This window comes from Nelumbo lutea, chromosome 1 (genome assembly GCF_056320005.1).
Source record: "Nelumbo lutea isolate HS-2025 chromosome 1, American lotus-T2T, whole genome shotgun sequence".
In the NCBI taxonomy this organism is placed as follows: domain Eukaryota; kingdom Viridiplantae; phylum Streptophyta; class Magnoliopsida; order Proteales; family Nelumbonaceae; genus Nelumbo; species Nelumbo lutea.
Genome location: NC_142684.1, coordinates 39,751,747 through 40,040,104, shown reverse-complemented (window position 1 = coordinate 40,040,104; position 288,358 = coordinate 39,751,747). Strand labels below are relative to the sequence as shown.

Sequence of the window (288,358 nt, the reverse complement as noted above, 5' to 3'; positions counted from 1 at the left end):
GCTAGGTCCAGCATAAGGTTCCTGTACCAGTCGGCATAGTTTGGGCCCTTAAGCTTGTTGTCATCAAGAAGCTTTGCAAAAGATCCGTTTGCCATTTTCTAATAAAAGAGCAAACATCAGTCCACAACCTAATCTGATTCATGTTCATTTCATAGATATGGATTTTAATCTATGATCCATCACCATTTATTCATCTCTGAGATTTCCCTCCTTTCTCAGTGATGGAGACTATGGGTTGTCTCTGGAAATGTGGGAAATCACATAGGGTGCATGGAGCCAACTGTTTCAGCTACATAACCCCACCACCTTTCTGTGAAGGATCTTATCCACTCATCATATGAGTTTTCCCTTTGGCCTCTGTTAGACAAGGTTCAGAGCCATTTTCAGGTAAATCTTTCTATCTAGTGAGTGCTTACCCATCATATTCGTGAACGCCAAGGTACCGTGAGAGAGTTCGCATTTTCTGGTGAAGCCCCTCCCACATCGATCTATGACGCCCCTATCATCTTATGAAACACTCAGACAAGCCCAACAGCAAATGGATAGCCCATTTTCTGGTGCGTTTCCTCATTACTAAAGGACCCATCCTCATGCTAATGATGGAAGGCCTTTAGAGAGTTCATCATATGAATCTCCCTATCACTTGCACTCATATTAGCTAGAGGGAACAAATAATTACGCCCTAGTTTGATTTAGGTCAAACCAAAGTGGCTCCCACTGACTTTCATAAAGCTAGATTTTGGTGGGCCTTAAATCGGTTAGGGTTCCGCACGTAACCTCTTGATGAGGTGTGGGGCCCACCATTGAGGGAGGTCATCCAATGACCAAAAGGGACACCATGGCAATGATGTGCATTCAACCATGGTGTGCGTAAGAGCCACTGTCGAATGAGCAGGGGCCAAGTACTTATGGCCCATGTACGCAGCACATCACATATCCATACATCTCATGCAGGGATAAATTGATCCAATCAATTAATTATCTGTAAGGCCCATTGGAAGCCTATTAAAATTCCATAATATTAACCATTAATATTATCTAGGTATATGGGCTGAATTAGGGTTACCCAATTCGGCCCATATAGATTTATCCTTTAAGGTGGGCTTTTAGCAGTTTTAACTATTTAAAAGTGGGCCTTTACAGGTTGGGCCAAATTAACCATTTAATTAAATATCAATCCTCAGGCCCATTAGTGGGAAAATTAGGGCTGACTTTCAGCCTTGATTAAACCCTAGAATTGATCCAAACAGTTTGAACCAATCTTGGTTCGAATGGGTCTAGGGTTTGATCTTTAATTAAATCCTTAATTCAAGAAAATAATTTAAAATTAAATAACTGATAAAAGAAAATCAAGAATCAGTTCATCAGGGCTGTTCGCACACTACATCCTACAAAACAGAGGTTAGACCATAGATTGCAGTTTCACAAACTGCAAATCACAGATATCGAATGTCCCATCTGAGAAATCTCCTTCTCTACACCGCCATCTTCGATCCAAAAATAAAATTAAATAGAAATCCTATTTCTATTAATAATTACATCAGATCGAATGCCTATACATTGAGTCTATAAAAAAATTATTTACAGACCAAATGTAATAAATAAATTCAATAAACTACAAATCTTGCAGTTCTCCTTGCGCAAACCAAGAGTTGGATCTCCTCTTGTACGAACAACACATAAATCAAGAAAATTATAAAGAACTATTCTAAATGATATTCAGATTTATATAAAATTAATTTCAGATTATTTGCCCATCTGTTTTACGAACAAATTTCCCAAAACCCATATCTACGCAAACTGAGTAGAACGCCTTCTCCCTATTTGCGCAGGTTCAGATCTGAAACAGAATGGTTCAAGATTTGATCCATGGATCTGATACCACTGAAGGGATAGGGAATTCATCATATGGACATCCAAAGATTGCGGAATAAAGGGGGCGAACTTCAAAAATTTTTTCTCTCCCTTCAACTAGGAATCGAATTCCCTATTTAGAAAATCATATTTTCAAAGATCATTCTTGAACCATAAACTGAACCAGATTTGAACCAAAAGGAGTAGGGAGAGATAATACCTGATACAGAGAAACAATATCTCTTAATGGAGGTGTTCACGCCCAAGGTAGGATCCAAAATCTGCTCGCACTGAAGATGGCGCAGTGCAGGGTGGAGCAGAATCAGCAGTGTTCTTCCAAAAGAACTTGATCCTTCTCAAGAATCACCTAGACGGCTTGTGAATACAACTCCTACCAATCTTTTCTCCAAAAGATAGGAAATCAAGATCCTCCCAAGGAATGGAGATCGAACTGTTGTTGGCGGCAGCTGTAGGAAGGAGGCAGCAAGAGAGTATTTGCAGGGTGCAGAATTCTCTCTTATGTGATTTCAGCTCTGAAGACAAGACTATTGTTGGTGGTTGTCTATTGTTGTTTAAAGGCTGCCGCCCCCTCTTCCTTTTATAGACTTAAAGGGATTAGCTCCTAACCCCATTAGGAGTTGCTAACCCAAATCATATCTGGATTAGAAGAATAGATCAGCCATCTCTTAATCTAATTAGGAAGTTTACAGATCTAAATCTTATTCAGATCTTGGACTCTCTAAGTTGATAAGGTGTGGGCCCAATCCTATCAGCTGATCTTATCTTAGAATTCGCCCCTTAAGTGACTAATCAAATTAGCCCAGTTCGAAATGAGATTAAGGCCCATTTAGGTTTATGTATTCATTTAGCCTTCTAAACTGCTGCCCAATTGGGCTTCCTTGTATGGCGTGGGACCCAAACATTGATCTACACATCAGCCACATGGGTTCAGCCCAGCCTTTGTTACAGGGCCTAGTCGAATACACTGTTATGGACAGTGCACCCTCTGAAACCCATCAGATGGGCTCTATGGGCCTAACACTTACCCTAAGTGGTCCTTGGGCCAAGCCACCTTGTAACACCCAGGGACTATGGGCGGATGCAAGATTAGCCCATCAAGTACTATCCTCAATGGTCTTACACTTAACATCTCAGCCCATAATGATCATACACTGCACGACAAGAGAGGACCTCTCCCTCGGCTACAAGGAACAGTGTTGCACTCTCTCTAGTATGAATCCAAGGAATTAAAACCTTTTGCAAATCATTTCGAAACCATAATATATATATATATATATATATATATATATATATATATATATATATATATATAACTTTTATATCTCATATAAAACATACTTAAGTATGTTTTTCACAACAGTCCAGTGCTCCTGCCCTGGCTTGGCCTGAAATCTGCTTGCTACATTCACTGACTGAGCAATGTCAGGGTGAGTACACAACATGGTATACATGATGTTCCCAATGGCAGAGGCATAGGGAACATTTTTCATGCCATCAATCTCCTCAGAAGTCTTGGGAGACATCTTCTTGGAGAGAGTGACTCTGTTGGTTTCCATTGAGTCCATCTCTGCTCTCATGGCCTCCACCCACTTCTGGGAATCTATGTCCAACATAGCTTCCGCGTAAGTCACGGGATCCTCCTCACTAGTCAAGGTTTCCACCAGGTAACTATCCTGGTCATAACCATAACGGACTGGTGGCTTGGATACCCGAGTGGATCTTCTAGGTTGGTCACTACTTGGAACTTGTGGGACATCTCCCACTACTCCTGAGCTCTCCTCATCAAGAACAATTTCCTGACAATGGGTGTCCAGGAAGTAATCGGTCTCCAAGAATTGGGCATTTCGACTGTAGAACACTTTCTGCTCACTTAGGTCATAGAATAGGTTACCTACAGAGCCTTTTGGGTAGCCTACAAATAGGCAACGACTAGTCTTGGATTCCAACTTGTCTGCACTCGTTCTTTTAACATGTGTTGGACAACCCCAAATCTTCAAGTGTCTGACACTTGGTTTCTTTTTGGTCCAAAGTTCATATGGAGTGTTCGGAACCAATTTGGTTGGAACCCGATTCAGCACGTAAATTGCAGTCTCTAACTCGTAACCCCAAAAGGATGTGGGTAACTTTGAGTTTATGAGAATTGAACGGACCATATCCAAAAAGGTCCTATTCCTCCTTTCTGAAACACCGTTAAGTTGTGGTGTAGCAGGGGGAGCTAATTGTGAAACTATCCCTTTGTCCTTTAAGTAGTCCCTGAATTCATCAGAGAGATACTCACCACCTCGATCAAATCGAAGGGCTTTAATTTCTCTCCCTAACTGTTTCCCGACCTCTTGTCTAAACTCTTTGAACTTTTCAAAGGATTCAGACTTGTGTCTCATTAGGTACACATAACCATATCGTGAGAAATCATCTGTGAAGGTGATGAAATACACATGTTTATTCCGTGTCCTAACACTCAGGGGACCACATACATCAGTATGTATTAGGTCAAGTGTGCCTGTACATTTTTTATGCTTACCGTTAAATGGCCGTTTTGTCATCTTGCCTTGTAGGCAAGGCTCACAGGTGGGAAGATTTTCTATAGTTAGAAAATCCAAAGGACCATCCTTTACCAACCTTGTGATTTGGTCAACATCAATGTGGCCAAGTCGGTAATGCCATAGACACGTGGGATTAACTGTATCATAGGCTCTCTTCTTGGGGATTTCAGCCGACATAGTTTCGGTTATGTTAGTTTCTAGAAAAGGATGTAGAACATAGAGACCATTCTCCAGTTCCCCGTATGCGATGAATCTGTTATTTCTTTTAATAGTAATCGTATTACTAAACAAGACAGAATAACCATCTGCACATAATTTTGAAACAGAAATCAGATTTCTTCTTAAATTATGTACATAAAGACAATCTTTGAGTATAATTTTTCCTTCTCTAAAAATTAACTCCATGGTTCCTATTGCCGCGGCTGCAACAGTTGCAATAGTCCCCAAGTAGAGAGTGGCTTCTCCTTCACTCAGCCTTCTTTTTAACTTGAACCCCTGCAGTGAGTTACACACATGAATTGAAGCCCCAGAGTCAATACACTAGGATGCAGAAGCTACCAATAAATTGGTTTCTATAACACAAGTTTTGAAATTACCTTTCTTGGATTCCTGGTAGGCAGGACAATTCCTTTTCCAGTGGTCGGTCTTCTTGTAGAAGTGACAGGCATCCGATGCTTTGTCTTTCTTCTACTTCTTGCCCTTAGTGGCTTTCTTCTGAGGCTTCTTTGCCTTCCTCTTTCTCTTGCCCGTTTTGCCAGCTTCAACAAGCAAGCTACAGGCTCATCCTTTTTAATTAGTTCTTCAGCTCTTTGCAACATATTGTTGAGCTCTTGCAAGATGACATTCACCTTGTTCATGTTATAATTCATGATGAACGAATTAAAGGAAGGAGGCAAAGAATTAAGGATAGCATCTATCTGGGTTGAAAGGTCCAGCCCGGACCCAAGAGCCTCCAGTTCATTGATGTAACCCATCATCCGAAGACAATGGTCGTGAACTTGTTGGCCTTTTAACATTTGTGTGGTCATGAACTGTTTCAAGACTTTTTGTCGAGTAGAATGATTATGCTCTTCATACATCGTCCTCAGGCTGTCCAATATGTCCTTGGCAAGTTCGATCTGATCGAACTGCCTTTGTATTGGGTTGTCCAAGGAGGCAATGATATAACACTGGGCTAGGGAGTTTTTCCTCCCATTCCTGATAGTCTCTCCTTGGGGTTGCCTGGGCCTTCCCAAGGTTGCTGGGGAATCAGAGTGCACCTGGGGTTGCCAGGGCCTTCTTTGCACTCCTGGGTTGTCAGGAAATGTGAGCGCACCTAGGGTTGCCAGGGCCTTCCTGGGGTTGCCGGGGAAATGAGAGTGCACCTAGGGTTGCTAGGGAATGAGAGTGTGCTTGCGGTTGCCAGGGCCTTCTCGGGGTTTTCGAGGAATGAGAGTGCACCTGGGGTTGCTAGAGAATGAGAGCACACTTAGGGTTTCTAGGGCCTTCCCAAGGTTGCTGGGGATTGAGAGTGTGCCTGGGGTTGCCAGGGCCTTCCCCGGGTTGCTAGGGAATGTGAGTGCGCTTGGGGTTGCCAGCGAATGTGAGTGCACCTGGAGTTGCTAGGGCCTTTTTGGGGTTGCCGGGGAATCTAAGTGCAATCCTAGGGTTGCTAGGAGATATGAGTGCACCTAGAGTTACTAGGGCCTTCCCGGGGTTGTTGGGGAATTTGAGTGCAATCCTGGGGTTTCCAGGAGATATGAACGCACCTAGGGTTGCTGGGGAATCTGAGTGCAATTTTGGGGTTTCTAGGAGATAAGAGCACACCTGGTGTTGCTAGGGCCTTCCTAGGGTTGCCGGGGAATTTGAGTACAACCCTGGGGTTGCCAAGAGATAAGAGATATGTATATGTATATAATAAGTATGGTTAAGATTCATCGCTCAAATCAAAATATATCCATTAGCAACAATTATATCATCATATTATTCAAAACCATATCAGTGTATCAGAACTTCATTGCAAGACTCAAAATACATTGCAAGATATGTAATGAATAGAGTGCACAGAACAAAGATGCAGTTTCCATCATGTGTTTCGAACTTACAAAAATCAATCAAGGAGTTAGGGTAACAACATAGAACCATTGGAGAAGATGCATTAAGGCATTTGTTTTGTAGAATGCAGAACTTAATAGGTTGGCCAACCAAATCCAAAGGGTCCCAACCACTAACAGTAAAGTCCCACTAGAATTAATACCTCCAAAACTTTCGCAAACTTAATCTGACTGAGACACTTTAATACTCAGTAGCAATTATCTTTCATAGGTTACTTGCAGATAACCTTATTGATGAACTTAATATCATCTCTATATTGTTGGAGGTAAATGAAAGAGGAAAGAAAAAAAAAATTGTTGAAGTGGAAGTCTTAAAACTCCTGTTGTAATCCTACTCCAACGAAAGAGGGCAAACCTTGGATTTTTATCCATGAAAATCGGTATTTAATGAGAGGAAGAGAGGAGGAAGAGAGGAGGAAGAGAAGAGAGAAGTTGTGTTCTTTTGTCTCTCTAGGGAAGAATTGCTCTCCCCATTTTATGGAGAGAGTTAAGGCTATCAAGGAAGGAGTCCTTTCCTGTTAGGAAAGAGGATCTTTGCTTCTAGGAAATGAGATCTTTCCTTTTGTTTGACTATTAAGGGATCATTATTAGAGAATCCTATCCCTTCTAGATTCTCTTTGTATGTTACCCTATTATACTGGCATGGCGTGGGTGACGTCATCGTTTGGTGGGCATACTTTCATTAAACCCACATGCATAATTTAAGACGCCCGTGTAACTGACATTTATTCTCGATCTACTATGATTCTACAGTTCTGTAATGGTGTCGGGTTCGTTGCAACTTCATGCATGTTCAGGGTTCATTGCAAATCCGCACGTGTTTGGGGTTCATCGAAATCTACTAATGTCTTATAGATTCTTGTAGATTTGCGTGTGTCGAAGCTTTATCACAGATACACTCTAGACGAAGTTCATCACGATCTATCCCGAGTATGAGCTCATTTCAAATTTTTGATGAGCTAAGAACCCATCGCAAACGTGCGATGGGTTATGGATTCATTATAGGCATCCGTGTAGTGTTAGTTTGACACCTTCTGTACTCTGATGGTCTTAGTGACCACTTTGTACCTATAGGGAGAAAATCCAAAACAATAAAAAAGAGAGAAAAGCAAAAAAAAAACAAAAAAATTATAAAAAATGGGAAAATCCAAAAATACATAAAAATGGGAAAAATCTAAAACCCAAAAAAAGGTAAAGAAGAAAAAGGATAAAAAAAGAGGAAAAAGAGGCAAGAAGATATAAGAATGCTTTAATTAAGCTATTCTTTTCTCATGATATCATTGGGAACCCCAGACTAGTAGCCCATTGTATAGTGACTTGTGCCATGGTGTGAGAATCCTTCATAAATTATCTTATTCACACCTCTTAGCCAATAAACTTTATTGCCTTTTCTCAATAAAGCCTAGGGTGTGGGCCTCGACCTCTTATTTTGAACTACGTCTGGCCTGATCCCTTTCAAACGGGTACGTAGAGCAGCCCATCTCATGGGTCCAACCACTTTCATAAATAAAATATTATTTCCCCCCATTTCTCCTTTCCTTTCCTAAGATTCTTGCTTATAAGATAATGATTAATTCGTTCAAGGCTATCTATCCATAGAAGAAGGTAAAGTTTGCCTCTTCTTAGAGTCCTAAAAGCATGCCTAAGAAAAGTTAGTTGTTGATCAAGAGCTATATAGTTGAACATCCTATTGACCTCCCAATCTATAATAAAGCCATCCTCCTTGTCCAAATTGGGGCAGAATTGTAGCTGCCAAAGCATAGCCCATTCCCCTTGAATATCACCTGAGCTGACATAGAACAAAGACACCATCCTAACCTAGGGCTTTATCGATTATCAAATAAAGGACTCGAGGCCACCCTTGGCCATTACTCTTTCCTCAATAATCTATTGAATTTGTAAAAGTCACAAGTTAATCAGTTGAGCTTATGCATTGGACCTTTTTTTCGAAAACTAGCCCAAACCATAGGATGCACTTTAGGGGTCATCAAGGGGGATAAAAAAAAGAGAAAGATGTGTTAGACAGTTTCATATGCCCTTAGCTTCAATCAAAGTGATGCACTTTATGAATTTATTGTAAATGAATAAAAGTGCATATTTGATTCATGTTCCCTTGGTATGTTTCTGTGTAATACCCTTAAACTGGACACTTAATGAGATTCGTGTTAGTTTAGAATGTTCACAGCTAGTGGGTCGATCTGGGGAGACCTATCCTAACAAGGCTGACACTATGGTGCCACCAAGTCGGTTGGGGTGGCCTGTCTCAGCTGCCAGGGTGAGACCCTAGGCATATATAGTGTAGGATTAATTGAATCTTTGAACTGGACCAGATTTCCAGTATTGCCCTGGACCTTAGAGATTGATGGGCAAAACTGGAAAGTTACACCCGACCCCTAGACTCGATTATGATACTACACTAGGTGTCGGATTGGGTTGTCTTTGATGTACCAATCAGTGAGATCCTTAGCAGGGGTCAAAACCTGGGTATATTGGGACAGTCTGAGAATTCATCTAAGTGGGTGGTCATAGTGATAGGATCAGCCCCTTTATCGGACAAAGGTAATGATCGGGGATGCACTCTCACTAATGGAAATCGAGACTGCCGACAGCCGATTTCAATCGTTGAGATTTGTTTTGCAAAATATATTTTATATGAGATATAAAAGTATATATATTATGGTTTCTAAAAGGTTTGCAAAAGGTTTTAATTCCCGGGATCCATATAAGCAGAGAGTGCGACACTGTTCCTTGCAGCCGAGGGAGATGTCCTCTCTTATCGGGCAGTGTATGATCATTATGGGCTGAGAGGTTAAGTGTAAGACCATTGAGGATAATACCTGATGGGATAATCTTGCATCTGCCCACAGTCCCTGGGTGTTACAAGGTGGATTGGCCCAGGGACCACTTAGGGTAAGTGTTGGGCCCATATAGCCCATCTAATGGGTTCCAGGGGGTGCACTGTCCATAACAGTGTATTCGGCCAAGCCTTGTAACAAAGGCTCGGCTGAACCCATGTAGCTGATGTGTAGATCAATGTTAGGGTCCCACGCCATACAAGAAGCCCAACTGGGCAGCAGTTTGGGAGGTTAAATGAATACATAACCTTAAATGGGCCTTAAGCCCATTTTGAACTGGGCTAATTTGATTAGTCACTTAAGGGGTGAATTCTGAAATGGATCAGCTGATAGGATTGGGCCCAAACCCTATCCACTTATAGAGTCCAAGATCTAAATAAGATTTAGATTTGGAAACCTCCTAATTAGATTAGGAGATGGCTGATCTGATTTGCAGATAAGATAAGGGTTATCCCTTATCACTTAAATGGGCTTCTTATCCAGATATGATCTGGATTAGCAACTCCTAATAGGATTAGGAGTTGATCCTTTTAAGTCTATAAAAGGAGGAGGGGGCGGCAGCCTTTAGACATGCAATGCAATCCATAGATCCTTGTCTTCAGAGCTGAGATTACTAGAAGAGAGAATTCTACACCCTGCAAATACTCTTTTGCCACCTCCTTCCTACAGCTACCGCCTCCTGCAGTTCGATCTCCAGTTCTTGGGAGAAATCAAGATTTGATCTTGATATCAATCTTTTGGAGAAAATATTGGTGGGAGTTGTATTCACAAGCCATCCAGTTGATTCTTGCGAAGGGTCAAGTTCTTTTGGAAGAATACTGCTGATTTTGCTCCACCCTGCACTACGCCATCTTCAGTGGGAGCAGATTTTGGATCCTTCCTTGGGCATGAACACCTCCATTGGGAGATACTGCTTCTCTATATCAAGTATTATCCCTCCCTACTCCTTTTGGTTCAGATCTGGTTCAGTTTATGGTTCAAGAATGATCATTGAAAATATGATTTTCTAAATAAGGAATTCGATTCCTAGTTGAAGGGAGAGAAAAATTTTTGAAATTCGCCCCCTTATTTCGTAATCTTTGGGCATCCATGAGATGGATATCCTATCCCTTCAAGATGAAAAAAATAAAACAAAAAAGGGGAGAGAGAGAAAAAAAAAGGAGAATGCCCAAGGGGGCTTTGCTCGACATATACTATGCTCAACATATGCTACTTCAATATATGATGTGCAATTAATAATGATATGAAGGGAGGCTATCCTTGGCTGCTTGTTTGACCTTGTGCATTCAATCATGTTAATATGTAGTATAATCTCCTAGTTGGCCCTTTGAGCCCTCATATCAACATTTTCTTCACAATAAACACTTTCCAGCGAATGGGTATCAAAACAAGCAGAATGCGATTAGAGCAATCAAGCAAGAACTCAAAAAAAAAATGGAATGAACTTTTGGTAGCTTTGTTAAAATGAAATACTCAAGTAAAGTGGGGCAATTATCAAGGAAGATCAACACAAAAGTGAACTGGCAAATGGAAAACCAAGAAATAGTTAGAAAAAACTGTGGCAGTTAAGATGATTTTATCATTATGGGAGCTATTATGATGACACCCACATACTAGTTTTGGTTTTGCCTACCCATTTACATTTCGCCCCAAAATAAAGTCATCCCTGATCAATAAGAAGGCACGATTCATGTTGATGAAGAATATGAAGAGCAATCTCCATACATATGGCTAGAATAGAGCATTAACAAAAAAAAAAACAAAAACAAAAACAAAAAAATAAAAAACAAAGAGAAGACAAAAATATGTTGATGAGAGTAGACCTTGAATCAAATCCCAAAGGTGGCGATTCGAGCATCCGGTGCCTATATTAATTGTTATTTGGGCACTTTCACCTATCAATTGTAACCTCCATCGCATACCATGTTTTGTCCTAATGAGCAAGACCTCATCGATCTTTGAAAAATTGACAAATCAGCACTGGATAAACCTATTTGGATGGCGATGAAGGATCATAGTTGTCATTGGCTCCATTAAAGTATCGGCATCATAGCCCACCATTTTTTTAACCAAAAAAAAAAGAAGAAAAAAACTGGGATAGACCCCCTGTGATAAAGGCTTTTCTTATAGCGAATCCCTTATTCAACAACTTACAATACCATTATGCATGCTTTAGAATTTTATGAGTTTTTAGTATTGACCTTGAAGAGAGGATACACACTCTCATCTGATGTGAACTAGACATAGCCCATTTGAATTTAATGAGTTTTCATTCTCATATTTCATGTCCTTATGCATTGCTTGATAATTGAATATTTCCTTGTACCATAGTTTGAAGAGATGTTTTAACCTTTTTAGTGCATGATCAACATCTATCTTTGCTTTACCATCACATCATATCCTTTTGCTTACTTAAATGTTGGTTATTCTGAGCTCTTTCACGCAAATCATTGCCTTATTTTCCAAAAATCCCTTCGGGTGTTTATCTCACACTTCAATGTTGTGCTTCTTGAGTCCATAATTTGATTGAAGATTTATCAATTAATGTATCTAAATCCCAATTTCATTAATGATATTCAAACAAAAAATTTCACCGGTAATGTCAGCCTCTATGCTTTGACTTGCATCAGAAATTCCATTGGTCATATTAGCCTCTATGCCTTGACCCACATCAGAAATCCCGTTAGTCATGTCAACCTCTATGCTTTGACCCACATTAAAAAATCATGTTGGTTATGTCAGCCCCTATGCTTTAACCAGCATCAAAAATTCCGTTGGTCACATAAACCTCTATGCCTTGACTTGCGTTAGAAATCCCGTTGGTCATGTTAGCCTCTATGCCTTGACCCGCATCAAAAAATCCATTGGCCATGTCAGCCTCTATGCCTTGACCTATGTCAAAATTCCTGTTGGTCATATCAACCTCTATGCCTTGACCTGCGTCAAAAATCCCGTTGGTCACGTCAGCCTTTATGCCTTGACTTGCATCAAAAACTCCGTTGGTTATGTTAGCATCTATGTCTTGACCTGCATCAGAAATTTCGTTGGTTACATTAGCCTTTATGCCTTGACCTACGTCAGAAATTTCGTTGGTCACGTCAGCTTCTATGCTTCGACCCATGTCAGAAATTTTGTCGGTCACGTCAGCATCTATGCCTTGACCTGAGTTAGAAAAGAAAAGAATGATAAATAGTGATAAATAGTGATATCTAAAGCTTGGCAATGAGTTCTCCACATTGTGCTATGCCAAAGAGCTGTTAAACTATATCGATTGTAGAATCTTTGTTAAATATTTCACTAAACTCTTTGGAAATTGCAGGAAATCTTTTAGAGATTGAACCTTTGCCTTGCCTCGCTTTTAAAGATTAATCTTAAGTTATTCCTCCTTCATGGCAACTATTCCCTAATTCCATATGGTTTCTAATACCTAGGAGGGATCACTTTGCCAAAATAAATGGTTTTCACATTTTGAGTTGCTTGTGTTGTTTTCTTTTATAGCAAATGTACCATGATTCCAAAGGTTCTTGATACCTAAGAGAGGTCACTTTGCCAAGAATAAAATGGCTTGAGCATGATGAAAACGATGCTGCATGAGAGCTCTTCTTCATCTTTCCCCTCGCAATAATCTTTTTTCTTCGTCTTGCCCCTCTTCTAAGCTTACCCTTTGCAAAAATCTCTGTGTGCTTCTTTTGGTCTTTGTTTTTCATAGTTTCCTATCTCACAACAAAGAGGGGTACCTGTCAACACCCAATTTTTGCTCGGTCCTCTGTCTGAAGCCCCAACCCACCCTCGAACACAGATAAAACCATTTCGACTCTATTGAATCCCAAAGAATCCAAATCTTAACCCCTAAATCCCTAAAATTCATCGTTGAACCCATCTATTACCCTTAACCAGATTACCAAAATTACCCCATTCCAAATTACTAAAATACTCCCTTGACCAAATTCCCAAAATACCCTTGACCAGATTACCAAAATTATCTATATTCCTAATTACTAAACCTGCTTGACCAAATTCCCAAAATACCCCTTGACCAAATTACCAAAATTACCCTCTTTCCAAATTATCGAAACACCCTTAACCTAACTCCCAAATTACCCCTTGATTCCAAATTCCTAAAATGCCTTTGACCAATTACCAAAATACCCTTGAGTTAATTTCCAAATTACCACTTGTCAAAATCTTCCAAAATACCCCTAACCAAATTTCCAAAATACCCTTCATCCCAAATCCCTGAATTGCCTATCTAACAAAAAATACAAAAATGCCCTTATTCACCAAAATTGCCTAATTATCCTTCCTAATCTACCCCTTTATACCCCAAATCACCAAATTGCCTCAAAATTACCTGATTACCCTTTCCCCTAAATTACCAATTTAACCCTATGCCTCAAATTACATTAATACCACTCCAAACCCAAATTGCCCAAATACCAATCCAAACCCGAATTGCCAAGTTATCCTAAACCCCACTTTCACTATAAAGTTTCCTTGAAAATCCCTTCCCTCCTATTATAAAGAGGAGTCTCCATTACCAAAGTAGAGGGGTCGAAGGAGAGGAGTTTGGAAGGGATTTCCCTCATTGTTTGTCTTTTGTGGGAAGCCAAAAGGTTCTTTTGGTCAAGCTTAGTAGTTCTGGGAGAGAGGGGCCAGAGAAGAATGGAGAAGAGAGATCCGCACTGAGGCGAAAAAATGAGAGAAGGCTGGTGAGAGAGGTCTTGCAAGGTCAGAATGAATAGAGTGGGAGTTTAGGGTTCGATTTGAAGAAGAGAGAAAGGGGTTGTCTCAGGTAGGGATTCGGTAAGGATGAACACAGAGAGAGAGAGAGGAGTGGTGATTCAGAGCAAAACCCACGATCCCTATCTCCCTTCCAGCGCTATCATCCTTTGTCTTGTGAGCTTCGACCTCTAGTTGATTTTCCTTGAACCCTCAACCTACCATTGCTCTACCATCGACCTTCTCCCACTGACACTATCAAGCTGTCAAGCTAGGAATTCCATAATATTCATCGAACTCCCCAAACCCCAGGTCAACTCGTAGTATTGTTGATTCTCGTGAAGGCTACAAGAGGTAAATCTTCTACCTCATCCTTTGTTTTTTCCATTTAGAGTCTTTTCCTATTGGTTGAATAGAAAATCCGTTAATCTTTGTTTTGATTTCATTATCTCAGTCGCTTACTATCAACTTAATCAGTTCGTTGCAGCTATGATTTGAGTAATAATCATGTATTATCTGGCATTCAGAGAAGGAAGTTGTCTTGCACTCTCCATTCCTCAGACTTATCAACTGAGTCTGAAGGTGGGAATTCTGATAGAAAATGGGTGCGGATTCTCGCCCTTTTTCTCAGGTTTCTGTATCCAAAAAGGATTGGTCTGAAGGAGGGGGGAGATGCGATCTCAATAACTTCCTTCCAATTTGCTAGAAAATATGGATTCCCAATCCGCTGAGTTGTGGTATTTCTTTGTTTTAGAAACAAAATTAATTAAAAAAAATTATCAAAGAGAGAATTTCGGCATTCACACTGACCAAAGAGGGGTGCCTAACCCCTTCCCTCTCTCTCTCTCTCTCAACTTACCCAGATTAACCTTATCCTGGCTTATGGGTATGGAGTCATTGTAATTTTAAATGATTTTATAAAATTTAAATCCGGGAGATCCATCACTCCCCATTATTAATTTTTGATGCGTGGCGACTCCATATATCCGGTCATGAAGTGAACTATCGGGGATATTTCCTGACATTCACACTAAGATTTCATCATTTGGAACTTTCTTACTACAGTTCGCTATGAATTTCACAAAATTAATAAATAAAATTGGACATGAATACTCTAATTTTGAAATAGTATACCTTCTTTAAGGCAGAAATGTCATTATAGGGGGTAATGAAAAGTGTAAATATGGTTTGAATGATAGTTTTCATATGTTAACTATTGTTTCATTCATTACCAAACAATATTATACATTTCTGATAGTTTTTGCATGATCTCAATTTTGAAAGTAACCCCTTAATCACATCCTAGTAAATATTTACAAAGTTAGTACATATTACCCTATATTGCCAAATGACCTACAAGGAGATGGTGTACACACAATAATCAACATTATTATGTCATTATCCTTTAGTTAATTGTGATGAAACATACTATCAAAATGAAGATGACCATATTCACTCAAATGAACTTAGCCAACACTCCAAACCCAGCTTGGTAAAATCTTACCAAGATAGTAGTTAGGGCATGCATTGCCACTATAAGAGGATAAGGGTACCCACATTTTGGTTTCCTTGTTGCAACATTCAGATTTGATGTATATGACATAATAGTATTGAAAATTATATGTTTACTTTTCCACATTGGCTTTTTATGATTAATTTCTAACATGGTAAAAATTTACACATATGGATCTATAGCTAAATTCACTTATAAAGACATGTCCTTTCCATTTAAAGATTGAGGACATGACATTCTCATTTGGTTATCATATAGCATAGAATTGTTCTGATCAACAATGTTAGAATAATTCCAGTTATTTTGTATTCACATTCTCCATATTGTCCATTTGGAAACAAGGGGCTATATTTGCAAACTTAATAAAACTTTATCAAGTTGGGACTAAGGGTTAATTAGAAGTGTGATGACATGTGTTAGTCATAATAAAGGTTTAATTTTGTTTAATAATAAATCAAAGTTATATTAGACACAATTGTGTTATTTATACATTGATTGCCGTCCCATAATGATCGTATATGACTAAGTGTCATCTTGATAAAAATTTATTAAGATGCATCTGAAATGTTAGTTAAATTTATTGGGGAGGACACAACCATCATCACTTGGGGTCATTTTGCAATATGGGGTCATATCAACCAACTTGGTAAATATTTACCAAGATACAATTAATAGGTCAATTTTAAATTTTAAAACACAATAAAAAACATTATAAATATGTAATATTATTTTCTAATGAAAGAAAGATATACTTGGTATGGTGTTGTTTTATGGCAGTTAACTCAAAGACAATGACATAACAGTGTTGATTATTATATGTCCACATTTCATTAATGGCCACTTGTCAATACAAGGCCATATTAACCAACTTAGTGAAAATTTACCAAGATGGAATTAATAGGTCAATTTTGAATTTGAAGACACAAAAGCAATTATAATTATGTAATATTGTTTGTTAATAAAAGAAAGACATGCTAGGTACGACATTGTTATATTTTAGTTATCCTCCTATAATGGCATTGCATGCCCTAACTACTAGCTTGGTAAAATATTATCAAGATGGGTCTGGGCTATTGGCTAAATTCATTGGGGAGAATATGATCATTCTCATTTTGATAACATGCTTCATCACAATTAACTCAAGGGTAGAAACAAAATAGTGTTGATTAACTTAGTAAGAATTTACCAAGATAAGGTTAAGGTCTTAATTTCAAAATTGAAGACACATGACAACCATCACAAATGTGTGTTGTTTGATAATGAATAAAATGTATATTAGGTATGGGGATATTAATTATGTTTTAACTACCAATGACAACCATCACAATGTGTGTTGTTTGATAATGAATAAAATGTATATTAGGTATGGAGATATTAATTATGTTTTAACTACCAATCCATAGGGGCATTGCATGCCCTAATTGTCAAATTGCTAAAATGTTACCAAGCTGGATATGAGGTATTAGTTAATTTCATTCAAGAGGACATGACAAATGTCATTTGAATAGTATGATTCATCTCCAATTAATCTTATGAAAACTTAATCACAAGATTTTATTGTTATGTCATCATGCTCTCCATAATTGTCATTTGGCAATATAAAGTGGTATCAACCAATGTAATAAACATTTACCAAGATAGGACAAGGGAACTAATTCAAAACTTGATTGCATGTGATATTTATCACAAAAGTTTAATATTGTTTGGTAATGAATGAAAAATATACTATGCATAATTTGTAGATATGATCAAGTGGAAAATTACTCAAAAGGGTCTAATAACAATCTCTTCATGGAGCCCTATTAGTCCTTTAATCCCAACTAGGTAAAGTTCTACTAAATTGGCAAATAGGGCCCTTTGTAGGCAAATGACCATTTAGAAGAGGATAAGTACAAAATAATTGATACTATTATGTCATTTTTATTGGTTATTTCGTATATAAAATAGATGATATGTCCTAAGCAATAAACTTAGCCAACACCTTAAACCATCTTGGTAAATCTTTACAAATATAACAATTAAGGCATGTATGGCCATTATGAGAGGGAGATTATCCTTGCACTCCAAATAAGGTATATATCTTTGATTCATTATTAAATAAAATTAAACATTTGCAATGGTTTCCATGTGTCATTGCACTCCAAATAAGGTTGGGATTAAGGGGCTTATTTGGAGTGCAATGACACATGGAAACCATTGCAAATGTTTAATTGTATTTAATAATGAAACAAAGATATACAAATTATTTGGAGTGCAAGGATAATCTCCCTCTCATAATGGCCATATATGCTTTAATTGCTACATTTATAAAGATTTACCAAGTTGGAAAATAAGGTTCCTTATTTGATAAATAACCATTTAGGAGAGGATGAACATGGTCTCATGTCTTATGTATTCAATGTCTCACATCCATCTTGAGAGGTGTATACTAAGTTGGGCATTATAGCATGTCAAGCCAATATGGAAGAGTAGGCACATGATAATCCACAGAATCATGTCATTGTCTAAATCATCATAAATGAGTGGTAAGTGTATCGTCCAATAAATTTAACTAACACCATAATATTCTTTATGTCATAATTTTTGGGATAGGTATAGTTAAACTAAATACTTTACATAGGAATTTAGCAAAATAAAAAGAGTTCAAATCATCCTTAATAAATACAATATGCTTATCAAAAAACCAAATAATAGAATTGCCTGTCATTAAAAGAGTCTAAAATAATTGCCACATTTAAAAGTATGATATTGCTTTTCCATTTACTTTCATTGGGGAGAAAACAAGTTTTATAGTTACATTGAAATTCCATTTCCAAAACACTTGGGACCTTCTCCAAAACACCACCTGTGACCAATGAGAATTGATTAGCATTGAAATTCCATTTCCTTTTATAACTCATACGCAGAAATAAATTTGTATATACTTTCATTGGAGCTATTTTTGCTTCTTTCTTATAGTAGATCATAATGAATTTTAGGACTATTATAACTTTCATTGCTTATTTTCTAGGAATTTCATTCCATAGTTTATTGAAAAATGAAAACATTTATATGAAAATTTATCACATTTATGTACATTCATATCCATTTTTTCATACTTACTCATTCAATACATGTATCGTCAAACCTATGGGATATCCGATTTCAAAATTTAAGGGGCTGATTTGAGGTGTGGAGACATGTGGCAGCCACCACAAATGTTTAACATTGTTTCGCAATGAAGTAAATGCATATTTTACATGACAATGCTAGTTTCACTTTCAACAAAGATGGCTATATAAACTTGGCCATCCTATGCAAATATTATATGGTTATCGATCTAATAGACAATCAATACTAAGCAAGTCAAGGGCAATTGCATCTAAACAACACCAAAGTATGATGCTAATCCTCTGCATTACACTAGGATGAAAAAGCACAAAGTTAAAAACCATTTTTGGGTTTATATAATTTCTTTAGAATTTTGGATCACTTAAGTAGTACTTTCTTAAGGGAATTTGTTCACTTTGAATCTGAAATTTTATTAGATCAGAACTACTTTTGATACTTCAAGGTATAAAGCTTCTATTGGATTGTTTTATAATCATAAGTAGTTCATGGATCTTACCTATATTCAGCCAAGTGTGAAGCCTGATGACCAACAGTGATTGGGAGAGAATTTTCTCTCTTCATATTCTTGTATGGTCTAGCCTAGATCACACAATATGGTGTATTTATTCAAGTTTATCTATATCACATGTTTAGTGATAGTAGGAAAATTGTTTGTTAAAAATAAATGAACGAGCAACCACTACTATGCTAAAATCTTTAAGTTGCCTTGCTTGGGATAAGCTCTGGAAGATCAATTGGGAAGGGTGAACACACAATTATCAACCTAATAAAAAGTCTACCAAAATGGATTTCCAACAATCGACTAAGTTCATTATATTGGTAAAGATGGCTATCAAAATATCAAATCTTGATGCAACAACATTAGATGGCTATCAAGCTATGTCATTTCCAATAAATTTAGCCAAAGATATGGGATTCAAAACCTAACAACCTTAAGACATGCCTATTGGAACATATATACATGATTACTTTGTGTGGTAAGCCTTTTCTTTTCAATACTCGGTAACATGCAAAATGTAGATATGTATGAAGATTCTTGAGCAAGAGGAAGAACAAGAAGAGAGTTTAGAGAATGGGGTGGTAGGTTGGTTTTTGAACTTAATTGACATATAAAATTATAAATGAATGTTTAAAGATTACAAAAGTACAAGAATGCCCCTAGTGGGTGGAACATAAAGAATTAAAACACATACTAGCCCAGGACCATTCAAAACATAGCCATGTTATATATTCATGGTGAATAATCTGAGAGGTAAAATGCCTTTCCATAATCTTTAGTGAGAGTAAATGCCAAAATTCAGTAGATTGAGGCTAGACACCTCCAAATTTATCCAAATATATACAACACATATGTAGACACAGTGCTGGATCTCATTGTTCTAAGAACAGGCTACATGTTTGTTGTATGATGAAGAGATAATCCCACCTATGTGGAGTCCACCAAACACTTAACAAGGCATACCACACCATCCTAAATCTAGATAGCATTCTACAACTACTTTTTTCTTTATCATCAAATTTCTTCACATTATCATCTACTTTAAGTAGTCACTTTTCTGGTTCAAGCTCTTTCAAAAGCCAACTCTCTATCAAGCATTATTAGAGACTAATTCAAGATTGTGAGAGATGCAATCTTTTGTACATAAAGCCCCACCCACATTCCAATATGTGTGTAGGGAAGACTGAGGTACTAGTATAGGAAGCTCGAATAATGTAGAAATGATAGCAGAAAAGTTAAATATGACAACTATGAGGCTGTTTATATATATGAGAGAGAGTAGAGGTTCTCAAAACCGAAGTAGCTTACCATGAAAAACACTATAACAAGTCTTGATTCCAACTCAGATCCAAGTTGTGTAATTTGGTAGTAATCAATTCCAACTAGATCTGTATTATCAATGAAACTTATCTGCACCAAGAACAAGAAAGAAATTAATAGCCATTAGGCCCATTAGCCCCTCCAATTAAAATATCATAGCAAATAAAAAAAAAAAAAACTTAAGCTAAGGAACTCCAAAAAATAAGGTTCTTAATCCATAATAAATAAAGGGGAATTAGCTCCACAGTATTACATGTTAGTCACATCAACTAAAAGCCTGAACTGTTTTAGTCACATATTTTTCTTATTCATATATCTTTGTAATCTTTTCCCATTCCTTGTGTTGGAGTAGGAGGGGTCTTAAAAGTAATTGATTTTCTTTTAGGTTAGGATTTATTGTATAACTAGGGGAAAAGGGCTCCCACTCAAGTGTTTTACGGTAAATCTAAACAAGCTAGGAATATCCCAATTGGCGGGAAGCTGATTGGAGCCAAACACCCTTTTCGGATAAGAGATAAAAGGAAATTGTACATTTAAGTGTCATCAAGAAACTCTGGGTGTTGGACACTGATGCATGTCCAACATGGACAAATTGTCCATGTAGGAGAGTCCATGCAACATTGCTTTAAAGTTTGAACATCTTAAAGTGAAAGAGTTGTAGCAAATATATTACGTATAGACCTAGAATAATGTAGTTGGACAGAAAGAAACGAATATTTTATGAAGGTTCTCCATTGTTTCGTTTTCTTGAATAAAAACAAATGGATAGATAATCAATATTGAAGAATTTTACATGAGAACTAGTTTAGGTACATAGTGGTCACTTAGACCATCAAAGTACAGAAGGTGTTGAATTAATACCACACACACACCTGCAACGAGTCCATAACTCATTGCACGCCTATGATTAGTTCATAGCTCATCGCATGATTACGATAAATTCGTACCCAAAACGGGTTGCGATAAAAATTGGTCAGAGTAAACCTACAATAAATTTTAGACACACGCGGGCATGCGATAAGTCTTGGTCATGCGTGACCTCGTGATGAATTTTGCACACACGCGGATCTGTGATGAGATTCAAAGCTATGGTAGAACCATGGTAAACTAAGAATGATTGCGGACCTGAGATAAATGCTAAAAGCATGTGTATCTTTAATTCATGTGCATGATAAGACGCTCTACGGGCCTAATAAGGGCGCGTTAGCCAAATAATGATGACATTTATGCCATATCGGTTAAATGGGTCACGAAAAGGAAGTAGCATACACAGATTATGAAAATCCTCAGACGAAAGGAAAGTTCATCATGGAGATATCTCGTAAGACATGTGGCAAAACCCTAGTAGTGTTTCTTGATAACTGATAGCAAATCCAATATTCCCTTTCATAGTGGGAATCAAATGCTTTTGGCTCCTTCCTTTTAGGACCTTGGGATCTCTTCCTCTAAATAGGGCTCCACCTCACAATGAAATTATCATCTTATCATTCACATTTTCCCTATCTTTTAGCCTACCTCCTGCATCTGGTCTTCCTTTGTCTTTTAAGGAGATCCCCATATGTAGCCTCACCACCTCACTTACATTAGAATCTCTTGTTATTCCTTGATCACAAGAGGATGGTTGCACGTATGATCAATCTTTCTCCTATTCCCAAAGAACATGACAACAAACAGGAGAACATCAACCTAGAAGTTGGAAACTAGTTTGGCATGGAATTGATCGAGCAGGTAGATATCGAGATACTTTCGAACAAAGTCTATGAGTTTGAATTCTACTTTGACCTTCTAGAACAAATGCAAGTTGAGATGAGGGCCACCCTGCAGCTCCTTCTCCAACAGCCCACCAGGACTGACAATCTCCCTTTACCCTAGCCGCTCCTACATTTATACCCACCAGTCATCATTCTACCAATCCGAACCCCGTCATACCCAAATAACCTACCAGGGTCAACCCTATACTCGTGCATACCAATCAACCCACCATCAGACAGTCCTGGGTTGCTCGTCAGACATACCCAGTAACAGAGGCACCATCAGCCACAATGAATTAAAAGAGTATGTCCAAGGGCTGATGGTGGAAAACCAGAACCGAGCCCAAGCCTCACTTGTCCTACAAAAACCCTATTCCGACCGAATCCTCTATAAACCCTATCCTATTGGTGATGTTCCTCCCCAGCAATGGCCATAGTACGATGGGCAGAAAGGAAGCCTGTAAGAGCATGTGAACAAATTCAAAGATGTCTTGGGGTCCTTTCCTCTTGGTGGAGACTTGAAAGTTAGAGAGTTCTCCAAATCTAACTGGGCCAGCATATACCTGGTCTGTAAACCTGAGTGCAGGCAGTATTAACTCATGGGTGGAACTAGCAAAATGGTTCCTATCAAAGTGGCTTACCTTAGAATGGAGACTGACGATGGCTGACCTGCGAACAGCACGCAGGAGAAGATATTTTGGCCTATGTGGTGAGGTTTCAAATGTTGATTCACTCTATTTTTTACGAACATGTCACAAAAAAGGAGTTTTGTCGAGCAATGTGTTCAAGGAATGCAGCCCCGCCTACAGGAAAGGCATAGAGAACATGGAGATCAAGACTTTCAGCTAGTTATGGAAGTGTGCAGAGAGGACTGTGTGCATGGTTAAGTACACTACGCCCTAGTCTGCACCGATTCCTCCTCCTTTCACCTGCACTAAGGAGGAGGTAGTAATGATAATGAATAAGCTTGTGGAAGACCAAGTTATCAACCTATCGTTGCCACCGCCGCCGCCACCAGGAGTGGACCCAGAGACGGAAAGGCACAGAGGAAGGTGTGCAACTTCCACCAATCACCGCACCACTATCTTATGGATTGTTTTTCATTGAGACGATTATTTGTACAAAAGGTAAAATTAGATGCTTTTGTTAAAAGGGACCCGACACAAGTAGAAATAAACCCCCTCCTCGTACACACACAAGGGGGAAGTAGCAACGTAGTTGGGGCGCTGGGCCAAGACCAATCGGACATGCTAATACAAAGGTTTGAGTAGAGACTGGAGCTCTAGCAATTTTTCAGTAAGCAATGAGCCAGTGCCTCAACGAGGAGGCTTGCCATCAGGGCAATAGCATAGACATTCAGAAGGCCATTAGAGTCCCACCGGTCTGAGAGGACAAGTGTGGAATTTATGCAAGAAGATATGTTGGACACCGAACCCCACCACAATTTCCCCTTGTATGTCACGATGAAAGTGGGGGGCTTTGAGATGAGGAGATCCAGGGTCGACCCCAGGAGTTCCATGAACCTAATATCCATCCATACCTTGAATCTGATGAATATTCAAAGAGAGACGGTCAAGGGGTTACCTATTGAGGTAATAGATTTCAATGGCAACAAATCCATCATGGAGGGATCTATTGAGTTTTCAGTTGCAATAGGGCCATTCTCGATCGCAAAGGAGTTTCAGGCGATCTCGGGAAAGACCGCGTACCACACCTTATTGGGACAACCTTTGATGCAAGGTCTAGCCTTGGTCCCATCGACATATCACTAATGCATCAAAGATAAGCACAGGGGACACGTGATAAGGATCACGGCGACTCGTGTTCCTTTTGATAGATCAGAAGCTCACCTACAGGATATGATCTACTACACCAAGCTAGCTGATGAAGGTGAGACAAGGATAGCCAAAGTGGAGAGCGTGCAGTTACCAAACCTTACGAGTGGGCCCTTGGCTGCTCCAGAAAATAAGAAAATGACGAGATGTGTGTGGGTGACCGGCGACGACGAGAAAAGCTACTACACCATCGTCAAGGAGTACAAAGACAGTGAAATGCCTATGACTAAGAAAGCAACCCCGGAGGTATGAGTTTATATTTAACGATTGATTGCTATTCATGATATAGTTCCTAAAAATTGTATTGTCTTTCCTCAAAATCAATATACCTGAAATTTGTTACCATCAAAAGACTTTGTCATCAAGACATCTACTATATATATGCATCTGAAATCATATACTCATCGGTCGAATTGTGCATGCTATGCTCATATGTCTTTAAGATTATTTGCTTGCACCCTGAATGGAATGGCCATTGCATTTTTCAATAAAAACATGTTCATGCATAATGTTTCAACCAAAACTATTTCACCGGGAAATCTTCACAAAAGGACATCACGATGATTTCATCGCAGAAGGAAATTCTACAGCACAAACAAATATCACCAACATCAAAGGTAAAACACTAAAAGATATCAACACATAATCAGTAACGGAATTAAAGATACTAAAATCCACTTGCAATAATAGGGACAAAAAGAGGAGACCATAAAGTGTTGTGATGAGATCAAAGTACCTCCCAAACACATGCATCATTCCATCGATGTGGTGGAAGTACTGTTGGAGGAAATGAACATGGCCATGGAAGGAACAGAGAAGAGATCATTGTACATATCAACCAAATTAGGGCCTCAAAAAGACAGAAACTACTCAACCTGTTGAAAGGTAAAAGAAACATTTCCTCATCATAAACCTCGAGACTTGATTAGGAATAAAAACTTATCTGTGTTTTCTTTCACAGAATTCCAGGACATCTTCACTTGGTTGTATGACTAGATGCTAGGCTTGGACTTGGCCCTCGTTAAACACTCCTTGTGCATAGATCCAAAGGTCAAACCGGTGAAGCAACAACCCCAAAGAATCTTCAAGCTGGAAATAGCTCTAAAAATCAAATAGGAGGTCGAACGGCTTCTGAAAGTGGGATTTATCAAGGCTATAGCACACCCACAGTGGTTAGCCAACATGGCTCCAGTAAAAAAGAAGAATGGGCAACTCAGGTTAGCATTCACACTCTAAGTACTCAACTAGGTTATCAAAATGATACTATAAACTAACTTCTTCCACCCCTGCCATAGGTGCTGCATTGATTTTAGAGATTTGAAGAGAGCCTGGCCCAAATATGAGTTCCCTCTTCCAAACATGGATATTCCGATAGACTCGACAACAAGAAACCAATTGTTCTCCTTCTTAGATGCCTATAGTGGATATAACTAGATCTTTATGGACCCTGTAGATGCGCCACACACAGCCTTTAGGATGCCAATAAGGAATTCCTACTATAAGATGCGCCACACACATCTTCCATGATATGATGCACAAGGAGATTGAGTGTTATGTGGATGACATAATAGTCAAGGTGAAGAAGAACGAAGATCACTCTAAGGTATTGAGGAGAGTGTTTGATCGATGCAGAACTTTCAACCTAAGACTTAACCCTCTGAAGTGTGCATTTGGAGTAAAGCCCGAGAAATTCTTAGGGTACTGAGTGGATCAAATCGGGATTTATCTTGATGAAGACAAAGTGAAGGTAGTTTTGGACCTACTACCTCCAAACAACAAGTCCCAATTAAAAGCCTTCCTAGGAAAAGTGTCTTACCTCATAAGGTTTATAACTAACCAAGAAGTTTGCAAAGTATAAGTGGTCTACAGAGCATCAGGATGCCTTTGACCAGTTGAAAAGAACCCCGGCTAAAGCCCCAACCATGTCACCACCAAAAAATGGTTGAGAGTTCAAGGCGTACATCGCATCAAAATTTGGGGCCATAGGGTGCCTATTAGCCGAGGACAATGATGAGGGCATTGAATGCCCAACTTATTATGCGAGCTGAACTTTGAAGCCAGTCAAGAAAAATTATTCTCACATGGAGCAGCAATGTCTGGCGCTAGTGTTCGCGACGTAAAAGTTTAGGCATTACATCCTTGGACAGAAGGTAAAGTTGACCGTACAGAGTGACCCAATCAAATACTTTATAGACAGACCTCCTCTCTCTAGAAGATTAGTCAAGTGGATGATGCAGCTCAACGAGTACACAATTAAGTACACCTAACTTTGGGTCATTAAGTGTCAAGCAGTAGCATATCTCTTAGCTGCTTTCCCCACCAACGACAGTTTCTCTATTTCTGAAGAGGTACCTGGAGAATTGCCCATCATCGCAATAGTCAAAGATAGGGAATGGACCTTCACCTTTGATGGAAGCAGTAGTAGCACCTTGGTTGGGGCCAGAGTCACATTGACCTCACCATAACGGAGTATGAGGCTTTAGTACTAGGACTAACAATAACAAGAGATTTCAGAGCCAAGAAGGTCAAAGTAGTGGGGGATTCAAAACTGGTGATCGGGAAAATGGATGGCAACACCACAATTAAAGAACTAACAATCCTGCCAAATAGAACCTTGATCCAGAGACTGACCAGGGACTTAGAAGTGACCTATGAGCATTAGAATAGGGCCAAAAATAGGTATTGTGATGCGTTAGCCACCTTGGGTTCGAAAATCCAATCAACATTACCACCCAGATGCACTGTGAACCATCGACCAATAGATTGGGACACTGGGTAGAAAAGAAAGATGAAATTACAATAGATGATTCGAGGAATAGTGTAATATAGAAGCTGAACAACCCGACGACAGCGATGCAAGATGACAAAACACTACTAAGGTTCCAGCTGGTGAACGGAGTGTTATACCATAGGTTAGCGGATGGGGTTAGAATAGGTTAGCAGAGACATAACCGACACGTTATACAAAAGGTTACAAAGGTTGGGGTACTACTAGCCATCAATGAAGATAAATGCGGCCAGGATATAAAATGACTGTGAAAAGTGTACCCCAGAGGAAGACAGGAATGAGTGCCTCATGGTGGGTGAGGCAAACTGGAGAAATATGTACATCGACTACATAGAAAAAACACCATATTGGTCGACCCAGTTATGTAAAGAAAACTTCTAGCAAAAGCCAAAAGATTCTACCTTCATGACGGAGTGCTCTACAATAAGTCTTACACTAGAAAACCTATGCGACACATTGCCGGTGAGGAGATAAAGAAGCTCTAGATGAGACCCACAACTCTGAACTAGCCCCACACCAAGGACAAATGGCCTTACACAACCACATTCTGCACTTAGGATTTTACTAGCCTACCATGTTAGAAGACACCCAATAGCATGTACGAAGGTGCAACAAATTCCAAGTACATGCCAAAAGGATACACCGACCAGTCATTGACCTCCACCCTGTCATTCACCTTGGCCTTTCGATACCTGGGGGGTAGATCTGATAGGTAAAATACATCCACCTTCCCGAGAGTACTGTTTCTTCATAGTTTCCATAGATTACTTCATCAAGTGGGTGGAGTCCATACCCTTAAGAAGGATTTGCGTAGAGAACATTGCAAATTTCCTTAGGCAGCACATAGTCCACTAGTTCAGGGTCCCAATGAGAATTTTGATAGATAATGGCTTATCCATAAAAAAATCAGGAAGTCCGAGACCTATTGGGACAGTATGGGGTAAGGCTAAGCACATCTACAACTTATTACCCACTGGGGAACGAGCAAGTAGAGGCCATGAACAAGACCTTGTTAAATATGTTGAGCAAAATGGTAGCAGACAATCAGAAGGACTAGTTAGAAAAGTTGTCTGAGGCTCTCTGGGCTTATCGCACAATAGTTAGAAAGGGCACATAGTCAACCCCCTACTCATTAGTATATGGCCAAGAAGTCATGCTAGCGGCAGAGATATAGACGATTTCTGCCTGCATAGCCGTCATGATGGGAAAACAGTTTCAAATAGAGAACATGGATCACTTGCTCAGCGACAGACTAGAATTAATCGATGAAGAGAGAGAGAGAGAGAGAAAAGTCATTACAGAAACAAATCAAATACAAAGAAACCATGGCTTCTAACTTTAGCAAATTAGTAAAGCCCAGAAAATTCCAAGAGGGTGACAAGGTTCTTAAAACAACACTCTATGTGAGACAGAGTAAGTTTGCCGAAAAATTTGCACCTAACTAGGTCGGACCAAACATAGTCCAAGAAGCTCACCCGTCGGGATACTACGTACTCAAAACTATAGAGACAGAAGGAGAAGATGAGACTGTGAATGGTCACTAGTTGAAACCATATTATGAATAATATTGTACAGAAAAACATGTCATGTATACTTGTGTTGAAAATAATGCATGTTGTGAACATTTTACATAGTTTTGAAAGAGCAGTTGTCATACGTCTTTGAATATGAAAGATATGTTGTACTCAGAGTACAATGCACATTGAATTATTTGTATGCATACTCAGTTTGAAATAAAAAGTATTATGTATTCTGAATATATATTATTGACTTCAAGTTGTGCGATGAATCTTCCTTATACCTACTATATATAGAAATATTTATACACATACTTACCTTGGCAAATTCCAGGATGTCGTGGCTGTTCCAAGATGCCACATGCTCCATGTGAAGGCCCTGGAAACCCCAAGCACACACATATTTACCCTGGCCGGTTCCATGATGTCGTGGCTGGTTCCACAGTGCCGCATGCCCCATGCGAAGGCCTTGGCAACCCCAGGCGCACACATACTTACCTTGGCCGGTTCCAGGAAGCTGTGGGCGGTTCCACGATGCCACATGCTCCATGTGAAGGCCCTGGCAACCCAGGCACACACATACTTAACCTGGTTGGTTCCAAGATGTCGTGGCCGGTTCCACAATGTCGCATGCTCCATGCAAAAAACCTGGCAACCCCAAGCGCACACATACTTACCCTAGCCAATTCCGGGACGCCGCATGCTCCATGCGAAGGCCTTGGCAACCCCAGGTGGACACATACATACCCTGGCCGATTCCAGGATGTGGTGATTGGTTCCACAATGCCACATGCTCCATGTGAAGGTCCTAGCAAACCTAGGTGCACACTTGAATACCTGTCAATCCCAGGAGCAATGGCAAAGCAAAGTAGGTACATTAGAGCGTGCGATGAGTGACTATGGCAGCCCTAGGCAGAGTATGTCGGACACAAGGTAAGATGACAAATCCTTATTATTTTACCTTTGTGGATATGTATGATTACCCTGCCAGCCCCAGGGGTAATCTGACTGCATTGCAGACGATAAGGCATCATGGCAATAGAACTTTCTCATGTACATCAAACTACCCTAGAAAATCCAGAAATGACTCGATCGATACTCTGCATAGATGAAGAGTCCTCTATTTACATTGGTATGTGCAACTGCCTCTCCCCGAGAGCAGGGCAAAATATAGCGATTAACTTTCCCACATGCAATGAGATTTTAGTGGCCTCAAACACAAAAGTACCCTACTTCCGCTAATGTGGTGAAATCTAACTTCCTCAACTATGTTGAAACTTGGCTACCTCAGTTGCAATTAAATCTTGTTTTCCCGGAGTGTGACGACGATCAACCTTTGCACATGCGATAGAACGCCGTCTCCTCAGAATGCGATGACAATTGGTTCTTGCAAATGTGACAAGGTTTCATTCCTTTAGAATGCGAGAAACTCACCCTTTTTTTTACACACAATGAAACTGAGTTGCTACAACCGTGATGGCACATTACAAAAACTGCCAGGGATCTGATTACCTATCATAAATAAGCGCGATGAAATTTTGCCACCTTAGTACAAAGCGAGCCTAATCCGCTCACATGCAAGGGCACTCATTTTCTAAAAGTAGCATGATGACATCTTTTTCAATATGCGATAAAGCTGAGTTGACTCATACACAGTTCACTCCTCTTCTTTAATATAGAGCGATGACTCTCTCACACATGATGCTTAACGCTTGTATGATGGTAGAAAAGCTTTACCTGTTACGCAGACGATCCAATCTTACGTAATGAAATTATCCTTTGCTTGCCCAATAACTTAATCTGGGCATTTGTGATGATATTTGTCTTGCCTTATGAAAATACTTAACGTCAGCATTTGCGATGACATTTGTCTTGCCTTACGAAAATATTTAACCTTAGCATTTGCACTGAACTTTATCTTCCTCGATAGTGCTTAACTTTTACACATGCGATGGTACTTACAAAACTTATGGGTTAGTACTTGTGTTCCTCGCACGCGTTCAAACCCTTACAGGCGGTGATTCTTAACTCTACTTTTGTATGTGTGATAAAGTCTAAAATATTTTACCGAGGTGTGGTCTGACTTTTGCAAGCAATGCTTAGCTCTTTCAAAGCTACGTAATTCAATTTTCTTGAAGAAGGATAGTATTCAAGCCTCTGGTCTGCTATGAGGCTCAACCTTTTCAACATATAGGTACTTTTCTTTCAAGTATACAACTATTTAAGCATAACAACTGCTCAAAAAACCCAACCATGCTGAGAGGCATTTGCACAATCGTGCCAAAGGCAATAGGACCCACATTCATGGGTCCTACAAGGCCTGAACGGCCTACCAGCATCATATTCGGCTTGCTAAGGTGTACTAATGCTGCGATCAAACCTAGTAAACCTGTGAATAGATATATATTTTTGACTAGTGCGCATAACATAAGGCAAGAAATCATATCAGAGTAAAAGGGCATACACATAAAGCAGCCTTTTCATTCAAAATCAACATGTTTTTATAACTGCAAGACTTTACTCCCTGAACCACTTGTCCCTAACACGGGTGATCTCTTTCAATTTCTCCCGATCTACTACAATCTCTGCAAGCTCCTTGACCTCTACCTGGTACTACCAGACCAGCTTCTAATGACGAGCACATTCATCGAACAAGGCATTCAATTTCTCTTGATCCTTCCCTAGATTGAACTGAGCAACCTTTTGGCGTTGGCTGAGTTCTCTTGAGACATGTGTTGTCAATGGTCGTGATTCCTTGTAACTAGCATTCCAGAAAATGTGAACCAATCAGACTACTCGTTGCTCAATCCGGTTTGTCTTGAATCCCATAGCAGCAAATGTCGAGCACATCTTCAGCCAGTTGGAAAATACTGACCATGTAAGCTCCTCTATGGGCTAACTTGTGATACAATTCATTACACCTATGATGGTGTTCAGAGAGGCGCCCATCACAACAGCAAGGAGCTCCATAGAAGGCAACCACCCCTTTTGTACGATGAAAGAAGCAGCTTCCACCACAGATTTCGAGAACACATATTTCTCTTTCTTACGAAGACCCTGTATGGTGACATGCTACACAATCAAATAGGCCAGTGGGAGAAGCTCATGGCGCTGACAGTACTGCTCAAGCTCTTGATGAACATAGGCCAATTCTTCCTCAAGTGTCATAGGTTCTGACGGTGACAACACTTCAGCAGCCATGGGTTCCGAGGGAGAACGAGCCTTGGGTGGCACATCGGGTTCAAGGGAGGCTTTAGGTTGCTGGGATGATGTTACATCCACTCCCACACTCTCATCCTGATGAGGGGATCACAAGGGTGGCTCTTCACCAACGTCCTAGCTCCCTCAGGATCACTCTGTTGAGCGACACTGGGGGTGTTTGTATTAAATGTTGGTACACATTTTCAGAAGCATTAAATCAACTCTCTCCAAGAACAGTGAAGTCAAGCTCACTTCCAATGCTAGTTTCTTTCCAATGTGAGTCGTTACATCTTCCAAAGTAAGTTAGTTCCAATGTTAGTCGAATCTTCTCCCAAGGTAAGTTAATGCCAGTCTTCTTCCAATGTAAGTCGGTTCACCTTCAACTGACTCTATCTATTATAAATACCTCCCTCCTGTACTGGTTCGTAACATCTGAGAGAAATGACAGAATATATCTACTAAATTTTTTCTCTCAAACTACTAAGTTCCTTTCTCTCCTTTCTATCATACATTTTGCTATTTTTCTATTACTATCATTCTCAAACTATCGGTGGTATCAGAGCTTTGTCCGATCAATTTTCTGGGCGTAATTTCTTCTAACCATTATGTGTGTTGACGCTAATCGCTCTACTCTTTCTCTTCCAATTTTCAATGGAGAAAACTATGACTTCTGGTCCATCAAAATGAAGACCTATTTTCGGTCACAAAATCTATGGAAAATTATTGAGGAAGGTTTCTGCATTGTTGAAGATACTTCTGCTCTCTCAGCAAATCAAAATAAGATCTATGAAGAGAGTCAACAAAAGGATTGTCAAGCATTATTTTTCTTGCAGCAAGCAATGGCTGAGGAGATATTTCCTTGAATCATGGGCGCATCAACTGTCAAGGTACGCACTGTTAAATTGCAGAAGTTTAAAAGGGATTTTGAAAATCTTAAGATGAAGGATGATGAGACTGCAAAAGATTACTATTCTAGAAAAAAAGAAATAGTAAATCAAATGAGAGCCTATGGGGAGACTATTTTTGACAAAAAAAATAGTCAAAAAAATTCTAATCTTTTATACAGAGAGATATGATGCAATAATTTTGGTGACAGAAAAAACAAAGGATCTAGAAACACTATCACCAGCTGAATTAAAGGGCTCTCTCGAGACATATGAAAATAGGCGTGATAGGCAGAATGAAAATTCGGTTGAGGTTGCCTTTCAGTTTAAAGTTAATCTACGGTCTCATAAACCAAAAGTTGATGGGAGAAAGTCACAAGGAAAACCAAAATAAAATAATGACAAGTATTCTTCATGTGGTATTTGTAGGAAGCAAAACCACTTGGAGAAAGATTGTTGGTTTAAAGGAAAACCACAGTGCCAAAATTGTAAAAAATTCGGCCATGTTGAAAAAGCTTGTAGATTGAAGAAAACTCATCAAGCTAATTTTTTAGAAAGAAAAATGAGGAAAATAATCTCTTTTATGCTTGTCATTCTGCAATAGAAGAAAAAAATGATACTTGGTATCTTGATAGTGGGTGCAGTAACCACATGACTAAAAATGAAAGCATCTTTCATAGTCTTGATAAAATCAAGACAAAAGTCAAAATTGGTAATGGCGACTTCATGTAAGCAACCGACAAAGGCACCATTGTTGTTGACACCAAACAAGGCAAAAAATACATAAATGATGTATTTTTGGTTCCCAACATTGATCAAAATCTACTCAGTGTGGGACAAATGATTGAAAAAGGTTACAAATGTTTTCCCATTCAATGGAGAGATGCAAGTTATACAGCAATGCAAGCACAAGTGGACAAATCGTGGCTATGGCATAGAAGATTCGGACATTTTAATTTCCATGGATTAAAGATTCTTTAACAGAAGAACATGATGCATGACCTACCAACTGTCAAGGAGTTCAAGAATGTTTGTGAAGGGTGTATGCTCAGAAAACAACATCGACAACCATTCCCATCCGGCAAGGCTTGGAGAGCCAAAGAGCCACTAGAGTTAATTCATATAGATGTTTGTGGTCCAATGTGTACTCCATCAAATAATCAAAACAGGTATTCCATTCTCTTCATTGATGATTATACTAGAATGACATGGGTTTATTTCTTGCGAGAAAAATCACAAGATTTTTATGTTTTTAAAAAATTCAAAGCCCGTGTTGAGAAGCAAAGTGGTCACAACATCAAGACCATAAGAAGTGATAGAGGCAAAGAATATACTTCTAAAGAATTCAACAAGTTATGTGAAAATGAATGCATGGAGCATCAACTCATAGTCGGGTACGCTCCAGAACAAAATGGAGTATCCGAAAGAAAAAACAGAACAGTTATGGAGACAGCAAGAGCCATGCTCATGGAAAAGGGTCTTCCCAAAATTTTTTGGGGAGAGGCAGTAAGCACTGCTGTCTATCTGCTTAACAGATGTCCAACTAAAGTTGTGCAAGATAGGACACTAATTGAAGCTTGGAGTGGGCAAAAACCATCAACAAAGCATCTCAGAGTTTTTTGGTGCATATGCTACACACACGTCCCACAAGAGAAAAGAGGCAAACTGGACGAGAAAACTAAGAAAGGAATCTTCTTATGCTATAGCACTCAATCAAAAGGCTATCAAGTCTATAGCTTAAGAAAAGAAAAACTCATAATCAGTCGAGACATAAGCTTCGACGAGGATGCTACATACAATTAGGAGACAAAAGAAGTTGAAAGGAAGACTATCAACTTGCCCCTATTACCAAGTCAAGGAATTGAAGAAGATCATGATCAAACCAGTTCGCCAATACAATCAGAACCGGAAGAAGCTTCACAGTCTACTCCAGACCCACCACCAAGGTGAACTAAATCTTTAACAGAAATATATGAAACATGCAACTTAATGATCATAGAACCAGAAAGCTTTGAAGAATCCTTTAAGGAAGAAAAATGGAGAAAAGCTATGAATGAAGAGATAAAAATGATCAAAAAAATGAGACTTGGGAGCTTGTGGATTGTCCACAAGACAAAGACACTATTAGAGTTAAGTGGGTCTACAAGATAAAGCTTAACTCGGATGGCTCAATCCAGAAGCTTAAAGCAAGGCTAGTTGCCAAAGGATACTCACAACAATATGGTATCGACTACAATGAGACATTTGCTCCAGTTGCTTGCCTTGACACAATCAGGGCATTGATAGCACTAGCTGCACAGAAGAAATGGAAAACTTTTCAACTAGATGTGAAATCAGCATTCCTCAATGACTATCTTAAGGAGGAAATCTATGTGGAGTAACCTCAAGGGTTCGTGATGCAAGGACAAGAAGACAAAGTTCTCAAATTAAAGAAGGCATTATATGGCTTAAAACAAGCTCCACGAGCTTGGTACAGCTGAATCGACAATTACTTCTTGGAGCAAGGATTCAAGAGGGCTATAGTAAGCCAACACTCTACATCAAGACTCAAGGTACAAATGACACTCTCATTGTTTCTCTATATGTCGATGATCTCATTTATACAGGAAATAATGAGAAGATGGTCAAGAAGTTTAAAGAAGACATGATGAAGACATTTGAGATGACCGACTTGGGCCTAATGCACTACTTTCTTGGAATTGAAATAACTCAAGAAGAAAAAAGGACCTTCATCTCACAAAAGAAGTATACAATAACTCTTTTGAAGAAATTCAAAATGGAGGGGTGCAAAATAGTCTCCACCCCATTTAGAAAACACTAAAGCATTCAAAAAGGAAGATGGCTCACCAAAGGCAAATGAATCACAATTTCGGAGTATGATTGAAAGTCCCCTCTATTTAACTGCTACAAGACCAGACATCATGTATGCAGTTAGTCTGTTATCAAGATTCATGCAAAATCCAAGTCAAGTCCACCATGGAGCAGCTAAAAGAATACTAAGGTATTTGCAAGGTACAAAGAACTATGGAATTTGGTACAGAGTCACACATGACTCTAAGCTCATTGGCTACACAGACAGTGACTGGGCAGGTTCAGTAGATGACATGATAAATACATCTGGTTATGCTTTCACAATTGGATCAAGGGTATTTTCTTGGGCTTCAAAGAAGCAAGCAATAGTCACCTAATCATCAACTGAAGCAGAATATATTGTGGCAGCAATAACAACGACCCAAGATATATGGCTCAAAAGGATATTTAATGACATGGGAGAAGCACAGGTTGGTGCTACTGAAATCTACTGTGATAGTAAATCAGCTATTGCAATGGCAAAGAATCCCATATTTCATAGCAGAACCAAACATATTGGCATAAAGCATCACTTTATCAGAGAAGCTAAAGGAAACAAAGAAATAGAACTCAAACATTGCAAAACTAAAGAACAATTAGCAGGCATTTTCACAAAGGCACTACCAAGTGGCAAGTTTGAATTGTTACGTGACATGATTGGAGTTGCTGAAATGTGCACCAAGGAGGAGTATTAAATGTTGCTACACATTTTCAAAAGCATTAAATCAGCTCTCTCGAGGAACAGTGAAGTCAAGCTCACTTCCAATGCTAGTTTATTTCCAATGTGAGTCGTTACATATTCCAAAGTAAGTTAGTTCCAATGTTAGTCGATTCTTCTCCCAAGGTAAGTTAATGTCAGTCTTCTTCCAATGTAAGTTGGTTCACCTTCAACCGACTCTATCTATTATAAATACCTCCCTCTTGTACTGGTTTGTAACATCTGAGAGAAACAACAGAATATATCTACTAATTTTTTTCTCTCAAACTACTAAGTTCCTTTCTCTCCTTTCTATCATACATTTTGTTATTTTTCTATTACTATCATTCTCAAACTATCAGTTTGCCCCTGCTCATTTTCAACAGATTTCCCTGGCTCCGAGGCTGGCTCTTCAGGCACCCTAATAGCTGGTCGTTCTTCTTGGGCAGCTTCACTGGGAGGGTCTTCAATTGTCCCCTGACCCTTGGTGGGGGACTACAAGGACTGCAATTCACACACCAGCCGCTTGATAATGGGCGAGACTAGCACAACAGAAGGATCAACATTGAAAATCACCTGCGATGAGATAAATTACAAATGATTAGTACAATGAAGTAATCATAATAAGAAAACTAAACAAATTCCCACATTATCTATACCTTTTCACCCACAACGCCTTTAGATGGGACTTGTGGGGTTTCTGCATTAGGATGAGCGTCATCAGCCTCCACTTGCTTCAACACAAATGATTGTAAACAGATTAGTAAAATCCATGACATAATAATCACAGTGATAGTAAAGAAAATACATCAAAGCTATAAAATATTACCAAATCAACATTCTCGGGCTCCCTCCTACGCGGACGAAGAGCCATTTTTCTTCACATGCCAACCGGCAACATGAATCGAAACAACTTTCACAGGGGGACTAGCAGTGCAGACTACACTAATTCTGTGTCAATTGCATCTCTTGCTTCAGGCATCGGGGCTAAGGGATCCTACCTAACCTCTTCAGGATCTGTCTATGGTGATCCTCCCCGCCCAAGATGATGCAATGTCTGATTCGGGGGCATGCCGCACCACTGGTGTAGGTGGAACAAAACCATGAGGCACCCTCACTAATCTGGCCCTCTTACATAACTTACCCCCCTTTTCCAAGAAGATCCAAGAAACAATCCACAAAACGTAGGAGACTGGCATCCTATAGCAAACGACAGAACATCGAATTCTCCATAACATAGCACGCCCAACCTGAATAACTAACTGGAGACTTTGAATTATCAGTCCTCAGTTCTTGACACTTATATGATAAAGACTGACCAACACACCTGTACAAACGCATTAATGCACTCCCATCAACGGCATCAAAACCCCCATCCTTGCCCCTTGATACTAGCTTAGGAGGCCAAAAGCCCTTACCACCATCGGCCACCTTGGCCGCTTCACATTCAGACAACATCTCTATTGTATCCACAACTCTGACGAACTCAACAAACGGGCACTCAGTTTTCTTTTGGCGAGGAGCCATTGTCAAAGGACAAGGAACAAGGTAGGAAATAAACTAAGAATAGTTTCTAGTGAGGTAAAGGCATAAACAAGGAAGGCAAATTGACTGAGAACAATAGAGCAAGAAGAAAGAACCGCTAGAAGGCATACTGCCCTTTTTATAGAAGCTCCATACATGTTCAGAATCCTAAACAGTGCCGAGGAAGATGAAACGATATGATTACAACTCCCCTACCATCACTTAACGAAAAAGTAAACTGGATAGATTTGCAATTATACCCTTAGTAAGGTGGGACAACCAGCACGTTAATTCAAAATTGGTGCCACGTTGGTAACCGCCACTTTAAATACCACATCCACTCTCCGAGCCACAAAAGTGAACACATTGCATTTATGCGAAGACGACAATTACGAAAAGCCCTAATGATGACTGCCACATCACCGGTGCATAATAGCTTCTCCATCACTCTAGCAATGACCAAATGTAAAAATCCACCCAAACAAAATACTCCCACCTCACACTATGTATTTGCAACGGGCAATACTTCGCCAAAGACAAGGGGGCTGAAAATCAAAACCACCACTTCACATGTCTTTGGTGAAGAATTACCCAGACACGGAACAGGGAGATCAACTTCAGAGGGGATGAGTTCCACCTAACCAGAGGGGGTTGGACGCCTGTACTTTGATGTTTAATAGTTGTCTTTTGACAATCTACTTCCTACCGATAGGCAAGGGTCTGACAACTTCACTAAGAAATTAAGCATAGAGTTTCCTACCAACAAGAAGCAAATTATCAAAAGATAGGGGGGGCTAAATCACAGAATGAATGGAAAGCTAAAAGCTATCCCAAAATGAACACTTTGATTCCTATCTAAAGGTATCACTAAGCCGAATGCATGAATGCTCATTGGCTGGTTCACAACTTGTCTATAATCAAGGGGCCTAATAGTAGATCCAAATAAATTTCCTCATGTTCGTAGAGGATCTAATCAAGACAGGAATGACCACCAAACCAAATGCAAATGATCACCAAACTTAAAACACAAAGATCAATATGCCATAATATCTTCAATCCCTTTCTACATCGCTTTATCACAAAACCTCAAAACAAATCAGAGGAAAAAGATGCTTATCAATAAGTTTCCACTTACCAATAAGCAAGGGGCTAATGTAGGTACATAATAGTCACTCAGACCATCAAAGTATAGGTGTTGAATTAATACCACACTTACATCTGCGATGAGTCCATAACTCATTGCACATCTACGATTAGTTCATAACTCATCGCATGATTGCGATAAACTCGTAACCAAAATGGGTTGCGGTGAACATTAGTCAGAGTAAACCTGTGATAAGCTTCAGACACACGTGGATATGTGTGACCTCGCGATGAACTTTGCACACACACAAATCCATGATGATCTTCAAAGCTATGGCAGAACCATGATAAGCAAAGAATGACTACGGACCCGGGATAAATGCTTGAAGCACGTACGTATTTAATTTACACACGTGACTAGATGCTCTATGGGCCTAATAAGGGTGTGCCAACCAAATAATGACATCATTGTGCCACATCGGTTAAATAGGTACAAAAAGGAAGTAGCATACATGGATAATGAGAATCCTTGGACGAAAGGAAAGTTTGTCCCGAAGATATCTCATAAGGCATGTGGCAAAACCCTAGCAGTGTTCCCTGACAACTGACAACGAATCCAATATTTCCTTTCCTAGTGGGAATCAAATGCTTTTGGCTCTTTCCTTTCGAGACCTTGGGATCTTTCCCTATAAATAGGGCACCTAGCAATGAAATTATCATCTTACAATTCACATTTGCCCTAGCCTATAGCCTAAGACCTACATCTGGTCTTCCTTTGTCCTTCAAGGAGACCACAGTACGTAGCCTCACCACCTCACTTACAACTAGTATTTTAAAGGGTTATGCAAAGCAAATTGAAAAGAGCTGACATTATTTGAGAAAATATAAGTGGTTGCATCACAATTCATTACTCTAAAATGACAATATGACAATATCAAATTAATGATGGTATTTATACTGTTATTACCTAATAAATTGTGAGATATGTCTTGTCTTGTGCTCGTGCAGAACATCCAATAGTGGTGTAACTAATAATTCACATTTAGATACAATGACCTCATCTCTAAAACCTAGAAAAAATGAAATAAAATTTCAATCTTAAATCTAGATGTTGAAACAACATGAATTATCAAGTTGGTATTTCTGCAACAACTAATAAATCATAGAACAAAAGCAAAGGACATGAAACACTAGTAATCATGTGTACATAATTAAGTAAAAGCATGAGTTTCCAGTTCATGCTATGGTGCAATTAGGAGATTGGTATTACCCAAAATGAATTTCAAGTGGATGAGAACCAAAAGTGGAAAACTACATTTTCATGTAAAATATTTAACTTGCTTTTATGTTCTTAAGAACTATTTAACCAAAACAGCCTACTTCTATATTTTTGAAGTCCTAGATGTCATTTGAGTAAATTATGTTTTGTTTAATATTCACTTCTAGTTCTTAAATAAAAAAAAGTTGAGTTTGTCGGTTTTACAGATCCTTTATTGAGTTTACCTTAGATCCAACAACACTTTCAATGTTTTCTAGAAATGAAAAGTTAACTCAGCTGATTTTATTTACTTGTTTTAAGGTTGTAACTTGTAATATGTATATACTTATTTATGCTTTTAACTTAAAAAGAAAGAAATAAAGAAGTTAATCACCCAGATTACCTAAACTATACCTATCAAAGTTCATATTTTCTCAATATATTTCTGATCTAGATAAAAAAATTTGTCACTTATTAAAACAAAATTAGTGAGTGTTATGACCACTATTGCAATTCAAAGAGCTGGTATCAGTTGCAAAAGATCTAGTTTATGTGTGTGTGTGTGTGTGTGTGTGTGTGTGTGTGTGTGTGTGTAGAGGTGATGTGAATTGGCATGATAATGATAAGGCAAATCCAAGAGAGAAGAAATGAGATGAATTCTAGGAAGCTAAGGCAACAACATTCTATGGTGACTTGCAAATTTCTAGTATCCATGAAGCTCTTTTTGAACATAAGGTTCTAGAGCTTATTGTAGCATGTAAGATGGTTGTTTAAGTTTCAATTTGGTGTATAATTTCCTAAAGGCAATGGATTTGGAAGTTCAGGCAGAATAGAAGGTATGCTTTATTAGGAAGAAATGGACCTTTTAGATGCAGAACAGAAGAGGTCAAATTTATGTTGAGCAAGAATATAGAGTTGCATAGGGATATTGAGGATCTGAAGAAGGAAAAGGATGAGGGGAAGGTGATAATCAGAGGGCAACAAAAGCTTATTCTTGAGCTACCTACAGATAACATCCATCAAAACAAGGAGATAGTGTGGCTTTGTGAAGCAAATCAGAAGCATGAATTTGATATGGGTAAAGCTTATTGCAACATGTAATACCCTTGAAAGTGAAAGTTCTTCAATAAGTATCGAGGATTGAACTACTGAAAGAAAGACTTGGTGTTTTAGAAAGGCAAAATGGAAGGCCTTTATTCAAACATGGAAACATTCATTCCCATTCTGGGGTGACGGAGGGATCGTACCATTTGAGCCTTTTTTTTCATGCTTTTCCCAGAGGTCTGGAGAAGGCTGCAATCAATTATCTCTTGACTCAAAATGGGAGCAGGTTTGAAAAAGGATCTTAGAGTTTCTAGGGTTGGGCCAGGAGGGTCTCTTAACGCCTTCTTTTTTCTTCTCATCGGAATTATTTCACAAAGAATTGCCATGGTAAGGAGAGGACAAGTGGGAGAACTTTCGGAAGGCCCACAAGGATGAACAAATGCTCTGAACAAAAATGGAGGCTGACCTGAAGGAAACACAGGTGAACCAGGCCAAGAGGTGGCCTACTGAGGCCGATAAGAAGGTACCCAAGGTGGAGAAGAGGGCTGCGGAGGCCGAGATGCAAGCGGCTAAGGCAGCGGCTGAGGTAGTAGAGGCTTTCAAGAAGTCCTCCAAGTACCAGTGGGCCCTTGCGGAGTATGCATCCATATCCTACTTGGATGAATTGAGGACACCAAGAAGGCCCTCCTGCAAGTGATGCCTGACTTCGATGCCGAGGGGCTGTAGGTGATTCCCAACTCCCCTGACGAGATCCAAGCTACTGATGGCTCTATCCTTCCTCTGGCTGGCAACAAGGCCTGACGTGGTTCCCCCAGTCTTTTGTTTCTTCTTTCCTTTTTTCTTTGAGACGTAAATGTGCTCGGCCTCCGAGCCCGTAGAAAATTTTTTGTAAACTCTTATATTGAAATGAAATGAAAGATACAAGCATTTTTTGTACGATGTGCTCTCTCCTTTTGTTAACATATTATTATTATTATTATTATTATTATTATTATTATTATTATTATTATTATTATTATTAAAATTATTATTATATATTTTTGTACTGAGAGGTCTCTGCCCCTCCCAACGAAGAGATCACACTTCAAAAAATACCTCGAATAGCTCGCTTTAGATTGTCAAGGGGCCGAGGCCTATGCATTCAAGGTGCAACTTGCCTGGCTCATTTTTTTACCCAAATGTTTACTTATGCTAGGTTGAGGTAGTGTGCCAAAGTATGGAAGGAAAGACAAGGCCGAGATGCAACTCGTCTGGCTAGTCTCTTTCCCCAATGGTTACTTTGGCGAGGCTGAGGTGGCACTCCAAGGAGGTCGGGGTCTCGGGCCGAGGCAAAACGCCGAGTTGGTCAGGGTTGCCATTTACTTAATCGTGCTAAGTATATACAACCAGGAGGTCATCCACCGCCGAGGCAAGTGGCAAGGCGTGCGATGCCTCGGCTGTCCTAGTGTGTTTTAGTTTGGCAAGGTGTTAAGTTAGGGTGTTCGCCGCTAGTCATGTGCCTTGGCGATGGTCTAGCTCGAGCGCATGGTCCCCAAAAGATGGTGTGTGCTTCAACCAGTCATGAAGCCAAGGGATCCTGGGAACTTAGTGAGAACACATGCTAAACATTGAGCCAAAGAGGAGCTTTACATTTCATTCATCAAAATCTTTGTTTACTGGTAATACATCTGGAGGTTCTCCGAGTTCCACAACCGAGGGACGAATCTTCTATCTAAATGTTCCAAACGAAAGGTGTCAGGACCAATGACTTGCTTGATCCTATAGGGGCCTTCCCACTTAGGGCCCAGCTTTCCTACATCGGGTTTGGGGATCATGACCTTCCCGAGATGAGGTCTCCCTCTCAATAGCATTTTTCTTTCACTTTTGATTTGTAGTAGTGGGCCACTCGTTGCTAGTAGGCAACCACTCTAATTTGTGCCTGCTCCCAAGCTTCTTCCAGCAAGTGTAAACTTGCTTTAAGTGCTTCAATGTTCTCGGCTTCGTTGTACGCTTCGGTTCGGAGCATCGGCTAACCGATCTCTGTTAGGATAACTGCTTATGTACTGTAGGTCAGGCTGAACGGGGTCTCTCCTATGGCCATCCGAGGTGTGGTTCGTTATGCCCAAAGGACACTATTTAGCTCATCAGCCCATAGGCCTTCGGCTCGGTCTAGCCTGATCTTCAGTCCACCCAGAATAGTTCCGTTGGTGACCTTGGCTAGGCCATTTGTTTGGGGGGAGCCCACCGTGGTGTACTGTTGCTTAATGCTGAGGGAAGCACACCACTCCCAGAACTTGGCATTGTCAAATTACTTCCCGTTGGTAATAACTAGCATGTGGGGGAGGCCGAAGAAGCAAATAACATTCTTCTAGAAAAATCTTTGAACTACTCGAGATATAATGATAACCAGGGGTTTGGCTTCTATCCGCTTGGTGAAGTAGTCCACAACGATGATAAGGTATTTCCTGCCCCATGTTGCTAGAGGAAAGGGACTGAGGAGGTCCATTCCTCATTTGGCGAAGGGCCAAGGGCTGCTAAGAGCCGAGAGGGTTGTAGCTGGCTAATGGAATAAGTTCGCATGTCTCTGGCATTGGTCACACTTCCATACCAACTCAGTTGTGCCATTGTGAAGGGTCAGCCAAAAGTACCCCTACCTTAGTGTTTTTTAGGCTTGGGCTCGGCTACCAAGGTGGTTACTGTAGATGCCTTCATGAATTTCTTGGAGAACATACTCGCCCTCCTTATGACGAGGACATCAGAGGTAAGGCCAAGTGAAAGATCTTCTGTACAACTTTCCCTCCAGTAGGATGTAGTAAGCTGCCTGACATCGAAGTCACATAGCTTCGTTCCTATCGTCGAGCAGTCATTCTATCAGTAGGAAGTTGATGATGGGGTCCATCCATGATGGATTGGCCTTTATTGGAAGTACTTGGACTTCTTCTATAGAGAACCGAAGTAGTTTCTCCATGCAGATAGTGCGGCCAAGGGTTACATCCAAGGTGCTTGCCAACTTAGAAAGGGCATTGGCTCTAGCATTCTCAGCTCGTGGGACCTGCTGCAAGGAGAAGCGCTAGAATTGGCGGGCTAGTTCTTGAACTATGGTGAGGTACTTGGACATGCTTTGCTCTCTGGCCTTGTGTTCGCCATGCAAACCAGCAAGGAGGGCCTCATACTCGGCTTTGTAATTGGATGTCAGGAAGTCGAACCTTAACGCATACTCTATGAAAACGTTGTCTGGGGTGAGGAGGATGAGGCTTGCTCCACTTCCTTTGGCATTGGTTAGACAGTGTATGCCCTTAGCTCCAACCAGCTTGATGTACATTATGACATTTATTGTAAATAGATAAAGTATATATTTGATTCATGTTATATTGGTGTGGTTTTGTGTAATACCCTTAAACTGGACACTTATGAGACTCGTATTAGTTTAGAATCTTCACAGCCATTGGATAGATTGGGGAAGATTTATCCTGCCAAGGCTGACACTGATGTGCCGCCAAGTGGGTTGGGGTGGTTTGTCTCAGCTGCCAGGGTGAGAGGTACATGTAGTGTGGGTTTTCTTGAAACCCTGAACTGGACCAAATTCCAATATTGCCTTGGACCTTGGAGATAGATGGTTATGGTATTGCTCTAGGTGTTGGATTGGGCTATCTTTGATATGCCAATCAGTGAGATCCTTAGAAGGGTCAAAACCTAGGTATGTTGGGGAAGTCCAAGAATTCACCCGAATGGGTGATCATAGTGATAGGATCAGCCCCTTTGTCAGACAAAGTGAATGATCTGGAATGCACTCTCTCTGATGGAAACCTAAACTACTGGTAATTGATTTCAAATTGTTGAAATTTGTTTTTGCAAAATATATTTATATAAGATATGCATATATATTATGGTTTCACAAAATGTTTGCAAAAAGGTTTTAATTCCCGGGATCCATGTGAGTAGAGAGTGCAATATTGTACCTTGTAGCCGAGGGAGAGGTCCTTTCTTGTTGGGCAATGTTTGATCATTATGGGCTGAGAGGTTAAGTGTAAGACCATTGAGGATAACACTTGATGGGCTAATCTTGCATCTGCCCACAGTCCTTAGACCCTTATAAGGTGGCTAGATCCAATGACCATTTACTGTAAATGTTGGATCCATTAAGAGCTCATATTGATAGACTCAGGGGTTCACTGTGTTCTGTAGTAAATTCAGTCTGGCCTTGTAACAGAGGCTAGGCTGAACCCATGTGGCTTATGTGTAGATCAATGCTAAGGTCCCACACCATACAAAGAGAGCCCAAGTTAGCCAGGATTTAAAGAGAAAGTGAGCTATGTGACTAAATGGGCCTAAAGCTCAATTCCAACTGGGCTTAAGTGATTTAATTAAAAAAGGGGGGTGAATTCTAAATTATAATCTAATCAGGATTAGCTGAAGGATAAGATAAGTCTTATCCGTTTAATAGTTCAGATTCAAATATTAGATTTTGATCAAGAAACTCTTTCCTAATTGGGTTAGGAAGCAGATCTAAAGAAGGCTATAAATAGGGGCGAATTCACCAGTTTTACTCACTCAGCAATCTGTAGAATTATCCTCCAGTTCTTACCGCCCCTACCTAGTTTGATTTCCACTTTTGGATTTGATCAAGAATAGTTCATGATATTGTTTCTTCTAGCAAGAAACAATCTCAAGTCGTGCTCACCAGCCCCTTGCATGATTCTTACTAAAGAATCAGGGTTCTTGCTGAAGAACCACTTTGTTGATCCTGCCTTACCATAAGCTATGTCATCTTCAATGGAGATGGGTTTTGGTCACCTCTTTGGGTGTGAACACCTATGTTGGTTGTTACTGTTATTTTGTATCAGGTACATCCTTACTTGCTTCCTTTTTGGTTTTAGATTTGGTCTGTGATGTGTGGCTCATTGTGACACTAGCAAGTGCACTAGCCGTTCAAGTAATAAAGTAGTGAGTGAAGTATCGTTCCCACGAGGATTTAGGAAACAATTACCAATACTAAATTGAACATTTCTTATCTGATCAACAAATAAATCAAAACTCTAATGAAAGCTAAGAAATCCTAAATTAAAATCTATCTAAATCATTGGTCCAATTGCCTTCAATTCAGGTTAGAAGAGTAAGCAGTAAATGTCAATCTCAGAATTCAGCAATCTATCAATTTGGATCATTCGAATGAATCATGATTGAGCCTTGGTTTGGTGAAACCCCAAGGTCATGAACAGCCTCTCTCAAGCGCATGTTCATCCTATGCATGAGTGACGGTTCTTCTATCTCTAGCAAGAATCTAATCCCCATGCATGCATTTCTTCAAACACTTCTAAGGCATCAATTCAAAATTGAATTGATCACCAACTGAATTGTGCAAGTTATCTCTAACCTTGCACTCAATTCAGTTCTTGAATAGTAGATCTGAATTCCTAGAGTCTCTCTCAAGCACTCTAGGAATTCCAAGCTGTAGATTAATTCGCCCAATCTGAAATTTGCAGATCTGAATTCTCTTTCAAGCAATTCAGATCTTGCAATCTCAGATCTGAGAATTCAGATCTGAGTTTTGAAGGTTAGTTGGCCGAATTGATCTGCAATCACACCCTTATTCAAGAAACTTCAAGTACAATGCATGATCATTTGAATGAATCAAAAAGAATTAGATTGCTGAACTGAAATTTTACAAGCTGAAATACATCAAGGAAGAATGGAAACAAGGAGAAAGAAGAAAGAACATATAACTAAGAAACTGAATTCAAATCAAAAGAGAATGAAACTACAAATGATTTATTACAAAAAATCTTTGAATCACAATCCCTCAATTCGAACTCACCTTCTTCTTCTAGCTTGCTTGTCTTGAACTTCCTTCAGCCCTTCTTCTTCTTCTTCCTTGCGCCTAGCCTTCTTCTCTTCTCTTCTCTCAAGGTGGCTGAACCTCTAAGAGTGGGAGAGCCTTTCTCTCAAGCAATTGAACCACTTTCTCCCCTCCTAGAGGCCTCCTTATATAGTTTTTCAAGGGGGCTCTTGCCCCTTCTTGAAGCCTCTAGAATGGGGTGTATTACACCCCTCATGAACCTTCTAGAGTGCACCCTCCTTCTCTTCAAGAAACTCCTAGAAGTTGCCGCCCCTAGCTCCCTTTGGGCTGCTATTTGGGCTACAACTTAGCTTGCTTTTGAGCTCATGTGGGCTACACTCTAGGCTGTTATTTGGGCTAAAAATGGGCCTTCCTTGCTGGGCCGAATTCTCCTCATAGCTAGGCTTTATTTTCTTGGGTTTTCTCAAGGAATTCACTTGCTCTTTTTGGGCCGAAGTGCTCTCTCTTGCTTCCATGACCGGGCTGGACTGAAATTGGTCTTTTTGAACATTCTTTTCTTGCTTTTTTCCTTCCTTTTCTTGGATTGATTATCCCTGAACTTATTCTTAGCATTAAGCTAAATTAAGGCAAAATTTAATAAAACCGGCAAAAAAATCCATGCTAAAGTCCTCAAAAATTATAGATAAATTGTAAGTTCATCAGTCTGCTTTTGTTTCAAGAACGAATCTTGAAAAATGTAGTTTTTCTAAATTAGGGAATAAGATTCCTGTATGGGAGAAAGAAATTTTTGAAATTTAGCCCAGCCACCCTGCATGGTTCGGCCATCCATATGATGAATCTCCCATCCCTTCAGTAGTATCAGAGCCATGGTTTAATTCTTGAACCAAATCAAACCTAATTTGAACCTACACAAATGGGCATAATCGGTTCTACCCGATTTGCACAAATTGATGATTTTCTAAGAATTCAGTTCTCAGTAATGGGGTGTATGATCTGAAAATTAATTTTTATTGTTCTTATTTAATTATGGAATGGTTATGTGATTATTTAGTGGATGTGTGGGTTGTATGTGTGATGGAGATCGAAATCTTTAATGGCGCCAAGATTTGCGCACCCTGCATTTTTCTATTCTATTATTTTGGTCTGTAAATAATTTTTTAGACAAAATGTATAGGATTTGATCTAATGTAATTAATAGAAAATTAGGGCTTTCTATTTTTTTACATTGGAAGAAGTGTTGGTTCGCATGGAGGAGAAGAAGACATTTTGTAGATACAAGATCTGTAATCTAAATTTTGCAGATACTGAATTTTCTACCTACGATTAACCCTTGTTCCGTAGGTTAGTAGATTGTCCAAGAACATCACACTACGGCCCTCTAATTTATTTTCTTGTTGATCCTTGATTGTCTTTTTGGGTTGTAATTATTTTTCAGATCATGTTCTTGAAATTGCATATTGTTTTGGACACCAAACCCTAGGCCGAATTTGTCCTAGGTTTGGTCCAATCTGATTGGACCGAATCCATAGTTCGATGGGGTTAGTTTTCTAGCCCAAATTTGGTTATGGGCCAGGGGTTTGATGGTCCATCACAAGATGCAATTCGGCCCACCCCTGTAAAACCTAGTTTTAGTGAATTAAAACTATTTTATCCCATTTTCAACATAATTGCTATATGGGCCGAACTGCCTTTTGTAGTTTAGCCCAAATACCTAGATAATGTTATTTGATAATATTATGGGTTGTAATTGGGTGATAATGTTTTAATTTTAATTAATTAGGATTTTACAAATGATTTAATTGATTGGATCAATTATGTGATTGTTTCATGCATGTGATGGATGATGTGTGATGTGCTACGTACATGGGCCATAAACACTTGGCCCATGTTAATTCGATAGTGGCTCTTCCGTACACCATGGCTAAATGCACATCATTGCCATGGTGTCCTTAAGACCATTGAATGATCTCCTTTCTTGATGGGCCCCACATCAGCTTCCTCCCCAAGAGGAACCATGCGGAACCCTAGCCCGTTTAGGGCCTATCTAAATTTGACTTTAAGAAAGTCAGTGGAAAACACTTTGGTTTGAATTAAATAAGAACTGGGGCATAATTACTCGTTCCCTTTAGCAAAATATAAATGCATGTGATAGGGAGATTCATATGATGAACTCCCTAAAGGCCTTCCATCATTAACATGAATATGGGTTTATCAGTAACGAGGAGATGCACAATAAAATTGGGTTGTCCATTTGCTAGTGAGTCTATTGGATTGTTTCATAAGATGATAGGGGCATCATAGACCGATGTGAGATGGGCCTATCCTAAAATGGAAGACTTTCTCACGGTACCTTGGCGTTCATGAATATGATGGGTAAATACTTACTGGATAGAAATGACCCAAAATGGCAATGAACATTGTCTGACTAAGGCTAAAGGGAAAGCTCATAAAATGAGTGGATATGATCCTTCACAAAAGGTGGTGTGGTTATGTAGCTAAAACAATTGGCTCCATGCACTGTATGTGATTTTCCACATTTCTAGAGACATAATCGTTGTCTTCGTCACTGAGATGGGAGGAAAATCTCAAAGATGAATAAATGGAAATGGAACATAGATTAAAATTCATTTCAATGTAGTTAACATGAATCAATTTAAGTTGTAGACTAATAGTTTGCTTTGCCTTTATCAAAAATGGCAAACGGATAGTTCACCAAATTGTTTGATGACAACAAGCTTAAGGGCCCAAACTATGCTGACTAGTTCCATAAACTTATGCTAGTATTAACATCCGAGAAATTGGACAAGGTTGCTAAAAACCCTACTTCGAATCATCCAGATGATAGTTCTTCTAAGGCCCATAGGAGAGAGTATTAAGAATGGGAAGAGAAAAATTCTCTTTCCCAGTGTTATATCATAGCCTCCTTAGACAATCCGATACAGAGACAGTTCGATCAGATTGAAGTGTCCAAAGATATCTTGGATAGTCTGAGGACTATATATAAAGAGTAGAATCGTTCTACTCGATAGAAGGTCTTAAAGTTGTTTATGACCGCAAAAATGACTAAGAGACAACAGGTTCATGACCATTGTCTAAAGATAATAGGTTATATTAATGAACTAGAGGCTCTCAATTTAGGGATTGATCATGACACTAAAATTGATGCCATCCTAAATTCCATGCATCCCTCCTTCAATCAAATCATCATGAACTACAACATGAATAAGCTAAATGTTAGCCTTCAAAAACTCAACAATATGTTGTGGGGGTCTGAAAAACTAATAAACAAGGATAAGCCAATAGCCATGCTTGTTGAAAGTGGCAATTCGGGCAAGAAAAAGTGGAAGGTGAAGAGGAAACCTCAGAAGAATGGTAGCAAGCCTAAAAAGCAAAAGAATGACAAGACAACAGATGCCTGTCACTTTTGCAAACAGACCGACCACTGGAAGAGGAATTGTCCTCAGTACCTAGAGACCAAGAAACAAAGTAATTTTGAATCTTTTAACATAGAGACCAATTTGTTGGTTACTTCTGCTTCTTGGTGTATCGACTATGGGCTTCAACTCATGCATGTAACACATTGTCGGGGTTCAAGACAAGCAGAAGGCTGAGTGATGGAGAAGTTACGCTCTACTTGGGGACTTCTACAACAGTTGCAGCTACAGCTATAGGAACTATAGAGTTAGTTTTCAGAGTGAATTATTGTACTTAAATATTGTTTTTTTCTACCGAACTTAAGAAGAAATTTGATTTCTGCCTCAAAGTTGTGTTTGGATAATTATTCTATTTTATTCAGTAATGTGATTACTATCAAATGGAATAAAAAATTCCTCACTTACGGAGAACTTGAGAATGGTTTCTATGTTCTCCATCCTTCTCTAGAAACAAACATAACCAAAATTACATCAGAACTAAACCCCAAGAAGAGAACACGTGAAACAGTTAATCCCACGTGCCTGTGGCATTACCGACTTAGCCACACTAACATAGATCATATCACAAGGTAGGTAAAGGAAGGTCCTTTGGATTTAAAAACTATAGAAGATCTTCCAACCCGTGAACCTTGCCTTCAGGGTAAGATAACAAAGCAGCCATTTATGGGAAAGCCTGAAAGATCTACAAGCATGCTTGACCTAATACATGCTAATGTATGTGGTCCCCTGAATGTTAGGACACATAACCAACACATTTATTTCATAACATTTATCGATGATCATTCACGGTATGGTTATGTGTACCTAATGAGACAAAAGTCTGAATCCTTTGAAATGTTCAAAGAGTTCAAGCAAAAGGTTGAGAAATAGTTGGAGAGACAGATCAAAGCCCTTTGATCAGATCGAGGAGGTGAATATCTCTCCGACAAATTCAATGACTACTTAAAGGACAATGGGATTGTTTCACAGTTAGCTCCTCCTGCTACACTACAATTAAATGGTATGTTAGAGAGGAGGAACCAGACTCTATTGGATATGGTCCGATCACTTATCGTACACTCGGAACTACCTACATCCTTTTAGGGATACGCATTAGAGACTGCGATATATGTGCGGAACTAGGTTCTAACCAAATATGTTCGTAACTCTATATGAGCTTTGGACTGATAAGAAACCAAGTGTAAGACACTTGAAAATTCGGTGTTGTCCAACACATGTTAAGACCAGTCTTGATGAGCAAAAGAGCTATGACCCAAAAGAGCAAAAAGTGTTTTGCAGCCGAAATGCCCATTTCTTTGAAGAATATTACATCTTAAACAATCATCATCAAGAAGTTGTTCTTGATGAGGAGATCTCGAGGGTAGGGGAGATGTCCCACAAGCTCTAGATAATAACCAACCTAGAAGGTCTACCCGGGTATCCAGACCTCCAGTTCGTCATGGCTATGGCCAAGAAAGTTACATGGTGGAAGCCATTACCAGTGAAGAAGATCACATGACTTATACAAAAGCTATATTGGACATAGATTCCTTGAAGTGGGTAGACACCATAAAATCCAAGATGGACTCGATGGAGATCAACAAGGTCTAGACTCATGTAGACCTACCCCTTGGGGTGAAAACAATTGGTTGCAAGTGGATTTACAAGAGGAAGAAGGGCCCAGATGGTAATGTTGAGACCTATAAAGCTCATCTTATGGCGAAAGGGTACACTCAAAAAGAGGGAATCAACTATGAGGAAAACTTTTCGTCAGTGTCCATGCTTAAGTCTATTAGGATCTTGTTAGCTGTAGCAACATTCCATGTTTATGAGATTTGGCAAAAGGATGTAAAAACCGCATTCCTGAATGGAGATCTTACTAAAGATATCTATATACAGCAACCGTAAGGTTTCATAGCTACAAGTTAGGAATACATGGTGTGTAAATTTAATCAATCCATATATGGACCTAAGCAAGCTTCTACGAGTTGGAACATCCGGTTTGACTCTACTATCAAACAGTTTGACTTTGAGCAAAATCCGGATGAACCCTATGTTTATAGTAAAACAGTAGGAGATAAGGTTACATTCATGGTTTTGTATGTAGATGACATCCTAATCATTGGGACTGATGTAGGGATGTTAACTACGGTGAAAGTGTGGCTTTCATAGTAATTCTCTATGAAAGATCATGGAGAAGCCTCCTATATCTTGGGTCTTCGACTCTATAGAGATAGATCGAAGAGGATAATAGGATTATCTCAATCTACTTACATTGACAAGATTGTCAAAAGATACAGTTTGAAGAACTCCCAAGAAAGGAAATGTTCCTCTCAAACACAGAGTCACTCTCTCCAAGGGTATGCCTCCCAAGAATCCCGATGAGATTTAAGGCAAGAAAGAGGTACCATACGCCTTAGCCGTAGGGAGCATCATGTATGCCATGCTGTGCACTCGGCCTGACATTGCTCAGGCAGTAAGTATGGTAAGTACATACCAATCTAACCTAGGACAGGAGCACTATACAGCTATTAAAAACATACTCAAATGCCTTCAAAGGACAAAAGAGTTTTGTCTATTATACAATGGTAGTTCACTACAGATACTGAAGTATACTGACGTCGATTTCCAGTCAGACCTAGATGATAGAAAATCTACATCTGGTCACATCTTCACGATGGGGTTTTGTGTAATAAGAAAAATAGTCCACAACCCAAGCCAAGCACATTGTCATAAGTGATGTTGCCTAATGAATGAAGTTGTTCATTCTGGAATTAGAAATTCAACATACCACCCACTCTACTATTGTGTGACAACACTGGATCTATGGGAGATTATTGTTAGAAGGTAACATCAACGGAAAATATGGCAGACCCATTGACTAAGCCACTAACACTTAATGTGTTTGAGAAACACGTCGATAATTTGGGACTAAGGCTTGTACCTGATTGGACCTAAGTGCAAGTGAGAGTTGTTAGACAGTGTATGCCCTTAGCTCCAATCAGATTGATGTACTAGTGCATTTATTGTAAATGACTGGTAGTATATAATTGATTCGTCTTATCTATGGTATGTTTCTATGTAATACCATAAACTAGACACTTATGAGACTCATGTTAGTTTAGAATCTTCATAGCCGTTGGATAGACCTGTGGAGGTTTATCCTACCAAGGCTAACACTAATATGTTGCCAAGAAGGTTAGAGTGGCTTGTCTCAGCTACCAGGGTAAGACCTGAAGCACATGTAGTGTGGGTATGATTGAAACTCTGAACCGGACCATTTTCCAGTTATACCCTGGACCTTGGAGATAGATGGGCAAAACTGGAAAGTTACACCTAGCCCTTATACTCGATTATGGTACTGCAATTGGTGTAGGATTGGGTTGTCTTTGATATGTCAATCAGTGAGATCCTTAGAGGGGATCAAAACTTGGGTATGTTGGGGTAGTCTAAGAATTCACCTGAGTGGATGATCATAGTGAATGATCAGGGAATGCACTCTCTCTGAGAATTCCCAGTCTACTTACATTGACAAAATTGTCAAAAGATACAGTATGGAGAATTTCAAGAAAGGAAATGTTCCTTTCAGGCATGGAGTCACTCTCTCCAAGGGTATGTCTCCCAAGACTCATGAGGAAATTGAGGGCATGAGAGAGGTTCCCTATGCCTCAACCGTAGGGATCATCATGTATGACATGTTCGCCACTCAGCCTGACATTGCTCAAGCAGTGAGTGTGGTAAGTAGGTTTCAATCTAACCCAGGACAAGAGCACTAGACAACTGTGAAAAACATATTGAAATACCTTTAAAGAACAAAAGAGTTTTGTTTGTTATTCGATAGTAGTTCACTACAAATCGTCGGGTATACTGATACCGATTCCCAGTCAGACCTAGATGATAGAATGTCTACACCCGGTTACGTCTTCACAATGAGGTCATATGTAGTAAGAATAACACAATCCACAACCCAAGTTGAGCACATTGTCGTAAGTGAGGCTGCCTAATGGATGAAGGTATTCATTCTGTAATTTGGAATTCAGCACATCACCCATTCTATTGTTGTGTGACAACTTTGTAACTATGGGAGATTGATGTTAAAATGTAGCATCAGTGGAGAATGTGGTAGACCATTGACTAAGTCACTGACACAGAAAGTGTTTGAGAAACACGTAGAAAGTATGGGACTCCAGCTTGTACCCGATTGGACCTAAGTGTAAGTGAGATTTATTGTAAATGTGACATTTACAATTTGATTCATGTTATTGTATGCCCTTAGCTCCAATCAGCTTGATGTACATTGTGACATATATTGTAAATGAATAAATTACATATTTGATTCATGTTATAATAGTGTGTTTTTGTGTAAAACCCTTAAACTAGACACTTATGAGACTCGTGTTAGCTTAGAATCTTCACAGCCATTGGATAGATCTGGGAAAATTTATCCTGCCAAGGCTGATACTGATGTGCCGCCAAGTGAGTTGGGGTGACTTGTCTCAGCTGTCAGGGTGAGAGGTACATAAAGTGTGGGTTTTCTTGAAACCCTAAATCGGACAAATTCCAGTTTTCTTGATTTCAAGCTCTTCACCACCATATCATCCATAGACTTCGATGTTCCTCCCCATTTGGGTTTTAAACTCCTTGTTGACGAGGCGTTGGTAGGTGGCCCTTGCATTTTTGAGGTCGAAGGGCATCACTTTATAACAATAAGTGCCAAGCTTGGTGATGAACGAGGTCTTCTCCCCATCCTCTAGGTGCATCTTTATCTGGTTGTATCCAAAGAAGGCATCCATGAACCTAAGTAGCTCATACCCTAACAGTGGTGTTGACGAGGTGATCTATCCTCGGAAAAGGAAAATTGTCCTCAGGGCAGGCTTAGTTAAGGTCTATGAAATCAACACAGATCCGTCATTTCCCATTAGCTTTCTTTACCAAAACCATGTTTGACAACCAGTTAGGCTAGTATACCTCTTGGATGAAGCCAGCGTCAAGTAGCTTACCAACTTCCTCTCCTATGGCCTTTCAACACCCTGATGCAAAGTTTCTCTTCTTTTTCGAACTGGCCTAGAGCTCGGGTCCACGCTCAGATTGTGAGTGATGACCGAGGGGTCAATTCCGGGCATGTCAGTGGTGGACCAAGCAAAGACGTCAGCATTAGTTTTGAGGAAACTTACAAGTTCAGATAGGCTCTCTGGGGGAAGGTTGGACCCGACGCAGACTGTCTTCTCGGGCTCGGCCTCGTCTAGGGGGACCAAAATGAGGTCCTCGGTTGGTTGGCCTCGGCTCGCTGGTTACTCTCTGAGGTCGAAGCCCTCTAGTGGCAGTGCTTCCTTGTTCTTTCCCTTTAGTGTTGCCACATAGCACCAACGGGCTTCTTACTGGTCCCCACGAACAACTCCTACACCATGCTCGATGGTAAACTTGAGGGTGAGGTGATACGAGGATGTGAATGCCCTTAGCGCATGAAGGGTTGGTCTCCCCATGATTGCATTGTAGGGCGAGACAATCCTTACAACCAGGAACTCGTTCATTCTCATCACCTACTAGGGCTTGGTCCCTACCGTGATTGGTAGGGTAATTTTTCCCTTTGGTCTGACCACATTATCGGAGAAGCCGACCAATGGGACATCGGTTGGCTGGAGACGCTCAGGCGTGATCTTCATCTTCTGAAAGGCTTCGTAGAAGAGGGTGTCAGCCGAGGAGCCCGTGTCGATGAGGATCCTCTTAACTACGAAGTTTGCAATGATGGTCGAGATCACCAAAGCGTCATCATGGAAAACTACGACCCCCTTCAAGTCCTTGTCCGTGAAGGAGAGGGTTTCCTACTGCTTCAATTTCTTGGGGGCAGGCCCGTGGATACTCAACTACCTGGTGTAGGCCTTGCGGGCCAAGGCCAAGGCTCCACCCGAGGTCATGCCCCCGGCAATGACGTCGATGACGCCGACTATCTATTGGTGTTGTTGCTACTGATGTTGTTGCTATTGCTGGGAGGAAGAGGCATCGGGCTCACCGCCCATGAACTATTTAAGGTGCCCTCATTGGATGAGGAACTCTATCTCATTCTTCAAGTCATAGCATTCCTCTGTGTCGTGGCCAGTTTTGTGGTGGTACTTGTAGTACTTCTTGGGATTTCCCTTTTCGGGGTTCCTCTTCATCTTCTCAGGCTACTTCATGAATTTCTCCTCTACGACCTGCATCAAGATCTGGGTCTTGGTAGAGTTGAGTGGTGTGTATTGGTTGTAAGCCAGGGTCAAGGCTGGTGGCTTCTTATTGTCCTTGCTATTTTTGTTGTTGTGGTAGTGGTTGTCTCCGCCCTTCCTCTTCTTCTTAGGGGGCCATTTTGGTGCTCGACCTCCCTTTCTCGATGGTCCCCAGCCGAAGCCTCCTCGGCCACAATGTATATTTAGGCCTTCTTGAGGAATTCTAGCTTCGTCTTCGGTGGGGTCTTGGCAACTGAGCACTTCAGGGCCGAACCTAGGTGGAGGCCATTGATGGCAGCGTGCATGGAGACCATGGGGTCGAGGTCACGGGCCTCAATCTCTTCCTTCTTGAAGCGGTCGATGTAGGACCACAGACTCTCTCCCTACTTCCACTTGATAGACATTAGTGAGACTACGCTCTTCTGGCATCGTCTGCTATTGATGAAGCGAGCCAGGAATAGGTTAGCAAATTGCTCCCACGAGCTGATTGACCAAGGTGGGGAGGCTTGATAACAATGATGGGCAACTTCCTTGAAGGTGGCCTGGAAAGTTTGGCACGTTAAGGCGTCGGTATACCCATAAAGTATCATGAGCACCCTGAAACTTTCCAGGTGGTCATCGAGATCTGAGGTCCCGTCGTACATTTCTAGTGTGGGGGACTTGAAGTTCTGGGGGAGAGGCTCAGCGATGATGTCCAAGGTGAAAGCATCCATCCTCCCCGTCAGATTGCTCTGGTCAGGCGAGGCGATAGCTCGGCTCTCTCAAACTTGGTAGAGCTCATCTTTGATGGCCTCGAGCTCAGCTCGTAGTTCCGCAATCCGAGGGTCGGCTGGGGCTTGCCACTCGTCTTTGTCTTCATGGGCACGGTGAGGGTTGGCACGAACTTTGAAATGCTTCGAGGCAAGACCGTGCACCTCTCGTCTGGCGGGACGGTGGTTCAGGACATCACGGAGGTCTGAAACTGGCATGGGAGAGGTGCGGCATCGACCCTCGGCCCTCGAGTGGGCGCTATGACGGCCAAGGTGTCCACTCTCATCCCGGGGGTTCCCCTCCGATGGTAATGATGTTGCTTAAAAGGTTGGCAGCTGTCTCTGGACCACGCCGGCTCTTCCTCCCTTTGGCTGGGAGGTCCTTTGTTCCTTTGTGGTAGGTTGGCGGATTGGTTGCTGCCCGACTCAGTGGACTCAGCCCGTTGGGGGTTGGCTAGGCCAAGTGCTAGGGGCTTGACATGCTTGCGTTGGCCCTAGTGATCTAACACCCTGGTGGGGCGGTCACCTCGGGAGGGATCTCCTACCTAGGGATAGGCTTGTTCCACGCGTTGCGTGAGGTATTCTAGGCAGTCGAGGACAGCTTGGAACTGTTCATTCGTAACTAGGTTCAGGGATTCCTGGCTCTTCGTACCATGGCGCTTGAAGCTTTAGGAGATCTTGAGTTTGTAGTGTTTTGGGGGGTTGTCTTAGCAACATTTCCCATAGACGGCGCCAATTGTTGATGCTTGGTTTGGCTGAGGGCAACAAAGTAATTTCACTCCCAAGCTTCAAGGGAAGGCTAAAGGCTTTGAGGGTCCCAAGGAAATGAGCCTAGGCCAAGGACTGGAGACTGAGGTGTTGCTCCCACCATGATGAACCTACAAGGGGGAAGGTGTTAGAGGCCTCGAGTGGTAACCCGAGGCGAGGACTTTGACGATCAAGTTATTACATGTATGAGGTAAGAGATGAGTCTGGAGCCGAGGGATCCAAATGAGGTCTCAGAAAGTGCTAAGTCCTTAGTGAAGAGAGCACTAGAGATCACAGAGGTTTTCAAGTTAAATCCCCGACCTTGTGGGAGGTGCCTTGCATTTATAGCCGGAGCTACCAGGAGGTAGTTGAGCTCGGATGGTCCAGATGCGAACCGTATGAGGGCTTGGTGAGATGTTCTGCCAGTGCCACGTGGTGCCCTATAACTGGGTTTGCCTGGTCCGTTTCAGGTAACCCTAAGCATCCTCATGGTAAGCCTATGCGGGCGTCCTCCATTTGACACGCGTCAGCCTTGTACAGGCTAGCCGAATGCGCCTACACCAGATACGATTAAATATCATAAATACTTATTTGAATTCGAATCCAACTAGGATGCTGGATATCCGAGTTTGATCTGATCCAATTTCATTAAAAAATGAATTATTCAAAGGAAAAGAAAATATAACCATTTAAATAAAGAAAAACAAAAACTACAAGTATTTTTCAACTATTTTTATCATATATAAACATGTTTTTTTATAAAAAATAAATAATATAAAAATTTTACAAAAATGCAATATAAATAATATATTATATATATACATATCAGATCGGATTGGGGGATTTGATCCCAAGATCCGAAATCTATTCCTGACCAAATATGAGCAGATTTCAAATTTCGGGTTGGGTCATGGTCTGATCTATTTTCACCCTTAGGCCACAAGCTACAACTTTATTCCCCTACAACTACCTACACATGACACATCATAAGAACTGATAAATAAAAAGGGAAAAATTAAAAACTCAAAGTAATCAAAGCTAAAAGAACCAAGGTTTTTCAACTCACCATTGACTTAGATGGTCAAACCATTTGAACCGATACCTATTCAATTTTCTGATTCCAATTCTAGCAAAACCTGACCTTCCACCAAAAACCGTTGACAATCAACAAACTATCCACCTAGACGGTTAAACCATCAGTCTGTTCGACCCGATTAATGGGTGACAGTTTTAACTTTTTTACTTTGTCTAACTTTTCCCTTATTTTAGGTTTAAAAATTTTTAAAATTACCAGCATGTCCTAGATTTAGCCCGACCCCTTTTTCATTTTATCTCTTCAATTTTTCTTCTCTCTATTCTAGGGTTTATGAAAAGGAAGACCAGAGATCAGACCTGTGCTTAACGTTGGCTAGACGCATGAGGCCAATAAGTTATTTGGGATTTTCCATCTCCATTTGCAGGCAACGCCAGTGCTTAATGCCGGTGGTATTTTTTTTCTCCATCTCCATTTGCAGGCAACCCCGAATCTCTCGAGATCACGATGAGCTAACAGACTCCGAACTTCACGGGATCACACCACGTAACGGAAGACCATATCCTCTCCCCGCCTGAATCGAGCAGAAATGGTAGATTTCATTGGCTGATATGTTACTCCCTGACTAAAGCGAAAACAGATCTCATCCACTCAGGTCGAAGATCCCAGAACCGTTCCATGAAACCCACGGCAGCTCAGCTATATAAGAGCAACAACCCCTCCAAAGGTACGCGTGATCACTCTACTCTCTAGTTCTTTAGCTTTCTCAAATTCTTAAAGCATTCAGCTCGCAGATATTAACTTAAGCATCAGAGCGACCTCGCCAGGTAAGCCACCCCAGGTTCTCCGATCCATCATCTTGTAGATTGATCCAGCTCGCTGCTCGATTGGAAGCCAGATCACCCTCCAGCTAAGAGTAGTCAGATCGCATTACATCAATTTCTGTCGTCTGTGGGAATCGACCAAAAATTCATCTCCATTTTTCACAGTTACCTACCCCATTTCTAAGACAATGGCATCTTCCAGTCATGCCGGGAAAAGCAGCAAGATGAACATCTCCGGGGAACAACCCCAACTCCCCATGATGTGCATCGGCCAATTCACCATCCTACTTACTGCGTCTAGAATTCCAACGCTGACCGCGCCACCAAACACCACACAAGTGAACACTCCACTTCCCCCGATGGTAGGCACAACTTTTTCTGAGCCTTTTGTGGTTCCTCCCGGAGTCGGATAGTCCCAGTTCAACGACCTGGTGCAGTGCATCCGGGATATCCAAATCCAGATGCAGCAGGTTCAGAAATTTCAACAGTACCAGTAGTATTTCTTCTACCAACATCAGTTCCCTCCACTGCCGTAGAACTAGCATCCGGTTCCACCTCGGCACCCAGGGGCCCATCAGAGTTAGAACCGACCTCGGATCAACCAAAATATCAGCCAATCTCCCCACCAAGGCGAAGAGACCTCCCATGTCCCAATTCCGCCCAGGAGTCAGGTCACGCCCCGTGGGAGAAGAGATGGCCAGCTTACTCCACCTGCCTCACAAGGGAACCTCGAAAATAGGTCCGGGGATACTCAGCCTTATAAGACCAATCTTCCTCGGCATTCACAGCAAGAAAATGACGGTTTTCTAGTAGGAAACCAATTCGGGGTTCAAGGTGCAAACTCGAGACAGGGCCCCTCCATCCGTGATAGCCAACCCCAGAATCCCACAAGGAATCAGGAGTTACCTCGTGACAGAGTGGTACTGAAGCACACCAAAATCAGCAGCACCAATGCTGAGCCAGTAAAAAAGCAATAGTGGAGACGTCGTAAGGCACGTCGTACCTCAGCTCAGAATAGCCAGCTAGCAAGGCCGAACCAGCGAGAAGGGCAAGCCAAAGGTAAGGAAGAAGCATGCTCAATAGCTAGAAAGGCCGCTCCTCCCCTACTTTCTAGGTCATCTCCCTTGTCTCCCAAGCTCTTGGCGACCTCGATGCCTAAAGACTTCAAGATGCCTCCTTTAGACAAGTAAGATGGGTCCTTCGATCCTAATGACCATGTGGACTCTTTCCAGTCCCAGATGCACTTAGCTGGGGCTGATGAGTCTTGCATGTGTGTGGCCTTCTCCACCACCTTCAAAGGAGTAGTTCAGACCTAGTATCGGAACCTCGCGCTAGGATCGATCAGAAGCTAGTCGTAGTTCGAAGATTTATTTACCTCACACTTCATCACCAGCAAGAATTGCCCGAGGTCACAAGAAAGCCTTCTCAACGTAGTTCAGAGAAAAGGAGAGTCGCTCAGAAGCTACATTAAGCGCTTCAATGACACCTACCTATAGAATCCAAACCTAGACCCAATAGTAAGACTCACAGCAGCTAAGAAAGAAATAGACCACAGAGAATTTAAATGGCATGTGGTGGCCAATAAACCAAAGGACATCACCGAATTCCTCAAGCTAGCTGATAAGTTCATCGGTACCGAAGAGGAAATCAACTAGAAGGCTGACAACCCAACAGAAAAAAGGAAAAGAGACAATGAAGACACAAGTAATGGCGGACAAAAAGAAGAAAGAGCAAGTCCCCGAGCAGGGGAAGAAACAAATCTGGAAGTCGATCTCCCTCACGAACTTGCAAATCATGTCGGGGCTCCCGGACCCCCACTTGTTGAAAGAACGAACTACACGCCATTAAACACTAAGCGAGGAGAAATCCTAATGGCCATTAAGGACTCCTCCTTCGTCAAATGGCCCCCCAGGTTAAGGGGAGATCTTGCAACAAGGAACCGAAATGTCTACTATCATTTCCACAGAGACCACGGGCACAGCAAGGAAAATTGCCAGAACCTCCGTGACAAGATTAAGGTGCTCATCCTTCGCGGATACTTGAAAAATTTTATACAACAAGAAGAGAGAGGCCAGGCAGACCGACAGGGGGACCAGAGAAGAAATGCCCCTGAGACCAATTGGCAGAATGAGCAGCTGCCACGATAGTTGCCCAAGGAAAGACCGATCCGCGGGGTAATCAACATGATTACTGGCAGGTCCATCATCGCGAGGTGTAAATCGGCAGCCGGACGGACCTCAGTCTACGAACTAGAAAATGAAGAGGAAAACCCGCCAAAGTGACCTCGGCTTGAAGAACCAATATACTTCACAGAGGACGATGCACGCAAGATCCAGTATCCTCATGACGATGCTCTAGTGATAAAACTAAGGATCAATGCCTTCAAAGTCAAAAGCATCTTGGTGGACTCAGGTAGCTCGGCGGATATATTGTTCAAGAAAACTTTCGACAAGCTATAGCTACAGCAAAGCAATCTAAAGCCGACAGACACTCCTCTAGTAGGCTTCAGCGGCGAGGAGGTCAAACCTCTTGGATGAGACACAGTACCCGTAGAGGCCATTACGTGGCCAAATATCGTGAGGTTTGAGCACATGTTTCTGGTGGTCGCAGCTCCCTCTCCCTATAATGCCATAGTAGGTCGACCCATTACGCACATCCTACGTGCAATAATCTCCACCTACTACCTGGCGATGAAGTTTCCAACTGACTATGGAGTAGGAGTTGTGCGAGGTGACCAGCTCAAATCTTGCAAGTGTTACATAGCTACTCTCAAGGGGAAAGCAAAGCTAGTGGTTGATGTCGAGCTCGAACGACCAGCGAAACATGCTGACAAGTGAGCTGCCCCAACAGAGGAGATGGTCCATATCCCAATCTCAACCGATGACCCGACTAAGACTCTCTAGATCGGTGTTGCGATCAAGAAGCCACTCTGCTCCCAACTAATAAGCTTCTTACTCAAAAACTTAGATATTTTTGCTAGGTTTGCGGTAGAAATGCCCGGAATAGACTCCAAAATTTTAACTCATAAATTGAATACCGATCCCTTAGTCAGGCCAGTTAGACAGAAGAAGTGCAACCTCGCCCCAAAACGCTGGAGGGTAGTCGATGAAGAGGTTGGGAAGCTCCTAGTGGCAAACTTCATCAAGGAAGTCCATTACCCGAGCTGGGTAGCTAACCCAGTTCTGATAAAAAAGGCCAACGGCAAGTGGTGCATGTGCGTCGATTACACCGACCTGAACAGTCTGCCTGAAAGACTGCTTCCCGCTGCCCAAGATCGACCGCCTAGTGGACGCGACCTCATGGCATGAGTTGCAAAGCTTTCTGGAAGCCTATCCCGGTTACAACCAGATTAGGATGGACCCTGCCAATGAAGAAAAAATTGCATTAATAACTGAGCTCGGGTTGTATTGCAACAAGGTCATGCCCTTCAGACTAAAAAATGCTAGGGCAACCTTTCAATGCCTTGTAAATAAAATTTTTGAGCCGTTAATCGGCAATAAAATCGAATATTATGTTGATGACATGGTCGTGAAGTCCCAGTTTTCAAATTTTTTGTTGAATGATTTATAAATTGTTTTTCAAATTTTGCAAAAATACAAAATGAATCTAAACCCCAGCAAGTGTGTCTTCGGAATACCTCAAGTAAATTTCTAGGCTATATAGTCAACTGACGTGGCATCGAAGCCAACCTGGAAACATAAAGGCCATCCTAGATATGAGACCACCCCCAAAATAAAAGAGGTTCAGAGGCTGACTGGCCGGATAGCCGCCCTGAGCCGCTTTATGTCCAAATCAGCAGATCGCTGCCTACCCTTTTTTAAAACTATAAAAAAGAGTAAGGACTTCGAATGAACTGCAAAATGTTAGCTCACCTTCGACGAGCTGAAAAAATACCTAGGTACCACCCCAGTTTTGACTCAACCCAAGGAAGGGGATGTGTTAAAGTTGTACCTCTCCACGAGTGACAAGGTGGTCAGCTCGGTACTGATCAAAGAAGTAGATCGGGTCTAATGACCCATCTACTATGTTAGTAAAGTTTTGTAGGACGCTGAAACCAAGTACCCAAATATCGAGAAATAAATTAGCGTACACACTAATCATAACAACTCGCAAGCTTCGCCCATACTTCTAAGCCCACACTATCATCATCCTCACCAACAAGCTGCTAAGACAGATTCTGCTCAAACCCGAGGCATCTCGCAGACTATTGAATTGGTCTATCGAATTAAGCAAGTACGATATCCGGTATGAACCTCGAATAGCAATCAAAACTCAAGCCTTGGCCGATTTTGTGGCGGAATGCACATTCAGTACCGCAAATCCCGAGCTGGTCGAGCTCAAACACATGATAGAAGCTTCAACCAGTGCAGCTCCGATCCCGATCAGAGCAGGTCCGACTTGGGATGAAGAGCCATGAATTCTCCAAGTTGACTGCTCGTCCAACCAGTAGGGAAGCAGTGTAGGACTGATTCTGTAAGGACCAAGCAAGGTGAAACTGGAATACGAACTCCGATTCAGATTCGTAGCATCAAACAATGAAACAGAGTACGAAGCATTGGTCGCCGGTGAAGGGATAGAAAATCCATCACATGGACGCCCAAAGATTGCGGAATAAGGGGGCGAATTTCAAAAAAAATTATCTCCCTTTAACTGGGAATCGAATTTAGAAAATCATATTTTCAATGATCATTCTTGAACCATAAACTGAACCAGATCTGAACCGAAAGGAGTAGAGAGGGATAATACCTCGTATAAAAAAGTAGTATCTCCCAATGGAGGTGTTCACACCCAAGGAATGATCCAAAATCTGCTCCCACTGAAGATGGCGCAGTGCAGGGTGGAGCAGAATCAGTAGTGTTCGTCCAAAAGAACTAGACCCTTCGCAAGAATCAACTGGACAACTTGTGAATACAACTCCCACCAATCTTTTCTCCAAAAGATTGGAATCAAGATCAAATCTTCATTTCTCCCAAGAACTAGAGATCGAACTGCCGTAGGCAGCGGCTATAAGAAGGAGGCGGCAAGAGAGTATTTGCAGGGTGCATAATTCTCTCTTCTTGTAATCTCACCTCTGAAGACAAAAGTATGTGGCTTGCATTGCATGTCATTGCATGTCTAAAGGCTACCGCCCCCTCTTTCTTTTATAGACTTAAAGGGATAATCCTATTATCCGCTTCGATCTATCTCTATAGAGTCGAAGACCCAGTATATATGAGGCTTTTCCAAGATCTTTCATGGAGAATTGCTGTGAAAGCCATACTTTCACTGTAGTCAACATTCCTACATCATTCCCAATGAGTAGAATGTCATCTACATACAGAACCAAGAAGGTAACCTTATCTCCACTGTACTTCCTGTAAACACAGGGTTCATCCGGATTCTGCTTGAAGTCAAACGATTTGACAGCTGAGTCAAAACGGATATTCCAACTTCTAGAAGCTTGCTTAAGTCCATAAATGGATCTATTGAGTTTACATACCATGTTCTCCTGACCCGCAGCTATGAAGCCTTGCGGCTGCTGCAAATAGATGTCTTCAGTAAGATCTCCCTTCAGGAATGCAGTTTTGACATCCATCTGCCAAATCTCATAATCATGGTATGCTGCTACAACTAGCAGGATCGGAAATAGAATGATTCAAGATTTGAACCATGGCTCTGATACCACTGAAGGGATAGGAAATCCATCACATGGACGCCCAAAGATTGCGGAATAAGGGACGAATTTCAAAAATTTTTCTCTCCCTTCAACTGGGAATCGAATTCCCAATTTAGAAAATCATATTTTCAACGATCATTCTTGAACCATAAACTGAACCAGATCTGAACCAAAAGGAGTAGAGAGGGATAATACCTCATACAAAAAAGTAGTGTCTCCCAATGGAGGTGTTCACGCCCAAGGAAGGATCCAAAATCTGCTCCCACTGAAGATGGCGCAATGTAGGGTGGAGTAGAATCAACAGCGTTCTTCCAAAATAACTAGACCCTTAGCAAGAATCAATTGGACGACTTGTGAATACAACTCCCACCAATCTTTTCTCCAAAAGATTGGAATCAAGATCAAATTTTCATTTCTCCCAAGAACTGGAGATCAAACTGCTGGAGGCGGCAGCTGCAGGAAGGAGGCGGCAAGAGAGTATTTGCAGGGTGCATAATTCTCTCTTCTTGTAATCTCAGCTCTAAAGACAAGAGTATGTGGCTTGCATTGCATGTCCAAAGGCTGCCGCCCCCTCTTCCTTTTATAGACTTAAAGGGATCGGCTCCTAATCCCATTAAGAGTTGCTAACCCAAATCATATTTGGATTACAAGTCCCTTTAAGTGATAAGGGATAACTCTTATCTTATCTGCAGATTAGATCAGCCATCTCCTAATCTAATTAGGAGGTTTTAGATCTAAATCTCATTTAGATCTTGGACTCTCTAAGTGGATAGGGTCTGGGCCCAATCCTATCAGCTGATCCATCATAAAACTCGCCCCTTAAATGACTACTCTCATTAGCCTTGTTCAAAATGGGCTTAAGGCCCATTTAAGGTTATATATTCATTTAGACTTTCAAACTGCTATCCAATTGGGCTTCCTTGTATGGCGTGGGACCCAAACATTGATCTACACATCAGCCACATGGGTTCGGTCCAGCCTTTGTTACAAGGCCTGGCCGAATACACTGTTATGTACAATGCACCCCCTGAAACCCATCAGATGGGCTCTATGGGCCCAACACTTACCTAAGTGGTCCCTGGGCCAAACCACCTTCTAACACCCAGGGACTGTGGGCAGATGCAAGATTAACCCATCAGGTATTATCCTCAATGGTCTTACACTTAACCTCTCAGCCCATAATGATCATACACTACCCGACAAGAGAGGACCTCTCCCTCGGCTGCAAGGAAAAGTGTTGCACTCTCTGCTTATATGGATCCCGGGAATTAAAACCTTTTGCAAACTTTTAGAAACCATAATATATATACTTTTATATCTCACATAAAATATATATTTTATAAAAACAAATCTCAACAATTGAAATCGACTGCCGGCAGTCTTGGTTTCCATCAGTGAGAGTGCATCCCTGATATTACCTTTGTCCGACAAAGGGGTTGATCCTGTCACTATGATCACCCACTCAGATGAATTCTTAGACTGTCCCAACATACCCAGGTTTTGACCCCCGCTAAGGATCTCACTGATTGGCACATCAAAGACAGCCCAATCCGACACCTAGTGCAGTATCGGAATCGAATCTAGGGGTCGGGTGTAACTTTTCAGTTTTGCCCATCAATCTCTAAGGTCCATGGCAATACTGAAAATCTGGTCCGGTTCAAAGATTCAATTAATCCTTAACTATATGTGCCTAGGGTCTCACCTCGGTAGCTGAGACAAGCCACCCCAACCGATTTGGTGGCACCACAGTGTCAGCCTTGTCAAGATAAGTCTTCCCAGACCGACCCACTGGCTTTTAAAATTCTAAACTAACACAAGTCTCATTAAGTGTCTAGTTTCAGGGTATTATACAGAAACATACCAAGGGAACATGAATCAAATATGCACTTTTATTCATTTACAGTAAACTCATAAAGTACATCATTTTGATTGAATCTAAGGGTATACAAAACTGTATAACAGCTGGATTAAACCTAGCAAGGGAAATGAACGCAAAGCACCTCATCGTATGCAGTGACTCACAGCTTGTAGTCAACCAAGTCACTGGTGAATATGAAGCCCGCAACCCCACTATGGCTGCTTATTTGGCCAAAGTTAGAGAGATCCTATGCGGCTTCGTTTTCTAATTCATTAGACAGATTCCGAGGTCCGAGAACGCTGAGGCCGACACCTTATCCCGATTAGGCAACACAAGTAGTAACACCATGTGGACCGTGTATATAGAGGACTTACCTCGGCCTAGCATTCTCGGGGGGGCAGTAGAGGTCACTCCCGTAGCACAAGCGGAACCGAGCTGGATCGACCCACTCATAAGTTACCAATTCACAAGACCCTACCTACAGAATGCAATGCGACCCGAAGGGTAGAGCGCCAGTCAACTAAGTACATCCTTATAGATGGACAGTTGTACAGAAAGTCCTTTACACTCCTCTACCGGCGCTGCTTGCGACCTCAGAGGCTAAGTACGTACTCCGCAACACCCATGAAGGCTTGTGTGACAAACATTTGGGGGGTAGGGCTTTTGCACTTAAGGCATTGCGAAAAGGCTATTACTGGCCCACGATGAAGGCGGATGCACTCGAGCTCGTCAAGAAGTGCGACAGGTGTCAGAGACACACCAAAATCCACCATCGACCTGTTGCCGATTTGAAATACCTCACTAGCCCATGGCCCTTCGCGCAGTGGGGAATCGACATCCTTGGCCCATTCCCGCCAGCGACAGGATAGAGGAGGTTTCTGGTCGTAGTAGTAGACTACTTTCCGAAGTGGGTGGAAGTTGAACATTTGGCAACGATCATAGCCCGCAACATACAAAATTTCTTTTGGAAGAACATAGTATGTCGCTTCGGGCTACCTCGGGTACTCATCTCCGATAATGAAAAGCAGTTCGAGGATATCAAGTTTCAAAATTGGTGTGCTGATGGGAATTCAACAAAATTTCACCTCGGTGGCACACCCCCAGGTGAATGGGCAAGTGGAAGTCACTAACAGAGCAATACTTCACGGACTAAAAGCTCGCTTAGCTTGAGCCAAAGGGTTGTAGGTAGACGAACTGCCCAGTGTTCTCTGGGCCTACCGAACTACCATTAAGACTGCCATAGATGAGACTCCTTTCAACCTCACTTACGGTACAGAAGCGGTGATCCCAGCAGAAATTGAGGTGCCCACACTACGCTTGGAGGGCTATGACTTGGAGACGAATGATGACAAGCTCTATACCAACCTAGACCTGGTAGAAGAGGTATGAGACCTGGCTTACATCCGGACCTGGCTTACCAATAGAGAGTAGCTCGGTACTATAGCGCCTAGGTCAAAAAATGGCACTTCTGCGTCAGCAACCTAGTTCTTCAGAAGGTTAAGTACCTGAGCCCGGCGTTGGTAAGCTTAGATCGAATTGGGAAGGTCCATACCGAGTAAGACGAGTGTTTGGGGAAGACACGTACGCGTTTGAGACTTTGGAAGGGAAGCAAGTACCTCGAGCGTAGAACATCGACAACCTAAGAAGGTACTACTCGTTACCACCGAACTGGTCAAGAAGAATCACCAAACTGGAGAGAGGACTATGAGTCACCCTAGAAGCCCTGGGGCCATGATGTCGAGCTGACATAAGACCTCGGCACTATGGTAAGTTCTAGTCACCTCTTCGGCATAGGCAAATAAGTCTTAGTCACCTCCTCGACATAGGCAAATAAGTCCTAGTCGCCTCTTCGGCATAGGCAAACAAGTCCTAGTCGCCTCTTCGGCATAGGCAGACCAGTTCTCACACCTGAGGCATAGATAGTTCGGGTACAAACCCTATGATGTCTTGCCCACCTCGGCATATAACAACAGGTTGGCTCCATTTGAAATCATGCCCGACGGCTCGACACTAAGGGATAACCAACACCTAAACGAGTAGTCCATGTGTAGACAAGTCAGGTATATGCCCTACAATGTCCACCCACCTCGGCGTACAATGATGCGAAGTTATCCCTACTTGGAGTCCAGCTTGTTAGCTCTACAGTTCGGAGTAACCGACACTTAGGAAAAAATCTACTCCTATTCGATTTAGTTCACCAGTTCGGGAGTTGTCTACACTTAGAAGAAAAAAAAGAGATTCTTGCACAAAAAAAAATTATAATGCACCAAGCTCGGTGTATTATAGAAGGGGGTCCAAGAAAGGAGGCATTTAGTCACTTTGGGGCTCCTCACCCTTGTTGGAGGCTTCGACAGTAGGATCCATCTCCATTCGGCTCTCGCCAGCACCGGTCTCCTCATCTTCATCAAATAGGCCACTTTCTGCTTTGGAGTCCGGATCTTGGGCAACTTCGATGGCCATCTCCTTTATGATCCTTGAAATGGTTATGACACTAGGGTCGAGTTGGGGGAACTCGCGTCGGGTCAGCCACCTGCTAAGTTTAAAACCTTTGCGGTAGCTTGCCGTCCCCACATCGACCATCTCTTTCCGGTACTCCACCGAAGACTTGTACTCCTCGACGGCCTTAACCTTGGCCTCCTCCATTGCCTGAAGAAGTATCTTAGTTCGCTCCTTCACGTGAGCCTCGAGGTTCTCCACCTCCCTCTTCAGTGCCGCCTCTCGCTCCTCGAGCTCCCTCTTCAAGGCCGCCTCATGCTCCTCGAGCTCCTTCTTCTCTGACATCAGTAATGTGAGTAGCCCCTTCTTAGCCCGCACGTCCTTCTTCAACTAGTTATTTTCATTGCGGGCTAAGTTCAGCTCGGCGTGGGATTTACAGGAAGACTCCTCGGCTGCGAGGGCCCAGTTCAAGTTCACCTCGGACTGATAATCCAAGGCGTGGATGGTGGAATTCACCTATTAAGAGAAGAAAACAAGCGTTAGCTTGTAAAAAGCTAAGTACAAGACTGATTGAAGAAGACAAGTCCGAAAACTTACCACCATGCACTGTGTAGTCACTCGGGCTCCGAGCTGAGCAATCTCCTCAACAAATACCGCGCCCTTGCTCTTGAGGAGGCCGAATTTCAGAGTCAAAATGCTCTGAGTTGTGTCGTCACTGCTTGAAGAAGCAGCAACTGCCAAGGCAGGCTCAGACATAGCCTCCTCGGGCATGCGGGGTGGGGAGAGCTTGCCTGAGTCCTCCTCGACCAGGTCTATTACTGGAAGCTGATCGGAAGTTGATGGCTGCTCGGGCTCTGGAACGGTGTCTGGTGGGGACTCAACTCGAGCGGCTGGTGGGGACTCAATGCGAACCCTTTTTGAGGCTTTCTGCTTGTTCCCCTTCTTCATACTCCTGAAGAGTTCGTTGGTGGGGATGTCCATGATAGCTACAACAAAAAATGAGCTGTCAGATACCATACCGAAGTAAAGCAGGGAGAAAATACAGCAAACAACGACCTACCAGGACTTAGACCGGCATGCACGATCTTCTTCTCAGTCACAAAGTCTTCGAACTTCAAGCCGAGCTCCGCCCAAGATCGGAGTGCCTCTCTTGTCTTCAAGTCCATCCTAACACCGGGATCCTGGATGGCTGCCCTCTAATGAGTCGGGAAAGGCCACCCCCCAGTGTTGCGGACCATGAAATAGTGCCTCTTTCGGGCTGGGACCTTGTTCGGGAGCTCGAGCAAGAGTTTGAAGCCAGGATGAGGTGACAGTTAATAAGTTTGCCTGTGCTCAGGCAGAACACAAGACGAGTTCTTCTTGATGGAAAGAATAGAAGAAAAAATGTCACGGTCAAGAGGAAGATTGTAGTCGTGGAAAAGAGAAATGGTTCCTACGACGTTGTGGATGGAGTTCGGGTGCAACTAGTCTATGGTGATGTTGAACAACTTTATGATTTCGACTATGAGAGGGTGAGGTGGAAGACGAAGACCAACCGCGAGCTATTCCTAGAAGATCACAATCTCATCGTGACCGTGTTCCCAAGGGAAGTTACCTAAAGGGATGCTATAGATGAGGTCGTTAGGAAGTCTATACGGGCTACTAGGGCTAGGAGTCTGTCCGCCATCATTGTCGACGGGTCAAAGTTACCTGGCAGCCAACCTCGATGTGAGGTGGAAGCCAAGTTACCAGAGGCCTCTCGCTCCCCCCAAGGTGAGTCCTAACCCGAAGTAACCTCCTCGGTAGGACGAGAAGGAAAGACACAGAATCAAAAAAGAGAGAGCTAAGGAAGACTCACCAAAGGAAAGACTGAAAAAGGGAACGCGACATCAGAGAGATACCGAATTGAAGGACTCGAGTGCGACCTCAAATTGCGGATTAGCGGACTTGTGGCGAAAAAAATGAGCCCCTTGCCCCTATTTATAGCTGGTGTGTCTGGGGATCAACGGTCGAGATCGCCATGATCCAACGACTCCTAGGAAAACCGGTTGCATGACTCCCAGGGTTGAAATCGATTTAGCGCATGTTTTGACGTCCGCGGAGTTTATAAACGGTGTGACGTCCGCGCATAAATTTGACCCGACTTGGGTTATTCCTGATTGAGTCGGGCGGCTGAACAGGTTCGACCAATGATTTGCCCGTCAAGCCGCCTAGACCTCATGCCAAATCCACCTAGACTCGTCGTGAACTCCCCGCACCGGGTTGAAACCCCTGGCTCGGGGAGTGGGGGATAATTGATGAAGGGTGATTTGGCCCAACCTAGCGAAAAGGGGACACGTGGACACGACCTGACTAAGGGATGACAGCTTAGCCTAGCAAGCCTAGTTCACAACGTTTGAGCTCAGGTATTCAACCACCTCGGCCCAAAACCCACCTCAGCATCGGGGCACCTCGGCCTAAAGCTCACCTCGGCATTCAATCCAATTCGGAACTAAAGAACCAAAGTATCAACTTGGGGCTAACAACCCGAACTGCCACATAATGACTCCAAAAGTTTCTCTAGCAGACCCCGAATCTCTCGAGATCACAATGAACTAACACTCCGAACCTCACGGGATCACACCACATAACGACAGACCATATCCTCTCCCCGCCTAGATTAGGCGGAAACGGTAGATTTCATTGATTGGTACGTTACTCCCTAACTAAAGCAGAAACAGATCTCATCCACTCAGGCCAAAGATCCCAGAACCATTCCGCAAAACCCACAACAGCTCAGCTATATAAGAGCAACAACCGCTCTAGGGCCCAAGTACGCGTGATCACTCTACTCTCTAGCTCTTTAGCTCTCTCAAATTCTCAAAGCATTCAGCTCGCAGATACTAACTTAAGCATCAGAGCGACCTCACTAGGTTAGCCACCCCAGGTTCTCCGATTCATCATCTTGCAGATTGATCCAGCTCGCTGCTCGATTGGAAGCCAGATGAGCCTCCAGCTGGGAGTAGTCAGATCATGCTACATCACTTCTCGTCGGTCGTCGACGACTGTATTGGGTGATTCACACCAATGCTCAATATCTTTTTAGTTATTTTATATATTTTATGTAAATATTAGTAATTTTTTAGAGATTTCAGACATTTTTTTGGCTATTTATAATTTTATATCATTTTTGGATATTTATACAGGTTTTATTCATATATATTATATGTATATATGATACATTTTTTCATATTTTTAATTATGATGTCACGGATTGAACCATTCGATCCGGATGGTCGAACCGGTAACCCGTGACTCGGAGGGAAAATGGGTCGACCTCCGGTTCGCTTTTTAAAACATTGAAAATAACTGAGTAGTCCGTAGTAAATAACAGAGTAAACTATACGTGTAGGTTAGTACGTGTACTGGGAAAAATTTGTCGTTCAGACAGTAAGTAAAGCTAACTATTCTTTTCCACCCATCTCGTCTCCTCCTCTCATCAATCTCTCTACTCTATAAGTACCTCTCCTCCTGCCGACTCAACTAGAAGCATCTCCGCCGGATCCCTAGCCATTCCGCTGGAATCTGGCCGGGATCTAAGGTCTATCTCTCTGCAAACATGTCTTCCGGCAGATATATGGCTTACTCACCTTCTCCTTCTACCGCTCCTCACTCTCCTCACATCGGCATTCGTTCTGCAACAAACGCTCTGGTCGAACAAGAGAAGTAAGCTTCAAAGACTTTGCCTATTTCTGCAAATAAAGAGAAGCACTAAATCGAGAGGAGCGATTTTTTTTTTATTATCTTTTTCGTTGTATCGTATTCGTTTTATTCGACCTATACATCATCGTCTTATTTCCTATTTTCCAGTTCCTATGGTATTTGATTCCATTAGAACTTGTTCTTTGATTTATCTTATTACCATTCCATATATCTGATTTTTTCCATACTTTTTGTCCTTTTATTTCTTTGATGTCACGAAAAATGTTGGAATTCAGATGATCCATTTTTATTTGGATGCAATATGATCTGATATGATGCGTAAGCGCTTCTAACTTTTGAGGATTTTCTATCTAATCACCATGATTTGGATGTTGCATGTGGAAAGTAAGGTTTTTGATTTATTCAATTCCTGCCTTTTCGAATATCATGGTTTTATACTCGTTTAGGCAGTGATTTTTTCCCCAAGGTTGAATATCCGGTTTGATATCTGGAATGTTTCCGAATAAGTTTCCTTTAGTTTCGGCTTTTGTTTGCTTCAACTTGGTCAGTGTTTTGGATCATTTTCTGCTGCTGGTTATGTTTTTAAGTAGTTATTTATTTATTTATTGGTGGTGGTGAGGGGTGGGGGGTAATAATGAGAACCAATTCTCTTGTTGGCTTGGCTGTCATTGACATTAGTGAGTTTGGATCTTCTCTGTTTTCGGTTTCTATCTAGTTGTCCCTGCTTTAGTTTCTGATGTTTTCCAAGTGAGTCGTTCTTGTAACATGTTATTGGTATGGAAAAAAATAATGTAGATCATTACTTCCCGGACTTCATTTGTCTTTCGCAAATTTGTTCTTCAAATGGAAATTGTGAAAAGTTGAGGAAAAGTAATTGTTCTTCATCCTCTTCATTTTTTTTTTCTTCCTTTATCATGCATTTACATTTTAATACTGTAAACTTATTCAAAGATTGTTCGTTTTTCATGTTTTTTTGGTCTACTATGTTTCTTCTTTTAGTGCTTGTAGGTGTTTCCAATCAACCACTAGTTAAATCAACAGCAAATTATGTTTCTTCTTTTAGTTAAATCATTGTGATATTGCTTTACTTTGCATATTATAAAAGTTGTGTGGTAGCATATGGCTATACATACATACGCTTATATCTTGGGCATATTCACAAGTTAAAGGGTAGTCATGTGCCTGTATATTTGCATGGTTAGTTCTTACAGATTCAACTATTTGTTGGCAGGTACCTCTCTGATCTATTGGCAGAGCGCCACAAGCTTAGTCCATTTATGCCTGTGCTGCCACACAGCTATCGGTTATTGAACCAGGGTGAGTTTCAAGATCACAATTTAGTTCCAAACATCCTGTGGTTGTGGAAGACTCCCTGCCCCAAAAGAGAAAAAAAAGGAGGAAATAACACATGCTCAAAATATGGGTGATAATTTTATTTTATTTTATTTTTTGTTTGTGTTAAATGGGAGTCTCAGGGGAAATCTTTCTGCCTTCTTCTCCCTTATTGTTTTCTGTTTGAGTTGGATATTTTACTTTGCATGGCTTTGAGCTGAAATGGAATTTCATTTTTAGGCTTATAATTAAAACATTTACGATGTATGTAAATCAGATATAGGACAATATCTTACTTAATCAAGGATAACCATTTTCAGCATCTCTTTATGATGAATTTGGAATTCCTGTGCATAGTATGGAATTGCAGATGGTGAACTTGTTATGATGATTGCTTCAAGGGTTCTGTTGCTCTCTCCTTTGGATAAATGAAATTAAAGAAGATTTACAACATGCTAATGTTAGATATATTCTTTATTTTTCTTGATATCATTGAAGATTTAGATAGAACTGATAAGAAGTTACATGCAAAAGATTTATTAGCTTTAAAGTTTGTCAGTTATAAAGGGTTGATGTGCTAGTGAAAAGTTAACTAACAAAAAAAGTGCTAATGAAAAATCTGGTCTCATTTGAATTTGCATATAGGAAATATATTTATATCACTTTGCTTTGCGTGCCAAAATAGTTCTGCCATTCTACCATGTTTTCTGTCTTGTATACTACCTGCCCGGAGGAACAGTTTTATATCCTCCATTCTCTCTCTCTCTCTCTCATGATTGTGCATGTCTACAAACAGACACATCGTGATGCATGATTGTGCACATTTTCTAATAGTGTTTCCTTGGCACGTTATACATTCAGACGTCCACAACAAAAATCCATGTGACATGATGGTAAATAATATATAATTATGTAAATAATTTAAACATATAATAGAAATATGAATGTCAAAGTGTTGACTGATTGTATGTGTCCTCCTTCTTCTTGATCCTTGTTTAAAAATGCGAAGATTCAGGGTTATTCACTGACTTCAACTAGGAGCATTGTTAAGATGCTACAAGAAGTGCTGTGCCAAGTATTAGGTGTCAGCATGTCCAAGTGTTTGACAACTAGATCCTTTAGTTTCAAGGGACAAACACAGTGACTTTTCTGAACTAAATAGATATTTCTCATTCTTAGATTTGTAATGAAATGCACCTTCCAGGTGCATAAAGTGGAGATTAGTAGTTCAGTGTGTATTTAGGATGTGGTAAAGGTCAATGGAGTAAGTTATGAGATTTATCCAAAAAAAAATGAAGTTATAAGCAATTTGCTGTGGGCCAGGAGATCTGCAAATGGTTTGGCAGACACATTGGCCAAGCAAGGGGGTAACAGGGAACAATTGTTTTGGGTGGAATTGTAATAATAATTTTTCTTTTTGGGGTCTTCACCCCTATGTTTGGGATACTTGTTATATTGCAATGATCTGATTTTTATTTATTTAATATAAGCAACCGTTTCCAATAAAGAAGTTATGAGGTATATTACCCAGATATGCCAAAGGCACGGCTGGATAATGTGTTTGATGTGGAATTTACACAAAATTGAAGTATCTCATATCTGACATGAACTGAAACCCTTGAACAGGTATCTGGGTATCATAGATTACAAAAAGTGGTAAGGAATATCCAGTCACCATCCATCCACACAATTTCTTAGGACAATTTTGAAATTCTAATTTGCCTATGATATTCAGCTTAACTGCCTCTGCACTATAGTCTGTAAATCTATTGGTTGATGAACCACATGCTTTATTGGCTAGGTTTTAAAATTATCTTACAGAGCATGAAAATGAGGATGTTATTCTTCTAATTGGGCAATTGAAGAATGTTAATCTCTAATGCATGCGAAGGGGCAATAGTGTGTGTGCTGTGAAGGCAATTGACACTCTTTTGTACTTAAATTTCCCTAAAATGCTTGTTTCTGACATATTATGAAGGAGATGATCTCAAAAGAAACAGAAGTATCAATACAACGTGGGCTCATAGATCAGCTAGTAGGTTAGCAGATCACAAATGCTTTAGTAAAACAAGTGGTGAATAGAGAAGATTTATTTTGGAGAGTGGGGGGGACCTTTGATGTATGCGGCTTCTATATTGGCCATCCCAATCTCTGAGATGTAGCCATTTGTATATTACTCTATGTTTTTATTTTAACAAAACCTTGTTGGTACTCATAAAAGTGCTTGTTTTCAACCCTTCTGTCCCTTGAGAATTCCTGTAAAAGCTGTTTGGTTGGGGCCCATCCCTCGAGAATTCCTAGCATCTAAGGCTCAAGGCAAGGCATGTGCTTGAACAAAGCAAGGCACAACTTTTGAAAAATTAAATGAAAATCAATACATAACATAATAATTTGCAGATCTGAATTTTGGAAGATAGACATGCCATTTAACATTAACAGGCCATTAACGCACATAGATACAGTAATAATCAGGAGCAGACACTTAAGAACCTGCAAAACTAGGGTACAACCGTACAAGAATGCTACTTAACTTGCATATACAGGATAAAAAGACAGCTAAATTTTGCTAGAAAATTGACCATAACCATACTTTATGGGTTTTTCTTTGGTCAAATCAGTTATTCTTTGACTTAACAAGTTTGGATCTGAAGGGAAACAGTGAAAGACTTGCAATATAGAATTACTTTTAGCTCGTTTTATATAGGAAGAACAGAAAAAGGGGGCTGCCAGATTACAGCCTACAACCAAAACATTAAGGAACTCTATCCTTGTTGCTGGTTGTTACTGCTTACAACCTACTCAGCTGCTTAGAAGAAGAAGCAAAAGGTGGTTGCGTACAGCCTACTCAGAGACCAGCTATAGATAGGGTAGCGTTGAGGGCACATCCTGACCTCAATGATGCCAGCTACAGTGGATGGACATTACTTGGTTGCTCCAATAAAAAGGAGATCCTGATATCCCCACAGAATCCACCCTAGAAATGGGAGGAAAATAAGAAGGAAATAAAGAAAAGAGAATCAAATTAATAATTGGGACTTCTGTTGTGCTCTTTTTGGTTGCAGGTGGAATCCTCCACAGGATGTAGTGGGCCTTTACAGCCCAAGTGGTTTGAACTGCTTGGGAGGATCTTCAATGAGAAAAGTAGATCGAAAGAGGAAATTTTTGAGACTATAAAAATCAAAGTTGCACACAGGGTAAAGACACTTGATCTTTCCAAGGCTTTTCCGTGAATGATATTTTAAGGGCATGGACTGAAGTGGCACTTTCTTCTAAAGAAAAGGAAAACGTGTTTATGGAGTGGATACTCCCAGCAGTTAATAAAATAAAATTAAATTTTGATGGGAGCTCCATGGGAAGCTCGGGAGTGTCAGGTATTGGAGGAGTCTTTAGAGATGGTGCAGGCAAGGTTCAAAGTATTGGATGTTTGGCAACAAGAATAAACAGTGAATGATATTTTAAGGGCATTGGTACTCTGGCAATAGATTCAATCATTAAATATGTGATGGAACTATTATTTTATTATACTCAAAGTCTTAAATTAAAGGAACTGAAGACTGTTTTTTTATGATCATTCTATATCAATATTTTTTTTTTGGTAAGTATACATAACAGTATAGGAATTGATTAACAGAATATTTTATCCTGTTTTGCTATTTTATTACATAAGAAAGACACAAGGGGTATCAATTAGAGCCCAGGTTAGCTGGGGTACTGATGAAGAAGAGCTTGGAAATTGTGATTAAATACTTGGTTAATGCAATCAGATTTCTTGTTAATAAGCTTATATTGGATTAGAAAACAGGATATGTGGTGGTTGCATAACATTTTTATGAATTGAAGCACAAATAAATGGTGCACTATCATCTTTTCCATTCTTTCTTAAGGACAATGTTAATATTATTTTACATTGTTATGTTTGCCATCTAGGAGCTCTATGAAGGAAAATGATGAAAGGTTGTAAGTTGTAATGTATGGTAGATAATAGTTTATATGAAGGAAATCAAAGAATAAGGAAATCAAGCTTTACTGAACCAGAATCCATGAAGTGTTGGAATGTGGCAAATGTTAAAAATAGATTCTCATTTGGAAGAGTTCCTGCAACATGGATCTGAAGAAAGTTGGGTTATGCAAAAAAAAAGTTGGTTATGCGAGGAAGGAATGCGAAATGGTAGATAAACTAAGAAAGTTGAGTTATGCAAAAAAAAAGTTGGTTATGCGAGGAGGGAATGTGAAATGGTAGATAGACTAGTTTTGTAAAATTTTCCCTTGATATTCTTATCATGTTTAATTTACAGAAAAAATAAAGGGTCATTCTTTGACCATATAGGATTAATACGTTACACAACTTATTGAATATATTGAATCTGTAGCTTCAATACATTCAATAAGTGGTAGAAGGAAAAATTGGAGTTGATTTAGGTAGGAAGAGGGAACTACAAGTTCATAGCACTTTTTCGAAGAAGGTTCAACGGCTGCAAAGAAAAGTAATTGTTCATGCAAATTGCATCTTGTGCATGTGACGAAGGTCTTTTCATGCTTGAAAGCAGGGATTACTAGGGCTGGTTCTACCAGCAAGTATAAAAGAGTGTATGAGAGAAGAGGGGTGAATCTGAAAACCACAATTAAGAAGATCCAAGGGGGAGCTTGTTCTAAAAGCTTGAAGGAGATTGAGTCGCTCTCAATCGAAGGGGTGGTGAAGTATGATTATTCAGGGGGATAAGGAGAGAAGGTGGATGACTATGATTCCTCAGGTACAGGAGTCAAGCCAATTGTTATGGTCGGAGAGGTCTCTGGTGGAAAAATGGGTGTGAAGAGTCTTGCGGATAGATGTAGAGGGTGGAAAAGCTTTTTCTAGAAGAGCTTTTGAAGATTTTAAAAGAAGGAAAAAGGAGGAAAATAAAAGAAAAAACCTTTTGTGAAGGAGAGAGATGGGATGTGGGTGATGACAAGAGGATATCGATGGGGAGGAATAATTAGGCATTAGGTGGTGGTTGCTTTGTTTGAGAATGTAATCCACTCTTTCTTATTTAGAATTAGGTAAACCTCATGTATACAACCATAGATAATGAAGCATGTCAAGCAAATTTAATCCATTTAAAAGATCTGTAAATTGATTTCATTGGGACTACCTGGCAAGCTGGGAGTATTATTAGTCTTTTTGTGGATATGAATTCCCTTCATTGAGGTGTTAAAAGGCTAAAGGTGGAGGCAAAGCAGTTGGTGCTAAAGAGGTGAGGCGTAAGCCTCAAGGCAGTTTGAGGCTTCAAACTAAAAACTTAAAAATTATGGAAACATAAAAAGAAATAAATAATTGAAAATTTATATAGTTATTTGTGACTTATTTAGTGTATCAAAGGTTCAATAATTGTTGATCGTGTGTTTAAATATTTTCAAGAATAATTTTATGGAGCCTAAGCAATGAAGAAATAATATTATAATCAAAATAACTAGTAACCAACTAACCACTAACTATTATTATAGAATCTGTTACTACAATACAATCTCTGAAGTCTAAACTATAGAAGAAAAGTTGAATAAAAAAGATGGGATCAAATGAATGTACCTTATCTACTTAGAGCACACATGTGATGCAATCCAATAATAAAACCACAAAATATGAATCCTTGAAGTTCAAAATTGCAAATTCCTATAAAAGGGAACAAATAAAGACTTAAAAGAGTGTTCTTTATTTCATAATTCCTATTCACCTTAAAAGATGAACTAATAAGAACTTTCAATCATGCAAAAAAAAAAGAAACTAAGAAAACATATGTGACTCCATATTTAAAATTTGAGACAAAGAATCATTCTACATTCTACATTTTACACTTTAAGAGGTCATTCCAAAATCCAAATAACAAACATAGTTCTAATAAAATTTTAAATTCAAATAACAAAACATAGTTCTAATAAAATTTCAAATTCAAATAACAAAATATAGTTCCAAAATCCAAATAACACACTTTAAGACGAATAACGATTTAAATGGAGGAAGTTCTTCTAGGGCTGGATCATACTAAGAAAACATATGTGACTCCATATTTAAAATTTGAGACAAAGAATCATTCTACATTCTACATTTTACACTTTAAGAGGTCATTCCAAAATCCAAATAACAAACATAGTTCTAATAAAATTTCAAATTCAAATAACAAAACATAGTTCTAATAAAATTTCAAATCCCAATAACAAAATATAGTTCCAAAATCCAAATAACACACTTTAAGACAAATAAGCATTTAAGTGGAGGAAGTTCTTCTAGGGCTGGATCATTTGGACGTTCATCTGCAATCCATTCATCATCTGATCCTATATCATCAGGCTCTATACTAATTGGATCCTTTGCAGTTTTGTTCCTTGCTTGTTTCTACGACAACTTCAAATTATACATGACATACACCAATGAATTTAATTATTTTTGCGCTAAATGATTTCTGCTCTTAGTATGAATCTAAAAATTATCACAACTGTTCAAAGTTAGAAATCTATTATTATATTACATTTTAAAGTTTGAACATTAAATTATTTGAAGAATTTTACCTGATTGAATGAACTCCAATTTCGCTCACAAGAGAAGCACTACAAGTAAGACTTTATTCTTATTGCAAATTTCGTCAAGCGTATAGGTGGAGTATCTTCACCATACACTAACCACCATTCAACTATTAAAAAGACCATATATAAAACAACATAATACAACTTAATATAAGAAATCATATAACCTTGAATAATATTAAAATTATAAAATTTAAAATTTAACTTTCTGGGGCTCATTTTAAATATTGTAGATTGTACCTATGTTACTTCTTCCCAAATATCCCTTTTTTAATCGAAAATCATTAAGTTGCATCTCTATCCCCTCTTGTTCTTGCCTATCTGGAAACATCCTATCTAGGGCGTTATAGTAACCTCTTTTTATTATTGGGTGTTTGGAGAAACTTGATCCATACCATATTTGTGGGTTTAAATAATAAGCACATGAATGTAAGTCTTGTTGAAGCTGAAATTCCCACCTCCTATCTATAACATCCCAAATTGGTTTGTAGTTTGCCTCATTCCAATTCATATTTTTTTTGCAATTTCATTCTTACCTTCATCCATTGCATCATATAAGAACTCCATTGCTCTCTCTTTATCAGAATCCGCCTTTTTTAACACAATGACCAATGGTTTAGTGGTTTTAATAGCATAAGTTATAGATACCCAAAAACGTTTATCTATCAAAATAATTGCCTTAATTGCTTTTCCTCCAGGTTTTTTTGCATAAAAACTTTGTGCCCACTTATTTGATGTAAACATACTTTGTAAAGTTCACATTGAACCCATCAAACTCTTTAGATAACTTCTCATCAATGCCAACACCCATCCATGATTGTTTACAAAAAATTCAGTACTCTTTTTGAATTTTTGAAAGCAGACTCATGATCTGGAAGTTTAAAAATATCCTCCAATATCAAGTCTATACAATAGACAACACATGGAGTCCAATACAACTTCGTCCTTTTTTTCGTCAACATCTTACTAGCTTTTACATAATTAGATACATCATTTATTATCGCTCGCACAACATTCTTCTCACCAATTTCCTCTACAACTTCATGCAAAAGCTTAAACAACAATTTACCATCCTTTACAATATCCGATGCATCTATAGACTTCAGGAACCATGTACCCTTAGGACAATTAACCAAAAAGTTTATTAAATTTTGTCTTGATGCATCTTTCCACCCATCAAACAATATGTAACGTCTATATTCTTCCCATGACTTATTAAAATCAGCCATCTTCTTTGTTTCCTTTTACAACATCTGGTTGTATTGTTTTTTCTAATTCTAATGAAATTAATTTATTGAGTTATTGATAAAAAAATCAGCCATCTTTTCATTTATTGTTTGGACTTCTTCATTTGAGATCTAAGTGCCCACTTCGTGCATAGTAGGAAGCTTTAATCCTCTTCCATATGCACATGCAGCTTCAAATGCACTCTTGAATGAAGGGGAATTAGACAGATTAAATGGCAAACCATTTTCACATGTCATTCTCCCAATTTCTCGACAAACTCTATTTCTTTCTTCCTTTTTCTACTGTGCATTCAATGTGGTTTGTTTCTCAAATTGTCTGCTTGCATTTTGATTGGAAACGACAAATTCGTCCATAGGTCCCCATACTTTTCTTGATGTAACACCACAATTAGATGTATTTCTTGATTCCCTTGCACTATTAAATTTTATAACTATCTCATCAATAGATCTATGGAAATATCGTATTCAACGAACCTCTTCCATTTCCTCAGTAGTTTTTTTTTTTTTCTTTTTTTTTCTTGATGCTCTTTGAATTTCTTAAAAAATTCTTCAATTTCTTCAACTTCTTCGGGAGGAGCTCTTTTGCATAGGGCTACATTTTCATGAGTTCCTACAAGATGTGCTTCCATCCTTTTTACACCCCCTGAAACTTGCTTTTCACAAAAATTACACTTTAAATATACATTTCACTTTCCATTTTGTTTCAATTCTTTCATTTATGTTCCATACTTCCATTTATGATATTTTCTATTTCCTTCTCCTCCTTGTCTACTTCTTTTTGACATTTTTTTGGTTAAATTTAAAATATATATATAAACCTACAACAAAGAAAAATTAAGTGATTAACAAATATAATGAGAGGATTTTATGTCAAAATTTAGAAACTAATACTAATTAAATTAAGTTATAACTTATAACCAAAAAAAGAATTAAGAAATTTATCAAAAGAAAAAAGAATCAAGACAAGTCAATTATACAACATGTAAATGCCTCCAAGACAAAGACAGCATATAACATCTCATCAACTGGCAGGTAGTGAATTAAAAGAAATCTGATTTGGACATGTTCTAACTATTAATAGTATTAAATTAATAAAATTTGTAACAACTAGACATTAACCCAATGGTCCATCATACTTCTGAGGTTCCGTGCTACACTGCTACAAGGACCATTGTGCTTTCTTGCTTTTTCTGGAAATGGTAATTTTCTTCTGCTGGACAGGAGAAGGGAGATTACATTTGGTAAGATTTAAGATATAAGAAACACAGATTATGGGGCCACAAGTTGTCAAACTATACATAGCGAAGAAAAGGAAGATTATATAATGAAAAAGCCAAAAAGGAAAGCAATTAGAAAAGGTAGAGAGGTAAGAAAAGTGGTAGCTTGTAATTGGGACAGACAGATTGGTATGAACCATGCAAAATGTATGGTCGCTGTTGGTAATTCCTTTATCATGTCAAATGCTTTAATTTCAGACACTGAAGGAACCTTTACATGATATTAATGCTACACCTGCAAGAAGAATATGTATGGTGAATATAGCCCACTTGCAGCATAAGACTTGCAACTATTGATGCCAAAAAAGGATAGACGGCATGATTTTGTTTGCTGAGGAGTTCCTGCAACTTCATTGTACTGTGCACATAAATATGGGCAATTGGGTTCTGGTGCTTTAACCATCTTTGGGTTGACTGCAAGTGAAGGAAGATACCCCACCATCTATCTAAAATCAATCGCACTCATTCCATCTCCCAACTATGAAGTCAGTGTCTCTCATTAATCATTCCCAATCCCTTTGTCTTTTGAGTTAAATTAAATTATTTTTGTGCACAAAGTTGAAGTTCCTGCAACTTCATTGTACTGTGCGCATAAATCTGGGCAATCGGGTTGTGGTGCTTTAACCATCTTTGGGTTTACTGCAAGTGAAGGAAGATACCCCACTATCTATCTAAAATCTAATCGTGTTCATTCCATCTCCCAATCCTTTTTTCTTTTGAGTTAAATTAAATTATTTTTGTGCACAAAATTGAAGTGGTAGTTGCTGATCATCTAGTTTTTTCTCATAATTGGTAGTAAATTAGTAATAAAATATTACTTAAACGTCTCAGTTCATCTACGAAGCTTTCCGATCCATCAAGTGTTTGAATTCCATTGATGTTATAATTTTCAGATCTAATGTTATTTCTTTTTTTCTTCCATGGAGCAATTACTTGGTAGTTGGTGTTATGATAAAAGCTTGGGCCGACAAGCCTGGTAACATAGATTTGAGTTTGAGTGGTCACTTTGTGCAAGGTTAGCTCTGTATCTCCCCCTACCCACCCTCCTAGGACCTAGGATAGTCAGTGTCAACTGCCAACAAATTGGAGATCAGGTAATGGCCATAATTTTTGAACCACAAATTGAAATCCTTTTCCTTGGTTGAGGTCAGGGGACTGAGTATATTATGCATCAGAAATTGGCATAGTTCTTGTGTTGTTCCTTTAATTAGCATAAGATATTATAAGCTAAAGTACAAATAAAGAAAGGGTGGATTCTTTTTTAATACACTACTTGTGATGATTGTTATTAATGAGTTGAAGGCTTGAAGCTCATAAAGTAGTTCCGTTTATGTCCATTTTGTAGGGTAGTTACTACTTACTAGTGGAGATGAATTGGGAAAAGATGGGCCATTTATGTATAGAGAGCCTTTAACTTTAATCATTGAAATCTTCGACATGAATACCACACCACACAGCCCCAAACCCACTCAAATATTTCTATGTTCTGGGTACAAAAACACAGAGAAGGGATATATACATGAATAATAACAGAATATGGAGCAATTAAGTTAGAGACGGTTCCTTATTGAACTTGTATTTAGGCATCATTGATATTGGATGCAAGCAAGATCATTGTCGAGTATATATGATCAGAGTATTGGCATGTGCTTTAGCTAAAGAAGAAGATTCTTCTTCTTGAATCGTTGAATGTGATTTTTCTGGTTTTACTGTTTTATAGACACATAGGGAAATGTGTCAGTAGAAGAAGGGGGAAGGAGGAGGATTGACCTGTACGTGATTTGATTTCGCTCTCTCCTCAATCAATTTATTCATTTCTTTCTCTTGAATCTTCAATATTTTGATCGAAGAAGCCACCACTAGGGGTGCTCATGATTCGGTTACCGAACCATGGACCTTTTTTCCAAACCAAACTGGTAGTACCAGTTTTTTGGGAAACTGGTAATCGAAATCGAACTACCGATCGGTTAACCGGTTAATCGGTTCGTAATTGGTTTTTTGTTTTTTTATTTTTATAATATACATTATATTATTATTTATTTATAATATAATGTTATATATATATTTATGGTTTTTTTATTATATATTTATATATAATGCATATATATTCATTTATGATATATAAATAATATAAAATATATATAATATACATAAATATATGGATAATATATATTCAACTTGGGGCCCTTACCTCATATAAAATGAGGAGAAAGGCTAGAGGTGTACGCTTCAAATTGAGGCTTACACCCTCTATCTTGCAACTAAGGCTATTGAGGCCTGGTGGAATCTAGTCGCCTCACCTCAACCACCTTTTAAAACCACGGTTTATGTTACATTTCCTTGGCATAGTATTTAGCATCACTTGAAGTAAGATGGTGAAAATTTCATACTATATTTTCTAAAATAAGTTGCACTTACAAGAATTTCATACTACCTTCTAGATAAGCTTCCAAGACATCAGAGCCATCATGTTAGTAGTAGTAGTAGTGGGTCAGAGTCAGTGACTCAGATTATGCTCTGGCATTATCGTTTAGGTCATCTTTATTTTTAAGTTCTTTGAAATGGGAAGCATATTTGTTACTATGGATGCTACATTTTTTGAGTCTACATTCTTTTTCTATGGTAGTCCTCCTCAGGGGAGTGTTTTCTTTTTTTTTCTTTTTTTTTTTTTGTTTTGGGGGGGGGGGGTGGAGCTTACAGTCTGTTCTTCTTGTTCCTCCATCTAGTCCATATGTTTCTTCATCATTAGCTCCATCATCAGTTCCATCTGTTGCTCCATCACCAGCTTCAGTATCACTAATTGATCCACTATGGCTTGCCTTATAGTTCTTTCAGCGCCAATTCTAGAGGGTTTGACTCCACACATGCTCCAATAGAAGAACTTGCATCACTCTCCTTCAGTCCATTCGAGATTCTAGGTTCGGTTGATAAAATTCCAGGTATTTCCCTTGAGCTTGTCATTGCCTCTGATCTTATTGACGATGTTCCTGCACCTAACACTGATGATGTTGTAGTTGATCTTGATCTTCCCATTACACTCCGCAAGGGAAAGAGGAAGTGTACAACCTATTGCATTTGACACCGTCTTTCCTATAGTGCCCTTTTACCCTCCTATTGTGCCTTTCTTCACTATATTCCGTGTCTATACCTAGGAATGTTAGTGAGACTCTCTCCACACTTGAGTGGAGAACAACTATGATAGAAGAGATGGAAACTTTGCTTAAGAATCAGACATGGGAGATAGTTGATCTTCCTACGGAAAAGGAGGCAGTTGGTTGTAGATGAGTGTTCACTGTGAATACAAAGCCAATGGCAGCATTGAGAGGTACACAACAAGTTTGGTTGCAAAAGGGTAATACTCAAACCTATGGTATAGATTATTTAGAGACGTTTGCACTAGTGGCTAAGATGAGCTCAGTTTGGATTCTCTTGTTTTTAGTAGCTACTTACTTACGGCTACTCTTCTAGTTTGATGTTAAAAATGCTTTCCTTAATGGCGATTTGCAGGAGGTATATATGGATATTCCAATCGACTTCAATGAGAATGTTGGTGAGGGAAAAGCCTGTAGGTTGAAAAAATCATTATATGGTTTAAAACAGTCACCTAAAGCGTGGTTCGACAGGTTTAGGGGAGCATTGATCCACCTTGGATACATCTAGACTCAATAAGATCATACTTTCTTTGTGAAGAGGAGAGAATCATTGGCGTCAATACTGATTGAATATGTGGATGATATAGTTGTTATAGGAAATAATCAGAGGGAGATTGATGCACTGAAGAAGTCATTGCAACAAGAATTTGAGGTTAATAATATAGGAGAACTGAAGTATTTTCTAGTGATTGAGGTTGCAAGATCCAAGCATGAGATATTCATCTCTCAGAGGAAGTATGTATTGGATCTATTGCAAGAAATTGAGAAGTTAGGTGTTAAATCTGAAGGGTTGAGAGATCCATCACATGGACGCCCAAAGATTGCGGAATAAGGGGCGAATTTCAAAAATTTTTCTCTCCCTTCAACTGGGAATCACATTCCCTATTTAGAAAATCATATTTTCAAGGATAAATCTTGAACCTTAAACTGAACCAGATCTAAACCAAAAGGAATGAGAGAGAATGATACCTGATACGGAGAAGCAATATCTCCCAACGAAGGTGTTCACGCCTAAGGAAGGATCCAAAGACTGCTCCCACTGAAGATGGCGCAATGCAGGATGGAGCAGAATCAGCAGTGTTCTTCCCCAAGAACTCTGTCCTTCGCAAGAAACAACAGGATGGAACATGAGCACAGCTTCCTTTTCAATCCTTTCTCAAAGAATTGATGTCAAGATCCAATCTTGACTTCTCCCACAGCTGGAGATCGAATTGGCAAACAGGGCGGCAAGAGCCAGGAGGCGGCAAGAGAGTATTCGCAGGGTGCAGAATTCTCTCTTCTTGATTTTAGCACTAAAGAGGATCTGATGTGTTTTTTGGTCTCTCTCAAGGCTGCCGCCCTCTCCTTCCTTTTGTTAACTTGAAAAGATCAGCTCCTAATCCCATTAGGAGGTGTTTATCCAAATCATATTTGGATTAGCTTTCTCTTCTAATGATAAGGATAAACCCTTATATTATCTGCAGATTAGATTAGCTTTATCCTAATCTTATTAGGAGGTTTCTAGATCTGAATCACATTCAGATCTGGACTCTCTGAGTGGATAGGATTAAGACCCTATCCTAACTGCTAATCCATCTCAGAATTCGCCCCTTTAATTAACTAAATTAATAGCCCAGTTCGAAATGGGCTTTAGGCCCATTAAGCTTATGTGCTTACTTAACCTTCCTAACTGCTGCCCAGTTGGGCTTCCTTGTATGGCGTGGGACCCAAGCATTGATCTACACATCAGCCACATGGGTTCGGCCCAGCCTTTGTTACAAGACCTGGTCGAATACACTGTTAAAGACAGTGCACCCCCTGAAACCCATCAAATGGGCTCTATGGGCCCAACACTTACCCTAAGTGGTCCCTGGGCCAAGCCACCTTCTAACACCCAGGGACTGGGCAGATGCAAGATTAGCCCATCAGGTATTATCCTCAATGGTCTACACTTAACCTCTCAGCCCATAATGATCATACACTGCTCGACAAGAGAGGACCTCTCCCTCGGCTGCAAGGAACAGTGTTGCACTCTCCACTTATATGGATCCTGGGAATTAAAACCCTTTTGCAAACATTTTAGAAACCATAATATATATACTTTTATATCTCATATAAAATATATTTTGCAAAACAAATTTCAACGGTTGAAATCAGCTGTCGGCAGTCTTGGTTTCCAACAGTGAGTGCATCCCCGATCATTACCTTTGTCCGACAAAGGGGCTGATCCCGTCACTATGATCACCCACTCAGATGAATTCTCGGATTGTCCCAACATACCCAGGTTTTGACCCCCGCTAAGGATCTCACTGATTGGTACATCAAAGACAGTCCGATCCGACACCTAGTGCAGTATCATAATCGAGTCTAGGGGTCGGGTGTAACTTTCCAGTTTTGCCCATCAATCTCCAAGGTCCAGGGCAATATTGGAAATCTGGTCCAGTTCAAAGATTTAATTAATCGCACACTGTATGTGCTTAGGGTCTCACCCCGGTAGCTGAGACAAGCCACCCCAACCGACTTGGTGGCACCACAATGTCAGCCTTGTCAGGATAGGTCTCCCCAGACCGACCCACTGGCTGTGAACATTCAAAACTAACACGAGTCTCAATAAGTGTTCAGTTTAAGGGTAATACACAGAAACATACCAAGGGAACATGAATCAAATATGTACTTTTATTCATTTACAATAAACTCATAAAGTACATCAATTTTGATTGAAGCTAAGGGCATACAAAACTGTCTAACAAAATCAGCTGATACTCTTATTGATCCGAACCACAGGATTAATGCTTTGAATGGTGAGTTGGTTAAGGATGTGGGGAGATATCAGAGGATGGTAGGTTGACTACTATACCTATGCATGACACATCTAGACATTTCCTATGCTGTGGGTGTTATGAGTCAGTATATGCATGCTCCTCGGGTTCAACACTGGGAAGCCATTAATAGGATACTTGCATACCTGAAGAAACATCCGAGTAGAGGTATTTTTTTTTCTCAGATCATGGGAATTTGAAGCTGGAATCCTATTCAAATGCAAATTGGGTAGGATGTCTAGATGACAGGAGATTTACATCAGGGGTATGCACCTTTGTGGGAGGAAATCTAGTCTCATGGAAAAGCTAAAAATAGTTAGTGGTTGTACGGTCAAGTGTAGAAGTTGAATATAGATCTATGGCCCGTGGTGTCTTAGAATTACTTTGGGTTAGATCCTTGTTGAGTGAGATTGGGATAGATGCAAAGGAGCCCATGATGTATTGTGATAATCAAGCTGCAATCAATATTGCCCACAATCCAGTTCAATATGACAAGACAAAGCACATTGAAGTTGACAGACACTTCATAAGAGAATGGGTAACAGCAAGTCTACCTACCATATATCTCCTCTAAGTTACAGTTGGTTGATGTCTTCACCAAAGGGGTTGCAAAGAACAAGCTTGAACATGACCTGCGCAAGTTGGAAATGTGTGACATTTACTCCTAACTTGAGGGAGAGTGTTGAGGATATTGTGTAGATTTATGAGTTAATTTTATTGATTATTTGTTTAGATAGGTAGTGGGGACCACAACACACTTGTTGGGACCCTTTGGAGTCTTTTAGAGTGCCTTTTTTAAGTTCTTTACTGAGTTTTTGTGTTCAGCCGCCATATAATGGAATACTTGTTATTGTACCTATTTTTACCTTAAGTATAAATAATAATGAGAGGGGGTGGCAAGGATAGATTGCTCATTCTTTTCTCTCTTCTTCTTCTCTTAAGAACATTTCCTTTCTTCATCTTTTCTATAGGTTTTTTATTTCTGCAGATTTCTACTAAACCTACTACAAATCCCCCCCCGAAGTGGCCCTTTTCATCAATCTACTAAGAGCTTCAGATACACAAATAAACCCCTAGAGCTCCAGAAACGACCGCAAGACACTCCATTTACCAAGATTGAAAAGGAAGGAGTATTCATACAAACTTACATCCAATTTTACCATTTGGAGCCAAAATTCATTCTTCTTAAGATGCATTTTAAAAATCTCTAGTTGACATGATCATAGGCCTTCTCAAAATCAACTTTACAATGTAACCCAACCTTCCCACTTCTCAATCTGGTATTTATCATCTCATTAGCTACCAGCACCCCATCTACCATAAGCCTACCCTCCACAAAAGCACCTTGAGTTTCTGCGATTATGTTCCCCAACACTTGTTTGAGCCTCTTGGAGAGCACCTTGGCTATTATTTTGTAGATACTACTAACCAAGCTAATCGGCCTAAAGTCTCTTAGCTCCTCTGCACCTTTTTTCTTTGGAACTAGAGTTATAAAGGTGGAATTTAAGCTCCTTCCAGGGTTGTAGAATCATGAAATTCTCTCATCACTCTCAGAACATCACTCTTTAGGAATCCCCAACAGTGTTTGAAGAATGCCATGGTGAAACCATTTGGACCTTGGGTTTTGTCCCCTTCCATCTCCTTTACAGCCTCCCAAACTTCTCCTTCCTCAAACTCCCTCTCCAAATCTGTAGCTTGCTCCTCTGTTAGACCATCAAACTCAAGGCCATCAATCTTTGGTCTGTCCACCCTTTTTTTTTGATAATTGAAATAATTTTATTAATCACCAATAGACAATAGTACAAAGTCCCCAAGGAAAGGCACGAGTTGCAACCTCTCCGGGCTAGTTAAGTACAAATTTCCAAATTAATAACAACTTACAAAGAAGCATAAAAAAGAATTAGCAAACCTACTAACCCATTTTACCTCAACTCTCATATTGTTGGTTAACCACTTTACTTTTTTGATGAGATCATTGTAGCCCCAAATGGTGGTATCCAAGTTTAGGAGCCACCTTGTTACCACCTGAGACTTCAACTAGGAGATGCTCCACCCCAAGCTGGTTGGCGATCTGAATTCCTTGTATTGCAGCAAGGATTTCTGCCCTTTTGGAATCCCCCACTCCCACCGGTCCTGAGAATAGGGATATTATGTTGCTGTCCTTATTTCTCAGGATACTCGCTATACCTGAAGGCCCGGGGTTGCCTTGGCTGCTTCCATCAAAGTTCAGCTTGATGACACCTTCCAAAGGCGGAACCCATTTTGACAGAATTCTATCATTCTTTGTTGAAGTGTTAGCTATTACTAGCCAATTCCTCCACAAGTCATCAAAGGAGAAGTCATCAAAGATATCCACAGTTTTTAGCCAATGGATTGCTCTTGTTAGGATACAATCCTTCATTTCATCTAACACTCTTTCCTTCTCTAAGAAAATTCTTGCATTCCTTTCCTCCCAAAGAGTCCACAAAGTGTCTGCCCTAACACATTCCACATGACCTTACCTCTTCTAGTGTGCCAAACAAAGACAGATGGGTTGAATAACAAGCTTAAATCAGAAGGCATAGACCACCTACCTCCAAATAAACAAAGGCTCCACCTCCATATAGTTGTAGCAAAGGAACAGGAGATCAACAAATGGAAACAGTCCTCATTCTTGGCCTTACACAAGGAACACCAATTTGGGGGAAGACAAAGCGAGGGTCTCTTTTTCTGTAAGTTTTCCAAAGTATTGATTTTCCCATAGAAGACTTCCCAGCAGAATACCACAATTTTTGGGGGAATAGGTCGCGCCCAGACTTCTTTGACAAATAATCCTTGGGAAATGGGGTTAGAACTGAGGGATTTTAGAAAAGAAGTGCAAGTAAAAGTACCTTTTGGAAGAGGAGTCCAAAGCCTTTGATTAGAAGAAGTGGTGTCCAAGCAAACGGATTCTAGTAAATGAATTAGCTCAATAACACAACTCAACTCACCATCCCTTAACCCGCTATGAAACCCAAAGTCCTAGTTTAAAGATAAGGGGTTTAACGGGCTCGGGAGAAAAGTTGCAATTGGCTTATGTTTGTGAAGGGAAAGGGAATAGAGCAAGGGGAAACAATCTTTGAGGGGTTGAGTACCCACCCAAATATCCTCCCAGAACAGAATAGCTTACCAGAACAAGCATCACACTTGATGAATCTGAGGAAGCGAGGGAGAATACCATGTATAGCCTTCCAAGGTGTAGTAAGGGTAGCTCGACAAGATATCCCGGACTCCCAACCATTTCCTACACAACCATGAATGCTTGCCACCACCTCATGCCATAATCTCTCTCTCTCTTAGGGCCATCTCCATAGCCACTTCCCTAGAAGGGCTACATTCTTCAGCACTATGTTCCCTATCCCTAAATCCCCTTCTTCCTTTGGTTTGTTAACTATCTCCCATATGATCAACTGATCCTTTTAAACCTCTCCTGGTTCCCATAGAAAGTTCCTCATTCTCTTCTCCAGTTTCTTAGCCTCCCTTGGAGGAATCCTGAACATTGAAAGGAAGAAGGTTGGAAGGTTGGCAAGTGTAGCCTTAATTAAAGTCAACCTACCCCCTATTGAAATGTAATTCTTTTTCCAATTGGTTCCTAAGGGTAGCCCAGAAGCTACTTTCTTTAGGGTTGGCTCCTAAGGGTAGCCCTAAGTATGTCAAAGGCTAAGAAGAAATATTGCAACCTAAGCATTCTGCAGTGGATTCAATCTCTCTATTCTCTATAGTTTACTCCAGCCACACAACTTTTATCAAAATTTACCTTCAAGTTGGTGACCCTCTCAAAAGTATTTATTAAAATCTTAAGGTTCTCCACTTTGCTCAACTCATTCTCTTCAAAGAAAATAACAATATCATCAGCAAACTGAAGGTGAGTTACTAGAATGCCTTTGCTCCCTATTCTCCATCCCTTTATTTTGCCCTCCTCATCTGCTTTGGAGATCATCCTACTAAAGACATTAGCAACAAGTGTAAAGAGGAAAGGGGAGAGTGGATCCCCTTGTCTCAAGCCTCTATTGGTTGGAAAAAAATCCTTAACCACCCCATTCACCAACACTGAATAACGACAAGAGTTTAAGCATCCTCTTATCCAATTACACCATTTATCCCCAAATCCACGTCTTCTTGACATCTCCAGCAGGAAACTCCAATCCACTAAGTCATAGGCTTTCTCCAAGTCTAGTTTGCAAACAAATCCTTTTTTGCCCAATCTTCTTATCTCTTCCACACTCTCGTTTGCAATAAGGATCTATCTGTAATTTGTCTATCTTGTATAAAGACTCCTTGTGCTTGGCTAACGAGAGGGGAGAATTGCTTTGATCCTCCTAGAGAGCACTTTTGCCAGAATCTTATAGATACTTGTCACCAGGCTAATTGGCCGAAAATCTTTGGGGTGTCTGGCGTCATTCTTTTTGGGAATTAAGGCTATAAAGGTGGCATTGATTCCAGGACTCACAAAATGTTTATCCTCAAATTCTCTAAATACTCCAATTAAGTCTTCTTTGACTATGTCCCAACAGTCCTGATAAAATGCCATTGTAAATCCGTCAGGACCTGGTGCCTTAGCCCTATCCATAGAAAAAACTATTTGTTTAATTTCCTCTTCCTCAATCATTCTTTCCAGCCATCCCTTATCTGTTTGGTTCAAAGTTGGCCAATTCTCCTCCCCTACTATTAACCGATTCTCTAAGGGTCTTTGAAAGATGGATTTGAAGTGATCCACAATCCTATTGGCAATCTCCTCTTGAGAGGTTATCTCCACACCATCAACCTCAAGCTTTAGTATCAAAATTTTCCTCCTTCTCCCATTAGCCAAAGCATGAAAGAATTTGGTATTCCTATCCCCTTCCTTGATCCACTTATGTCTGGATTTTTCTCTCCAAGAGATCTCCTCCCTCAACAAAGTCTCCTCTAACTCCTTTTTCGGTTTCCTCCACATTTCTCTGTCTTGCTCATCCATCATCCCTTGGGATTCTTTTGCATCTAACTCCTCAATCTGAACCAGTAATCTAGCTTTTACCTCCTCCACTCTTCCAAATTGATCCTTATTCCATTCTTTTATTTTGCCTCTCAACCTTTTTAATTTTTTGTGGAATCTAACCCCATCCCATTTCACTTCTCTCATCTCTTCACTCCACCATTCCTTAACCTTAGGCAAGAAGTTCGGGTGTGTCAGCCACATATTTTCAAACCTGAATGGTCTAGGTCCATTACCAAGAGGTTCTTGTCCTACTTCTATAGGGTAGTGATCAAAGGTTATCCTAGGTAGGGCCTTAGCCACCAAACCTCTCCAGTGGCTCTCCCAACTCTCATTAAATAGGAATCTATTAAGCTTTGAGCAGGTTGGGTTTTCTTGGAAGTTGGACCAAGTGTAGGTAGCCTGTAGTAAAAGGAAGCTCCCGTAACTCACAGGAATTTATGAAGTCATTGAACTTCCTCATACTAGTTGTAATGGCCTGCCTAGGATTATTTGACTCATTTGTGAATCTTATTGCATTAAAATTGCCCCCCCGGAACACCAAGGACCTTCCCACAAGCCTTTTATTCCATGAAGCTCCTCCCATAACTCATTCCTCTCTCTGTGATTATTTGGACCGTACACATTTGTTAGCACCCAAATAAATCCATCTTCCACCATTCTGAATTTTAGGGATACAATGAAGTTTCCTATTAGCTCCTCTACTGGTTCTACGAAGTCCTCCCTCCACAAAGTTACTATTCCCCCCGAGCCTCCCCATGACGGAGCTGAGCACCATCTTACCCCTCTTATTTTCCAGATCTCCCTGACCCACCTTCTATCCAGTTCAGCTACTTTTGTCTCCTGCAACATCACAACATCGGGTCTTTCTCTCCTAAGTAGCTCCTTAATCGATCTCCTTTTTCTGGTACTACCCAAACCCCTTATATTCCAGCTTATATTCATTACCTTTCAAGAATTTAGCCCTCCAATATAGTGTTCCTTCATTTAGAACCCTTCTTTCTTTTTTTTCCTACCCTTATTTCCCACTGACTTCCTATTCTACCCTTTATTTCCTAATTCCTGCCCCAATCTATTAGTTCTTGCCTCTGATTCAGGGATTTTTGGATCCACCTCTATCATTTCCTCCCGTTTATATTCCTTCAGCAGGGCACAAATCTGCTCCCAAATCCATTCTAACTCCTCTTGTTTCCTTTCTAACAAGGTACAACCAATACTTCGTCACCCTCTACAGTCATAGAAACTTCACTTCTCTTTCCCTCCACATGAATCCTTAGGTAAGGCTCCAAGTCTGATTCCTGTCTCTCTGGCCTGATGTCCTGACTAGGCTGCACATATGGAATGGACTCGTTTATTGGCCGGGATGCACTCTGCCTTACCTCTTTAAGTGTTCCCAACTCCACCTGTCTTTTGCATAGCATACCCAGTTTGGGAAAGATCTGTTCTCCGCTGCTAAGGCTCACTCTTCTTTGCGTTTTGATATTACTAGAATCTTGCGAATCTGTCTCCTCCTCTAGGAATAACAGTTCAGTGTTTAGGCTGCCCTCTTCCAGTATATCTCTTGGTTTTTGGAGGTCGATACTTCCCAAGCTAATGGTTTCTTCCAAATCTGAATTGGAATAAGAAAGTTCATCGTCTGTCAATCTTTCCGATTCAGAGTCGAAAACCTCACTGCTCTTCACACTCCTGGGGTTACGGCGTTCCTGTTCCTTATGCGGCATCTTCTTCGAAGGTCTCCACTGTAATGAGCTGGAGACCTTCGAGGGTCTCCGCTGTTCCTTATGCAGCATCTTGGCCGGTCCACCCATTCTTCCTTGTAAAGTTTCTTTTACAATGTGACTTTTAATTTTGTCCTCTACCAATTCACCATTCACTACCAGTTTTTTCAACAGATTTTCCCTGCTAGCGCTAGCTGTTTTGTGAAAGAACTCCATATTATTGTCACCATGTTTTAGCCAAAAACATTTAGATCACTGCCTCCATTTTATCTCCTCTTGAAAGTTTGTTTTGTCAAATTCCAGTTTGGCCCCTTGTCTCTGCCTTTTTTCTTCCTGTCCATCAGACAGTCCATAGGATTGACCACATCTTCAATCCCATTGTTCATATCAGCCATATATCCCACCTTGTCGTGATTTTTCTTAGTTGATAATGGTCATCCACGATTTTTAACGTAAAAGCTAACAACAGAAGATGGTTCTTGAACATGTGGAAAGGTATTTTGGGATAATTTTTAAGGTGGGGAAAGTATTATGGAGATTTTTTTAAGCTCCAAATTAGTTTATCAGTAAAATATTCCTTGGTAGTTTGGAGAAGCTTGCTAATGACTGGATTAGTAAACCATTCCCTATGTGAAAACTGCGAAGAAGTAAGATAAATTAGTTGCATTCAGCTCAACCAGTATAGCATTTAATGGGGGAGGTCTGTTGAATCTCATTTTGCTTACCCCCACCCCCCACCCCACCCCACAATTAGATGAGGCAGACATGCTATGCCTAGGTGGATATTTCTCATCACATATCACTGAGTTGGTTGGCATGCATGATATTTATGTGCCAGATTCTATTCAAAATTGGAGAAGTCTCATTTTGGTTTGCCAGCATTTTGAGTTTGATGCAAGAATGTTTAATTTTCCAGCCATATATATATATATATAACCAGTATAGCATTTAATGGGGGAGGTCTGTTGAATCTCATTTTGCTTACCCCCACCCCCCACCCCACCCCACAATTAGATGAGGCAGACATGCTATGCCTAGGTGGATATTTCTCATCACATATCACTGAGTTGGTTGGCATGCATGATATTTATGTGCCAGATTCTATTCAAAATTGGAGAAGTCTCATTTTGGTTTGCCAGCATTTTGAGTTTGATGCAAGAATGTTTAATTTTCCAGCCATATATATATATATATATATATATATATATATATAAGAATAGGTAAAAGCATAATTTCTTTAATTCAAAATAATAAAAACCTTTGTACAACCAAAGGCTGTACATCGGGAGAGTACAAACAGAATTAGACCACAATCCTATTTGAGTTTTTCAACCTCAAAAAGAGAACTAAGGTTTGCTCTATCTAAAGAACTGGGCTGATGACCAGGATAACAGCTTCCTCACTATTTTCTGCTACACTTCTGCGGGACAGACAACCTTTGCTTTTGGAATAGCCTTTGCTTCCTCGCTATTTTCACAAAAGCTTCTGATGAAACCGGACAGCAGCTCTTGATAGCAAAGATCCTGAACACTTTCTTTTTAGTAATCAATAACTGTAAACTTTCATTAAGATTAGGAAAATGGAATTGTACAAATAGTAAATATACATATAAAGACATTGAGAGATAAAAGGGCTTCACTCTCCTCTAGACAGCATCCCTTTCTTACAATTGTGCCCAGAACAGATCTTGACATCCCAACCCTTGTTTGGCTAATGTATCTGCGATGGAATTAGCACTACACTTGCACCAACTGATGGAAATTTCCATATCTCTTGTTAGCCACCTGAATTTTTTTCTTCTCATTATTATAGATCCACATTTTCATTTCCTCACTTCGGAGCTAGTTAACCACCAATTGTGTGTCCCCTTCCACTATTAATTTCCTCACATTCAAGATTTTGAACACTTTCACCCATATGTCATAGGTGAAACTGCAATGCAATAACAAGTGATCAACTGATTCTTCTGCCTGTTACATAAAACATAACACACGTTCTGGTGAATCAATCAGCATTCCTCTCCTTGTCAGGTTGTTGTAAGAATCTTGTTCAGGTAGGCAGACCATACAAAAAAAGCCATGTAATGCATATTTGTGTGAGACATAATCCTGATTTCTGCCAATATCTTTGGAACTGGAATGTAAATTATATGCTGAACATAGAATGGCTGTCTGGTTTTCACTAAATGATACTTCAACGTTTTTAGTGACTTGAGGGATTTTATGCCTGAGGCATGGTTTCTCTTGTACTCTTGTTTATTTCAATGTCTCCATGCATGACATGGTTTGGAGCAGTATGGATGTCTATGATTAGGCCTATGCTTGCCTATATAAAATTTTCTGTTTCATTTGTCCATTGTGTCAAAGATAGTAGAGAAAAGTTTTCATTGGCTTCTGTTGACTTGTAATTCTAGTAAATACCCTTGTTCCTGCATCAGTTGAATGCATGTATTTATGTATGTATGAACTGCTAATTTTGTAAATTTCCCCTCGCTCTTTCTGTTCATGCTTACTTTTTGGATGTTGTGTTTTACAATTCTATTGTTTTGGGTACCAACTTAGTGTAGTTTGAATTACATACCCAATTCTGTGCACATAAGCTGTACCATATAAGCTAAGCTTTAGAAATCTATGCGTCTCTTTTTGGCATAGGTCCAATTCTTCTAGGTAACTATCCAATGAAAATTCACAGACATAAGCTACATCTTTTTTAATGTTTCAGGTTATGATTTAAAAAAAATTAACATCATTCCATTAGGAGAGTTCTAATCTTAACCCATTTAATTGACCAATTTATGTGTCCATTTTCTGGTGACTGCTGACTAACAAATGCTAACCGGTACATCTTATTCTTGAAATTTACATTTTGGAGCAGAAATATTGCGTGTAACCACACTGTTGGGGAATGCATCACTTTTAGATCAAAGTGGGCTTGAACATGCTAGCCCCCTGACATCTGGAGGATTATTTTCAAATGGAGGAGGAGCTGATATGAATGGATGGGCATCAGCATTTCAATCAGAAGTACGGATACTAACCATTAACATAACTTCTTTTTCCATCTAATTTTACTACTCATTAGAAGCATTCCTGACAATTTTCTTACATCTACTACTAACCTTTTACGTTATACGAATGATGTAGATTGAATTTCCATTTTTGCTATGACAGGAAGACTGAGACTAACAATCATCAAGAACTAACAAATAGGTTAGCTTATGTGGTCTGGTTCCATTTACAATCCACTTCCCTTCCGTTTTGTCAGACAAAATAGTTAACCTCTTAGATCTTCAAAATTTTTCTCCTTTAAAACCCCCAGTACTTTTTTTTTTATCAATAACATCAGCTTCATTAATGGAAACCTCCCATGAAATCAAACAAGGATTAGTCCAATATTCAGTAGTCTACTTCTTCATATATGGACATGGCTGCATCGTTTCTGATTTCTGGATATTGCAGTGAGCCATAGCCACATTATTCATTCTGCTCTTCCTGGGTCTTACTTGTCCTAACAAGTTTTTGGGTGACCCTTTTTTTCTGTAGTATTGGCTTGATTGTTTTGAGGTTCTAATTTAGTTACGTTCATATGTTATTTTCTTTTGTATCCATTTTGCATGTAAGCCCACACCATTTGATTGATAAGTTAAGGTAGTATAATCGCATCACAAAATGTGGTTCATCACGTGGAGCTACATTTCTTTAGAGGTTATAGAGTTCTAAATTTTCTGTGGTTATGCAAAAATGTTAGCATGATTTCTGGCTTTATACTTCTGTTGTTTGAATGTGTGCTTATTTGACTGTTAAGGGATATTTTAGAATTCATGCATCATTCTTTCTCTTGCTGAATCTAATATTTGAAATTGCAGTAGTTTGTCTAAATGGAATGTTGTGGTAACATGCTTTTTCAAGTAGTTTTTTAGCTCTTACTGCTTAGTTCTGCTTAACATCATATGGGGTCTTTATATGCACAGAGGTCGGGACTATTACAGCCCTCACCAACACCAAGCTGGCTTGGATCACAGGGTAGCTCGTCTGGTCTCATTGTAAAGAAAACAATCCTGGTGGATATTCCTGTGGACAAGTATCCCAATGTAAGTTAAAAAGGAAAACACTTCCCCATTTGATGCATTCTTATTTTGCAAGATTTGACAGACTTTTCCTTTATTAAACTTTTCAGTACAACTTTGTTGGCCGTCTTCTTGGTCCTAGAGGGAACTCTCTTAAGCGAGTTGAAGCAAGTACTGAATGCCGTGTCCTTATCAGAGGACGTGGGAGCATCAAAGATCCAACTCGGGTAATGATAGTATTTCTTTTCTGTGGTTTCTAATAACATGCATCTGGAGACACATCCGTACATGCAAAATAAGTTGAAATTGTCTCCAAAGATGTCTACATGTAACATTTACACCTCTGTCAAACTAAGAACTGTGCTTTTGTGTTTCAAAAGTTAGTTTTATTATCCATTCATGCGTATAGGACTCTAAAGAGAAGACGATACATGTTTTCCTACTGGGCTTTTTATCTAATTCAAGACATGCAAGCTAAATTTAGATCTGTTTCCTTGACTTCCTATACCAGGCCCAGCGGAATTCTTACTAGCACACTACCAGACTCATTCACCAACATTACTCTGCCATCTCTGTTATGTTGATTAATGTCTGATTTTGCTCTAAATCCCAATATTTGGAGGAGAAGCCATTTTTTAATGGTTTTTAATTATGTACTCTGGACTCTGGTAGCATGTATGGATGGATGGATGAGGATATCACCTTTTTTTAGGATGACACAATATTGTCATGGCCTTAAGTTTCAAAGGAAAAAAGAGGTCCCATTCCGAGGTTAAAATAGCATAAGGCCATTTTTTCGTAATTTTAAACATGAAAATGTTGGAAAACTGCATGGTAACCTTTCATCAATTATCAATATTCTAGAAGTACAATAGTTTTTGCTTTGGGTTGTTCCATTGTAACTTTAATCATGAAAATATTGGAAAAAAATATTTCTTTCTAATTTTAATTATTGGAAGAGTAGTCATTAGAACACATCTATTTTTTTATAGTGGTGCCTTGACTGCCTTCTGTCTTTTCACAAGGGATGTGCTCCTTTTTTTATTAAAATTGGGATTTACAGTCCTCAACAAATATCATCATTGATTCTTAAACTTTGTTGCTACTTTCTTTGATAGGAAGAAATGGTGAGAGGAAAACCAGGATATGAGCATTTAAATGAACCTCTCCACATACTCGTGGAGGCAGAATTGCCAGTCGAAATAGTTGATGCCCGTTTAATGCAAGCACGTGAGATCCTTGAAGATTTACTCAAACCTGTGGTAAATTTGCTGCCTCCATTCTGCTAACTCCGAATTTGTATCTCTTGAAATGGCTTAATTTATAGTTTCTATTGCATTATTCTCTTTACTTGCCTAATAGAAATTCCCTCTTTTCCAGGATGAATGTCAGGATTTCTTTAAGAAGCAACAGCTTAGAGAGCTAGCAATGCTCAATGGTACACTCCGTGAGGAAGTCTCGCACTTGTCTGGTTCTTTGTCCCCCTTCAATAACAGTCTAGGCATGAAGAGGGCGAAGACAAGGGGGTAAAACCGTAAAAGTACATCCTTCTTAAGTGGGCCTGTTGGAGCTTGTGTCTTGTTTATCTCCTATGCCAGTCGAATCCCATGTGGTGGGTGTCAGTCTGGCTTATGCCCTTGACTGCCATCGAGGCACTGGGAATGATGCATATGTTTGATTCTAACTCTTTCCATTTCAAGTGTGTTAAATCTGCCATATGGGGTGGGGGGAGATTGATGATAGTACCAGTAGTGGAGGGCCATTTTGGGTTCTGTGAGGTCTCTCTCTCTCTCTCTCTCTCTCTCTCTCTCTCTCTCTCTCTGTTTGGTTGGACAGGATCTCAATCTGCGTCTTGTATTGTTGGTATTTATGGTATGCTTGCCTTGATATTTCTAGTATACGTTGGTGGGGGATGGGAGTTTATTGTAAAGAAGGATCAAGATTTGGTTTGTGCATAAGGGTGAGATTACAATAGTACATCCCCTAACGCAGCTAGTGGACTTTGTATCGTTACGCACTGACTTTAGTTTGTATCAAGTTTCTGAGATGTCATTCATTCGCTTTTATTTCCACTCATTCTCAATTTATCATTATTCTACTTTCCCTGCATTTACTTTCTGTATGGTGCACACTGTTCAGATGTCCCTGGGTTTCAAATGCACCTGCATCGTATGTTTTCTTTTTAGGCTGCGTTTGGAAACGATGCAAATGGAGTGTAAATCCTGGTTTAGGGTAAATTTGCACTTTGATTTACTTCTGCCTGTGTTTGATAACATTACATTTATGTATTGACTAATGAAAAAATGCATTTTTCAATGTATATTTATATTGATAATAAGATGAAAAAGTACATCAATAAAAAAAGTAAATTTGCATTCAAGGGGGGTTTTCATAAAAAGGGCATGTGTTATTGGAATTCGTGTTTGCATCCATTATAGTTAAAAGTCTGTTTGGTAATATGGTAAATTTTTCATTGCAAAACTAACCCAACTTTGCAATTTATATGGACTGTTTTACACTTCACATATTTACATCATTTCCAAACAGTCTTAATGATTTTGATAATTTGTTAATACCTAGAAATTGATGCATATATTGCATCTTAAACTCCTTCCCATTGTTACCCCAAAAAAAAAAATCCTTATCATTGCATAAATTCTTGCATGGGCAGAGCTGAATATGTAGATATTATTACAAATTACTACAAAGTACAAACCCTATTCCACCCTAAAACAGAAGAAAAATATACAACTTGCGCTTGTAATTATCATATCATCAGGAGGATGATTGAAATCTGGCCAGAGTGCGGCTTTTACACCATTGAAATCTAGAAAACACTGATAAAAAAAATTGTTTAATTAATCTAGAAAACACCATTGATAAAATAAAAATAAATGAAACCTAAAAACTAAAAATGAGAGATTCATGTCGGTTTTGAAACAACCAATCAGAGATTCTCCTTTACCCATAAACGTCTATCTGAACTCTCTTTCTCTCTCTCTCACACACACACGTGTTCGAATTAAGCTACCTAAACTACTTCCACCATTTAGGACTTCATCCTAAAACATCTGATGTACCTCACAATAAATCATCTAATTCTAACACCTCTTTCTCACTCCCTATCTTTTTCTTTATTTATTCTTATCTCTATCTTCTAAATACATATATTTAATTCTTCATTAATGTATTGGAATATTAATGTTTAAGTTAAAACTAAAAAAAAAAAAAAACAGTTTAAGTTAAAACTTAAACATTGAAATAAGATGTGTAAAAATATCTAAAATACTAATAAGAGAAAAAATAAATAATACAATAAAACAAATAAAAAAACTAAAGTAATAAAATTAATAATTAACTATAACAATTTTATAACTACAAAGTAATAAAACTTAATTTCAATTTAAAAATTACTAACATAACAGAAATTCAAAACAAATTATTGTTTTTTAATTTTAACAATATTATACTTTATTATATAATAAAAGGTTCTAACTTTATTATAAGTTTTAAGCAATAATAAACTTAGCATAAAATCATAACTTAAAATTACACATCAATAACAATTTACTAAAAAATTAAAATTTAATAAAAGAAAAAATAATAATTTAAATTGAAATTCAAGTTTAAAATAATAAAAAATAAACATAACAAATTTGGCTTAGTATAGGTATGCCTTCACTCTACCCAGGCCCCTCATTTTGCCACATAATTAGACTCTAAGCTTCTTGCCACATCACCCTACCTTCTTTTTCATTGCCATTACAAAAGCAAAACCATTCTAAACATTAAACGTATAAGATAATTGAGATATCAATTTATTTTGATATTTTTAGTAATTAATACACAAATTTTTTAAAATTATTTATTCAAATAAATTTATTTATTTACTAGCGGGACCCATGCGATGCACGAAATTTGTTAAGCGAAAACAAAACAATAGAAAAATAAAATCATTAATTTCAGTTAGGATTGTTCATCAAACTGATGAAAACCGACCAACCTGACCAACTCGACCCGAGTTGGTTGGTTTTTTAGTATTTCCAATCGGCTTTGGTTTAACAATTTTTCACCCTGACCAAGTTGGAACTTTGGCCATTTGTAAATTGACCAAAATCAAATGACCCGACCATAGATATATATTAATTTTTTATATTTTTAGTATAACTTTTTTAATATGGGAAATGGAAAAATTCTCATATTTGTTAGTTTAAAATAGTTTATATCATAAATTTAATTTTTTAAATTTAACTTTAATTTTTTAAGTTTAATCTTTTAAACCGATCAACCAAACCGATGCAAATCGACACAACTCGAGTTGGCCGATTTTCACTAATGGTCAATCAGTTTTAGGTGGCCAACTCCCCAACCTGACCAGGTCAATTTAGTTGTCCAAGCAACTTACAATTAAATTGAACCAATCCGCGAACACTCCTAATTTCAACTAAGTTAATACTCTAATCTCTAATAAATAATAATAGTTTAATCTCCAATAATCATCCTTCCTGAGTCAGATAGTCACAAGATGCATTTGATGTAAATTTTTCATTATTAGATTTTGCTATCTCTATTGATGAGAATATGATTCTTACTGCTGTACCAGATGATTTGGAAATTAAGCAGACTCTTTTCAGTATAGCTCCTCTTAAGGGTCCTGGGCCCAATGGCCTGCATGCATTATTTTTTCAAAATGGATGGTCAATAATTGGTGAAGACTTGCCGGTTCATCAAAAGTTTATTTTTGCAACCTTCTCTCGTTGTCACTATCAATGAATCTCGCATTGTTTTGCTTCCAAAAAAAGGATACAATGGAGACTGCTGGTGATTTCCATCCAATAGGTTTGGAAAATGTTTATTGGTTGTTGCTAAGATTCTTGCTTGTAGATTGAAGGGTTTTCTAAAAAGATGTTTTTTTCTCCATTCCAAAATGCTTTTAGTGGTGCCACTGGTTTTTTTTTCTTGGCTCAAAATTGATCTCTCTAAATAATATGATAAGGTCGAATGGGATTTTCTACTGCATAGTTTATTTGCTCAGGTTTTTCTTTGGCCTTTTGTGATTTGACCAAGCAATACTTTATCGGTCAGAACCATGAAAATCCTACTAAATGGAACTCCTAGTAAATAATTTAACCCTTCAAAATACTTCTACATGAACACAATGATTTGATAAAAGAATGGATAATTATTCTCTAGAAAGTTAACAAATTGCAGTCCCCAAACTCTATTGAAAAAGCAAAAGCAAGTTACCCAACAAAAATGCAGCCCCACTAGGACGTTCATTTTCAACTTGTCTCCACCTGCCCATAATAATAACATATATATTTTTTATTGTATAAATAAAATTTATACATATATTATGCAAAATATAATATAACATGTTATATAATTAATCTATTCTATATATATAAAGCGACTAAGTTCACGTGTCAATGTGTCATTCTACTCTCTTTTAAAACTTCCTCCAAAATTCCCATTCTAATTTTCTGAATTTTTTGAATATTCTTAATTTTTAAAGCCACCCAATTAGGGAATCCAATCAATGGCAACCGTGTTCCAATATTTGAGAAAGTTTAAAGCCACTTTGCTCCTAAAATTTCCCCGACTATCTTCTCTCTCTCTCAAACTAATTAGAAAACTATATCCCACATTTTTCTCCTAAAATCCCATACCCCTTCTACTCTTTTTTCAATAAGCCTTCTCCATCATGTCCCTTGAATAATTAGATTACACTTCTCAACTACCCCACACGATTCTAGCTTATCCTAAGATAACAAAAATTAATTTTTGGTCATTTTGGTAAGTTATTCTATAAGATTTCATAATTAATTTTGACAACTTAGGTAATCTATTTTGGTAAATGAATTTATGTAGTTTTGGTGAATTAATAATTTACTAAAAATTACTAATAATTTTACATAATTATCAAACAATAATTTTATTAATTTAATAACATTGGTAAATTCATTTAGAGATAATTAATTATATACAACATAGGAAATTTGTTAATCGGTTCTCATCAGGGGCGTAGCCAGGAATTTTTTATGAGGGGGGCCAAAACTTATGGATGGGCCATAGGGAGGCAATCATTGGATGAAAAGTGAGGGAGAGAGAACAAACTTACATATAACAATAAATGTATTGAGTGTGCAAATTTCTGGACCCTGGATTCCCCCCTAACTCCGCCCCTGGTTCTCATACTCTTGAACTGCAAAATTTGGGTATGGAGAGTTTCATTTGATTAAAACTTATTTTCTTTGAAAATTTGATAAGAGACATAACACATCATACATTAAAATTATCAAATTATTCATATAAAATATATCAATGAATTAAAGATATGATATGATATGATATGCTCATTTAGAATGTCATACGATTCTTTTTACTTCAATTTTTCTTGACAATGCCTGTGCATCGTAGGGCTGCAAATGAATTGGATGATCCGTTAACAGACGGGTTTGGATACCGTCCTGATCCTAACAAATTGGATCGGATAGGAAAAGCTGATCCATTTATTTAACAGATCAAATTCGAATATCGACCGATCCAAATCTGTCGGATTCCAATTTGATCCACTAATATAAATATCCTTTAGTTTATTTTTTAATTAGGTTTATGTATTTGGAAATTTATAATTTTATTATGTACATAATTGTAATTTGACTTACAAGTCATAAAGCCCTAAATCTCTAACCTAAATACGAACCAACAGGATTGAATCTCTTCAGATTTCGGTCTTCCTCTTCCTCTTGGGTTGTTCGACGCCAACAGCCTTTGCCAGTTCCTCTTTGGTGCTGGTGCGACAGTGCCTTTAGTCTTCGCCTCTCCGACTTTCTGGCTGCTGGCTTGTTGGCGTTGCCGCTGTTCTACATTTTCGAGCCGAGCGGTTGAAACTGTCTTCTCATCCTTTGCGGGCCTGCGGCTGAGCGGTTGCTGGTTCTGCTATTCCATCACTGGCGGCATCGCCCTCTTTTGTTGTCACCACGGGCAGCTGAGCGGTTGCTGTTCACATATACCTGTATCATTTTTAGGATTTCTTGTTCACATATACCTGTATCATTTGAGAAAATTTCATAGGTAATGGCAGGTTTTATCCAAAAATAGGGCTGGGCCACTTGGTGAAAAATCGGATTTGAATCAATATCCGTTAAGAGTAACGGACCAAATTCGAATCAGGTTTTATTAAATCCGCCGAATTATTAACGGATTCGATTCAGTAAAAACTATTATCGAATCGAATCGGATCTCTTACCGGATTCGATTCGATCCGTTTGCAGCCCTAGTGCATCGCACAGGGCCCAACTAGTTCATAAATAAAAGTCATTGGCCTAAAATCCGATCCTGGCCATGATCACCCACTCCCACCGCTTCGCTCAATTGGATCATTACAGTTAAAAAAATGAAGTTTCTGAATGTTGGATAATCAATGAATTATGACTTGAAACCTGTGTGTGGGGTAGTCAGGCCTAGGCCTGTTGCATGTGTAGTAAGGATGAGAAAAAAAAAAAGGAAAAGCAACCCAATGCCTTTGGCTAAATCGGGGGCTCATTTTGAATATTTCAGTTCATTAGCTCATGCTCGGGGGCAAAATCGGGGGCTCCTTCTGGTTACTCTTGAAAAAAAAAAACAAGGGATGCCAAAGCTGAGTTCGGATGGGCTCCCCCCGCAGCCCAATTTAGAGAGGGGGTATTGGGGAGCATCTCATGTGCTTGTCATGAATAGATATTCCCAATTCAGGGAGGGGATGGGTTGCGGGCCACACTCTCTTGGGACCCAACCTGTTTCGACAAAACTACAACAACCAGTGCCTAGTCAGCACGCAGCACCTGAAAGTTGTTGTGTCATTCCATAATGGCAACTTCCTTACTTCCATGAAGTCCCAACTAAACGCACAAATCAAATTTGGATGGCCTAAAGGAGCGACCGTGCTGTATGCTAATTTAGGGCTGGCAATTTTGATCCAAGCCAATTTGATCCATCCAACCCACCCATACCCAACCATTTGAATAGTGGGTAAAGTAACCCATTTAGGTCAGAGAAAAAGGGTAAGAATGGGTTGGGTGAAACAGGTTAGGGCTGCAAATAAATCGGACCGGATCCGATCCGAATTCGATACTGATCCATTAAGAGGCAGATTCGGATCTCTCTCCTGATCTTAATAAATTAGATTGGGAAAGCTAATCTATTAATATAACGGATCGAATTCGGATATTGGCCGATCCAATCTACTGTGACCCAATCCGATCTGTGAATTATAAAATATTATATATTCTAACATTATTATATTATATAAATAATATAATATAATATTAATATAAATATAATCGAATTGAATACCCGACAATACATTCAAATTCGAATTCAAATCACGCTTTTGAAAATCCAATGGATCTTTATTGGATTCGGACCAGTCAGGTTTTCTTAACGGATCAAATCAAATATGCCCTTACCTTACCGAATCCGATTCGATCCGATCCGTTTGTAGCCCTAAGTGAGGTGGGATTCAAAGGTTTCATTCTCTGGCTTACCGCAACTTTTTACCTCGTCTTCACCAAAGAAACATTACAAAATTGAAGCCTCAATCTTCCTCAGGCACTGCGACTCTAATCTTCTTCAGACGCAGACCCCACTCTGTTCAATCATCTTCTCTCCAAAGAGCTGCTCTGATCTTACATTTAACCATATTGAACCGGCATCAATAGAAGATCGAAGAACGGGTCTGCTTTCCTCCTCTCCAGAGACATCTATTTGTTGAATCGTTGGGGGATGGTTTTCACGCAAAAGAATACCACTTCAGGTGGTCAATACTGAATTCCTTATGAAGCTGTTGCTTCCATGATAATTCATGGTGGAGAAAAGGTAGTGTTGATACTGCTCTACAGTCAATTGCCCAATTTTGGTTTGCCATTGTATCTTATAATTAATATGGCGGGAAAAATATTGATATTAAACAATACATTAATTAAGGGTATAAGACACAAAACATATGAATCTATTATATTTATCTTAATTATTATATCAATTATTTTTTATTTTGATATATTTTTGAATATTTTGTAAACAATTTTTTTTATTTTGTGTAAATAAAAATATAATGTTATTTAATATAAATTGAAATATTAACTAATAATTATAAAAATATATAAAAATAGTAAGATATATATTATGAACAACTTTATAAATTTTAATTACTAAGATAAATATTCTATTATTAATAATTTATTTGTATAAATTTCTTGGGATTGAAATTATCTTTTGATGCAGATTTGGATTTGATAAATTATTTATTCCACTTATTTATAAAATTTTAATTTTAAACATTATTTCTTTTAATTTTTAGTTGGAACAGTTAATCATAAATACATATTGTTTGTTTGCATGAATACAAGTTAATAAAACTTATTTTATTAAGTTTCAACGTTGTCATTAACTTATATGGGTTCAAGTTACACTTTAACCCTTAATAAACCTTTTTTTTTAGTAGAAAACGTTAATTAACTTTCAGATTGAAACGGGTTAGGACAAGTTTAAGAATGGGTAACGCAATTTGCATAGGTTGAAAATGACCCTTTTTACCCAAAACAACACAACACTCTAGTGTATAACCAAGAAATTTCAGATTTCATAATATTAATCAAGACCAAAAACATCATTGACACGATTTGCGTAGGAAAATAAAATTCTCAAAATTCTGCCCCTATCAGATACATATAATGGCCCTAGCAATAACAACGAAGACTATGATGGAAACGCAATGGTATCGATCTCTAGGTGATTTTTTTTTTTTTTTTTGTTATGCATTTCTTATTTTTTAGTCGAAATATACACGATTCTATGCTTTTATCCATTTGGAATTTGAAATAGAGAAAAAAAAGGAAGTAAAAAGAAGCCCATTTTCAGTTAGTGGATCATATGGATCAAGATCAGGGCATGTTGTGAGCCACTATCATAAAATAAATGAATCAAGGTTCAAAGTATCGACAGGTATCGACCGATACGTATTGTTTTGGGACCCCTCTGATACGCCCCTACAATGGGTGTATCGGGGGTCTAACTGGTTCAGAGTGTGGAAGAGGCCTAAACCGGCTCTCCTGAACCAATTGTGAAAAAAAAACACTAAAAAACTGTATCAATTCGCCGGATATGCCCATACCGGCATATTGGTATTTTGAACCTTGAAATGAATGAGAGGCAAATGGATGAATTGGTCCCAACCCACCCATTGGCCACACCTATATCATAGACCATAAGAGAAAGGGTACAAATTAAAAAATGAAAGCCATCATTACCACTTCTACTTGCAACATCGTATGTTAGTCAATGCAAATTTTTGGAGAATATATATATATATATATATATAAATATACATTTTTTTTCTACCACAAAAGGCTTGAGTAATCAATACAACATTTGTTACCATTGTTTTCTCTGCGGAAAAACCCAATTGTGTTTCTACTATAAATGACAATACCCAATTCAATGCCTATATTTTTTTTAGTGGAATTGGTTATTTGCAAAGTTCAAAATATCGATTTGCCTGCAATCAATACAGCTTTTTAGTGTTTTTTTATTTTTTATTTTTTCACAACTGGTTTAGGGGAGCCAGTTTAGGCCTCCTCCACACCCTGAACTGGTCAGACCCCCGATACACCCACTGTAGGGGCGTATTAGAGGGGTCCCGGAATGATATGTATCGGCCGATACAGGCCGATACGTGTCAATACTTTGAACCTTGGTTATTTGATGTGATGTGGCAAGACTATTTTCTCAAAAATTTGTATTGATCAACCTAAAACGTTGCAAATAAAAGTGGCAATGGTACCAAACACAACCCTAGTCATTCCATTACACCCATGCATTTCCCCCGATGACCCAGTAGCTGAGATCAACCCCTAACTGCAAGCGCTCTGTGGAGGTAGGTGAACTTCATGTGCACAACTCTAATGTCTCAACCCCATGACCTCCTGTTATGTGTAATGCCCAAAAAAAATCCTTACATTTCCTAATAGTTTATCGTATCCTGATAGAAATCTTAAAATTGCTTCTCTTATACTAGTTGCAATACCGATATTTTGAACCTTACGTTGTAATCACTTACTTTTAATGTTACTATAACCATGAACTATTCATGGTGGTAATCATACACCGTGAACTCATACAGCAATGATCCATCCTCAGCATAATGAAGTAGATAATAGCAGCTATCACAAAAATAGCATGGATTCTCTGGAGCCCACTTATCATCGACAGTAACCTTTGTAGCTCGATAGATCTTGCATACTGAGCATTTCCGAGGACGGGTTTTTAATTGAAATGTTAGTACTGGGTAAACTAATCGGTTCTGCACATCCTCTGGGTGAATCAATCTCATGTCTCTAATCACCATGACATGCTTGCAGTCTCCCTGTGCCAACCATATTGTTAAATCGTATTAAGTTAATGAACCAGCAATGTAATTACTATATTACTACTTCAGTGATGATTTTGAGGCATAACAATTGACCAATAAAAAGGTTTTTATGGAAAATCAAGAAAGAGGTGAGCTACACAATGGGCAAAGAAAATACCCTTACCATGGTTTAATAAAAAAGTACTTGTGAACATGGTCTAATAAAAAAGTACTTGGAAATGTGCAAGACTCTTGTGTCATCTAAATCTTTTAAATAAGTAGTTGATAGGCCCACAACCCTTAGCAGGCCCACATCAGCATCCTTGCCCAGGCAGCTACTAGACTAATCGTTCAGAGCTATGGAAGGAAGCCACGTCATAGAGACAGAAGGAGAATAAAATGCATGAGTCGCATGTAACAGAATCACATCTGAGACTGATGATATTATAAATAGAAAGCCATAAAGGAAGGAGGCAGAAGTGATTAAACCCAAACTATCCTCTCTTAGTAACCTAACAAAATTGGTACCATAGCTCAAGGATAGCAATGGCTACCATTATACCTTCAATGGTGGATGAATGGGTAGATCAGATTGAGACCAGTCTTCATAAGGTGTTGGGAGATGTCTGGGACATCTAGGAATCACCGGTAGTTATCATGACACACTACAAGAAACTTAATCCAGTGGCTGTGAGAATGAATCAGAGGAGTCCAGTCAGGGAAGTGGCTGGACAATCAGATCTACACAAAAGAAACATGCCAAGATGGACTTTCCTTCTCAGGTGAGGATCTGATTCCCTAGATATATAAGGCAAAAGGTACTTCAAGGCCGTCAAAGAGTGGCCATTGCCTCAATCCACTTAGAGGAGAAGCCTTGTGGTACCTTTGGTATCGGAGATCCCACCCACAGATGACTTGGAATGATTTCATAGGGGCATTGTGCATTAGATTTGGACCGACAGCTTATGAGGATTTCAACGAGGCTCTCTCAAAACTTAAACAAACCAGATTTGTGCATGAGTATCAAATTGAATTCAATAGAATAGCCAAATGAGTTCATACATGATCAAAAGGAGCCTTGGTGGGAACTCAAGGAAGAAAAATTGTATCGAAGTGAAAGCCCTCAGGCCAGAAACAGTACTAGCAGCAGTGGGGCTAGCCAGACTGCAAGAAGAGAAACTGAGTTGACTCAGATAAGCCAACCAACTGGACAATTAAATGACCCCTTATAACCAGATCTGAAAAGGGCTCAGTTTGGTACACTAATTCTGCTCCAATACTTAGAATCCCTTATAAGAAGCCATAGTTTTCAAGGCGCCAAGTCGAGGCTAGGCGACAGGGAGGTGCCTTGTCACCTAGTTGCCTAGGTGGGCACCTAGGCAATGCCTTGGCGATGGATTTTTTTTTTTACTAAAAATCATATATTCTAAGGTAGTTCCGAGGTTCTATAACCATATTTCCTTGATAAATATCCATAATTTTCATAAGTATAAATTTCATGTTAAAGTATAGAAAATCAACATATTAATGAGAAGAAAAAGAAGAAAGAAAAGAAAATTCAAAAAATATAGGGGCTGAACCCCTATTTTTCTTATAGGAAAAGAAGAAAAGAAGAAAAGAAAAGGTGCGGAAGAAGAAAATGTATTGATTAGACAAAATTTTTAATTTATTCATATGTATCAATTCATCAATTAACAATGTCAGTGTTGATTAAATCCTAACAAATAAGAAATAATAAAAAAATAAATTAATATATAGCACACAAAAGGTATATTTTAGTTTAATAATGTCTATTTCATAATTATAATCTCAAAAAATTAATATAAAAAGTATTATACAACACAATATACAAAACTGCTTGGCGATTAGGTGAGGCGAGCCTCCAAGGGCACCTTGTCGCCTAGGCATCCCCTTAACAACTATGTAAGGAACTATCCTGGGATGAAATGCGAACCCGTAGAGGAAAAGGGCTATGCTACAATTGCAATGAGAAATTTGGACAAAGAACATAAATGTAAAACCCGACAGGTGTTTATCTTGCAAACTGATGGGCCTAAAGGCATTGATAGCCTGAATGCTGCTCTACAAGGTGCAAACTCAGAATGAATAGGTCTATGAGGCTAAGACTTCTTAGATATCATTACAAACATTGAATTGTCTGACTTCCCCTCAGATCATGAGAATTGAAGGCCAAGTAGCAGGCCAACAGGTGTCTATCCTTACTGATAGTGGGAGCAACCTCAATTTTGTAACCCACATACTTTGCTCACCAACTGGGGCCATAGTTGTCAAGGCATCACCTAGGTGACTAGGCGCCTCACCCAAACACCTTTTAGCAACTAGGCACACTTCTAGGTGACTAGGCGCCCACCTAGGCAATTAAGTGCCTGCCTTGGCAACAAAAATGACAAGGCAGGCACCTTTTATAATATCATTTATATTGTTTTATCACATTAATGTATGTGTTAATATATTTCATTATATATATATATATATATATACTTTGTTTTAATGCTTTACTATTGAAATTTAAAAGATCAAAAGGGTTTTGAGGAGAGAAAATGAAAGAAAGAAAGAACAGAATTATAAAGAGGTTCTTTTTCTTTTTCTATTCCCTCTCTCTAATTAAATAAAATAGAAACTCCATCCTTGTTTTTTTCTATTTTACTTTCCATCTTGAATATTTATCATATAAAGTCAATAACTTTTTCAACTGCTAATTGATATGAAATATTAAATACTTATTATAGTAGTATTATTTTTGAAAATAATGATATTAATATATGTAAAAGATTTTTATCTTTTAGACGTGATGATTCACCACATTTTTAGAGGAAAATTAATATTCTTAATAAAGAGAATTGCTATTTTTTTGCATAATATACTGGCCGACTAGGCGCCCCAGTGTCGCCTGGAACCACCTAGACGCCTTGAAAACTACGATTGGGGCTGACTGTTTGGCACACCACCCCATCTATGGTACATGTGGCCAATAGCAACCATTTGAATTGCAAGGACCTCCATCCACTCGAATTCATTGGAGCTTGATATAGTACATTTCATATCTGTTGGGATGAGGGGTCTTGGGGGTGAAGCCTTGGCCAACACATCCTTTCCCTTCCCTTCCCTTTCCTTCCTTTTTCTTCCCTTTCTTTTTCCTTTCCCTTTCCCTTTCACTTTTCCTTAGTTTTCTTTTATTTTTTTCTCTTTGTATGGGGTAGTGCACGAGGCAAAACATTCAAGGTGGATGAGCCTACCCCCTGCATGTTGCCACAACCATAGAATTCCTATTACCCCCAGTGCTGCCCTGACCAATGTCAGGCCCTATATAAAAATAGGAGATTGAGTGGATGGTGCAGGAGCTCTTAGATAAAATGATGATCCAACTCAACAACAGTCCTTGCTCCTTTTCAGTCTTATTGGTCAGAAAAAAGGATGAACCTTGGAGGTTTGTGTAGACTATAGAGCATTTAACCATGATGGCGCACTGAGTCTTTGGTCATGCCATTTGGACTGACCAATGCACTGTCCACATTCCAATCTTTTACAAATGAAACCTTTAGGCCCAATCTGTGAAATACATCCGGTTTTTTTATGTACTTGTCAATAGTAGGGACTGGGAACAAAATTCTTATACACTTCATGGATAGCTTGGAAAGGCTCTGTGACATTATTTATTTGCCAAAGAGAACAAATACACTTTGTCAGGCCCGCGTCCACTACTTGAGCCACACTGTGGAAGTGGGTTAGGTTTTGGCTGATCCAGAAAATAAAAAGGTCTGTATGATTAACTGGGCTCAACCCACTAATGTCAAACACTTGAGAGGCTACATTGTGAAAGTGGGTTAGGTTTTGGCTGATTGTGAAAAAAAAAAAAACCTGTATGATTAACTGAGCTCCGCCCACTAATGTGAAACATTTGAGAGGGTTATTGGGCCTCACAAACTACTACTGTAGATTTATCAAGGGTTATGGACAGCTTGCAGCTCCTATCATCCAATTGCTCAAAAATGAATCTTTTGTCTGGATGGATCAGGCCCAACAAGCCTTTGAAATCCTGAAGGCCGCAGTGACCATTCCACCCACCCTCATCTTACTGGATTTCTTGAAGACATTTGTTGTTGAGTGTGACACATCTGGTAATGGATTGGGTGTGGTGCTTATGCAAGAAAATAGGCCTATAGCGTATTTCAGCAAGGCACTGTTATCTCAAACTCAAGCCAAGTCAACCTATGAGAAAGAGCTCATGGTCGTAGCCCTACTAGTCCAAAAGTAGTGATATATGTAATGGGTCGTCAATTCATCATAGCACCAAACAAAAGAGACTTATGCATCTCTTGGATGAGATAATCGTAACAAAAGATCAGCAGAAGTGGGCGACCAAGCTTCTCAGCTACGATTATGTGATTGAATACAAACCTGGCCCATCCAATTTGGTAGCTGATGAGCTCTCTAGATGGGGTAGAGCTATCACAACTCGATAAGCCCAAGCCCATATCTCCCCTATTACAGGAGCTGTGAACTGAGGCCCAGAATGACCTGAAACCTTGCAAGATACAAGAGCAACTGAACTTTGATCCCTTCATGGCCCCAGGTTACAAGGTAGTGGACTCTAATCTTTATCAGTTTATCATAATGTAGACTCGTAATATTGGCCCAGTCGGCCCATACACCTGAGCCGTAAAGGCAGTTTCATGACTCAATAATAGGTAGGTATTCTAGAGTTTTGAGGACCTATTGAAGACTTGCTCCGTTTCCTAGAGCATAAGTATTCCACCCAAACCCCCACTAGCTTACTACAACCTCTATAGATTCCCGAAAGGGCTTGGGAAGGTGTCTCTCTGGACTTTATACCGTCCAACACACAACTCTTGTGCAGCTTCAAAGCATTCTCTTCCTCTTCTTTGCCCAAGAAGCAGATGTAGAAGGTGAACTCTTCCACCATGTGTACAAAACCTATTCACGAAATTGTTTCACAAGTTTCATTACCTTCAGCACGAGACCCATCAATGAGCAAAATAAAGTATTTATATCCACCCATGCAAGGTAAATGACATGCCCCCACCCCCCACCCCACACACACACATCAAAGTGAACAATATGAGAAGGAACAATAGATCTTTTATTACCTGTAGATCTTTTCTACAATGCTTTGAAAACTTACAGGACTCACAATGTAATTGTAAACTGGAAAAATTCATCTTTAAATAAAGCTAGAAACAAAAGACTCGATGAAGAAAAGGAAAGATGACCTACACGATAGTGACATAACATAACACGATTAACTGACTCTAACACATTTGACCCAAAAGATACTCTCTGAGGTGGTACTTGGCTTTTTTTCGGCATGTCCAACAAGTATACCCCATTCATGGTCACTCCCAACCATCTTTTGAGATTTCATGTCCTAAAAAACGTAGTAAGAAAGAAAGAAGGTTACATTGCAATTCAAGGAGTTTTCCACAATAGCTCCTACAGATTTCTTATCACCAGTATCATTGTTCTTGAATCTTGGAGGCAAGTGCTCTGGATGTAGCTTCCAACAGTTGTACTCTGTGTGCTTTGGCTTTTTACAGTATTCACACAACATCCTTCTTCTCGGTGGTAACCCTAGGATTCATCTCGGCATTAGCAAAGTGATTGATTGGGGAATGGGGATTCCACAATTTGGGCTTGTCTCTTACTCTGCTCACTACCAACCATAGCATAAGCTTGAGATAGGGTCACCTCATCCTCTGCAAGAATATTATATCTAACAATATCATATTCAAGGTTGAATCCAATAAGGAACTCAAAGACCTGGTTTCTCTCCAGTAATTTCGTACGAGTCTCAGCATCTTTCATGCATCCCCCCACAATATTCTCCATTAGGTCAATCTCTTGCCAAAGAGATTTCAGCATTGAGAAATATATAGCTATGGGTTTCTCCCCCTATCTTAGACTATTCACATTATTCTTTAGTTTTTAGGCCCTAGTAACATTCAACTTTTGGGAATAGTTCTCTGAGCACTGTCCCACACCTTTGCAATATACATCTATAGGTAGTATTGGCTGATAAGAGGTTGCAAGGAATTTACTAACCAATCTACAACTGTATAGTTTTCCTGCATCCACCTCTCCTAGGTAGGGCCATCTTTCATGCATCCCCCCACAATATTCTCCATTAGGTCAATCTCTTGCCAAAGAGATTTCAGCATTGAGAAATATATAGCTACGGGTTTCTCCCCCTATCTTAGACCATTCACATTATTCTTTAGTTTTTAGGCCCTAGTAACATTCAACTTTTGGGAATAGTTCTCTGAGCACTGTCCCACACCTTTGCAATATACATCTATAGGTAGTATTGGCTGATAAGAGGTTGCAAGGAATTTACTAACCAATTTACAACTGTATAGTTTTCCTGCATCCACCTCTCCTAGGTAGGGCCATCTTCCTTGGGTTTCTTACTCCCAGTGATGTACCCTCATTTCCCTCTATTGTAGACATGGATCTTTATTGATAGAGACACTGCCAAATAATTGGTTCCATTTAACTACATTGTGGTTATTGCTCCTAATAGAGTCTCCACAGACCCTCCCTAGCCAAACCCAAAGTTTCTAGCTTGTTTTGTCTCACCTCTAGTCTGCTTCATTAGCTAAATGGAAACAAACAAAAATAAAAACGGGGTTTCACAGAACCACTGACCTGAAGCCAAAACTACTCCTCAATCACCCTAAACTAGGGTTTCATAGAACTTGGGAACCTAGGAGAAAGAAAGTGTAGTCGCTCCTACCAGGGACTCCAGAACCCTTTCCAACCTAAATCAATCTCAATGTAGGTCAAAAAATTCCCTTCAAGCCCCAAGCACCAGCTTCAAATTGTCTCTAGAACCCTTAATTCAATTTCTCCAAGCACCAAGTAGGGTTTTCAGGAAAATCTCTAAGAAACTATCTTGAGCCTCAAACTAAGTTTGTCTTCTTCAAAAACCTCCTCCAAATGGGCTGTATAAGCTATCAATCAATCAGCTGATCAATTCTCCAACACACTGTGTATGGCCTAAAAGAAGAAATTGAAGGTGGGAACTTGCTCTGATACCAAGTTCTAAATCACACTTGCAATAAATCAAAAAATAAACCAAAAGAAAAGAAAAGAAAGGAGGAAGAAGAGAATAGAAGAAAGAAGAGAGTCGATCATTTCTCTCTTTAGTCCCATCAAACACTTTTATTAGATACAATTACAGGGATGCCCCTAGTAGGGCGCCTAGCTCAATAAAGACAATAACAATTCAAAACAAGGCCCACTAATAAAACATAAACACCACTAGAATAAAAGAATTAAGGTCCATTCGGCCCAACATCTCTACAACTGAGGAATGCTGAACAATCTAAAAATGTGGAGATCAATTCCTCTTATTCCCAATAATTAATATTTCTCCTTAGCTTAGGGGACCAAACAAGATGACCTCCAACCAAGTCATAATAGTCCTTGATGGTTGCCTCCATAGGTCCCCTAACTCTACCTCATAGTGATATCATATTCTTATATAGAAAGCTAAATGCAATGCATGAAAAAAGAAAAAAAAGAAAAGAAAAGAGAAGACTACCTGGTGACAATAGAGATATCCAGCACCAAGACGAAACTTCAAGTCACAAAAGCGAGTCTTATGCATGTCAACAGCTTTGAAATGAGGCAAGTGTGATATTGTCACATCCCCTAAGACTGCTTTTTTCTTTTGTTGCAACTCGCCAGATACAATGCATTCCCATTTCTCAAGAACCTCTTCCTTAGAGTTTCTAAGCCAATCAAATACGGGTTCACTATAATTTATAGCAGATGGGTCTCTCAAATCATTGCAAAATATATCCTACAGAAAGGACAAAAGATAACATTCAATAGGATCAGATAATAGATTGTTTTCAGTAGCAAATCAATCAAATGAGCAGGTTAAGCCTTTTTTACTTCTATAAGAAAATATCCAGAAGAATCATGTTGTCCGGTTTTCTGCATCCACTGGTCAGTCAAGCAATAAATATTATCCCTTAGTTCTGTCAGGGTTTGCCTTCCAAGGACCAAGAACTCTTGGGTCTGAAAATTAATAGAAACATCAATTTTGAAGTAGAAAAATATATAGCATTAATAAATGAGAGGCTAAAGGAAACATAATGCTTGAAAAAAATAGTAGTTTACAAGAAATTTTCCCAATTTTCATATAAAGGTGGATGTAGTGTTATGAAAGTGTCAACTGGTCAATTTAGTGCCATGACTGTGTTAGAGTTAGCCGAATAAGGGTAGATTAGTCAACTCACCTTGGTTAAGTTATGAACTTATGTGGCAGTCTTATTAGAGGTTCTCTGTCCCATACTTAAGTAGGGGCAGTTTAGTCCTTATACAATTAATTAGAGCCTAATCACTACTAAGAGGTCGACTGATAGGGTTTAGCTATCAGGTTCGACAGTTCTTTCATCTTCTTCTTCTTCTCCTCTTCTTCTTCTTCTCCTTCTCTTTCTTCTTCTCCTTACTGGTTCGGACTACTGTAGCAACAGTAGAAACATGGTATCAGAGCAAGGTTCGTGACCTGTTTCAGTTCGTGCTTCAGCTCTCTCCTTTTCTTCTCTGAGCTGTCAATGGAGAAAAGTGGTTCGTCCCAGGCCTGAAACATCTCAGCTCTTCTTTTTTAATTTTTTTTTCTGGTGCGCAGAACCTCCTTTCCTAAGAAAACAACTTCAGCAGTGAATGGTTGGCTGAAGCTCTCAAACAAAGGTTGGTTATCTCTTCTCTTTGTGCTGTTGGTATTTCTGGGTTGAAAATCTTCAAGAACTTAAGAGGACTGATCAGAACCTAGAGAACTAGGTTGGTTGTTGCCCTGGTTCTTGGAAAAATTCCAAGAACAGGCTGTGTTTACAGTGACCAAATGGTGTAAGGGCTGCTGCTGGAGGCCGAATGGTGTAGGGGCTACTGTAGGTGGCCGAATGGTGCAAGGTGTAATGCAATGGTACTAGTTGAGTTCTTGTTGGTCTTGTGGTGCCCTCTTAAAAGCGTTAAAGCAGGTCTGTATTGTGTGCGACAGCTATGGCTGTGTGGTGGTGCTTGTGATGCACAAACTCTGTTGAGTAGTTGTAAGAGAACTTGCATGTGGTTAGTAAGTGCTGAATTAATGTCGGTGCAGTCTCTGTTTTTTTGTGAAATCAATAGTGGTGTGGATAAGAACAAAGGTGTGTGTATCTATCATTGTGTTTAGGGACTGCTGTAGGTTATGGAACATCAAACTCTTGACAGCAGCACTTAGTTGGTGATTGGGAAGTCAGATTAGAGGCAGCACTGAAAGAGTATCATGGCAGCAATTGGAGATGGCTGTAGTGATCAGAAACCTAGTGTGGTGGTTTCCTCTGACTATCTAGGTGTACAGATGACCTCAATTAAACTGGATGGTGAGAACTATGTTCCATGGGCCAAATTGGTGGAAGTTTTTCTCAAGGCAAAGAGAAAAGTGAAGCATGTGAAAGAAGATAAACCACCAGCTGACTCTCCAGGGTTTACGATTGGGAACAGGAGGATGCTCAAATCATGACATGGCTATGGAACAGTATGGAACCCAAAATAAGTGCCAACTTCATGTTCTTAGATACAGCTAAGGACATATGGGAACATGCCAAGAAGCTGTATTCTGGGCAAGATAATACTACAAGGGTATATCAGCTCTATCAGGAGTATTTTGGTCTGCAACAAGGAAATAAAACCATATAAGAGTACTATGCCAGTATGAAGAACCTCAGAAATGAACTCAATGTCTATCATCCTCTCACTCCAGATGTTAAGATTCAGCAACAACAAAGGGAACAACTAGATGTCACAAGGTTCTTAGTGGGGTTGAAATCAGAGTATGAACCAGTTAGGGCCCAAATATTGGGGAGCTCTACCCTTCCTACACTTGAGGAAGTGTTTGCTCGGCTTCGCAGGAATTCTTTGGGACAAACAGAGAATCCCACACAGTCTGATAGATCAGCTTTTGTGACAGCCAAAGGAGGTAGACGTGGTACGAAAGGGGGAGGACAGGCCTCCCGAGGAGGTTGTGGTGGTTCCATATTTGGCAGTGGTGGTGGTCGTGACTCAGGGGGAGGCCGTGGCAAAGAAAAAGGCAGCTCTACAAGGAAGTGTACCCATTGTGGCAGGGAATGACATTTGGTAAATTTCTGTTATGATCTCCATGGCCGCCCTCCCTCTAAATGGGCCAATCATGTTGTTGCTAGTGAGGTTGATGCCAGTGATAATCAACAAGCAGACCTAACTCCTTCCACATCTACATTTGTTTCCGGAAGGGAGATGGTGAGTGTACCGCATAATGAGAATGAGCAGTTCCTTCAGTCCACTTCACAGCACACTACTCTACTCTTGCCCACTCAGGTATGGCTTGCCTGTCATCTAAAACCTCTCCTTGGATTATTGACTCTGGAGCCTCTGATCACATGACCGGGACTCCAGGTGTGTTCTCTTCTCTCTCTGAAACTTCCACATCTCAAACTGTTACCCTTGCCAATGGTTCCTCCTCTCCCATCTGTGGTGTTGGCAATGTTGACATGGCTTCTCTTTCTTTATCATCTGTTCTATATGTCTCTAAGTTTCCATTCAATCTTATGTCTGTTAGTAAATTAACCAAGACTCTTAACTATTCTGTTACTTTTTTCCCTTCCTCTTGTGTTTTTCAGGATCTCAAGACGGGGAAGAAGATTGGTGGGGGGCATGAAGCTAGTGGATTGTATTATCTTGACGGTGGTGGATCGTCGGTTGCACTTCAGACTTCACTCACTCCTCTACAGTGGCATTGTCGACTAGGACATCCTTCTCTCAAGGCACTCAAGATACTAGTTCCGTCTTTGAGACATTTGTCAGTGTTACAGTGTGAATAGTGTCAGTTTGGGAAACATCGTCATGTTTCCTTCAGTCCTAGAGTTGAAAGTCGTATGTTGAGTCCTTTTGCTTTGGTTCATTCAGATGTTTGGGGCCCGATCAAAAGTCTTATAATGGTTACAAGTATTTTGTCACTTTTATTGATGATTGTTCAAGAACGACATGGATTTATTTAATGAAAGAACGGAGTGAATTATTTTCCATTTTTCAAAATTTCCATGATGAAATACGTACACAATTTGGTTTTCCAATCAAAGTTTTTCGTTCAGATAATGGTCATGAATATTTTCTTACTTCCTTTCAACAGTATTTAGAACAGCATGGCATCATTCATCAAACTTCATGTGCATCCACTCCTCAACAAAATGGGGTGGCTGAACGGAAGAACCGTCATCTCCTTGAAACGTCTCGGCCTATTCTTCATCATGAGTGTAGCTAAACGGTTTTGGAGTGATGTTGTACTTACTGCGTGTTTCCTCATTAATCGAATGCCCTCCTTTATTCTTCATGGTCGGTCTCCCTTCTCTATCTTGTTCCCCACCTTGTCTCCCTTTCCATTAACACCTCGTATCTTTGGCTGTGTGCTTTATTCACAATCCGAGTCCTAGAATAGACAAGTTGGATGCACGCTCCATTAAGTGTGTCTTTCTTGGCTACTCTCGGACTCAAAAAGGGTACAAGTGTTACAATCCCATTACTCGGAAGTGCTATGTCTGTCCTGATGTCACTTTTTTTGAATTTGTTCCCTTCTTCTCAGGAACTAAAGCATCTTCGACTCCACCTTTACTTCCTCTTCCTCTTCCGATCAGTGATCCCGTTCCAGGTGTTCCTGTTGGAGTTGACTCGTCACCTCATCCAATGCAGATCCCTACTGAACGACCACCAATTCGGCAAGTGTATACACGTCGAACGACACCGGCCCCTCCTCCAGCTTCTACCTTGTCCGCGGATCCGGCCGTTGCTCCTGTTGCTGAACCCTCAAAACTTGATCTACCCATTGCCTTACGGAAAGGTAAATGTAGTTCTACTCTCCATCCCATTTCCAATTTCGTTTCAGTATCTCGCCTTTCCGCCTCACATCGCCAGTTTGTTTCACTATTGTCATCTATTGCCATACCTAACAATGTCCAAGAGGCTCTTAGTTCACCTGGGTGGAGGTAGGCAATGGAGGAGGAACTCTCTGCTCTTCAAGATACTCTCACATGGGAGCTCACTACTCTTCCTCTTGGTAAGCATGTTGTGGGTTGTAAATGGGTGTATACTATTAAATACTTTCCAGATGGTAGTGTGGAGCGTCTGAAAGCCAGACTTGTTGCTAAAGGTTATTCACAGTTGTATGGAGTGGACTATATGGAGACCTTCTCTCCAATGGCTAAGATTAGCTCTGTCCCGTGTGTTAATTTCCCTGGAAGTTATGTGTGATTGGCCCCTATTAAAACTTGACATAAAAAATGCCTTCCTTCATGGTAACCTTATAAAAGAGGTATATATGGAGCAACCACCTGGGTTTGTTGCTCAGGGGGAGGCTGGTAAGGTGTGAAAACTGAAAAAGGCAATTTATAAGTTGAAACAATCGCCTCGTGCTTGGTTCGGGAAGTTTAGTGAAGTGGTGAAGAATTTTGGAATGAAACAATGCCAGGTTGATCACTCAGTGTTCAATTATGACTCAGAAGCTGGAAAGGTTTTCTTAGTAGTCTATGTGGATAATATTGTCATAATTGGCAGTGACAAATTGGGAATCGACAAACTAAAGGTCTTTCTACAAAATCATTTTCAAACAAAAGACCTTGGGACATAGAAGTATTTCTTGGGTATAGAAGTTGCTTGATCAAGACAAGGTGTAAACCTGTGCCAAAGAAAATATGTTCTCGATCTATTGGATGAAACAGGACTGTTAGGTGCAAAACCTGTTGAGACTCCTATGGAACCAAATGTTAAATTGAGCAGTGATACAGGGGAAATATTTGATGATCCTGGAAGGTATAGACGATTAGTGGGGAAGCTGAACTATTTGACTATCACGAGACCAGACATCTCCTTTGCAGTCAGTGTGGTGAGCCAATTTATGCAGAACCCTCGTATATCTCACTGGGATGCAGTTCTTAGAATTGTAAGATATCTGAAGGGAGCTTCGGGCCGTGGGTTATTGTATAAACCAGAAAGAAAACTTGAAGTAGTTGGGTACACGGATGCAGATTAGGCGGGCTCTGTGTCTAATAGAAGATCTAATATAGGTTACTGCACATTTCTTGGAGGAAATCTTGTGACGTGGAAGAGTAAAAAGCAGACGGTTGTGGCTAGAAGCAGTGCTGAAGCCGAGTACAGAGCCATGGCACACACTACATGTGAATTAGTGTGGTTGAGGAATCTCCTACAAGAAATCGGGTTCCACATGGATAAACCTATGAAATTGTACTGTGACAATCAAGTTGCGCTCCATATCTCATCCAACCCTGTTTTTCATAAGAGAACAAAGCACATAGAGATTGATTGCCACTTTGTGAGGGAGAAGGTTCTTACTGGAGAGATAAGCACAGAACATGTAGGCTCAAGTGATCAGTGGGCAGATTTGTTTACAAAAGCCTTAAGCTCAGGGTGAGTGAACTATATATGTAACAAGCTGGGATTATATGACATATATTCTCCAGCTTGAGGGGGAGTGTTAGAGTTAGCCGAATAAGGGTAGATTAGTCAACTCACCTTGGTTAAGTTATGAACTTATGTGGCAGTCTTATTAGAGGTTCTCTGTCCCATACTTAAGTAGGGGCAGTTTAGTCCTTGTACAATTAATTAGAGCCTAATCACTACTAAGAGGTCGACTGATAGGGTTTAGCTATCAGGTTCGACAGTTCTTTCATCTTCTTCTTCTTCTCCTCTTCTTCTTCTTCTCCTTCTCTTTCTTCTTCTCCTTACTGGTTCGGACTACTGTAGCAACAGTAGAAACAGACTGCATCTCCAAAAGGTATGCCAATACTCACTGCTGTCACCTAGGAAAACTAAGCATTGACTACAAAGCTGTTCTAAAGCTTTATTTGTTAGTGATTACTTCTACATATATAAGACAATGCCAACTTCAAGAAGACAAAGTTAATAGTGGAATCCTATAATTGCTTAAATCAAAATTATCCATTTTTCATCAACTAACTCAGTTATTAAAGTCCAAGACACACACAAACAAAATGGGGGCTCTAACAAGAACAAAGTTAATCAGTAGACAAAAATCAATAAAAACTATTATGGCTTTCAAGAGGCAATAGCAAAGCAGCGAGATTACCTTCACCCATGTTCTTATGTTATGATAAATCTCAACACAGAGAACAACTTCTAGATGGGATACCACCATATGTTCATGTATATTAGATGATTTTACCTGCAATGCATAAAACAAGAAAAGCATAAAACGATAATCACAATGTAGGGTTTCAACTAGTTGAGGCACCACAATGCACAATATTTATAAGTGATGACAAGTGTATAGCATTTCCATGTAATGGCCTAAAATAGTAACTGTCTTTGAGCATAAGCTTATGATCACAAAGATCATGGCAGGATACAAAAAGCCCCATAATAAAATAAACATGGGCCTAGTCTATGCACTTATCTGGGCAGTAGACTCAACTAGGCTAGCCCGGCCAGTTAACATCCAAAGATAGTTGTTGCTCATCACAATGTGTTTTCTAGGTTTCTCTCCTGTTCGTCTATCAGTCTGCAAATGCTACATTTCATTCCCAATTTTTTGTTACTAATCACCCCTTTAAATATTAAGTTATCCCCAACTACCTACCATTGATTTCAAGCTTACTTGTTACTGTTTTCTAAGAAGAAGAAGAAGAAAGAAGAGAAGAAAACATGTGAAAGAGGCAAAAAAGTAATGCTGGTGGCACCAGCCATTCTATTATATACTAGGGTGATCAAACACAAAATAAAAAATTACAACAAAGTCCTAGTAGTTGACTATTAGGAAATCTCTTCATCAAGTAGTCAACTACTAGGAACAATATGCTGATAGTAGTCGACTACTAAGAACAGTATGTTGATAGTAGTCGACTACTAAGAACAGCATGTTGATAGTAGTCGACTACTAAGAACAGTATGTTGATAGTAGTCAACTACTAAGGACAGGACTACAATCTAGGTCTCACAACACTCCTCAAGCTGAGCATAGATATCTTTCATGCCCAGCTTGCATAACAGTTTCGGGCATGACAGTTCCATAAATCTTGTCTTGGTGAGCCCCTTGGTAAGAACATCAGCAAGTTGTTTGTAGATGGAATATAAGGGATGCAATGATCCCCAAAAATAATTCTTTCTCGCACAAAGTTTCTATCAATCTCAATGTGCTTTGTTCTATCATGCTAGATTGGGTTGTTAGCAATGTCGATTGCAACCTGATTATCATAATACAGCTTTAGAGGTCCAGTTACTTCTACCCCCAACTCCTTTAGAAGAATCTGAAACCAAAGCAGTTCAGCAACACCATGGGCCATAAACCCTAAATTCAGCCTTGACGCTTGATCTTGCAACAACAATTTGTTTCTTGCTCCTCCAATTGACTAGATTGCCACCTATGAAGGTATAATATCTAGATGTAGACCTTCTATCTCCACGAGAACCTGCCCAATCGACATCAATGTAGGCTTCCACCTCTATTTTGTCACATTTCTTAAACAGTAATCCCTTCCCAGGACATGTCTTCGAGTATCTCAAGATCCTTTCTACTGCCCTCATATGTGTAACTCGTGGAGCATGCATAAATTGTCTGACCACATGAACTGCATATGCAATATCAGGTCTTGTGAGGGATAAGTAAATCGATTTTCCAACTAATCTCTGATATCTCTCTTTGTCTAGACACAATTCTCCATCAACTTCTTGCAACCCATGATTTTGCTCTATAGGAGTATCTGTTGGTTTGGCTCCTAACTTCCCTATCTCTTTTAGAAGGTCCAAGCATACTTCCTTTGGCAGATTTATATTCCCTCTCTATATCTAGCCACCTCTATTCCCAAGAAGTGTTTCAGAGGTCCCAGAACTTTGATTTCAAACTTCGAGGCTAAGAAGTCTTTCAACTTTCGAATCTCATTCGAATCATCTCCCGTAACAACCATATCATCAACATAAACAATCAATGCTATTAGTTTTCCTTCATTTCTTCTATAGAACGTGTGATGAGCACTGCTCTACTTGTACCCAACAACCTTCATTGCTTTGCATAATCTTTCAAACCAAGCCCTTGGAAATTGTTTGAGGCCATATAAGGTCCTCCTTAGCTTGCATACCTTTCCTCTCATGGCATACCCTGGAGAAGGGTCCATGTAAACATCTTGTAGATCTCCATTTAAGCAAGCATTCTTAACACCTAACTAGTGTAGTTCCCAAGAAAAAATTCGATGCCAGAGAGAGCAACACCCACATAGTATTCAATTTAGCAACTGGAGCAAAAGTCTCCTTATGGTCAATCCCTTCCTTTTGGGTGAATCCTTTTGCAACTAATTTGGATTTATACCTCTTGATAGAACCATCAGCCTTGTGTTTGACTGTATGTACCCACTCGCACCCTACAATGCTTTTCCCGGCCAAAAGATCCACTAGCTCCCAAGTGTTAGCTTTCAACAATGCTTTCATTTCCTCATCCATAGCTTCCCTCCATTTGGGATCAACAATAGCCTCTAAGTACCTAGAAGGAGTAGAGGCACAGGACAAGACAAACACAAAAGAGTAATAAGTAGCAGACAAGTGAGAATATGAAACAAATCTATTAATAGGATGAAGAGTGCATAAATGAACTGGTTTCCACAAGGCAATAGGAAGATCTGAATCAAGATTAGAGGAAGTAATGGGATGAGCAATGCCTTGGCCGGAATTTGAAGTTCCCAATTGGTCATAGTCATTCATTAGTAGGTCTCAGAAGAAAAACAGTACTCTGAAGAGAGAATAAGAAGAAGGTGGCGGAAAATAGGGTTCAAAGGAAGATTTCGAATGTAATCCTCTCTTACACCCTAATTCCTTTTCATTAAACTTAGTTTACAATTATTACAGAGAGGCCCTTAACTGGGTGAATAATCTTAAGTAAACATAACATAAGTAAGGCCCATTAACAACAAAGAGCATAAACAAAAAGACAAGTAAACAGTCTATGGGCCATTCGGCCCATTCTCTCTACACTCCCCCTCAATTTGAGCATAGATGTCAATCATGACAAGCTTGCCAGTATCATGATGAAGTTTAGCCTTGGGGATTCCCTTGATAAGGATGTCAGCTAACTATTCTTCGAAAGAAATAAATGGTAGACAAACTTCACCAGAAGCTACTCTTTCTCAGATAAAATGTTTGTCAACTTCAATATGTTTAGTCCTATCATGTTGCACCGGATTGTGAGCAATGTTGATAGCAGCCTGATTATCACAATATAACATTAATGGCTTATCATATTCAACACCCAGTTCCTCTATCAAGGATCGAAGCCAAAGAAACTTAGAAACCCCATGAGCCATGGCTCTATACTCGACCTCAGCTAAAGATTTGACAACAACTGATTGTTTCTTGCTTCTGCAAGAAACAATGTTACCTGCCACCATGCTACAGTACCCAGAAGTTGACTTTCTATCATCAATGTTTCCAGCCCAATCAACATTTGTGTAAGCCTCCAGTTTCATATGACCATGCTTAGCAAATAGAATTCCCTTTCCAGGAGAACCTTTTAAATAACACAATTCGTTCTACTGCTGCCATATGAGTAGACCTGTTCATGGGCCGGGTGGCCCGACGAGCCGGCCCGACCCCTGGATGGACTTCAACAAAAGTTTGAGCCCACGGGCTTGACCTCGTGCCAAAAAGCCCGGCCCACAATAAATTCGAGCTGGGCTCTGGATTTGCCAAAATAGCCCAACCCGAGCCCGTCTCAGCCCAACCTATAGGTTAAACCCAAAAAACCCTAACCCTAAATATCCTAACCCCCTCTCTTCTCACTCATCTCTTTCTCTTAGTCTTAGCCAAACCCCAGTTCTCTCTTCTCTTGGTCTCTCAAATTTCTTTCTCCCTCAGCCAAACAATATCACAATTGGTAGAGAAGGTTGATGGAATACCAAGCTTCATCTACTCCTCCCTCACTATGTCGAACGAGATCATTGTCGCAAGATCGCCGCCAATAGAAAATAGTGATGCATAGCAAGGTTCGTCCGCTCTTCCCCCACTCTGTCAAACAAGATGTTGCTGCCAAGATCGCTGTCAGTGGAGAACCCTGATGGGATAGCAAGCTTCATCCAATCCAGTTAAATAGGAGTTCTCTCTCTCTCTCTCTCTCTCTCTCTCTCTCTTCCCCTCATAGTCGCTCGTTCAATTTTCTTTTCTTCTTTGGGTTTCTCAGAAAATAGGGGTTCTTCCTCCCTATGCTTTCTCAATGCGAACTTAGCACCGACAAACACAGTCACGCGAACTCAGCACCGGCGACCATCTTTTTTTTAGGTCGGCAACAAGTCGGGCTTCGGGCTTGGGCCTAAGAAAATCCTGTTTATGAAGAGTAAAAGTGGCATGGCCCATGAACATGTCTACATATGAGTGTCCCTGAGAGCATGCATGAACTGACTAATGCAGCTGACAGCATATGCAACGGTTCTCCATCTGAGGCAGAAAGTTTGTGACTCATATCAATAGGAGTAACCACTAGTCTTGCACCCATCTTGTTTGTTTCAGTGAGCAAGTCAAGCACATACTTTCGTTGAGAGATAAAGATCCCATCCTTAGAACGAGCTAATTCTATGCCAAGGAAGTACCTCAATTCCCCCAGATCTTTGATCTTAAACTCTGTATGAAGAAAAGATTTAAGATCATTAATCCTTGCCACATCAGTACTAGTCACAACTATATAATCAACATAGACAATAAGATATACCACCAAAGAGCCTCTACTCTTCTTAAAGAGGGTATGATCAGACTAAGTCTATATATAGCCAAAGTTAACAAGAGCTGCCCTAAACCTTTCAAACCATGCTCTAGGTGATTGTTTAAGTCCATAAAGAGACTTCTTCAACTTGCACACCTTTCCCTCCATATTTGTGTCATACATCCCCGGTGGAAGTGACATATAGACCTCCTCATGTAAGTCTCTATTCAGGAATGCATTTTTCACATCCAACTGATAAAGTGGCCAGTCTGAGTGTGCAACCAAACATAGCAAAACCCTCACAGAAGTCATCTTTGCAACAGGAGTGAAGGTCTCCAAATAGTCAATATCATATGTCTGTGTATAACCTTTTGCAACCAGCCTTGGTTTGTACCTTTCAATGGTGCCATCAGCATGGTATTTGATAGTGAAAACCCACTTACAGCCTAATGGTTCCTTCCCTTCAGGCAAATCAACTACTTCTCATGTGCCATTCTTATGCAGGGCATCAATTTCAGTTCTCATAGCATCCCTGCATTCTAGAACAGTTAAGAGCTTCTAACACAGACACGGGTATTGGGTTAGAAGCAACAGAAGAAAGATAGGCAAAATATGAAGGAGAAAGCAAACTATAAGAAAGGTGTTTGGAAATGCAATGTGCAGTACACTTCCTTTTACCTTTCCTGATAATTGGCACATCGAGATGGAAGAGGGGCTCCAAAGGGACTGTATCAGTACCTGTTGTCTCTACTGTAATTGAAAGTGTAGGAGGCTCATGTGATGTAGAGGAAACAATCTACCCACTTCTAGTTCTCTGTTGTTGGTACAACTTGGGATTAAAGAGAGGACGAGGAGGTAACGGAGGAGGAATAGGAATATTGGAAGGAGCATGAGATGATCGTTCCTCCCTTGACTCATTGGAAATAGGAGGCTCAAAAGAAGACTCAACTGGGACAGGAAGGGGGAGAGCGAACAACTGTGACAAATTCTCCCCCTTTGAACAATGCTTCTCTAGGGAAGGATCATATAAAGGAAAGGACTCATCAAAAGTGACATCCATTGAGACATACTGAGTTCCAGACTTTGGATCAGAATGGTAATAACCCTTCTATGTGGAGGCATAAGCAAGGAATATGCACTTGCGGGCCTTTGGTTCAAATTTATGTCTTTGGGTACTTGGAAGGTGTACATAACAAGTACAGACAAAGACACAAAGTGGAATAGGAAAAAGGTCCTTACCCGGATGAAGGAGACTAAGAGGAGACTTAAAAGTCAACACTCTAGATGGCATACGGTTAATTAGGTAAGTTGCAGTGATAACAACATCCCCCCAAAATCTTGTAGAAACATGCGAGACAAACAAGATACTCCTTGCAACTTCAACAAATCAGTGAGATAATAGGCTAGGTTCTTCTCAAAGTATTCTTTTGCATTATCGGATCTGAAAATTTTGATTCTAGTATCAAATTGGGTAAGAACAAATTCATGGAACTGCCTCACAAGTCAGGGAACTTCATCACGAGATTTAATAAAAAATAGCCAAGTATATCTTGAAAAATCATCAATGAACAAGATAAAATATTTATAACCACCCATAGAGGGTAAGTGGTATGGCCCCCACACATCAGAGTGCACATATTGGAATGGAGAAGATGATCTTTTATTACTCAAACGGTAACTGCTTCTACAATGTTTTGACAACTCACAAGACTCACAATGAAGACTGAACAAATTAATTCCCTTAAATAGTTCTGGGAACAAATGACTCAATGCAAAAAAAGAAAGATTACCCAAACGAAAATGACATAACATGACACAACTGACAAACTCTGAAGACATAGATCCAAAAGCAGCTCTCCCAAGTTGTCCTTGGCTCTGTCTAAGAGCATCCAACAGATATATCCCATTCGCCTCATGGCCACTCCCAATCACTTTCTAAGACTCCAGATCCTGAAAAACACAGTAGGAAGGAAAAATGGTTACACTGCAGTTCAAGGAATTAGTTAGGCTACTAACAGATAACAAATTTGTATTTAGTTTAGGCACATGAAGAGCAGAAGGAAGTAAAAGAGAGTTTGTAGCCTTGATGGTTCCCTTGCTAGAGATAGGAGCAAGAGAGCCATCAACTAGGGTGATCTTATCACGGCCAGGAAGCAAATCATAAGAAATAGACAAGGTGGAAAGGTTGGTTATATGATCAGAAGCACCAGAATCAATAATCCAAGGGATCCTACGATTGCTTGAGATGGTTGCATGATTGGTAGTAGCCCGTATACTTGAATGAGCAAATGCAGAAGTTGAATTTCCTGGAGGGTTAGAAGAAGAGGCTGCACTCTCTAGATGACTAATCATCCTTCTATACTTCTCATATTCTGCCTTTATAACTACTAACTGTTCACTAGCATTCTGCTCACCGGTTAAGCATTTGTCATTATGTAGACCAGTGGCAATGTTGGCACTTCCTATCCTCACATCATTAGTCTTCTTTTGGAAACGAGGAGGGAGAAGCTTTGGATGTAGTTACCAACACTTGTCTTTTGTATGTTTTGGTTTCTTACAGTACTCATAGATAACTTCCTTCTTTCCTAAACCACCTGAACTTCCTGTAGTTCCCTTCAGTTTCAGCCCCATGTTAGCAAAATGGTCATTTAGACCAGCCCCTTGAACCTGGACTAGCCTCTTGCTTTCTTCACTACTCACCAAGGCATAGGCCCGAGACAATGAAACACTATCCTTAGCTAAGATATTCTGTTTTGTGATATCAAACTCAGCATTCAACCCTACCAAGAATTCAAAAACCTGCTTCTCTCAACTAATTTTCTATAGGTTTCAGCATCAATAGCACTTTCCCACACAACAGTTACCATCAAGACAATTTCTTGCCAAAGGGAATTCAGCATTGTGAAGTAAACGGCTAAAGGTCTCTCCCCCTGCCTTAAATTATTAACATCACTCCTCAGTTTAAATGCCAGCACATTCAGTTTCTGAGAATAAGTTTCAGCAACACTGTCCCATATTTCCTTTGCGGAATTCATCCATAAATAGTGTTGGCTGATTTGAGGTTGCATTGAATTTACTAACATCCAATTATAGTATAATTTTCTTGCATCCATTAAGATGGATCATCTTCTAGAGGAGCTTTCTTGCTCCCGGAGATACACCCCCACTTGCCTCTACTACAGACATGAATTTTTACTAATTGTGGCCATGCCAGATAGTTTGTTCCATCTAGCTTGACTGTGGTCACAGCCAATAGAGAGTCAACAGGAGCCCCCGGAACCTGTCTGGATTCGGCAACATGCTTCTTTTCGTCTTCCCTCTAGTAGACATACTGTTACTGCAAATGGTAAGAAACATAACATTGTGGGTTGTAATGATCTATCATTGTCTCTCTCTCAACCTACCCCTTTCAAATTGCCCTTAACTTCATTTGCTCATCAGCTTACAGCTAACTTAATATCTATTGGTCAACTTATTAAACATGTCATATTGTTACTTTCTCACAACATCGTTGTTTGATATAGGACCAGTGCACTGGGAGGTGAAGGGGAAGGGGCATAGACTAGAACGATTATTTGCTTTGGAATTTGAAAGAATTCACCCTCTTCCACTAGTAGTTTTTTCTTGTTTACTTTCTAACAACTTCAATTAACAATCAAGGAAGACAGGAAAAAATAGATGCTGAGAACCAACCTCTATGCAGTCGTACCTATTAACTGTGTCACACCCAGAACCTGGGAGAAACAGCAATAACCCAGCCGCTCCTTGTAGACTTTACAGAACAACAAGATGCTCGAATCAATCTTCAAGATGAAGAACAAGAAGCCTTTTAATCAGTGAGCGCCAAGGACAAACTCCTTGTGGGGCCCGCAAGTAGAATTCTCCAATTAATTAGGGTTTTGGGCAAAACACCAGAGACTTTCAAAATGATGACAAAGACAACCTTCTCTCCAAAAATTCACTAACAACTGGGCTGAAGAAAATTTTTCAACTACTCATTCGATTCAGTTCTCCATACACATTGTGTATGAGAAGAAAAAGAAGAAAAAAAGGGAAAAGGAGAGTCTGATCTGATACCAAGAAGAAAAACAGTCCTCTGAAACTAACAAACTAATTAAAATCCATGTGAAAGATGATAGTGAACAGCAGAAGAAAGAAGCAATAGGAGAGAATAAGAAGAAGGTGGCGGAAAATAGGGTTCAGAAGAAGATTTCGAATGTAATCCTCTCTTACACCCTAATTCCTTTTCATTAAACTTAGTTTACAGTAATTACAGAGAGGCCCTTAACTGGGTGAATAATCTTAAGTAAACATAACATAAGTAAGGCCCATTTTGAGGCTCATTAACAGCAAAGAACATAAACAAAAAGATAAGTAAATAGTCTATCGGCCATTTGGCCCATTCTCTCTACACTCCCCCTCAAGCTGAAAATAGATGTCTATCTACAGTCTCTCTTTCTCTCCCTACAATAAACACTTTAGCTGCCTTTCATCATCAAGGTCATCATTACGGTCAAGACTAATTGCCTCAAAACAAGGAATAATACCAGGAGGGTTTTCATCACTTATAATCTCCATTGGACAAGAGGAAGAAGGTTCAACATGAGGAGGGTCTGAGGAGGTAGGAGAGGTAGGAGTTGAGACAAAAGGGTTAGCCTCAAAGAAGTATTGTGACTCACAAAAGGTGACACCCTCAGTAATGAACTTCCTTTTGGTAACTGGATCAAAACATTTATATCCTTTTTGTGTAGGAGAATAATCCAAGAACGCCCCACAGATTGCCTTTGGATCCAACTTTGTCTGTTTAGGATCATTAACATGAGTAAAACATACACAACCAAAAAACCTTAGGAGGCAAAGAGAACACAACTTGCTCTGGACACAGGACAAATCCCCAAAACCTTAGATGGCATTCGGTTAATGAGATAAGGAGCTACTAGAACAATATAAGACCAAAACTTCTTTGGGACCTTGCTTTGAATCATTAGAAAATGAAATGTCTAAAGTAAATATCTATTCTTCCTTTCCACAACTCCATTTTGTTGTGGTGTGTAAGTACATGATGACTGATGTAAGGTCCCTTCATCTCCAAAGAACACATTTAGAGAACTCTTGAAATATTCAACTATATTAATGGGTGAGGGACCCCAAACATCAGAATGAATTAAATCAAAAAGAGCATTAACTTTGTTATCGGAACTTGGAAAATTTGTTCTATAATGTTTAGACATTTGGTGCACATCACAAAAAAGGCTTTCAAAGGACACCTTCTCATACAACTTTTGAAACAAGACTCTCAACAATGAAAAAGACAAGTGACCTTGGCATGCCAAAGATAAACCAAAGTACTAGACACCTTGCATTCATTGATATTAGTAAACACTGCCTTAATAGTCGAACCAATGTCTTCATTGAGATAGTAGAAACCTCCAGACTCACGACCACTCCCAATTGTTTGCTTCGTCAACTGGTCTTGGAAAAAATAATGGGTGGTAAAGAAAGTTACAACACAATCCAAAGTTTTTGTTATTCTAGAAACCAAGGTTTAAAATGTCAATATCGGTGGAAGAGTTAGTCATCTTAATATAATAAACATATCAGAAATGTCAGAAATACAGTATGAAAATATTGTAAAAATTATAGACATGGTGGAAACATTGTACAATATGCAAAATATAGAATGGTATTTTATGAAATGATAAAAGAAGCATAGGCACACCTTTTTAAATTATTATCTTGTTCCAAATCATTAAACAAAGCTAAGAAACTAAGGTTATAGACAAAAGAAAGCATTTTGAAGTTGCCCTGTAAACCCCAAGTTTCAAAGCTTCATGATAGAATGAGTTAAATCCAAATTTTAACTCATAGAAAATGTAAGTGGTTGTAATAGGTCAACCTAATAATCTACTAAAACAAAAAACTAATATTTATCTTTATGTTTGAAATGAATACTGAGCTAGCTCCAAGCGGTATTTATGATCCAATGAGTTAGGCGGACAATAACATTGTTACTTCACATATATACAATATTGTCACCAACTTATGTCATAATACTATCACTTGGACTCCACATAGTACTGGCAGTGTTCACTAGGGAATATGTCAGATCTACTAAAATTTCATGTTTCTATCCATGGAAATGGAAATTGAAACATGTCTTGTACTCCACATAGTATTGGTAGTGTTCATTGGGGAAATGTCAATTCCAATAAAATTTTGTGTCGCTGCCCATGGAAATGGAAATATGTCGTGGAAATATTAGGGAAATTAGAGACATTTTAAAGTTTAAACCATGCTAGAAACTGAAAGGTAGACTTAAGAGAAAGAGTTTTCCCGAGTTGGATATCCCCTTTCCCATGAATAAAAGACAAAGAATCATCAATCACCCTTACTTTATCTTGTCCAAAAACCATATGATAAGATGAGAATAAGGAAGAAGTGTTGGTCATGTGTTCAGAAGCTCCTGAATCAATAATGTAGAGATAGTGAAATCTAACCGTAGGGCTATTTTTGTACTTTTACTTTTCCTTTTTGTACATAATTATTCGTATTATCTCTCTATTATACATTAAGGGCAGATCTGTCCTTTTACAACTTAATATAAAATTTCTTTTAAGGTGTCGACTGACACAAGTTGTCACACCCACCATTCGGCTGTATTGTCTCTCTCTCTTTCTCTTTCTCAACTTTTCGGTTCGACTCTGACATGGTATCAGAGTAGGTCACGATCTAATCTGCAAGTGACTACTTCCTCACCCCTTTCTTATCTGTTATTTAGAGTTCTCCCTAACAGTATTTGGGAGACTCTTGAGTGTTCTTGAACCCTATTTCTGAAGCTGCATTCAATCAGAACTCGACAGACTCTTTTCACGGACTGTTGCGCCACCAAATTTCTATTTTGGATTGGATCTCCCTCTAGAAGCATCGGATCATGCTGAAACTTTAGATCTAGTGTCGCCCAGGGTTAGATATACTATTTCCAATTGGTTTGGTTTGAATCGGATTTGATTTGGAAGGGTTTTGAGCCACTTCAGAGTTCGGCAGACCCTTACTGTTTCCTTTTCTGGACATTAACTGAAAGGTACTCCTTTATTCTACTGTTTTGAACACTTTTCTCTGTGGTTTTTCTTGCTCTTGTGATTCAATGGCATCAGAAAGAATGGAAATTCTCCCCATCAAATTTAATGGTACGAACTATGCACTTTGGAAATTCAATTTCCAATTTCATGTGGAGGTGAAAGGTCTCTGGGATATTTGGATGGATCAGTAGTTAAACCAGATCATTCGGACATCAAGGGTCTTAATCAGTAGAGAATTGATAAAGCAAAAATTGCATCATGGATCTTAGGATTTGTTGAAACTGACATTGCAATTCCTATGAGAGGATACAGGACTGCCTTTGAGATGTATGAGTATTTCGAAAAAGTATATCAGTCGTCAAACACCTCAAGACAGTACCAAATAGAGGTTGACATCTTCTCCTATTATCAAGGAGAAAGAAAGGTCCAAGAGTACTATGCAGGGTTTATTAACCTTTGGACCGAATATGAGCTCGTTCACATGGGGAATGATTCTTCAGACAGTTGTGTGAAGTATATGAAGGAACATTTTGATAGAAGAAAGATTATGCACTTCCTAATGCATCTCACATTGATATTGTCTTTCTAGCAACAAAACCGAAAGGGAAGGACTTCTCTAAAATACAGTGTTATGAATGTAAGGAGTCCGGGCATATTGTTTCTCACTGCAAGAAAAATAATACATGCACATACTGTAAGCAGGTTGGCCATATTATCATTGAATGCCCTACTTGGCCTCAGAAAAGCAATGGATCAAATCAGAAGAAAGGAAGTCACAAGGCTTATCAGACAGGTGGGTGTAGATGGATCAAATGCAGCATCCTCCATTACTTCTGTGATTGGGAAAAATGATACCTCAAGTAGCATGTCTGAAGAACGAATTCGACAGCTCATGTCCTCTGTTATCTCTTCAACCTTCTCTGCTATGGGCCTGTCTAGTAAGTCTCCTACCTATTGTCCCTCACTGAACCATCTATGGTACATTGACTCAAGAGCCTCTAACCATATGACAGGGGCCACTCTTGGTCAGTGTCCTAAACCCCATCTCCCCAATAAACACATTGTTACTGCAAATGGTGAGAAATTAGATATACTTGGATGTGATGATTTATATTTATCTACTTCTAAATCATCTCCGTTTCATTTGTCTAAAACCCTATTTGTACCTAAGCTTACCACCAATTTAATTTTTGTTGGCTAACTTGTAGAGGAAGGTAACAATGTCCCATTTACTTCTGATGGTTGTTTGATACAGGACCAACAAGCTGGGGAGGTGAAGGGGAAGGGGCGTAGACTGAGAATACTATTTGCTCTAGAATTTGAGAAGAATAAAACAGTGTCTGCTTCTACTTCATGTTTGATTTCTACTACTTCAAGTTTTGAATCTATTATATGTAATAAAGATTGGCAATTGTGGCATAAACGACTGGCCGTCCTTTTTTTTAGAAACTTGATCAGTTATTTTCCTCTGGTAGTTTAATTGTTTCTAATGTTTCTCTTAAAAATGTGAATAAAGACTGCATTACTTGTAGCTAATGTAAGAGTCATATTTTGCCTTTTCCTTCTCATTCTGAACATGCAATAGTCCCTTTTTATTTAATACATGGTGATGTTTGGCCGTCTCCAGTTGTCTCACGGATGGGTTTTAAATATTTTGTAACCTTTATTGATGACTAGACTTGTTTCACTTGGGCTTACTTTCTTCGAAAGAAATCTGAAGTGTACTCCGTATTTCAACACTTTCACACCTATGTTACCACTCAATCCGATGCCCGAATTTGTGTGCTACGATCAGATTCAGCGAGAGAGTATATTGATGGGGATTTCCAAAACTACTTAAAACAACATGGAATTCAAACCCAAAGGTCCTATCCAGGCACCCCAGAACAAAATGGGGTTACAAAAAGGAAAAGTGGGCATATCTTGAGTGTAGTCAGACCTCTTCTACAGGATTCCCACGTACCCTCTTGATTTTGGTTGGAGGTGGCCAGCACTGCTATGTATCTCATAAATCATCTTCCGTCATTAGTTTTGAACAACTCTCCTTTTCAATCCCTCTTCCACAAATCCCCAAACCTATCCATGCTCAGAGTATTCAGATGTGCTTATTTTGTCCACTTTCCACCCCATGAACACACAAAGTTAACTACACAAGCAGCTTTCTACGCCCTTAAGGGGTAATAGCTCTGAACATAAAGGGTATCTTTGCTATGACCCTTTGGTTCGTCGTCTTCGAATTTCTCATAATATAGTTTTTCTTGAAAGTGTCATTTTTTGAACATATTGTGAAGTTCCCAACTCCTTCTGTTTCCTTGTTGCATAGTTTTGATTCTGCAGGTACATTAGATACTCCATTGTCACCTCCGCAACAACTTCAGACCTACTTCAGGAAGCAACGACCTTCTTCAGTCTCCACCCCCCCCTCTGCTCCACCTCCAGTTGTTGATCCGGTCACTCCAGTTGCCTCAGTAAGTGCACAAGACCTTCCCTTTGAACCTATTGCTCCTACTTTGCACCGTTCATCTAGAATTTCTCGTCCACCTAACCATTATGGTTATTCACTAGACCGTAGCTCCTTTTTTGCCATTTTATCTACCATAGACATTTCCAGATCTTATCAACAGGCTGTAGCAGAACCACACTAGAAAGATGCAATGGATTCTGAGATTCGAGCTCTTCTAGAGAATGACACATGGACCTAGTCAAAGCTCCACCCGAGACATCTCTCATAAGAAGTCGATGGGTCTATTCTGTGAAATTAAAATTTGATTGAAGCCTAGACAGATACAAAGCTAGGCTTGTTGCATAGGGTTACAAACAGGAATATGGGATAGACTTTGAAGAGACTTTTGCTCCTGTAGCTAAGATGACCATTGTACGACTTCTAATGGCTATATCTACAGTCAAACAATGGACAATTCATTAGATGGATGTCAAGAATGCTTTTCTCCATGGGGAATTGAAAGAGATAGTTTACATGAAGCCTCCTCTGGGATAATGTAAAGATCCGCAACTTGTTTGTCGTCTGAAGAAGTCACTTTATGGCTTGAAGCAAGCACCTAGGGCCTGGTTTGAGAAGTTCAAATCTGTCATCACTGATGTTGGCTTTATTCAGAATTCTATTTCTCATGGACAAATCTGTCATCACTGATGTTGGCTTTTCTCCATATCTCTTCCTCATGTTTCTTCCAGGCTCCAACCAACAGACTTGTTAACTAAAGCAATGACACTGGCTCAGCATCTATTTCTCATGGACAAACCGATGCTCAATCCTAGGCATCAGTTTGAGGGGGAGTGTGGAGACAATGAAATCTAGCTGTAGGGCTATTTTTGTACTTTTACTTTTCTTTTCTGTACATAGTTCTTTGTGTTATCTCTCTACTGTATATTAAGGGCAGATCTGTCCTTTTACAACTTAATATAAATATTTCTTTTAGGGTGTCGACTGACACAAGTTGTCACACCCACCATTCGGCTGTGTTGTCTCTCTCTTTCTCTTCCTCAACTTTTCGATCTAACTCTAACAAATAACCCAAGTGTTTGGGAAACAAGACTGTATAGCACCAAGTGTAAAAGTAATACCTATCTTCACAAAAGAGGAAGCAATAAAGGATTGTATCAGTCGAGCCATAGCCCGATTGAGAATGTCTACCTCTTCAGTCGTGAACTCAGGAAAGCTATTTGAAGGAGTAGTGGTCTGTCCTGTACTAGAAGAAACTCTAGTAGTTCTAGCATTATGCATTCCATCTACCATATTTGAGCTTGCAACACGTCCGTGGGCTCCTGGACCTTTACTTGGCTTCTTATCCTTCCTTAAAGCTACTGGTTTTAGATGGGGATATAGAATCCAACATGTATCTTTATTGTGTGGAAGCCTCAACATTCATCTCTTTCCTTCTAATTTCCTCATTTCTGATTGGGTAGAGAGCATGTTGTAAGCTAGGGAGTTCATCTCTCCCCAAAATCTGAGATTGAATGCCATCATATGAAGAGTCTAATCCAGCAAGAAATTTAAACGTCCTCATCTCTTCAATTTGTTTCTCATGCATTTCCTTACCTTGAGAATTTTTCAAATCAAGGATGAGATGGTGATCAAGTTCTTCCCAAAGTCCTTCGAGGGTAGCAAAATAAGTAGCAACTGACAAGTTTTCTTGATTCAAAACTGCAATATCTTGTCTGAGACTAAAGATTCTTGCAATATTCTTTCATTGTCCATAAGTTGGTAAGCTTCTCCCAAATTTTATGAGTTGTAGGATAGTGTTGAACTGTCCTAGAAATCTTTGGAGTCATGGAAGACAGCAGCCATGTCATAACTACGGCATTTTCTCAGTGCAACTCCCATAGATAGGGTTTTCCATCTTTGGCTCCTTGACCACTCCATTGACGTATCCCAACAAACCTCTACTTGTAATATGAAGTTCTATAGACATAGACCACCCTTTAAAATTATACTCATCCTGTTTCACATTAGTAATCTGTAGACTGGGGAAACTAGGGTTCTCCATGTTCAAAAACCCTCACTTAGTCTCATAGTTGTCAAGCGCCTAGGCGATTATTAGAGGTCGCCTCGCCCAATGCCAAGGTTTTTTTGTATTAGACGCTCACCCATATATATTATATTATTTTTTTGAATGTGGATATGTATTATATCATTTTATTGGTTTGTTTCATTATACATCCTGTTGTATGTTACCATTTTTTTTATTAAAGTAATTCAAGTTTATATTAAAACTACGAAAGTTTCTTTGGTTTTGAGAGTTCGAGTTTTGAACCGAGAGCTGAGAAGAGAAACCAGGAATGTTTCTTCTTAGTCCAAGTCATCGAAGACCACCAGGTACTTTTGGGATGAAATAGGGGCTTCACCTCCTCCTTCCCAAAATCACACTAGTACTCCTTTATTTTACCTTGGTACTTCAAAAAAAAACACATTTGAGAACAAAACAGGGGCTCAGCCCCCTTCTTAAACAGGGGTTGTGCCCCAACTTTCTAAAAATTTCCTGTATTTTTTGCACTAATTTTTAATAATGCATTTTTTTAATGAAACAGGGGCTTTGTCCCTTTATTTTTCTCTCCTTTTTCGTTGCATTCTCCATTTTTTTAGCCTGAAATAGGGTCTCCACCCCCCCTTAAACACAGTCCAAATCGTCCTTTTGGACAACTTATTTTGGGAACAAAACAGGGGCTCCGCCCCCTTATTTTTCTCTCTTCTCTTAGCTGCACTCCCCCATTTTTGTTGGCCTGTATGCTAGCAATAGCATTTTATGTTTTATTCGAATGATTTTATTGCTAATAGCTAGCATACAGGTATGTTGGTTAGTATAAAAAACCAATAAAGTAGCTTAAGAAGGGTAGGGATATTTATTTTATACTTTTAAACTCCATCACCTAGGCGACTGAGCGCCCTGTGGTCGTGTAGGCTCGCCTAGGTGCCTTGAGTTTGAGGATGACATTTGACCTTCCAAAACTTAGCTGTTATAACTTTGGTTCTGCTTCTTGCAGTCCACAAGCTTGACCTGTCTTTTACAGGTCACTCTAGTAGTCCGCAAACTACTCCAGCTCTGTCTTTCCTCTAGTAGAGCATATCCAAACCCGTTCTGGGTCTTCTCCAAAGGTAAAAAAAATGAACTCAGAGAGAGCTCAAAAAACCACCACCAGTACTAGGGTTTTTAAACAACCAAGAAAGAAAAAAAAAAATGAGAAATAAAAAAAGGAGAACAGTTGTTTTAAGTTCGAACCAGGAGGAAAAGGTATCAAAGCTCCGATACCATGTTTTCTAAGAAGAAATAGAAGAAAGAAGAGAAGAAGAAAAGATGTGAGAGGCCAAACATAATGCAGGCAGTGGCAACCATTCTATTATATACTAGGGCGATCAAATACAAAAGAAAAAATTACAACAGTGTCCTAGTAATCGACTACTAGAAATCTATTTGATAAGTAGTCGGCTACTAGGAACAGTATGCTGATAGTAGTTGACTACTAAGAACAATATGCTGATAGTAGTCAACTACTAAGGACAGGACTATAATCTAGGTCTCACAACAATTACATTTAACATCCCTGGGAGATAACCTCCCAATAGAAATTGGCTTCTGTTCAGCCCCTAGCCATTGAATGAGCTAAAATATTGACTAATCTCTGAAGCCATAAAAATGTTTTCCTAAATTCCTTGGCCAATTGTTTTATTTCACAGATAACATGTCTGCATTTTCAAGAACCAATATTGTTGTTTTTAAGCCAAACCACAACTATACAAGATTAGCGTTGCATGGACTCTCCTAAATAGCTGAAGTGTCTGTGCTGGACAACATTTTCATGGATTCTTAAGGGACACTTCTACATAACACTTTTTTTTTTCTCATTGTGTATTTCACATGAGTGAAGAGCTAACATACATGCTGTATGTTATTCTTCCTATATAGTGTTACTTAAGTAACAGGAAGCTTTCAAACCCTATGAAGTTAGTATTAAAATAGATAGACTATTTCACATGTATTTGTAGACATGCCTGTAAATGCACTCATAATTGAACAATGGATATGGCACTGAACAGAACAGAATGGCAAAACAGGATTCATGCAGCTGACCCCATATAGTTGGGACAAGGCTAAGATGATGATGCCTGCAAAATACAAGTTTTTTGACTTTCCAAATCAGATTCCTAGGCACACCTCAGACTGCAAATCCTATATATGTGTCTGCAAGCCTTAAAGAGGCTGGCCTGTAGCCACCTCATCCATATCCATTTTATATACACTTCCCCAAAATAATTTCTGTCTATCCACCCTGTATTTGGCCATTGAGTCTGCCAGCTCATTTGCTAATCTATGGATCTATATATCTTGCAAGTACATAAAATTCTTTGTTGATGTTCCTCTAGTTTGATATTCCTAACTTGCTGTCTAACCAATTTTGAGTCACCTTTTTTTTTGATAAATGATGGAAACTTTATTAAAACAGAAAGGTAGTGTCACATTTGATTACAATATACACCCAACAGAGGCGCAAGATGCATCCCCATCCAGAAACAAAATTACAACTGAGCTCAGAATAATTCAGATTTATGCACCCCCCCCCACCCCCAGTTTTGCAAAGAAGTCAGCCATCCCATTGGCTGAATGCCTTTCTCATTACAGTTTCAGGTTCCTTCAGCCAACCTATTATCAGTTTAGCCACATTCAATTAACAGCCTCTCATAATTCAATTCTATAGCAATCTGTTTTCCTTGTAAAACAGCTTGAAACTCCGCAAAAACTGAGTCCCCTACTCCAACTGGACCTGAAAATACAGCAACAACATGACCTTCAGAATTTCTAAACACTCCCCCTATACCAGCTGGACCTGGGTTCCCTAGACTGCTACCATCAAAATTCAGTTTGATGAAACCTTCTTCCGGGGGTTTCCAAGCCACAATTGGTATGTTCCTTACAGTAGACCTTCTAGCTACAGCTTCGAAATTTCTCCTCATATCATCAAAAGAGAAGTCAGAAAAAATATTTAAGGACTTGGCCCACATTATAGCTCTATATAAAATGCATTCCAGCATTGCTTCCTGACTTCTTTCTTTTTCATTGAACACTCTACCATTCCTTTCCTCCCCCACCATCCAAATCAATACAGCCATGATACACCTCCACAAAATTTTACCTCCTCTTTGGCCAACCGAAGGTCGTTGAATCAAATAGAATTCCAATCTGCATAGGTAAATTCCACCTGTGACCAAAATGTTCAAAAATCTTTTCCCAAAGAGTAACAACCAAAAGACAGGATATCAGGAGATGGTAGTGGCTTTCTCCACTTTCTTTACACAGGGTACACTAGTCACCAGTTAGGGGGAAAGGCATAGAAAAGGTCTTCTTTTTTGAAAGACATCCATGTGTTTATTTTTCCATGAAAAACTTCCCAGCAGAAAGCCCCAACCTTGTTTAGACCAAATTTCCTTAGCAGGGCAATGAGAAGAGATTGGGTCTAAACACAAAAAGGAAAGGAAAGAGGCACAAGAAAGGAGACCTTTGGGATGTGGAAGCCAAATCGAACCATCAGACTTAAAATAATCCAACACAAAATCAAGAACTTGTAACAGTGAGGTTGCCCTTTTAGATTCATGGTCCCTTAAGTTACTTCTTAGACCCAAATTCCAGCTTAAACCGGTTGACAAGGAGAGGGAAACAAAATGAGAAACAGGTTCTTTTTTGAACAAAGAGAGGGAATAGAACAAGGGGAAAAGATCTTTAAGGGATGAATTACCAAGCCAAAGGTCCCCTCAACAAAGAACTTTATCTCCAGAGAAAACACCATACCTGATTTGGCTTAGGAACTGAGGGAGCACTCCACATGGATTTCCAAGGAGAAGCCAAAGTAGCCCTCGAAGTTACTCCAACATCCCAACCATTGCCTGCAAAACCATGGATGTTACCAATCACCTCTTGTCACAATCTCCCCCTCTCTAGAGGTCACCTCCAAAGCCAATTACCTAGTAAAGACATTCTTTTTTCTTAAATTTCCTATACCTAGTCCCCCCCTGATCTTTACTTTTGCACACTAAATCCCAACTGATCAAGTGATCCTTCCTACCTTCCCCCAGCTCCCATAAGAAATCTCTCATCAATTTTTCTAGTTTCATAACTTCCCTTCGTGTCATCCTAATAACCTATAGGTAATACGCTGGCGAGTTAATGTGTATTTTATCAGTGTAATTCTACCTCCTAGAGAGATATAATATCTTTTAGGTTGCCAATCTCTTAGTACAACTCTCTACAACTGGGTTCCAAAACCTACTTTCGATTTGTCTCCTAGCATCATCCCGAGGCATTTCAAAGCCCAACAAACAATAGGGAAACCTAAAGACTCCGCTACTCCATCTAGCTCCTCCTGCTCCAAATTTATTCCCACCACACAACTTTTCTCAAAATTAATCTTCAACTTAGAGATATATTCAAACAACCTAATCACCTCCTTCAACTACCTTGACTTCCTTAGATCCCCACCTTCATAGAAAAAAATTGCATCATCTACAAATTGTAAATGTATTACCATTGTAATATTCCTACCTACTCTCCAGCCTTTAAAGAGATCTATCATATCTGCTCTTAGAAGAAATATTCTAAACGCATCCGCTATTAGGGTAAAAAGGAAGGGAGAAGGGGGTCCCCTTGTCCTAATCCCCTAGTAGCTGGAAAAAGGTCCCTTACCACACCATTCACCAAGACCGAGTAATGACAGGTTTACAAGAACCCTTTGATCCATCTACACCATCTTTCCACTAAATCATAACATTTCAATACTTCTAATGGAAAGATCGAATCCACCATGTCATAGGCCTTCTCCAAGTCGAATTTACACACAAAACTTTTCCTCTTCCTCTACACACATTCATTAGCTATCAGCATTTGATCAATAATTTTTCTACCTTGAATAAAAGCCCCTTCAGATTGTGTAATCAAACTTGGGAGGACCTCTCTTAATCTGAGTGACAATACCTTCCACCAAACTGTTTTTGAGGTTCAAAGACTCCCCAATCCATAGTTCTCTTGTAGTACTGCCATCACCTCAGCCCTTTTAGAATTATCCACTCCTATAGGACCCAAGTGTATTGCCAATATTAATTCCAGGCAAATCTCTAATGACTCATATGCCTGATCTTCCTGGATTGCCAAGGCTGCACCCATCAAAGTTGCAATTCACTTGATTACTAAGTGGTTCCAATGTCAAAGCGGTCTAGATCTGTGGGGAGAAAAAAATCCATCGAGTACCACCCTCTCAAGATATCATCTATTGAGAATTGACCGAACCCCTTCCTCCACTCTGTAATTTAGAGGTTTAGTCGGTCTCAGCCCATGGGCCCAGAAAAAAATAGTAAAGATAGTTTCATTAAAAGCTCTACCTAAGCCTGAAATTCTTGAGTTGCCTAAGCTGCATCCATCAGAACTTAATCAGGATAAGGACAGGAGGGACCCAGATTGAACATGTGATGGTCCTAGCTTATGTAGAACAAGCAACAATCTCCCATCCCATAATAAGATCATCAGTATAAAAGGGGAGAAAGACATTCGTACACACCCAATGTGCCACTTTCACAGATGTTTTCAATAATAGCATTTTTAGTTTAGGTCTTGTCACTAGAAATTCTTTCCCTTCTATTTTTTATTACTATTTCTTTCCCTACTGTTTTCTAATCAAGGAAAAAAAAACAACATTCGAACCCCTCATTTGTTGAATAGTCCATAAAAACTAAAGAGTTACAAAACATATTTAAGTTTTCTTGCTTTTATCATTCAACCAGTTGCAAACAAGTAAACCAAGTACAGAATAAATAGTCGAGTAAAATATGCCTACACTATACAGCTTATCATATAACATGCAAGAATAAGCTTCAAAGCTCATAAGAAACAAATATTAAAATTTTAAATAACATTTGCACATACATAAAAGAATTTTTTTAAATAATCGCATTATTGAGAAACAAGTACAAACAATGAATACCTTTGATGCAGAAGTCATGGACCTCAAAGATGTAATTCTTTCAACTTTTTCTGACAATGAACCTGTTCCTTCATCACTCTTGCAACTCTTACAGCTACCGCTGCAATAAGATTGTAAAAACCAAATCCACAATAGAAGGATGTAAGTCCTGGGTTATTTGCACCAACATATCAAAGACAAACTTCAAGCCAAATATGTACTTGAATGCATGTAGCCTTGTTGATGCTTTGTCTTCCTCCTGTTTTTGCTTGATTTTTGCAAGTTGCTCTACTTTTGCAACATAGTTATTCTGGTCCATGGGATATAGGTAATTATGAAGTTAAAAGAACATAGAATGGGTAAATACAAAATTGAATGGAAATTATGCAGAATGGTTACATTTAGGTTACTCTAGAGCTTACCACCATCATATAAGCACAAACAACTAAAGTCTATTCCTTCAACACAATAAAGTACACAAGTAACGCCTACTCTTTTTTCTTGGATAGGTAGTAATGCATACTCTTATTGTTAAACTTTGCCTTTTTTTAACTCTTTGTTTTCAATACAATTAACTTCTTAGAGCATGAAAAAGTTTCACCTTACAAAAGAAAACAGAAAAAAAAAATCAAAAAAGAAAAATAAGAAAAACCAAGACCAATAGCTAACATCATCTGCAATGATACAAAGCAGACCAAAAATCAGAACCAGAAGTTCTATTGATATCTTCAAACTACAGTTTCACTAATAACCATTCCAAAAGTGATGAATAAATGCCAGACATAATTCTATTGGATTGCTGCTTGCTTTCAAAGATATCTTTGTTCCTTGCCTTCCAAATACCACAACAAACCATAAAGGGAATGATGTTCCATGTGGGGATATATGTAAACTGGAGGTGAACATTTTGGTGCCTGGAAGAGAGCTGAACTTTGGATGGAAAGATAAGGCCAACCCTACACATTATTGGAGCACCTTGGTTGCTAATAAGAATGCTGAGTTGCAACGCCTTTCAAATAGAAAATAACCCCCAAAATTGAGAATAGGGACAACAATCCAATAGATTTATTGCTTTTAAAGGAAACCATAGAAACAATCTTGGAGAAATATGAAAGACAGAGCAGCTGCACCTCACAGAGATTTCAATAGCCCTACCTCCTATTACAAAACTTCAGGAGAGCAGAAAAAAAAACTACCTAGAAACTTTTGGGCGACACTTTCAATCTGAGATTTAAACTCTAAATCTCACCTCAAATTAAGTTTTCTCTAACTCTTCTTGACTGCTGGGCAATCTCCAAGAACAAAAGTGTCCCGAGCAAGCTTCGAACTCCACCAATCTCCAAGAATCAGGCCACGAAGAGAACTAAATCTCCTGCCCTATTAAAATCTCATGTAGCCGGCTGGGAAGAGCTCACATGAGATTCATGAGCAGAACTAAAACTGCTCTAATACCAACTTTAGGTTACTGCTGTTAGCAGAACTTTTAGGTTGAAAAATAACCCAGAAATTGAAAGAGAAGAAGAGAGAAGAAGAGAGAAGAAGAGAGAAGAAAAGAGAAGAAAATAGAAGAAAAATAGGAGAGGAATGGGGTAGAATGTTCTATTACTGCCGCCCTATGTAGTATTATTTATATGTGTTTAACATAGCATTAGGTAAAAGAACAAAAATGCCCTGCTACTTATAACAGTACAAGAAAGCAAGCATAAAGCAAAAATAAGCAACAAAAAACTGAACTTATGGGACAACAAGTAAATATATTAGCTCTAGGGTCCACTATCACTACAATGTCTAGATGCACATTGCATATGCATGGTGAAGGAAGGGAAAATCCATCATATGGATGGATGAACCATGCTAGATGGTTGGGCAAAATTTCAAAAATTTCTTTTACCCTTCCGGGAATCGTATTCCCAATTTTACAAAAACTGCATTTTTCAAGGACCATTCTTGCACCGAAACCAGACCAGATTTGAAACCAAAAGAAAGGGAGAATAATACCTGATACGGAATCCACACGTATAGTTCCCAAAGTGGTAGTTCATGCCCAAAGAGGGTACCAAAACCAGCTTCCACTGAAGATGGCGTAGCTTGATTTGAAGTCGGTTTAGCAACGCAATCCTTCAGCAAGAACTGCAATCCAACAGTTTGGATCGAGCAAGGGATGTGAGCACAAATTGAATCTGATATTTTCTTGCAAAAATCAGATATCAAAACTGATCTCTATCATTCCAAGAACTGGAGGTCGAACTAGGGTTTGGGCGGCAAGAGCAGAAGGAGAGAACTGAGAGCAGAAGTGTGTCTGGAGCAGTTCGCCCCCTCCTCCTTTTATAATCCTTAAAGATCAGCACTCTTAATCCAATTAGGAGCCTTTAATCCAAATCTTTATTTGGATCTGGACTCTTTAAGTGGATAAGAGTTATCCTCTCATCTTAATTGTTGATCCAAACCCAAATCCATACCCATATTCACCAAAGTCACATGACTGCTTAAGCTGTCATTTGACAACCTGATTAATCCAATTAATCATGGGCTTTAGCCCATTAAGCAAGTGGCTCACATCCCCAATTAGTTGCTGGCCAATTTGGCTCTCTTTGTATGGTGTGAGACCCCAACAATGACCTCACATAAGCCCATATGGGTATAGCCCAACTTCTTTGAAAGAGCTTGGCCGAATTCACTAATAAGCACAGTGAACCCCTGAGTCCATCAGTATGGGCTCTTAATAGGCCCAACCTTTACATTAAATGGTCCTTGAGTCCAGCCATCAAATGAAGGCCCAAGGACAATGAACTTAAGTGAGATATAACCCATCAGGTAAAACAGCCTTAAATGGTCTCTTACACTTCACCTCTCAGCCATTAATGATCAACCACTGCCCGAAAGGGAAGGACCTCTCCCTTGGCTGCAAGGTACAGTGTTGCACTCTTTGTTCGAATGGATCCCATGAATTAAAACGTTATGTGAACCTTTTTCGTAAAACATAATATATATATAATATAAATATATATTATGAAAACAAATCTCAAACAAGTTTGAAATCGATTGCCAGCAGTTTTGGTTTCCATCAAAGAGTGCAGTCCCGATCATTCACTTTTTTCGACAGAAGTGTTGATCATGTCACTATGATCACCCACTCAAGTGAATTCAAAGACTGCCCCAGCATACCCAGGGTTTTGACCCCCAAAGGATCTCACTGATTGGCATATCAAAGACAGCCCAATCCGGCACCTAGTGTAGTACCATAATCGAGTCTAGGGGTTAGGTGTAACTTTACAGTTTTGCCCACCAGTCTCCAAAGTCCAGGGCATAATTGGAAAATGGTCTGGGTTCAATGTTTCAAACAAACACACACTACATGTGCTTCGGGCCTGACCCTGGCAGCTAAGACAAACTACCCCAACATACTTGGCAGCACATTAGTGTCAGCCTTGGTAGGATAAACTTCCCCAAGTCTATCCAACGGCTGAGAACATTCTAAACTAACACGAGTCTCATAAGTGTCCAGTTTAAGGGTAATTAGATAGAAACATACCAAATATAACATAAATCAATTATGTACTTTATTCATTTAAAATAAATCTATATGTACATCAATCTGATTGGAGCCAAGGACACACATTGTCTAACACATGGATACAGTGGAAAAAATAAGATATGCATGGATACACCATATCGAAGACAATGGGGAGAAGCTCGTCAGTTCCAGCAATTATTGTCTTAATGATAAGGCTGGTTTCTCTTTAGGGACACGTGATCAGGATGATGCTACTTGGCCATCTCAAGATTCTAGGCTTTCCTTAGTGGAATCATGTACAAGAGTTTCAAAAAAAATGCAAAAGAGGTGGAGTTGCAGGTAGGGGGAGGACTAGGGGATAGTGAGAAACATCTAAACGATTTTATGGAGAAAAAGGTTTTTGTTGTTGTTGAAGGAGGTGACCCCACTGGAGATGCAGCTAACAAGTCTACCTATGAAGACGAGTTTTCAGCTAACATTCTAACATTCCATGAGTAGAAAGGTTTACCCAATACTATCAGAGGGTTGCACTAGAGCTTTAAAAAAAGAGGCACAAGAAAAAACATCAAAGGAAGTCATGTTTCAAATCCGGCTATCCCTCCTCAAAGAATCCAATATCACCCCTCCCAATATCTAAATTAAAACTGAGACATTATTAACATAAGAGTCCCGAAGAGACCTTCCAAAAAAACCCATATACCACTAATACCCATGACTTTCATCGAAAGGAAACAAAAAAGTAGACACATTGCCTCATTTTTAAACAAAGAAAGAGAATACAAAGAAGGGAATTGTTCCCTCAGAGACACATCCCCAACCCAAATATGTTCACAAAATTTCACATGATTTCCAGAACATGGATCATACCTGATAAAAAGGAAGGAAGGTAGAATGGCATGAATGGATATCCATGGAGAAGCTTGTGTAGCCCTAGCCAAGACTCTCGCATCCCATCCTTCAATCATTTGCCCATGAATACTTAAAATCACCTAGGCCCACAACATATACATGTCCATTGTTAATCTCCATAACCATTTCCCCAATAATGCCCCAATTCTCTTTTGAACATTTCTTATCCCTAATCCACCATCAATCTTGCTTCTAGTTACCACCTCTCAATTGACTCTATGATCTCTTTTCTCTTCCCTTAGTTCCCATAAGAAATCTCTCATCAACTTATCCAAAATTCTGCTTACCCCTTCTAGGGTCTTAAAAGCAAAAAAGAATTACACAAGCAAATTGGTCAATGTAGACTTTATCAACGTGATCCTACTTCCCAACAACAAGTAATTTTTCTTCCATGATCTTGGCGAATCTATCAACAACTAGGTTGCAAAAATCATTATTTCTCAGATTATCCCTTAAAGGTAGTCCCAAATAATTCAAAGGCCATTTACAGACCACATATCCCAAAGTGTTAGCCTGTCTGCCACCTCCATCTCATCCATATTAACCCCCACAATGCAACTTTTATCAAAGTTAAGACTTGACATTTTCTCAAATAGTTGAACCACCGACTTCAAGTTCCTGACCCACCTAACATCATCAACCTCACAGAACAGGATAGTACCATTTCCCCTATCTCTACCAACCCTCTATCCCCTCACCAAGTTTTTAGAATCCACCCTAGCTATTTGCCTACCCAAAACTTCAGCAATAAAGTGAATAGGAACGGGGAAAGGGGGTCTGCTTGCATAATCCCTCTAACTGCAAGAAAATGATCTACCACTGCTCCACCAAAATAAAGTAGTGACAACTTACCCCATCTCCCCAAAACCAAAATTCTCCATCATTTGCATTGAAAACGACGAATCAAGCTTGCCACCATAGATTTCATTATCCTTCCAACTACTTGTTATTTTAAAGCTAATGTTTATGCTAAACAAGTCAAAGGGCTTATGATCCATTATCATTTTTCCCTTAAATTCCACTAGAAACCATTGCACCTAATTCTAAAAGCAGTTTCTTACTACCTTACTAACTACATCATCAAAATCTTCCTTATCTGAAGTTGGGTTGAGCAGTAAAAGAAAAATGATTGACACAAAAACAATGAGTGACTTGGTGCAAGCTGAAGACTGTAGAGGAACAAAGGGATGATCAAAAAGGAGATAGGCCAAAGTGGCAAGAAGGACCTTAGCCGTTATGATATTATAAAGGATACTTTTTTGATAAGTGGTTTTATAGAGGGTATAGACCACAAGGAACTAGGGCTTTTTGTAGCTGATGAAAATAGTTAGGATAGATCAACTTAAACCAACTAATTTTGTCTTATGCCAAATCAAACACCAGTAATGCAGTACATATTTTAAACAGGAAAAATTTCCCGATCATGTAACCATTCTAGAGCTCTCACTAATATTAGAAAATCCTAATTATTTTCCTCATGAACAATCCCTAGTCCCTAAACTTGCTGTCCAGCCTTCAGATATGAAATAACACACGTCAATGTGTCATCCAAAAATGTCATGTAATAATTAGATATCCAACTCTGCAGCTCATTCCTCTTTTTAGCCCCTGTGCAACTATCAGCAGCTATGAAAATGTATCAATATCAACTAATCGAGATAAGTTAACAGCATAGAAAAATGGTATAAGATGAGCAAAAGAAAAGTGCGTATACATACTTCCAACTCCGCAGCATGAGCATTTCTGTCAAAAGACCTCCCCCTTTTTCCCCTCTTTTTTCCATTGCTCTTACCTAATCTCCCAGTGCCACCTTTTTCAACAAGAGAATCATTCAAGGACTCACATGAAGCGGAAGTTTCCCTCCCTCCATTCCTTGATCTTTCTAAATATGCAATTTCATTGCTAGAGATTCTATTATCATGGACCCTCCTGCAAAATATCAGATAGAAGATTTATAAAACAAATTTATTTCCAAACTAATTTATCAAAAGTTCATAGCATATTTAATTTATAGGAACATGAAGCAAGTATTTTTGTTTGATTCACGTTGTAATACTGAATATGGAAACTAAACAATAGAGAAGCTGCATGTGCACATTTCTGGCCAGGAGTAAGGAATGGACTTCAGATCTCCTGCCCTATGGTTGCATTTTGACATATGGAAGTTGAAATAGTTTTATCTCTGGGGATTGACTACATATAATAAAATATATTGTTATTTGATTACAAGTGAGGAATATTACAAGAAATCCTTTCTAATAGTAAATAAAATTCAGTAAAAGAAGAAAAGACAAGGGAAATATAGAAAACATATATGAGTTTTGCAGCAAAAGCGCGGTTAAAAAATGTCCACATCTCACCAAAAGTCTTAATCTCATAGTCATAGAAAAGACTTCATCACCATAACCACATTCATCCATCCCCCCCCCCCCCCCCGCAACACTAGTAAACGAAACAACAGAGCTTGACAATATTTTTTTAAATTTAGTTACAATACACCCTTCTAGACAAAATAGCCTGCATCCACATCTCTATCCTCACCCCAAATGAACATATCTAGAATAACAGACCTGCATCTCTCAAATATCACTTTTTTGGGGGCCACCAATTGAGTCATCACAAGTATTAAGAGAATACTTTTTTTTTTCTCCTTTCCATGTCAACCAACTCAACTTTCTCAATATCTTCTAGATTGTCAAAAAAGGCCAAGTCAGACTCTACAAAACATCTTCAACTATAGGATTGAAAACATCTTTCCATTAACACCAACATAAAGCATCAATTGGTGTTGAATTGAAAACACCAACTAAAAACATCAGTTGGCATTCGATTGAAACCATCCATCAAGATCTAAGAAGGCTTTAATTATCAGACCAATTCTTAAAATTTTTAAAGGCATGTCAGTCAGGTCTAAAAGTTTAGTTTTAATAGAGTGTTATATTGGAGCTAGTGATGTCAATGATGGTTTTCTAGAAATATGTGCAGGACATTAGGTTGTCAAGTGGACAACTTCCCTTTGACCTATTTGGGTATTGCAATTGGAGCAAAGGCATCAGTTATGTCTACATGGCAGTGGTGCTGGATAAAGTCAAAAAGAGATTAGAAGCTTTGAAGTAGATGTAAATCAGTCCTCAAATATTAGGTGTAAATTTGAAGATTAGAAGAAAAAAAAAAGGAAGAAGAGAAGTTAGAGCAGCAGCACAAGAGGATGGCGAAAAGAGAAGGAAGAAGAAGAAGATTCGAATTATCTTCCCTTTCTCCTCTAATCCTTTTTTTATTAAGCATTAATGTTGGAGTAATGACAAGTATGCCCTTAAGTGGGCGGCCAGCTAGGCAGTAACATAAGGAGATTAAACAAAAAGAAATAGCAGGCCCATTAGCCAACAAGAAAAGAAAAGATATTACAAGAGGAGATACTAGGACCCATTCAGCCCAGTCTCTTTACACTCCCCCTCAAGCTGAGCATAGATGTCAATCATGCCCAGCTTGCTTATATAGTGTGTCATTTCCCTCTTGAACTCCCTTGGTCAAGATATCAACCAATTGTTCGTCTGATGTGATGAATGACAAACAAACTTCTCCTAAGGAAACTCTTTCCCTTATAAAATGTCTATCAACCTCAATGTGCTTAGTTCTGTCATATTGAACAGGATTATGTGCAATGTTGATAGCTGTTTGGTTGTCACAGTAGAGCATCATTGGCTTCTCATAGTCAACCCCCAATTCTTCTAAAAGGAATCGTAGCCACAGTAATTCTGACACACCATGTGCCATTGCCCTGTATTCTGCTTCAGCTAAGGATCTAGCAACTATAAACTGTTTCTTACTCCTCCATGACACAATGTTCCTAGCGACTAGAGCACAATAACCTGAGGTGGATCTCTTATCATCAATACATCATGCCCAATCAGCACTAGTGAAAGCTTCCAGCTTCATGTGTCCATGTTTGGCAAATAGAATACCTTTCCCTAGAGTACCTTTCAAGTAACACAGAACCCTCTCTACAGTAGCTAAATGAGTATCTCTAGGAAAATGCATAAATTGACTAATGACACTTACTGCATAGGAAATATATGGCCGAGTCATGCAAAAATATAACAACTTCCCAAGCAGTCTCTGAAACACCCCCTTATCAGATAAAAGCTCACCATCTATAGCAGAAAGCTTATGATTAGGATCAATAAGAGTGGAGATTGGTTTAGCTCCAAGTTTACCAGTCTCAGCAAGGAGGTCAAGGACATATTTATGCTGAGAAATGAAGATACCATTCTTAGATCTATCAACTTCAATGCCCAAAATATACCGAAGATCTCCCAAATCCTTGATCTCAAATTCAGAGTTGAAAAATCTTTTAAGTTTACTGACCTCTTGAGTGTCATTACCCGTGACCAAAATATCATCAACATAAACTATCAAGAAGATCACCAGAGAGCCATTTCTCTTCAAGAACAGGGTATGATCAGATTGAGTTTGTGTATAGCCAAAGGAGACAAGAGCAGCCCTAAACCTCTCAAACCAAGCCCGATGAGACTGTTTGAGACCATAAATAGATTTTTGCAGTTTACACACCTTGCCTTGCATTTCCTTCCCATACACCCCTGGAGGCAAAGACATATAGACCTCTTCATGTAGGTCTCCGTTCAAGAAGGCATTTTTAACATCAAATTGGTGTAAGGGCCAGTCAAAAGTAGCGGCTAGAGATAACAAAACCCTGACTGAGGTCATCTTAGCTACAGGAGCAAATGTCTCGAGATAGTTAATACCATACATTTGAATTAGCCCTTAGCACCCAGCCTAGCCTTAAACCTCTCAATAGAGCTATCAGAGTGATATTTAATGGTAAACACCCATTTACAACTCACTAGTTCCTTCCCTTCAAGCAAGTCAACAATATCCAAGGTATGGTTCTTATGCAAAGCATCCAGTTCAGCCATCATAGCATCCCTCCATTCAGGTTGAGATAAGGCTTTCGATACAGACCTAGGTATCACATGGGAAGAAACAAAAGTAAGAAAAGAGTAGTAGGAAGGAGAGAGAAGGTTGTAAGACAGTTGTTTGGAGATACAATGGATTGTACACTTCCGCTTGCCCTAGAGCAATAGGAAGGTCAAGGTTTGGGAAAACTATAGATGGGTCAAAAGAAGGCTGACCTGTTACCTCAATGATGATGAGAGGAGCAAGAGGCTCTTCTGTAGGAGTGGAAACAACCTGCCCATGTCTGAATCTCTGCCTTTGGTACCACCTTTGGAGAACATGAGGATAGGAGAATGAGGTGGAGGAGGAGGAGGAATAGGAATATCAGAGGTAGGTCTAGTGGGAGAAGTAGACACCTCATAATAGGACTCAAGAGGAATGGGAAGAGGAACAGCTGGAGACATAGCAAAGGGCTCTTCAGATTTCTCCCCCTCAGGAGAAATGCTAAAGAAATGAGTCAACTCAACAAAGGTGACATCCCGATATACAAAACGGGTGCCACTAACTGGATCAAAACAGCAATATCCCTTCTGTGTGGAAGCATATCCCAGAAAAGCACATTTACAAGCCTTAGGTTCAAACTTGTGCCTTTGATGACTATGAATATGCACACAGCAAGTGCACCCAAAAACACGGAGAGGAAGAGAAAAAATATCCTCATCCGAGAAGAGAAGGCTAAAGGGGGTTTTGAAGTTAAGGACCCGGGAGGGCATACGGTTAATCAAAAAAGTAGGAGTAAAAACAGCATCTCCCCAAAATTTTATAGGAACATGGGATGCAAACAAGAGGGATCTAACAACTTCAACCACATGTCTGTTCTTCCTTTCCGCCACCCCGTTTTGTTGTGGAGTGTAGGAACAAGAACTTTGATGAATAACCCCAAAAGTTTCAAGATAGGCGGAGAGAGTTCTCTCAAAATACTCCTTAGCATTATCAGAACGGAATATTTTGATACAAGTGTTAAACTGGATGAGGATGAGTTCATAAAATTTTTGCACAATAGTTGGTACTTCATCCCTAGATTTCATGACATAAATCCAAGTGTAACGAGAGTAGTAATCAATAAAAAGGATGAAGTACCATAGTTGGCAAATGATAAGGTCCCCACACGTCAGAGTGAACAATATGAAAAGGAGAAAGGGATCTTTTATTGCTTACTGAATAAGAATGCCTACGATGCTTTGCCAGTTCACACGACTCACAATGAAGACTCGATAAAGACACTCTCTTAAACATATCTGGAAACAAATGACTCAAAGCAGAAAATGACAAATGACTAAACCGAAAGTGACATAACAAGACCTTGTTAACAAACTCTGACAAAACTGACTCTAAGGAAAATCCATGAGGTGGTCCCAAAGCTCGATCTGGTGTCCAGCAAGTATATTCCGTTCGCCTCATGGCCACTCCCAATCATCCTCTGAGATTGCAGGTCCTGAAAAACACAATGAGTGGGAAAAAAGGTTATGCTATTCATGGATTTAGTTAAGCTGCTAACAGATAAAAGGTTTGTGTTAAGTTTAGGGACATGAAGGACAGAGGATAAATAAAGGGTGTTAGAGGTCTTTATATTTTCTTTACCAGAGATGGGAGCAAGAGATCCATCAGCAAAGGATATTTTCTCTTTGCCAGAGAGAAGGTAGTATCAGCAGAAGAGATTAGACAGGCTGGTCATATGGTCTGATGCACCGGAATCAATAATCCGAGGGATTTTATGCTTACCTGAAACTGAAGCATGATTTGCAGAAGCACGAATACCTGAGTGAGCAAATGCAGATGAAGATGATGTGTTGTTGTTGGAAGAGTGAGATGAAGAAACAATAGCTTCCAAGTGATTTAGTAGCCTCCCATACTTTTCAAAATCCGCCTTCATTGCTGCCAACTGCTCAATGATTGATTTTTCTTCACTCTCCTTATTTCCTCCTTCAGGTACTGTAGCATCATTAGTTGTCTTAGGCTTTCCTACCTGACTACCCTTGTTAGAGTTGTTGTTATTCTTGAACCTATCAGGAAGAAGCTCAGGATGAAGCTTCCAGCAAGTGTCCTTTGTATGCCTTGGTTTCTTGCAATATTCACATATCCGCTCCTTTTTCTCAATAGGACCCTTTGGCTTTATTCCAGCACGTTCATAGTGTTATGTAGGTGGACCCTACAACTAAACCTGCCGCCTACTCTCCTCACTGCTTATCATAGCATATGCCTGGGAAAGAGTAACCTCATCTCTGGCCAGGATATTTTTCCTAATGATGTCAAACTCAGGGTTGAGTCTAGTGAGAAATTCAAACACCCTATTTCTCTCCACCAACTTCCTATACATTTCAGCATCATTCTTACTCTCCCATACAACTGTCTCCATAACATCAATTTCTTGCCATAGGGATTTTAGTATAGAGTAGTAGATTGCTACACTCTTCTCCCCCTGTCTTACGTTCTTCACATCACTTTTCAACTTATAGACTCTGGCTACATTCAACTTCTGTGAATAGGTCTCAGTAACACTGTCCCATATCTCCTTAGCCGAAGACATCCAGAGATAATGCTGACTTATATGAGGTTACATAGAATTGACCAACCATCCTATGACAATATAGTTCTCTTGCATCCATTTCTCAAATTCAGGGTCTGTCTCTTCGAGTTTCACATTACTACCTGTGAGATACCCGAGTTTTCCTCTACTACAGACATAAAATCTTATAGACTATGCCCAAGCAAGATAATTTGTCCCATCTACCTTGATTATGGTGACACTAGTCAAAACGGAATCTACCGAACCAAGACCGGAAACCGGCACTTGCTTGAACTCACTTCCGTATGGCTCCATTAATCAAACGAAAATCAAAGAACCAGAAATTGTGTCTATATAAACTTACTTGAAGTCAAACCAGAACCCAGATGCTTGAAAACTAGGGTTTTACTCCGCCCAGTTGTTGGGGAGGAAGAAAGAAGATGCAGCCGCTCCTACCAGAACTTCCCAATCTCTTCCAATCCTGAACCGCCCTCCTTTAGGAGTCACGAGACACCTCCCAAGCACAGAGTGTCACACCCAAAGCTTCACCTTTACCTGTACCTTCGAAAATCTCTAATTGGCTAGGGTTTTGGGCAGCAACAGAACAGCACCGCTTCTTGGCAATATCCAGCCAGATTTAAACTCTCCAAACCCTCTACCAACTAGGCCAGAGATCCTCTGAACTATAGAGAATCTCTCTCCATACATTCTCTTAATCTAAGGGTGTATGGGAAAAGAAGAAGAAGAAAAAAGGAAGAAATAGACCTGCTCGGATACCAAGATGTAAATCAATCATCAAATATTAGGTGTAAATTTGAAGATTAGAAGAAAAAAAAAGGACAAGAGAAATTAGAGCAGCAGCACATGAGAAGATGGAGAAAAGAGAAGGAAGAAGAAGAAGATTCGAATTATCTTCTCTTTCTCCTCTAATCCTTTTTTTATTAAGAATTAATGTTGGAGTAATGACAAGTATGCCCTTAAGTGGGCAGCCAACTAGGCAGTAACATAAAGAGATTAAACAAAAAGAAATAACAGGCCCATTAGCCAACAAGAAAAGAAAAGATATTACAAGAGGAGATACTAGGACCCATTCGGCCCAGTCTCTTTACAGAAGTGTAGATATCTGTTGACAGGTCACGCATACTCTTATTTTTGGACATGTTTTTTGTCTTATATTAAACAACATAAAATAACTTTAATACGAGAGGAGAGGAAACACCAACGTTTAACGTGGTTCGGCATGGTAGCCTACATCAACAAGAGGAGAGGAAACATATCCACTATGAGAACAAGAGATACAATTCTCTCTCTCTCTCTCTCTCTCTCTCTCTCTCTCTCTAATCTCACACAACCACTTGCTTAAATAAGCAAAAGACCAAAATACATCAGAATTACAGAGAAGAAAAGAGGAGAAAAATTGAAGAGAATGGGAGAAGCCGAAATTAGGTCTACCCGACCCTTTCGATAGCTTAACTCACAAATAAAAACTGGATACAAAGACAAGTACGCCCTTAAAAAATCGGCTACTTGTAAAATCTAAATAAACACTCTTAACTTAAACATAAATTAATGGGCCTTGGGGCCAATACCACCCTAATTGTGTGCTATGTAAATAAAAACAAGTGATATCAACCCAAAACAGAACACTCCCCCTCAAGTTGGGAATAGAAGTCACACACTCCCAACTTACGTAAACCATGCTCCAGCTTGTTTCTTGCAACACCTTTTGTAAGAACATCAGCAAACTGCAAGTCAGATGTAACATATAGTAAGCGTTAGACAGTTTTGTATTTCCTTAGCTTCAATCAAAATGATGTACTTTATGAGTTTATTGTAAATGAATAAAAGTGCATATTTGATTCATTCTCCCTTGGTATGTTTCTGTGTAATACCCTTAAACTGGACACTTAATGAGACTCATGTTAGTATAGAATGTTCACAGCCAGTGGGTCAGATTGGGAGACCTATCTTGACAAAGCTGACACTATGGTACCACCAAGCCGGTTGGGGTGGCCTGTCTCAGCTGCCAGGGTGAGACCCTAGGCACATACAGTGTAGGATTAATTGAATCCTTGAACTGGACCAGATTTCCAGTATTGCCCTGAACCTTGGAGATTGATGGGCAAAACTGGAAAGTTACACCCGACCCCTAGACTCGATTATGGTACTGCACTAGGTGTTGGATTGGGTTGTCTTTAATATACCAATCAGTGAGATCCTTAGCGGGGGTCAAAACTTGGGTATGTTGGGACAGCCTGAGAATTCATCTGAGTGGGTGTTCATAGTGACAGGATCAACCCCTTTGTCGAACAAATGTAATGATCGGGGATGCACTCCCACGGATGGAAACCAAGACTATCAACAACCAATTTCAATCGTTGAGATTTGTTTTGCAAAATATATTTTATATGAGATATGAAAGTATATATATTATGGTTTCGAAATGATCTGCAAAAGGTTTTAATTCTCGAGATCCATATAAGCAGAGCGTGCAACACTGTTCCTTGTAGCCAAGGAATAGGTCCTCTCTTGTCGGGCAGTGTCTGATCATTATGGGCTGAGAGGGTCCATAACAGTGTATTCGGCCAAGCCTTGTAACAAAGGCTGGGTCGAACCCATGTGGCTGATGTGTAGATCAATGTTTGGGTCTCACGCCATACAAGGAAGCCCAACTAGGCAGCAGTTTGGAAGGCTAAGTGAATACATAACCTTAAATGGGCCTTAAGCCCATTCGATCTGGGCTAATTTGATTAGTCATTTAAAGGGGCGAATTCTGAGATGGATCATCTGATAGAATTGGGCCTTGACCCTATCCACTTAGAGAATCCAAGATCTAAATAAGATTTAGATTTGGAAGCCTCCTAATTAGATTAGGAGATGGCTGATTTGATCTGTAGATAAGATAAGGGTTATCCCTTATCACTTAAAGGGACTTCTAATCCAAATATGATTTGGATCTCCAACTCCTAATGGGATTAGGAGCTGATCCCTTTGAGATTATAAAAGGAGGAGGGGGCGGCAGCCTTTATGACATACAATCTACACTCTTGTCTTCAGAGCTGAAATCACAAGAGAGAATCTTCACCCTGCGAATACTCTCTTGCCGCCTCCTTCCTACAACCACCGCCTCCAGCAATTCGATCTCCAGTTCTTGGGAGAAATCAAGATTTTATCTTGATACCAATCTTTTGGAGAAAAGATTGGTTGGAGCTGTATTCACAAGCCATCCAGTTGATTTTTGCGAAGGGTCAAGTTCTTTTGGAAGAACACTGTTGATTCTACTCCACCCTGCACTGCGCCATCCTCAGTGGGAGCAGATTTTGGATCCTTCCTTGGGCATGAACACCTCCATTGGGAGATACTACTTCTCCGTATCAAGTATAATCCCTCCCTACTCTTTTTGGTTCAGTTTATGGTTCAAGAATGATCCTTGAAAATATGATTTTCTAAATAGGGAATGCGATTCCCAGTTGAAGGGAGAGAAAAAATTTTGAAATTCGCCCCCCGTACTCCACAATCTCTAGGCGTCCATGTCATGGATATCCTATCCCTTCAGTAAGCACATTTCTTCGGATGTCACGCTTTCCACTATAAAAGTGTCCATCCACTTCTGTATTCTTTATCCTATCATGTTGAACCAGGTTGTGGGCAATATTAATCGATGCTTGATTGTCACAATATAGCATCCAAGGTTCTTCGGCCTCAACTCCAATCTCCCTTAACAAGGAACGGACCCCGAGGAGCTCTGTAACACCATGTGCCATGGCTCTATATTCAGCTTCTTCACTTGACCTTGCCACAACTGTTTGTTTCTTACTCTTCCATGAAACTAGATTACCTCCAACAAGAGTGCAAACTCCTGATGTAGATCTCTTGTCATCTAAGCACCCTGTCCAATCAGCATTTGTGTATGCCTCTACCTAAGTGTCCCTTCAAATAGGAAAGTATCTTGTCAATGGCCTCCCAATGATGAACTCGTGGGGCATGCATGTATTGACTCACCACATTCACTGCATAAGAGATGTCTAGTTGTGTCATACACAAGTATAGCAATCGGCCCACTAATCTCTCGTACCTTCCAACATCATTCACTAGCTCACTTTCTAAAGCATTTATCCTAAGGTTCTAATCAATAGGTGTGTTAGCTACCCTTGCCCCAAGCTTTCCTGTATCATGTAGTAAATCCAAAACATACTTCCTCTGTGAGATGAAAATCCCATGCTTGGACCTTGCCACCTCAATGCCCAAAAAGGACTTTAGCTCCCCAAGATCCTTAATCTCAAACTCTTTATGCAGGTTCTTCTTCAAGGTATCAATCTCACTCAAATCATTTCTTGTGACTACAATGTCATCCACATACACTATCAAAACTGAAACCAGTGACCCCCTCGTTTTCACAAAGAGTATGATCAGATTGAGTTTGAGTATAGCCAAATACAGCCAATGCACTTCTAAACCTGTCAAACCAAGCTTTGGGCGATTGCTTCAAACCATATAGAGACTTCTTCAATCTACATACCTTTTTCTTTATTGACATCATTGTAAAAACCAACTGGAATATCCATTTACACCTCCTCTTGCAAGTCCCCCATTAAGAAAGGCGATCTTCACATCAAGTTGGAAGAGTGGCCAAGAGTATGTAGCTGCTAGTGATAGAACAATTCGGACTGAGCTCATCTTTGCCACTGGTGCAAAAATCTCCAAGTAATCTATGCAATAAGTCTGAGTGTACCATTTTGCAACCAGCCTCGCCTTGTACCTTTCTATAGTTCCATCGGCCTTGTACTTCACTGTATAAACCCATCTACATCCAACAGCCTCCTTGCCATCAGGTAAAACCACAATCTCCCATGTCTGATTTTTAATCAATGCTTCCATTTCTTCCTGCATAGTTGTCTCCCACTTAGGTTTGGGGAGAACCCCATTAACATTCATGGGTATAGACAGAAAGTTGAGGGAGGAAAGGAAGGCCTAGTAGGAAGGAGATAATCCATTGTAGGAAAGATAGTGTGAGATGCAATGAGCATTATACTTCCTCTTCCCTTTTCGAAGTGCAATACGGAGATCTCGATCATTTGTGATGGTGTTAGGAGTAGGGGTAGTAGTATCAATAGGAACTAAACTATCAGAGGAAACAAGAGGCATACCTGGGTCTATGTCAATAGAATATGGAATCTTCGATGAGCCGATAGGGAGTGACGTGGGTTCGTCTATTGTGGAATCAACCTCCTTGTGTTGTCGTAGGCATTGTCGTGCAAAACACTGAGAGGCAGAACACAATGGAGGTGGCAAAGTGGGTGGAGCAGGTGGGTCAGACACTGGAGTGGACAAAGGAGCTGGAACAAGAAGTGCTATAGATTAGATACTTCCTTCCCCAAAACACTCCCCCTGAGAAGAACTCCCCGATAAAAAAGGTGTGGACTCAAAAAAAGTGGCATTCATGGTAACATACCAACTCCTAGAGACTGGATCATAACAAAAATACTCCTTCTGATTTCCTACACACCCAAGAAAAACAAACTTCTTCGCCTTAGGGTCCAGTTTTAAGTGGTGAGGACCAAGAACATGGACAAAGTATACACATCCAAAAGCCCTTAGATGAATATGGAACATCTCCCCCTCAAGAAAAAGAAGGTTGAATGAAGTGTTATATCCAAGAACATGAAAAGGCACCAGATTAATAAAAAAAAAAATGTCGTAAGAATAGCATCACCCCAAAAACGAACTGAAACTATAGAGCTCAATCAATGTCCCACTTCTTTTGAACTTTGATTTGTGAAGGCATAAGACATTTCTCTTCTAAGCTTTATCCATCCTTCTCTGGTTTTTCTTCCTTCCCTTAACCAAATCAGCTATGCGAGCTTTAACTTCATCTGAAACTCCACTTGGACGAGATGCGAACTTCGTGCAGGTGCCTGGATGGAGGAGGGTGGTGATAGATGAGGCAAATCATCTCCTGTCGAGGTGTTTGAAGGCCTTTCCACTCAAGTTATGTGATTATTAAAATAATCACCTAACCTGCTTTTACTAACCTAACCAGGACCAACAATCGGTCCCAACCCTTGAACTCAAACCAGTTCGAACCACCTCACTCTAGACTTTAAGTTGAGTGGTCCCAAAGCTTTAGATGATGTGGCTCCACCACTTGTAAGAAGTAGAACTGTTACTATGTGACCAGAGAAGTAATACAGGTTCGAAGAGGAGAGAGAGAGAAGAAGAAGAGTGAAGAGTGAAGAGAGGAGGAGAAGAAAGAAGGGGTTCGGTGATAGATAATTTGCCACCCCATACACTTATTTATTTATAGCTTTAGGCTCCTTACAAGAATAGGAAATAAACATAAAGTCCTAGTCCAACTAAAACAAAAATTAGAAACAATAAGACCAGCCGGCCCAACTTAAAAGAAATTAGAAACAACTAGGTGTGGGCATGGAACCACACACACTAGAGCATGAGTGTGGGCATGAAACCCCACACTCGTGGCTAACCAACTCTTCACTCCCCCTCAAGTTGGGAATAGATATTTGCCATGCCCAACTTGTGTAGATTTGTCTTCAACTTGATTTTTGTGGTTGCTTTGGTGAAGAGATCAACTAACTGCATGTCTAAGGCAATGTAAGGAAGGTATACTTCCTGAGATGTGACACGCTCTCGGATAAAATGTCTGTCAACCTCGATATGCTTAGTCATTTCATGTTGTATTGGGTTGTGGGCAATATTATTTGTAGCATGATTATCAAAATACAGCATCAGAGGCTTCTCATAACCAACCTCCAACTCATTAAGCAAGGATCTCAACCAAAACACTTCTGCAACACTACTGGCCATGGATCTGCATTCTGCTTCTGCACTAAAGCGAGCAACAACATTTTGTTTCTTGCTTCTCCAGGAAACAAGATTTCCCCCCACAAATGCACAATATCCAAAGGTGGACCTCCTGCCATCGACACATCCAACCCAATCCGCATCTGTATACACTTCTATTTTCATATGACCATTATTCTTGAAGAGTATACCTCTCCCTAGACATCTCTTTAAGTAGGCAAGAATCCTTTCTACTGCAAGGAGGTGGGTGGTCCTAGGAAAATGCATGTATTGGCTGACAACACTAACGGCATAAGAAATATCTGGTCGGGTTAGATAGAGATAAAGAAGTTTCTCAACCATCCTTTGGTGCATAGCCCTGTCCTCAAGGAGTTCTCCACTTTCTGCACTTATCTTATTGTTAGGTTCAATGGGAGTATTAGCAGGTTTCACTCCTAACTTGCCAGTTTCTTCCAATAAGTCCAAAACATGCCTCCTTTGGGAGATGAAAATACCATGCTTAGATCAAGCTACCTCAATTCCTAGGAAATAGTGTAACTTTCCTAGGTCTTTCACTTCAAATTACTTGTGAAAGTGTTGTTTAAGGGTTTCAATTTCACTAGTATCATTTCCTGTTATCACAATGTCATCTACATAGACTGCAAGTAGAGTCAGGGAATGACATGTCTTCTTAAAGAAGAGAGTGTGATCTGATTGAGCCTGTATGTAGCCGAATTTGTCCAAAGCCAGTCTAAACCTATCAAACCAAGCTCCCGGGGATTGTTTCATCCCAAACAAAGCCTTCTTCAAAAGGAAAACTTTCTTTCCTCCTTCTGTACTATAAAAGCCAGGGGGTAACTCCATGTTTACTTCCTCTTGCAAGTCTCCATTGAGGAAGGCATTCATAACATCCAACTAAAATAGTGGCCATGAGAAATTTGCAGCAATGGATAGAAGAACTCTGATAGCGTTCATTTTTGCAACAGGTGCAAAGGTTTCTGTATAGTCCATGCCATAAGTTTGTGCGAATCCCTTTGCAACCAATCTGGCCTTATACCTCTCTACAATACCATCAGCATTATATTTCACAGTAAACACCCATCTGCATCCAACAGGTTTCTACCCTTTAGGCTGGTTAACTAGTTCCCATGTGTTGTTCTTAACAAAAGCATCCATTTCTACTTGCATTGCTTCCTTCCATTCAAGTATCAAAAGAGCTTCTTGCACTTTTCTGGGTATAGGAATAGCAGAAATAGATGCCAAGTAAGATCTATAGAATTTTGAGAGATAATTATAGGAAAGGAACTTGGAAATGCAATGGGCAATGGATGAGGTGCAACGGCGCCTCCCTTTAGGAATAGCAATTGGAAGATCAAGGTCATCGATCGGTGAAGGCTAAGCATTTGTAACAGTGGGATCAACAATGGGAGCAGTAGTAGTGTCTAGATCTGGAGCTATAGAAGATGTTGGAACCGGCCTAGATTGTTGTTGAGTACGAGAATCAACCTGCCTCCACCACTTTCTGTGATACACTCTCAACTCCTTGCATTTTTTACAACCTTCTTCGCAACTCCCCCCCTCAGTAACTGGGACAGGTAAAGGAATTCTTGGGGCTGAAACTGAAATCCCTTCCTCACTATTCTCCCCCTGAGGAGAAGCCTTATGATAGTAGGGCATATCCTCAAAGAAGGTGACATTCATTGACACAAAGCGCTCCCCTAAAACTGGCTCATAACAGCAATATGCCTTTTAATTTTGTGCATACCCAAGGAAAATACACTTAGTGGCTTTGGGATCAAACTTGGAGCAATGAGGTCCAAGGATTTGAACAAAACAAGTACGCCCAAAAGTTTTGAGGGGAATAGTGAATAGGTCTTTATTTGGATATAGAAGACCAAACGGGGTTTGCATGTTTAGGACCCATGAAGAAACCCTGTTATTGAGGTATATGGTTGTACGGATTGCATCTCCCTAGAAGCGTATGGGAACATTGGAGTTGAGCATGATGCTTCCAGTTACCTCTAAAATATGCTTGTTTTCTCTCAGCAACCCCGTTTTGCTGAGGTATGTGAGGACAAGTGCTCTAATGAATGATCCCATGATCAAGGAGATAGGATGCCAAGGGTTTTGCAATGTATTCCTTAGCATTATCAAATCTAAGAATCTTGATCTTGGTTTCAAATTGGGTTAGGATCATCTGATAAAAAGCTTAAGTCAGAGAGGGGACCTCGTCTCGAGAGTGCATAAGGTAGACCCATGAAAAACGGGTATAGTCATCAACAAATAATAAGAAATATCTATACTCCTCCCCCCAAACATCGGTATGCACAAGCTCAAAAGGAAGGTTGGTTCTTTTATTACTTAAAGGATAAGATGGTCTACTGTGTTTTGCAAGTTCACAACTTTCACATTTTAACCCAAACACTTATACTGACTCAAACAAGTTTGGAAAAAGACTCTTTAAAGACCCAAAAGATAAATGACCTAAGTGGTCGTGCCAAAGCATAATCTTACTACAAAACTGAGAAACAAACAATTTCCCTGCTTCACTCTGCTCCCCCTATGAATGTTCAAGCAGGTAGACTCCATTCATCTCATGACAAATCCCAATCACCTTCTTCGTTTCCAGATACTGAAAAATAAACCGATCAAGGAAAAAATTTACCGAACAATTTTGATTTTTAGTAATACTACTAACTGAAAGTAAATTAGCACCGAGCTTGGGAACATGCAAAACTGAGGATAGGGTGATGGTATCTGATAATCTGATGTCTCCCTTGCCAAAAATTGGTACAAGAGAGACATCGGCAATAGAAATTTTGTCTCTCCCAGAGGATAAACAATAGGTGCTAAATAGAGTAGATATGCTGGTCATATGATCTGAAGCACCTGAATCTATTACCCAGCAAGGTCTAATATTACCTAGGATAGAAGCATGGCAAGCAATAGCTCTTGTACCTGTATGAGCAAGGCTGAAGTAGGCTATTGCGCTGATGTTGGCTGAGCTGAATTACTAAATTCATTTTCTAGCTGAGTCAGAGCAGCTCAAATTGCAGCTAGGGTATCTAGAGGAGTGTCTCTTGTGCCTGATGAAGTTGTACTACAAGTGTTGACAGCCATATTAGCATTCCCTTTCTTATTTCTGAGCTTTGTTGGAACTAGATGAGGGTGCAACTTCCAACAGGTGCCCTTAGTATGTTTAGATTTCTTGTAGTGTTCACTTACCAAGTCCTTCTTAGCTTCCTTCTTCTCCTTATCCCCCCTAGATTTAGGTCTAACTGCTGCCAAGGCTGATTCGTACAGCTGTTGTTGCAACATAACCTTTCTCCTAGTCACTTCACTATGAGCTAGGAAATAGGCTTGTGATAAAGTCACACTATCTCTTCTCAACAACTGTTGTCTCACAATGTCATATTCAGAATTCAGACCAGCTAGGAACTCAAAAACTCTGTTAGTTTCAACCTACTTTCTATATGCTTGTGCATCTTTCTAACTCTCCCACTCAATTGTTTCAAGATGGTCAATTTCATGCCACAGGATTTTAAGGTTGAAAAGTAAACGGAGACTTGCTTCTCTCCTTGCCTCACATTTTTAACCTCACATTTCAGCTCATAAGCCCTAGCAAAATTAAGGGACTAAGAATATATTTCCTCCATAACATCCCATATTTCCTTAGCTGTTTTGGCCCACAAGTAGTTTCGGCTGATGCGTGGCTGCATAGAGTTGCACAGCCATGTCATTGCCAAAAAATTCTCAACCCACTTAGCATAAGTAGGGTCATCCTTGGTTGGTTCCTTCACATCCCCTAAAAAGAAGTTCAGTTTTCCTCTACCCTGAATAGCCATCATGGCTGATTGGGCCCACACTACGTAGTTTGATTCATCAAATTTAACAGTTGTAATCTGAAAGGTGTTCTCAGTCATGTTACCTGAACCACCAGTCCCAAAAACACTTTCCCCTTGGTTCTTGTTTCTTGAAATCCATTCTAGGTTAGGAAACCTACTATAATCAGAAAAACTATACCCCAAGGCTGATAACAGCCGACCTAGGACAAGGACTTTGCAGTTACCCAAAACCAGATAACAGTCAACTATTGTCCTGGAATTAATCAGTCCTAGACTTTAGGTTTTTTTCCTCCTAAAAATAGGTTACAAAAAAAAAGAGATTTTCTAGCCGCACTTCTCTGAATGAACAACAAGGACTTTTTGAATATCAATCTCAAAGAAAAAGAACATACTTTCTTAAGAAAAGTAGCCAATTTATCTCTAACTGCTGCCGGCCTCAAGAAAAAAAGGAACTTGCCCAGAAAAAATTGATTGCTTTTACAATTGTCGGCCTCAATAAAAGGAGAAGCTTGCCCATAAAACTGATTGCTACCTTCAGTCTTCAAACTTGATCAACCAACTACTGTCAGCACCTTGGATCTTGGTCAAAGAGTCAAGAAAAAAACTGATCGGCACCTCCAATCTTGATCACTCAATTCCTGCCTGACTCTTCCTGATTACAAGAAGCACTCTCCAATCTTAGGACAGCTGCTAAAAAACTTCTTGTAACCTTCAAGAATCAGCCAAAGTAAGGATCTTTCTGAACTTCCAGCCCTAAATAATTCTCATGTGGTCGGCTGAATTAAATCCACATGATAAAACCCTAGATCGAATGCTCTGATACCAACTTGTAAGAAGTAGAACTGTTACTATGTGATCAGGGAAGTAATACAGGTTCGAAGAGAAGGAGAGAGAGAGAGAGAGAGAGAGAGAGAGAGAGAGAAGAAGAAGAGTGAAGAGAGGAGGAGAAGAAAGAAGGGGTTCGGTGATTGATAATCTGCCGCCCCATACACTTCTTTATTTATAGCTTTAGATTCCTTATAAGAATAGGAAATAAACATAAAGTCCTAGTCCTACTAAAACAAAAATTAGAAACAATAAGACCAGCCAGCCCAACTTAAAAGAAATTAGAAACTAGGTGTGGGTATGGAACCCCACACTCATGGCTAACCAACTATTTCTTCACCGCCCATGATAGTCTCTGCATAAGTTTTTGCACCTGATTCAATTAAATTTGAGTTGCAAATTTTATTAGGCATTTCCTTCTTGTCAAACCTGCGTGCAGTTTCCCATGATAGCCTCTTCTCAGTTTGATCAACTTCCAACTGTTCATCTTCCTCAAGCGTCCCCTCTTAACACCTTTCCTCTCTCCTTCGCCCATGTAGGTAAACACCCATCACACCTCTCTTTCCAAAGTTCACATTTTGTCGCTAACCATACCTTACTCCAAAGCCCTCCATGGAGAATTTCAATCGAGCGAGGAACAACTTCGGTTTCACTCCGACCACCACCGCTCGGAGGTTTGTTGTATCAGTCGCCAATAGAACTCCTCCCACAACTTTAACAATTTTGTTCAAAGTTTCCACCTGCCACAGGTTAAACAAGAGACCAAGGAGTTTGATTTTAAATGCTACATCTTCTAGCTCCCTACTATTACATGACAAAAACCAACTATCGATCAAAAAAACCCGAAATTAGTGTTAAGCAATGCGAAGTTCACCACTTTCTCGCCAACATCAAGAATGGCCCTCATTTTATCAAAAGGAAAAATGTGCAAATCTCGTGATGTGAAGAAACTCCCTGATGTACCATTTTAGTGTAGTCCTTATTGTATTGTTTTCTTATTTATTATTATTTTCACTTCAGCCCTTCAAAGGCCTCCTTGTAAATTCTCTAAATTGTGTTGCCCTAGAAGGGCCTCTTTGTAATTTCTGTAACTTTCACTTTCTATATAAAGGACCCTTGGGGTAGGGTCGAGGCATCCATTCTTCATCCCAGAATTTTGTATTCTGCTCTGGGTCAGTTGACATGGTATCAGAGCAGGCTGCTCTGTAATCAGCTTTTGCTTTAGGCTCTCTCTCTGATATCTAAAAGGCTACTGGCTTCTGGGTTCTTTGTCTGAAGATAGGGCTGTTCTGATCAACCCTAATCCTTGCTCTCTATTCTGAGATTTCTGTAAGAGAGGTCTTCCTGGAACTCTCTTGGAACGCCTCTGTTTGCAAAGAAACCTGATTGATTGTGTCGCCCTGGTCTGTTCTTCCAACTCAGAAGCTTTCTTCGAGATTGGTCAAGCTTTGGAGGAGTTCTGATTTTCTCTCTAAGGCGACAGCAGTTTTCTTCTTCTTCTGGTCTTCTCTCAAGGGCAGCAGCAGTTTTCCCTTGGACTTCTGTATTCTCAGGCCTTCTCCAAACTTCGAACATTTTGTTCTTGACTACTGGTGCTTCAGATTGAAGGGATTCAACAGACCTCTTCATTCCCTTTCAAGCTGCTTATCTGAATCCTATTGGTGGATGATTTGAACTGCACACGTCAGGTTGGTGAATCTCTCTTGCAACCCTAGTTTTCTTTATGCTGTCCTAGGGTTACTTGGTAGGGGATGTGTTCAGTACTGAGGGCATTCAGTTCTCTCCTTTGTTCAACAGTCCTGGAACCATCAGGTTGGACTGTCAACACAACTGGTTGAAGTTGTTCTAGATAAATTTCTTGGAGGATTTTGATTCCTCTACAAGGTGGCAAATCTGTATTGAAGATATTTGACTATATTTCTCTTCCAGACCAGATTTATTGTTGTTTGTCTGAACTGCTTGCTGCAACCTTGATTGAACTATTGACTTAACAGCACTGAACTTTGAATTTCAGTGCAGCTACTTTTCTTCTTGGGTTGCCTTTATTTATTCTTGGCGGCTGACAAAGTAGATTTTCTCCCTGCAAAATTTGATGGAACTAACTACAATATGTGGAAGTTCCATATTGATTTCTATGTTTAGGGAAAGGGACTTGAAGGTTACTTGAATGGGACTGTTAGTAAACCTAATGAGGATGAGGCTGATAGTAAAGCTTATACACAATGGAAGCTTGACAATGGACAGTTAGTCTCATGGATTTTGAGCTCCATTGCGCCTCACATTAGTGTTCCTATGAGAAGACTAAGGACTGCCTATGAGATGTATGCCTACTTGAAAAAGGTGTATCATCAGTCCAATAAAGTACTCTGAAAAAGCAATAAAGCATCCTTTGGCATTCTTCCAGCATTCAACCACATATCTTCTCCCTGATTCTATCAGTTTCTCCTCCAAGTAGGTTTACTTGCCTTTGGAAGCAGCTTCAGACACGAACAAAGTGAGCCATTCTACCATCTCCATACCTTCTACCATGACTGTTGCCTTCTTAGGTTCCCTTATCTTCAAGCTGAGAGAACCTTTGATCCTTATTTCTTCAAACAGAAAGTCTTTCGCCTCTATCTTCAAGATTTTCTTCCATCTCTTGGTCTCCAAAAAACCTTCCTCCATAACTTTCTTGCTTAAGAAGCACATGCTTCAACTCATGTAGCATTCACCTCACAAGATTTTCGGTGCACTAGATTCTTCTGGTGGAAGATCAACTGCAGTTGAGCGAAAAGCTCCCCTTCCATTTAGTTTCTTATAAGCAAGCAATATTAACCCTTCTCTTCATGCTGTCTACCAATGCCATAGTCGTTCTTACCAGTGTTCCTACATTCCAAGTGAATAAATGAAGTTGTGTCTCTTGGACTAACTTCTTTACCTGCCCCTGTTTAGAAGGTTGCAAGCTTGCCTATTTAGCACCACTACTGGCCATTGTTGTGGGGGACCATCCTAGTAGGTCCTTGCCCATTTGACACCACTCAGGTTAGGGTGCAGCACATTGTTTTTAGATACCCTAACATGAGCACAAAAAGACAAACCAAGATCCATGTTCATGAGTATGGCAAAGTTTTAGTACCAGCTACCAACCTAACACAACCCTCCTTTATTTGGGCTTGGCACTGTCACTATAAGACAAGTTCACACTAGCAGAGATTTATTTCTGACCCTATCCTTTCTCGTTTTTCCACTCATCCATCTCAGCATACACATTTAAGCCACACTCATTTCTTGGACATGTTCCTTGGTTGCCCAACATTCTATTCCATCCAATATTGCTAGTCTTACTATTGTTTTATAGAATTTTCATTTATTTCATATGGGATTTCTTCTTTGAAATATTTAAGATGCAGAATCATTATCCTTTAAACACAATGTTGAGCCTTTAGGGATGGCCAAGGATTTGCAGGAGTGGGAAGGATAAAATTCTCTGGAGTACGGTGCCTTTGAAATTACAAAAAAAAAAAAAGGCATATCATCGAAGGCAAAGCAAATACAAGGAGGAAATTGATAGCACATACTTGTTTTGTGGTTACAGAGTGGTCACTTGCACATCATGAAATGAAGGTCATATAAACTTTAAAGAAAAGATTTTGAGTGTAGGCTGTTGCTTTCTCTAGGTCTAGATTAATGGCTTGGAATTCTTGTTTTTTCCTGTTATTATCTTTCAGATTGTAATTGATTCAAATTTATTCCTTCCTAATGACTGTTATGAAAATTCTTCATATTTGTATTAGCTTGTTTTTTAATGAAAATTTAGTCTTATTATCAAAAAAAAGACACCAACAGAAATTGGTCTGGAGTAGGTTGCATGCGTTTACACATATGAGGTAGGTATACAAGTGTTTATACAAATGAGGTAGGTATGCAAGTACGCATGTACTCATTACATCTTGAGAAGCCTTTCATCAAAGTTGTCTCACTCCACATGGAACAGGGTAGGTCCTAAGGTTAACTGAGGGATTTAGAACTGACAATTTTCTCTTGCTTCCAGAATTAATTGGAGGCAGATTCGCATATCAAAGATATCTATCTAACTTTATCAATAATAACATTCATCAAAAAAAAAAAGTTACCAATAATGATCTTTGTTTTTTTTTCTTTTACAATCTTACATGAATCCTTACTGATCTTGTTACTAATTAAAAAACTATACATCAACAATCTGACATTATCATATCCCAACTCCTTCTACCACTTGTGACAATGACATGAATGGAAAAAAACATGAGTATCATGAAATAAAACGAAATGAAACTTGATAGAAGCATCCTAATGAAAAATGAAAATGGGATCTAAACCTAAGAATCTCAAAGACAACGTCAAGAGAGAAAAGGTTAATACTTACACTCCATTTGACTGCTTTTCTGATAGTTGTGAAAATTTATCAGTGTCCACATCATCCTATAACCAAATTATAAAAACCCTTATGAACAAGCTGTGCTTCTGATTGAGATTATTAAAACAGAAGTTAAGCGGCAAACCTTGAATGCTTCTTTTAAAGCTTTATTTACAAGCTCCTCCTCGGTATAAACTTTGAGCTCATCAACCCTATTGGAAACATGAATATCATATAGGATAATTATTAAAAGAAGAAAGCAGGAAAAAGGAAAGATTGAATACACTTTGAACACATCAACACCATGTTCTACCATATATGATATTGATAAACAATATTAAAACAATGGAAATGAAAAAATGAAAATAATGTCAAATACATTTGCATACAAACATGCAAACAATGGAACACAAACATTTTTTTCTGTTTGACTAATGATGAGAAGGATTTTATTAATATTTAATAAAAATCATTACTCCACCCAAAGAAATTGACAAAAAACTATATATATTATCTTTTTGTTTATCAGAAATAGATAATAGATTATATTAATATGGTAGGTTTAAAAGAAGAATCTCTTTCAATCAAGGACAATGGAAAGGGGGCAACTTTTATTACCTCTTGAAAAAGACTTTCCCTACAAACTCCTCCTGCAAGGTTATCTGCTAGACCATTGGCAGATCTATATGAATAACTTTCTATTAGTAACCAAAACTTTATTGATTAATATGAAAGAATGGGTGAATGGGTTACAAATTTACAATGTTCATTATATGTGCCAAGACCCTTTTTTTTATGGTAAAATGAAATTTCATTAAAAGAAGAAAAAATTACAGGCTCGAAGGTGATAAGGCATCACCCGCATACAAACACCAATATAGAACTGCTAGGGAACATTACTAAAAAACCATCCAAGTTACAGAGTTGAAGCCCTAAGTAATTTGTCACTCAGATCTTCTCTAGAAACTAGTTTAAATTCTGGAGAGACCAGAACCCAGTCTGAACTGAGTTGCTAACAGCTGCCACGATCATGCCCTGATTCCAACATTTGTCTTCAAAAACTCTTCTATTTCTTTCCTTCCAGATATTCCAGCAAATTGCAAACGGGATGCAGCTCCAGAGCATCCTTGCTTTCTTACTTCCTCTTATCTTTGGACAGGAAGAAAAATTCTTGCAGTAGATACTGGCTGAAAATTTGGAAACCCAAACAAACTAGTGAAGATCTTCCACAGAAACCCAACAACCTTGCACGAGAGGAATAGATGTACAACAGTTTCCTCTTGTTCTTTGCATAGAAAGCACATGTTAACCACGCTAAAACCCCTGGATTTCAGATGATCCACAGTCAATGTAGTGTCCATTGCCACGAGCCAACCAAATGCTCCAACCCTTGGAGGGATTGGATTTTCCCAAACACCATCTATCTGAATTGGACCAGAATCATCCTTGATATTAGCCATGTAGTATGATTTAACAGAGAACATCCCATTTGAGCATTCTTTCCACCAGAGTTCATCCCTTGTCTGAGTTGATATCTGCACTTCTAATTTTTCCAATAAATATATGCATTCCTCCACCTCTCTATCTAGCAGAGGCCTTCTAAACTTTGGACACCATATCAGTTGATCTCCCCTCCTCTCATAGCATTCCTTTATAGAAACTTCAGTCTCAGAGAGCTTATACAGCCTTGGACATGGATCACACAATTTGCCTGCCCCACACCAATCATCTTCCCAGAACTTTTTTTTTTTGATAATTGAAATGATTTTATAAATCAGCAATAAAATAGTACAAAGTCATCATGGAAAGGTACGAGTTGCAACCTCTCCAGACTAGTTAAGTACAAATTTCCGAATTAATAATAACATACATAGAAGCACAAAAAAGATATTCCCTATATACCCCCTGTTTGGCTAGAGCATCAGCCAAAGAATTAGCAGACCTACTAACCCATTTTACCTCCACTCTCATATTGCTGGTTAACCACTTTACTTTTTTTATGAGATCTTTGTAGCCCCAAATGGTGGTATCCAAGTTTTGGAGCCACCTGGTTACCACCTGAGAGTCCCCTTCAACTAGAAGATGCTCCACCCCAAGCTGGTTGGCGATCTGAATTCCTTGTACTGCAGCAAGTATTTCTGCCCTTGTGGAATACCCCACTCCCACCGGTCCTGAGAATAGGGACATTATGTTTTTGTCCTTATTTCTCAGGATACCCCCTATACCTGAAGGCCCGGGATTGCCTTGGCTGCTTCCATCAAAGTTCAGCTTAATGAAACTTTCCAAAGGCGGAACCCATTCTGACAGAATTCTATCCTTCTTGTTGAAGTGTTGGTTATTACTAGCCAATTTCTCCACAAATCATCAAAGGAGAAGTCATCAAAGATATCCATAGTTTTCAGCTAATGGATTGCTCTTGTTAGGATACAATCCTTCATTTCATCTAACCCTCTTTCCTTCACTAAAAAAATTCTTGCATTCCTTTCCTCCCAAAGAGTCCACAGAGTGGCTGCCCTGACACAACTCCACATGACCTTACCTCTTCTAGTGTGCCAAACAAAGACAGATGGGTTGATAACAAGCTTAAATCAGAAGGCAGAGACCATCTACCTCCAAATAGACAAAGGCTCCAACTCCATATAGCTGTAGCAAAGGAACAGGAGATCAGCAAATGGACACAGTCCTCATTCTCGACCTTACACAAGGAGCACCAATTTAGGGAAAGACAAAGCAAGGGTCTCTTTTTCTGTAAGTTTTCCAAAGTATTGATCTTCCCATAGAAGATTTCCCAGCAGAATACAGCAATTTTTGGGGGAATAGGTCGCGCCCAGACTTCTTTGACAGGGAATCCTTGGGAAGAGGGATTAGAACTGAGGGATTTTAGAAAGGAAGAGCAAGTAAAAGTACCTTTTGGAAGGGCAGTCCAAATCCGTTTATCAGAAAAGTGGGGTCCAAGCAAATAGATTCTAGTAAATGAATTAGCTCAATAACACAATTCGACTTACCATCCCTTAACCCTCTTCGAAATCCAAAGTCCTAATTTAAAGATAAGGGGTTTAACGGGCTCAGGAGAAAAGTTGCAATTGGCTCATGTTTGTATAGGGAAATGGAATAGAGCGAAGGGAAACAATCTTTGAGGGGTTGAGCACCCACCCAAATATCCTCCCAGAAAAGAATAGCATTACCAGAACAAGCATCAAACCTGATGAATCTGAGGAAGCGAGGGAGAATACCATGTATAGCATTCCAAGGTGTAGTAAGGGTAGCTCGACGAGATATCCCGGAATCCAAACCATTTCTTGCACAACCATGAATGCTTGCCACCACCTCATGCCATAATCTCTCTCTCTCTCTCTCTCTCTCTCTCTCTCTCTCTCTCTCTAGGGCCATCTCCATAGCCACTTCCCTAGAAGGGCTACATTCTTCAACACTATCTTCCCAGAACCTTATTCTTGTACCATCTCCGACTAACAAACTAGTTAAGCATCTGAACTCCGGATTGAATTTCATAATTCCCTTCCAAACACTCATCCCATATGAAGATCTCACCTCCATGGATTCCCACCCAAATCTCACCATCCCATACTTACCCCCCACCACCACTCTTCTCCATAATGAGTTTTCCTCCTCCATAACCACTTCCCTACCAAGGCCATATTGAAGATCGTCACTCTCCTAAATCCCAACCCACCATTTTCTTTTGGTTTACAAACTCTCCCCCAATTTACCAAATGAAACTTCTTCATCTCGCCTTCCCCACATACCCCTTCCCATAAAAGTCCCTCTGGACTTTTTCAATTCTTTCAGCCACATGAGATGGAATATGTTGAGAATGTAAGGGCATTTTTGTCCTTTTATGTTTTTAGTATTAGTGTGACTATTCAAGGGCATCGTTGTAATTTTGCTCAATATGTTAAATGGAAGTTTTCCAGGTGTGAACAGTAAAACACTAGCATTCTCAACAAAACCTCCATCTCTAAACCTTCTAACTTGGTATCAGAGCATCATACAATCAAGGAAACTATCTACTACTAGTCACGACTCAAAGATAGACCTATTGGCAACAGCACAACGTCAGTTGATGTCAACAGTCCGTAAAGTTGATGGCATCCGTCTGTGTTTCTGATACACGTTGATGGGCCTCAACGTGTTTGAAACCACTTGTGTTTGAGTGGTAAATCCCTAAGACTACAAGAAATAGTCCTAGATTTTTTGGAACCCTAAAACATTTTTGGGAAATTTTCTTCCCCTGTTTTGCCGCTAGCACCTCTTTTTCCTGGTTTTATTGTTGTAGATCGTGTTTAACCTTGTGGGAAAGGTATTTCGGAGTTTAGTTGGTGTTGGGATACAATGGTGATCATGAGAAAGGTGTTTTAGAGGGCTTGTGATCGATGGACTCACACAAAGATGTTCGCATACCTATCTATGTCCTCCTGAGAAATAATGACAATGTCGGAGGGCATATTACTACTGTAAAACTTTATGAAACAAATTTTCTCTCAATCAGCTAAGCTTACAATCGGTGGAAGAGGTAAGCTTGGATTTATTAACAGTAAGGAAGCAAATCATTCCAAATGGGAGCAGGATAATCTATTGGTTATGTCATGGCTTGTATACTCTATGCAATCACACATCACCCACAACTATATGTTCCTTCTAACAGCCAAGGATATTTGGGACAAACTAACTACAACCTATTCTCAATCGAAAAACACTACTAGAATCTATTAGTTGCAAAGAGAAGCATGCAATATGCAACAAGGGGAGAAATCAGTGGCCATGTATTTCTCCTCCTTACAATTTGGCAAGAAATTGATCACTTAGAGGCTTTGGAGTGGAAGGATCCTGTTGATATTGAACAGTATAGGAAGTACATTAAGAAAAAACCAAGCTTTTTATTTTCTTGCTAGATTGAATGTTGATTATGACTTCACCAAGCAATACATCCTTTGTGTTGATATTTTGTCACTCCCCATAGCATATTCTCTTTTGCAGAATGAAGAGAGTAGGAGGAATGCTATGATGCAAGTGTCTGTAGGTGAGCAAGCTACTCTTGTGTCCACTAGGCCCAAACAAAGTTTTAGTAAACCTGAAAAGGTATTTTGTGAGTATTGCAAGAAGCCAAAGCACACTAAGGATAGTTGATGGAAATTAAATCCCCACCTAAAGCCTAAGAGGTTTAAAACAGGAAAGAAGGTAAATTCTCATGTTGCTACAACTAGTCATGATTCTCAAACTCACATGCTTGACGGAAATTCTCCGGCTCCAACATCTGCTCGTAACACATTTGAGAGGCATCTTACTCCATCTTGAAAAGAGTGGATTGCCTACATCTACTAGTTCACATACTTCTTCTAGTACCTTTGAAAAATCAGGTACTACACTTGCGTGTCATGCCTCACCCTCATTGACACAAGAACCAGTGATCATATGACTGGCATGCCTTCCTAATTTACCACTTACAAACTATTTTTGGGTGAAGTTAAACTTACCAACAACTTTTCTCTGAACTTTGTACTCCATGTTCCACAATTGCATAGAAATCTCTAATCTATTATCTCTCTTACAAAGCCTCATAATTGCTCTGTAACCTTCTTTCCATCTCATTGTCTCTTTCAAGATCTGAGTACGGGGAAGACGATTAGCAATGGACATGAAGCCGATGGAGTTTATCTTCCTGATGAGTCTCCAAAGTTAGAGTTAATGTGTAAGTCTGAGTCCTGTCATGAAGAGAAACTAAGTCAATTGAAATTGTGGCATCATCGTTTTGGGCATGTGTCTTTTGGTTCTTTGAAGTTTTTGTTTCCTAGTCTATTTGAGTCCTTATCTAGTTCTAGTCTACAGTGTGAAGTTTGTCAACTATCAAAGCAAGGTAGAACCACATATTTTGCAAGTAACAAAAGAAGTAATGTTGCTTTTTATTTAATATATACTAATGTTTGGTGACCTTATTCTATTCCATGCATGGGTGGCTATAAATATTTCATTCTCTTTGTTGATGACTACTGGCAGTGTACTTGGTTGTATTTGATGAAGAGTCGAGATGAGTTTCCTTTAATTGTAAAAGGTTTCTTCAGTATGGTGGAGACACAATTTAAGAAGCATATTAAGATTACCAAATTTGACAATGCCAAGGAATACTTTGAAAAGCACTTACAAACTTTCCTTGAAGAGAAAGGAGTAATTCATCAAAGCTCTTGTCCTCATACTCCCCAACAAAATGGGGTATTAGAAAGAAAAAACACACATGTAGTTGAAGTTGCCAAAGGATTGTTATTCCATATGCATGTCCCAACTTGGTTTGGGGGGGGGGGGGGGGGATGCTACCGAAACGGTTGTATATCTTATTAACAGACTACCCTCCTTCATCTCTAGTCTCCTCATCAGGTTTTTTCCATGATGAAGATGCCTTCCATCTTTCTCTTAAGGCTTTTGGGTGTGTTTCCTTTGTCCATGACATGAGTCCTTCCATGTTGAAATTTGATCCAAAGTCTATCAAGTGTATCTTCTTGGCATATTCTTAGTCCAAAAGGGGTACCATTGTTATGACCATTGTTCTGGAAAAAGATATGTGTCCAAAGATGTCACATTCTTTAAATCTACTCCCTTCTTCTCCTCCTCTTCTCCTTCTCTTTAGGGGGAGAATGTCAATGAAGATCGGACTCCTTTTTGTATGCCAATTCCTGTTCCAGCTACAACAAATATTGTCAATCCTTCCTCTTCTTCTCCTCCTCCCTATGGTGGTAGTAGTGTTCCTCCCGTGCCGCCTCCTATTCCGTAGTATTAGCACCAGTGGTTCGTCAGATGGAAAAAGAGGATGACTCCAAAGGTTGAATGTCTATCACAATCTGACTTCCCAAACTCAGGTAATTTGGATTCTAAACCTCTTGTTTCTAATCGTTGTGTTGAATCTATTATTGAGCTTCCTAGTGTGGGTTCTGACCTTGACCTCCATATTGCAGTTTGTAAAGCAAAAAGGGTATGTGCTAAATATCATATTTCAAATTATGCCTCTTATGAAACCTTATCACCCTCTTATTGTGCCTATATCTCTTCTGTTGCTTTTGTTTTTATCCCTTGCAGTTACTGAGACAATGCAATTCCCTCATTGGAAGGTTGCTATGAAGTAGGAAATGGAGGCACTTAAAACCAAACATGGGAAAGTGTTTCTATCCCAGAAGGCAAAGTTCTTGTTGGATGTAAGTGGGTTTACACGGTGAAGAATAAAGTTGAAGGCTTAATTGAAAAGTATAAATCTCGACTTTTGGAAAAAGGGTACACTTAATCTTATGGCATTGATTACCAAGAAACCTTTGCCCCAGGAGCCAAGATGAACTCAATCCGAGTTATCATGTCCCTTTCTGTCCACTGTTCTTGGCCCTTGTATCAAGTGGATGTTGAGAATGCCTTTCTCAAAGGAAACCTCTAGGAAGAAGTTTACATGGAACTTCCTCTAGGAGTGAACATCCCTGGGAGTGAAGGAAAGGTTTGCCACTTGAAGAAAACCCTTTATGGCCTTAAACAAGCCCCTAGAGCTTGGATTAACAAATTCAGAAAAATTGTCTTGAAAATTGGCTTCTCATAATCTCAAACTGACCATACCTTGTTTATTAGGAGAGTAAATGGAAAAGTGACTATGTTGATAGTATATGTCGATGATATTGTTATCACAAGGGGATGTCTGGTAGGGATGGCAATTTCTCCATTTCCTCGATCCCCGTGGAGATCTACCCCGAATGGGCAGGGACGGGGATGATATTCCCCCCCCCCCGCAAGGACGGGGATGGGGAAATTTTCATCCCCGTTGGAGGGAATGGGGCAAGGATGGGGAGAGCACTCCCCAATCCCCACTCCGTGGGATCCCCGCTAATATATGTATATATGTATGCATACATTTATATATGTATATATATATATATGCATCCATATATTAATGTTTTTAAAAATATGGTTGAATATGTTTGAATCTTTTCTAATATGATTGTAACTTTTAATTATTTTATTTTTATTTTGTAAACAAAATATAAAACAAAAACAAAATGGTTGACATTATAAAAAATCACGGGGAGTGGGGATCCCCGTGGGGATGGGGATGGGGATAAGATTGTCCCCGTTAGTAAGGACAGGGACGGGGATGCGGATTTTCACGGGGACAGGGATGGGGAAAGGCTCCCCGTCCCTGCCCCACCCCGTTGCCATTCCTAATGCCTGGAATTGTTGAACCGAAGTCTTTTCTTGCTAATGAATTTGAATTAAGCACCTTGTAAATCTCCAAATTCCAGTATTTCCTAGGTATTGGGATCGCAAGGTCAAAGAGGGGCATTCATATTTCTCAAAGGAAATATGTCCTTGATCTGCTTCAGGAGGTAGGAAAATTGGATTGTAAACCAATTGAAACTCCGATTGATCCCAATCATACAATTGTGTGTTGATGATGGAAATGTCCTTCCTAACAAAGGTGTCTATCAAAGACTTGTCGATCGCCTTCTCTACTTGTGTCTGACTAGGTCTGATATATCATATATTGTGAGTGTGGTCAGCCAATATATGCATAAGCATAGATCATCTCATATGCAAGTAGTGAATAGAATACTTGCCTATTTGAAGGGGTGTCCAAAAAAAGGAATATTGTATTTTGATCATGGGCATTTGAAGGTAGAGGCCTTTTCTGATGGTGACTAGGCACGTTCCATTGATGATAGGTGGCCTACTTCTAGCTATTGTACCTTGGTGGGTGGTAATGTTGTATATTGGAGAATAAATAATCAGTCATGGCTTGATCTAGTGCCAAGGGAGAGTACAGAGCTATGGCTTATGGGATATTTCCAAATTGTTGTGCTTGAAGAACTTGTTGACAGAAATGGGAGTGCAGATTGATACACCAATGATATTATAGTGTAACAACCAGGCTGCCATAAATATAGCCCACAATCCTGTTCAACATGATCGTACAAAGCATATAGAGGTTGATCAACGTTTCATTAGAGAAAGAGTTGCCAATGGAAAGATTTGTTTACCTTTTGTGAGGTCTAAAGATTAGTTGGTTGATTGTTTTACTAAAGGTGTTACCAAATCAAAACTTGACAACAATTTGAACAAGCTAGGCATGACAAATATCTATGCTCAGCTTAAGGGTAGTGTTAAGAGTGTAAGGGCATTTTTGTCGTTTTATGTTTTTTGTATTAGGGCGCCTATTCAAGGGCCTCTTTGTAATTATTCTCAATATGTTACATCTTATTTGGACTGGATTTTCACACCAGACTGAATTCTAAATTCTTTCTTCTTCCAACACTCGGACCCTTAATCATTCCAAGTAAGCAGTAACATTTCCAGATTCAACCCGTAAACTTGAATAGACAAAAGGGGATTCGACTTGCAAGGAGCCGAGCCTCTGAAATGTGGGGACATACCACGTAGGAGACTCATGATCTGGATTCTGTAACAGTTCAATTGCATTCTTGGAAGGAGGATCAACTCTCAGTTTGGTTGGGTCAAACGGAATGCAAATGGGATGACGGATACCCTAGCAAAACAAGGGGCAAATAGATCTTCATTGTACTGGGCAGAATTGTAGCTGATTGCAAGTGGTTGCAGATTAGATTAATGCTACTCTGCAACCTTTAACTATTGTAACTGATTTTCTCTGTTATTAATTAAAAAATTTCTTGCTGACCAAAAAAAAATCTCCAGATTGGGAATCAAAGTAACAAGACACATTGCCATCAAGAAGGAACCTTGTGCCGATACAGCAACACAAGCTGAAGACCCACCGTTACCCGTTATGGCTCCACCAAAGATAACCACACGTCCACATTCACTGAAATAGCCAAGGAAAAAGGAATGTATTCCTCATCCATGGCTCCTCTTACTCTCGGTGTACTTCATGCTCCTTGTCTATGATATATAAATGCCATAATTCTAGGATTATATGACCCTTCACAACTACTTGTTGGGGGTATGGATTCCAGCCATCAAAAATCACTTGGTTCCTAGCCATCCAAATACACCATAAGATTGTAGTAACACCAATAAAACTATTCTGATCAGTGGTGTTATCCTTTCAGTAACTGAGGATTATTTTCCACAGACATGCACTTCCATCCCCTATATCCCATCAATCACCTGTCCAACCTCCTATAGATCCCAATCAGACAACCCGTGCAAATGGATGTTGCCAAAACAGGTGGGCCTCTGTTTCTGCATAATCACATCCAAAAGAGCACTTGGAAGACCCTCTGGACCACCATAAAGTATCTAACACTGGAAAACTTCCAGATGGTAATTTCCAAATGAATAACTAAATTCTTAGGCATGTATGATATTTCCAAATTTTCTTCCATTGCATGTCAGCTCCGTATATTTTTCTCTGCTTCCCCAATAGCAGTTTGTAGGCACTTTTAACTGAGCATTTTCCAACCAATCCGGTATCCAAAACCACTCATCTCTTCTATTGATCTCTAAGGAAACTAGGATTCTCCAAATCTCCAAGCACACCCTATCATCAAATAGAACTGATAATAATCTGTCATTCTATCCCCCATTCTGCAGAAGTCACTCTTCAACAACAAATATATTCTCCAGCACTTCCGCATTCCCATTTGGAACTCTAAAGTAGATAGAGTGGGAACCTAGGGTGCATCCCCAAATTCTCACCAAACAGCAATCCCCAATCTGCCAACACATGCCTTCTTTAAATAGTGATACCCTTAATGAACACATTTCCAAATCCAAGAGGAACTCCTCTTATTTGGTCAGTCCCCCACCCTCCACTTCTTATTTTTGAGTTTTGACAATGAAAAAAAAAATCTCTTGTTTTTTGAATTAAATACAAAATTCACCCTTATTATCATCAAATCCTTGTCATTAATCAAAGAAACCAACTAATTTCTTTTGCTTTCATCCTTCATTCTAGAAATGCAATGCCATATAATAATTAAAAAAGGAGAGTAACATAATTAAAATGCCTTGATAACTCAAGCATGTTTGTGTGTGTGTCCAAAGGAATCTCCAGAATTTACTTACGAGAGATCATCCTCATCAAATGTTTGAGATGAATCAATAAACAACTCTGCCTCCAACATCTGCATCAAACCAGTAGTAACGAGAAACACGTTTGAAAAACTGACAATTATAATTTGAAAAGCAGCAGTTGGAATATTTTGATATTGAGTGCTCGCCCATAAACACAATATGAGCATCTAAAATCTAAATGCACTTAATACAAAACGAAACCAAACAGAAAGACAAAAAAAAGGTGAGGTAAAGTATTGGTATGTAATTTACCCGTAGCTCTTCAATTATTGAGGCTTCAAATTCGGCAATTCTGGTGATAGGACTAACCAGATTAGGAACGTAGATGGGGCCACCACGAGGAATAGAATTGCAAACATCATCATCCCTCTGGGATTGAGACTCAACAACCTCCATTCTAATTGAACTTTCACCGTTGCTCCTCATTTCTTCATTTCTTCTTTGATGTTAGACTTGTTAATGAGTTGATTGAGCAAAACTGATATAGATGCGCGAGGTACGGAGGTAGACAAATTCCCAAACTTAGAACTTTTGAAACCCGATTCTCATCAAGCATTATAAAAAGGGGGGCAATAAGAATATTCTTGGTTTTTCAGTTCATTTGAAAGGATTTTCTTTAAACACGTCACCTGATGCTGACTTGGAAGAAACTTGCAACCAGTTCAATAATAATCCTTTTAAAAACTTTTTTTGTTAAAAACATAACAAAAATAAAAAGCATCGCAAAACTTCTCCCTCTACCAAAACCCTTCCACCTGCGCCCTCTTCCAAAACCTTCCACATACACCGTCAACGACAGCAAACAATCAAGAGCCAAAGAACAAGTGAATCCTCAAAGACACGAACCATTGAGGGGAAATGATAAGACACCTCAATTTTATTTGCAGAGAATCCTAAAAAATGATTTTTTTTTGCAGCAAGAATGAGAATAAATTTTAACCTGTTTGGTTAAAATTTTCATTCTCATTCATTTTTTTCATTAATCAATAAAAAAAATCAATATGCAGCAACAACAGAAACCGAGATGAACAGTTGTTACTGTAAGTGGTACCGAGACAGAAAATAGAACAAGAATCTCTCATTTATCTGATAGTTTACATGTGTATATATATATATATAGAGAGAGAGAGAGAGTGGTGATGAGTCACCGATTTTAACAAACAAATTGCCCAGATGACCACAGTTGGTTATAACCGACCTTGGTATTTTAACACCCCCCCCCTCTCAAGTTGGAGATGCTTGTATGCCCAATTTGGACAAATGAGAAACTTACTGATATACAGAACCACGGATGGACGTCTCTCTCAGATTGGTTTTGTGCTGGTGCTCTACTACAGACTGCAAGTCTGCAACTTACGAAAACGAAAGGTATTTATTTATCAGAAAATAAACGAAACTAAAGATGAGATGCAGAGGGAGTCAAGGATATATATATATATATAGAGGAGAGAGAGAGAGAGAGAGAGCGCACAGAATAACAGATGGTCGCCTGTCTAACTGGTTTTACAGAATCACAGATGGCCGTGCTCTGCTACAGCCTGCAGCTGCAAAAACCCATCGAGAGTTTTGAATATTTTGATTGACGAAAATGATAGAATAAACTAGGTTTTGGTCCTTTTGTTTTCCCGGTTCCCCACTACCCCATTTGTTTTGAGTTTTATGATTTTAGTTAAGCGTTTTAGGTTTTGTTTGGGCACATAAGCACGGACGTATGTGGGTGAGTGGGTGAGTGGGACCTATTGGTATGGGTGGGTAAATATATATGATATCATTTATTTTATAATATATATTATACAAGTTATCACGACTCCTGAGCTTTCGAGGCAAATATTTTCCCGAACGAACTTGTCTAGAATCATACTCGAAGGGTTCAATTAGAAAAGATATGATATGAGAAAAACAGCTGACCAATAAACTGAAATCATATTATATAGCAAACAAGGTGTTATATATCAAAATTTATGGATGGATTTTGATTGGTTAAAACTCTTTCTATATCATATTTTCTGGGCATTATAAATTTTTCTTAGCTTTTTTACACCTTGTACTTTGATTAATGTCATTTAATTTTCATTAATAGTTATTAATTTGTTTAGTGCTAATTGTATTTTAGTTGTTTTGTTTAATTAGTGCTACTTAGGTTTAATCAATAGATTATTAGCCTACGTTGATTTTCATAGCATTTCATCTAGTTGTTAGATCTAACACAAGTTTATTTCAGTAAGTTAGCAAGTAATTTTTAGTTTGGCATGATCATGTTTCCGTTCTCTTAAATGTTTAACGTTGTCATGATCATGTTTACTCTCAAACCATATATTAGGAGGGGTGTTCATGTAGTGGAGAGTGTTTCTCTCTTATGTGAGATAGGGGTTTTTGGGTTGTCTACCTATATAGATCACCTGAATCTGGTTGAAGAGACAAGGACTATGGGCTTTATCATGCTGGCTTTCCTGTTCATTAGCTTTGTTTCTCAGCTCGTGAATGAGTGGCATGCTCTAATAAAATGTCTTCTGAAAATCCCCCAATCAAGAAAGCCTTCTTTCAAGCTTGGTTTGAGATGCATTGCAAAGGGTCTTATCCTGCCTTTCCTGCCAAGGAAGCATTGGTCTAGACTTGTACCAGGATCCTCCCAACCCAAAACAGGCCTAATTACAGTCCTTCCTCTAAGTCCAGAGAGACAACCGGAAAGAGGTGATGGCAGAATGCCAGTCGTTAACCCATTAGGTGCCATGAGTGCTACAGTAGTCCCTGTGTTAAGTCCAAGTTCACCTGGCCTTACTAATATTCAAGCAACAAGCACAGTGACTGCACCATCACATAACGAGAAGAAATCAGGTGAAGGGAAGCACTTAAAGGGGCTTAAATTGGAATCAAAGGGTGAAATGAAGAAGCTAAGAGCATTGGCAAAGGCTAGTTTTTCAGGGGGTCCAAAAGGTGGAGAGAATAGCAGTAGTAGCTACGCTCTAAGAGGGAAAAGCGTTCCAGATGGGGCATCCTACATAAATTCTCGAGCTTCATCTCCAGATGGTAGACACTGAAACTACAGATGTATTAGGCTATAGAAATGAAAATGCATTGGAGTTCATTCTTCCTAGTTCAGTGTACATATTTTCAGGTTTTATCCCAATAGTTTACAGTTCTGTTATATATCAAAAAATAGCTTACAGTTCTGTTACAAACCTAATGTCTGGGGAACACCAAAGCTTCGGAATTAATCATTTTGTTTTCCTCGAGGAAAGTAGCTATTTCCGAGGAATTAAAAGATTGAAAATTAGCTAAATTTCAAGCATCCTACATAGATGATCTTGTTGCATATAAAATTTCCTTGAATGACAAACAATAAAAAGTACAGAGAGAAGATGGAAGTAAAGACAGCCAAAGTTGGGACCAACTCGGATGGTGGGGTCTTGCGGTTCGGATGCCCTGCTTTTACGAAATGGTAACAAGTTACAGACGATGAAATGGTGAACCATAAGGACATTTGTTAACCCTGATTGATAACCATCACGAAAAGAGAAATGTTCAGTGAAAACACTATCCATTACCAGCTTCGGTGTTAGGGATGAAAGCAAAGTAACTGAAGAAGACAGTTCAGCATCGAAGAACTTACAAATGCCTGGCGACAGAGAGAAATTGTCTGAAGAGAATTAGATGGTCCTCGGACAACGTCAGTGGTGAAAAGTGGCATGGGAGGACTGAGGATCCAGAGGCGGCTGGCCGGAACCGGATCGAAATCGAATGAAAGCATAATCAGGCGAGAAAATCATTTCGGAGAACAATAGAGGATTCGGAGATGGAAGGAAGTTTTAGTGCCATTAGAAGTGGAGAGGGTTTGAATGGCGTTCAGGAGAGAGCAGAGCAGAGCGGGCCTCTTTCAAGTAGAACCTAGAGGTAGAGGAGAAGGGTTGATTCGGGCTGGAATCCGATATATCTGTGTTTCGGGCTGTGGGACCAATCACAATGCATTAATCCCCTACGCTACGGGGGACCATAAGTTGTGGGCAGACGGGGGCATTATGATTGGTCCCACAGCCGGAAACACAGTTCTAAGTTAAGCTAATCCGTTGCATGATGGAGAATTGGACTATCCGAAGTACAGAGCGAACAACTGAACAAGTGCAGCAGATCCGGACTCGGCTGAAGCTAAAGTAGGGCTGCAAACGGATCCGATCCTTATCCATAGGATTCGAATCAAATTGGGACTGCAATCAGATATTAAATGCTATTAATAAATTAAATTAAAAATGATTAAAATATTATATATTATTAAAAAAATAAATTAAAATTGGCTATAATATTGTATTTCTTTAACAAAATAAATCTGAAAATAACTTGTATGAAAGTTAAAACTATGATAGATTAACAAAAATACAACAATTAAATCAAATTTAATGATACACACTATGAATTTTTAAGTATTTATGAACATATATATTTAAATTGAATAGAATCAGATATTATCGAATTGGGCAGGGGTGGATTCATATTCGATCCAATTATAATCAGATCAAATTCGAATCACCTTTTAATGGGATCGAAATTTGAACTTGGAAAATGGGACACTGTTTTCAACCTCATGCTAACGTTGGATTGATCCACGCCATTCAGTTCATCCAAATCGGGCCTTATCAAACTGCTTAGTCTACTTGGCATTATTCAATCTAAGTCAAGCTCTTACTCTCAAGTCATGGATCACCAACATCAAGTTTCATCTCTCCTACCAAGTCATACACTTACACTACAATACAATACGACACCTTATATTGGGATACAATAAGATGTGTATCCTTTTAATCATATCCATTGGTCCAATATGCCACCTTATACAATGCACACTAATATAAAAGCGTATTGAACAAATATTTTTAACTTTTATTAATTTTAATGTGTATATGCAATTAAATAAATAATATATATTTATACTCAATAACTCCAACTACAAATTAAAAAGAATAATATTCAAAATTAGTATTTCAAAAGCTAATAGAATAAATAATTTATTAAATCACATGTATATCAACATATGATTTGTAATCTCAATAAATTTATACATTATTTTAATAATAAAATCATTATTTTACTATTTAAGTTTTTTAAATTTGCACATGATATGTATCTTTAAATTTTTAATATATTTTAAGATAATATTATATATTTTTTGCAAATTATTAATTGATATTTCAATTTGCATTTTATAATAACATATTTGTTGTTTACAAAAAAATATTGTTTACCAAACATTTGAGAATTAGGGCCCATCTGGTTTGCAAGAATAGGGATCTAGAATCGGAATCGGAATGGTTCAACTATTTGGTTGGACAGAAACAAATCTCATTCCCATTCTTGGTGGAATGGCATTCCCCCCATGAGGGAATGATCATTCCCTCCCCCTCCCATGGGAATGAGAATCCATTCAAACCAATTCTGATTTTGATTCCGATTCCAAACCGAACCAAACAGGTGAAGGAAATAGACCATTCTGATTCCTATTATGAACCAAACAGACCTTTAATCTTTTTAAATTGACCTTTTTGTTTATGTTAAAAATTAAAAATAGTAAAATATAAAAGATTGATATGATAATTCAAATATAATAGTTGCATATACTTTGTGCATGTATTAACTTGTAAAAATATATATAAGATGTGCATTAAACTCTTGATCAATGTATCATCAATAAAATTCTATGATATCTATGCACTTAAAATATATATTTACTATGTATTTATACATTACTTGTGGTTATTTTGACATTAAATTTAATGTTATTAATATATTTATGGAATTTGTATGCATTTTCTCTAATGCTTCCAACCATTTCCACTTTTTTTGTCTATATCCATATGTTTTTCAAAGCTTCTTTGTATCCCTATCTGAGTTGTTTGATACAATACCCAATAATGACACTTGATCCTTGCATATATCTAATACAATTTTTGAATTAAGATTAGGTTTTTTCTTAATCTTTAGCAATTTATAGATCTCTTGGTGAAATTATCATGTAATACCTATACCCATTTTGCTTATTGTTATGTATTAACTCATAAACTATTAAAGCATGTATTTCTTATATTCTTATACCATTTCTATAGACTTAAAATTAGTGTTATTCATGTGTTCTTTAGACTTATTTGAACTTCCAAATGTCATATCCATTTGTATCTTTTTGCATCATATCTAGGGGTGGCAATTTTTCTTCATAAATTTTACCGATGATTATTCTCAATATGGTTACGTGTAACTAATGAGACATAAGTCTAAATCCTTTGAAAAGTTCAAAGATTTAAACAACAAGTCGAGAAACAATTGGAGAGACATATCAAAACCCTTCGATTAGATCTAGGATGTGAATATTTCTCCTTTTGGGGGCATGCATTGCATATTGCAATTTGAGTGTTCAACCGGATTTAAACCGAATTGGTTCCAAAGACTTTATAAACTATGGACTAACAAGAAACCAAGTATAAGACACTTGAAAATATGGAGTTGGCCAGCACACATCAAAAGGACAAATGCGCACAAAATATGGAGTTGGTATGTCGAGCTTTACGCTTGTAAATATTTTATGGAATTAATGAAAAGCACTTTTTTTGTTCCAAGCTTGTGTACTTTGCCCTTCTTTTTTTTTACTTTGTTGAACCAAGTTGTAGGCCTTGGTCTTAACTTGGGCGTGGTCAGGGGTAGCCGATATCTTCAGTCTTCGGCTTTCCTAGCCGAATTGCTTTTTGAGATCTCACCACTTGGAGGATGCTCGGCGGCACTTGGTCTTAGGGAACTTCGCGCTCTTCATATGCTAGCCATTCCTCAGCTAGCTCTAATTTGGCGACTTGTCAGTTGGGTCTGTGGAGTTCGGTGACCACCCTCTTGCATTGGAGGTGGGAGGGTTTTTCCCCACTTTGGGCTCTGGTCGTCAACTGGATTGATGAGTTATGTGCCGTTAGGCTAGAGTGTTGCTATGCATGTGTTGACCGAGTCAATGCGCGGGCATTCCAGTCGTTTAGAGTTTGGTTGGATGGCATGTGTTGCACGACGTGCATTGCGTGGTATGTCATGCATTGTGTGTTGTGCAATTAGTGTTGAACAATTGACTACCAAAAATTCTATATTTATTGATGTTGGACTATTGGTTGTACATTCTTAGGTTCCCGGTATTCTAACTTCTTGGTACAGGTCTTCCGTCGAGGTCTTCTAGTGTGTAGGTACCGGGTCCAAGGATTTTGGTGACCCTGTACAGTGCTTCCCAGTTCAGTCTGAGCTTTCCTTCCCCTGGCATAGGTACTATGACTTAGCAAAGAATGAGGTCACCGGTCTTGAACTCTCTTCTTCGGACCTTAGAGTCGTACTACTTGGACATTCTTTGTTGTTGTGTTGCTATCATGAGGTATGCTCGGTCACGTACTTCTACCAGGTTGACCTTTGTGCGAAGGTCTTCATTGTTCTGCTCCTTGTCATAGAACTCGATTCAAAGAGTTGGCGAGTCTATCTCTACGAGGATCATGGCTTCGGCTCCATAAGGCTGAAGGGCATCTCTCCTGTGGCTGTTTATGGTGTAGTTCTGTAAATATTGTACTATTAGGTCCATTCAGGATGGACCCTGCTAAACTAGAAGAATGAGGAAGGTCATTGGTGCAATGCTGGGCTGGGCCAACATGTCCATCCGCACTGTTGAGTAGAATTCAATTTGTGGTGAGCTAGCTAGCTTCGTGTGTGCATCATCTCAGATGTTTTCAACTTGAGGGATCTGTTGTATAGTAAAATGTCCAAGCTGTTGGATGAGCTTTTGCACCCTTTACAGGTAACTCGTCATGGTCGGAGTCCATGTCTCAAACTTGCCGAGAATCTGGTTAACCTCCAGCTGGGAGTCATTGAAGGCCTCGACTCGCCGGGCACCGAGGTCTAGGGAGAGTCATAGTTCTGCAATCAAGGCCTCGTACTCAACTTCATTGTTGGAGGCCTTGAACTCGAACATGAGTGTGTGCTCCAATACCGTGATGTTTGGGCTGAGGAGGATAAGGTTGGCCCCACTTCCTTGCTTGTTGGAGGAACCGTCCACATGGAGAGTCCATATCTATGGTACTGGGGTCGGATCTGGTGCTGTGAAGGTGCATTCCGTGAGGAAGTCGGCCAAGGCTAGTCCTTGGTGGTAGACCGAGGTGCATATTCGACGCCGAACTCACCCAGCTCCACACTCCATTTAACCAGGCAGCTAGATGCTTCCGACCTCTGTAGAACTTTCTTGAGAGGTTGGTTGGTAAGCACTCGGGCGTTGTGGGCATGGAAGTATGGCATAAGTTTTCTTGTTGAGGTGACTAGGGCCAAGGCTACCTTCTCTAGATTTGTGTAGTGGGTTTTTACACCGTCCAGGACCTTGCTGGTGTAGTAGATTGGCATTTGTACCCAGCCTTCTTCCTTGACCATTATTGAGCTAACCACCTTGTCTTCAGCTGAGAGATAGAGCAATAGCTCATCTTCGGAACTTAGCTTTCTATGGAGAGACGTCGAACTCAAGTACCTCTTCATCTCCTTGAAGGACTGTTCACATTCCTCGGTTCATTAAAAATCCTTTATCTTCTTGAGGTCCTTAAAGAAGTGTAGGCATCGGTCTACGGATTTTGACATAAACCTGCTGAGGGTAGCTACTCATCCAGTGAGGCACTGCATTTCTTTGTTGGTCTAGGGCGACTACATGTTGAGGATGGCTTGGATCTTCTCTGGATTGGCTTTGATTCCTCGCTGCAAGACCCTGAACCCCAGGAATTTGCTGGAACCGACCCCGAAAGCACACTTGGTTGGGTTTAGATTCATTTTTTACTTCTTAAGGGTGCTGAAGACTTCTTTGAGGTAGGCTAGGTGGTGCTCAGCCTTTTTGCTCTTTACCAGTATGTCGTCGACGTATGCTTCAACATTGTGGTTGAGTTGATACTTGAATACCTCGTTCACCAGCCACTGATAACTAGCACTAGCGTTCTTGAGGCCAAAGGGCATATCCTTGTTGCAGTAAAGTCCACGTTTGGTGATGAAGGAGGTCTTCTCCTGGTCATCTAGATGCATTTGAATTTTATTATAGCTCAAAAACACATCCATGAAGCTTCAGAGTTCATGCCGCGTCGTTGTGTCGACAAGCTGGTTGATCCTCGACATGCGGAAGATGTTTTTGGGACCGACTTTGTTCAGGTCAGTGAAGTCAATGCAGATCCTCCACTTTCCATTAGACTTCTTCACCATCACCACGTTGGCCAGCTAGTCTAGTTATTTTACTTCTCGGATGAAGCCGGCGTCGAGTAGCTTATGGACCTCCTCATTGATTACCTGCCACCGTTTTGCGATGAAGCTCCTCTTCTACTTCCTGATGGGACAGTAGCGCAAGTCAGCGTTTAAGCAGTGGGTGATGACCTTGGGGTCGATCCCCAGCATTTCCACGATCGACTAGGCAAAAATGTCGGCATGGTCCTTCAACAGCTGTATGAGGTCATCCGAAAGACGATCTTCCAAGAGAGATCCAAGTTGGACCTTCTTCTCGGGGTCTTTTTTGAAGAAAGACACCTATATCAAGTCTTCGACAAGTTGGCCGCACTGAGTCTTCAACTCGTTTCACAGGTCTATGCTCTCTGTGGTTAGGATTTCCGTGGCTTGGTGCTTTCCTCAGCAGGATGTCAAGTAGCATTGCCATGTTGCCCTTTGGTCCCCACGTGCCACTCTCACTCCCTATGGGGCCATGACTTTCATGGCGAGGTGAAACATGGAAATAGAAGCCTGTAGAGCATTTAAGGTCGGCTAGCCGTGGATGGTGTTCTAGGATGAAAGGCATCGAATGACGATAAAGTCCACCATCGCTGTGGAGGTTATCTCACCATCTCCAATCAAAAGGGGCAAGGTGATCTTCCCCTTAGGCATGAGTGACTCCTCGGAGAAATCCATCAGGGTATGTTGACTGGGGTGAGGCGGTCCTTGCTGATGCCAAGTTGTTCAAAGGCCTCTTCGAATAGGATGTTAGCTAAACTCCATGTGTCTACTAGGACACAACGAACATGAAGTTAGCTATCTCGGTCGTGAACACTAGGGCGTTGTCATGTGGGGTTTGGACCCCCCTGAGGTCATCGTCGGTGAAGGTGATTGGGTCTTCTCGCCCTCTCTTCTGTTCTTTGTCATCGATCTCGAGCAACCGCGTATATGCCTTGTGGCCTGAGCTGCTCTCCCCTCCAAAGGCCATCCCTCCTAAGATCACGACGATGACTCTGGCTGGGGGAGCTCGTCCTGGGGGTCCAGGGCGTGGTTTCTCCTTCGGTCTATCTTCTTTTATGTCATTGAATCCCTCGAGGTATCTGCACCTGATCAAGTCCTTGAGGTGGTGATTCAAATCATGACAATTATCGGTCTTGTGGTTGTGGTCTTGATGGAACTCATAATACTTGTCATGGTTCCTTTTGTTGCTTTGGGTTTTTATCCTCTTGAGCCACCTAACATACTTGATGTCACGGATCTGCATCAAGATTTCAGACCATGGTGCAGTTAGTGGCGTGAAATATCTATAGGTCGGGAGCGGAGTCCTCGGCCTCTAATCTGATCGGCGGTCCTGTCTCTTGTTGTCGCGATCCATCCTCTCTGCTTTGTGGTTATTAGGGTCCCTTCTCTTCTTATTGGGCTGCTCCTCCTCACCTCTTTGTTGCACTTGTGCTTCTTCGTCGTTGATGTATTTCTAGGCATGGTTCATCAATGCTGCCATAGCCTGAGAAGGGTTCTTCAATATGGAAAAGTTGAACGACGAGGGGCGTAAGCCCTACATGATAGCTATGACGGCCATCAACTGATTCAGTTATCAGATTTGTAGAGCCTTAGAGTTGAATCTAGCTAGGTATTCTCTGAGGGACTCTCCCTTCCTCAATTGCACTCGCATGAGGTTAGCCGAAGTCTTCTAGTGCTTCTTACTGGGCGTGAACTGTGCCAGGAATTGGCTCTCCAGCTACTCCCAAGAGGAGATGGAGCGTAGAAAGGGAAGAGTACTACGCCAAAGCCACACCCTTCAGGGTTGCTAGGTAAGCTTTGCATATTAGACCTTTGGAGGAGCCGTGCAACATCATCTAGGCTTTAAAGGCTTCAAGATGGTCATGGGGTCTGCATATCCGTTGTACCTTTCAAATTGCGATGCTCGCCAGTCAGCCAGGGGTAAGTTCATCCTTGATGTCTTGGGTGAAGATTAACTCCTTGGCAGGTTGGTTTTTGGGTTTGACAGGTTGGACTCCGTGCAACATCATCTAGGCTTTAAAGGCTTCAAGATGGTCATGGGGTCTGCATATCCGTTGTACCTTTCAAATTGCGATGCTCGCCAGTCAGCCAGGGGTAAGTTCATCCTTGATGTCTTGGGTGAAGATTAACTCCTTGGCAGGTTGGTTTTTGGGTTCGACAGGTTGGACTGCGGCAGGGGCCGCGCTCCAGCTCGACCAGACATTGTCTAAGCCCTTTGATTTTTGCATCCCTGTGGTCTTAGGCCGCAGTCGTGGTTCTTTCTTTCTTGGCCGGTAATAGGCAATCTTTGACCGAACTGGATTCAACGATAGAGACAGGCTATTGTTGTGTCCGTCTATCGAGCCTTTCCTTCATTGGAATCCGAGCTGATTGGTCTATTTAGTCATCACACACGTGGGACAAGATTGAGGAGCCCGATGTTCTTGAAGTTTGCCTTTCTTGGTCAAACCGCGCCTTACCCCTGTCTGCTCATCACTTTTTGTGGTCCTTTGGGTGAGGATCGGCTGCGGTAAGCATCGGGCAAGGGAAGGACGACCTGAGGAGTTCGTGGAGCTAGGTTCAACGTCTGCATCATGGCCAAAATTTGATTGACCTTTTGTTGCATCACTTGAAACTGGGTGTGGTCGCGGCCTGGGGTTGAGGTTGCTACTGAAACTCACATAGAGGGTTGTGGTGAGAGCGGAATCCTTGAGATGGGGATCGACCTGTTGAGCTTTCCGATGTGTTTCTTGGCATCATTTATTGATCGTTTCTTGATTGCGTGGAAAGAGAATTAGGAACATATTTTTGTGCGATTCCCACAAACGACACCAATTTGATGTTGCTCGATCTAAGGTAGTTCTTGAATCGATGTCACAGTCAGATAATCCTACGAATAATCCTACGAACTGGGTGGAGCTGAGGTGGAAGACGAAGTTGCACTTCAAGATCTGAAACCAAGAAAGCGGTTAGAGGCCTGAGGAGTTATCTCCGGGTAGGTAGTTCGATGCTTAAGTCAATCGAGAAAAGTGGGTGGTTGGGCCAAGTAGTTGGAGAATGGTACTGGTCTGAGTAGAGTAATGATATGAAAGTCAAAAGTTGGATCCTTTACCTTGAGTGGGAGGTACCTTTTTATAACTGAAGATCCGTGTCTTGGTCGCGCTTATCTTCATGACGTGGTGCTGACGTGGCCAAGGTGATGAGGCAGCCGTGGAGGTGACATGTGGAACCCGGGGCGCGACCAATTCAACCATATTCCAAACAGTTTTGGTAAATTGGAAGTCATTAAATTATTGGTATTATTTTCAAAAATGATTCCAATTTCAGTAATTTTGAAAAAATTAATTTCAATACTGAAATTGATAGTGATACTTGATGAAGATTGAAATTGTTGAAAGTTAATACTTTTATTGATAATATTACTGAATATTAAAAATTCCAATTAAGGAAATTAAATATCATAATATAGTACTATAGATTATTTTCAAATATAATCACTGAAATTAAAAATTAAATTTCGTAATTTATCTTGGTTTTTGGGAAATTGAAAACTCATTAAATTATTGATATTATTTTAAAAAACGATTCCAATTTCAGTAAATTTGAAAAATTAATTTCAATATTGAAATTGATACTTAATGAAGATTTAAATCGTAGAAAGTTAATACTATTATTGATAACATTACTGAAATTAGATACCATAATATGGTATATATTATTTTCAAAAACAATTACTGAAATTAAATATTCAAAATAATTTTTGAAAATTAAATTTTGTAATTTACATTGTTTTTTGGTAAATTGGAAAGCCATTTAATTATTGGTATTATTTTAAAACATGATTCCAATTTCAGTAATTTTGAAAAAATAATTTCAATATTGAAATTGATACTTAATGAAGATTTAAATTGCAGAAAGTTAATGCTATTACTGAAATTAAATATCATAATATAGTATAGATTATTTTCAAAAATTATCACTAAGATTAAAAATAGTAAAATTTACCAGAATTTATCAATAACCTATCAGATAATAAGTATAGAAATTATTATTTATGAATAATCATCATATAATATAACCAATAGTAAATTACTATTATTCAACAATAAATTGTCAATAATTATAAAAAAATTACTAAAAATAAACTTGGTAATTACTCTCATAAAAAATTAATAAATATTATTAATAAAATTCAGCAAAAATAATGTTTGACTTTTTCTTATTGAATTTCATTGGTTTAAATTTATGGGTTATTTGAATTTTGCTTAATGAGTAGTTGCTTTGCTTTAAATTTGTATATTTTGTGCTTTGTAGATTATTACGTATTGTTAGTTAAAAATATTGTTATTTGGAGTTTTTTTTAAATTTCATGATTGTTGTACTTAAAAATGTCAAATAATATAACCATAAAAATTATCAAAAATAAATTAAAAGAATTTATCCAAAAAGTAGTATAAATTATGATGATAATTACCTGGGGTTATCACATAATGTAAACACAAACTCATTACAATAATTACGAAGAATTACCCAATAATTATATTTATTTGAAAAGTTATAATTAGTCATTAAAAGTTAAAAAAAAATCATAAGAGATAGTATAAAAGATCTACTTAATACCACCTCATACATCGCACATGTTCCCACTATATATAGTTGGGTTTGGGTGGGGCAAGAAATAGAAATTTACTCCCCAACATCTCCGATCTAGTTTCACTATCAATACCCATCTCCAATAATTCAATTTCCATCCAAGTCCATCGGGTTTGGAAAGCGAGGGAGTTGGTAGGCCAATCCTATGCATGAGGGTATTTTTGGTGCATTTCACTAAGGGTTTGTTCATTTGTTCTAAAGTCTAACATGTGAAAATACAATAATTATAGTAAGAGGTATACTGGTATTGGTGAACTTTTCTTTTTTTGAACTTTAAATGTAGAAAACGTTGTTCTAAATTTTAAATTTTGAAAATTATCAAATATCTATTTTAACCCTATGTATGAGGTTTTTTGCTTATCTTTTTGGGGGTATTATTGGAAAACAATAAGTTATATAGTTGCATTTTAAGAGATAAGAGATAAGAGGAAATGAATAACCATTTTTCTCTTAAAATTAAAAGATTCTTCTTAATAAATAAGAATTGAGAGGATATGATCAAACCTTAGAAAAAGTGTAACAAAGGTGGTTATTTGAAGGTTTGAACTTTGAAAGAGAAACATCTACAACTTTTGACAATAGTTCACTTGGAGATATCTGTGCCCAGAAAGCAAGGCACCACGTAGGCCCATTTGTACATCTCAATGTGTATCGGGAACAATTCCCCAACTTGGCATTAGGAGATATTCTCAGGGGCACCAATCACGTGGCGGAATGACGGTGTGACATGGATGCAGACAACACCCACATAACGACAAGACCGAATCTAATCCCCCAACAGGATGCCAACAACCATTGCGGCTATACATTAGAAATACCTCGCCATTGAGGACAACTAGACAAGGGAGATGTTCTCTATGCGTGGCTGAGGCGGTTGTGACTGAAATCGGATTTGACCCTTACAAGAGCGTATTCACACCATTCACACAATCCCTTGCAGCTTTGTATTGCTGTAACCGTTCGCACGATCTTGTGAGAGAGCTCGGATCTTCTGCCCACAAAAATCCTATACACTCTACCCACATAAAACTGCAGCTTGCGAACATCTTCAGTATCTACATGTAAACATTCCTTGCAGCCTTGTATTGCTGTAACCGTTCGCACGATCTTGTGAGAGAGCTCGGATCTTCTGCCCACAGAAATCTTATACACTCTACCCACATAACACTGCAGCTTGGGAACATCTTCAGTATCTACATGTAAACATTCATGCGGAGATGCAGTCATATTATCATGTGGGCAGGAGATCTGGAGTCACTGAGCCCATTTCATTGTGACCGGTTGTTAGGATCCTGTGTTCGGATACCATCCGATATCCATAACTGCCCGATCCAGCGAACCAGTTAGCTAATGCCCCAATACTTTCCCGCTGCTGAAAAAAGCGGCGTTTCCCTCTAAAATAGGCGTCCATTCCCCATTATTCCTTTCATTAACGAAAGGTTGCAGAGATGGAGGACACCACTATACCATTCAAAAATCTTCACAGCAGAGAATATCAAGGTCACAAGAAGAAGGTATTCCCTCATCCGCCCCTCTCCCTCAATCATACAAACACCTTCAGATGTTTGCTATGAACTCCACTCTATGTTGCAGAAATCCTAGGTTTATGTTCCCACTAATGGGGTTGTAGAATTCCTGGCTTTATTTTACATTCCTTATTAGAAATTAACGAGTGGTTCGTCTTCTGCTCAAAAGGTGCATTCGGTGGCTTGGAATTGCACAGGCACGAAATTGGCATCTGGTTCTGTTGATCAAACAGCTAGAGTCTGGCACATCGAGTCGCATGGACATGTAAGCTTCTTTTATCTATAGCCTCATGTTCTCAGATCATTTGAGGCTCCTGGACTTTCCCCACTTTATTTCCCCATTGCCATAAATTAATCTGTGGTTTTCCTTGTTAGTAGCAACGATGTCTATTTGGGTATAGCAGCACATAACCATCAATCTAGTTGGATACTTAAGGTCATGCTTAGCTACATTTTTGGTACGATATAGATGTACGCTTGCTTAGTTTTTGCTATGCTATTTGCGAAATCAATTAAGAATTTGGCATGATTCAGAACTCGGTGGGGGATTCAGTCGGGCATGCAAAACAACTATTTGAGATCTAATTGAGATAGTTCTCTACAATTTTTGCCCTTTTAAAATTTTTTCTTGTAAGGAAAGATATCACACACACACACACACTCTCTCTCTCTCTCATGTATATCTTCGTCTTTTCACTGATATTTTGCTTCGTGAAACTTGTTGCAGGGCAAGGTTAAAGACGTAGAGTTGAAGGGACACACAGATAGTGTGGACCAGCTATGCTGGGATCCAAGACATGCTGACTTAATTGCAACTGCATCGGGTGATAAGACTGTCCGCCTGTGGGATGCCCGTAGTAAGTGATAAATTTTGAAAATGGTGGCCATACTAGTGCTGCACATTACACACACACACACACACACACAAAATAAGTGAAAAAGTTAGGGAGGGAATGCTAGTTGAGCTGAGTATTGTTGTTCATTTCCTCTAGAGAATTGCAAGTATTGTGTCTATTTACAATAGTGGTAAACAAACCTGTTGCTTTTATGCTTTCTTGTGGATAACTGAAAATTGGACACCATCTCACAGATACCCACTCTACTCAATTAAGCCTTGTCCCAAGTATATAGGGTTGGTTACATGAATCCTGTTCTGCCATTCCATTATGTTCAGTGCCATATCCGTTGTTAAATTATGGGCTTTCAAGCCATTTTTTACTATTTCAGCCCATGTTCTTTTTTTGTCTGCCCTAGCTCTTCTAGAGCTTTCAACCTGCAACAGATCGCTTGTTTTCACTGGTGTTGCTGGCATTAGAACTTTTTGTGAAACTCTCATGAATCATGGATCTCACATTTAAGATAAAGAAAATTATTTGCAACTGAATCAGGGTCATTGAAGTTCAAGCCTGCTATATTGTTAAATAACTGGCCATTCAGATGGATGCTCAAGGATTGAAATATCGCAACATAACGGGGTGTATCGGCCGATACGTATCGTATTAGGGCCTGTATGGTACGCCCCTATACATAGTGTTTGGGGGACCTACCCATTTCAGGGGGTAGACGGGCCTTAAACTGACTCCCCTGAACCAGTTTGAGAGAAAAAAACTAAAAGAAAAATAAAGGCTAGGCCAATACGCCCCATCTGGCGTATCGGTCTGTATTGATATTCTGAACCTTGCGGATACTTAGCCTTTTCTTTGAGCAGCTCATTCATGTGTATAGTAGATCAACCAATGTTAATACTTACTTGCCAAAGGGATGGGAATACCATAACTTGTATGGGGTTCTCTAGCCACTGATGCTTTGGTGCAACTCTGAAATGGAGATTGCATAATGCATAAATTTGCCAGCCATATTTAGTAGCAGGAATCTCTCATCATTTTTTTTAATAAATTCCCTTCATTGTGTTTTAATCAAAAAGAAGAAAAAGAAAAGATTGTAAATAACTGGTCATGGTTGCTGTCTTATTTTTAAATTGTTGAACTTGAACATAGGGCTTAACCAACAAGAAATTGATAGTCTGCCATGAAAAAGCATTTCTTCTTCATAAAAAAAAAGGCTAGCAAAGGGTCATTGGATTTTTAGTTGATTCATCATTCATGTGGACAGTAAAAGATATTTACCACAGTTTTTCTCTTAAAATGTCCATTATTCGTATCCAGTCAAATTTGTGGATTCTTCTTGGCAGTTGCTTCCCATGTTATATCTAGTGGAAATGGTTTCTGCATTTCTTGTTACCTGCAAGACTAACATTGCGACCAGGATGACCAGGGTTCAAATATTGGAAACAGCCTCTCTGTGTATTTGCAGGGGTAAGGCTGTGTACATCTATCCCTCCCCAGACCCCACATTGGCAGGAGCCTTGTGCACTAGGCTGCCCTTCAACTAACTGATAGATTAAAACAGGAATCATTCTTTTGTTTCTAAGCTCTTATACTTTTATTGTTATGATGCTTTACTGCTTCCTTCTGTCTGTTATATGTTGAAATATCTTGTTTATTAACATTTGATTTCTGCAGGTGGAAAATGCTCTCAGCAGGTTGAACTAAGTGGTGAAAATATCAACATCACATACAAACCTGATGGGACACACATAGCTGTTGGGAACAGGGTATATTTCTTAGTCCCCAAAGCTTGTATTATTTCAAATTTCATTATAATATTGAATGCTTACTTAAGGCACCTTAGTCACATCTTTCCTTTAGTTTAGACTTCTTATGAACTTATTAATTCTATTGGGACTAAAATTCTTGCTAATGCTTGTCTTAGATATTACCAGATGTCACCAGAGTTGGCTTATGGCTTTCTATTTGCTACAACTGTTCTATTTTATGTAGGATGATGAGCTAACAATACTGGATGTTCGAAAATTTAAGCCCATTCACAAACGCAAGTTCAGTTATGAGGTAATTCTTCTTGGGTCTTTAAGTATATGCCTACTTGGTATTTTTACTATGGTGCAGTAACAATAAAGAAGAGAGAGAATAATTAAGAACAAGGGAGAGAAGAGAAGAAAGGTTTAAAGCTCAAAAAGATGGGCTGGCAGAACCCTCTTTATTATTTATAATATATACCCTAGTGGTAGTAAAGTATACAATTAAGCCCATGATGTAGGACCTGCCCAATTTCAGTCCTTAGAGAATGTGGAATGGCCTTCTATGATAGAAAATTTATGGCTGTTGTGTGTAGGGGTGCTCACGGTTCGGTTGATCAAATTGTGGGTCTTTTTTTCTAAGCCGAACTGGTAGTACCAGTTTTTGGAAAACCGGTGATCGTAACCAAACCAAAGCTGAATTGTTAACTGGTTGATCGGTTCGCTTCGTCGTTGTTTTGGTTTTTTTTATTTCATCATATTATATATAATAAGTATAAAATATTATATCATAAATTTTTATATGCATTATATCATATTATAAAAAACCGACCAATATACATAAATTTTTATATTATATATTTATGTATATTATATATTTTTCATGTATTTTATATTATTTATATATTATAAATGTATATATATGCATTATATATTATAATATGTATTTATAATATAAAATACATTATTTATTATTTATAATATAACATTTTATATTATATTACATACATAATATATTTTATATCATAAATAAATAATCTATTTTATATTTTATAAAATATATAATATATTTTATATTACATTTTTATTATATTACATATATAAATAATGTGTTTAATATTTTTATATTACATATAAAATGTTATATTATACATAATAAATAATGTATTTTATATTATAAATATATATTATACTATATAATGCATATATATACATTTATAATATATAAAAAATATAAGATATATGAAAAATATATAATATACATAAATATATAATATAAAAATTTATGTATATCGGCTGGTTTGGTTAACCGCCGGTTTTTATATTGGTTAACTGAAACCAAACCACTACCTTTGGTTTTTCGAAAATACTGAACCAAAACTGAACTGATTGGTTCAGTTAACCATAAATTTTGGTTTGGTCTCATCGGTTTGGTTATGCTTTTTTGTTTTTTCATGAATCATGATCCCCCTAGTTGTGGGCTGTAATGGCTTCTTGAAGTAATAAGAAAGGAAATAGAGAGAGAATATTTGGAATCACCCATGGGGTGCCTAGAATCACTCTAGGGTATGGGAGTTACTCACCATAATTAGCATAAGCTCAAGAAAACTCAATAAAATTCATTGATCATGGTGTAAAATGTACATGCATATTTACATACTCTAAACTCATAATAATCCTTGGAGTCAAATGGTTAGACTCAATAACTCTAATCCTACTTATTCAATGAGTTTGAAACTGTAAACATAGACAAACTGTAACTAGGCAAATCAAACCCTATCATTGGACCCCACAGAAAATTGTAAAGTGACAAAAACACCCTTGGTGTCCAATTCAGTCCAAATCCCTACCATCATTACATATTAGGACCTGTTGTTAGGCCTTCTTCTTTCTAGAATAAGTCTTTAAGAGTGCTGATTGATCCCTATCATTTCTCCCCGACTCCAAAGAACTTGACCTTGAGTTAAAAGTATGGTATCTTTCATAAAGATATGATGAAAGACTTCAACAATGATCCAAAAACACTCAGACATAAGCTTGCCTTTCCACTTGACAAGGAATTTCTGATACCCTCCTGTAGTAGTAGATATTATCTCCTCATATAAAACATCCTCTAGAACGTTATTTGTAATTGCAATAGTTGGTAAGTTAGGTATAGTAGCCTTAAAAGAAAACACATATCTGTGGTAAGAAATCAAGTCCTCAACATTGAAAATAGGATAAATTCCCATGCCATTTGGAAACTTTAGAACATACGCTACTTATCTTCTTGATGATTTTGTGAGGACATGAGCTCTTGCAGTGGAACTTCTTGTACATACTTTTAGGAAACCGCTATAGCCGTATATGTACCATAACCATGTCTCCCTCTTGATAATTTGTCAACCGTTAATGAGTATCAATTCTAGTCTTGTACAAATCATTGCTCAATGCAATTTTTCCCCTAACATCATGTTGTATCTCTTTGATGAGCCTAGCAAATACTTCTGCTTTAATACCTGCGCATCTGGCGGTAAAGTAAATAAATCAATTGGCTGCTTAGGCTGAACTAGTTTCCACTTCACGTGGGATTCTTTCTATGAATCTATTCACTGAGCTGTTATGAGCAAACTCAACTGTTGGCAACACTAAATCCCACTTGGAAGTATCATCACCAACCAAACACCATAAAAGATCTCCCAAGCTTCTATTGACTACCTCAGTTTGACCATCTATTTGGGGGAGAAACAATGTAGAGAACTTCATTTGAGTATTGAGTAGTTTCCAAAGTGTCTTCCAAAAATAACTCATAAACTTGGTATGCTAATCTGATACAATAGTAGCAATCACTCCATGAAATTGAGCTACTTCTTTAAAGAATATAGTAGCAATATGTGAAGCATTATGTGTCTTGCTGCATGGTAAGAAATGAGCCATCTTTGAGAAACAATCCACCACAACATAGATTATATTGTAACCCCTAGTAGTCTTGGGCAACCCAAGGACAAAATCCATGTAGAAATCCTACCATGGTTAATGAGGAATAGGCAGGGGTGTATATAGCCTAGTGTTTTGCTTTTGTCCTTTAGCAAGTTGGCATGTCCTACATTGCTTTATTATATGAGCAACATCATTCTTCAAGCTAGGCCAATAAAACCTATTTTCTACCATAACAATGGGGCTGGGCTTATCTCTACCAGAATGACTTGCTACACCTCTAGCATGTAACTCCTAAGTCCTAAATAACAAAGTCCTATAAATGAGTGTTTGGTAGACATAAACGAGTATCATAAAATAAATAGCCATTATGTAGTGAAAAGGAAGGATACTCATCTTGCTTTCCAAGTTGTAAATAGCATAAATGATGTTGACATCCTCGCAACCAACATAGTCTTGCTTTAATTGAGCAAAATCAATGTAAGCCACCTTACTTGGTGCATTTGCCACCATATTCTCATTCCTAGTTTGGTGCTTAAGACAAAGGTGTATTCTTGTAGAAACGATACCCACTTCCCATGCCTATGGTTTATCTTCTTTTGAGAATTCAAGTACTTTAACGCTTCATGATTAGAAAAGAGCATATACTCCTTGGATATTAAGTAGTGTCACCAATGTTGTAGAACTTGCACTATTGCATATAATTCCTTGTCATAAGGTGAATATTTTTTACTTGGCTTCATTTAGTTTCTCTCTATGAAATGCAATGGGATTGCCTATCCACACGAGAACTCCAATTCCTATGAATACATGCCATTTCAAAGACTTTGGAGAAGTTTGGAAGTTGTAAAATAGGTGTCTTTTATCATTTTCTTCTTTATAATCTGAAATGCTATTATTACTGCCTTGGTCCAATTAAATTTACCTTTTTTCATTGCATTGGTAATTGGAACCATGATATCGTTGAAACCCTTAATAAATGTCCTATAAAAGGTTTCTAGGTCATGAAAACTCTTAACCTCTTGAAGATTGGTAGGAAGGGTGGGCCATTCTAAGATAGCTTTTATCTTCTCTGGATCAACACTTAACCTTCAATAGAAACAATATGCCCTAAAAATATAACTTTGGATGTCATGATTTTTTTAGTTGCTGTAGAGTTTCTTTTGGTGTAAAACATTTATCACTTGATATAGATAATCAGTGTGCTCTTTTGGACTATGACTATATATAAGAATATCATCAAAATAAACAACTAGGAAACAACCAATGAAGGATTGAAGTACTTGAGTCGTCATCATTGTCTTAAATGCTGTCTTCCACTCGTCACCAATGACCAAGCCTAATTCGTATTTGATGATAGCCACTCCTAGATCAATCTTAGAAAAAATGGTTGCCCTGACCATCATATCAGGCATGTTATCGAGTCTAGGATTTGGGAACCTCTACTTGATAGTAACCTTGTTGATTGCCTTACTACCAACACATGTGCCAAGAACCATCTTTCTTTGAAGTGACAAGAGCTGGACAACACATGGACTAAGGTTTTCTCTAATAAAGCCTTTCTTTAGGAAGTCATCAACTTGTTGTTTAAGTTCAACATGTTCTGTAGGATTAATATGGTAGGTTGGTAATTTGGGTAATTGTGATCCTGGTTGCAAATTAATAGCATGTTAAATGTCTCTCATGTGAGGTAACTCATTTGGTAGCTCTTCTGGTGTCAATCTAAAACTCATCCAACATTTGGACGACTTCTTTGTGCATTTTAGCAGGTGGAACAACATCTGATTATTTTGCCTCCTTGGATATTACAACATATACAATTCCTGTCTCTTTGCTTTCTACTTCAAACCCTTTTTCAGAGAGCAAATGTAGTGGTTTTTTCTTAGATTCAGCAACGAGCTTTTGGGCTGTAGTCTCTTCTTTAGGTGGCCTAGCATGCTTTACATGGTTGTCAAGGCGACGCCTGGGCAGGTGCCTAGGCGTCTAGGTGCTTTTTGGGGCTTGCCTCACCCAAACACCATCTTTCATAAAATATAAGTTGTTTAAGTTTTTTATATTTTTATATTTTTTATATTTTGAGCTTATAATATTAAGATAAGTAAGATACACTGAATCATTTTGGTTATTTTACCTCCTTGGATATTACTACATATACAACTCCTGTCTCCTTGCTTTCTACTTCAGACTCTTTTTCAGAGAGCAAATGTAATGGTTTTTTCATAGATTCAGCAATGGGCTTTGGGCTGTAGTTTCCTTTTGTGGTGGCCTAGCATGCCTTTCATAGTTGTCAAGGTGATGCCTCGGCATCTAGGTGCTTTTTGGGGCTTGTCTCGCCCAAACGCCACGACACTTAAATATAAGTTCTTCAAGTTTTTTTTTTAATATTTTTTATATTTTGAGCTTATAATATTAAGATAAAGTAAGATACACTGAATCATTCTTTTTATTTCTTTCATTCAACAATAATAGAAGGTATGCTCCACTCCTTCCTCTTCTTTTGCTCCACCCTTTCTTCTTTTCTTTTGTTCAAGCAAAAACAAGGGCTCCACCCATCTTTTCTTTTCTTCTTTTTTCGAACAAAACAGGGGCTCTGCCCCTTCTTTTCTTCTGGAGCAAAAACAGAGACTCTGCTCCACCCCTGGAACAAAAATAGGGTCTCTGCCCCTTCTTTTTCTTCTTCTTCTAGGACAAAGACAGGGGCTCCACTTTTTCTTCTTCATTTCTAATGATTTTATTCATTCTTTATTTTTTCTATGACAAGAACAGGGGCTATGCCCCTTGTTTTACTAATATTTCTTTGAAAAAAACAGGGGCTTAACCCCTTATTTTTCTGTCCTAATATTAAGATAAAGTAAGATACACTGAATCATTCTTTTTATTTCTTTCATTCAACAATAATAGAAGGTATGCTCCACTCCTTCCTCTTCTTTTGCTCCACCCTTTCTTCTTTTCTTTTGTTCAAGCAAAAACAAGGGCTCCACCCATCTTTTCTTTTCTTCTTTTTTCGAACAAAACAGGGGCTCTGCCCCTTCTTTTCTTCTGGAGCAAAAACAGAGACTCTGCTCCACCCCTGGAACAAAAATAGGGTCTCTGCCCCTTCTTTTTCTTCTTCTTCTAGGACAAAGACAGGGGCTCCACTTTTTCTTCTTCATTTCTAATGATTTTATTCATTCTTTATTTTTTCTATGACAAGAACAGGGGCTATGCCCCTTGTTTTACTAATATTTCTTTGAAAAAAACAGGGGCTTAACCCCTTATTTTTCTGTCCTTTTTTGAACATTAAGGACCTGTTCGTTTGCTCTGAAGTCTGACATCTGAAAGCACAATAATTACATTAAGAGGTATATTGGTATTGGTGAACTTTTCTTTCCTCTGAACTCTGAATTCAGAGAATGTTGTTTTGAATTCTGAATTCAAAAAATGATCAAATATCCATTTTGACCCTATATATGAGAGTTTTTGTTTGTCTTTTTGGGGTATCATTGGAAAGGAAAAAGTTGTATGATTGCACTTTAAGAAATAAGAGATAAGAACAAACGAACACCCATTTTTCTCTTAAAGTTAAAAGATTCCTCTTAAGATATGAGTTAAGAGGAAACGAACAGGCCCTAAGTGACACCTAGATGACTAGGCGACTAAGCGCTCTCTTGTCGCCCAAGTCTGCCTTGGTGCCTTGAAAACTATGATGCCTTTTAATAGCTTCTAGTGACATTGGCTTCATAACAACTCACTTCCCATTAAATAAGAAGTGATAGGTGTTCTCCCTTCCGCAATGGTAGATATCCCTAATCCTGCCATACAACCAAGGCCTTCCAATCTATATGCGTGTAACGTTCATAGTAACAATGTTGCATGAAATAGAATCAAAATAACTACCATAAGATATAGTAACAAGGGCTCGTTTAGTTACCGGAATTGTTGTCTTATCAACCCAAGCAATCTTGTATGGTTGTGGTATCATTTTTGGTTGCTCCACAGTGCCTTTAGAAATCACATTTATACTACAACCACTATATATGATAAGTTTACAATACATGTCTCCATTCTTAACAATAGTCTGAAATATTGCTGTATGAAGCCAATCTTCCTTGTTTTCTTCCTTTGAGGATGTAAGAATATGTCAAACCACACTAACAAAGTTGCTATCTTCATCTAAAGTATCATCATAAGTGAAGGAATAGTCCTGTTCTTCCACTAAGTAATCATCTAGATCATCCATTGCTTAAATACCTACATAAATGATATTAAGGCTTTTGGTAGGACATTTGGTAAGCCATATGGTCCTTTCCTCCACATGTAACATAATTAGTATCAGGCTGTTTTTTCTAAGTAACACCAATAGCAACTAATTTACCCTTATTAGAGTTGGCATTAGAGTATGTCGGCCTAGAAGTCTTTCCCCCATCAGCTTGATTACAAGCTGCATACTCCCTGGCTTATGATACAAATTGCCTTGTATTTGTTTGCTTTGAACTGTTCATTTTGACAGCCACTTGTTTGGCATCCTCCAAGTCAAAGATTTGAGCAGTTAACATCTCCTTTATTTCAACTTGTAGTCCATTCTTGAATTGAGCCAACTTTTGCGGTTTTTGCCTCTTATTTTTTGTAGTATCACATCTAATGGATAAATCATCAATTTTTTTTTGCATGTATTCATGCTTTACTTGAGGTTAGTCAATTCCTTATACAGCTCATCTTGGAAGTTCATTGGGAGGTACTTGTCCTTCAAATGCTTTTTCCCAGCCACTAGGGGTATAAGACAAGGTGATCCCCTATCCCCTTTTCTGTTCCTACTTGTTGCTGATGTGTTGGGAAGGTTGATCCACAGAGCAGACTCTAGGGGCCTAATTAGAGGGTGGAGGGTTGGTAGGGAGGACATCCCACTCACTCACTTATAGTTTGCTAATGATACGATATTGTTTTGTGAAGGAGGTAATGTGAGGTTCATCAGGAATTTGAAGTTAGCGATTCAACTTTTTGAGCAAATGTCAAACTTAAAGGTGAACTTCGGGAAAACTTGTGTTGTGGGTGTGAATATGGAGGAGGGAGAGGTTAGGGAGAATGCAAAAGTGCTTGGGTGTGAGGTCTCAGGTTGGCCGTTGAGTTACTTAGGTTTGCCCCTAGGTGACAATCCCAAGAGAGAGTTTTTGAAGCCCGGTGGTGGAGAGGTTTGAAAAAAGGCTTGCTTCTTGGAAAAAGAATTATCTCTCCCTTGTGGAAGGACCACATTGATCAAGGCCATGCTTGCAAACTTACCTATCTATTTCCTTTCAGTGTTCAAAATTCCAGTGAAGGTTTCCATTAGGTTGGAGAGATTAATGAGAGATTTCCTTTGGGAGCTAGGAGAGGAGAAGAGGGACCATAGAGTTAGTTGGAAAATGGTGACCAGGAGCAAAGCTTGTGGAGGTTTGGGGCTTGGGAATATTGGGAAAAGGAACTCGGCCCTCTTCGGAAAGTGGTTGTGGAGGTTTTCTTTTGGAGCAAGAGAAGCTATGGGCTAGAATAGTGGCAAGCATACATGGGATGGAGCAGAATGGATGGGATGCTGGAATCAGAGCAAGGACCACAAGCAACTCACCTTGGAAAGGCATTCATGATTTGCTTCCAGTCTTTTCCCCATTGGCCAAGTATGATTTGAACTCTGGCACTTGCATAAAATTTTGTGAACAAACTTGGGTGGGGAATGTTCCTCTTAAGGACTTGTTTCCCTCCCTATATGCCCTCTCTGAGTTTAAAAATAAACCAAATTCTTTTTTCATCACCCCTTCATCCTCCAGTTCTGGGTTTGGGTGGAACCTAGGATTGAGGAGGGCTGTGAGGGACTTTGACTTCCACAGTGTCTTGAGCCTTCTTGACCTCCTTGATAATGTCTTCATTGACCCCTCAAAGGTGGACTCTAGAACTTGGACCCCGACTCCCACGAGCTCTTTTTCCTGTGCTTCCTTTTTCAGAGTCTTATGTCAGTCCACCAATCCCGCAACCTCTCCTTTCCCGGTTAATGAGGTTTGGTGCAGACCAATCCCTCCTAGGGTTGGTAGTTTTTGTTGGGAAGCCTATCTGGAAAAACACAATGCTAGTGACTTGCTTCAAAAGAAGAGACCTTATACATGCTTATCACCTCGTTGGTGTGTTCTATGCAAAGTGGATGGGGAGACTGGTTTTCACTTATTGGTGTCGTGCCAATTTGCAAAGTCAATCTGGGAATGGGCTTTTTCTCTCTTTGGGCACAGGTGGAACCCTCCATCATATATTTGAAAAGCCTATTTTCTCCTTCTTTGTTCAAGTAGCGCGTGAAAAGGGGAAGGACAATGTGGAGAGGACTGAAGGCTGCAGTATGTTGGTCCTTATGGGAAGAAAGAAATCTTAGAATCTTTTCGGATAAGGAGAGGGGCTGAAGAATTGAGGGCTGTGATCCATATCAGGGCTGTACAGTGGCTGAAATCTCTAGAGTTATTCACAGACTACACGGTGGGTTACATGTTAAGGAAGTGGGGTGAGATTGCAAGCTGTATGTAGTCCAAATCAGTTGTGAAGGTGTCTTGGACACCCCCACCTGCTGGATTCCTAAAACTGAACTTTGATGGGAGTTGTAGGGGGAATCTTGGACAGTTAGGGATTGGGGGTATTTTTAGGGATGAGAATGCGGTCATTTCAGTCATTTTCTCAGGTCCAATTGGAGTGGAGGACTCTCTTAGAGCTGAGATCTTGGCAGTTATGGAAGATGTTTAGAAAGCTAAGGAAATGGACGTCAGAAAACTCATAATTGAAGGGGACTCGGAGGTGGCCATAGGGTGTCTGAGGAAAGACAACTATGGATTATGGAAGTACAGCATTGAGAAAAGAAAGTTCAAGTGGTTGGTGCGAGAAATGGAAATCAGGCTGAGTTGGGTTAAAAGATCAGCTAACTCTATAGCTGATGGGCTAGCTAAATAGGGGATAGAAAGGGATGTAATGTTTTGGGCTAAGTTGTAACTAATTTGCTTCTTTTTTCCTTTCTTTCTTTGAGGACTTAAGTTGTATTTGGAAGATAAGAGTGCTTGTCTTCCTTGATGTAACTATTTCTATCATATTTTAATAAAATTATTGAAGTTCTTCTTGATAAAAAAATGTAGAAATAGGACCATGACCTCTATTCTCCAATTGCTGCTCCATGCTTCTCCACCATACTTTAGCATGACTGTCAAGCTTCATACATGCAAATGTGATCCTTTGAATCTTTGATCATTAGTCATGTCATACCAATCAAAATATTCCTCTAGCGAAGCCAACCAATTTGAAAAAGATTGAGGATCTAAGTCTCCATAGAAATTAGAAACATCCACCTTCACCTTCTTGGTTATGTCATCTACATAGCCACCATGTTTATTGTTTTCCATCATCTCATCAAATAGATTGGTGAGAGATGCTTCTTGATCAACTCCTTGATGGGCATTTCGGGCTCGATTAGCTTGTGTTGGTGGTACCTTAGTGCAGTTTGTAACTCTTTGCCGTGCTCTAAGATTAACAGATCCTTCACATTCATCTTCATTATCTTCTTGGACAACACCCTTGTTATTTCCTCCATCCCCTACATTGATTAGGGGTCTTCTTGTTGGATTTCTTCTTTAGCCTCTTGAGGTTTTTTTACTTGCTATTTTAAGGGTTTCAACTCTTGCAAAGAGTGCTAATCAATGAATTCCTTTGTGTATTAGTTAGCTGACCCCTATATTGCTTGCCATTATGTTAAGCCATGATGATAAGAGCCTATAACCTTGGCTTTGATACCAAATTGATGTAGGGCCAACACCCCCTGAGTCACTCATGGGGTGCCTAGAATCACTCTAGGGTATGGGAACCACTTACCATAATTAGCATAAACTCAAGAAGACTCAATAAACTTCATTGATCTTTATGTAAAATGTCCATACATATTTATAGACTATAAAGTCATAATAATCCTAGGAGTCAAATTGTTAGACTCAATAGCTCTAATCCTACATATTCAATGACTTTGAAACTTTAAACATAAACAATTTTTTTTTTAAGTAAAATAAAATTCATTAAAATAAAAAGAAGAATACATAAGGAATGTGATAAGCCATCACCCGAGAGAATAACATGACTACTAACTCCACCCCTCCACCAGCTACAAAACTGAAAAAAACTAAAGACACCTCAACTAACAAACAAACTGAACACCTTTGCAACTAATATGACTGCATCACTACTCTCAGCAAAAACTTGCAGAAACAGGGTTCTAATCTCCCCCTTCGAACACCTTCTCCTGACAGTCGACATCTTCATTCCATCTCCCACTTCTGATTTCCTTTTCCTTTAGAGTTTCTTCTCTTTTCTTCCCCTCAAACTCTATGAAATCTTTCCTAGCGAAATCCTCTCCACCCCAGAAAAACAAACCCTGGCTTTTGCCAATTTCAGCATCTTTTTTAGCCACCTCTTCCACTGAGATACTTCCAGACTTCATCACCTTCCTCTCCGTATTTTTATCACACTCTTACAATGGGGTTAGACTTGTTTTCTATTTCCTCACCCACTGTTGAATCTCCACGTGCTCGTGTGGATTAGAATCAGCCCGGACATCTTTACCAGCAGCGCCATTTCCTATTTTTTTCTTTGATAGGATGCAACCCCTCCTCTTATAAGCCTTTTTGAAATTCTTGGTAGGTCCAGATCCAACCAAGCCACACTTAAGCCGAGAGAAGATTTTTGTCACACGAACAGTATGAGAGTATTTTACTCATGATGTTTTTTGAAGCAGAGAAGGAGGAAAAGAAGGCACTTCCGCAGGAGAAAAAAGATGACCAGAAGACAGTTGATGCCCCGTTGATAAAGGCTGTTGAAGCAGTCCCTGACTTGAAGGCATACTTGGCTGCTAGGTTCTCTCTCAAGGCCGGCATGAAGCCCCATGAGCTTGTTTTCTAGAGGAAACTCCGGATTTTTGTTCATTTTGGTCTGTCAGTAGTCAGAACTTTTGTTTTTCAGTTGTTACTGTTTGTAGTCACTTATTTTTTTATGTTTAACAGTTTTAAGCTTGCAAGACGCATGATGTTAATTTTTGATGAGTGGACGAGATGAGTCGTGATTCTCATTGTGGCTATAGCTGTGGGAGTTAATACAATCATTCTATTATTTTACTCATGATGTTCCACAGGTTTTCTTGGACTTCGCTGTGTCAGCAACGTTAAGCATAGTGTTAGCCTTCCTCCTCCTACCTAAATCCACACCCATCTTTCAAATCACCACTTCCTCGACAACCCGATGGTCATACCTTGTGTCCTCGGATAAGGACAGGGAATGGTGACTAAAGGTTCCATGTCCTTCGAGTCCATCACCATGAGCACCTTCTAAATCGATATCTGCAAGGTCTCTTGCCTCCACCTCCTTTTCCCTCAAAATAATCTCATCTTCTTTAACACACTCATCCCCACCCCTCGGATCTTCCTTCAATTAGAGTCCGAACTGGAGTTGACCTACTATCAAATGATTTTGCACCACAACTTCCACATTTTCCACCACTCCTCCCCTGCTCCGATCACCGTCAGTAATATCTTCCTTGCTGATGATAGGATTTTGCTCTTCCTCACAGGAAGAAAGAACCTTTGCAAGATTTTCATAAGTCTTCTTCTTCTTCCACAAGATCACCTCTCTTATTTCTTTTCTTATGCGAAGCTTTTCTCCACCTGAATTAATCGGACCCTTCCCATTACCATCCTTTGAACTTTTGAACTTCACGGTGTGCTTCCTTTTAATCTTCAATTTAATTGGGACAATCTTCCTTCTTCGACTATTTGACGGAGACCAAGGATGGTGGGCCCTGGTCTCCACCCCAAAAGTTCTTTGAGGGTGTTAATGGGAAGGGGATTCTTTGAGGGCTGAGGTTTTGGCCATGATAGAAGGTGTGCAAAGAGCAAGGATGTGCGCATCAGTAAGTTGATTATAGAAGGAGATTCAAAGCTGGTGGTGGCTTGGCTATAAAAGGAAGAAGCTGGACTTTGGAACTGCAACAGTGAAAGAAAGAAATTTAAATAGCTGACATGAGGCATGAACGTGAGAGTAAATTGGGTTAAAAAAAAGGCTAATGGTTTTGCTGATGCTTTGGCAAAACAAGGGGTGGGAAGAAATCAGTTGTTTTGGGCTCAATTGTAATTGTATTTTTGTCTTTGTAGAGAGTTAAGAGATTTTACCTTTCCTCCTTTGTAATTTGTCTTTTATTATTAATTGATAAAGAAGTTGTCTTTTATTTTTAATGAAATTTGCAGTTATTGATAAAAAACAATTCAAACCCTATCACTGGACCCTACAAAAAATTGTAAGTGGACAAAATTATGACCCCTGGTGTCCAATTCAGTCCAAATCCCAAATACCATCATTATGCCATATTAGGACCTGTTGTAAGGCCTTTTCCTAAAATTAGTCTTTAAGGGTGCTGATTGAATTATTGATTCCTATCAGCCATGTTTCAACACTCCCCCTCAATTTGGGTGATAGATATAACTCATACCCAATTTGTTATATAATTCATTATGCTGCAGTAAGTCAGGAAGTTCAACCCCTTGGTGAAAACATCAGCTAGCTATTTCTTGTCATAATACGTTTACCAATCTGAAAAGCAAAGGAAAATAAAAAAGGAGAAAGAATTTCTTTTTGATCTCTTCATCCAACTTTTTCCCTTCTCTCTACTTTTAACTTGATATTGTTGGCACCTAGTACTATTGCAACCCATCAAGACCCTATTTTTTTTCTTTTTTTTTTTTGAGAAAAAGGTTAAGGATTTTATCATTCATTCACTGTGGTTCTTAACATTACCTCTGTGTGCATGTACAGTGAGTCACTATACGAAAAAGTATAAGTAGGCCTCATCTAACCTGCATTGAGAAGCAAAAAATCACAAAGATTTTAATAGGGAATATTACAAAGCAAATCTGATATGCTTAGCCAAGAATTTATGTTCCCATTCACCAATCTAATCACCTCATTTGCGGAATGGCTGGAAGACTCCAAGATCCTGTGGCTTCTTTCTTTCCAAATGCACGAAGTTGCTGCTGCAGTAAAAATGCTCCGGAGCTTCCTTCCTTCTCTTCTCAGTCCCTGCATGCTCCAGGACTTTACATGATCCATCATAGTACTTGGGAAGCACCAGGTGAGGTGAGATTCAGAATCTTGCAAAAATGAGCATATACTTATCTTGCCAAGCTGCAATGAAAGAATAAATGATCTACTGTATCCCTACAGGCTTCACATATAACACAGTTCCCGGACTGAACCTGGACCCCTATTCTGATCAGATTATCTTTTTTAGGCATCTACCTATCACAGCTGTCAGCTGTCCACAGCAGAAACTCTGCCTTGAAAGAACCTGGGGAACCTGGATTTCTGAATGAGGAAATTCTGTTCTTTGAGTATTAATTAGCTGACAGTAGAAAGATTTTACATTGAACCTTCTGGATTTTTCCCGTTTTCAATACCTTTTGTCTTCCTGTTCCAGCTTTAGGCAATTATTATTTAGAATTCTGAGAAGAGGATGAATCCTTTATTTTATAAATTATAAATTATTATTTTAATTTGCATTAAATAACAACATATTTATTATTTAAAAAATAAAAATATTGTTTACAAAATATTTGAGAATATAATATACATTGAATATGTCAAATCCACTAATATACATTTATATAAAAAATGTTATTTTTTTTATTTTAGAAAATTTATAGAAATACAAATATTAATAATGGAATAATTATTTTAGTAATTAAGAATTAAGAATTTGCATATGCTATGTGTCTGAAATTTTAATAGATTTAATATATTTAAGTTACGATTATATATTTTTATAAATAATTGATATTTTAATTTAAATTTTATAATAACATATTTATTGTTGAAAAAGATAAACAACATTGTTTACCAAACATTTGAGAATTAATTTTTTAGTTGACTTTTTTTGTTAATGTTGAAAATTAATAATATTAAAATAGAAAATAATTGATATAATAATTCGAGTATAATAGTTGCATATGTTTTGTGCTTTGGACTTTAATAAAAAATAAAATAATAATGGCTTTGTACATGTATTAATTTGAAATAAATCTATATAAAATGTCTTGGACTCTTGATTGATGCATTATCAATAATTGTATGATATCTAGGTTGGCTTAAGTCTAAGTTGGTCCCCACCTTCACATGGTTTTATTAAGCTGAATTTAGATGGTAGTGAAGGAAATCCGGGTTCTTCTAGCAAAGGGGGAGTTTTTAGAAATGAGGAAGGAAGAAACATAGCCATTTACACAGGTCCGATTGGTGTGGGAGACTCTCTGAGGGCTGAAATAATGGCCGTGTTGGAAGGCCTCCAAAGGTCTAAAGAGCTGCACATTCATAAGCTTCTAGTTGAGGGGGACTCAAAAGCTAGTTATTGAATGATTCCAAAAGGATTAGGAGGCCGGGTGGTGGAACTATATTAATGAGAAAACATGTAAGTGGCTATCTCAAGGAATGGAAATTAATGTACAATGGGTGAAAAGGAATGCTAACTCGTTTGCTAATTCTTTAGCAAAATAGGGGGTGAGAAGGAATCATTTGTTTTGGGCTGTTTTATAATCCTGTAGTCATGTTTCCTGGGCGAGGGAGAGTTAAGAAAGTTTATCTCTTCCTCTATCCTCTTTGTACATCTTTCTTTTATATTAATGAATCAGTTTCTGTTTTTTATTTTTTTTTATTTTTAATCAATAACAGCGGCTTTCCATTAATAAGAATCAAAATTAATTACAAGGAAGGGGAGATAACTTTCTTAACTCCCCGGGTTGGGCAAGAGCCCCCATAAAAGAAATAAAAAGAAATTACAGCATAGCCCAAAATAAAGAATCCTGAGCCACCCCTTGCTTAGCTAACCCATCAGCAAAAGAGTTAGTATATCTCTTCACCCAGCTGTACTTCACTTCCATATCCTTTGTCAGCCACTCATAGTTTTTCTTTTCATTGATAAAGTTCCACAACCCCGCCTTACTCTCTTGTAGCCATCCTACTACCACCTGCGAGTCACCTTCAACCACAAGTTTCCTTATATCCAACTCCTTTGTCCTTTGTATTCCTCCCAGAACCGCAAGAATATCAGCCCTGAGGGAGTAACCCCTATAGGGCCTGAAAGCAGAGCTGAAATAACCCCTTTCTCATCCCTGAAGACTCCCCTAATACCAGATTGTCTTGGGTTCCCTCTACTGCTGCCATCAATGTTCAATTTTACAAATCCATTAGGGGGAGGGGTCCAAGAAGGACTAGTCCCAGTTCTAATCTGAGCAGCACTGGCAATCTCCTTCCATTTTCTCAACAAGTCATCTGAAGTAAAATCAGTAAAAAAATCTGAAGTCTTTAACCATTCTGCTGCCCTAAAGTGAATTGCTTCCATTACAGTTTCAATACTCCTCTCCCTATCTGAGAAAATCCTTGAGTTCCTTTCTTCCCACAATGTCCAACAAACAGCAGCCCTTAGGCACCTCCACTTGATCCTTCCTCTTTTCAAATGCCACCTGAAAAAGGAGTAAGAAAATAAAGTTTGCACAGACAGGGGGGTTCCACCTACACCCAAAAAGAGAGAATACTCACTCTCAAATTGTTAGTCACAAAAAAAAAGAAGCTGTATGATATCTATGCATCCCGCTGTATTAATTGTTATGTGTTTCTTCATATATACCATTAAAATATGCATTTCCTATGCATTTTAACTTTATGGCTATTTTTGATACTAAATTTAGTGTTACTAATATATTTATGGAATTTGTATTCATTTCCCTAGTGTATCCAAGCGTCTCCTTATTTTTTGTCCATATCCGTATCCATATCCAAATTGTTTGGTATGACCAGTATTGATACTTTGTTCCTTGGGCAGCCCTAAACGGGTGGTGGACAACTTCCCCACTTGACAACCTAAGGATGTCAGCTAGTTCTTCCATATTATCCACCTTCCCAACCGAGAATATCTCATTTTTACATAGATAAACTTTCAGTTCAGAAACTGCTTCAAACTGGATTAGCAGCCATTTAAGATACAATAATTGATTTGCATCAACTGGCAGGAAAGAGTGTCACCAGCATATTGCAACAACGTTGCCTCAGTTTCCTATTCCTTGACTGTGAAACCTTGTAAAAAGCCTTCCTCTACTGCTCTTTTTGTTGATTCGATGGGGCTTCCATTGCACCAATGAATAATTGTGGGGAAAGTCTCCTTGGCAAAGCCCCCTAGAACTTAAAAAAAAACTGGCTGATTCTCCATTTACCAAGAAGGAAAATTTTGAAGTTGACACACAAACTCACATCCAGTGTCTCCATCTCCTGCTGAATTGCATATGGACAAGAATGTAATCATATAATTTCCAACTTATGTGGTCATAAGCCTTCTCCAGGTGTACCTTACAAAGCAAACCCCTTACACCACTCTTCAGCCTAGAGTTGATATTGCTCATTTGCAATCAAAACTCTGTCAAGCAATTGCCTGCTTGGACAAAAGCCCCTTGTGTATGGGATATTTTTAAAGGTAGTAACTTTCTCATCCAGTTGGATGGCACCTTGTGTATGGGATATTACTGAAGCACAAGGCACATGCAGCAATGGAGCCAGGAATTTTCTCTTGGGGGTCAAGATATATCTTTCTTTTTTTACTTATGATAATGAATAGTTATATAACTTTATATTAAACCCTCTATATCAAGAGGGGGGGGGGACTCATTTACAGGGGTTTTTTGTTTTTCCACATGATGTCTTCTTGGCAAGAACAATGAGATGAGATAAGGAGTAGAGGCATAATTTAGAGGTGAAAGAGGAAAAAGATGGCGGGAAGGTTTGGATCAATTACAAAAGGCTTTCTTCAAATGAAAAAAAAACAAATATGTCTATATATATTTAAATTTTGGAAAAATAAATTTTGATGATTTTGTTATTTAATAGTAAAAAATGTAGTTTTAAACAAGAGGAAAGTATGCTTTTCAAAAAAAAAGAAAACCAAAAACAAGAGGAAAGCATCAGTTACCCATCCCCTACTTTGTGTCATAAGTTTTGGAGTGGCGGACAACTTATTACGTGGCTCCACCCCTAGGCCCCACTAACTTATTACGCGGCGGGCCCCTTCCCAACACACACACACACCCTTGGCTCCGCCCTTGGGCACATACCTTTTGAAAGTGCTGCACCTGGGGCCTAGGCAAGGAGCATACCTTAAAGTGCATCTCATCTTTGTGCCTAGGCATACCTTTTAAGTCACTGATATGAAACCAAAAACTCCCAAAATTTTGTTCATTTATGTGAATTCTAGCTTAGAGTAATATCTAATTATTATTCCAGTTTTCACTTTTCTTGTTGGACCAAAACTGTAGAGTGAATGTGCAGTCTGCTCATCAAATTATCTTTAAATTATAAGTTGCAAGAACGCAACTACAAATTCTCAACTCATCATAATTTTCATTTATTAATGGGCCAGCACTAGGAAGAGAACAGGCAGGGACTACTTGTCAGATTATCTGATTTAGTAAAATCTTAACTTTGTTATCAAGATTCCCCAAGGTGATCGTAAATGGTCTTGTAATCTTGAGGGGACCTAGTCTTGTAATTCGGCTTTTCTATTTGAGAGTTTAAAGTCACATATTTGGTATTTACAGCTTTAAGCTGATGACAGTGGTATAATGTAATGCTGGTAGGATAAAAATATGTGTTCATGTATTCCTTCAATATTTTTGAAATATAGTTTCAGGAAAAGTTAAATAAGTTAAATGTGTACATCTATATTTTTATTATTTAAGATTTTCGTTTTTAAAAACTTGGAAAGTTTAGCTCTCAGACCAGTCAGTCAATCTGCCACCCAGCAGGAATACTGGGTTGATGACTGGGTCATATTTAGTATTATTGCTGCATAACAATTGAAGGTAGTTTATGTCTGTAAAGGACAGAACACTTATCCTTGATGCTGTTAACTATGCATGGCATTTTATAACCAGCCCCCTGTTTTCAATTGGAATACGAGTTGCCAATTGCATTCAATTCTTAGTACTATCTGAATTTGTTTACTGGTGTTTTTTTCTTGATGATGATGCCAAAAGGCAATTAATTTGATTGTTTTGGTATGAACCATAAGTTTCACACTTCCACTGGTTGAATTGTCTCATTGATGCATGTAGATCAATGGGGGCTGGGGTGTTTTGGAACAGGTTTTGTTACGAGAGGACGGGGGTGTTTCTTTGGTCATTTTTTTGTCAGGGTGATTCCTTATCATCCCTCTGTGTACCCTCATTCTATCTTTGGATAAATTTTCATTTTCTATAAAAAATGGTGCATGATGTATATCGTTTATGTGGAATCTAAGTAAACAAAAGGGGCATTTATAGATTCATAACTGTAACCAATTTCTTTCAAAAATCCATGAATCATGAAACATATTCTCAATTCAAACCAAGGAAACCGACAAACTGGGTAAATATGGGGTAGAATGAACTTTTCTATTTGTCATGGTAGAAAAGTATAAACCTAATCATGAAGGATTGTTCCAGATTTATTTGCATTAGTCAACGTCAACTTTTTGCAGAGCATTAATTTTGTATTATGCTTCTTGATCAGGTAAATGAGATTGCTTGGAATACAACAGGGGAGGTTTTCTTTCTTACAACTGGAAATGGTAAGAATAATTTCTTTCCACCTGTTTTATGTAGTGGTGCTCTTGGCACATCAAGTGGTATATCTATTCATGCATATTGAAATAAAATTATTCTCTGGTCATTTCTATCTTTCAAGGGAAATTCACTTTCATCTTGTCTGTCCATTCTTATTTCCTTAACATGAATCATATTTTCTTATTGGTGAAAACCTAATTTTGGGGATTTGTATTGTTTGTAGGCACTGTTGAGGTATTAGCTTACCCATCTCTTCGTCCACTTCACACCCTTATGGCTCACACTGCAGGCTGCTATTGCATTGCTATTGACCCAATAGGAAGGTGACTCAAAAGCTTCTTCCTTCTACTAGTAATCATCTTCTTTTACCATATAAGTTTTAATGTTTTGGTTGTAAGATATGACTGAAGCTCCAGGGCAAATTAGTGGGTTTTGGCACTTGTCCCTTTCAATGGAAATATTCCTGTTAAAATTCAGTGAAATTTGATAGGTTTTGAAAAATTTTGCTGGGTGCAATTCCTACATGTGCTTTACTATAGCTTTTGGAATATGATGGCCAAAAGTTTTTTACTTCATTAAATTATAGAAGTGAAGAACATGCCAATTCCTTGCTATAACTTTGTCTCATGTTCTGATATTGGTTGAAATTATGTTGGTCAACTCAACTCAACAAATTGTCAACTATGTGTGGTCAGCCACATGAATCCTGCTCCACCATTCCATCCTGTTCAGTGCCATATAAAAAGGGCAGCACAGTGCATGAGGCTCCCACCAATACGGGGTCTGGGGAGGGACGGATATATGCACCCTTTACCCCTGCACAGAGAGGCTGTTTCCAAGATTTGAACCCTGGTCACCCAGGTTGCAATGGAGTAACCCAACTGTTGTGCCTAGGTCCACCCTGTTCAGTGCCAGTGCCAATATCCATTGCTAATTTATGGAACCTGCATGCATTTCTGACTACGCCAATTCCTTCCTTTTTGGCCTGCCCCTAGCTCTTCTAGACCATTCAACTTGCAGCATGCCACTTCTTATTTTTTTTCTGATAATAACAGAAAAAGGAAATTTTATTAAAATAAAAAACACAAATTACATCCTGGTGTAGAGATTACTCTACAAGCCATTACAGAAAACTTTCCAGATTATTTTCAACTTTTATTAATTTTTTTGGAAAAATCTATTATTTAGTACTTTTATATAAATAATCTCTATTTTTTTAAAATAATAAATATATTTTTATTTTTAACACAAATTGTTTATTTTACATATAATTTGAAATAAAAAATATAAATCATTTAAGGTAGACAAAATAAATTATTTTTATAATTTTTAGTTTTTATTAAAATTTTTGGGAATATTAACTATGAAATTATTTAGTTCAGTTTTTATAATTATAATTTACAATTTTTGTTAAATTTTAGGGAAGACTTATTTATTTAGCATTTTTATATAAATAATAACTCTATTTTTTCAAATAATAAATATGTTTTCATTTTTAACATATAGTTTATATGTAAAATAAAATATATAATTCATTTAAGATAAATAAAATAAATTAATTTTATAATTTTTAGTTATTAAATTTTTGGGAAAACATAAATATTAAATCAAGGTTTGGAAATGTTGCCAAATTACGGCCTGATACGCCTTCGTATCGGTGAGTATTAGGCTGTATCCATCAATACAGTGCGATACACACTGAACGCTGGCAGGATAGGCATAGAGTTGTAGCGTATTCTGTGATGGTGAGCATGGATACGGATAAGATACATTAAGGCTACAACTTGGGTTGGGTTTGATTGATGCTTGTGTTAGGGTTAGGGTCGAAATTCATGAACCCGACTTTTTCAGGTTGGGTTAGGGTTGGGTTCTGGCCAACCTGGCCCAAGTTGTAGCCTTAGTGTATCGTATCCGTATCCATGCTCACCGTCACAGAATACACTGCAACTCTATGCCTATCCTGCCACTATATATGATATATCATACATAAATATATGTTATATATATTATGTCATATATAAATATATGTTATATATATTATATATCATACATTGATTTTTTAGATGTACGATAGTTGTATAGCCCTCACTACATACTATCATGTCTTTCTTTTAAGATAATCACTTCACTTAATCCTTAATGAAAAGACTAAAACCTTAATAAGATATTTAATGTTTTTTGAATATTTTATTTTTCATCTCATCTCTAATGTTTGGTGCCTATAAAAGATCTATCATAAGTCATAGCTCATAGTAAACTATAGTCATTTCTAACACATATTTTTCCGATTTTGTACTAAAAGAACTGATAAAAACATCAACAAATACTAATAAAACATAGAATTAATATATATAGTGAAAAGTGAGTTAAGATTTGAGATTAAATAGTTTTATGAAATTTTAAGGGATGGGAAGAAGGGTGGGTTGGGCCTAGACTTCGGGTTGAAGGAATTTAGTTAGGGTTTGGATTAGGGTTGGGGGTTTAAAACTTACGGTTGGGCTAGGGATGGCCTCAACCTGACTTAACCCAGCCTGACTTGCAGCCCTACGATACACTCCGTATCGGGCAAATCGTATCTATGTTTTAATCCTTAGATGGAAACCAAAGGTTGGTAGCATTTGCTTGGGAATTGATAAGGGATTCCAAGATTCAAAGAGCTTTAACACGAAACAACTTTTTTTGGAGGAAGGTGATAATGAAGGGTTGGATTTACTTGATTGTGCTGTCCAATTCTGAAGCTGGACTGGTGGTTTGAAGGGAAGAAGAGTGCTCCTTTGGTAGGGAACAAAACTTAAGTCCAACTAGTCCAAACCTGCTTTCAGAGGTTTAACTTTTGCAGCATGTCCCAGTGGAGGTTTCAATTGCTTCTCGGACACATTTTTTAGCAGCAAAAATGAGAATTTTATTCAATTAAGAGAATTAATACAGAGTTACATCAGATAAAACACAAACATTTCAATAGAAATTTTTACAATAAAGCCCAAAAATGCTGTTGCCTTTGAACTCCCTGTTTAGCTAGAGAATCAGCCATTCCATTTGCAGTTCTCCTAACCCATGTAAATGAGGCATTAAGTTCCCTTGCTATGGTTACTATCTCCTTTAACTGATGTCTGTAGTACCAAGGAACATTACTACTTGAATTGGTCCAAGATATCATTGTTTTTGAGTCCCCTTCTATCTCCAACTTCTTAAAATTGACTTGCTTGGCAATTTTTAGCCCTTGAAGCAGAGCTAACAGTTCAGCTTTAAAGAGTCACCTTCCCCTAAAGGTCTTGAGTACATAGCCAACACTTTGTTTGAGGAGTCTCAGATCACACCACTAATGCCTGCCATACCTGGATTTCCTATAGAGCTCCCATCAAAGTTCATCTTTAACTTATTGGGGCCTAGCGGCTTCCACTCCATCACTTTTCTTTCCTTCATCTCTGCAGTGTGTGCCACTTCATTCCACACTCTTACAATATCCGTAATTGAGATATTTTGGAAGAGCTAGAGTGATTTTATCCAATGTGCAACTCTTATCTTTATGGCTCCACAATGGCCTCTTTTGGCCTTTGCTTTTCATTGAAAATTCTTGCATTCCTTTCCTCCTATACTGTCCACACCACTGCTGCCCTTGCTGATTTCCACATCACCCTCCCTCTTTTTGTTGGCTTCCTTAGAAAGTTTGGATCTGTTGAGGTTTTAGACAAATCGTGTAGTCTATAGTGGTAGTTTTTGATTATTTATTGTTTAGATAGGAAGTGGGGACCACAACACTCTTGTTGGGTCCTTTTTGAGCAGTTATTTTAACTGTTTTATGTGTTAGCTGCCCTATAAGGGCATATTTGTCTTTGTACTCTTTATTATTAAACTATAAATAATAGTGGAGAGGGCGGCCAGCATTATTGCTCTCTTTTCTCTCTCAAATCTCTTCTCTTCCTTTTCTCCTTTCTTCTCTTCTTCTTCAAGAAATATTCTTTTCTTTTACAGATTTTTATTTCAGCACCTTTCTACTGGATCAAAGAGGCTTATTACATCCTGGGGAGCACTCCACCTACAACCAAAGAGAGAGCAAAAAGATTCCCATACAAACAGTACAAAAGAGCAAAAGATCAATAAGTGGGGTAGAGATTCACCATCTGCAAAGCAAAGAGAGCACATATGAGGGGAGAGGCATTCATTTGGGTTCCTTTTTTGAAGCATGTCGCAAGTATTTACCTTCCCTAAAAACACCTCCCAACACAGAGCTTGAATTTTTGGTGGAATGGGCTTGCTCCAAATCTCTTTCATCGGGAAATTCAGCCTCAACAGTAGTTTGAACAAGGGTATTAAAGAAAGAAGCACAGGTAAAGATGCCATTAGAAGAAGCATACCATACTCTAGTGTCCTCCAAGGATTGAATGAAGAAAACCGACTTGAGAGCATCAAGCAAGCATATAAGAGACTCACACTCATTGTCCCTCAAACCTCTTCTGAAACCAAAATCCCAACTCAATCTAGAGTGTGAAAAATTGACAAAATTTGAGATGGGTTTTAACTTGTAGTTAGAGACTGAATATAGATCAATGAAAATGGAGCAGAAAGGAGTATCGCCCAGCCAAAGATCTTCCCAAAAAAGCACCCTAGAGCCACAACCCACATCAACTCTGATGAGGTTAAGAAAGATAGGATATACCTCTTGTATTGCTTTCCACAGAGAGCTCGAGGAAGATGTGTCCGACACATTGCGAGGGTACCCTAGTGAATTTTCCAACCGATGGTTATGGTCTTTCGTGTAGTCCTCCTATAGTTTGTTGGTTGCCATTTTGAGTTGGAAGTGATCTATTCAGCTGTGCTTCACTCCAAATGGTAGTACCAATCCCATTGTTTTGGTGGAACCAAGCTCTCCTGGTAAAATTGTCAATTTGATTAAAGGATACTAATAATCTCCTTGTGTTTCTAGATTCTCCAAAGTGCCAACTATTGCATGAAGATCATATAGGAGGGAGTTTAAGAGTAAGTGAAGAGATGTTGGAGGGAAGGGTGGAGATGTTGGGTAGTTTGGGGCAAGGGGAGAGAATTTGGAATTTGGTGTGTGATTATTTAGAGGAACTTAAGGCTCTAGAAGGCTATGTTGAAGAGAACAACGAGGTTTCAAGGGAAGGGGAGAATAAGTGGGTAGTGAGATTGAGAGGAAGTAGAGTAAGCAAAGGAAGGGGAGTGCAGGTTGGTGAAGTGGCGGAACAGTTGGGCCTGAAACTCAAAGAGGTAAGGAATCCTAAGGTGTACTCTAAGAAGAAAAGAGCAAAAAGGGAAGCCTAGAAAGAAAAAGAGGACGAAGGTGGAGAGATTGAGATTGGATGTAGAAGGTGACATTGAATTTAGTGCGAGAGGGGAAAGAAGGAAAGGGCGGAATTAGTGGAAGGGTGGGTGCTAGTATTGGGGGTTTATTCTTGAGTCACTAAGAAAATTGTAAGCTAGAATGTAAGTGGACTAGGGAGTGCAAGGAAGAGAAGGGTAATAAAGGACTAGCTTCGAAAGGAAAAGCCAGATATAGTAATGATGCAAGAAACAAAAGTAGCTGAAATGGATAGGAGATGGGTGAGAAGTATGTGGAGTTCTTGAGGTATAAGTTGGGTTGCGGTGCCGTCATGGGGAGCTTCTAGTGGATTAATAACAATGTGGAGGAATGGGGTTCTAGATCCATTGGAAGAATTGATTGCCCAATTTTCAATGTCTATTAAATTCAAGAACTTGGGGGGTGATTTCACTTGGGTGCTATCAAATATGTAGGACCAAATAGGTACAGAGAAAGAAGCCAATTTTGGGAGGAGTTTTTCAGTTGTAGAGGTTTGTGGGATGGGCCTTGGTGTTTAGGAGGGGATTTTAACGTGATAAGATTTACAAATGAGGCAAACAATCCCAATCAGGTGTTCCCTACAAGTATGTGGAGGTTTAATAAGTTTATCGAGGTCTGAGAGTTGAAAGAGATTTTGCTCCAATAGACCATTTTCACTTGGTCTAATTTACAAGCCTCCCCTATTTGTTCAAAGTTGGGAGAGGTTTGTGTAGAGATAGCTGATAAGCTGTTAGTGTTTGTGGGGTTCCAACCCCACCTTGTTTGTCTTTCTTTCATTTGTTTTAAGTAAGGGTATTATGGTAATTAGTCATTGTAATAGATTACAATATAAATACATCTTAGTGGGTGGCTAGAAATAATAATTCAGCTGAATCCTTTCTTTCCTACTTCTTCTCTTCTTCTCTCCCTTCCTCTTCTATTCGTGACCCTTATTTCTCTTTCTTTTCTATCATTTTAAATCAGAAAACAACTATTTGCTGGTTTAATTTATTCAAGTTGGTATTAGAGCCAAAACTAGAGCAGTTTAGGGCTCTCATGTGAGCCTAATCCAGTCGACAGCATGAGAAGTTATTGAATCTGAAGTATTGCATCTTCGCCTGATTCTTGGAGGATCACTGGAGATTCGAATTGTGCCCAAGGGGTTACACGACCTTTGGAGAGTGCCCGGTGACTAGGAAGAGTCAGAGAAGTCAGGTAAGTCAAAGATTAGGGCTTAATCTGAAGGTTAAAGGTGGCGATCAAATTCTTTCTGAGAAAGAACTCATCTTTATTGAGATAGACCTTAAAGGGAACAGTTTTTAACCTTCTGGAAGCAGTGGTTGATAGAATTCTGTCTCCTTCGCCATTTCTTTAGGGTTTCTTGACAGAGATTGACCTTAAAAGGAGTTTTTTTGACAGTTCTGATTTAAGTCAATTATTGCTGTTAGTTTTCTGACAGAGATCGACCTTAATTCAGCAATTTTCTGATATATCTGCTAGTTTCTCTGAGTTTTTTGTGAAATCCCACGGTCAACTATTGCTCCCATTTTTCTGTGACTGTGACTGGTTCTTGAGTAGCTACAGTAATCTGGTTTTTTGGCTCCTGGGTGTTCTTGTTGACTGAGGAGTGTTTCTTGAGAGTTACCAATAATCTGAAATTGATATCTGTTAGTGACTGTTAACATCCTCTTTAAAATGGAGAAAGTTAGAAGTGAATTCAAGACTCTAGGGGAAAGTTTTTTAGGGGGTGGAAGTATGACTGAAAGTTCTTTTCAAATTACAATTGTTAGGTTCGATGGAACAAATTACTTGGAGTGGGCACAATCAGCCATGATGGCAATTGGGGGTAGAGGTAAATTAGGCTATGTAACGGGGGATATAAAGAAACCAGCAAAAGAAGACACATCACTTGCCAAATGGGTTCAAGAGAACTATTTGGTGATGACATGGCTTTGTAATTCAATGCAGCCCCACATTAGCAAAAATTATTTATGGGCCAAAACGGCTAAGGAAATCTGGGATAATATGAAAGAGACCTACTCCCAGCCTCTTAATGTTGCTAGGGCTTATGAACTGAAGTGTGAAGTGAAAAATCTCAAGTAGGGGGAGAAGCCCGTCTCCGTTTACTTTGCTACTTTGAAGTCTTTGTGGCATGAAATTGACCATTTGGAAACCATTGAATGGGAGAGTCAGAGAGATACGACTACCCATAGCAAGCTGGTTGAAACAAACAGAGTTTTTGAATTCCTAGCATGTCTGAATTCAGTATTTGACATAGTAAGACAGCAACTTCTTACCAGGGATAGTGTGACCTTGTCTCAGGCTTATTCACTAGTGCACAATGAAGAGAGTAGAAGAAAAGTGATGTTACAAGTTCAACCCATGGAATCAGCCCTAGCAGCAACAAAGCAGAAATTTGGGAAAGATCAGGAAAAGGAAATAAAGAAGGAAGATAAAAGGGAGATGTTTTGTGATCATTGTAGGAAGTCCAAGCATACTAGGGATACTTGTTGGAAGTTGCATTCCCATCTTGTTCCAACTAGATTCAGAAATAAGAAAGGAAGTGCTAATATGGCAGCCAACACTGACAGTGCATCATCTTCCAATACAAGAACCACATCTCTAGATGCCTTAGCTGCTGCCCGGGTTGCCTTGACACAATTGGAGAATGAAGCTGGTATTTCTGGGTCATCATCTCAGTCATCAACTGTTACTCTTGCCATTCCTACTTCAGCCTTTGCTTCCTCAGGCACAAGAGCTACAACATATCACACTTCAGCCCCAAGTAATACTAGACCCTTCTGGGTAATAGATTCAGGTGCTTTTGACCATATGATTAGTTTATCCACCTTGTTTACCACCTACTGTTTATCCTCAGGCAAAGACAGTGTCTATTGCTGATGGCTCTCTTGTTCCTATTTCTGGCAAGGGAGACATTAGGCTGTTGGATTCCATCTCCTTGTCCTCAGTTTTGCATGTCCCTAAGCTTAGTGCTAACTTGCTTTTAGTTAGTAGTATTACTAAGAATCAAAACTATTCAGTGACATTTTTTTCGATCGTTGTGTCTTTCAGGATCTGGAAACGAGGAAGGTGATTGGGATTGGCCGTGAGACGAATGGAGTCTATCTTCTTGAGCATCCACAGGGGAAGGAAAGTGAAGTTGGGAGATTGTTTGTTTCTCAGTCTTTGGGTCAGATTATGCTTTGGCATAACAAATTAGATCATTTGTCCTTTGGGTCTTTGAAGAGTCTGTTTCCAAGTTTGTTTGAGTTAGTCCAAGTGTCTAGTTTGAAGTGTGAAAGCTGCGAACTTGCAAAACATGTAGGTCAACTTATTCTTTGAGTAATAAAAGAAGTAATATTCCATTTGAAATTGTGCATACTGATGTTTCAGGGCCATATCATACTCCTGCCATGGGGGGGGGTACAGATACTTCTTGTTATATGTTGATGATTATACCCGTTTCTCGTGGGTATACTTCATGCACTCTCGAGATGAGGTTCCTTTGCTGGCCCAAGCATTCATTATAGCACTTGTCCCCGTATTGACCCAATTTGAAATCAAGATCAAACTTCTCAGATCTAATAATGCCAAGGAGTATTTTGCAAAACCCTTGGCATCATATCTTCTAGACCATGGAGTTATTCATTATAGCACTTGTCCCCGTATGCCTCAGCAAAATGGGGTTGCTGAGAGAAAAAATTGACATATTTTGGAAGTAGCCAGAAGCATTATGCTCAACTCTAATGTTCCCATACGCTTCTAGAGGGATGCAATCCGTATTGTTGTTTACCCTATTAACCGAATTCCCTCACGGGTTTTGGACATGAAAACACCATTCAACCTTCTGTATCCAAACAAGGACTTGTTCATTGTTCCCCTTAATACCTTTGGGTGTACTTGCTTTGTTCAAATCCTGGGACCTCATCGCTCCAAATTTGATCCCAAAGCTACTAAATGTATTTTCCTTGGGTATGCATAAAATCAAAAGGGGTATTGCTGTTATGATCCTGTTTTAGGAAGGCATTATATGTCCACGGATGTCACATTTTTTGAGGATATGCCCTATTATCATAGGGCCTCTCCTCAGGGGGAGAGTCGTGAGGAAGGGATTTCAGCCCCAGAAGTTCCATTACCTATCCTAGTTGTTGAGGAGTGCCGTGAAGAGGGTTGTCAAAAGTGCAGGGAGTTGAGAGTGTATCACAGACAATGGTGGAGGCAGGTTGGTTCTTGTTCATAGTAGTCCAGGCCGATCCCAACACCTCCTACAACTTTAGATCTAGGCATTACAACCATTGTTGAGCCCATTACTGCAGATACTTCACCTAACACTGTTGAGCCTCAGTCCCTTCCTTCAGATGACCTTGATCTCCCAATTGCAATTCGTAAAGGGACGTCATTGTACTTCATCCACTGTTCATTGTATCTCCCAGTTTCTCTTTTATGGTCGTCTCTCATAATCCTACAGATCATTTTTGGCATCTATTGCTACCATTCCTATACCCAGAATAGTGCAAGAGGCCCTTCTGATACCTGAATGGAAGGAAGCAATGCAAATAGAGATGGGTGCACTTATTAATAACAACACTTAGGAACTAGTTGACCGGTCTGAGAGGAAGAAACCTGTTGGATGCAGATGGGTGTTTACAGTAAAATATAATGTTGATGGCTCTGTAGAGAGATACAAGGCCAGATTGGTTGCAAAGGGCTTCACACAAACTTATGGCATCGACTATATGGAGATGTTTGCACTAGTTGCAAAGATGAACACAATTAGAGTCCTACTATCTATGGCTGCGAACTTCTCTTGGCCACTTTTTCAGATGGATGTCAAGAATGCTTTTCTAAACGGGGATTTGCAAGAGGAGGTGTACATGGAGTTACCTTTTGGTTTTTACAATACAAAAGCAAGAAAGAAAGTTTGTCGACTAAAGAAGGCTTTGTATGGGCTGAAACAGTCTTTGAGAGCTTGGTTTGATAGGTTTAGATTGGCATTAGAAAAGTTCGGCTACAGACAGGCTCAATCAAATCACACTCTCTTCTTTAAGAAGACAAACTTTTCTTTGACCTTACTTGCTGTCTATGTGGATGATATTCTAGTGACTAGAAGTGATATTAATGAGATAGATGCTCTTAAGCAGAATCTTCACAAAGAATTTCAAGTAAAAGACTTGGGAGAACTGCGCTATTTCCTAGGAATTGAGGTGGCTCGATCTAACCATGGCATCTTCATCTCTCAAAGAAAGTATGTCCTTGACTTATTGGAAGAAACTAGAAAGTTAGGAGTAAAGCGTGCTGACACACCCATTGAGTTGAACCATAAAATAAGTGTAGAAGGTGGAGAACCTCTTGAGAACAGGGCTATGTATCAAAGGTTGGTTAGGAAACTTCTTTATCTCTGCCTAACACGACCAGATATTTCATATGCTGTCATTGTTGTTATTCAGTACATGCATTCTCCTAGGGCCACTCACCTTCTTGCGGTGGAAAGGATACTTGCTTGCTTGAAGAGATGCTCAGGGAGAGGCATACTTTTCGAGAACAATGGACAAGTGAAGATAGAAGTGTATACAGATGCTGATTGGGCTGGATATATTGATGACAGAAGATCTACCTCGGGGTATTGTGCATTTGTAGGGGGGAACCTTGTTTCTTGGAGAAGCAAGAAACAAAATGTGGTTGCTTGCTCCAGTGCTGAAGCTGAATATAGGTCCATGGCCAATGGTGTTGCAGAAGTGTTATGGCTGAAATCTTTCCAGGATGAACTTGGAATTGACTATGAGAAACCTTTGATATTGTATTGTGATAATCAAGCAGCAATTAACATTGCCCATAACCCAATACAGCATGACAGGGCTAAACATATCGAGGTGGACAGACATTTTAACCGAGAGCGTGTTGCATCTCAAGAAGTGTGTCTTCCCTATGTTACCTCTGACATGCAACTAGCTGATCTCTTTACTAAAGCAGTCACATAATTCAGGTTGGAGACAAATTTACGCAAGTTGGGTATGACAAATATCTACTCCCAACTTGAGGGGGAATGTAGAGATAGCTGATAAGCTGTTAGTGTTTGTGGGGTTCCAACCCCACATTTTATACTTGCTGTTTATTTTATTTTTTAATTAGAATATTTAGGCCGGCTGGTCCTTGTTTGTCTTTCTTTCATTTGTTTTAAGTAAGGGTATTATGGTAATTAGTCATTGTAATAGATTACAATATAAATACATCTTAGTGGGCGGCTAGAAATAATAATTCAGCCGAATCCTTTCTTTCCTATTTCTTCTCTTCCTCTCTCCCTTCCTCTTCTATTCGTGACCCTTCTTTCTCTTTCTTTTCTACCTTTTTAAATCAGAAAACAACCATTTGCTGGTTTAATTTATTCAAGTGTTTGTGTTTAATGAGTGTGGAAGGACCACTAGGTAGGTCTGATGGCTAGGACCTTGCCTAGAATTGCTTCAGATCATTGTCCAATCAAAATTGGTATGGAGGAATTTTTGAATGGCCCCACTCCTTTTAGATTGGTGGAATGAGGAGGTGAGGGATATTGAATGGAAAGGAGTGAGGTTTCATAAGAAAAAAGAACACCTAAAGGCAAATTAAAGGAATGGAGTAGAGAACATTTTGAAAGAATTGAGGAAAGGAAGCTTAATGTTACCTCCAAAGTAGAACAATTGGATGTGAAGGAAAGTCAAGGGACGTTGACAAATGAGGAGAGGGGATTAAGGTGGACATCAAAGAAGGAGTTAGAGGAGATTTTGCTTAGAGAGGAGATCTGGCGGAGCTGAAAGTCGAGACACAAATGGATCAAGGAAGGAGATGGTAATACAATTTTTTTCCGTGCATTAGCCTATAGTAAAAGAAGAAAAACTTTTTCTTTTTGAACAAATAAAACTTAAATTGAAAATAAAAGAGGAAGAAGTACATGAGAGGATGTACTGAAGTCTAAAGCAGCTAAAGCAAAATTATAGAGGCAAACAAATGTCATTAAACAAGCTTTCTCTAAAAACCCCTGATTTTGCTAGGTTATCAGCAACGGTGTTTTGCTCCCTAGGAATCCATACCAGCTTCACATTCATTGATTCTAAGATATCCTAGATTCAGTTAGCAAATGTGCTAGTCTCCAAGGCCCTTCTTCCTTCCCTTAACCAAGATATAGTGTTTTCAAAATCCCCTTTGATGGTTAAAGAGGATAAGCCTAGCCTTTGGCAAAATGAATTCCTGTAAGTGCGACCAAGATCTCTGCCTTTGTAGCATCTGCCCTCAGAACCGGTCCACTATAAACCCAATAAATAATCCCCCTTTACCCTTGGATTGCACCTCCGATTCCTGCTTGACTTGTAGAGCCTTGGGCACTGGTATTTAAGATTAGAGTCATCACACCTCTAACAAACTGTCTCATGATCAACTCAGATCTTGGAGAAGAGTGCAAGATTGCTAGAAGGTTGCTTTGAAGGTCATTTAAAGAGATAAATTGGAAGTTAATGGAGAATTTTCAAGTTACCAAGAGGAAATTACAAAGTGTTTTGTAGATCACTTTAAGGAGGTCTATAAAAAGGTGGGTGATGTAGGAGTCATGGTAGAAGGGTTAGACTGGCCTATGTTGGATCTCGAACTAGCAAGTGATTTGGAAAGTGACTTTGAATTAGAAGTGATTAGGAGGACTATTTTCTGAATGGATAGACCAAATGCACTATATCTGGATGGTTTGACAATGGATTTTTGTCAAGATTACTAGGAGATGATTAAACGATTTATTGGTAGTGTTTGAGGAGTTTGTTGAGGGACATTTCATTAGCCTCGAAATTAACTCTACCGTTTTGGCTTTGATTCCCATGAAGGGGGATGCCCTAAGGCCGGGAGATTTCAGACCTATAAGCTTGGTGACTAGCATGTATAAAATCATAACTAATGTTCTATTGCCAAATTAAAAGTTGACCTTAATCCTTTTCCTAATCCTTTCATTAAAAAATTAGTCACTAATTTTCAGAAATCACAAGTAAGCCCTTAATTGGGTGGCTGGCTAATTAAACAAAATAAAACTGATGTTAATAGGCCCATAGTAGAAATGTTGGTCATATGATCAAAAGCACCTGAATCAATAATCCAAGGGATTTTATGATTACTTGAGATGGCTACGTGGTTGGTAGTAGCATGTATACCTGGATGAGCAAATGCAGACGTAGTTTGATTGCCTGAAGAGTTGGAGGAGGTGGCTGATCATCCTCCCATATTTTTCATACTCTACCTTTATAATAGCTAACTGCTCACTAGCAGCTTTCTCATCTGAGGCACTCTTGTCATTATCTGACATTGTGGCTGCATTGGCACTCCCGGTCTTCTCATTTTCGACCTTCGTTTGAAAACGGGGTGGAATAAGGTCTAGATGTAGCTTCCAACATTTATCCTTTGTACGTCTTGGTTTCTTACAGTATTCGCATATAACCTCCTTCTTCCTTGTACCACCTGTAGTCATCTTAGGTTTCAACCCCATATTAGCAAGATGGTCAACTAGAATAGTCCCTTAAACCTGAACCATCCTCTTACTCTCCTCACTGCTCACTATGGGAAAAGCCTGAGACAAAGATATATTGTCTTTAGCTAGGATATTCTGTTTGGTAATATCAAATTCTGGATTCAACCCTGTCAGGAATTCAAAAACCATATTCCTCTCAACTAATTTTCTCTGTCTCTGCATCATTTGTACTTTCCCAGACAATTGTTTCCATGAGATCTATCTTTTGCCCGAAGGATTTCAGCATTGAGAAGTTGACTGCTAAAGGTTTCTCCCCTTCCTTAGATTGTTCACATCACTTCTTAATTTATATGCCCTGGCCACATTCAATTTTAGTGAATAGGTTTCAGCAACACTATCCCATATTTCCTTAGCAGAATTCATCCACAGATAGTGCTGACTAATTTGTGGTTGCATCGAATTCACTAACCACCCAATAACACTGTAATTCTCTTGCAACCATTTCTCATAAGACGAGTCATCTTCCTTTGATGCTTTCTTGCTCCCGGAAATATATCCCCACTTGCCTCTACTACAAACATGTGTCTTTATTGATTGTGACCATGCTAGATAGTTAGTCCCATCAAGCTTGACTATGGTCACAGCCAATAAAGAGTCTACAAGTGCTCCCGAAACCTGTTTGGACTTTGATCCCATCTTATTTTCAACTCTAGAAACATCCATCTTCCTCAAACAACTCCTAAAACAGTTTTAGATGACAAAGAAGGCAGGAAATAATAGACACCAAGAACCTTCACAGATCCTTAACAGCCAATTGCGTCTCACCCGGAACCTAGGATACATAGAAAAACGATAGCCGCTCCTTGTAGGCTTCACAGAACTGCGCAAAGCTTGGATCGCTTTTCAAGGTAATCAAAAAGAGCCCCTGCAGCCATTGAGCATCAAGGTGAAGCTTCTTGTGGGACCCACAATCAGAACTCTCTAGTTGATTAGGGTTTTGGGGCAAAAAACCAAAACTGTTAAAAAGATGAGAAGGATATCTTCCTTTTTCTCCAAGAAACCACAACCAATTGGGCTGAATATCTTCTTCAATCAATCATTTGATTCAGCTCTGGGAAAAAAAGGGGAAAGAAACATAGTGTGTATGGGAGAAAAAGGGGAAAGAAAAAAAAGGACCGGCTCTGATACCAAGAAGAAAAACAGTCCCAAAGGAATAAAAAAAGTGATTAAAAGAAGGGGAAAAACAAAGGAGATATCAACAGCAAAAAAAGGAAGAAGAGTTCAGTTGTGAGAAGGGTGAGGAGAAGAGTTGTTTGTACTCCTTCCCCTAATGCTTTCATTTAAAAATTAGTCACTAATTTTCAGAAATTACAAGTAAGCTCTTAATTTGGCGGCCAGCTAATTAAACAAAATAAAACTAATGTTAACAGGCCCATAAGAGAAGGGCTATTAACAAAACAGAACAGAAGAATAAAGAAGAAATAACAACTGTGGGCTATGGGCAATTTGGCCCATCTTCTCTACATCATTCAAGGGAGACAAATTACAAATCAAATACTGATAGCAAATGAATGTGAGGAAAAGGGAGAGGGAAGGTTTATGTGTAAGTTAGATCTAGAGAAGGCTTATGATGTGGTGGATTGGGTCTTTCTGTTAGAAGTCATGAAGTGTTAGTGTGTTATGGGTTTGGTGAAAGATGGTAGTTGAAAAACAGTCCTAGAAGTAGGGACTGTGTTTGAAACAAAGAAAACTAGCAAGAGAAGATTAGAGAAGAGGAGAGAGCTGTGGCAAGAAGAGTTAGAGGATGAGAGATTCGAACATAACCTCCCTCTAACTCTCTAATACACTTTTATTAAGTTAATCTTTTAGTAATTACAAGAGAGGTCCTTAGTTGGACAAGAAATTACAAAAAAGGAACATAAAAGAGTATGGGCTCAGAATAAGGCCCATTATAGAGAAGAACATAAAGATAACATACAGGAACAGCCTATGGGCCATTCGGCCCATCTTCTCTACACTCCCCCTCAAGCTGAGCATAGATGTCAATCATGCCCAGCTTGCCAGTGTCATGATGAAGTCTTGCCTTGGAGATGCCTTTGGTGAGAAAGTTTGCCAATTGGCCTTCAGAGGTAACGAATGGAAGGCACACCTCCGGAGGAGACTCTTTCTCGGATAAAATGTCTATCAACTTCAATATGTTTGGTTCGATCATGTTGTATCGGGTTGTGAGCAATGTTGATGGCAGCCTGATTATCACAGTACAACATCATGGGTCTGTCATGATCAATCCCAAGTTCTTTCATTAAGGACCTTAGCCACAACAATTCCGAGACCCCATGTGCCATGGCCCTATGTGCTGCTTCTGCAGAAGATCTGGCCACAACAGATTGTTTCTTACTCCTCCAAGAGACAACATTACCAGCCACCAGACTGCAATATCCTGAAGTAGATCTTCTGTCATCCATATTTCCAGCCCAATCAGCATCATTATAGGCTTCAAGTTTCAAGTGGTCATGCTTGGTAAATATGATTCCTTTCCCTGGAGAGCCTTTTAGATAGCACAAAATCCGTTCTGCTGCTGCCATATGAGTATCTCTAGGAGCATGCATGAATTGGCTAATGCAACTGACAGCATACGCAATATCTGGTCTAGTCATGCACAGGTACAGGAGCTTCCCAAGAAGTATTTGAAAAACCCCTTTGTCTTCCAACAGAGTTCCATTTGTAGCTGAAAGTTTGTGACTCATATCAATGGGAGTTGCAGCTGGTCTTGCACCCAGTTTTCCAGTTTCAGACATTAAATCAAGAACATATTTCCTTTGGGAAATAAAGATCCTATCCTTGGATCTGGCAACTTCTATGCCAAGGAAGTATCTCAACTCCCCTAGATCCTTAATCTCAAATTCTGTACGGAGGAAAGACTTAAGAGCCAGAATGCCTGAGGCATCATCACCAATCACTATAATGTCATCAACATACACAATGAGATACACTGCCAAAGATCTACTTTTCTTCACAAACAGAGTATGATCCGATTGTGTTTGAACATAGCCGAATTTAACAAGTGCAGCTCTAAATCTCTCAAACCAGGCTCTAGGAGATTGTTTGAGACCATAAAGAGATTTCTTCAATCTGCATACCTTTCCTTGCTTATCTTTCCCATACATCCCTGGGGGAAGGCACATGTAGACTTCCTCATGTAAGTCACCATTCAGGAATGCATTCTTTACATCCAACTGATAGAGAGGCCAATCAAAGTGAGCTGCCAGAGATAAAAGAACCCTCACAGATGTCATCTTGGCAATAGGGACAAAAGTCTCTAGGTAGTCAATCCCATATGTCTGTGTATACCCTTTTGCAACAAGCCTAGCCTTGTACCCCTCAATAGTTCCATCAGCCCTGTATTTAATGGTGAAAACCCACTTGCACCCAACCGGATCCTTCTCTTTAGGCAAATCCACCACCTCCCAAGTACCATTTGCATGTAGAGCATCCATTTCGGTTTCCATGGCATCTCTTCATTCTGGAATCCCAAGAGCTTCTGAGACAGACCTAGGAATGGGGTTAGAAGCAACAGAATAGAGATAGGCAAAGTATGAAGGAGAAAGCAGGTCATAAGAAAGGTGTTTGGAAATGCAGTGTGCAGTACATTTCCGCTTCCCTTTCCTAACAGCAATGGGGACATCAGGGTTTGGAAAAGATGATTCCAAAGGAGTTGAAGCAGTACCTGTTATCTCATCTGTGATCGGGAATGTATGAGCTTCATCTGTTGTAAAGGAAACCACTTGCTCATTCCTAGATCTCTGCCTTTGATACACTTTGGGATTATGGATAGGGCGAGGGGATAAAGAAATAGGGTCCCCTGGACAAGAGATATGACGTGATTGATCCTCCTTTGACTCATTTGGTGAGGATACAGGTTTGTCAAGAGACTCAGTTGGGACGGGAAGAGGAAGAGCAAAAACTTGTGACAGACTCTCCCCCTGTGGACAAAGTCCATCCTGAGAAGAACTATAAAAAGGAGAAAGTTCATTAAAGGTAACATCCATAGAGACATTTCGGGTGCTAGTCTTTGGATCAAAACAGCAATAACCCTTTTGTGTGGGGGAGTAACCAAGGAAGATACATTTGTGGGCTTTCGGTTCAAACTTGTGTCTTTGCACACTTGGAGTGCGAACATAGCAGGTGCAGCCAAACACACGAATAGGAATTGAGAAGAGATCATTGTCTGGATGAAAAATACTGAAGGGGGATTTAAGCCCTAGAACCCTGGATGGCATACGGTTTATGAGATAGGTAGCAATAAGTACAACATCACCCCAAAATCTTGTGAGAACATGTGAGGCAAACAAAAGGCTCCTTGCAACTTCAACAATATGTCTATTTTTCCTCTTACCAACTCCATTTTGTTCAGGGGTTCTAACACAGGAGCTTTGATGAATAACCCCCATGTCTGAAAGATACAAGGATAAACTCTTCTTAAAGTACTCTTTTGCATTGTCAGATCTGAAAACCTTAATTCTGGTACCAAATTAAGTTAGAACAAGCTCATGAAATTGCCTCACAAGTCTTGGGACTTCATCCCGGGATTTCATTAAGTATATCCAGGTGAATCTAGAGAAGTCATCAATGAACAAGATAAAATGTCTGTAACCCCCCATAGAGGATAAATGGTATGGCCCCCACACATCAGAGTGCACAATATGAAAAAGAAAAGAGGATCTTTTATTGCTCACAGGGTAATTTTTTCTACAATGCTTTGACAACTAACAGGACTCACAATTGAGACTGGACACACTGGCTTCCTTAAACAGTTTGGAAACAAATGGCTTAAAGCAGAAAAAGGTAAATGACCCAACCGACAATGACTCAACATAGTTTGACTAACAGACTCTAAAAAAGTAGAACCAAAAGCAACATTCTTGGGATGATCAAAGCATTGGCCAGGGGTGTCGAGCAAGTATATTCCATTCGCTTCATGGCCACTCCCAATCACCTTCTGAGACTTCAGGTCCTGAAACACACAGTGAGAAGGGAAAATTGTTACACAACAATTCAATGATTTGGTCAGGCTACTTATAGATAACAAATTGGTATTTAATTTAGGCACATGAAGAGTGGAAAGTAAGAGTAAGGAGTCTGTAGCCTTGACAGTTCCCTTGCCGGAAATAGGGGCAAGAGAACCATGAGCTAAGGTGATTTTGTCATGGCCAGGAAGTAAATCATATGAAACAAATAAAGTGGAAAGGTTGGTCATGTGATCAGAAGCACCTGAGTTTATGATCCAAGGGGTTTTGTGTTTACCTGAGGTGGATGCATGGTTAGCGGAAGCCCTTATACCTGAGTGAGCAAAGGCAATTGTGGCTGAACTTCCAGAAGGGATGGATGATGAAGATGCACCTTCAAGCTGACTGATCATCTTTCCAAACTTCTCATATTCAGCTTTCATGGCTGCCAACTGTGCATTGGTAGATTCAACCTCTGTATCTGTGCCTGTGGCTGCATGTGCATTTCCTGTCTTTCTACTATCATTCTTCTTTTGGAATCTGATAGGTACAAGATTGGGATGCAACTTCCAGCACTTGTCCTTTGAATGTTTCAGCTTCTTACAATATTCACACACCACTTCTTTCCTTCCTGAGCCACTGTGAGCTTCTGTAACCCCTTTGGGTTTAATTCCCATATTTGCAAAATGATCATTAATACCAACTCCTCGAACCTGCACTTGCCTTCTACTTTCTTCACTGCTGACCAGAGTATATGCTTGTGACAATGAAACATCTTCGTTGGACAAGATGTTTTGCTTTGTAATATCATATTCAGAATTCAGCCCTGTCAAGAATTTAAACACCCTATTCCGTTCAACCAATTTCCTGTATGTTTCAGCATCCGTAGGGGTATCCCAAGTCACAACCTCTATCAAATCAATCTCTTGCCATATAGATTTTAAGATTAAGAAGTATGCTGCAAGTGACTTCTCCCCCTGTCTTAGATTTTTCACATCACTTCTCAGTTTGTAAGCTCTAGCAACATTCAACTTCTGGGAATAAGTTTCTGCAACACTATCTCAGATCTCTTTAGCCGAATTCATCTACAGATAATGTTGACTGATCTGTGGCTGCATTGAGTTCACAAGCCCCCCAATCACAGTGTAGTTTTCTTGTACCCATCTCTCATAAGATGGGATCATCCTCTAGAGGAGCTTTCTTGCTCACAGAAATAAAACTCCATTTTCCTTTGCTACAAATATGGATTTTCATTGATTGTGACCAAGCTAAGTAATTGGTCCCATCAAGCTTGACTGTAGTTACAGCTAGCATAGAATCGGTTGGGGTTCCCAACATCTGCCCATATTCAACAGTATTCTTGTTTTCAAAGTTTGAGAAATCCATCATGCAAAGTTCGGTGATAGTTATTTTCTTTTCTGTTTCAGCCTCCAAAAGACACCCAGCAACCTCCAAACACAAGATATTTCTGATTCTAACAGCTGATGTCCCAAGAGGAAGACAAAAGAAATACAGTCCTTGAGAGACCTTCTGTCGAACACTCAGTGTGCAATACTTAACAGCCCACTGTTTACTGTTTCAGCCTTCAAAGTATAGGGCACTGTTTACTGTTTCAGCCTTCAAGAAGGGGCCGGAATGAAGATGAGACTAGTACCACTTAGTTTTAACAATCTCAGCAACTTCCCAGCCCAATAATCAGCCGAATAGGACCTCCAAAAACAACCCAGAAATTTCTGGGTAGGAGTAGTCCAGCAACAGTGGCCGAATGAAGCAGTCTCAGCAGCAGTGATTCCAGGGGTATTTCTGCTACTTGACAGTTCAGAAAAGAGATAAAAACAACCCAGAAATCTCTGGATTAAGTCAGACTAGAGGATAGCCGAATAGTAGCACTGTTTCCAAGGAAACTTCGGCCCTTTTAACAGTCCAGAACCCAAAAACAACTGAGCAAAGACTTACAGTAAGAGAGTCTCTGGTTTGTACAATAAACCAGGCCGAACACTTGTCCTCTAGGATGACTTCAAAAAACCCTTTTCTCTGATTTTAAATCAGGCAAAACAACTTGTTCTCTGATTCTTCCTGGTCACCGAACCCTTCTCCAAGTGTGTAGAAGCTTGGGAACCCTCCAATGACCTCCAAGAATCAGGCGGATGACTGTAAACTCTCAGCCCTAGAACCTCCTCATGTAGTTGGCTGGACTAGAACCACATGAGGGACACGCCAAGCAGTGGCCTGCTCTGATACCAAGTTGAAAAACAGTCCTAGAAGTAGGGACTGTGTTTAAAACAAAGAAAACTAGAAAGAGAAGATTAGAGAAGAGGAGAGAGCTGCGGCAAGAAGAGTTAGAGGATGAGAGATTCGAACATAACCTCCCCTCTAACTCTCTAATACACTTTTATTAAGTTAATCTTTTAGTAATTACAAGAGAGGTCCTTAGTTGGACAAGAAATTACAAAAAAGGAACATAAAAGAGTATGGGCCCAGAATAAGGCTCACTACAGAGAAGAACATAAAGATAACATACAGTAATAGCCTATGGGCCATTCGGCCCATCTTCTCTACAATGGTGTAGTTAGATTATAGAGTGTTTGAAAGCTTGTCATTACTTGGTCTTAGTGAATGGTGTGGTAAGGGATTTTTTTCTAGCTACAAGGGGGACCCCCTTTCCCCTTTCCTTTTTACATTAATAGCTGACGTATTTATAGAACTCTCCAAAGGGTAGGCAGGTTGGATAAACTTGAGGTTGAAGGAGGTGGCAGATTGGCAGGAGGAACTGAAGTCTAAAGCAGTAGTAGTCTCTAGGTTGTGCTATTGAGTGCTGGCCTTTGAAGTATCTCGGGTTGCCTTTAGGTAATAATCTGAAAGAAAGTAGGTTTTAGAACATAGTAGTGGAGAGTTGTACCAAGAGATTGGCAGCATGGAAGAGATTATATTTTTTGGGAGGTAGAATTACATTGATAAAGTCTTTTCTAGCAAATTTGCTAGTATATTACCTGTCGGTCTTTAGGATGCGAAGGAGGGAAGTGCCAAAATTAGAAAGTGATGAGAGATTTCCTCTGGGAGCTTGGGGAAGGTAGGAAGGATCACTTGGTCAGGTGGGATGTAGTGTGTAAGAGCAAAGAATAGGGAGGTCTAGGTGTAGGAAATTTAGGAAAGAAGAATTTGTCTTTGCTAGGTAAGTTGTTGTGGAAGTGACCTCTAGAGAGGGGGGAACTATGGCAAGAGGTGATAGGCAGTATGCGTTGTGGTGCAGGTAATGGTTAGGACGTTAGGGTTTCTTTGGGGGCTACTTTGGCTTCTCCTTGGAAATCCATATCTGGAGTGCTCCCTTAGTTCCTTAGCCTAATCAAGTATGATGTTTGCTCTGGAGATAAGGTTCTTTTTTGGGAGGACCTTTGGATTGGCAACTCAACCCTTAAAGACTTATTTTTTTCCTTCTCTGTATTCCCCTTCTTTGTTTAAAAAAGAATCTGTACATCGTTTTGTGTCCAGTTGGGACTTGAGACTAAGAAGAAACTTGAGAGACAGTGAGCTTGAAATGGCAACCTCACTTTTGCCGGTCCTTCACTATGTTTTCCTGGATCCTTCTAATTCTGATGGTCATATTTGGACTCTGCACCCTAGGGGCTTGTTCTCATGTGCTTTGTTCTTTTTCTTCTTTGTGCTCAGCCCGAATATATCTCCATGCCCAATTAAAAACCTAATCCTCCCAAGGTTGGGGCCTAGTGTTGGGAAGTTTTTCATAGAAAAGTAAACACGTTAGATACCTTGCAAAAAAGAAGGCCTTCTTTGTGTTTTTCGCCCAACTGGTGTACCCTTTGTAAAGCAAGTGGTGAAAGCTGTTACCACCTCCTAATTTCCTGCCCTTTTGTTGTAGGCCTCTGGGAAAATGTTTTTGATGTTTTTGGTCATAGGTGGATTGTGCCCCTGCAGATTGGAAGTCTCTTTGGCTCTGACTTTCAGCTGGCCAAAGAAGATAGGTAAAGTCATGTGGAGATGTGTTAGGGCTGCTTTGATATGGACGGTGTGGGAAGAGAGAAATGGCAGTCTTCATTGATAAAGAAAGGAGTGAGGAGGCAGTGCGGGATTGTATTTTAAATAGAGCTTTACATTGGGTTAAAGCCTCGAACCTTTTTTCAGATTTTTCTTTTGATGACTTGTGGAGAAATTGGAAAGCTGTAGCAAGAAGTTCTACTGCAAGGAACAAACCAGTGGTAGCTTGGGAACCTCGTTGAACTTTGATGGCAGCAGTCTTGGGAATCCAGGTCCAGCTGTATAGGAGTATTCAGGAATAATGGACATATTATTGCTGTATTCTCAGCCTCTCAGGCCAGGTTGGAATAGGGGATTTAGTTTTTGCTGAGTTTCAAGCAGTCTTGCTACTAGTACAGATTGCTAGAAATCTAAACTTTGACAGACTGCTCATTGAAGGTGACTCTAAATTGATAGTAGGATGGCTAAGGAACCAGAAACAGTGATTTGGAAGTATGAGGAATCTATGAAAAAGTTCAAATGGCTGGTTAGAGATGTGAGAATGTTTGTTCAATGGGAAAGGTGGTGAGCAAATGAGATAGCAGATTACTTTGCAAAAATAGGGGTGCACAAGTCTGAACTCTTCTTAGCTCAGTTGTAATTTGTTTTTGTTTGGGATTGCATCTCACGTCCCTATTGGGGATGTTTTGTCTTGTAAAACTTTGATGTAATTCCTTCTCTTTCTTGATAAAATTTCATCATTTATAAAAAAAAGGTAAATAAAAATGTCATATTGAGTTATCTCTTGGTCCATAATCCTAATTTTATTTTATTTCCTACTATTTTTAGTTATCAGTGTCGTTTCTACTATTATAAATAAATTTACATTGCATATGATCTGTCAGTCAAGGTATCTTGAAACCTCTTGTTTTTATAGTATTTCTCCATAGATCTAATTTTTCCTTTAATCCCACTCTGGTTTCATCAATCAAATACTGTCACCAGCGAACGACATGCACTGTGGCATCCTTTTGAATATGCATCGTCAATTTCTTGATTTCCACACCATCAATTATGTTGGTCAAAAGTGCATTATGCTCAGTTTGGGAAGAGTACCAATACAAATACAAGGTTTTGCACTGTACATATTTGCATTTGTTCTCTTCCCAAACTGAGCCTTATGAAATATAACTGTTTGTTGTCATTGGCACAAAATTGAAGTAATCCCATGCTTGTTTCATTGCATATGCATGTTCTTTCTGTATGATTAAGTCCATGCATAATTATTTACAAGCCTGAGAGTGGCCACTTTTTGCACCAAAAGATGTCAAATGTTAGGCCTCTATATCCAGTTTACTCCTCCCAAGGCCAGATGGCCAAGACTATCATCGGGAAATTGCCCTTATACATGTTTATAAAAGAGTGTGGTCCTTTTAAATATATGTATGGTCTATAATTATTTCCTAGGTATAGATGTTTTACAAATAACATGATTGTAGTCCTTATTTTGACCTTTTTCTGCCATGACAGATATTTTGCTGTTGGAAGTGCTGATTCTCTGGTCAGCCTTTGGGATCTCTCAGAGATGCTTTGTGTGCGAACATTCACAAAACTTGAGTAAGTCCAAACCCTTTGGTGGAGGGGATGGGAAGATAATGCTAATAACATTCACCAAATTTTAAAGATAGATATTGCTTCCGAATTTGTAGAAATGCAATTTTCTGAACACTGTAGCCTATTTCCAATTATAATTAAAGTTTCCATGTTCTTTGCAATCTTTGAAATTACATACAAATTATCTCTTTTGAAATCTACGGTCGTCATTATGTTCAGCTTCCAAGCGTCAATCTTGGTTTTGATTCTGTACCATTATGAACTACCATCCAGTCAAACTTTAATAACTTCTGGAAATTAATGGTTGTGATTTTTTTTGTTGTTTCTTTTAGGTGGCCTGTCAGAACCATAAGCTTCAATTACACGGGAGATTATATTGCTTCTGCCAGTGAAGATTTATTTATTGATATTGTATGTCTTTCCTGGGTTCTTTTTGTACTATTTGTGTCTTCACCTAGGAATTTTCTTCTTAATGAGTATTCCGAGTGATAGGAGGATGCTGTTCTTCCTACCTATGGTGCAAATGGTCTATTTACAACGTGCTGCCATCAAATGGGTGCTTCCACCTATGAACTCGGACCAATTCATTTTATATATCACCTTCTTAAGGTGGTAGAAAATATGGCCAACTTAGATAATTTCCATAGGCTATCTATGGTTCTAGAACCTCAAATTGCGAGTACATGCATGCTATCATGCATTACAAGTATATGGCGGGCTTCTTTCTGACATCCCTTCCCGAAGTATTTCCCATTATCCAATGCTAGCTTATTAATGTTGTCATTGGATGTTTTTAACAGTCAAATGTACATAGTGGAAGAATGGTCCATCAAATTCCTTGTCGGGCTGCAATGAACAGTGTTGAATGGAATCCCAAATACAATTTACTGGCATATGCAGGCGATGACAAGAATAAATATCAGGCTGATGAAGGTGAGAGTTTTCTTTATCATTCAAATGTAAGAGTGAAGGAGAAAAAACAAACATTTAGACAGTAGCCAAGTTGCACATCGGAAGAACTAAAGCCTAAATAGTAATGCAGGAATAGAAAAAGAATTTTACTATGACATGATTGATTATTATAACATAGTTTTTATTGCAAATTTTCCCTGGACTCATAACCAAGTTGAGGTGTGTTTCGAATATTTATTATTGATTGTTGATTTAAAGTTCATTATTGTATTTCTTAAAGTTTGAAGTAATTCTTTATTGATTTCTGTCGCAGGTGTGTTTCGAATATTTGGCTTTGAGAGTCCCTAGCGTCCAACAAAATTTTACATGGGTTTGCAGAATGCAGGTGGTTGGCATTAGAAAACTTCGTTTCTTAATTGAGTTGTTGCTTGTAAATTGTGGAAAATCAATCTGGGATGCCCATGCTCATGGATGCACTTAGAGATGACATTCCTGTACTGCTTTGATGCTCCTTAACTTTTGCACTGTTTTCATTGGCATTTTTGATCCTCTGAACAATTATGACTTTCTTTGTTCATTTGTACCTTGGTCTTTGTAATAAATTATATAAAACTAAAGGGATGAGAGATCCATCATATGGATAGCCGAACCATACAGGAAGGTTGGGCAAAATTTCAAAAAATTCTCTCTTCCATATGGAAATCGTATTCCTTATTTTGAAAAATTGCATTTGTAAGGATCAATTTTAAAACTACACTGGACTAGATCTGAAACTAAAAAGGGAGTAGAGGGATATATCTGATACAGAGTAATAGTAAACCCCCAATGAAGGTGTTCATGCCCAAGGAGAAGAACAAATATTGCTTCCACCGAAGATGACCGATGCGAGGTGAAGCAGAATTAGCATGATGGTTTTTCAGCAAGAACCGAATTATTCAACAAGAATGTGATGGAGGGCTAATGAGCATGACTTCGGATTGCCTCTTCTAGCAAAAGGCAATATCAAGAATTGTTCTTGATCACTCCCACTGGTGGAAACCGAATTGGGTAAGGCGGCAAGAGTAAGAACAAGAGTAGAAGACATAACCACTCGAACTGTATATTGTTTTTTCTCTTAATTCAGTAGACTATCTATTGTATCTATTGTTCTATGTACGTTCGCCTTGCTCTCTTATTTATAGCATTAAACAGAGGTTCTCCTAATCTCATTAGGAGTTTCATAATTCAAATATTTTATTTGGATCTAGACTCTCTTTAAGAGATAATGATATTCCTTTATCTTATTTATAGATAAAGATCAACCTTCCTAATCTAATTAAGAGTTTTCTGATCCAAATATTTATTTGGATAAGAATTCTTTGAGTGGATAGGGATAATCTCTTATCCTATCTGTTAATATAAATCTTAGAACCACCCTTAATTAATCATATTAAGTCGGTTCTAATTGGGCTTTATGTTAGGTAGTTTATACCCTTAGCTCTAATCAGAATGATGTACATTATGACATTTAATGTAAATGAATAAAGTATATATTTGATTCATGTTATTATGATGTATTTTTGTTTAATACCCTTAAATTAGACACATGGGACTCATTTTAGTTTAGAATCTTCACAGTCGTTGGATAGATTTGAGGAGATTTACCCTCCAAGACTGACACTGATGTATCGCCTAGTTGGGGTGGCCTGTCTCAACTGTCAGGGTAAAACCTGAGGTACATGTAGTGAGTTTTCTTGAAACTCTGAATCAGATCAGAATTCCAGTATTGCCTTATACTTTGAAGATAGATGGGTAAAACTACAATGTTACACTTGACTCCTAGACTCGATTATAATACTGCACTATGTGTCGAATTGGACTGCCTTTGATATGTCAATCAGTGAGATCCATAGAGGGGGTCAAAACCTAGTTACGTTGGGATAGTCCGAGAATTCATCTGAGTTGGTGATCTTAGTGATAGGATCACTGCCCCTTTGTCGGACAAAGTGAATGATTGTGGATGCACTCTCTGATGGAAACATAAACTGTCGGCAGTTAATTTCAACCGTTGAAATTTGTTTTGCAAAATATATTTATATATATTATGGTTTCAAAATGTTTGTAAAATATTTTAATTCCTGGGATTCATGTGAGTAGAGAATGCAATATTGTACCTTGCAGTTGAGGGAGATGTCATCTCTTGTCAGGCAGTGTTTGATCATTATGGGCTGAGAGGTTAAGTGTATGACCATTGGGGGTAATATTTGATGCACTAATATTGCATTTTTCCATAGTTCTTGGGTTTTATAAGGTGGTTTGACCCAATGACCATTTAGTGTAAATGTTGGGCCCATTAAGAGCCCATGATGGATTCAGGGATTCACTTTTTCCTACAAAGAATTCGGCTAGGCCTTGTAACAGAGGTTGGGTTGAACCCATGTGGTTGATGTGTAGATCAATGTTTGGGTCTCACGCCATATAAGGATAACCAACTGGGCAACAGACTGAGGGTCTACTGAGCAAATAAACTTAATGGGCATAAAACCCAATTCGAACTAGCTTAACAAGATTAATTAAAACATGGCAGTTCTGCGATTTAGATCAGTAGATGGGATAAGGGATTATCCCTATTCACTCAAAGAATCTAGATCCAAATAAAGATTTGGATTAGGAAACTCCTAATTAGATTAGAAAATCTGATATTTATCTGTAGAAAAGAGAGTCCAGATCTAAATAAAAGATTTGGATTAGGAAATTCCTAATGGGATTAGGAGAATCTCATCTTTAAGGCTATAAATAAAGGAGCATGGCGAACCTCCAAATAATCTAACAGACTGTTGAATTCCACAAAGAGACGATACAATTTGACTGCACTGTCTCCTCTCTTGCTCTTGTCGCCATACCAGTTCGACCTCCCCATGTGGGAGCGATCAAGAAGGGTTCTTGATATTACCTTTTGGTAGGAAAGGTAATCTGAACTTGTGCTCACTAGCCTTCTATCACATATTGCTGAAGAATTCGGTTTTTGCTGAAGAGTCGTCATGTTGATTTTGCTTCATCCTGCACCGTGTCATTTTCGGTGGAAGCAGTCTTTGGATTTTTCCTTGGGCTTGAATACCTTTATTGGAGGTTATTATTACTTTGTATAATGTATATCCCTCCCCTCCCGTTTGGTTTTAGATATGATCCGGTTTGGTTTCAAGATTGATTATTGAAAATGCAATTTTCTAAAATAGGGAATGCGATTCCCACATGGGAGAGAATTTTTTTTTGAAATTTCGCCCAGCCTTCTTTTAGGGTTTGGTCATCCATATGATTGATCTCTCATCCCCTCAATGGTATCAGAGCCAGGTTCAAATCTTGAACCAAAATTAACTAGATCTGGATTTGTGCAAATGGGTAGAATGCGTTCTACCCGATTTGCGCAGATTAGCAGTTTCTGGGAAATTTGTTCCTAGTTTTTGGGCGATTGATATGAAATTAAATATTTATAAATATGATTTATATTTAGAACTGTTCTATATGTTTTTCTTGATTTTTGGGTTGTTCGTACGGTGGAGATCGAAATCTTTAATGGCGCAAGAAATCTACGCACCTGCTGTTCTTTTCATTCTTGGTCTGTAATTAATTTTTTTTTTTCAATTTTTAGACGGAATGTATAGGAATTCAATTTTGATGTAATACTAATAGAAAATAGGTTTTTCTATTTTATTCTATTCGAAGTTGAAGCAGCAAGAGCAAGGAGGAGAAGTTTGCAGATTGGGGTTCGAAAATTTGCGATTTGCAGTTTTGGAAATTGCATACTACGATCTAATTTTGTTTTGCAGGGTAGCAGTCCTACGAACATCTCTCCCACTGATTCTTGATTGTCTTGTATCAGTTATTTAATTTTAGATCATTATTATTGAATTAAATCTTGAATTAAAAATCAAACCCTAGACCCAGTCGAACTAGATTGGACCAAACTGGTTGGACCGAATTTGTGGTTCGATGAGGGCTATTCTCAACCATAAAATTTCACATATGGGTCTAGGAGTTGATGGTTAATTGCAAGATGCAATTCGGCCCACATCTGTAAAACCCAATTTTAATATGTTAAAATTATTTTAGCCCAATTCAGCATAAAAGCTCTATGGGTCGAACTGTTGTTTGTAGTTCAACCCATATACCTAGAAAATATTAATCAATAGTATTATGAAAATATATGAGCTTTAATTATGGGTTTTACAGTTATTTAATTGATTGGATCAATTATGAATTTCATGCATGTTATGTATGGATGTGTGATGTGCAACGTTCATGGGCCATAAGTACTTGGCCTATGTTGATTCGATAAGTGGCTCTTATGTACACCATGGTCGAATGCACATCATTGCCATGGTGTCCTTAAGATCATTGGATGATCTCCCTTCGTGGTAAGCCTCACACCATATTCCTCCCCAAGAGGAACCGTGCGGAACCCTAGCCGTTTAGGGCCCATCTAAATCTGGCTTATAAAAGTTAGTGAGAGCCACTTTGGTTTGACCTAAATTAAACATGGGCGTAATATTTCGTTCCCTCCATGGAAATATGAGTGCATGTGATAGGGAGATTCATATGATGAACTCTCTAAAGGTTTTTCATCATTAACATGAAGATGAGTCATTTAGTAATGAGGAAATGCATCATAAAATTGGGTTATTCATTTGTTGCTGGACTTTTTGAGTGGATAGGGATAATCTCTTATCCTATCTGCTTATCCAAATCCCAGAACTCCCCTTATTTAATTAATCTTATTAAGCCACTTTGAGTTGGGCTTTAGGCCCATTAAGTCTATGTTGCTGGACTCTTTGAGTGGATAGGGATAATCTCTTATCCTATCTGCTTATTAAAATCCCAGAACTCCCCTTATTTAATTAATCTTATTAAGTCATTTTGAGTTGGGCTTTAGGCCCATTAAGTCTATGTGCTCACTTAACCTCTTAATCTGCTGCCCAGTTGGCTATTCTTGTATGGCGTGAGACCTAAACATTGATCTACACATCAGGTACATGGGTTCAGTCTAACCTCTGTTACAAGGCCTGACCGAATTCACTATAGAGACAGTGAACCCCTTAATCCATTACTATGGGCTCTTAATGGGCCCAACATTTACACTAAATGGTCATTGGATCAAGCCAGTTTATAAAAACCCAAGGACTGGGCAGATGCATGATTACTCTCAATGGTGTTATACTTAATCTCTCAACCCATAATGATCAAACACTACCCGACAAGAGAGGACCTCTCCCTCGGCTATAAGGTATAGTGCTGCACTCTCTACTCACATGGATCCCGGGAATTAAAACCTTTTGCAAATATTTTGAAATCATAATATATATATATATATATATATATATATATATATATATATATATATATATTGCAAAAACAAATTTTAACGGTTGAAAACAACTGTCAGCAGTTTAGGTTTCCATTAGAGAGAGTGCATCCCCGATCATTCTCTTTGTCTGACAAAGGGGCTGATCCTGTCACTATGATCACCCATTCAGATGAATTCTCAGACTGTCCAACATACCCATGTTTTGACCCCCTCTAAGGATCTATCTGATTGACACATAAAAAATAGTTCAATCTGACACTTAGTATAGTATCATAATCGATAGGAGTTAGGTGTAACGTTTCAGTTTTGCTCATCTATCTCCGAGGTCTAGAGCAATATTGGAATTTTGGCTTAGTTCAGGGTTCAAGAAAATTCACACTGCATGTACCTCAGGTTTCACATTGGCAACTGAGATAGGCCACCCCAACCAAATTGGAGACACATTGTCAGTCTTGGTAGGATAAATCTCCCCAGATCTATCTAACGACTATAAAGATTCTAAACTAACTCGAGTCTCATATATGTCTAGTTTAAGGGTATTACACAGAAATACACCATAATAAATGAATCAAATATGTAGTTTATTCATTTACATTAAATGTCATAATGCACATCATTCTGATTGAACTCTTGCATTATTTTCATTGACATTTTTGATCCTCTGAGCAATTATGACTTTCTTTCTTTCATTTGTACCCTGGTCTTTGTAATAAATTATATAACACAAACCATTACATATCTCACACTGAGAACAAAGTACAAAACATCCATGGAATCACGGAACCCCTCTTTCCATGCAATTTGCTGATTTTTCCCAATCTATAACCACAAATACTACAGAAGTGATAGATTTGAACTGTTCACACATGCATGGAGTTTGAATCTTTAGATATCTCCAACTACAGTTTGGAGTATTTAGACAGAATCATGGTACATCTTTAACTAGTGCTTTATATATACTCTTTGAGCATTAGCCGGCCAGGGTAGTAAGAAACTCCAACATACCCTTCAAAATGCTTTATATCCGTGTATTGATCTTGTACAAAATAAGTCAAAGCCTATATCCATGTAAATGTTTAGCCCATCTTCTGGCCATGCAAGGATCATGGTAATCCCAACTCTCAACACTGCTAGTTCTTCCATGCATATTAAGATCTCTCCCTCCATCTTGTCCATTACTCTGCCTCTTATCCCCAATGCTTACCACCATTTCGCCTGTTCTTATACATTCTTCAGGCCCACCCTCGATGTAGCTATATCCCACACAAACAAATTCGCAGTTACCTAAGTCCAATGGGATTCTCCTCTCTTCTCCTCCCCGCAGTTCTCCCAACCTTACCACTCCACCATCCTCCCCAATCTTCAATTGGGTTTCTCTGATCACGCCCCCTAGCAACCTTGCTAAGAACTCTTCAAATTCATGCATAACAAATCCATTGGAAGTGCCAAAAGCAAACCCCACATGAAAACAATGTATTGGAATGGGGATTTCCATGCCATGGCCGAGGTAAGATCTTGTTGGACTATCAGATAACTGCAGGATGCACGATCGGGGATTTCTGTGAGCACGATCGTCCAGTATCTTTATCCCTTTCTTGAGTCCTTCGGTTGGATCTGCCTCCCCCATGTAAAATAGACGATCAATGACTTGAAGTGCTGTTCGCTTCCCTTGAGATGTCATGCGCCTAAAAGGGAAGGCACGAGCCGCTGCGGATGAGTAGGTGACAATAGCCAATCGGTCGACAGAGCGAAGAGAGAAAACCGCTGATGCCATGGATTGCTTAAGAAGCCTCAGGTGGGGCCCATTGGGGCTGGCCACTAAAACCAGGTCAGTTGGTTGCTGGTATGCCAGTCTTACGGAGAGATACGCTGCTTTGTTGGAGCAGGGATACGGTTTCTGCCCGTTTGGAGAAGATTGGGAAGTAGTACGTGGGGATGGCAAAGACGAGGTGCCCGTGAACTGTGGTTGTAACGCTGACAGCCCACGTGGATGATGTTGATGTGATGTGATTCCTGTTATTTGCAAGGGTGGTCTGCATGGGGAAAGGCTAGGTCGAGTGAGGGGAACAGGGATTAAACTCAGGTGGAACCGTGGGTGGTTGGGAGTGTGGTCTGGCTCAACGGGGTCGTCATCATCGTAGCGGGCGGAGCGGAGAGAGTAGCGTCTGTGAACTCGGAAAGTAGCGATGGAATCATCAAGGATGCGAAGGATGGGGTCGGTCTGGTTGCAAGGATGGGAGCATGGAGGGTTGAGATTGCGAGGTAACTGGGTCCAGTGAGCTCGGCAAATGGGGCAGGTCACGTTGCCATGTCGGACGTTGGAAGAGATGCAGGTAAAGTGGAAAGCATGCGAGCACTGGGCTGTGAATATAATAGCTTCGCCAGGGCTGCTGTTGCCCGTTCTGTAACTTAGAGGCTCCAGACATATTGCACACAAGTTCTGCCAGGTGAGGAGAGAAAGTGTTATTGGTGTCCATTAACTTGATAACTACTACTAATCTTAGTTATTATAGAGATAAAACAGACGAGTCCAGATCAGGTAAACACACTCGATTAACGCACTGAGAAAGCAAGCAATACATATATTTTGACACCTATCTCATAAATTACCTCCCCCCTCTCGCTCTATAATTGAAATCAAGCTATATTTGGTTGCAATGCAAATGTAAATAATTTTTGGTTGATGAATATAAATACGATTCACATTTTAAATCATCTTTGTATTCAACTTGTTTGTTTGAAATCGTGCAAAAGTGTTAGTTCATCGTTTTCAACTATTTTATACTCCAATGCATTAACTTTGGTCAAAAAGTTAATTATATGAAGAACACAAAATTGTATCAAAAAAATAAGTACAATAATACTCCATTTTCAGAGTATAAAAATGTCATAAAATATATTTTTGCTCTGATAATCATTATTTTTTTACGTTTCAAACAAACGCTCGCAAAAGTTGGGAAATTTTAGAATTTAATCTGGTTCAAGTAGACATGCCTTAAACAGATCCCTCTGAATCATGTTTAAAAAAAATTAGAAAAGTAAGGGAATGAGGCCCAATATAGTCCGATACATCCCTACTGGCTTATCGGGCTATATTTTGAACCTTACTTGAAATGATTCAAAGCAAATTTTAGAGACCATTGTGAGAGAATATTTATTGATTGCTTGTTCCGTGTGCTCACACTTTCCAAGCTTGGAAACAAGGCAAATTCGGGTTACAAGCGTTTGTTAAAATTTGAATGGGTTCAGTCTAAAATCCCGAATTTGAAAGTGTAAAATCTTCAAATTGTTAATTGTGCAAAAATATAAAGAGAAACACAACATAAAACATAAAATGGTGGTAAATAGGATCAACCCTCTATGTAAAATAAGAATGAATAGGGATTTATTTTGTAATAATTTGTTATTTTATATTGGATGATCGGAAGGTTTTTAAACAAAAGAGTTATTTGTACTTTGTATGCATTTTAGACAAGGATATGTAGACAGATGAAGGAAGAAGATTTTTTCTTGCATGGAAAAAAAGGGATAAGAATTTCATTCAGGTGTTGAAAAAAAATAAAAAAGAAGAATTTCGGAGAAACGATCGGAGGGCTGCGTTGCGGATTCCAGTACAATCATGGGGAATTTGTGCATCCTTGGAATAACAAATTCTTGTGGGTTTCTAAAATCAAGACCGTTTCAATATGTGGGTTACCCGATAGATGTTCTAATTGAGAGTTCTCAAGGCAGAACGACTAAACGACGATAGAATGCTACAAATTATAAGCAGCAATATCCGCCTGATGATGTAATACAAGATATTCCCTTTCCAATAAAAGAAGAATATTTCAATAAAAAAAACGATAATAATAAAATAAAAGAAGAGTGATGGAAAGGAAAAAGGAGCGAATTCCACAGCATTTAAATACTTAATTTTCATCTTGCATTTAGGAAAAATTAAAACAACTACAAAAGAAAATTTCTTAATCTGATTTTTCGATGAACAAAATAAATGTTCAAGTACCTTATTAGCCAGGCCGCCGGATTCTGCGTCCTCCGCGATTTCTGGAACATTCTCTCGTCTCGCATAGGTTGTTGCGTTTGAGATCTGGGAGGAAAAAAAAAACATTATTTCGAACTTAATGAAGAAAAGCAAGAGGAAAAAACATCAAGAAAAACAATAGAAAGCAATGGAAAATTGGAAACAGAGAAACTGAAATTTCGAGAAAGTATAATCAGTTGTCTGATTTCGAATTGGGAAGTGGACAAAATTACAGCGCAAGCCGCAAGGAAAAGAAAATGCTGCAAATGCTACTTGTTTTTAAGCCAAGAGGGGGGGGGGGGGAGGGGACTTTTTTTTGGTTTCTTTTGAAATGGAAAACAACTTGAGGATTTTTGTTTGGACTTCAGATGGTTATTGCATTATGCAAAAATTTCCACAAAATAGAAAGAATTTTTTTTTTTAACTAGGAAAATTGGTTAAAAATTAAAGTTCAGAATAAATATGAGAAAATATATGAACACATGAAATTCAGAATGACATTGTGTTAAAAAAGATTTTCCATAAAAGAAAAAGGAAACTTTTAAACTGAAATTCAGAACAAATATGAGGAATGATATGTTCGGAATGTAATTGTTAAGACCAATGAACATTTGTCGGAACAACAAAAACAAAAGACGAAAACACCGAATAGAGAATAGATAGTCGAAGAAAGAAAGGAAAACTTAGGGAAAAGAAAACCTACATTAGTAGAGGCGACGGGATCGTCTTTAGAATGTGTCCTTGAAAAGGAACTACACGGAAGTCGGATTTTTCTGGCGGCTCTTCTAAGCTTCGAAGCGACCATGGCGGATAATCTCTCTGTAACTCCGCTCGCTCTCCGGTCTCTCTGACTCTACTTCTTCCTCCTATGATCTACTACCTCTGTGCTGCTGTATTTTATGCGTGCTTTATATCTGCTTGGTTTTTAATTTAGTCAACAGAAATGGAAAGGAGGAGACAGAGAGACAAAGCTCTGAGAGACTCGTGCAGTAAACTCTGATGCTTTATTCTACTTCCACAAATACCCAAACTTTTTACTGCTGTGGCCGCATATTATTCACTTTTCTATTCCTTATAATTCTTATTTTTGGGTAAATGATGAAGATCTCCTTGTATGATAAGGTTAGTGATAAAAACCTCCCTGTACTTTATTTACTTTGCTCGTTAGATAAAAACCCCTTAATCGTTAAGTTAGATAATGAAATGCATTAAAATACCAAAATATTTATTAGAACTTTATTTTACGATAAAGACTATAGGGTTAGTGACAAAAGCCTCTCTGTACTTTATTTTACAATAAAAATTCCTCTGAAATTTGGTCCAAGTTTAAAGTATCGATACTGGCCGATACGCTGATAGGGTGTATCGATCAATATCGGCCCTTTTTTTTTTTTAACTTCCAGTTTTTTTTCCTTTTGTTTCGATTTTAGTTCAGAGGGACCAGTTTAAGTCCCGACTACCCTCTGAACCAGGCCCTGACCCGATACAACCCCTACAAGGGCGTATCAGGAAGGGCCTGATATGATACGCCTGATATGATACATGTCGGTTGATATGGGCGTAATGATTTTTTATCCCTACTTTGGTCGTTAGATAAAAACCCCTAACCGCTAAGTTAAATAATGAAATGCATTAAGATACCAAAATATTCATCAGAACATCCGATCAAATTAAACCTTTAATATCCGTTCCATCTTACAGAGCATTCCTTTACTGTACCAACCATTAATAATAAATTTATTAATTACGAAATCTTATTTAACTTTGAAAACAATGCAGGAGTAACTTGACGGTTAGTAGGATCTCTCCTTTCCTCTGTGTTTGATTCTGGGTCCCCCCATGGAAACTGTTTGTACTGCTTGAACTGTGCTCCATGCTTTGAAAATGATTTTGCCTAAAGAAATGTCTTCCATCTGTGGTATACAGGTTAAAGTTAAAAACACGACAATGGCTTAAAGTTTCTTCCATCTTCAGGTATCACCAACAATGGGTTCATTGTTCGGGATATGACGTTCGAAAACACAACGGACCCCAGAAGCACCAAGCAGTTGCCCTCTGCTCTGGTTCGGATCTCTCGGTGTTCTATCTGTGCAGCTTCGGTAGTGAACTTCCTAAATGGGATTAATACATCAGAACTTGATTATACTACGCCACTCACATTAAACTGAGTTGAGATCGATCGAGCTGTCATGGCACTCAACCCTCTGTCGCCCAAGTAAAGCTTTTGCATATAAATCATGAAGATCAATAAGTGTTTAGTGATAGTGTCTGATACTTGAACAAGGTTTGAAGGTTATACATAGAATACATATAAAATGATAACATCAATGCACATTAAGGTTTAGAGAAAGTGTATTTTGTAAGTGATGAGGGCGGATGGCCCTCCAATGATATTGTGATACATGGCACCTTAGAACAAATAGGTGATATCCGGAATCACTTTGGCAACAATTTGCCTTAGCCAAGTTGATGGTGTCCCACTTGGCAGCCCAGGCACGGCCTGGCGGCCTGGCCTTGGCGTGAGTTGAAAGCTTGGCACAGGCATCGACTTGGCGGCCTGGCGACCTGGCACAGGCACCGACCTGGCAGCCTGGCACATGCGCCGACCTGGCGACTTGCAAGACGTGCTCGTTGATGAATTCGGCATGCATATCCAAACACTCCTACGATCCTTGGAAGTTGGCCCACGTGTCAAACGATTTGGAGGGTGGTCAACGTGCATGGCGGTTACCTCCAAGAATCTCGACCCACTTAGACGACCTCGCAGAAATCTCAGATATGATGCGTGAAGCCCACGCCAAACAATGCCTATATAAATGCACCAACCACAGAAGCAAAGATGGAGGCAAGTAAGGTCGGTGCCTGTGCCAGGTCGCCAGGCCGCCTGGCATAGGCGCGACCTGGCAGCCTGGCACATGCGCCGACCTGGCGACTTGCAAGACGTGCTCGTTGATGAATTCGGCATGCATATCCAAACACTCCTACGATCCTTGGAAGTTGGCCCACGTGTCAAACGATTTGGAGGGTGGTCAACGTGCATGGCGGTTACCTCCAAGAATCTCGACCCACTTAGACGACCTCGCAGAAATCTCAGATATGATGCGTGAAGCCCACGCCAAACAATGCCTATATAAATGCACCAACCACAGAAGCAAAGATGGAGGCAAGTAAGCAAGTTCTAGCTCTCAGACTTTGTGATTTTTAGCTTGCAGTCTACTATGAGAGTACTGACTTAAGCATCGGAGCGGCCTTGCCGGGTTAGTCACCCTGGGTCCTTTGACATTGGTTCCTCGCAGGTCTCTAAAGAGCAACAAAGCTCATCAATTCAACTTGCCACCAGGCAGCTCGACACCTGGTCAGTTCGGCACCTCACAGGCAACTAGGCACTTGGTTAGCCCAGCACCTCACAGGCAACTGGGCACCTGGTCAGCCCGGCACCTCATAGGCAGCTCGGCACCTGGTCATCCCAGCACCTTATAGGCAGCTCGACACCTCACAGGTAGCTCAGCACCTGGTCAGCTCAGCACCTCATAGGAAGCTCGGCACTATAGTCAGCTCGCCACCTAGCCTGCCCAGCTCAACTCAGCTCGACAGCCAAAGTTCACTTCGGCCTGAGTCATCGGCCACTTGGAAGCAGACCAAATGACGTTGTACTTAGCCAAAAAATCGATACATCAACAAAAATCAATTCATCAGTAAGATTAAAAAAAGGGTTCAACAATGATATGGAAAAGATATGATATGTGAAAAATAACCACCAATAAACTGAAATCATAAATGGATAAAATGTTATTTATCAAAATTCATGGATGGGTTTTGTTTAATCAAAACTCTTTCTACATCATATCCTTTTCGCATCATAGATTTTCCCTAAAAAAAAAAGGAATGACAATTTCTCTAATATCATTTGGAGATGCTTTTTATTTCGTTTTCCTTTATAAATACTTCATCGGGAGTCCTCTAACTAGACTCTCTCACTAAACTTTGGTAGAGAGGCTCATGGTCATCAATGGAGAAAAATGGTTGGAGCCCGTTAGCTAAAGAAAGTGGTTTATCCTTTGAAGAAGCCAACGGATTTAACAAATGAATGGGGGATGCCAATTATGCTGATAATTTCATTAAATCCCACTTTGTTTTCTTCTTATAAATTTTGACTCGCTATGCTTATCTCTTCGCCGGAAAATGACTCTACAGACGTCAAGTTCCACCTGAAGTACGTTATTCCTTACCATCGCTCCACGTGAAAAGGCTCATAGCTATGTCGTGATTCCAATGGTTACGTGTGCTATTTCTGAACTTCGTCAAGCATTCTGCCCCTGTATATCTTCTATAAAGAGGTCTTCTGATATGCTCTCCTAGTATATCTGGTTCTCTCTCTTCATGGTATCCGAGAAAAACATGGTCTAGCATGATGAATGAATTACAGTGAAATCAGTGGATTGGATTGGGATCCCAGTATATCTGTCCTCTGTGGCACTCGACGACATTTCTTCTCCCCCTTTTGCTGTATCCCAAACCAATTGTTCAAGATAGTATCAACCATTAGTGTTATCAGGTTTTTACAGGTATGTGGGCAATTTCTTCTCACCGTTGTAAAATAAAGGGTAATTTAGGAATTGTTGTAAAAAAAATATAGGCTGTCTTTAGTTGCAATGCAAATAAATTTTTATTTTAAATTTTAGCTTATTTTGATTAATTGCAGTACAATGAAATAAATTAGGGTAAAAACCTCCACTATGTTTTGGCTAAAACAAAAACCTCCCTTGTACTTATCAATAAATTGATAGTCACCTCCCTTTCGTTGTTTGATTGATAAGGGAGACACAAAAGTTACAAAAGTGCCCCCATTCCACATCATAATTCTAAATAATTTAAATTTCATATTTAGTTCTTCTATTCAAGAAAATTGGGATCATGAGAGTGTTCACTAAGAGGTGACCTCAACTTTCTTGAATAGAAGGTTTAGGATTATTCATTTTTTGTCAACATTTGAACGGTCAATAAAGAAATTAAATGACACTTGAGAGGCATTTGTGTATTTTCAAATGCCACTTAATGGCAGGTACTGGATTGACAAGTTTTGAAAGTTTAGGTACTGAATTATCACGCTTTAAAGTTTGGAGACCAAAGTAGCACCAACCCAAAATACATAGAAATTTCCCAATATTTTACCCAATAATTTAAACAAAACCCAGAACAAAATTAAACAAGAATTTACATTTTTTTCATTTACACTCCTATCCATGAAAATAAAATTTCACTGCACGCGGGCCTAACCCCGGGCCCACATCAGGCCCGATTCGGAAATTCTGGATTTTGTATTTAGGCCCGACCCCGGGCCCACATCAGGCCTGTAAATTTTTGGGCCGAATTTGGGCTTAATACTTCAAGCCAAGCTTGGGCTTGACCCAGTCCGCATATATTTAAACTTATACATTTTGTGTATAATGTATGAATATGTATACATGTTTTTTTATATTATACATGTTTTTTTATATTATATTATATATTATATATATAAATGTTATAACATGACATGTATAATTTATATTATATGTAATATTTTATATTATATAATATATAAAATAAATTTATATGCATGTTATGTCATTTAATATATAGATATATAATGTTTTATAAATGAGTGACATAAGCTCGAAATCAGGCTCGGCCTGCCCTGGGCCCGCATACACCTAAGCTTGGGCTTATGTTTTAGGTCTGAAACCCCAAGCCAAGTCGGGCCCAGGCCTAAACTATGGCCCATATCATAAGCACAAAGCCTGGACCGGCCAATGATCATCCCTATAGATAATGTCTCTTGCCTGTTTGCAGGGTGAGGGTATTTTCGTTATTTAATTATAAAACTCGACACCTTTTAACGGGTGGGAGGATGGGGCTGTTGGATATTTCATTAGGACGCAAGTGTCTTAAAAACTTTCAGATAACAGTTATGTACGTAATCAATTTGGACGTCCACTTGAGAAAATAATTCAAACTCGGTTTGGTTCGCGGGAATAAGGATATGGAATCGGAATTGGTTATTCTGATTCCAACTGTTTGGTTGCATGGAGTTGAAATCTCATTTCTATTTTGGGTGGAATGACATTCCTCCATTTGAGGCGATGGCTATTCCCTTTCTTTCCCTTGGGAATGAAATTGAGTTCAAACTTGTCCACACAAACTCTGTCCACATCTACCCACATAATATCGTAACCACACATGAATGAATGGGCTACGCATGAGCCATTAGAGTGCCAACCGCGTGCCTTCAAGGTGTCAGCATGTGTGTCATGGGTGGGCTACACATGTATTTTGTAAGGGGGGAGCGCCAATGGCGTTATTGTAAATACATAGTATGAATTTTCATTCTTTTGATGTTTCTTACTCTCACTCCCCCAAAAGCTTAACGTACTCTTTGAGGGGAGGTAGGTAGTCGAGTGAGTTCATGAGCATGTAAAGGTTAAGCACGAGATCCCCTCGACACTGTACTGTGTGCTTGTGCTTACCATTGATTAATGCAATACAAGTTACCTTTTGTCTAATCTGTGTGCATTTTTGTTGCCTGGTGTGTGTTGTTGCTTGCTTTCGTAGGCTTTCTCGACCCCCTTGAGCGCCGCACGGGGTCTCGTTGATTAACCCCCGTGACAGTTGGTATCAGAGCAGGTTGCTCCTCAACGCTCGTGACCCTTGCATAGCAACACTAGTGGTGGCGCAATGAAGCACAACAAGGAACTCATTGACGAGATTAGGCATGGCCTTGCCCATGCAAGGGAGACTGATGAGTCTCTAGGCGATGAAGCCGCTGTGGAGAAGGCCCCAAAGGGTCACACATCCAAGACAAGCAAGCCTGACAAGTCAGTTGATACGCTTGTTGCCTTCGACACACGCATCCTTCGTTGTGAAGTGACTGTTGGGGAGACGCGTGACCGTGTGGAAGAAATCCACTTGAATGTGGAAACAATTGAGAGCTCCATGATGGAGCTAGAAGCCCGTTTAAATGGCATTATGAATGAGGTCCAAGACGTCCTGAATAGAACCCTCAAGGAAGTCCTTGGAACGAAATCTCGACAAGAAGGGAGCTCATCTCGATCCGACATCCAAGACCAGGTGGATGAGATGAAAGCTGAATGGATGGCCATGAAAGTAGCCATGGCCTCTCCTTCCGACATCCAGACTCAAGTGGATGAACTAAGAGGAGACATGTCGCTCCTCAAGAGACTGGTGGCCAGCACTCCAAGCCCCTCCACAACGCTGGCCCTTGCTCGTGTGAAGATTTGGGAGCCCACACCTTATGCCGGCTCTCGAGATGCTAGGGAACTTGACAACTTCTTGTGACAGATGGAACAATATTTCCATGCCGTTGGCATTGATGATGACCTAACGCAAATTCGTACAGTGATCATGTATTTGACTGACATTGCTATGCTATGGTGGCGCAGGTGATGCCAAGACATTGAACAGGGTACGTGCACCATTGAGACATGGGCTGATTTCAAACGAGAACTAAAGCGGCAATTCTACCCAGAGAACGTGGAGTACTTGGTGTGGAAGAAGTTGAAAGCACTCCAACATGGGGACACTCCACGATTACGTTAAAGAGTTTTCAGCCCTTACCTTGGAGATCACAGACATGTCCGACAAGGATTTACTGTTCAACTTCATGGACGGACTGAAGCCATGGGCCGAGCTAGAACTCCAACACTGCAATGTACAGGACCTCGCCACAGCAATGGCAGTGGCGGAGCAACTCAATGAGACCAGCTTGTCAGATGAAGAAGCTCCTAAGCCAGAAAGCCCACGTTCCCCTAATTTGAGTGGGGGAGCCAGTCGCTCACGCCATTCGTACGACAACTCCAGCTTCAACAAGCCAACAAGACAAGACTACGGGAAGAAGCCACAAGGAGAGCAAGGCCCTTAGCACCATTACAAGCCCAGAACCACGGGGTCCCCAATTTCTTGCTTCCTTTGTGGGGGAAATCACTTGGTTTGCAACTGCCCAACCAAGAAGAAGATCAATGCCCTTGTTGCCAAGCTCAGTGATGATGAGCAAAGTGATGAGGAAAAGTCTGTGTAGGCACCAAGAGTGGGCGCCCTTCGACTCTTCAACGCCATGGTGAAGAAAGAGGCCAATCATGTAAGGCCAAAGAGAGCCCAAAGGGGGCTGAAGTATGTAGACATCCTCCTCGGCGGGAAGCCGACTCAAGCCCTTGTTGATACAGGGGCCTCCCACAACTTCATTTCAGTTGCCGAGGCCAAGCGACTCAAGCTGAACACCGTGAAAGAGACAGGGTGGATCAAGGCCGTGAACTCCGGGGCAAAGGCGATTGAAGGCACGGTTCGCGGGGTTGACCTCCAAGTTGGGCCGTGGACAGACAAGATTAATCTTTCAGTTGTACCCCTGGATGACTTCCGAGTTGTCTTGGGAATGGACTTCATGAGACAAGCAGAAGTCGCGCTCCTGCCTCACATCAACTCTCTGTGCATCTTGGACGAGCGCTCCCCTTGCATGGTACCAGTTGTGACTTCTACCCGAGTTCATGAGAAGCAAGTTTCTGCACTACAACTTTTTCATGGAGAAGTCTTGTTCAATGCCAACATGAAGGAAGTAGAGAAGTTCCCCACTCTACAAGCTGAAGAAGCCGCACCTTGAGCCAACAACTACAACAGTAGTAGGAAACAGTAGGCCATCCAGCCGTCTACAACTCTCTAGCAACAGAGTTTGTGCGCGTCGACAACCATCAAGCAAAGTAGAAGACCCAAGGCCGTGTCCAAGTTTAACATCGCCTATCACCACGACCACAGGGGAAAGCGAGTGCCACCCAAGCTGCCTAGGGACCACTTTCGCACCATCCCTCAGACTGAATCATGTAGGAGCCTTGTGAGTCACCCTTGGGAAAATATTCATGGGAACCAACACCCCAACAATCCAAACCATCATTTTGACCCTTACCTTGCCCAAACCTATCCAATAACCAAGTTGAATCAGCCATTAACATACCTTGAGGCCGCTAGGAAAGGACTTAGCCCTAGGAAACCCCAACAGAGTAGGCCAACCCAACCATGCTACAAGACTATACACCTCGGCCTTGGATGACAACAGGTTCGAGAGCAGCAGAAGAACCTTCCTTCCGCAGTAGTGACTCTAAGGGACCAGCCGAAGCCGATCTCCGAGGACGTAGATCGAATTGAGTGGGGGAGAATGTCACGAGTGACTCCTTTGCCGCGCCATCAAGCACCTACCATGAGCCATCAGAGTGCCAACCGCGTGCCTTCAAGGTGTCAGCATGTGTGTCATGGGTGGGCTACGCATGTATTTTGTAAGGGGGGACCGCAATGGCGTTATTGTAAATACATAGTATGAATTTTCATTCTTTTGATGTTTCTTACTCTCACTCCCCCAAAAGCTTAACATACTCTTTGAGGGGAGGTAGGTAGTCGAGTGAGTGGGGGAGAATGTCATGAGTGACTCCTTTGCCGCGCCATCAAGCACCTACCATGAGCCATCAAAGTGCCAACCGCGTGCTTTCAAGGTGTCAACATGTGTGTCATGGGTGGGCTACGCATGTATTTTGTAAGGGGGGACCGCCAATGGCGTTATTGTAAATATATAGTATGAATTTTCATTCTTTTGATGATTCTTACTCTCACTCCCCCAAAAGCTTAACGTACTCTTTGAGGGGAGGTAGATAGTCGAGTGAGTTCATGAGCGTGTAAAGGTTAAGTACGAGATCCCCTTGACACTGTACTGTGTGCTTGTGCTTACCATTGATTAATGCAATACAAGTTACCTTTTGTCTAATCTGTGTGCATTTTTGTTGCCTGGTGTGTGTTGTTGCTTGCTTTCGTAGGCTTTCTCGACCCCCTTGAGCGCCGCACGGGGCCTTGTTGATTAACCCCTGTGACATGTTCGTAGGGTGAGGGTATTTTTGTTATTTAATTATAAAACTCGACACCTTTTAACGAGTGGGAGGATGGGGCTGTTGGATATTTCATTAGGATGCAAGTGTCTTAAAAACTTTCAGATAACAGTTATTGTACGTAATCAATTTGGACGTCAACTTGAGAAAATAATTCAAACTCGGTTTGGTTCGCGGGAATAAGGATATGGAATCGGAATTGGTTATTCTGATTCCAACTGTTTGGTTGCATGGAGTTGAAATCTCATTTCTATTTTGGGTGGAATGACATTCCTCCGTTTGAGGCGATGGCTATTCCCTTTGTTTCCCTTGGGAATGAAATCGAGTTCAAACCTGTCCACATCTACCCACATAATATCGTAACCACACATGAAGAACATGTCATCCAGCTGCATAGTACTAGGCAGGGAGAGAGGTTCCCAATTCATAAGGAATAATGTGTTGTGGATAGATGTGGACAGAGCTCTCACAAAAAATCCAAGCCAATAAAATCTCATTCTTATTGATTCTAAATTTTATTTTCATTCTTGTCTAAACGATACAGACTATAAAAATTGACCATTCCGAGTCGATTCTAAAGATTTTCGATTCCAGCCAGTTGTAAATCAAATGGACCATCAAACATTTAACGTAATGCTGGTTAAATGATTGCGTCAGGCGAATGAACGGTATCTAGACTCTCGTGGTCCTCTTGTATTTATCATGGCACAACTCAAAAGTAAAAGTCGAGTTGGTAATGGGATTTACTCTCCTCCAGTAGAGTAGGCATCCAGTGTCCTCCAAGGGCCCTCTACCTCAATGAGAATTTACGTTGAGATTGTTTACCTAAAAATTAACATTTAGGTCCTGTTACTTTTTGGAAAGTTATTTATTTAATAAATGCAATTATTTAGGTAAATATTTCTTAAAATATATTTATTTAGACGAATGTAATTATCTAAATATTTTTATTTTTAGATAAATAATATAAGGATAAATTGCAGATTAGTATATTGTACTTTCATCCTAATTTTACTTATTTTCTTGAACTTCAAAACATGTCAGTTCAATATTTAAACTTCCAAAACATGTTAAATATAGTATCTATTATTAATTAGCCGTCGGTAATATATTATTTGAATTCATCATGTGCCACTTAAAGCTTTTAAAATGTCAAAATTATTCTTATAAAACATTGTTTATCATCTTTTTCAATAATCCCATTTGATTTCCTGTCAAAATTTTTCTTGAATGCGTCTCAAATCCGTAGACGCGTTCTTTATATCTGTTCAGTTGAGTAGATTTCAATTATGTTGATCCAAGTGACTGTTTCCTGGCAACTGTATCGGACCTGAAATTGCCGATTCTATAAAGCAGGTTGGTTAAGGTGTCTCCACGGTCTTTTTGTTTATTTTTCCACTTTTTATTTTGACTTGCATTTGTTTGTTTTGATTCTTCATAAGACTATTATTCTATACTTGCATCCTATTTGTGTCTGATTCTTTATAGCTGTGGGTTGGTGCATAAACCAGTGAGTTTTGGTATGCACCGGATTTCCACGGTCTCTCTCTCTTCCTCTCAAGCGGATAAACCGGTGAATTTTGCAAATCCAAAGAACCACAACGGGTGAAAAAGGATGTTCGGTTTTTTGGTATGCTGAATTAATGATGCATTTCTTCATTTCTTTTTGGTTGCCAAATATTTTTTCTGTATTCTTTTTGAAGGTAATCTTTGAAGGTGTTGAGCAACAGAAACAATATTTGCTTTGAAGTGTTGAAAAACAAAAAAGACATTTTATTTTCCTTTTTTCTCTTCAATGCCACTAACTTGTGATGTTGGTTTTCTTGTTCCTATTGCACGCCTGTATTTTTGAATCTTAATGTTCTGCTACAATTTTGTTCAAATGTTTTCTTCATCTTTTTCTTTCCCTTCTAGTCATGGAATTGATCAATAAGGTTGTTTATTATTGCTTTCTTGTATGTATGATTTTTTGTTTAATTTTCTTGTCCAAACCATAATTTTTAAAACCGACCCAGAGACCAAACTGGTTAGGGGTCCGACGGGCCATTCGACCTGAACAGTTGGCCCGTTTCGATAAAAAAATAAAAAAATAAAAAAATGAAAAACGGTCAAAATCATTAGAACGGTTTGAACAATTAACCGCCCAGGTCAATGGTTTACTATCCAAAATCAACGGTTTTAAAGGAAAATTCGGTTTTGGGGACAACCAAAACGGTTATTCCTGTTCGACCGTCCAATCCGGTCCGGTTTTGAAAACCATGGTCTAGACAACCCAAAGATTTCGATTGACAAAGTAGTAGGGTTCAATTTTTCCAACTATTCTCGCGTTAACTCCCATTTGGGCTCTTGTTTTTTACGAAAGAAAGTATTTATTTCATATGGGCTCTTATTTATTACGAAAGAAAGTCTTTATTTTCTTTAAAAGTAGATTCCTTTCTATTCTAAGCAGTACTTATTAGAAGGGTTTAGAATCCATCATATGGATGGCTAAATCATGCTATATGGCTAGACAAAATTTCAAAAATTTTTCTAACATTTTTGGAAACCAATTTTTTGGTGAATTTGAAAACTGAATTTCCTGGATCAATCTTGCACTGAAATGGACCATGTTTGAAACCAAATTGAAAGGAGATTAATGAAGGGTGATTTGACACGACCTAGCAAGAAGGGGACACGTAGGTGCGATCTGATCGAAGGGTGACAACTCAGCCAGGCATGCCCAGTTCACAACATTTGGAGTTCGGGTATTCAGCCACCTCGGCCCAAAAAACCACCTCGGTGTAGAGGCACCTCGGCACCCAATCCAGTTCGGGACTAAAGAATCGAAGTGCCATCTCGGAGCTAATGAGCCGAAACCCCACTTAACCGACTCCAAAGATCTCCCCAACAGATCCCAAATTTTTTGAGATCACGATGAGCCAATGGATCCCAAATTTCCCGAGATCACGATGAGAACTCATCCCGGCTCCGCCTGAATTGAAAGTAAAACGATAAACCTTATCAACATACTGCTCTCCTTCAAAAATGAAACAAACCTTATCTGCACAGCCCAGAGATCTCGGAAATCTTTTCGTAAGGTCCACGACTACTCCAATATATAAAGGCAAGAAACCTCAAGGCAAAGGTACGCATGATTACTCTACTCACTAGCACTCAAGCTCTCAAGCATTCAGCTTGCATTCATAGCATAAGTACCGACTTAAGCATAAGAGCGACCTTATCGGGTTAGCTACCCCGGGTTCTCTGATCCACTTTTTTGCAAATTGATCCAGCTTGCCACCCAATTGGAGTCCGGATCGCCCTCCAGCTAGGAGTAGCCAGATCGCGCACCATCAATTGGTGCCGTCTGTGGGAACTTGATCGAAAGGTCATCCCTATTTCTTTATAGTTTCAAACTCAATCGCAGCCGCAATGGCATCTTCCAGCCACACTGGAAAAAGTATCGAGATGAACTCCATCGGGGGGTAAGCTCAGCAATCAACCTTCCCCCAAGGTTCTACGGTATGCATCGACTAGTTCACTATTCCACTCACAGTGTCCAGAGTTTCGTCACTGTCCGCACCACAAAGCACTACGCAAGTGAGTGTCCCACTTCCCCTAGTGGTAGGCGGGACTTTATCTGAGCCATTCATGGTTCCCCCCGGAATCGGGCATTCTCAATTTCTTGACCTCGTTCACTACGTCCAGGCAATTTAGATCCAGATGTTGCTGGTCCAACATTTCCAGTAGTACTGACAGTACTATTTGTACCAGTAGTATCAGCACCAGTTCCCTCCACTACAACTGAACCAGTAGCCGGTTCCAACCGGCACCCAAGGCCCCGTCAGGGCTAGAACCCAAATCGGCCTGGAACCAACCAGAACATCAGCCGATCTCCCCATCAAGGTGAAGAGACCTCACAAGTACTAATCCCTCTCAGGAGTCAGGTTTCGCCCTGTGGGAGGAGAGATGGTCAGCACACCCCTCCAGCATTGCAAGGAAATTTCAGAAACAAGTCCAGGGATAATCAACCCAACACAACCAATCCGCCTCGGTACTCCCAGCAAGAAAATGATGGCTTGCGAGCAAGTAATAAGCAGTTCGGAGTTTGAGGTGTGAACTAGAGACAAGACCTCTCTATCCCTCGCGATCGCCAGTTCGAGCCCCACAACCAAGAGAATCCAACGAGAAGGAACCAAGACCTACCCCGTGATAATGCCAAAGTACCAAACCAGACTAAAGTTAGCAGCACCAACGCCAAGTTAGTGAAGAAGCAGTAGTGACGACGTCGTAAGACATGCAGCCCCTCGGCTAGAGGCAGCCCGCCGGCGAAGCCAGGCTAGCAAGAAGAACAAGCCAAAGGGAAAGGCATAAGTGAGCTCGGTGGCTACAAAGATTGTGCCTCAACTTCTTTGCTAGTCATTCCCTCTATCTCCCGAGCTCTTGGCAACTCCAATGCCAAAAGATTTAAGATGTCCCCATTAGATAAGTATGACGGGTTGTTTGACCCCAATGACCATGTGGAGTCTTTCCAGTCTTAGATGGATCCTGCTGACGAAGAGAAGACTACCTTCATAACTGAGCTCGGGTTATATTGTTACAAGGTCATGCCCTTCGGATTGAAAAATGCTAGGGCAACATTCCAGTGCTTTGTAAATAAGATTTTTGAGCCGTTAATCGGCAATAAAGTAGAATGTTATGTTGATGACATGGTTGTGATGACCCAATTTTCAAATTTTCTGTTGAATGGTTTAAAAGATGTTTTTCAAATTTTACGAAAATATAACGTGAAGTTAAATCCAAATAAGTGCATCTTCGGAGTCACTTCAGGTAAATTTCTTGGCTATATAGTCAACCGATATGGCATGAAGGCCAACCCAAACAAAATAAAATCCATTCTAGATATGAGACCACCTCGAAAAATAAAAGAGGTTCAGAGGTTGATTGACCAGATAGCCGCCCTGAGCTGCTTCATGTCCAAATCGACATACCGATGCTTACCCTTTTTTAAAGCTATAAAAAAGAGTAAGGACTTCGAATGGACTGAAGAATGCTAGCTCGCTTTTGACAAGCCAAAAAGATACTTAGGTACCACCCCAGTTTTAACTCGACCCGAAGAAGGGGATGTGTTAAAGATATACCTCTCTGCGAGCGATGAAGTGGTTAGATCAGTACTAATCAAAGATGTAGATTGGGTCCAATAACCCATCTACTATGTTAGCAAAATTTTGCAGGTTACAGAAACTAGATATCCGGAGATTGAGAAATTAGCATATGCACTAATCATAGCAGCCCTAAAACTTCGCCTGTACTTCCAGGCCCACACTATCGTCTTTCTCACCAACAAACCCCTGAGGCAGATTCTGCTCAAACTCGAAGTGTCTGGGAGATTAACGAAGTGGTCCACTGAACTGAGTGAATACGATATCCAGTATGAGCCTCGGCCAGCAATCAAAGCTCAAGTCTTGACTGAGCTCGATCACACGATGAGAGCTACAACTAGTGTGGCGCTAGTCTCGGTCAGAGTGGAACCAACCTGGGACGAGGAACCCTGGATCCTCAACGTCAATGACTCGTCCAACCAGTATGGAAGCAGTGCAGGACTGATACTATATAGCCCAAGCAAGGTGAAGCTGGAATATGCTCTCCGGTTCGAATTTGATGCATCAAATAACGAGGTAGAATATGACGCATTGGTCGCTGGGTTAACCTTAGCAAGGGAAATGAAAGCAAAGCACCTCATCGTATGCAACGACTCACAACTAGTGGTTAACCAAGTCATTGGTGAGTACGGAGCCCATGACCCCACTATGGTAGCTTACTTAGCCAAAATCAGAGAGATCATGCATAACTTCGTCTCCTACATTGTCAGACAAATTCCAAGGTCCAAGAACGCTGAGGCCGATGCCTTGTCGTGACTAGCTAGCACGACCAACAACACCATGCGAACTGTGTACATAGAGGACTTACATTGGCCTATCATTCTCGGGGGGGGGGGGGGGGGCAGAAGAGGTCGTTCCCGTATTACAAGCAGAACTGAGCTAGATCAACCCACTCATGAGTTATCTGCTCCATGAGACCCTACCTGTAGAACGCAATACGGGTCGAAGGGTAAAGCACCAGCCAGCTAAGTACGTCTTTATAGACGGACAACTGTATAGAAGATCTTTCACGCTTCCTTACCTGCGCTGCTTACGACCCTCAGAAGTCGAGCATGTACTTCGCGACACCCATGAAGGCTTGTGTGGTGGACACTTGGGGAGCAGAGCTCTCGCACAAAAAGTGTTAAGGCAAGGCTATTATTGGCCTATGATGAAGGAAGATGCACTCGAGCTCGTCAAAAACTGTGACAAGTGTCAAAGGCATGCCAAATTCACCATCAACCAGTTGCCGGTTTAAAATACCTCACTAGCCCATGGCCCTTCGTGTAGTGGGGAATCAACATCCTTGGTCCTTTCCTGCTAGCGATACGGTAGAGAAGGTTCTTGGTTGTAGTAGTAGATTACTTTACGAAGTGGGTGGAAGCCAAACCCTTGGTAACGATTGATAGCTATAAATATATAACCCTAGCAAGTGCACTAGTTATCAAGTAGTATAATAATATCGTTCCCACGGGGATTTAACAAAATAAGTATTAGAATCACAGTTTTTCCCAATTATTTGAACAATCGAAATTAAGGATTGAGCAAGAACTACTGAAAATAAAAACAAGGGTGATCACTAATCGAATATGCAAATGATGAAATCGCTAGGACTTTTGGTCCACCTAACCAATGTAATGAATATTGATGGGTTCAATTATCCAAGACTAATTGTTATTCCCATAAACTGAGATTTTCACAAATTTATTTAGTATTCTCTCTCGAGATATACTAAACCTATGACCATCAGGTAACCCTTCGATATCTCGAGTAGAGCTCTCAAGATGGAAGTGCATTAAGTCCAAGAAAACTATTAAATTCAGATGAATCATGTATATATATCTCTATATACCATTCAATTCACACTATGAATTATTCTGTCAATTATGTGAATTCCTCTCTCAATTCATTCACATAACCTAAATCAATTAAGAGGTGGCCAAGCTCTTAATTGCATTAAGCACAATAATTCATAGACTATATGGAATTCACAATCTTGGATAAATCAAGAAGATAAAAATATATTCATTAACATGGTTAGGCTTTCCATAGCCCTAGCAAGAAACATATCAATTCATGATGGAAGAATTAAAACAAACAAAGGGGAAGAAAGAACTCTTGAATTCGCCCTTGGTGCTGAGATCTCATCTTGCCGCCACCTTGTTCTTGGGGTTTCTTGAATTCTTGAACCTTTCTTGAACCCTTCTTGGCTGATTGCTCATTGCTTCTTGATTCAGATCAGAAGTTGAATGATTGAATAATTCAGTGATCCAGTGATACCTCGTGCTGGTCAGCCCCCTCCTTCTTATAGATTAAAGGGGAGAGGGTGGTCTCCTCCTTTCTCTTGAAGTTGATCTTTACAAGAAATAGAAAGTCCTATCGTAATTCTAACCCTATTTGTTTATCTCTTGAACTCAATCCCTTTTTCACTCTATGATTACATCAAGAATTTAGACCTAGAATGATTATTCTTAGTTTCTTGTTCTTGGATTCGTAATAGACCTCTGCGAATTGGGTTTCAGCCAGGCTTTTATGCGAGTTGGGCCTCAACTGCGGATTGGGCCTCCTACGAAATTGCCCCGACTTCGGGCCCAAATTTGACTTTGATGCCTGCTGAATCTGCAAAAGCCCAAAACATGAAAGTTGTGGATTTTTCTCTTGTCTTTCCAGTGGATCTTGAATCAACCCATTCAGATTTCAGAGACGCGTGTTAGGCCCAGATCACTAAATGATGTTGAAATTGTGAAAAATCATCCGATTTGTCTTTCTTTGCTTTTGATGCCTTTTTTCATACCCTAGACCAAAATACAAGAGATATGAGTCCAATTATATGCTAATTTAGTATAAAAGACATAATAATTAGGGATAAAAATATGATAAATTCTACTCTCATCAAATCCCCCACACTTAAACTCTTGCCTGTCTTCGAGCAAGACAAAACTCAAAACAAAAATAAAACAAGAACAAATCAACTAAAGATTTGTTTTGGATTTCTCTCAACAGGGTATTTGTTCTCCCGCATGCCTTGATCCAGTATTAATGGTCCTTCCATTCATCAACTTCTTTTCCTTTTTAACTTGTCAAGGAGTAATCTTAAATCGCCAATCCTCATGTTCCCAAGTGAGATTGACAATCAAGGGAAGTAGGCATCTCTTCGCATGAATACTTTAGGGCTAGAGTAAACCCTTTTTGTTTTCATAATCACATGTGACAAAATTCAAAAAATACCCTCTCATGAATCTTCAGAACAAAACAAGGAATGTTATTACCATAAGCTTGCTCATGTATCACATCTCCATCACTTATCATGAGTGCAATGCATCAAAAGGTGAGTTAGGGTTTGGGATCTAGGGATGAGTGCATTTTATGCTCCATCTCACCCTTTTATTCTTTTAGTGTGAGTGCATTTTATGCTCCATCTCACACTAACTCTTTTTTCTCTCGGTGTGAGTGCATTTTATGCTCCATCTCACACTAACTCTTTTTTCTCTTGGTGTGAATGTATTTTATGCTCCATCTCATACGCATTTTTTTTTGGATAAATCACGTTCCAATACATGAACTCAATAACGTGATTTCAACATGTCTAACAAAACAAGTTCTAGAATAATCAACCCCTGTTTGTCCGTTAGAAACCAAATGCTCACAAGGGTCAACTCTGTATTGCATCTTGCCCGTTGATCATTCAAACTACTGAGATGCCTTCCCTAGCCAGAAATTTCAGCTAGATTTGCCTGTATCCTTTCTTGTCTATCCTACCTAAGCACATGATTCAAGGTGGTTTGCAATCATTTAAAAATAAGTCTCTAAGGAGCAAGAATTTCAAAAGGAAAAGTAAAAAAAAAAATGATGATCAAAGCATGCTAGAGTTCGAAAAATTTTATCAACCCCTTAATCCTCCCCCACACTTAAGATATACATTGTCCTCAATGTAGAGAATATGCATAACAAGAACAAGGAGAGAAAGATTTAAGAGGACTTCCCTGAATGCCTTGTTGAGATCCTGCAGATATGAGATACAAAAAAAAAACACACTAAAAAAAAGAAAACTTAACAAAACAAACAACTAAACTTAATGGGTTGCCTCCCATAAGCGCTCGTTTTAAGTCATGAGCTTGACTTTCACCTTTCCTTCATGACGGTATCAAGGAGGTGCTTCCACCGCTGTCCATTTACCTTGAATGTACTCCTATCATCATTATGTATTTCAATCGCTCTATGAGGGAATACTTTAGCCCCTTTAAAGGGTCCACCCCACTTGGTTTTTAACTTTCAATGTTTCCCCCTTTCATCCTTCATAGGTGGGTTTAAACCTGGAATAGGAACCTACACAATAGATGGGAGGGGTTTTGTGTGAGATGGAGGTAAAGATGCATTATGAATTTTAATTTCAAAAGAATCTGGCTTAGAAGTCAAATGTCGCAATTCTGATTGTAGTACAAACTTATGGTCTTTTTGTTGCAATTGATTAGAACTATTGTTAAGTGCAACTTTCAGTGTGTCTTCTGATTTAGATGTGTCTATTTCGGCTGCACCAACATCAATGTTATTGATTACATAAATTTCATGTTCAATTGTGTTGGGATGTTCCATGGTTTTAAATACATTGAACACCACTTCTTCACCATCGATTCTAAGGGCAAGTAGACTTTTTTGCACATCAATTAAAGCATCACTAGTAGCAAGAAAAGGTCTCCCTAAAATCAATGGCATTGTCCTATCTTCCTCCATATCCAATGCTATGAAATCAGCAGGAATAATAAAATTGCCCACTTTGACAAAAACATCTTCTATTATTCCAATAGGATATTTAATGCTTCTATCAGCTAATTGCAGGATAATAGTTGTAGATGTTAGTTCATGCAATCCAAGTTTTTAAAAAATAGATGTAGAAGGATTCTTTTTAGTTTCTTGTTCTTGGCTTTATAATAGACTCCCTCTGCGAATTGGGCTTCAGCCAGGCTTTTTTGTGAGTTGGGCTTCAGCTACGGATTGGGCCTTTCTATGAAATTGCCCTGACTTCAGGCCCAGATTTTACTTCTATATATTCCGAATCTATGAAATCTCAAAACATGAAAATTGTGGATTTTTCTCTTTTCTTTCCAGTGGATCTTGAATCAGCCCATTCGGAGTTCGGATACGTGAATTAGGCCCAAATTACTAAACAATGTTGAAACTGTAAAAAATCATCCGATTTGTCTTTCTTTGCTCTTGATGCATTCTTTCATATCCTGGACCAAAATACAAGAGATATGAGTCCATTTAGATGCTAATTTAGTATAAAAGGCAGAATAATCAGGGATAAAAATATGATAAATTCTACTCTCATCAACGATCAAAACCCGCAACATACATAATTTCTTCTGGAAAAACATAGTATGTCGCTTCGGACTATCTCGAGTGTTGATATCCGACAATGGGAATCAAAGATGTTAAATTTCAAAACTGGTATGCCAAATGGGGATTCAACAAAATTTTACCTCGGTGGTACATTTTGTGGATTGAAAGTTTGCTTAGCCCGAGCCAAGGGATTATGGGTGGATGAACTACCTAATGTCCTTTGGGCCTTTCGAACTACTATTAAGATTGCGACGGGTGAGACCCCTTTCACCCTCACGTATGGTATCGAAGTGGTGATCCCGGTAGAAATAGAGGTACCCACATTACGATTGGAGGCTTATAATGAGGAAATGAACGATGACGGGCTCCGTACCAACTTAGACCTATTAGAGGAGGTACGGGACCTGGCTTATATTTGGACCATAGCTTACCAACAAAGAGTAGCTTGGTTTTATAATGCCCGCGTCAGAAAATGACACTTTCGCATCGGCGATTTAGTTTTCGGAAGGTTATGGTACTTGAGCCCAGCGTTGGCAAGCTCGGACCAAATTGGAAAGGTTCATACCTAGTAAAGCGGGAATTTGGGGAAGGCACATATGAATTTGAGACTTTGGAAGGGAAGCCCTATAATGGTCTCTTACATTTAACCTCTCGACACGTAATCATTAGAACACTACCCAAAGGGAATGACCTCTCCCCTGGCTGTAAGGCGCAATGTCACACTCTCTACTCGGATGGATCCTGGGGTTAAAACCTTTTGCAAACATTTTTCGTAAAATTAATAATATAAATATATAATTATATATATTTTGCAAAATTTGATTTCAAACACAAGTGAAATCCATTGTCGGTTATTTAGGTTTCTATCAGAAAGAGTCTAAATCCTGATATTCACTTTATTTGACAATGGGGTCGATCCTATCACTATGATCACCCACTCAAGTAATTTACCAAATTGCCTTAACATGCCTACATATTTGACCCTTGATGGATCTCATTAGTTGGCATATCAAAAGCAACCTGTTCCACTACTTAATGCAGTATCATAATCAAGCCTGAGGTTATGTGTAATTTTCTAATTTTGCCCATCTATTTCCAAGGTTTAAGGAATAACTATAAATTGATTCAGGTTCAATGTTTCTTCTAAACACCCACCATTTGTGCTTTGGGTCTAACCCTAGTAGCTGAGACAAGCTGCTACAACTATTTAGTATCACACTAGTGTTATCTTTGTCAGGATAAACTAGCCAAATCTTTCCAACGGTTGAGAACCTTCTAAACAAACACAAGTCTCATAAGTGTCTACTTTAAAGGGGTAATACACAAAAAACATACCAACATGAACATGGAACAATAATGCACTTTATTCATTTATAGATAAATGTTCATTTATATCAGTCTAATTGGAGCTAAGGGTATACACTGTCTAATAGTATTAATTGTGATGGGACTAAGGAGATGGAGAAGCAAGGGGTTTCTGTTTCCTCCCCTATTTAGGGTTTCCCAAGTTTCATGTTCAGTTCTTTATGAAGAGATGAGATATCCATCATATGGATAGCCGAATGATGAGAATAAAAAGTATCATATTTTTATCCCCAAATATTCATTATTTTATATTAATTTAGCACTCAATTGGACTCATTACTCTTGTATTTTGATTCAGGGCAAGCATGAATGCGATTGGAAGAAAATATGGCTAATCGGATGATTTTGCACAGTTTTGGCACTATTTAGTAATTTGGGCTTAATTCTCTATTCCAGACTCCGATTTGGATGATTTAAGATGCACTGGAAAGATAAGGGAATGACCCACAACTCTCATGTGTTTGGTTTTGACAAATTCAGTCTGAATCGAGGTTAAAATCGAACCCAAAGTCGGAACAATTTTGTAGAAAATCCCAACCCATAGCTGAAGCTCAAATTCGCAGAAGAGTCCTGTAGCGGCCCAAGTTATTAAAGAAACCCAACTTGAATTCAAGAATGAAGAGTCCTATCAGATTTAAATTTCAATTGTAATCCTAAAAAGATAAGAGATTGAGATTACTTGATAGGATATGATAGAAGTAGATCAGATTAGGACTTTCTAATTTTAAAGTTAATCTCCTAAAGAGAGTTTGAGAGAGCCCCTCCTCCTAAAGCTATATAAAGGGTGGGGGGGGGGGTCAGCTTTAGGCATCAATCAAAAAAATCCATCAATAAAGCATCAAGCAACTTGATCAATCAAGAAAGATCAGTTCGGCCTTCTGAGAAGCAGAGCATGGAGGATTCGAAACTCATGAGCAGTTAAGCTTTTCTTTTCTGGTTCAAGCGGGGATGTTCGATTGTGTCATCATGAGGTTCAGTATTTATTTCAAGTTCTTACTTTTTTCAAGTATTCATGGATTCTTGTGCTTATTCTCTATGGATGTTAAAGTTAATTAGTCTGACAAATTAGTTAATATTGATTTTCCTACTGCTATCCATGTTTCAGTGATCCGTAATTGTCACGAATAGTGGTACAAGTAGCAGTTAGGTTAATATCTTTCTGGGTTAATTGTTTGTGACAACATTTGACCAATGTATTGACATGTTTTAACCTAAAGGGAATCAATTGAACAAGATTCAATAATTGCAGCTATCTCAATTATTGTTATTTTGGTTTAACTGTTCTCACAAAGTTTAATGCTATCACTAGTGAATATGGAGCGCTATTGTACCCAATCAATTAGTGATAAGTGTTGATCGAATGTTGGGTTTGGTCAGCTGATTTAGTAAAACACAAGGTTTATTATGGCTATCCTAATAAATCTAAGGTTAAATGCTTGAATTGCAAGACTGCCAAAGTCTACATAGGATCGATGACCAAATGATTAAATCCGAACCCTTGAATCAGAATTCGGTAAGACTGATTTCTCTTAAGTTGATATTGCTCTCTTGATTCTTTTTGAATTTTAATTATTTAATTTTCCCACTCTTTATATTGCACACTTGGCTAAGAAATTATTTCCCTAGCTCCCTGTGGGATTCAACCTAGTAGTAGTACTACTACAAATTTATTGTGGGACTAGCATTAATTTTGAGGGTTTCAACAATCTGTCATCGAACCCTACAAGTAGGTAGGGTGAAATTTCAAAAATTTCTCTCTCTCCCATGTGGGAATCACATTCCCTGTTTTAGAAAATTTGGATTTTCAAGGATCAATCTTGAACCAAGAACCGAACCAGATCTGAAACCAAAAGGTAGGAGAGGGAGGTATCTGATACAAAGAAACAATATCTCCCAATGAAGGTGTTCACACCCAAGGAGAACTCCAAATACTGCTCCCACTGAAGATGACACAACGTAGAGTGGAGCAGAACCAATAGGTTTTTCACAAGAACTGAATCCTTTAGCAAGAATTCGATGGAGGAAATGTGAGCACGACTTCAGATAAGTTTTTCTCAAAAAACTGATATCAAGAAGACTTCTTGATTGCTCCTACAGTGGAGATCGAACTGGCAATGGTAGTAGCAAGAGGAGGGTGAAACAACAGAAGATGGCACAGTCTTACTATTGTTGTCTTCTTTCTTTTTGTAATATGAGATCTAATTCCCTTTGGGATGAATGGAGGTTCACCCTCCTCCTCCTTTTATAGCCTTAAAGAAAGCTCCTAATGTTATTAGGAGTTTCCTAATCCAAATTTGTATTTGGATAAGGAGATTTCTTTAAGAGATAAGGATAAAACCTTATCTTATCTGCAAATTAGATCAACCCTCCTAATCTTATTAGGAGTTTCCAAATCCAAATCTGTATTTGGATCTGAACTCTTTGAGTGAATATGGATTACTCCCTATCCTCTCTACTGATCCAAATCCCAGATCTGCCCCCTTCTTTAACTAATCAAATTAGACCAGTTCGAATTGGGCTTTAGGCCCCTTAAGTCCATGTGCTCGCTAAACTTCCAAATTGCTGCCCAGTTGGGTTTCCTTGTATGGGCCCAACACTTACATTAAGTGGTCCCTGGGCCATGCCACCTTATAAAACCCAGGGACTGGGGGCAGATGCAAGATTAGCCCATCAGGTACAACCCTTAATGGTCTTACACTTAACCTCTCAGCCCATAATAATCAAACATTGCCCGACAAGAAAGAACCTCTCCCTCGGCTGCAAGGAACAGTGTTACACTCTCTACTCACATGGATCCCGGGAATTAAAACATTTTTGCAAACATTTTGAAACATAATATATATGTATATCTTTATATAAATATATTTTGCAAAAACAAATTTCAATGATTGAAATCGGCTTTCGGCAGCTTTGGTTTCTATCAGAGAAAGTGCATCCCCGATCATTACATTTGGCCGACAAAGGGGGTGATTCTGTCACTATGATCACCCACTCAAATGAATTCTCAAACTGTCCCAACATACCCAGGTTTTGACCCCTATAAGGATCTTACCGATTGGCATATCAAAGACAGCCCAATCCGGCACCTAGTGTAGTATCATAATCGAGTCTAGGGGTCAGGTGTAACATTCCAGTTTTGCCCATCTATCTTCAAGGTCTAGGGAAAAACTAGAATACTGGTCCGGTTCAGGGTTTCAAGAAAACCCACACTGCATGTTCCTCAGGTCTCACTCTGGCAGCTGAGATAAACCACCCCAAACAATTTGGCCACACATTAATGTCAGCCTTGGCAGGATAAATCTCCCCAGATCTATTCAACAGCTGTGAAGATTCAAAACTAACACGTGTCTCATATGTGTCCAATGATAATGTACATCATTCTAATTGGAGCTAAGGGCATACACTATCTTACAACTCCCACTTGCACTTAGGTCCAATCGGGTACAGGCCGGAGTCCCAGACTTTCCACATGTTTCTCAAACACTTTCTGTGTTAGTGGCTTATTCAATGGGTCTACCGCATTCTCCATTGATGCTACCTTTTAACATCAATCTCCCGTAGATCCACTATATTCACACAACAGTGGAACGAGTGATGTGCTGAATTCCAAATCCATAATGAACACCTTCATTCATCAGGCAGCCTCACTTACGGCAATGTGTTTGGCTTGGGTTGTGGACTGTTATTCCTACCACTCAGGACCCCTGTTCGATGCTCTTTAAGCTAACAATGTTTGGGGCCCACACCATATTTCTAATAGAGGCTGGGCTGAACCCATGTGGCTGATGTGTAGATCAATGTTTGGGGCCCACGCCATACAAAGATACCCAACTGGGCAGCAGTTTGGAGGATATGTGAGCACATGGACTTAATGGGCCTAAATCCCAATTTGAATTGGTTTAATATGATTAATTAAAGAGGGGCGGTTCTATGATTTATATCAGCAGATAGGATAAGGAGTTACCCCTATCTACTCAGAGAGTCCAAATCCAAATAAAGATTTGGATTAGGAAAGTCGTAATGAGATTAGGAGTGTTGATCTTTATCTGCTGGTAAAATAAGGGATTATTTTTACCTGTTAAAGAGAGTCTAGATCCAAATACAAGATTTGGATTAGGAAACTCCTAATGGGATTAGGAGAACTTCTTTTTAAGGCTAAAAATAGAGGAGGAGAGTGAACCCCAATTAGCCCCAATTAGATTACTGAGACAAGAGAGAAAACAGTTGCAGTTGGACTAACGCCATTTTCTGCTCTTGCCTTCTTCTATTGCTGCCACCATAGCCACTTCGATCTCCACCTGTAGGAGCGATCAAGAAACATTCTTGATATCAGTTTTGGAGAACCATTTGCTGATTCTGCTCCACCTTACGCTGTGTTATTTTCAGTGGGAGCAGTCTTTGGTGTTTTCCTTGAGCGTGAACACCTTCGTTGGGAGTTACTGTTACTCCGTATGAAGTAGTGCCCTACCAAGGTAGAAAAATAGTGAATTGGCGCCAAAATCCTTTTCTTTTATTCCAGTTTGAATTAATCAAATATTGACACATAGTGTTCTACCAAGAAATCGAAGCTGTCTCATGTAATAAAACCATAAATTATGGATCCATTAGCCCTAGGTTAAGGGAACCCCCTGAGTTCTACTTCAACCCCTGCATGGGCTAATAATGAATAACATCAATCACTCTACATCATTTTTTGATTTTTAGAAAAAGTTTACAATCATGCAAGCCGATTTGGAGGGGCTGAACGGAGGATTCAGTTAAGCTAGTTTTGAAGTGCTTTGGATAAATTAGTGCCTGTTTGGGAGGGTAAAAATGCATACGCTTTTGGCTTTCCAAGGTAGGGAATGCGTGAATAACCTTTAAAGCTATTTTAATATAAATTCCGGAGAGCCCAATCCGTCAGTTTTTGGACGGTTTATTTCAACTTCTTTGAATAGCTTATTTGGAATGCTTCTAAGCAGCTGAATGATTGGGTCATTCATCGTAAACAAGCCCAAATCTGCTACAGCACCGCTGTGCATCATCAACTATATAACCTATCACAAGTAAAGATGCCAATGTGTTATGAAGGAAAAAAATAAAATAAAGATTCCAATGTTCAATACATTGACAAGTGGAATATATGTACAAAACAATGGCATGTTCTTTATTTTTGGGTAATAACAATGGCATTTTCACTAATGGCTATTTTAAGCTCTCTTGATGCTTCACCACCAAATATAACAGGCTGTTTAGTAGGGGTGCAAGTTGGGTGGGTTGGATTGGGTTTTATCTCAACCCAAGCCCAACCCTTAAAAATACGCATAAAGTGTGATCCTGGGCCAGGCCCGACATCAAGACTAAACTATCCAATTAAGCCTAGCCCGCACTAAAGTTTGATTCACTCAGATTGGGCTCGTCGGCTCGGGTTGGTCAATGGGTCCACACTAAAAGTTGATATATAAGCATGGTTTATTAAAAAATTGTGTATACATGTAACAAATGCATATATACCTCTAAATTATCTATACTATTTATAAAAAACAAATACTCTCAATTTCTGAAATTCTCATTAGACAGGTTTTATCCCCTTCTGTCTATGCATACAAAGGGCATATATGTCCTTTATACCAACTGTAATAGAAACCGAAAGGCAATGCTTGTATCTCTCACAAACACTTCCTTGCAATCAAATCCCTATCGTAAAACCAGCAGTTTTATCTCCCATAAACTCTTTCCTGCAAACGGTTTTATCTCCTATAAACTATTTCCTTGCACTTGACATCAGTGTGGAGACTTCCATTTAGTTTTTCTTGTGTTTGGTTTATGGTTGTTGTTAAAGTCAATTGTAGTATTTCTTTAACAAGGTTGTTGATGTTTTACTAAAACAGCTCATACTAGAATTCCATGTAAAAAGGTTCTTCAAGTTCCCTTTACATAATCTAAAAATATTATTTGAATAACAATAGTGAAAGATAAGCTTTATTGTTTCTCCCATGGTGAGTGGAGTGGAGGATGAAGATCAAGAAAGCAATCATCACATAAGTAAGTTTTATTATTTTTCTCTATTCTCTAAGCAAATTCCCAGATTTATCCTCTTTAATTCTTCAGCTAAAATGATTCAATGTCAATAAAGGAACCTCAACAACTAATCAATTTCTGTAGGAAAAAAAAAGCATGTACTATTTGTAGTAAAAAAAGTATGCATTAATTTGTTCCAAATTGAATATAAAAAAAAAAGAAGCACACATTATTTTATTCCACTTTTCGAGCTTCTCCGATTGTTCCCACACCCGAGGGTTTGGAATGTGTTTATCATAATATGGAATAATTAATTGTTATGTTCTTCGTAGATTAAATTGTTTTATTTGGATTAATAAAATGTTATTTAGGCAGTTTTTGTGTTTTTACATTTTCTCAATATTAAGGCTGGCCTGAAATTGATATGACTGCATAATCATTTTGTCTTACAGTGACAATGACCTTCAAAAGATAGGATCAGTTACTGAGTTTTAGAAGAAGCAATAGAATTTACAAGAGGTATTCACCTAAAGTACTAAATCCAAACTATATTTAGCTGTAATAGTTATTTGTACCCCTAAAATCCATATATCTCATTCAACATTGATTTTTTGAATATGAATTTGTTTAATTGATTTAGTGATTAGTGATAGGATATTAATATCGGATTCTATAGTAAAATCCTAGAGTGATTCTAGGACCCTTGGAGTGATTTCTTGGGATTTCTTTCTCTTTTCTTGTTTTTTTTACTCTTTCTCTTCTCTTTATTCTTCTTTTTATCTTGCGATAGTTTATTCTAGCTTTGCTGCATTACAGTGAATGTATTAATATAAGAAAGATTACAATATGCCAAGCATCTTGAGCTCGGGATGCAACTTGAGTGGGCCCAACCAAAGCCCAAACCAGCCCAGCCTGAAATTAAATGGGTTGGGCTTGAATTTTCGGTCCTCAGGCTGGGCTCGGACCTAAGAAATCAGGTTTTTTTATTTTTTAGGTCGGGCCTAGGCTTTGCCCTTAGGTAGTCTGAACCCAGCCTAACCATATATATGTATATACATACATGTATATATATATATGCATACATATTTGTATACATATTTACCTATTTACATATCTATACATATTTGCATACAGACATGCATACATATGTATGTATACTTTTATAGTGGGCTCATTGACCAACCCGAACCCAACCTGAGTGCATCAAATCATAGTGTGGCCTAAGCTTGGGTTGAGAAAATTTGGCTTGACCTCGGACTCGGTCTGGGCTTGGGCCTTAAACCCAATTTTTGGGGTTGGGCCTAGGTTAACCATAAACCCAACCCAACCCAACTTGCACCCCTATTAGTCCCTTAGGCTGCATTTGGAAGAGGTGCAAAACGTCATCAGTGTAAAAATACACTGATGATGTTTTACACTGAACCTTAAATATATGTGATCGTTGTATTTTGAAATCGATGTAAAAAGTGGTTTAAGTTT

At 39.4% G+C, this 288,358-nt stretch overlaps 4 protein-coding genes and 1 long non-coding RNA gene across 12 annotated transcripts; 3 read left to right on the top strand and 2 right to left on the bottom strand.

The window, feature by feature from the left end:
• Positions 1 to 13,913: 13,913 nt before the first annotated feature.
• Positions 13,914 to 15,044, top strand: LOC148874358 (uncharacterized). Its single transcript, XR_016112675.1, has 2 exons — positions 13,914 to 14,439; positions 14,563 to 15,044. It is a non-coding gene; the product is annotated as an uncharacterized LOC148874358 (long non-coding RNA).
• A 57,993-nt stretch (positions 15,045 to 73,037) lies between these two features.
• On the top strand, positions 73,038 to 102,540 carry LOC148874357 (KH domain-containing protein At5g56140-like). Its single transcript, XM_088964459.1, has 7 exons — positions 73,038 to 73,336; positions 74,565 to 74,650; positions 99,277 to 99,425; positions 100,373 to 100,492; positions 100,579 to 100,695; positions 101,587 to 101,730; positions 101,849 to 102,540. Exons 1-7 carry the CDS (start codon positions 73,230 to 73,232, stop codon positions 101,996 to 101,998), a joined length of 873 nt encoding a protein of 290 aa, XP_088820585.1. The 5' UTR covers positions 73,038 to 73,229; the 3' UTR covers positions 101,999 to 102,540.
• An 8,872-nt stretch (positions 102,541 to 111,412) lies between these two features.
• Positions 111,413 to 190,907, bottom strand: SRD2 (snRNA activating complex family protein). 8 transcript variants are annotated; one of them, XM_088965346.1, is made up of 15 exons: positions 190,551 to 190,843; positions 190,317 to 190,430; positions 188,412 to 188,484; positions 188,214 to 188,286; positions 187,193 to 187,418; positions 186,932 to 186,990; positions 176,055 to 176,121; positions 175,919 to 175,974; positions 154,302 to 154,512; positions 148,382 to 148,470; positions 148,182 to 148,281; positions 126,016 to 126,111; positions 119,796 to 119,921; positions 119,440 to 119,700; positions 111,413 to 111,872 (listed from the first exon to the last, which is right to left on the bottom strand). In XM_088965346.1, exons 5-15 carry the CDS (start codon positions 187,364 to 187,366, stop codon positions 111,591 to 111,593), a joined length of 1,521 nt encoding a protein of 506 aa, XP_088821472.1. In that variant the 5' UTR covers positions 187,367 to 187,418; positions 188,214 to 188,286; positions 188,412 to 188,484; positions 190,317 to 190,430; positions 190,551 to 190,843; the 3' UTR covers positions 111,413 to 111,590. The 8 variants fall into 8 exon arrangements, with proteins under 8 accessions (XP_088821472.1, XP_088821479.1, XP_088821473.1 ...); XM_088965353.1 differs by having other exon boundaries at positions 187,193 to 187,590; positions 190,333 to 190,430; positions 190,551 to 190,840; XM_088965347.1 differs by having other exon boundaries at positions 190,333 to 190,430; positions 190,551 to 190,840.
• Positions 190,908 to 201,656: 10,749 nt separating this feature from the next.
• On the top strand, positions 201,657 to 251,317 carry TEX1 (Transducin/WD40 repeat-like superfamily protein). The gene is made up of 11 exons (XM_088963716.1): positions 201,657 to 202,329; positions 202,511 to 202,606; positions 203,069 to 203,198; positions 204,864 to 204,955; positions 205,182 to 205,250; positions 224,444 to 224,501; positions 224,720 to 224,819; positions 248,777 to 248,863; positions 249,193 to 249,271; positions 249,661 to 249,793; positions 250,086 to 251,317. Exons 1-11 carry the CDS (start codon positions 202,264 to 202,266, stop codon positions 250,118 to 250,120), a joined length of 945 nt encoding a protein of 314 aa, XP_088819842.1. The 5' UTR covers positions 201,657 to 202,263; the 3' UTR covers positions 250,121 to 251,317.
• Positions 251,318 to 255,673: 4,356 nt separating this feature from the next.
• On the bottom strand, positions 255,674 to 260,178 carry LOC148874354 (putative E3 ubiquitin-protein ligase EDA40). The gene is made up of 3 exons (XM_088983946.1): positions 259,841 to 260,178; positions 259,120 to 259,203; positions 255,674 to 257,553 (listed from the first exon to the last, which is right to left on the bottom strand). The coding sequence occupies exons 1-3, from the start codon at positions 259,940 to 259,942 to the stop codon at positions 256,165 to 256,167; spliced, it is 1,575 nt and encodes a 524-aa protein (XP_088840072.1). The 5' UTR covers positions 259,943 to 260,178; the 3' UTR covers positions 255,674 to 256,164.
• Positions 260,179 to 288,358: the final 28,180 nt, after the last annotated feature.

What these genes read in the sequence shown, in the direction of transcription:
- LOC148874357 (XM_088964459.1), top strand. Translation starts at nt 73,230, where the DNA reads ATGTCTTCCGGCAGATATATGGCTTACTCACCTTCTCCTTCTACCGCT. An exon ending in GCTCTGGTCGAACAAGAGAA is followed by an intron (nt 73,337 to 74,564) that starts GTAAGCTTCAAA and finishes ATTTGTTGGCAG; the next exon opens with GTACCTCTCTGATCTATTGG. An exon ending in CTGTGGACAAGTATCCCAAT is followed by an intron (nt 100,493 to 100,578) that starts GTAAGTTAAAAA and finishes TAAACTTTTCAG; the next exon opens with TACAACTTTGTTGGCCGTCT.
- SRD2 (XM_088965348.1), bottom strand. Translation starts at nt 187,366, where the DNA reads ATGAGGAGCAACGGTGAAAGTTCAATTAGAATGGAGGTTGTTGAGTCT. An exon ending in CCATGACTTCTGCATCAAAG is followed by an intron (nt 126,112 to 148,181) that starts GTATTCATTGTT and finishes TATGCATTGCAG; the next exon opens with GTAAAATCATCTAATATACA. An exon ending in GATATCTCTATTGTCACCAG is followed by an intron (nt 111,873 to 119,439) that starts GTAGTCTTCTCT and finishes TGGTTGGCACAG; the next exon opens with GGAGACTGCAAGCATGTCAT.
- TEX1 (XM_088963716.1), top strand. Translation starts at nt 202,264, where the DNA reads ATGGAGGACACCACTATACCATTCAAAAATCTTCACAGCAGAGAATAT. An exon ending in CCGCCTGTGGGATGCCCGTA is followed by an intron (nt 203,199 to 204,863) that starts GTAAGTGATAAA and finishes TGATTTCTGCAG; the next exon opens with GTGGAAAATGCTCTCAGCAG. An exon ending in AAGATTTATTTATTGATATT is followed by an intron (nt 249,272 to 249,660) that starts GTATGTCTTTCC and finishes TGTTTTTAACAG; the next exon opens with TCAAATGTACATAGTGGAAG.
- LOC148874354 (XM_088983946.1), bottom strand. Translation starts at nt 259,942, where the DNA reads ATGGTCGCTTCGAAGCTTAGAAGAGCCGCCAGAAAAATCCGACTTCCG. An exon ending in ATCCCGTCGCCTCTACTAAT is followed by an intron (nt 259,204 to 259,840) that starts GTAGGTTTTCTT and finishes TTTTCCTCCCAG; the next exon opens with ATCTCAAACGCAACAACCTA. An exon ending in CCGGCGGCCTGGCTAATAAG is followed by an intron (nt 257,554 to 259,119) that starts GTACTTGAACAT and finishes CTCACCTGGCAG; the next exon opens with AACTTGTGTGCAATATGTCT.